This window comes from Rhinolophus hipposideros, assembly GCF_964194185.1.
Source record: "Rhinolophus hipposideros genome assembly, chromosome: 10".
NCBI classification, from domain to species: Eukaryota; Metazoa; Chordata; class Mammalia; order Chiroptera; family Rhinolophidae; genus Rhinolophus; species Rhinolophus hipposideros.
Genome location: NC_138056.1, coordinates 13,119,989 through 13,408,346, shown reverse-complemented (window position 1 = coordinate 13,408,346; position 288,358 = coordinate 13,119,989). Strand labels below are relative to the sequence as shown.

At 42.7% G+C, this 288,358-nt stretch overlaps 5 protein-coding genes across 14 annotated transcripts in view; 1 reads left to right on the top strand and 4 right to left on the bottom strand.

Moving 5' to 3' along the window:
- The window catches only part of CKAP5 (cytoskeleton associated protein 5), an 86,617-nt gene extending 47,743 nt beyond the window's left edge, over positions 1 to 38,874 (bottom strand). For 2 of the 5 annotated variants that reach the window (XM_081064349.1, XM_081064353.1), the window contains exons 1-8: positions 38,802 to 38,874; positions 9,977 to 10,070; positions 9,290 to 9,483; positions 7,509 to 7,715; positions 4,613 to 4,784; positions 3,864 to 3,996; positions 3,539 to 3,639; positions 1,022 to 1,135 (exon numbers count right to left, since the gene is read on the bottom strand). In XM_081064349.1, coding sequence (XP_080920475.1) covers positions 1,022 to 1,135; positions 3,539 to 3,639; positions 3,864 to 3,996; positions 4,613 to 4,784; positions 7,509 to 7,715; positions 9,290 to 9,483; positions 9,977 to 10,033 — 978 coding nt within the window. In that variant the 5' untranslated portion in view covers positions 10,034 to 10,070; positions 38,802 to 38,874. Of the gene's footprint in view, positions 1 to 1,021; positions 1,136 to 3,538; positions 3,640 to 3,863; positions 3,997 to 4,612; positions 4,785 to 7,508; positions 7,716 to 9,289; positions 9,484 to 9,976; positions 10,071 to 20,816; positions 20,955 to 38,073; positions 38,562 to 38,797 lie in introns of those variants that run through there. The other 3 variants (XM_081064350.1, XM_081064352.1, XM_081064351.1) reach the window with 3 other exon arrangements.
- Positions 38,875 to 42,467: 3,593 nt separating this feature from the next.
- On the bottom strand, positions 42,468 to 94,217 carry LRP4 (LDL receptor related protein 4). 2 transcript variants are annotated; one of them, XM_081064924.1, is made up of 38 exons: positions 94,015 to 94,217; positions 80,912 to 81,058; positions 79,603 to 79,719; positions 79,202 to 79,315; positions 78,756 to 78,872; positions 78,265 to 78,393; positions 77,939 to 78,058; positions 77,414 to 77,539; positions 76,674 to 76,799; positions 76,348 to 76,482; positions 75,825 to 75,950; positions 75,249 to 75,479; positions 74,322 to 74,478; positions 72,769 to 72,986; positions 72,435 to 72,611; positions 71,914 to 72,036; positions 70,025 to 70,233; positions 69,779 to 69,860; positions 68,883 to 68,988; positions 67,617 to 67,818; positions 66,159 to 66,348; positions 65,938 to 66,069; positions 64,827 to 64,967; positions 64,404 to 64,490; positions 64,126 to 64,297; positions 63,323 to 63,485; positions 62,979 to 63,204; positions 62,245 to 62,548; positions 60,965 to 61,183; positions 60,666 to 60,800; positions 59,465 to 59,573; positions 57,805 to 57,949; positions 57,419 to 57,532; positions 56,843 to 56,978; positions 53,773 to 53,840; positions 53,155 to 53,242; positions 51,276 to 51,417; positions 42,468 to 48,869 (listed from the first exon to the last, which is right to left on the bottom strand). In XM_081064924.1, exons 1-38 carry the CDS (start codon positions 94,064 to 94,066, stop codon positions 48,537 to 48,539), a joined length of 5,718 nt encoding a protein of 1,905 aa, XP_080921050.1. In that variant the 5' UTR covers positions 94,067 to 94,217; the 3' UTR covers positions 42,468 to 48,536. The 2 variants fall into 2 exon arrangements, 1 of the variants encoding a protein (XP_080921050.1); XR_013994350.1 differs by lacking the exons at positions 42,468 to 48,869; positions 51,276 to 51,417; positions 53,155 to 53,242; ... (14 more) ...; positions 66,159 to 66,348; positions 67,617 to 67,818 and having other exon boundaries at positions 68,934 to 68,988; positions 70,025 to 70,202.
- An 8,870-nt stretch (positions 94,218 to 103,087) lies between these two features.
- Positions 103,088 to 260,657, top strand: CSTPP1 (centriolar satellite-associated tubulin polyglutamylase complex regulator 1). 3 transcript variants are annotated; one of them, XM_081064881.1, is made up of 9 exons: positions 103,088 to 103,264; positions 137,239 to 137,341; positions 166,985 to 167,115; positions 234,265 to 234,349; positions 252,740 to 252,825; positions 254,693 to 254,888; positions 255,548 to 255,657; positions 258,173 to 258,236; positions 260,381 to 260,657. In XM_081064881.1, the coding sequence occupies exons 1-9, from the start codon at positions 103,186 to 103,188 to the stop codon at positions 260,538 to 260,540; spliced, it is 1,014 nt and encodes a 337-aa protein (XP_080921007.1). In that variant the 5' UTR covers positions 103,088 to 103,185; the 3' UTR covers positions 260,541 to 260,657. The 3 variants fall into 3 exon arrangements, with proteins under 3 accessions (XP_080921007.1, XP_080921006.1, XP_080921005.1); XM_081064879.1 differs by lacking the exon at positions 260,381 to 260,657 and adding an exon at positions 258,488 to 259,217 and having other exon boundaries at positions 103,204 to 103,264; XM_081064880.1 differs by lacking the exons at positions 258,173 to 258,236; positions 260,381 to 260,657 and adding an exon at positions 257,394 to 257,528 and having other exon boundaries at positions 103,132 to 103,264.
- Positions 260,575 to 271,132, bottom strand: ARFGAP2 (ARF GTPase activating protein 2). Of its 2 annotated transcripts, XM_081064872.1 has the most exons (17): positions 270,814 to 271,015; positions 270,526 to 270,644; positions 269,907 to 269,979; positions 269,266 to 269,397; positions 269,107 to 269,178; positions 268,181 to 268,262; positions 267,831 to 267,887; positions 267,116 to 267,157; positions 266,700 to 266,752; positions 266,146 to 266,282; positions 265,919 to 266,050; positions 264,046 to 264,174; positions 263,831 to 263,965; positions 262,743 to 262,869; positions 262,503 to 262,596; positions 262,267 to 262,385; positions 260,575 to 261,770 (listed from the first exon to the last, which is right to left on the bottom strand). In XM_081064872.1, exons 1-17 carry the CDS (start codon positions 270,883 to 270,885, stop codon positions 261,750 to 261,752), a joined length of 1,596 nt encoding a protein of 531 aa, XP_080920998.1. In that variant the 5' UTR covers positions 270,886 to 271,015; the 3' UTR covers positions 260,575 to 261,749. The 2 variants fall into 2 exon arrangements, with proteins under 2 accessions (XP_080920998.1, XP_080920997.1); XM_081064871.1 differs by lacking the exon at positions 267,116 to 267,157 and having other exon boundaries at positions 270,814 to 271,132.
- Positions 271,133 to 271,475: 343 nt separating this feature from the next.
- Positions 271,476 to 279,297, bottom strand: PACSIN3 (protein kinase C and casein kinase substrate in neurons 3). Of its 2 annotated transcripts, XM_081062060.1 has the most exons (11): positions 279,230 to 279,297; positions 276,180 to 276,252; positions 275,839 to 275,928; positions 275,532 to 275,688; positions 274,551 to 274,786; positions 274,290 to 274,445; positions 273,477 to 273,652; positions 273,214 to 273,334; positions 272,920 to 273,056; positions 272,385 to 272,506; positions 271,476 to 271,993 (listed from the first exon to the last, which is right to left on the bottom strand). In XM_081062060.1, the coding sequence occupies exons 3-11, from the start codon at positions 275,890 to 275,892 to the stop codon at positions 271,878 to 271,880; spliced, it is 1,275 nt and encodes a 424-aa protein (XP_080918186.1). In that variant the 5' UTR covers positions 275,893 to 275,928; positions 276,180 to 276,252; positions 279,230 to 279,297; the 3' UTR covers positions 271,476 to 271,877. The 2 variants fall into 2 exon arrangements, with proteins under 2 accessions (XP_080918186.1, XP_080918185.1); XM_081062059.1 differs by lacking the exon at positions 279,230 to 279,297 and having other exon boundaries at positions 276,180 to 276,319.
- Between the last annotated feature and the right edge of the window lie 9,061 nt (positions 279,298 to 288,358).

The window sequence follows — 288,358 nt, the reverse complement described above, 5'->3', positions numbered from 1 at the left end:
AACAGAATTAAACAAAGTTGTGCGTTGTTTTATGTATCATTGATGAAAATGTTATGACCAAAGGTTGCAGGACCCTAGCCCTGTATTTCCCCTAGGAACAATGGTTCAGGATTTGCTAATTCAGCATTTGTGGTAACTTGATAAACATAATTACCAGGAATAATGAGAATTACTGTATTTACATGTGTATATAATTAAAGATTAACCTCCTCTCCCCACTATTTTAACCCTCTGTAATTTCCGGCTGAGGAAGCAAAGTTTTCAACCCGGTGTATTCAAGATGATGTTTTCAGTTTGTTCTTCAGCTCTGTAACTACAGCTACAGTGTTTGATCTATACTTTCAGATTTTATGAAAAGCCCCATCTACAGAAATATCTGCTAGCAGCACTCAGGTTGGTTAGACTTAAGCAATACCAAGGGGATATTTTCTAAAACTATTTCTTTCTTTTTTTTTTTGATTGGTTCATTCATGTATTCTTTTCTTTAGATTCCACATATAAGTGAGACCATATGGTATCTGTCTTTCTCTGCCTGACTTATTTCACTTAACGTTATGTTCTTTAGGTCCCTCCATTGTTGCAAATGGCAAGATTTCATCCTTCGTTAGGTTTCTTCTTATTTAGTACTTGCCTGCTTTAAAATCGACACACATCCCACATCCTTTGCTTTAGGGTGGCATCATTCGCTATCTAAAAAGTCTTCACATTTAATATCTGTCCATTAAATGAAGCCAATTTAAATAGTTCATCCTACAAAATTATAAAACTGGAACAGCTGGGTCTAGATCAGCAAGACCCTCTTTTTCTTGAGGTTTGCACATGCTATCAAATAGCACATTAAAGTCAAAGTGATAAAAAACAAAGATTAAAAACGAATCCCTCCAAACTAACCTGGGCCAATTATTTTGAACAATGCTCCCTAAATGGCAATGCAGTTGTGATAAAAAGGATGACTGATAAAGAGAAATTCAGCAGCCTGGACTATTGCTGGGATACCAACGTTGAAACTCCTCACATTTACCTTCTTTAATGCTTTTACCAAATCCGCATAATCGCCTGCTTCCAATTTGGGGTTTTTCACTAGTACTTCTACAGCCTCCAGGGCTTCTTTTCTCTCTTGCCATTTTTTTGCTTCCTGCAAGACACAATAGGAGTCACTTATAGAACAGAAAAAAAGAGAGCAAATAAAGTATTTCTTGCATGCTACTAATTCAAAGATAAATACCTTTTGTTTTCAGAAACCTTTTCTAAAGCTGGTTAAAAAACAAAATTGCAAAACTGTGCAGCTAATCAGAATGTTTTGTTCATATATACAAAATTTTTGTTCATATGTAGAAAGTATTTTCATAACATTTCATAACCCTAAAGTTCTATAATAAGTAAATGGAATGAGATGACAGAGATTTTTCCTTCTCATTTTCTAAGCAAATATTAGTAAGCGGGTATTAAACAGAAAACATTGACAGAAAGCATTTCTAGCATATCTGACAGTGGCACAACTACCGGAGAAAGCAATTTCCATACTGACAACATTAAAAAGAGCAGAAAAGAACAATCACGTAACCAACAACCAAAACTGTTCTAACTTTGGAGATTAGTTTTCTGGATTGGGGGTAAAATGCTAATCCTTTTGTTTTATAGCCATAAAATAGAATATGCTCTAGTAGAACTCAAGCAATCATTCAGTAATTTGAATATACACTCTTTGAAAGAACTGGGGATACAAAGAAATGGTGAACTGGTTATCCTAGAGGACATTACAGTTCAATTTATCAAATATTTGCTAGTCAGAAGCTTATAGGATACTCAAAGAGCTGATAAAGGAAGATCTTTAGTAAAAAACTACCAGGTCATGACCACTAGGAAAGGAGAAGTAGTAAGTGCGAGCTGCTTTGGTAATACAGCAGGAGGACTCAACCTAGTTTAGGCTGACAGGTAGGATCTCCCCTAAAAGAACTTAAGGTGAGACCTAGAAGATAAAGAGGTATTATGAGGTGAATGGGGGAAGAAGAATGTTATAGGCAGAAAGAACAACGATGTTATGGCCCACAGTTTAGGGGGGAAAAAAACAAGTGTGGCACATTTGACACTGGGAGAAGTTTGGTATGACTGGAGCGTAGAGAGTGAGAGCAATTAGAGATGTAGCTGATAGGTAAGCATGGGCCTCCAGGGCCACAGGACAATTTCAGACATCTCTTAAAACCCATGGAAACCACTGAAGGATTTTAGCAAGGTAATATGAGAAGGTTTGTATTTTCAAAAATGACACCTCTAAGTGCATTGTGAAATACGATGGGAAGGAGAAGGAGGCAAGAGCAGAGACAGGGAGTCTTGTAAAAAGACTACTATAGCATGCAAGGCAAGCTATGATGGTGGTTGGGATAAGACTGTTTCTCAATTGGGGAGAATTTTGTCTCTTGGGGTACATTTAGCAATGTCTGGAGACATTTTTTATTATCGTGACTTGGAGGAATGTTATTACTCTAACAGGTGGGTAAGGGCCAGAGATGCTGCTAAATATCCTACAATGCACAGGATAGTCTCCCCAAACAAAGAACTATCTGGAGAAAAAATGTCAACAGTGCCAAGGTCAAGAAACCCTGGGGTAAAGTAGTGGCAGTGGGATGGAGAAAAGGAGATGCATTTGAGACATACTTAAAGGTAAAACTGGAGTGACAATGAGGAAAACAGAGAAGTTAAAAATAATGTTTGACAGGAAAGATGGCACTGCCTGTAGGCTACATGTGGGGCGGGCTCCGCACAGGGGTGGTGGCAGCTGTCCCTCTAGCCCTCACCCTGAAGCCTCTGTGTGTCTCTGGTGACTCTCGAGTTACCGCCCCTCCGCCGGAACCCAGGGGTCAGTTTCTGTTGCATGCAACTAAGAACCCTGACTAATATAGAGAAGTCAAATGACTTTCCCAAAGTTATCCAGCCAGCAAACAGAAATTTTGTCTCAAACATAGGAATGCAAACATGATGGCTGGAGCTGGAGCAATCATCTTGAATCAGGATATGACACTGGCCCATGTATGGAAGCTGTGTGCTGAGAAGTGCAGAGCAACAGGGTAGAAGAACTCTGGATCCCAGTGACTGAGGAGCTATCATTAGTCCTGGACTTTCAATGTTAACATTTGCGAAAAATAAACATCTACCTTGTCTAAGCCAAAAAAAAAAAGAATAATGTTCGAGTTTTTGGTAAGGAGTGTAAAAAAGTGCAATACCATGTTTCCCCGAAAATAAGGCCTAACTGGAACATAAGTCCTAGCATGATTTTTCAGGATGACATCCCCTGAATATAAGCCCTAATGTGTCTTTTGGAGCAAAACTTAATATACGACCCGATCTTATTTTCGGGGAAACATGGTAGGAGGTATATATACAAAGCAGGATGGGAACAAAGAAGAAGCAACTGACTCAGTCTACTAGGGAAGATCCAGATGGAAGCGGCACACCAGGACATGACTCACAGAGCATTCTCTAATTTTACTTAAGTAAGTATTTAAAATGAAATAAATGAAAGAAGTGTACTAGGACTTACAATTTTGTCATAAAAGTCTTTGGGAAGTTTGGAAAGAATTTCTACTGCTTCCAAAAGCTCATAAGCATCTATCTGTGGCACTTCATCACCATCGTCACCACCTTCCAGGAGAAAAACAAAACAAACCTTAAAAATGGATGGTTTTACGACCAGTCCTTCCACACCCTTCATGGAATCTTGATACAGACGGGATCAATGTTATAAGTGCCATGTACTGACATTGTATTAAGTGGCAATCCTACAGAGTGCTTAGTGAACGTAGGTTCCTGTGCTAGGGCCCGTTCTTGCTAGTTTTTATAGAAAGCAGTGTTTAAAACTGGCTTACCTCCCTCGGCATCTCCACCAGCAGACTGCTGCTGTTCCAATTTCGCTTCTAGTTCCTGCTGGGAACGCAGAAATCGAGTTGGTCTAGGAGCACCTGTTGGCAGTTTGACCCATTCTTCTTCTAGTTCTTTCAACTGCAAATATAAAATATTTTAGAAACACATATACATCTCCACTGTTAGAGAACATACTTAACATTTATATTTAATAACACATCAGAATTTAATTTCTTAATTATGTGACTAAAAAGACAAACAGGATAAATTTAAATTGCATACATTTTGTAGCATAAGTCAAACTGACTTATATTTACTATACTGAAGATGTATGACCAAGCACATAGAAAAAAGAATAAAGTCCATTTTTTAGGACACTTTCATTAGTCCATCAATTCAGATATATTTGTATCACATAAAGTCTCCAAAACCAATTGTAACAAAAATAAAGAGAATATTTGTTTGGACAAAATACATTTAAGTCCTGTCACCAAGAACATTATACAGGGATCTTCTAAAATGCTATCGGTGAAACATTAACATACTGGAATCACCGAATGTGTGGTATTTAACTTGAGAGGACAAAGTAACAGCAGAGACAGTTGGCTATGTTCAGAAAAATCAACTGATTTTAAAATTAAGAATGAGAAACAATTATTAATATTTCTAAGGACAGAATATCAACAACAGGGAAAGGAAGGAGCTATCTTCATATTCACCTTTTGCAAAGACAACCCCAAACTTTGTGCCTCACCTGAACAGAGTTGATGTTCTGTAACGGGGGCCGCAGGGCATCGCGAATCCATCTGTAAATCTCCACAGCAATCAGTTTGGCTTCATCTCGAACAGCCTTCTCTCGAGACTCAAAGAGTTTTGGCAACACTTTGATAATTGGCTTAAGCAAGACGATTTTGGAACCAAATTCACTAGAAGTAAAAAAATTAGGGAAAAAAACGTCAACATGCAAGATGCTTGGGTAAAGTGTTTGTTTCATTCACTTAAACATACTTCCATACCTACATATTATAATAATAGACTTATGTAGGTTGAGTTTTAAGGCACAAAATAAAAAAGAACTCACAATTACACGTTTAGATATCATTCTTCCAAGAATACTATTTATGTAGGGTCTAAAATATTATTATCATTTTAAAACTAACTTTCTAGGTAACGAGACAAGGAATAATTCAAGTCTACAAAGGACCAACACTTATGTAGTATCTTAAATACATATGTATATACATATATAAGCTTAAAAATATAAACAAGTCAGTTTATAAATATTTAGATGAGTGAAATCTGCTTTTAATAAACTTTCAATAGTTCTTATAACTAAAGTAGTTCAGTCCACTCGAGCGATCACTAATCCTGGCAGTTATGTGTTTCATTCCTGAAGCTATCGCATTGTAACTCCAGGCAACTTAAATCTCTTTCCTTTAGTTTTCTAAGGGGAAAACAGTTGCATTCTGACTTCTTTTAAAAAGGTAACACATTTAACTTTACATATCTGTCACATACTATATTTTTAAGGTCCCAACTGGCCAAATTTAGTTTTCTGATTCACTGCTAACATTTCTGAGTAACAAATTCTGGAGCAAGAGGGATTTAGTTATGAAAGAACACTGAAATTCTTGGTAGGGCCCACATATATTATTTATCTATTATCCAATGTGTACAAATTTATCTCACATGCATAAGTGTAACAAAATTTTTCAGTAATAGCTACTGACATACTCCAACAGGCTAAAGAATGAGACTGAAAATACTCTCCTTGGACAGCAATGTTTAAGACACCTGGTTCTGTAAATAGTTTAAATACAGACATCTTAACATGAAACTGAACTAGATAACTTCCAAGCCTACCTTTAACTATCTCTTTTATTTTCATATTAAAGAATGTTTTAACTTGGCTCAGCTGACCTTTAAGATTAAAGGGAAATCAGAACTGATGGTGATAGTAAACTATTCTTTTAAGGATACTGATCATGGCACCTGAAGAACCTAACATTTGGGATCTTTTAATTTTGTTTTACATTACTACTGTTTCATCTGGTTTTGTGTTTGTTTCACTATCTTGGCCTGCTTCTGAAAGATTAAAAACAAAAACAAAAACAGATGGAGCCAGTCCATAGTAAAAAGACACCTTAACAAAGCAAAAGCTAATCCTGATACTAAACATATTACCATAGAAAAAACCAAAAAAGCCCGTTTTAGGGCCCCCAGAACATTTTTAAGTTTTCAGAAGCTACCACTAACAAAGACAGCTTGAGGCAGCTCTGGAACCTAGACTAAACAGCTTGAACTGAAGGTTCTTGAAGGTCCCAGAGAGCTATCTAGTTTCACTGTAGAGTCTGGGATGCTTTAGGACAAATAAAGAACCATACAGGGATGGGACTAAATAACACATCTATAAGGAAGACATAAGATTTACCTAACGTGTTCTTTCTCTACCCTTCTTCTCCCAGTCAGCTTAAAATGAAGTAACCAGAGTTTACAGCATTCTACACCAGAAACGACTAATTTAAATGGAGAAGATTACAATATAATACATATTTTTTATTAGAGATCCAATACTAAGGACAGATCTACTGATACTAGCAGTCTTGATAAGCAAGTCAATTCACTTAATTTCTAGGATGACAGAATAAGCATACTACTTACTATTCAAAAACACACATGCCTACTATACTATACTAGGCCAGAAATGAGGAAAAATTTATCATACAAAAATCTAAGTCAAAGTCAAATTTTATAAAAGAACATTATGAACTGAGCGAAAGAATGTATAAATTGAGGATAGTTTAACAAAATTTAAGAATTTTGATACTTTCATGTAAGATAAACACAAAAGGAAGCATTTTCTCCAAGAAGTAGGTCATATATAACATCACGAGAGTTGAGTTGGGATGATGTCCGCTCCCATAGGCCACACATTTAGGGTTTCACTAGAACTGCTTTCTAAAGTGTCTCATGTGGATAGTATTGGGGACAGGGTATCAGATTAGAAGGACTGCCAAATCAGAACAAACTAGTGGTTTGTCTAATTCAGATTTCCACAGCAAATTATAGCCACTGGTTCCTGAAAGAGATCCCATTCAAGAAAAACTTCACTGCCAAACAACAAGAAATTCTAAGATTAAAAATAACTTATTACATAAGAGTAGAAATTATTTTGTATTTGCTGTCGCTGTACTTCTGTTTAAAGACATATAGCATTTGCTTCTATTTTACTAAAAAGGCAACTAAGCAACGGTTTGCTCTAGCCAACAAACTGACTTTAGCCAACATTTCAAAGTATATAAACTTATGCTTGAGGACAGCAAGAGAGAAAAAGCTGCTTAAATATCCCGAGGAGTGCTTTTCCACAAAAAGGTCAATTCATAATCTGAGAACAGGTCAGAAATATCCCCTGCTCACCTTAATTACAAAGGGATTTAGGTAAAGTAACTATACAGAACATTTGAAGGCTAAAATTACGGAATACAAAGTGCCACACTTGAGGAATGACTTCAGCTTTTCCAGGTCACCTTCCCGGTTGGTGTAGTATGCCAAGTCAAATCCAGCAGTTTTCCTTTCTGGTTAAACCAGGAACCCCAACGCAACTGAGACATTCTAGATAATAAAACTGAAGTGAAAAGAAAGGGTCTTACCTTAAGGCTTTCCTCAGTGTCTCTATACAGGCCACTATGATCTTAGGGTTCTTACTGTCCAGGCCTTTTAGGAGCTCTTCTTGCACAGCCTCTCCTTTCTCTATCTCTATGTACATCAAACAAATCTCGATGCCCAGCTCCTTGGCTTTGGCTTTGGGTTGGTTGAACACTTTACTTACAACACCTGACACAACTTCTCCTGTGGTTCTGTAATGTAGATTATAAACAACCACCACACACACAAAAACACACGTTAGTAAAAAAAGTTGGAAAAAGGTCATGGAAGGTGATAGGGAAGGGGGAACACCTGCACTTTAGAAAACTGCTTAGAAATAAAGTAAATGAGTCTCAAATTTTTAAATTTATGTTCAAGAACATTAAAAAACTTATGCAAACCATAAAAGTTTAAGACGTGCCAACAGACAATAACACAAAACCACAGATTCTTATAAATGTAGAAAATTCAAATAAGAAAGCAACAATCCCTTGAAATCTCACTACCCGGAGACAACTAAACTTTTGGTATTCATCCTTCCATACTTTTCTATATGCGCATATATATACATGTATATATACACATATATGTACATGCATGTGTGTATATGTGTATATATATGTATGTATATACACACACATATACAGATACAGTTTACAAAAATAGGATTAAGGAATCCTTGCTTTTTTGAAATTTCTTTAAAAAGTCATTTTAAACACTTAAGACAAGAAAATTTCTGCACAGAGGGAACAGATATGCACCTTTAGTAACAAAAGGCTGCTCCCAACTCGTTGGTAACACTTTATAGTGACTTTATTGCTTCGAATCTCTTCTAAATTAAATAAAACCTGTACTATTGGAAATTAGAGGAATTGAGTGGATTGGAATTACAGACAGCATTTGTCAAAAAAGTTTCTGATAGCAGAAAAAAAATGAAATAAAAAAAAGCAATGAGTTCACTAATGGCAAGGGAAACTTGGTGATGCTGGTTAACAAAACTGTCAAATTATGATTATGATTGTCTTTATTGGTATAATCTTTGAAATCAAGTATACATTTCTTGTGCACATTTGTGTGTGTCAAGGGTCCACATTTGTATTTGTGTGTGTGTGTGTGTGTGTGTGTGTGTGTGTGTGTGTGTGTGTGTGTAGGGCTCCTTTTGATGATATCAAGACTAGAGTTAGAAAAATTAGGTTTCTGAGGTATGGGAGAGCAGAGTGACTAGAAATATCTATTATCCATAGCTCAAGTGAAACAGGCTGAGAGCCACAGAGGTTGTCTATGTAGCATTACCTCTCCTAAGAGATAAAAATGCCTAATGACCACAGGGAGAAAGGTGTGATTCTAAGATCGCCTAGCTGGGAAGCCTTGTGGAAAAAGATTTTTTGTAATGCCCAAATGTTTTCAGTGAAATTCTAATAATTCTTTGCTGACAACCTTTCAGTTTCTTCTAGAAGTTACTGAAGATTATCCTTCTTGGTCTAGAGTAATTTTCATAGAAAAGACTCAAAAGGAAAAAAGTCACTTGCTCATCAAACCTTAAGGTAAAAACAAGATCTGATTTCTAATTTGCTCTTCTTTACAGATCTCATATACCATTTAGACTTCTGAGAACAGATAAAGACTGAATGAGAAAAACAAGTATCAAAGGAGCTATGAAACTAAGAAAATTAATATATTTTAAAAGTACTAAGAACTAAGGACAGTAATCCATAAAGATACACAGATTAACCCAGGTAGCGCCAGACAGGGCTTCCTACCCAGAATATGGAAAGAAACTACTTACTTTCCTGCTACATGGGCATTTTCGACATAAACAAGTGCAGCTTCTAACCCTTTCAATTGAACCACTGCATTGGAATCAGTCACAAATTTTTTGATCAATCCTAAAAATTTGGACCATTCTGGGTTCTTTTCATCCTTTATTTTCTGGAAGATCTTCAGGGCTTCTTCATACCCATTTAACCTTGCTTTCCACAGCTAAAAGAAAAATAGTATTTTGAAAAACAAAATTTAATGATATTATCATTTACTGTTAACTAAGGGGGCAGTAAAAATAACTACTCTATACCAGGTAATTTAAATAAAGGACCCCATGATTGGAAACAAAAAAAAGTCTTAAGAAATTCAGATAGTTTTCCAAGAAGATTAACTAATAAACTTTCTTTTGTAAGTATTTAATTTGTATGCTATTCTGCCAAGGCCATCTAAAATTCCTAATAGGCCATTATAAATGTATCTCACTTGGTATCCAAGTATTAGTTATTACTTCTTTATAATACGGCATATTTTTAAAGATGTGACAGTTCAAACATGAGAAATCATCCTGCTGAAACCACCCAATCTCCAAAGTACGCTGCTTTTCAGTTGTACTGTGTAATCATTAGGCAGTTTTACACATAGCAGCTACACAGTATAACTACTGACAAAACAAGCCAATGACACTGAAATTTGAGTTCCAGAAAAGTCTCACCTTGTGTTCACATTTCTGATCAACCGGCAGTTTCATCCACTCACTGTCATCTCCCATTGTGCTTCCAGTTTCTCCTTAGAGTTAAGAGTAATTCCTGGACAGATAAAAATTGATAACTATTAAGTCTAGCATCAAGCAGTCTCTTAAGAAAAAAATGACTTTTCTGAGATTATTATTTATCATGCATGCACCAGTAAGATTAAAAAGCCCATTCTTTGTTTATATGCCCATTTCATTCCATTAACAGAACATTTAAAAAGTAAAAGGAAAAAAGTCAATAAAAAATCTAAATAAATCTAGAAAGAACATTTATTTTTAAAAATGACGTTTATATATTTTTCCAAATGGGAACTTTTTAGATACATGTCAAAGCTAGGATAAAACTGAACAGCTGAACTGCTTGGCCTTTTGAAAGGGCAGGAGAAGAGTTTCAAAGAAAGTCGTACTTTCTTTTCAACCATTAACCTAAAATTCCTTACAGAAAATAATCAATAGGGAAAAATCTCAATGCTACCCAGTTCTCTACCTAATTCAGGTAAATATGACTTTAGTCAATGTTTACATAAACTAGCAAAAAAATTAAAACTAGTAAAAAATTAAATCCCTAAATGAACTCTTCCTTTATAAACTTTATAATTAAACCATTTTTTAGTGAGGTTTATTGTCAACATTCCTTTAATAACTTTATGCTATTGATTTAGATAACATTTCTTTCTGATTATGAAAGTAATATGTTAACTGCAAGAAATCTGAAAAGTACAGAAAATACAATAAGGAAGGAAAGTATTAAAACACAATTTCGTATTTTGTGCTCACCACCCAGAGTCAGTGCTACCATTCCCCCTCCCCACTTACCCTCTGGTAACCACTAATGTGGTTATAGCACACAATGTGATATTCAGATGATGTAATTCAGAATTGTACCCTTCAAACCTATGTAATTTTACTAACCACTGTCACCCCAATAAATTAATTTTTAAAAACCCACATAATTTCACCACCAATTAGTAACTGTGATGAACACAGAAATGTGTATCCACTTGAGTTCTTCCAGATTTTTTTCAATGCACATACAGTGTGTAAATTATATGGGAAAAAAAGAGGGCAGATTCTCTTACAATCTTTTTCTTATAAGGTCACAAACATTTCCCCATATTTGAGAACATGATATTTAAAGGCTGCACAGCACTCTATTTTATCATCAATCCTATTGCTGCACATTTAGATTGTTTCCAATTTTCAATATTACAAACAACACAGGAGGGATTCTGCTTCCCCAGTCCGGGTGTGAAATAAAATATATCTTCAATAAATATTTGTTTAATGAATATGTACCTTGATACTGTGTTTCCCCAAAAATAAGACCTAGCCGGACCATCAGCTCTAATGGGTCTTTTGGAGCAAAAATTAATATAAGACCGGGTCTTATGAGCTGATGGTCCGGCTAGGTCTTATTTTCGGGGGAATACGGTAGTGTCTACTATGAACAGGCATGTAAAAGTCCTTTTTAAACACGTTGAATCACTTTGTACTAACAACAACACGAAAGAAAGATAGTCTCCTCTCTTTACACACTAGGCTCACAAAGATTAAGTAACTTGCCAACACAACAAAAGTGGTAGGCAGCGAGATCATAATACGATTCAAAGTCTATGCCTCTTTCTTTACAACTTGTTCCCTCCAATCAAAATGTAGGAAATGTTCCAGGGAAAGTTAAATACTCAAAGACCGAATTGTAAAAAGTTTATTAAAGTGGCACTTTCACTGAGGCTTCACTCCCCAGGACCGTGGGAAACAACAGCAGCGCATTTTAGAGCAGGAGTCAAACCTTAATAACGAATCTACAGTAACTCTAATACAGCAATGGCAGGAGATGAAACGGTACAACAGTTCGGAAAACAGTATGCATTATGTAAGTTAAAAATGCACATAGCCCACCATCCAGCAACTCCATTCCGAGTTATATACCCTAGATATTGATGCCAATTGCACTGGAAGACATAGACAAGGATATTCAAAGCATTGTTGTTTATAAAAGTCAAAAGTTGGAAACACTTCACAAGTTCATCAAGAAGAGAATGAATAAATAGTGGTATATAAACTCAGTGCAGTATTATACAGCAATAACAATGAATGAACTATGCAGTGCTTCCCAAACTCTATAGTGATGGACCAGTCTTTTCAACATTTTTTTCAAATAATTGTACACTGATGTTTGTAAAATACAATAAAAATTAATTATATCTGTGTATGTTTAAAGTTCCCCAAGTAAATGAGAAATAGTCTGGTCACCATGTAAAACAATGTTGTGGTTTCTTAAAAAATAAATACAGAATTATCATATGGCTCTGCAATTCCACTCCTAGGTATATAGCCCAAAGACCTGAAAACAGGAACTCAAATACGCACGAGTATACATGCATGTTCATAGCAGCACTATATACAAGAGCCAAAAAAACCAGCCCATATGTCCATCAATGGATGGAATAAATAAACTGTAGTATGTACATACAATGAACTATTACTTAGCCATAAAAGGGACTGAAGTACATACACGCTACAACCTGGATGAACTTCACGAACATGATGCTAAAGGAAAGAAGCCAAACACAAAAGGTCCCATATTGTATGATTCCATTCTATGAAATATCCAGAATAGATCAATCCATAGAGAAGGAATGGATTGAGAAGGGGCAAATGGGTAGAAACTGCTTCATGGGTAAGGAGTTTTACTGTGGAATGATGGAAATGTTTTAGAACTAGATAGGGGTGGTAGTTGCACAACATTGTGTATGTACAAAATGCCATTTGAATTGTTCACTTTAAAATTGTTAAGTTTTATTTTTGTGCATTTCACTTCAACATATTTTTTTAAGTTCCAAGGTGATTCTAATGTGCAGCCTGCAGTTGAAAACCTCTAATGTTACTTTCTTGGCACAAGTTTGAGCTGCAAAAGCAACCTTTCCCATCTGTTTTTCAAAGAGAAACACTCAATGAAAGCTTTTGAAACATTTTCCAACCAAGAGAATATGAGCAATAATATTCAACCGTCAGCATTCTAAGAGTCTACTACAATACTTTGCTTTTTTTCCTGTTGGTTCCTTTTGGAAAAAGAAACAGGTTAGCCAACCTAACTGCCTCATGTAAAATTTAGATGCCATTTTTGTGTTATACTTTCTGAAATGGCTTCTACGACTTTATAGCCTGAGTTTTTTTAAAGTTGGTATTTATGATCTTTCTATTAAAAGGAAAGGCTTGCTTCATACTAAAATCTCCCCAGCCACTGAAGTAAGGGATCCAGTGTTTGTGTGTGCATGTAATACTGAGGACTCGCCTTCTGGTTTTGTGTTTGTCTTTTCCAGGATTGATATACTAAGGGGAAAAAGCACATCTCCACTAATTTCCCCCATAGTTATTTTAATTATAAAATTAACTTTAGAATTTAATTTGTTTACATATACAAGAAAACGTATGCAATCTTTGTGAGCTATGAAGCATTCTAATCAAACTGACCGACTACCCAATCTGATAATTCAAACACTATCTGCGTTTCTTTCCTACCCTTCCCTCCTCCCCATAGAAGCACTTTCCTGAAGTTTGTTTAGTTCTATGCCATAGTCACAGTCATATATTCCTAAACAACAAAATTAATTCCACTTGTTTGTGAGCTTTAAAAAAATGTCAGCATACTGTTTGCAATCTTCATAATTGGCTTTTTTTCATTCAAAATTTCATTTGTAAAATTCATCCACGTGGTGTACTATACTTCAAAGCCACTCAAAGTGTGGTCCAAAGACTTGTGCTGGTTCACAATTTATCATTCAGAGATTAAGTACGGAAATGGAAATAAGAGGTTAGAAACAACCATAGAACCTATTCTAGCTTCTTTTATTATTATGGTGGTTTGAGGAACTGAAACAAGTTCAGCAAGGCTAAAGTATAAAATGCAACAAGGAAAGTAAGCGGGCTATAGAGTCAGGCTGGAAAGGTCTTATAAGCAATGTTAAGGAATTTGGACTTTATCCCAAAGGTAAAAGGAGACTTTGAAGTAATATAAGTAGGAAAAATTGCGGACACTATCAAACTTGCATTTTTTGAAGACCACGTGATGTAATTGTAAAAGCAATGTAAAGAATGGCTTGGAAGGCAGTAACAATGGAGGGAAATCAGTTAGAAGGCTATAGTCTAAATGAAGATGATGGTAACTTGGACCTAAGGGTAGTACCCTGTTTCCCCGCAAATAAGACCTAGCCGGACAATCAGCTCTAATGCATCTTTTGGAGCAAAAATTAATATGAGACCGGATATTATATTATATTATAGGACCCGGTCTTATAGTAATGTAAGACCAGGTATTATATTATATTATATTATATTATATTATACCCAGTCTTATAGCAAAATAAGACTGGGTCTTATATTAATTTTTGCTCCAAAAGATGCATTAGAACTGATTGTCTGGCTAGGTCTTATTTTCGGGGAAACACGACAGCAATGCAGATGGAGAAAAATGGATGGATTTTAGAGACATAAAGAATGTCAAAGAACGTCCTTACTGAGTACATGTACAAGGGCTGAAAGAGAGGGATGAAGGTGAGTTTTGGACAAGCTGAGTTTGAGATGCATTCTAGACAAGTGTAGATGTGTGTAGCAGTCACTTAAGTAGGGGAGACTGGTCTAAAAGAGATTTTTTGATTCCTAGTTTGGTGATATGCCTATAATTTGTATACATATGGTTTCTAGATTATCTACAGTGAAAATTATTCACGCTTTATAAATAATAAGATTTATTTTGGTCATTACCTAACTCAATGAAAATATAAAGAGCAAAAGAGAGTACATGAGAAAGACAAGTTTGCTTGCCTCCAAAGGAACTCAGGTAATTTAGAGAAATTTAAAATAGCAAGAGGAAATCATCCCCAATCAGCAGCTGCTTAATAATCAAGTCTAACCACCTAATTGGGCCTTAAGACACTCTTAACCTGCCCTTGCACAGGAGAGGAATGACCAGTTTTAACTGTAATTGTGGTTACCCACGCAGTCCAAACCCCTACCTCCACCCTGTGGCAACCCCTGATAGAGTTGACTCTATCAGTTGAAAAGGAAAATCTTTCCTTGAGATTAACAGAAATACAACGGGTGGTAGACTATGATCTCTGTATTAGTTTTAAACTTCTGACTATACTAGAATATTTGGGGTAGGGATCATTAAAGTAACTACTATTTGAACTAAACTTTGCCTCTATCTACAAAGTTTAACCATTATCACAAAAGAAAGTAAAAGCCTTGGGAACATTCAGAACATATTCAGGAAGTAATGAAGGTGGAGAAAAGTGAACAGAATATGTGTAGAATAAAACTTAACGATTTCATGAAAAGTCACACAAGTTAATGTCCTGAATGATCTCTTTAGAGAAATGTAGTACTGTTTTCAATATACACAGCAAATTAAAACCAAACTAACGTTCATAATAGCCAAAGAGTGGTAACAAGCCAAATGTCCATCAAGAGATGAATAGACAAATAAAATGTGGTTAATCCATACAATGGAATATTATTCAGTAATAAAGAGAAATGAAGCTCTGTAAAGAACTCCTAAAACTCAACAACAAAAACCAAATTAAACAATGGGCAAAGGACTTGAACAGAAGTTTCTCCAAAGGAGATATACAAATGGCCCATAAGCACATGAAAAGATGCTCAACATGAAAAAGGAACTGTCATACACTGTTGGTGGGAATGCAGACTGGTGCAGCCGCTATGGAAGGCAGTGTGGAGGTTCCTCAAGAAATTACGAATAGAATTACCATATGACCCAGCAATCGCTCTCCTGGGTATCTACCCCAAAAATATAAAAGCATTTCTCTATAGAGACACGTGTACGCCAATGTTCATTGCAGCTTTGTTTACGGTGGCCAAGACATGGAAACAACCAAAATGTCCTTCGATAGATGAATGGATAAAGAAGTTGTGGTACATATACACAATGGAATACTATTCGGCGTTAAGGAAAGATGATATAGGAGCATTTGTGACAACATGGATGGATCTCGAGAGAATAATGCTAAGTGAAACAAGTCAGACAGAAAAAGCAGAGAACCCTATGATTTCACTGATATGTGGTATATAAACCAAAAAGAACAAGACAAACAAATGAGAAACAAAAACTCATAGACACAGACAATAATTTAGTGGTTACCAGAGGGTAATGGGGTGGGGGGTGGGTGATGAGGGTAAAGGGGATCAAATATATGGTGATGGAAGGAGAACTAACTCTGGGTGGTGAACACACAATGGGATTTATAGACGATGTAATACAGAATTGTACACCTGAAATCTATGTAAATTTACTAACAATTGTCACCCCAATAAAATTAATTTAAAAAAATATATATTGGTATAAATAAATGTTAAAAAAAAAAAAAAGATGCTCAACATTACTAATCATTAAGGAAATGCAAATCAAAACTACAATTAGATACCACCTCACACCCACCAGGATGCTACTACAAAAAACACACCCCAAAACATTAAAAAAACAAGTGCTGACAGGATATGGAGAAACTGGAACCCTTGCACACTGTTGGTGGGAATGTAAAATGGTACAGCTGCTGTGGAAAATAGTATGGTAGTTCCTCAAAAAATTAAAAATAGAATGACCGTATGATCCAGCTATTGCACTTTTAGGTATATGCCCAAAAGAATTGAAAGCAAGGTCTCAAAAAGGTATTTGTACACCCAGGGTCATAGCATCATTATTCACAGTAGCTAAAATGTGGAAGCAACCAAAGTGTTTATTAACAGATGAATGGATAAGCAAAAAGTAGTATATATACACAATGGAATATTATTCAGCCTTGAAAAGGGAAGAAATTCTGACATACGCTACAGCCTAGATGAACTTTGAGGACATTATGCTAAGTGAAATACGCCAGTCACAGAGTGACAAATGCTGTTTGATTCTACCTACATAAGGTACTTAGAGTAGTCAAAACCATACAGGCAGAAAGTAGAATGGTTAATGCCAGAGAATGGATGGAGTAGGGGGATAGTAGGTTATTGTTTAATGGGTATGAAGTTTGACGAGATGAAAAGAATTGTGGAGATGGATGGTGGTGATGGTTGTACAACATTCTGAATGTATTTGATACCACTGAACTGCAACTTAAAAATGGTTAAGATAGTAATAGTAAATTTTGCATCATGTGTATTTTATCACAAAAAAAAGAAGAAATGAAGTACGATACATAGCTACAACCTCGGTGAACCTTGAAAACATTATGCTAAGTGAAAAAAAGCAGTCACAAAGGGCCGTATATTGTATGATTCTATTTACATGAAATATCCAGAGTAGGCAAATCTATAGAGACAAAAAGTAGATCATTAGTTGCCTAGGATTGGGGTGTTTGGGGATATTAGAAGGGTGATGACCAAGTGGTGCGGGGTTTCTTTTTGAAATAATAAAAATATTCTAAAATTGAATGTGATGATGATTGCACAAATCTATGAATATACAAAAAGTCACTGACTTGTACAGTTTAAATGAGTGAATGGTATGTGAATTACATACTTCATTAAAACGGTTTAAACACAAACTAACAAAAACATTTACTAACAAAAGTCCTTAGGAGACAAGAATTATTTGTTAAAGCTACCAATCATTTTACATGTGCATAGGATGTCAGTAAAGGTTAGAGTCCTAACTAATTGTAGGATCTAGTAATAAGGAATTACTCCATTCCAATTTTTACCTAAGTTCATTCACTAAATTTCCCTGTGGGTAAACCATGATATGTTCAAGGAGTTCACAGGAGTACAAGATGTGTAAACAAATAATCATAATACAAGACGTAATGCATATGGAAAGGGACATTGGCAAGGGACAAATAAGGGTTATAGGAGTTCAGAGATAGGATTAACCACCAGTGAGTGAGGGATGGTCAGTGAAAATCTCGTACCTAGAAAGGATTGCATCTGAACTTAGTGATGAATGGGTGGGCTTTTTCAAAAACACAGGAGTGGAAGAGGAGACATTCTACACTGAGAAAACAAAAAAGGCGAAGTCTGGGATGTAGGAAAATACTGAGCATATTTAGGGAACACTGACTGAATGGCTCCACTTATTTGAGTGTAAGATCAGAAAGGTAGACTAGGGTCAGATCATGTAGAATCTTAAACATAAAACTAAACAGCAGAGGATGCTGATGAACTGAAGCAGGGCAATGACTTGATTCTATTTACTTTAGAAAAATAAATCTAGGGTGGTAGATGAGGGTAAAAGGGATCATATGTATAGTGATGGAAGGAGACTTGACTCTGGGTGGTGAACATACAATGTGATATATAGATGATGTGTTACAGAATTGTACACCTGAAACAAATGTAACTTTACTAACAATTGTCACTCCAATAAACCTTAATTTAAAAAAATCTAGGGGGACAGAAAAAATCTATGTAGAATGAACTGGAAGAGAAAAGAGAGAGTCTTTATAGGAAATTACTGCAGTATTCCAGTACAAAGATAAGTAAGAGCCATAAATAGGGGTCTTGGCAGTAGGAATGGAAAGGGTGGGCGGGGGAGACGGAAAGGAGTTACATTAAATAAGTAGAATCAATAAGCCTTAGCAACTAAGGATGTGGGAGTAGGAAGAAGAGTCTAGTAGGAGACGCCTGTCTAGGTGATGGGGCAACAGAAAAATATGTCAGAAAGAAGTTCTGAGTTGTTTGGGGGAAGTAATGGACAGGTGAGGTGAGGAATAGTGTAAGTTTTTGGTTTTAGACTTGAGAAATATGATCTTTAAGTGGTTAGAAAAGTGGCATCTGGGATGAACAGAGAGTTCTGGATTTTATAAACATAAACACAGGAAACCAACTTTTCACTACATAGCAAGGTTTGATGTATTAAGAGTGAATAAAATTGCCAACAAAGAGAAGCATTAATAAAATTAATTTGAACTACTGTATATATGATGCTTGCTATGGTTCATTCAATCTAGTCCATACTACAAATATTCAGAAATTTCAAATTATTCAGAGTTCTCAGGTTTTACCCTAGCTTAAAAGAGGGAAAGGTAAGGAGGTTAGCTATGAAATAAATCTGTTCTACAGAAATATTATAATCTTACACCACTGATGTATCTAAAATGTCTTCCAAAGAGCTCAAATACCAGATAGTCCACATTGCTGAAAAGGTTTAGATGTAATTGTTTATTTTTAGACTAGAAATGTTTCCAAGGTCACACATAAGGGCAGAACTTAGAATATTGAACTGTCTGACTTTCCAGTTTAGTATTTAATTAAATAACAAATTACCTATTCAATATGCATTATGTACTATCATAACATATAAACCCAAGCAATCTATGCATTTTCTCATTCATTATTAACCAGCTAAGACACCAGGAGATGAAGTCATGAGTAAGGTTAGAGCTGGGCTTAGAACCTACGTCTCCTATCTCAGTCCACCACTCTTCCCCACCACCCAAGGCTCCAAGTGTGGGTGTCCTTTTATTTTAAATTCCTGTACCATGACAGCCTGTTAAGATAATTAGATAGCTACTAAATAGATTGCTTTAACTTTCTACTTGCAAGAAGCTAAGGCAGTGAAACTATTTTATGGACTATTTCCAAGCCCTTGACCTACAAAAGCTCCTCACTATCACAATACAAGAGATCTGGATCTGATTACCATTCCTAGACTCATTCTGGCAAAGGAAATGCTACTGCAGAGGCATAGAACGAGTCTGAGGGGAGTTTGAGGAAAAATTTTGCCCACTCAAAAAGCAACCCCTTTGAATGACCAACGAGGTGTGATGACAGACTCGCTCCAAAAAAGAAAATAATTATAAAACAAGCATAAAACAGACTACACTGATACATACCCAGAAATCTTTACTCAAACTATATCTAGGAAGAACAACTGGACTAAAGAAGCATAAGAATTATGTAACTAGCATACAAAATTTAAGATTTTTATTACTTGGCCAAGCCAGCCGAACTCCCTAAGTAGCCAGTAACAAAATGGCAAGTCTTTCCTTTTAATTTAAAAAGCCTCACTGCCTCTAGGTAATTCACATTCACAAGGACGAGTGTTATACTCTTGCTGGAGTATTCTGCATTGTCAGGGGGCCAGAAATCTGAACTGCTTCTCTAGCAGATAATCTCAACAAACTTGGGTGTGCTTGCTGTCCTAATCCTGGGATGGTGGCCTCCCATAAATTCTTTCAAAGAGGAGGAAGGATAAAGAGCTGTCTCTTTCCCATCATGCTACATATCAGCAGGAAAGAAGGTTAACTGTTAGACTCTCTCTAACAGATGATCACTGTCAATGTCTCCAAAAGGTGGACCCGATACCAACACAGGCCTCTGGGGAGATGGAAAGCTAAACCTGGCTGTGAATTAGGTCAACTTTGTTACTACTCAATTGTACCAAGGTAGCTGAAAACCTAAGGCGTACTCCTCCGGAAGCTACTCAAGACTCCAAATCCCAGGCTAAGGACCCAAGGCCCAGGGCACTAGATCCAGCTCCACCCATCTAGCTCAACGGGGTTATACCCGGGTAAAAGCAACCCTGTCCTTACTCCAAGTAGGAACCAGACTGGGGCAAAGCTAGGTCTTAAGCGCCACTCAACCACTGCATATCCAAACAAGCACCCTAGGGCCGCTGTCACCACCCAGAAGTAGAGCAGATGCCCCAGGCTTTAGCTCACTGCAGCCGGCATTGTTTATGCTCTTTCACCGCCTTAGCCTCTGATAGGCCAGGAAAGTCCCCTGTACTGTCCACCAGGACTTCCGGCATGGGCACGGGATGCTTGACCCTCACCCGCAGTTTGACACTTACGCTCCCTGAGCAGGGAGAGGTCGGGGGCCCTAAGGTCCGAGCAGAATCAGCAGGAACACCGGCGGGCGGCAGCTTTGGTGCGGCGGCCGCTGGGAAACGCCTCCTCCGGGGGCGGGGCAAAGAGTGCGCTGTCAGAGTGCCCGCCCCACCTCGGTCCCCCGCCCCGCACACACTGGAGGCTTAAAGGCGCCGCAGCCCTTCGCCCAGAGGTCTGCAGGACGCAGGGTGCTCCTTCCGCTCACAGGGTTTCCAAGGAAAGAGGCAAATGAAGGACCAACTAGGAAGACTCTACCGCAGTTGGGTGGGCCTCTTTTTTGGTGGCAACACACAGGTAATGTTCCAGAAACAAAGGAGATAGCTAGTTCCTACTATCACAATTCTAATCCCTCCTCCAGGGGGGAAAAAAATTGCTGCAGGAAAATTGCCAAAGCATCAGGGTAAATATATAGCCCCCATTATGTAAGCCGCTTACTTCATTAACTTGAGCAGTGTTCTTCGAATGGCAACTCAAAGGCCCAGAAAAGAACCTGGCATCCTGTACTGCTTCACCTCACCCGGTCCCTGACTTCCTTCTCTTCTCCACAACAAGAGGAATCCCAGACAATGATGAGTAGGAAGGCAGGCAATAGGAGGCAAAATAGAAAAATAACATTCTCCTTTTTGTGAGTAAAATGTGATTTTTCAAAAATTGGCCAAGAATTCACTATAAGCCTATTCAGATAAAGAAATCTTGCATGCAAATACAACTGTGATACACAACCTAATTTAATATGAAGAGTTCTTGAGACATTTGTAGGAGAAACTGGATTAATATCTCAGGGAGTTAAGTAGTAGTCTTTGAGCTCTCCATAGGTTATCAATGAGTTTTAACTTTTTTTTCCCATAGAATGAATTTTTCCTCAATCACAGCTTACCAGGTTTGACTACATTTTGTGTCTTCTTCATATGTCAGGAAAGAGATTTATGAGTTTTTTAAGCCTGTATTCCTCCACCTAAACTAGGTGAAAAAACACACCATATTAAAGCCTTAAATCACCACCAGACCAGTATGGGACTCAATTTAGTGAAGCTAAAGACCATTTATAAGAACCCTAACACCTTCCATCTTGAATAGGGGTTCAAGTGGAAACTTTGATTCCAAATGACAGGCACGGAGACTGCTCTACTAGGGAGCAGACCCAGGTTACCTTCATCCAGAAGGTCTTAAAGAATTCAAGGCTAAGGAGATGATGCTTTTGACTGAAGTAATTAAGATACTCTTTTATTATATCCCCATCAAGCTTATCACACTATTCTGAGGGTAATAATGGTTTGCAGGTCAGCCTTCCCGTTAGATTGCGAGCACCTCCAGGGCAAGGGCTGGAATGTATCTTAATCATCTTTTTCTTCCAGTGTGATATGAAATGAATACTCAATAAATATTTATCACAAAAGGTATGATCAATACTATCTTCAATGCAGGAATTCAGGTAATCTCAATATGCATAGTATAGTGCACACACACATAAATGGATAATACCCAGTGCAGTGCTTACTAGTAAATTAAAAATTTAAAGAAAAATCCACTGATTGTTACAGCTCAGTCTCTGACATCAGAGCTCAAGATTATTATTATTATAGGGATTTCTATCTTTTGTCCCAAATGCATAGACATTTTATGTAAACATTCATGAATAACTCTTAGATTCTAGGTTAACAAATATCACAGTCCAAATACAGCTCATCTAATTTTGGTTATTGCTTCCTTTTCTTTATTATAACATTAAGAGACTAAACTGAACATGTAAAACCTTCATAATTCAACCAATTACCGGGTAGCGACAGTCTGTTTAACATGCTAAAGAAGAAACTGGTTAGGAAATGATTTAGTAAATATTACCTATGCACACGAGTAAAAAATGGACGAGAACATGGGGAAATAATAACAATTCATGTATCAGGAAAGTGGCATTTCTTGTGCTTTAAAAAAAATCTTCACTGGGGCCGGCCCAGTGGCTCAGGCCGTTGGAGCTCCATGCTCCTAACTCCGAAGGCTGCTCTTTCGATTCCCACATGGGCCAGTGGGCTCTCAACCACAAGGCTGCCGGTTCAACTCCTCCGAATCCCGCAAGGGATGGTGGGCTTGTTCCCCTGCAACTAAGATTGAACACGGCACCTTGAGCTGAGCTGCCTCCCAGATGGCTTGGTTGGAGCGCGGGCTCTCAACCACAAGGTTGCCAGTTCCATTCTTTGAGTCCCGCAAGGGATGGTGGGCAGCGTCCCCTGCAACTAAGATTGAACACGGCGGCACCTTGAGCTGAGATGCCGCTGAGCTCCCAGATGGCTCAGTTCGTTGGAGCACATCCTCTCAACCACAAGGTTGCCGGTTCGACTCCCGCAAGGGATGGTGGGGTGCGTCCCCTGCAACTAGCAACTGGCAACTGGACCAGGAGCTGAGCTGCACAACTAAAACTGAAGGACAACAACTTGACTTGGAAAAAATGCCTGGAAGTACACACCATATCCCAATAAAGTCCTGTTCCCCTTCCCCAATAATAAAAAAAGTTAAATTGCAAAAACCGCAATTACTTTTAAAAAAAAATCTTCACTGTAATTTTTTTGCAATAAATTAAACATAGAGAAATATGTAGTGCACATATTACCAGTGAAAGGAAGTTTTAAGCATTAACTAGAATTCTTCATTAGATCATATTCAATGAAGGAAACAAGTCAAGTTAGTGATTAACAGCATGGACTCTGGAACTAGAATGCTTAGTTCAAATCCTCATTGTGCTGTGTATTGGCTATGTGGCTTTGGACAAATTCCTGCCTCTCTCTGCTTCTGTTTTCTATTTGTAAACAGGGAAAAATAATACTACCTACCTCACTGGGTTATTAGAAGAATTAATTGACTTAAGTTTATTATATTTGTAAAGCACTTAGAAAAGGGCTTAAAATAAAGTGCCATATCGTATTTGGTAAATAAAATAAACAATGTTCAACAAGTATTTATTTTCTAACTTTTCTATCACATTCCTTTTAAAAATAAAAAGCAAATATATGGCTCCCTCCAACTGGCTGTTCCTAGCTCCTGTGTTCTAGTCCCAGAAGGAGTTAATGAGGATAGGGAGGAGAGATTCCTTGAGCTTGTAAGTTAGGTTTACTGAGGTGTAACTTACAAACAGTAAAATTCACTCTTTTTAGTACACAGTTCTATGAGTTTTGACCAACAGTCATGTATCCATCACCACCATCAAGAACATCTCCGTTAGTCAAATATATGGTGATGGAAGGAGAACTGACTCTGGGTGGTGAACACGTAATGCAATATATATGTGATGTATTACAGAATTGTACACTGAAACTTATGTAGTTTTGTTGACCATGTCATCCCAATACATTTTAATTAAAAAAAGAAAAGAAAGAACATCTACGTTAGCCAAAAAACTCCCTGGTGTCCCTTTGTAGTCAATCTCTCCCCCAGGCAATCACTGGTCACTCTAGTTTTGCCTTTTCCACAATGTCATATAAAAATAATCATTCAGTATGCACTTTTGAGTCTGGCTTTTTTCATTTAGTATAATACAACTGAGATCACCCACGTTATCACATAAATCGGTACTTTGTTCCTTTTTATTGCTGAATAGTATTCCAATGTATGATCCAACACATTTTGTTCATTGATTTTCCAGTTGAAGGACATGTGGGTTGTGTCCAGTTTTTAGCAATTATGGAAAAAAAAAACTGCAAAAGATTTTTATATGAACACAAGTTTTCATTTCTCTTGGGCAAAGACCCAGGAGTGGTAATGACGGGTGGTATGGTTAAGTGTATGTTTAATTTTATATGTAACTACCAAACTGTTTTCCATAGAAGCAATATGAACCATTTTACACTCCTCCTCTACTAGTAATGTAAGAGTTCAAGTGTAACTAGATAACTACTATTAATTTGCAGTATGGATCTGTATACCTATGAATTAAAACCAGTTCTTTCTGCTATCTAGTATGAATGGTTTGGAACACACTCTTCTATTTGCAAAACCAGTCATAGCTCATTTGGTATGAATTGTGGAAGTTACTTTATAACACTTTCAAAGGGCAACATCAATGAAAATTTCTCTTTTGAATCCCATTCAAGAGTAGTCAAATCTGGTCATATTATCTGGATCAACAAGCTATAAGGTTAAACAAAAAGTAACAAACCAAAACATACACATTACACATCTGTTAATCAGACTGGTTTTCCAATATTCAGAGGAGTTTTTCTGCAGTCTAAATAAAATTCCTCAACAATTGCTTTACATAGCAAGTCATATTAAACATCTTTATCAAAAGTGTAATTCTCTTGATTGGGAAGCAAAAAGAAGCTTACAAGAAAATATTTAGAAGCTTAAAGGGGATTTGAAATTTTTGTATGTTGGTGGTGGGTATGTAAATTAGAAAATATTTGATATTAACAACCTATTCCCAAGAGAACTGAAAACATATGTCCACATAAAACTTGGACGTAAATGTCAATAGCAGCATTATTCATAAGAGCCCCAAAGTGGAAACAACCCAAAAATCTATCAACTGATAAATGGGTAAACCAAATGTGGTACATCCATATAATGGAATATCATTCATCTATAAAGAGGAATGGAATGCTGATACATGCTACAACGTGAGTTAACCTTGAAATCATTATGCTAAGCAAAAGAAGCCAGGCACAAAAGGCCGGCCGTATGTTATACGATTCCATTGGTATGAAATGCCCAAGTCAGGCAAATCCACAGAGACAGAAAATAGAGTAGTGGTTGCCAGGGGCTGGGGATGGAAGGGGAAAGATAGGGAAAGTAGGGAGTTACTGCTATGAAGTCTCTTTTGGGGGGTGATAAAAATGTTCTAGAATTAGACAGTGGTGATGACTGCACAACTTTGTGAATACATTAAAAGCCACTGAATTGTATGTGCACTTTAAAAGGATAAATTTTATGGCATATGAATTGTATCTCAATTGTAATAAAAAATTTATTGACGGGAGAATGAATAAACAAGCTGTGTGTGGTATATTCTCAGAAAAGATTATATACAGCAGTGAAAACAAATGAAGTAAAAAAAAAAGAATTTCACAAACCATGCTGAGAGAAAAATAGCTAGGTACTGAAGAACGTATATGATTATGCAAACAAATAATATACTGTTTAGGGACACACACATTTGTGGTTAAAGTAAAAAGAAAAATGCAAGGAGGCTACACTGAAAACTGAGTATAGTAGGGAAGGCAGAGAATGTAACGCAGGATACAATCAAGGAGGGTTGCACAGGATATTGGTAATGATCTTAAATTGGGTGGTATGAACATGAGAGTTTCCTTTTAAAATTTAAAACATAAATAATTTATTATTTTTAAAAAGTATTAAATATTCTATGAGTTTAAAAATGAAACAAAAAAAGCTCTGCCTCTAGCTAATAGGATCTTATAATTTAAAAAGTTCCATACTATAGGGTTCGAGCTGAAATGTAGGAAAGCACTATTTAAAAAGAAAAAACAGAGAGAGAGAGAGAAGTACTGGGCTGGAAAGAAGAAAATTGACATCCCCAACTCCCTACTCTGCTATTATTAACTAGCTGTGAAACCTCAGGGAAGTCACTTAATCTTTGGGGGCTGTAGTGTTCTCGTGCATAAAACAAGGAGTTTGTATTAACAACTCTCCCACCTCTAAAATTTAATGAAACAGTACTCCACAACAACTATTTATGTAAAATAAATAGCATGCTTGCAATTCCAACTTCTTCAGAACTAAGGTATCTGCAGTTCAAGTTAAATGTCTAAAAAATGCTCTACTTCAGTGGTAAAAATCTCAAAGTCCCATTCTCTTTGGCCCTTGGTTAAATTACTATAAAGAAATAGTTTGCTTTATGCCAGAATCACAGAGGTAGTGATAAGATACACCCATAGCTTGCATACATGTGGGTTTTACCATCATTTTTCTTTTTCAGGCACTCCTAACCCTGGTAGAATATATTTTGTCCCCAGGTCAAAAAGTACAGATTCACAAAAGCCATTCAAAAAGCAAAATTTTAATTATTAGTCTCTTATGCCTGCCAAAGAAATATGGTAAAAAGTAAAAAACACTGATTCAAGAAGTGAGAAATATGAATTGTATTTCCTTCTCCATACACAAAGTACTGAGAAGAAAAGCTTCTAAATCATTTAGTCCCAGCTAGCACAATTTACAGCACCAAGTAGTCAGCATCAACATTCAAAGACATTCAGGGCGTGTACTCACGGTGCTACACCAAGCTGAACATTCTACTGTCAACCATCACTGAAAAGGGATTTAAAAGTGATACATTAAAAGCTCGGGGCAGATAGTTTCATTGGAGAATTCTACCAAACATATGAAGAAGAATTAACACCAATCCTCTTGAAAGTCTTCCAAAAAATCAAAGAGGGGACATTTCCAAGCTCATTCTATGAGGCCAGTATTACCCTGACACCAAAGTCAAAGATACTACAAGAAAACTACAGATCAATATTGCTGATAAACATCGGTGTAAAAATCCTCAACAAAATACTAGCAAACCCAATCCAACGGCATATTAAAAGGATTATATATCATAACCAAGTGGGATTTATTCCTGGAATGCAAGGATGGTTCAACATACCATAATTAATCAACGTAGTATACTATATCATTGTCCTTCATTAAAAGAATGAAGGACAAAACCCATACGATCATCTCAATTGATGAAGTAAAAGGCATTTGACAAGATTTAATACTTTCCATGATAAAAAAAAAATACAATCAACAAACTAGGAATAGAAAGAAATACCTCAACATAATAAAGACCATTTATGAAAAAGCCCACAGCTAACATCATACTCAATGGAGAAAGACTGAAAGCTTTTTCTCTAAAACCAGGAACAAAACAAGGATGCTGTTCATGCTAGCCATTCCTTTTTAATATAGTATTGGAAGTCTTAGAGCAATTAGGCAAAAAAAAAAAAAAAAAAAAAGAATAAGAGGCATCTAAACTGGAAAGGAAGAAATCAAATTATCTTTGTTTGCAGATGACATAATCTTATATGTAGAAAACCCTAGAGATTCCACAAAAGAGAATTGTTAGGATAAATGAATTTAGTGAAGTTTCAAGATACAAAATCAACACACAAAAATCAGTTGTGGGTGGACGGATAGCTAGTTGGTTAGAGTGTGAGCAACGAGTGTGGGCAAGGAGGCTGCCAGTTGGATTCCCACATGGGCCAGCGAGCTCCGCCCTCCGCAACTAGAATGAAGTCAATGAGCTGTTGCTCAGCTCATGGGTGGCCAGATGGCTCAGCTGGTTGGAGCGTGTCCTCTCAACCACAAGGTTGCTGGTTCAACTCTGCAAGGGATGTTGGGCTGTGCCCCCTGCAACTAACAATGGCAACTGGACCTGGAGCTGAGTTGCACCCTCCACAACTAAGATTGAAAGGACACGACTTGACTTGGAAAAAGTCCCGGAAGTAAACACTGTTCCCCAATAATGTCCTGTTCCTCTTCCCCAGTAAAATCTTTAAAAAAAAAAAAAATCAGTAGTGTTTCTATAAACTGACAATGAACAATCTGAAAAGGAAACTAATAAAACAACTCCACTTACAATAGCATCAAAAAGAATACTTAGGAATAAACCTAATAAAGGCAATGAAAGACTTGTACACTGAAAACTACAAAACAATGCTGAAAGAAATTAAAGACACAAATAAATGGAAAGACATCCCATGTCCATGGATTGGAAGACTTATAAAGATGTCCCTACTACTGAAAGTTATCGACAGATTCAACACAGCTTCCTATTAAAATCACAATAGCATTTTTTGCAGAAATAGAAAAATTCATGTTAAAATTCATATGGCATCTCAGAGGACCCTGAATAGCCAAGACAATTTTGAAAAAGAATAATGTTGGAGAACTCACACTTCCTGACTTCAAAATATATTATAAAGCTACAGTAATCAAAATAGTGGGGTACTGGAAATAACACAAATAGACCAATGGAATAAATTAGAGAAATCAGAAATAAACTCTCGCATATAGGGTCAAATGATCTTTGACAAGGTGCCAAGACCTCTCAGTGGGGAAAGGACAATCTCTTCAACAAATAGTGTTGGGAAAACTGTATGTCCATGTGCAAAAGAATCAAGTCAGACCTTTATCTAACACCATATACGAAAATTAACTCAAAATGATTAACGACTTAAATGCTAAGATTTAAAACTATAAAACTTCTAGAAGAAAACATTGAGGAAAAGCTTCTGACATTTGAATAGACAATGATTTCTTAGATATGATGCCAAAAGAACAGGCAACAAAAGCAAACAAACAAATAAAAAACAAATGAGACTACATCAAACTTAAAAACATTTGTGCATCAAAGGACACAACAGTATAAAATGGCAACCTACAGAACTGAAAAAAATCTGCAAATCATGTATCTGATAAGGGGTTAATATCCAAAAAATATGAAGAACTATAATAACACAAACCCAAATAATCCAATTGAAAAAAATGGGCAAAAGACTTGATTTTTCCAAAAATTATATACAAATGATCAAGAAGCACATGAGAAAATACTCAACATCACTAACCATCAGAGAAAGGCAAGTCAAAACCACAATGAGGTATCACCTTGCACCCAGTCGGAAATGGTTACTATCAAACCTTCCTCCACAAAACAACAACAAAAAACAAAAACAGAAAATAAATGTTGACCAGAATATAGAGAAATTGGACCCCGGGCAATGTTGGTAGAATTGAAAATGGTGCAACTTCTATGGAAAACAGTATGGAGGTTGCTCAAAAAATTAAAAATAAAATACATATTATCATATGATCCAGCAATTCCACTTCTGATACCCAAAAGAATCAGAAGCTGGGTCTAAAGAGGTCTGTACATCCATGTTCAAAGCAGCACTATTCACACCAGCCAAAGGTAGAGGAAACTCAAATGACCATCAAAGGATGAATGGATAAACAAAATGTGTTATATACATACAATGGAATATTAGTCATAAAATGACATAAATTCTGTCATGCCACAATATGGATGAACTTTGAGGACATTAAGCTAAATGAGACAGCCAGGCACAAAAAGACAAATAGTATGATTCTACTTATATGGGGTATCTGAACTAGTAAAATTCATAGAAACAAAAAGTAGAATGGTGGTTACCAGGGGTTGGGGGAACAGAGAAATAGGGAGTTATTTAAGGAACACAGTTTCAGATTTACAAGATGAAAAAGTTATGGAGATGTTTTACAATGATGTGAATGTACATAACCACCTTAAATTTCAGACTTCTGGCCTCCAGAATTCTGAGAATAAATTTCAGTTGTTTTAAGCCACCAAATTTGCGGTAATTTGTTACAGCAGCCATGGAAAACTAATACAACATTGTACATGTTTGAGAGCCCACAAAAATTTTCTGGAAGGGTCCATAGAAAACTGTTAACCGTGGCTATTTCTAAGAAGTGTGTCTAAGGTGGCTGGCTAAAGAACTTCTACTTTTCACTTTAATACCTACAGGCCTACTTTTTAAATATACAATCTTAAATATTTTATCATAATATTTTTAAAAGCTCTAAAAATTAAAAATTCCAGCTTGGAATCTTGAAGCTAGTTCTGCCTACACTCATCCCATAAAATAAGCCTCACTTCCCTCACTTAACATTTTTTTGGGCACCATAGCTCCTTTGAAAGAAGGAATTGAGTCTTATTTATTATCCCAGCATCTAGCAGAATGATTTGTACTCTAGTATACAATTCCTAAAATTGCATAATTTCATCAAATCATGGAAGACTTAAATATTCAATAAGTGAGTTTCTTGAGTTGTTTATAAATAAAATTTTGTATGTTGAATGTGTATGTCAAATGTGTCAGGAAAACACCTTATATTTAATAGAATTCTGAAGTAAATCCTTTTTCAAAGTGAAAAACTGCTCAGTGACAGATTTTGAAATTTTATACAATTTTTGCCACTGTTTTCTTAGTTACCTACTTTTTGATTATAAAATCCATTAAAAGAGGATAATTTTAATTTTAGAATCTTTCACTTTGGCAAAGCCACGGCAGTCGAACAGATGCTTGCAATAAATCTTATTGTAGAGAGCTCTAGTCAAGATTAAATTCAATCTAAATCTGTCATGTTGGGCTCTGGAGTTAGATCTGAATTCTAAAACTTGCTCTGTCACACATTAGCTCAGCCTCCGTTTTATCATTCATCATAACAGTGCCATCTTCATGTGGTTCCTTATTTAATAGACACTTCTAAAACAGCATGTGCCAGACTCTATTCTAAGCACTTCACATGTACTAATTCATTCAATTCTCTGAACTCTAAGTTGATACTATCATCCTCATTTTACAGAAGAAAAAACTGAGGCACAGAGTTTAAGTAACTTGCCTAAGGTAATTCAACTAATTGTTGTTATGAAGATTAAATGAGATTTTTAACTTATAGATGTTAAGAATCCCCCCAAGTATCTGTTATTCTTTGGGTATACAAGCAATCTATTCCCTTTTATCCTATAGAAAGCAGATTTACTATTACTTAAACAAGTAAATGCCATTTTATAATACTCAGGGAACCGTCCATATTTTGTTTGGAAGAATATCCCATATTAAACATTGCTCAAAATAAGCAGGCAGTCCTCTGTAGAAACAAAAAAAGCTGTTTTTATTTACTTCACAGAGATTCTAGACACAGAATTTGGTTTTCACTCCCAAGTGAAGCACTTACGCTAGTTTTAGTCTGGGAGAGTTTCCTTTTTTTTTTTTGTTGTGGTTGTGGTTGTTGAGAGCCCACTGGCCCATGTGGGAATCGAACCGGCAGCCTTAGGAGTCAAGAGCATGGAGCTCTAACCGCCTGAGCCACCGGGCCAGCCCGTCTGGGAGAGTTTCATGAGACTTTTTTTTAAAGGAATGTACCACATTTTTAAAAAGGACTAAAAGAAAAGTGTGTAATTACAGTACTGAAAAAAAATTCCTAAAATCTACACGAGACTTCATACTGCAAGTTGATAAGGACATAAAATGATAAACACAGCAAACAAATACAAAAGAGAAAAAATAATAAAACAGCAAAATTGATTAGGGAATGAGATGTTCTAAACAGCCAAGTTTGCCAGATATGAGGTTTATCCCTGAAACACCAATTATTTGTTTTTTTATACTGATCTAAGAAAATACGTAAGTCTCTTCTTAGTCTTAAACAAAGTATACTAATAATCATTTCAACTTTTCAGGGTAATCCAGTTGAGTAATCAATGCAGCAATACCCTCAATATCTATGGCCACAGAGGTGTGAGAGACGTTTACACCAAACTAAATGTTTCCAATGTGGTTTTGAATTTTAATGTTTTATTATTTTGTAGCTTTCCTTCCTCAACCTTTGTGATCAAGCTAGCACTTCTAGATAGCTTGTAGTAGTGCCACCTTTCTAATTTTAGCCTTGATTTAAAGAATGAAGCAGTATTGTGCATAACATTGTGCATAAAGAGGAGCAGGATATACTTGAGGGAAATCCATAATATTTGTGGCTGCTGAAAATACTTTTTTGGTTTATTTCCTGGCAGTTGACTTTTAGATAAATAAAATGCTACTTTAAGTCTTATGATTGAAAAAAAATAAAAAGACATCCACATTAAACAAACAAATTTCATTTCAAGAAATACTTGAGACTACTCAACCTTTTCTCATCTTTATAGGAAGTACCTAAAAGTCACTAACAAGCTACTAAGAAATATTATCAAGATATCAAAAAAATAGGTTTATCTCAATAAAATAACATAAACCATGTTTGAAGAGACACAAGGTCACCATGGCTTATCTGACATCATATCTATGCCCAAAATGTATGAACATTTAAACTGAGTCAGAATTTATGCTTTGAATGCATCTCTAAACAAAGATCATATCCCAGTAAACAAACAACTATTTACCAAGTCATGGAAAACAATATTTTCTATGGCATTTAAAAAGCGTTATCAGGAGAAAAAAGATCTCAATACAAAAGTAAGTTACAAAAAGGACTTGTTTGGGACATAAGTTTCCTCTGAAAGTTGGAGAGAACTGTATGAAATCATGTTTAAGCTTAATACAAACACTGGTGGAAGGACACAGAAACAGCTATATGTATGTGCATATACGTGGGTTAGCATACATACATATATTCTCCTGCGCTGTCTACTGAGGGGGGCCTAGAATAATGAGCACACTGAGCATCCAGGTTTTGGTTTCTATGTACCACTGTCCAATAAAAGGAACGAGGACTCCTTGGAGAAATGGTTCATTCTAGGGTTGAGGCAGGGAAAATAAAGATTAGCCTGGAGCATCTTGTAATAACAGAAATGCTCAAAGAGAAAAAAAGAATGGGGGGCATGTCAAAGGGACACAGGAGCCAATCTGAAAGAGCTCCCAATAGTCAAAGTTGGAACAATTTGAGGAAATAAATAACGTAGAATCAGACTATAACTCAAAGTACAAAACAGATACACATACTAAAATAGATAACTAGTTGAATAAAGAAATAAATGGGGCAAGAAGAGACAAATCTTAGAAAATTCCGAACAATCTATGTAGATACTGTTCCCTCCAGGAAGTGGAACTTAAGCCCACCACCCGCTTTGAAGGTGGACTAGATTTAGTGACTAACTTCCAAAGACTAGGTATAAAAAAGGGAAAATAGTAATACTGCTACTTAACTTAGCAAACACTACCTTAACCAAGTGATCAAGGTTAACATCATCGGCGACGTTATGTGGATGTCACATATTCTCTGATAAGAAATGATGGTATTCTTCTCCAAAAATACAAAACCCTTATCTAATAATAAGAAAAACATCAGACAAACCCCAAAAAAAGGATATTCCATAAAACAAACTACTACGTACCCCACAAAATTGTCAAGGTCATAAAGACAAGAAAGACTGAGAAACTGTCAAAGACCAGAGAAGACTAAGAGAGATGACAACTAAATGTAATCCCTGAGGGGGCCGGCCCGATGGCTCAGGCGGTCGGAGCTCCTAACTCTGAAGGCTGCCTGTTCGATTCCCACATGACCCAGTGGGCTCTCAACCACAAGGTTGCCAGTTCAGTTCCTCGAGTCCTGCAAAGGATTGTGGGCTTTGCCCCCTGCACGTAAGATTGAACACGGCACCTTGAGCTGAGCCGCCACTGAGCTCCCAGCTGGCTCAGTTGGTTGGAGAGCGGGCTCTCAACCACAAGGTTGCTGGTTCGATTCCTCAGTCCCGCAAGGGATGGTGGGCTGCACCCCCTGCAACTAGAAAATGGCAACTGGACCTGGAGCTGAGCTGCACCCTCCACAACTAAGATTGAAAGGACAACAGCTTGACTTGGAAAAAAGTCCTGGAAATACACTGTTCCCCTTCCCCAATAAAAATAAATAAATAAGTAAGTAAATAAATGTAATCCCTGAATAGGATCCTGAAACAGAAATGCAAATAAACAAACAAACAAACAAACAAATAAATAAATGTAATCCCTGAATTGGATCCTGAAACAGAAATGCAATATGAATAGAAAAACTAGAAATCCAAACAATATCTGGAGTTGAGTTAAAAGTAATGTATCAATGTTGGTTTCTTAATTTTGACAAATGTACCATGTAAGATGTTAATAGTGAGGGAAACTGGGTGAGAGATACATAGACATTCTATGAATCATCTTTGTAACTTTTCTGTAAATCTAAAATTACAAAATACAAAGTTCATTTAAAAAAGTTTCCTCTTTAAAAACAAAAACCCGGGCCGGCCTGGTGGCTCAGGCGGTTGGAGCTCCGTGCTCCTAACTCCGAAGGCTGCCAGTGCGATTCCCACATGGGCCAGTGAGCTCTCAACCACAAGGTTGCAGGTTCGACTCCCGCAAGGGATGGTGGGCTGCGCCCCCTGCAACTAACAGCGGCAACTGGACCTGGAGCTGAGCTGCGCCCTCCACAACTAAGACTGAAAGGACAACTTGAAGCTGAATGGGTCACCCTCCACAACTAAGATTGAAAGACAACAACTTGACTTGGAAAAAAGTCCTGGAAATACACACTGTTCCCCAATAAAGTTCTGTTTCCCTTCCCCAATAAAATCTTTAAAAAAAAACAAAAACAAAAACAAAAACCCTGTCATTTCTCTTTTAAAAAGTCATGGCTATGAAAAAATAATTATTTTTTTAAAAGAGGGAGCACTACACACCTACTAGAATGGGGGGAAAAAACAAAAAAAAACAAAAGACCAAAACCCAAAAATTAAATGCTGACAAAATGTGGAGCAAAAGGAACTCTCAGTTATTGTTAGTGGACGTGCAAAACGGTACAGCCACTTTGGAAAAAAGTTTGGCACTTTCTTACAAAGCTAAATACTGTTTTAACCATATGATCAAATAATCATACACCTAGGTATTTACCCAAGTTAACTAAAATTTATAGGCACACAAAAATCTGTACACAAATGTGTATAGCAGCTTTGTTCATAATTGTCAAAAACTAGAAGTGTCCAAAGATATCCTTCCATAGGTGGATGGAGAAACAATATGTGTGACACATCCATACAACAGATTATTCAGCAATAAAAATAAATGAGCTGTCAAGCCACGAAATGACTTGGGAGATCCTTAAATAGATATTGCTAAATGAAAGAAGCCAGTCTGAAAAGGGTATATGTTGTATGACTCCAATTATATGACATTCTGGAAAAGGCAAAACTATGAACAATAAAATGATCGGTGGTTACTGGTGATGGGGGGAAAGGAAAGGACAAACAGGTGAAGTACAGGGAATTTTTAGGGCAGTGAAAGTATTCTCATGATATTGTAATGGCAAATAAATATGATCCATTTATCAAAACCTACAGAACTTAACAACATAAAGAATGAACTTTAATGTATGCTAATTTTAAAATCAGGAGGTTGCTTTTTAAATTTAGGAAGTTGGGGGATCTCAGATAATGCAAACTGTGACAAAAGAATTTAACTGTTTAACAAATGAAACAACCTTACTTTGGGGGGGAGGGGGTAAGTGCTGACCTAGGTAACTTCAGAAATGAATGGGATCTTGTAAGACTAAAGGCAAAAGGAATTGCACAAAAGCACTGTACTCTAGTTAATAAAAGTTGTTTCCCATAGGAGTATGGGTTAACAATTCACAGATAGGGAGAAAAAAAAAATCTGTGCTCTGCTTTCATTTCTGTGGGGAAATCAGGCGATATACAAGCAAACAATAAATGACCTATCAGAGAGCAATAAATGCTATGAAGTAAATAAAAATGAAAAGTAAGGTAAAAGTGATCAAGAGGGCTACTCTAATTGAAAGCTTAGCAAATCCCTCTTTAAGGAAATGACATTTGAGTTGAGACCTGAGTGGAGCCTGTATACAAAGACAGGCTCGAGGCAGGGATAAAGCAGGGTGGGAAGTTCCAAAAAAGAACAGCAAACTCAAAGGCCAAAAAGAATAAGCTTAATGCGTTTGAGATATATCAAGTAGATAGGACAACTGCCCTGATTGGAATGAACTAAGTAACATTCTGAAATCTAGAGGTAAGAATATGAGAATCATTTAAGAATCTCAAATCTCTTACTAACAATTGTCACCCCAATAAATTTTAATCAAAAAAAAAGAAAAAAGGTTGAATTATAGAAAAACAAACAAACAAAAAAAGAATCTCAAATCTCTCCAACACTGACCACCAGGAATCCACTAATGATAATTAGATCAAGATCTTAATTTTATGCACCCCCGTACCCTCCCCACTGTCACAGCTATCCATCTCCCATATGTTAAATAATGCATTTTGAACTGCTTCATCTTGCATCTAAAAACTACCATGCCTATGATCCCTATTTCATCATGTCTCTGATAGAAGTATCCCTAACAGATCCTATTACTTCATATAATACAACCACAGGTTAAAAGCAAAGGCCCTGGAGATAGACTAACTTGGGTTAAAATTCAGGTTCTATCTGTTGTACGTGAATGATCTTGAATAAGTTGCAAAAATCTTTCTAAGACTCAGTTTCCTCATCTGTAAAAAATTATGAGGATTAAAAATGATAAAACATTGTACCCAGTGAGTATTCAATAAATGTTAGCCACTGCTAGAAGTAGTTGAGCATTTATACTGTTCAAGAATGAGAGCTGGGCCAGAGGGGTTATGGAAACTACAACATGCTAGAGCAACTTGTTTGAGAGATAAAATTGTCACACTCCCTTAGGTCAGAAGCTTTGTCTTTTTCTGGTTCACTAGTCTATTTATTCCCAGACTCTAGAATAATATTTAACACACAGTAGGCATCAATTTCAATATTTGTTGAATGAGACTCCATTAAGTCAAAGTAACCTAAGAGAACCTTACTTTACTCCAACATAAAGAAAGTTTTCATTCCCCATCAAGATTTTTAACAATATCCTAAGGCATTGTTAAAGATGTTTATTATTTTTTAATTGCCTCGCCAAAACCTAGAACGGTGTTTATAATAGTAAGGTACTCAAATTTATTGCAATTAAAACTCTGCTGCTAAAACTGAGCTGTCAGCTGTAGAAGGCTATACCACTGTTCGTAATTCAAAGCTGATGATCAAAACCTTAAAAGTAATAAAGAATAAGGTATATTAATTGTTATGAAATACCTTTGCCTGCCATTGCCTGAATGAACAGACTTTTTTTGTTTTGAATGAACAGACTTTAAAAACTTGTATTAATTTTTTCTCATGAGTTTACCAACTAGGTTTAATTTTTACTGACAAAAATTAATTGATTTCGCCCTTCTCTGTATCATTAAATTTTATAAAAACATGAAGGTCTGTCCAGCCACTTCAGAAAAGTCCCAATCTTTCAGACGTCTTAAAATTTTCAAAAGATTGGTAGCTTAATTTATTGGATCTTTAGGTCAAAGAAGGACTTTTCAGGGTGATTAAAATGGAGATAGGAGGGGTTCACCTCTCTGAAAATGAGTTTTCAATTACTATAATTATGTATAAAATAAGACAGGCAGCATTTCTGGGCCAAGATTTGATGCCTGGGTTCCCACGAGAATTAAATTAGAGCCATGCATACATTTGGGGCAAGTTCTGCAAAATTCACTTCATCCTCTATTGATGCTAAATAAAAAAAAAACTCAGTTAAGATTCACAACGCGAATGTTTTCCAACACACATTAGCCACTCTGGCTTTCATCATCTTTCATCTTTCATCATCTTCTATCCCAGAAACAAAACGGGATGCATTTAAATCCTGCCTGACAATTACCACGATTGCAGGGCAGCTCTCTCAACGGCCAAAGAGTAAGAGCGAAGACGTAAGACTCCCGTTCAAGTGCCAAGGCCTGCCCCACGTGAATTGCTGGTGACTGTATTCGTCCCTCAAGCCTTCAGAGCCGGAAAGATACCTAACCTCCACTGACACCTTTGGCGACGGAAAGCAGGCGTGAGGGCGGAGCGGTACGATCGGAATTGTTAAAATCGCAGCCAGTCGGCGGGGACACAGGTGCGCAGGCAGGGCCCGGTCCCGCTGTCCTTGTCACGCTCTGTGGCGACCAGGCCCTGCACAACCGCCACGGCCCTCATAGGCTCTTATTCACTCATTCATTCATTTAACAATTACGCGATGGACGCGGTAGCAGGGCCGTTGCACAGGGTCCCCGCCCCAGTCCCGGAACGCCCTCGGCCGCCAGGCGCGGCCCTGCGCCTCCCGCATCCCTGGGACGCGGCCGGCCGCACCTCGCCGCGGCGCGCTCCGGGCATCCGGATCCCAGCCCCGGCCTCGGCCGCACACGAGCGCCCACGCCCCCCGCCCTTCCAGTTGCCGGTCCCCCGGCCTCCGCCCCGCTTTGCCGCCTCAGACCCGCCGGGTTCGTGGGGAGAGGGAGGCACGCGTCCGTGGAGCCCCCCGCCCGGGATTCAGGGACCCTCGGCGCGCGTGACGCCGGGATCCAGGGGCCTGCGCGGGTGGGTAGGGGCCACTGCCCACTCACCTACCTCCGCCGGGTCAGAACCAAGGGGCCTGCTCTAAGCCGTTTGAAACCGCTTGGGCCGCCGCGCACCCCGCAGTGTCCTCGTTGTTTATTGGTCCTCGACGGACCGCCCATCGCCCTGTTATTGGTTCATTTGAAGGGACAGTGGGCACGCGCCGCCCGCAGCCTTAAAGGGGCCGCGCGCGATCTTGTTTCCTTGGGGACCTGCGCTGCCTGTCTGGTGGGGAAGACGTTCGCTGGAGCGAAAGCTGCCGACCACCCGGCAAAGAAGCGCTAAAGGTGTGTGGAGAATTAGTTGTGCATCCCCAGCGGTCAGCATGCTTGCTTTTTTTAATTATAGATATTTAAGCGGCTGTCAACACCTGGCAATTTTTTTAAAAGTCATTTCATTCAGCAGATATTTGTGCAGCTAAGTGCGTGAGGGAAACCAGAGAAGCAGCTGGGGTATAATGGAAGGAGCTGTGAATGAAGCAGGATGCTGGGGTTTGGTCTTGGACCTGCTCTGTGTAAACCATTTTCTCAGTAAATCATCTGGAGCTTAATTTCCTCATCTGGAATTTAGTTTCCTCATCTGTAAAACAGGATGATGATGTTTTCCTTAAAAGCTTAGTGAGGCTTTAATATAACTAATTGCATGTCTAGGAGAGGCCTTTTGAACAGTAACACATTCTGCAAACGCTTAATACTCCTATGATTTATAAAATGAGAGGCTCGGTTAATATGATCTCTAACATTCTTGTTCGGCTCTACATTCAGTGTTTCTAGGAATAAGATCAGGTCCTCACTTCCAAGGAATTTGCAAAGTACACTGGTCAGAGGAACAAAACAGAGTAGTCACTAAAATTCAAAGCAGTTAAGACTATATAACAGAAAAGCTGTAGGTACTTAGTAATGGGAGAAATTTGATGAGGGATCTGTGAAGGGGATGGACTTTTAATCTGGGATTTAAAGGACATGTAATTACCCAACAGGTTGAAAAATAGAAAGGGAATGGATAAGAGTAATAAAACAATCATTTTTTTAAATCTATCAATTTGGCAAAGATGAAGAAGTTTAACAAGCGTTGGTTGGCCAAGATTTTGAGGAACAGACACTCAAACTCACTGTTGGTAAGAGTATTGTGAGGCTCCAGAGCCAGTCTCCCCAGAACGCGCCACCCTAGCGTGCAGATTATTTCGATCTGAAAACAATTAAAGCCCAAAAAATCCGGGGAGAGTTTTTTCATCTCCCCCCGTCACACCCCCACCCCACCTGCCGAACAGATTCGGATGGGAAAACATGCTTCAGGAAGGGAACCTTAGCATATTCACCTTAGCACATACGAATGAAGTATGGCAGATGGGGAGGATCCGAGAAAAAATATGTTCCACTAGATTCCCCTTTGTCCCATTGTTTCTGGGTGGCCCTGCCAGAATTTATTTACCAAACGTTTGCTCTTTCTCCCTACCTGTGAATTGCCTACCTCCACCTCCTTCGTCCAAAATGACATATATACCTCATTTTGCCTCACTGTCTTTGGAATTATCATGCTTATGTGACTTCCCTGTGAGCATGTATTAAAATCTGATTTTCTCCTGTTAATCTGCTGTATGCCATCTGAATTATTCCACCAGCCAGAAGAACTAAAGGGCTACAGGAAAGTCTCCCCAGACGGAGAGTATACTTGGTGCAAACTTTTAGGAAGATGAGTTAGCAGTTATTAAAATGTAAAATGTACATAACCTTTGGCCCACTAATGCCACTGTTTAGGAATTTGTCCTACAGCTCTATGAAAGTATGGAAAAAAAATGTCCAAAGATATTCATTGCTTAAGCTGGAGGGAAAAAAAGAAAACCTTGGAAATTACACATCCATTCATAGGGAAATTGTTTTACAAATTATTGTATATTCAACTCTTTAAAAGAATGTGGTTAACCTGTGCTGGTGTAGGAAAATGCACAGATTTTGTTTAATTGAAAAAAGGAGGCAGGCCCTGTGGCTCAGGTGGTTGGAGCACCGTGCTCCTAACGCTGAGGTCGCTGGTTCGATTCCCACATGGGCCAGTGAGCTGCGCCCTCTACAGCTAAGATTGTGAACAACAGCTCTCCCTGGAGCTGGGCTGCCGTGCCAGGGGCTGCTCTGTGCTGCCGTGGGCTACCGGCTATGGGCTACAGTGTGCTGCCAGGAGCAGCTGTTGGCCAGTGTCCGGTCGGCAGCCAACATGATTGGCCAGCAGCCAGTGAGCGCTGCTGTGAGCTGCTGTGAGTAGCCGACCAATGACCGGTGAGCGACCGATTGCAGCGCAAGGCTCATAATACCAGCATGGGCCAGGGAGTTGTGTTCTACACAACTAGACTGAGAAACTACAGCTTGAACTCGAGTTGGGGAGGTCGGGGAAGGTGAAAGAAGGGGGTGGGGGGGAAGGTAAGTTGCAGAAAAGCACATGTAGAATGATTTTATTATATATGTACAGTGGTACCTCGGTTTTCGAATAAAATCCTTTCTGGAAGACCGTTCTAGTTCGGAAACATTCAAAAACTGAGGCACAGTTTCCCCATAGAAAGTAATGCAAAATAGATTAATCCGTTCCAGACCTTTAAAATCAACCCCTAAAACTGCAAAGTTAGCATGAATTTTACTATCTAATTGTACCATAGATCCATAAAATTTACGGCGTTCATAAACCGAAATGTTCGTCAATGGAGAATTTCGAAAACCAAGGTACCACTGTATGTGTATTTGTGTGCATGCCTGAAAATGGTTAAAACATTCCTGGAACTTCAAGAAACTATTTAAATAGGGGGACTTGGTAGGGAGGGAAATGAATTTTTTTTACCATTGTTTATTTATTTATTTATTTTTAGTAGAAGGAGCAGGGTGAACGTCTAGTAGCAGGAAAAGTAGGAGCCGGGCAAAGAAAGAGACAAGAAAGTGTATGTATATATAGGGAATTGAACATGTGGCTTTGATTCATTTTGGGAAGTAGTAGGATACAAGATTAAAAGAGAAAGTTAGGAACAATTCTTATAGGGTCTTGAATACTAGGGTAAGGAATTTGTACTTTATTTAATAGGGAATGGGGAGCTATTGACGGTTTCTGAGCAAGGGAGTGACAAAATCAAAATTGCACGTTAGGAAAAGTAATTAGCTTGATTGTGTAAAATGGATTAGATTCGGAGCCCAGTTAGGAGTCTGGTATGAGATAATAGCCATGGAAATGATGAGAACAGATTCAAGAAAGAGTGATGGATTTGGCAACCAACCAGATTAAGTGCAAAAGTGAGGGTGGGGCCCATTTAGGGAAATGAGTCAAAGAGTATTCCAAGATTTGAGCCTAGGGACTGGTAGGTGGTGATTGCCCAAATGGAAGTAGAAAGTCAGGAGAAGCCAGTCTCAAAGGGAAGGCAAGTTTAATTGTAAACCTGTTTACTTTTAGGTACCACTGAGACATTCAAATGGAATCATTTAAGTAGGCCTAGGAAATAACAGAATGAGAGCTGGGAACAGAGAATAGGACTCAAGTGATATAGATTTGTGAGTCACCTCTGTAGAGTGAAAAAATAAAATTGTGGTGGTAGATGACGACAGATTCACAGGTAGGGGAAGGAGAGAAGAGCCAGTCAGAGCAAAAAGGTCACAGTAACCTGTGAGAAGTGGGCTATGAATATATAGAAATAGTCTTCTTCAGTCATTGATCATTGGCATGTTTATTTTATTTAAATATTATCAGAAATAAACGGAAGATTACATTTAAGGAGAGGGTGATGGTAACCTGAAATTTGCTCAATAAAGCTCTTATGAAGTGTGGGTTCCAGAGAGTTTTAGAACAAGATGTCAAAATCCCTTTATTTTAGATGGTTTAGGTGCAGCCCTCCTAGAAGGTAGGCAATAGATGTCTGATTCCATTAATTTATTCACTCATTCATTCAGCAAATATTTATTGAGCACCTACTATGTGCAGGGATTGTTCTTGGTACTTGAGATAATCAATGAACAAAATAGATAACACAAAAAAATCCCTCCTCTCCTGGAGCTCACATTACAGTGAGGACACATAGACAATCAACATATAAATATATACTATGTTATTAGACAATATGTGCAATAGAAAAAGAAAAAAGAATACAGGGTAAAAGGGATTGGGAAGTGGGGTTGGAAAGACTATAATTTTATAAAGGGTAGTTAGAGTAGGTTTCGTTGAGATTACATTTGAGCGAAGACTTGAAGGCAAAGCTGTTAGCCCTGAGTATATCGAAAGGAAGAAAGTGCCAATTGGAGGAAATAGCTATGTAATGATTCTAAGTAAGGAGTGTACCTGACAGGTTTGAGAAACAGGAAGGCCATAGCTCAATCAAAGTATGTACTTGGCAGTAGGACGGTAGTTAGTAGATGAGGTCTGATACTAGAGAACGGAGGGAGAGAGGCAGATCCTGTAGGGCCTTGTAGAAACCTAATACAGTACCTTGCCCATAGTAGGTGTTCAATAAATGTTTGGCTCGTCATCTTTTGCAGTCCAGGATTATCATCAAATAGCATTTATCTATGTGTTTATTAGAGTGATGTGTGCCTACTTTATTCCAGGGGCCTCTCAATAGTTCTGCATAAGGAAAGTATCAATGGGGCAGTGAAACCCTTGTGGGCATCAGAGATCAAAGTGAACACTGTTACTGCAACCGGAAGCAGGAAACAAAGGCCAAGCATTGTGGCCACTGAATAACGGTGCTGGGTATTTCTGGAAAGCCTGCTAGGGTTGGGATAGTGCTCATTCCATCATAATCACAAGCTGCATTCTGCTTGAAACGTCCTTACGATGGGACATGGATCCACATTTCCAGGTACCTCCTGCATTATTCTCTGGAGATACCGGTGGTGACATTAACACAGGTTTCAAGTGGCTATGTGTTTTGTGCCTTGACTGGCCTCCAGCATTGCAAAGCCTATGCAGGCTTGCACCTGGTTGCAATTTAATAGGTGCTGTTTGAATGAATGAATAGCCTTTTTTTTTCCTTTTCTCAGCCCATTTTCCCATAGCCCCCCAAAGGCAGGCTTTCCAAGAATTTTGACCACAGAAGCATCAGCCCCTCCAAAGAGGAAGGAGGCAAAAGGAAGAGATAGGGACCTCCTTAGCAGGCTGTCAACAGCAATTTAGGGGCTGGAGGTGGAAAAACCACTGAGAAGGGCAAGATAAGTGAGTTCTTGGCTCTTTGTGTCTTGTAAAATAAAATAAGCAGATTGTGTAGCTTGGGGCGAACTTCAGCCTTGGGTTTAAATTCAGGCTCTTAATTAGGCTGCCTGGATCTGTTTTAACATCATGTCGAGGAGTCCAAAGTTGTGAGTTGGAGCCTTGACTAGAAATGAACCTGTTCCCTATGCTGAGCTCTGTTTAGCCTCTGCCAGCTGGTTAACTAGGGAGAAGACTCTGGAGAGAAAATAAATGAGTGAGGGAATGTTTCAAAACAAAGGCTGCCTGAAATATCCCCAAACACACATCTATTAAGTGGATCAGTTGAGTCATCTTCACATGTTAAGAAAAGACAAACTTATAGACTGTTTCTTCGCCAAATAAAGGGCGTAAGCATATTTCTTAAATCATTATGTCCATAAGCCGAAATAACTAACGCTGACTAGATGCCCTCGAATGTCAGTGCATTACACTTAGAAACTTGTGTGCCCCCAGCTTTTTCTAAGTTCCTGTGTAACACTGACTGTTTTCTGCAGGCCTAGGTTTGGTGAAAACTTCACTTCATGGGGCCACAGAGGTCTTTTCATCTTAGCTTCCAGTTTGTTCGTACAATATAGAAAGAAGGCAGTGACTGTATTGTGAATGTAATTAGTTTGCACAAATATGTCCAGTTTATTAGACTCATCATCTCCCTACTTATCAGTCTCAGGTTTTATATCCAGAGAACCAGACAAGGAATTCTCAACCTTTGTTTTATCTCCAAGATTTCTCGAAAGGAACATAATACAAGTTTCAGGCTAGAAATGACCATAGCAATCATCTGGTTCAATCTCTTCAATTTACTGATCAGGAAAGGAAACTAAGAGCCAGTGCATTTTTATCACCTGAAAATGGGGTGCTAGTCCTTGACACTGTTATTAAATTCTCATCGGCCAACAGCCAAGTTCTTGTCAAGACCTGGTCCATCAGGCCAACCCTGTTCTCTTCCATCTCCTGCTGACGTGACCGGAGGCCAGCCCTGCTCTCCTCTCCCATCTCCTGCTGACGTGACCGGACAGTCAAAGGTTAGCAGGACTTTTAAGACTACACAGCGTGGAATGCCGGGTTAAACTGTCTGATGTGGTCACAGATAGCAAAATGCATTCACCAAACTTTGTTTTCCCAGAAACATCTCCAGTTTTCAAAGCAAATTGTGTGTGTTCAATGCATTCATTCTGTTCTTCCCATTTGAAAAGTTCTTCCTGAGTTTCCAGCTCTAGTGGTCACTGTTCATGTCCTGGCCCGTAACCCTGAGGCTTTGGGACAGGGCACTTCCTACAGGTATACAGGCTTGTGCTTCAGCCTGGGTTTCACTGCTTCAAACATCCTCCTGTTTTCTTTGTTTTGTTTTTTGTTTTCAAAAAAGAATAGTGGAGAGTGTGTGTGTGGTGTGTATGTGTGGCGGGGTGGTGGTTGTCCTAGAGTTATTCCACTTGTTTTTGTAATAGCACACCTACCCCTCAGCAAACTTGGAAGAATTATTATACACTATAATTTATACTCACATCTTTTGTCATTTAAATATAAGAGGCTTCAGTATGTCTTGCTTTTTCTTTCTTTTTTTTGGGGGGGTGGGGGTAGGCGGGGGACACTGTTGCCAGACTCTAAGCTCTTCAGTCAGGCCTGGGTAGTGCTTGGCCCCTAGTAGGAGACGAATGAATGGGAGCATTATTAGACAAATGGCTTGTGGTTTAGAAAATTAACTACTGAGCCCTGACACCAAATTCTGTATCTGGCATTAAGATTTGCACGATACCCAATCTTCACTGAAACTGAGAAGGGATCCCCAACTCCTTGTTCTAGCCTTCAGGTGTAGTGGACGAGCTAAGAGAGGACAGCTTTTTAAAAATAAAAGCATATTAGTGTTCATTTGATCCATTCTCAGAGTAACTGTGAAACTTGACTACGATCAAACAGAGCCAGTGGCAGATCTGGGACTAGAATTAGCTCTCCTTGTCCGCATTCCAGTACTTTCTGTACATATGACAGTCTTGCCAGGGACCATCACTTCAAGGCAAAGTCAAGTTCTGTGACACTGACATCCTCATAGCCCTAGAACAGAAATAGAAGATACAGGGTATACGTGCCACGACACTTCCTTCTGGTGCCCGATCATGAACTTTTCCCTAAAGATCATGAACTTTTCTCACTGAGAAATCTGGATAGGATTTCAGGCAGCCATTACAGCCAATTAGAGTTGGTACTCAAGATAAAACCTGCCACTCTTTTTCCAGAGGAAATAAGGACTTCAGAAGCCAGTGAACTCTAGTCTTGACCTGTGTTCTCAAGATGAGCTGAAGCCCCAGCCACGAACCTCATACCCTTTATTACTCTTCACCGTCCCACCCCCCAAAAGGCTCAGAGGTGATGCCCACAGCAGGTTTCCCATAGCTTGGGTCTGCCAGACAGAGCAGGTGCAGTAATTCGTCATGACACCAAGCCAGGCAGGGTGATTAAGAAAAGCTAAATTTATATTAAATTATCATGAAGTCCTAAAATACTGAATGTAGTGGTTAAATAACTCCAGTAAGGCCAATCTCTCCAGTGAGTAACGTTAAAACCATTACACATGAGTGCGGGAGAATCACTTCCATTAGTTTAGGACAGAGAGATTTTGCTTTTTACACAGTAAATCAGTGCTCAAATAGATATTTCTTCAAATGTCCTTTCTACATTCTGAACAGCCCAAGTGCCATAAGATTCTTCCCCCTTTTCAGTCAAGAAAATGCCACTTTCCTCTTTTCTCCTGTCCCTAACGGTGAATCTGAGAACCCAAAGTGCTCCGTATCATGCTTTCCTCCTGGAAGTGGCACCTCGCCCTTCCAACTCTGTGCACTGGAAAAGCCTTCTTGGTCTGGCCTGGCTGTCCTGTGCAGGCCTAGACCTGGGGCCAGCTGCTGAGAGCAAGGCCAAGAGCTTGGTATCTGTCTCTAGCAGTCTTAGAACTGACCAGAAAAGGTTTGCTCTTATCTTCCTTTTTCATTCACATTTGACACTGATTTCTCAATACTAATAACCACAGGAGATACTTCAAATCAGGAAACTTCCCCTAGAAGACCTCCCCTCCATTCTCAGCCCCCATTGTCCCCAATTCCTGGGGGGAAGAGGTCTGCATCTGCCCCCGGTGAGAGGGTTTCATCAGTGGTTCTACCTTTTTAGTCCTTGTCCCCCATTTTGCATCTTTATTTAGCCCTCCTCACCATAGGTGCCACAAGGCTAGTCAGAAAAAGCAAATTAGGCAAAGAGGGAAGAAGAGGGAGGGAAGGAAGCGGGGGGTGGGGGGGTGGAGGGAGAGAGAGAGAGAGAGAGAGAGAGAGAGAGAGAGAGAGAGAGAGAAGCTAGGTGGAAGTCTTAGGACAGAAAAGTCTCAACTCCCCTGGTACTACTAGCGTGAGACATGTGCCCTTTGTGTAAATAAGCATGAACCAAGGGAGGGCACCTCAGCATGGAAAATAAGTCACTCAGCTGGGAAGAGAGTTGGAATGGGAACTTCACCACCCATAGCCATACTTAGATCCCTGAGCATCTGAGAGAGAACACAGGAAGTTCAACCTCATGGACACTTCCCTTTAGGCCCTGTGGGCCCCAAGTCTCTAACCCAATCACTCTTCCTGGCCATTTATGAAAACTTCTGGCCGTTCTTTGAAAGGTTGTTTCAGGATCTCGATGCTCGGATCCCATAGAATGAGGAGGGAGAGAGGAGCAGAACACTCAAGTTCAGGTGACATGCTATGTCTGGTCCAGGAAGTGCTTCTCAGACGCTGCAGACTCAGCCCTCAGGGCCCCACATTCCCTCCAGCCACTAGCTCACAACCTGGTTACTCAGAGTCAAAGACTTAGGAAGGTACTGGCCCGTGGTGGCACCAGGAGGGAATTCATATTAGCCAGCTGCCACTCTGGGGCCCCCAGTCATCATCTGAAGGTAGAAAAAGCTCCAGACGTTCTAGCAGGAGGAGTAGCTCGAGCCACACCCAGATCTCACCAATGGAAACAGAGCAACTCTTAAAGTGAAAATAATATCCATTGCCAGCAATGGATAGGACACCTAGGCTCCATCCACCACCCCTGAAAGCTTTTTCCTGTTACCAATGCACTTGAGGCTAGAGGTTTCCCAGAAGCCCATACCAGCTGGGCTGACGTCTCCTCCTCTCAGACCCTATCCTTCATCTCTCTCTTTACCCATAACCCCCTGCCCCCGCCCCTGGTGGGCCATTTCTCTCAGAGAAGTGGTCAGGCCAGCTCTGATGGGGGAGAGTGCCGTCTTGGATCATCAGCTCTTATGGGGCAGGCACCGAGGGCACCATGGGAAGGGGAGGTGGAGCTCAGGTCGGAGCGCAAGAGGCGAGTTCACGATCCAGGTCTAAATTCTCAGACGTGCCGTCATGTCTTGTGCATAGGTAGTTATGGACTCAGCTGGAAACAGCTCCCGTGAGGGTTCGGGAGCAGTAATGGGGTGGGATGAGGACATAGGAAGGGGCCTGTTGTAGAAGACGGCCATAAGGAGAAGGCACAGGCAGGGAGGGAGGGGAACATGGGCACTTAGACCTGGCTCTCTGAGGACAGCTTGCGTTCGTGTTTCCAGCCCGTGTCTGGCAGAGAGCCCCGTCGTTCAGGAGTGGCTGCAGTATGGACGCTGCTACACTCAGACTGCTCTTCCTGCAACAGCTGCTCCGTCTCTGTGTCATCCAGGGAGCCAGAGCTGGCCTGGATGGACACTGTGTCTGTCTTCATGCAAACGTGATCCCGAAGAAGGCCCCCCCGTGAGCTACGCAGTTGCTTGAGGTCATCCCACTCGGCCTCGTCCCCAGACAGGAGGCAGATTCCCTCTACAATCTTGATCTTCTCCTTGGTGTAGTTATGGTCAGGTCCACCCTAGGGTGGAGAGGGGAGACAGGGTCAGTTGGTTGAGATTCTCTCTCTGGAAAGGATCTCATGGGGAACTGAAAAAGGAAGTGGATGTGGTAAGAGTGGGCACGAAGAGCGCAAAGATCCCACAAACAAATGGGGAGACTTGGGCAGAGCAAACAGGTGAGGCTCAGCCTAAAACAAGAGGAGCGGCTATGATCATGATTACCATTATCACACAGGGAATAGGGAGAACCATGGTCTCCAGTCCTGCATCAGCCACTCCCTGGCTACGTCACCTTGGGCAAATGACTTAATATCTCTATAACCCAGTCTCCAAATCAACAGAGTGGGGAGAATAACAGTATATGCATACTGATCTCATAACCAACTGCGGTGAGGGTTACATAAGGCGATACACGTGGAATACAGTGAGTGGGTGCTCGACACGTAAGATGTACTAAATCGTGTTAGCTATTATTACACTGTCATGGTTTGTTAATGGGACAGCATGCTGATATGCATGATCACAAGTAATTGGTCAAAGCAATTAAAAGTACATTTTCTTCAGGATTTTAAGCTACTTTTGTGCTATTTTATTCTTAATTTTCTTCGTTGTAATTTTGTTAAGGGGAAAAGTTTTCGGAGGTAAGACAGGAGGGGTCTGCAAAATCCTCTTATTTGGGTTCTAAGTGTCAATGCACTGCGGTCCTGTAACCTATAAGCTTTTGTGGAAGGTTATTCTGGTTCTGCTCCCATGAGCCATGCAGCCATTCCCCCGCAACCCGGGATGGTTCCAAGGACAGCCGTAAGTTCTACTCAGGCTTCTCCCTTTATGGGTTCCTCAAAGAGTAGCCGTACTCCTGGTTTCTGGGGGATACCAATCAACATGCTGCCACTGCCAGGAGAAAATGGGCCATGGCTTGGGTTCGGTCCCTGGCATAGTATTCCTGCCAAGAGCCCTGCAACTGCTGCTCTATTTTAGTAACAATTCAATTCCACAGATACTGATTGAGCCCCTACATTAAGCAGGATACAGAGATGATTATACAATATAAAATGGTCCCTCCGAGAGACAAATCCCTGAATCAAGCAGAGAAACGTCGCACACAAGCACACATGCACGCACACATAGGTGCTTAGTCACCCAGCACACCTTCCAAGCTGAAATTAGTGTAAGATAAAATGCAGGCCACTTAGAATCTTCATTACAGAGACACGCTGGGTCAATTAGGGAGAGATAATGGGACATGGCACTAGCAATTTGGGGCACACCACTCCCTCTACAAACACGCAGGTACCTGAAATCAAGAGGAAATCAGAAGAGAAAGGGTGAGAGACTATCAGAGGGGTGAAAAAGCTGCTGAGGAAAAAGCATACAATAGAAGAAAGCGGTCACATGATTTTAATTTCTAACCTCTGGCCCTTATTGAGGTTCTTCTCTGGGGCATCAGACACTCCAAGAACCTAAGAATCTTTGAGTCTTTCTCTCAAAGACATTAACTGAGAAGGGGGCTACTGTCCCTAAAACTTCAAGCTGTCCCAGCAGGTTCTGTTTGGCTTGCAGTGGAAGCTTTTTAAATAGGGCAATCCATGCAGAAAGTACCTGATTATTATGTAAAGTGCATTCATTATGCATGGCAGCCCTATAGGTGTTGCGGGCAGGTTTTGACTGCTAGACAGGACAACAGGGTAGACTGATTAGGGTCTCACAAGGGATAACTTTTGATGAAAGGTTACGAGAGTTTAGAAAAAACAAAGATCATCTCAGACTAGATAAATCTGAAATGCCAGGCTATAGATCACTAGTGGAAATGGGACTAGTTTTCATACCTAAACATCCAGCAAATAATGTTTCACTGAAGCGACAAAGGAGTTAAAAGAACAAAAGCATGTAAACCTTCAGAATTCTTGAGAAATCCCTTGAGACTCTGTGATCAGGGGAAGAATAGCAAAACACCAGCCATTCCCAGCCACAGATGCCAACAGCTCAGATCAGAGATTAGGAAAGGGGGAGTCGTGGGTTTTGGGGACATTGTCTAAGAGTTTGGGGGTTGTTTCAGGGGATCACAGCCTCACTACAAGGGAATTACAACTCCAGGAGCGAAAGAAGCTGTGAACCTAGGAGAGTATCTCCCGGCAGGGAGACGCACACTCACTTAAACTTTCTGGGATCTGCTTTGTAAACTCGCTCTCACTAGGATCTCTCAAGTTTGTCCCTCAGAGATTCTAGACCTAGAAACCCAACAGATCTCTGATTCTAGATCCTAGAAACCCAAATCACATTCAGGTCTTCTGTTCACTATAACTTCCAAAGTGGTAGATGGGACTCTCCAACATCCCTTACTGATTTATTGAGGCAATAGAGAATAATCCACCCCCCCCAAAAAAAAAACCACGAAAATCCCCTCCAATATAAATTTTAAGTTTTACCTCTTTCTTGTAGCACAGTTGATTGTACATGGCTGGTTTCGGGATTGCTTCAATTTTCACTTCCTGGGTGGAAGTTCGGTAGGAGGGGTTGCTGTAGGTCAGGTTCCCCATTCCAGGATCAGTTAACTTGGATTTTTTATGTCTTTAGGAAGAAAGGTGATGAAGAATTAGCTCAGATCTTTATAGGGGTGATACCTGGGAAAGGTATAACCTGAGTATTACAGGTGTCTCTAAGGCGGCCCAGTGATCCCCGCCTCCTGGGACTCACACCTTCTGAATTCCTGCTGCCTTGAGTGTAGGCTGAATCTGGTGACTCATTTCTGATGAACAGATTATGCAAAATTGATGGATACTAGATTAGGTTACAAAGAAATTTGTGGCTTGCTTCTGAGTTTGCCCTCTCTTCCTCACTCTCTCTTGCTCTGGAGGGGGAGCAAGCTGCCATGTTGTAAGTTGTCCTATGGAAAGGCCCCCAAAGGCAAGAAACTGAGGAAGGAGTCTCCAGCCAACAGCCAGCAAGGAACTGAGGCCCTCAGTCTAACAGCCCGTGAGGAACTCAATCCTGCCAAAAACTACACGAGTGCTCTTAGAAGGGAATCCTTCCCCAGTCAAGCCTTGAGATAAGACCACAACCCCAGCTGGTACCTGGATTGCAACCCTGTGAGAGACCTTGAGGCAGAGGCAGCCAGCTAAGATTTCGGACCCACAGAAATTGTGAGATAATAAATGGTTGTTATTTTAAGTTGCTAAGTTTTGGGGTAATTTGTTATACAGCAATAGATAACTAATATACCAAGCTTTAGACACAGTCTTGGAAAGAAGACAGATCTATGTTTCAATCTCACCTCTGTTATTTATTAGCTGGGATCTTGGTGGACATAATCTAAACTTTTTGAGCCTCAGATCCTTATCTGTAAAGTGAGGAATATAATCCTACAAGGTTGTTGTGGCATTGATACGTATTGGTTAAATGGCAACTGTTGTTGTTATTGTTGTTGTTGCTGTTGTCAGCAGGAGCTGCAGCAGAAGCAGCAAAATCCTGACATTTTTGCTGCAAGCTGTGTTTAAGACATTTTGGGGGGAATATACATAGATAGATAGATAGATAGATAGATAGATAGATAGACAGACAGACAGAGAAAGCCAAAAAAATATATGCACATTTTAAGAAAGGAAAAAACTGTTATTAAAATTATGCTGATGGCAACCACTTTGAGCACCTCTTGTAATTGCAGAGGTCAAACGTGACTTGCATTCATTTTTTGTTATCAGAATATATTATTACAGTTTTAATACAGTTCTTTCCTTTCTTAAAATGTGTATACATGTTTTTGACACCCTCTGTGCCAAACACACACACACACACACACACACACACACACACACACAGAAGAGAGAGACAGAGAGATCATAAAAAGATTATAAATTGATAGCGACAGACTCTACCTTCCTAGGATGATCCCTACCGAGCAACAATATATCAACCAATATTGTAGTTAAGGTTGTGTTTGTGTGAAGAGAAAATCATTTCCAACTTCAATGGTTTTGAAGTATTGTGGAGTTGCGGAAAAAGCAGATGCTAGAGTCAGTCCCAGCTTTGCCTCTCCCTGTGTGACCTTGGGTGACACTCTGTGCCCTCAGCATCCTAGTTGATAAAGAAAATCCCAAGGCTTTTGGTCATGAAATGAGGGCTTGGGCTATAACTGGAGGAGAAGAGAAAGAATTCAGATTTCCGCCATTCCCCATTTCTGCTGCTCTGACCCAGGACCCAACCTTGAAATGGGGCTGGTCAGAGGTCGAATTAGCAAGCTGTGCAGCTTCCGGAGTTCCCAGATGTGTTCATGAGGACCAATGGTCATGTGGTCCCTGCAGAGCTTACCTGTACAGCATCAAAGCTGCAATCACCAGCAGAATCAGCAGAATACTGAGGAGCCCACCGATGACATAGCTGACATGAAGTCCTTCCCCTAGGAGGAACAGAGAGACACTAGGCGGGGACCACCTACAGTCTTCTGGCTGGTGCAGGGGGTGGGAAAATAAAGGGATCCTTTTGTAGGTGTTGGATCCCACACCCTCTGAGGATGGTTCACTCAGTCAGCATCTCTAATCCCCATTCCACCAATCACTAGCTATGTGACTTAAGGTAAGATGCTGAACTTCTAAGCCTATGTGTTTTCATCAGTTAAATGTAAATAATAAATTGCTCCTAGGGCTGGAGGAGGTTAAATGTGAGTATGTACATGTAAATACATATTCATATATACATACACACTCGCATGTACATGCACGCACACCTATACGTGACTTAAGTGCCTGGTATACGAAAACCACTCCATAAATGGTGCTTATTATGATTACTCTTTCTGTGGGTTTAGTCTGAAAAAAGGGTTCATCAACGCTAAAGAGTCTCCCTTCCATGAAGGTTCTGGAAGATATCAGTGGAGATTTATATTCCTTAGGTCTTCTTTTTCAAAACCATTGGTCACTCAGAGCTTACCTGGCGCAGCAGGTCTGGCCTCATTGGAATGTGCACAGAGGCCCAGCTGAGCATCCTTTTCAGAGCACCTGTGGGGCACAGAAAACTGAATGTGAAGGCTGCTAGTACTTGATAAAGGTCTTACCTTCCTCCAGGAAAGGGGGAAAGTCCTGTGATGGACAGAGTGAAAGGCCTGTGAGTGGGGTTTCCAGATACGAGAGGCTGTGTACCAGATTGGAGATATCAGAAGCATGGAGAGACCAAGACCAGGAAACACAGAGAAAGCAATGGGAGTTACTGTCTTCAAGATGCTACACCAGGTTAAAATGCATTTAAATATACCGGGGGTGCCAAAGAAATATATACAAGTGGACACTTGGGTCAACGTTGCTTAAGCAGCAGTTTGCTGTAATCAGAAGTGTCTGGACGCTGATGGTAACCACTTTGAGCACCTCTTGTCATTGCAGAAGTCAAACGTGACTTGTATTCATCTTTTGTTATTGGTATTTATTGAGTAGTACAATTTTAATAGTTTTTTTCTTTCTTAAAATGTGTAAAAAAAATTTTGGCATCCTCTGTATGTACCCTTTTAAAATAATTCCTTCAAAAAGGAAAAGTAGTTCTGGGAATGAGCTGGAAGTCTGCCGAAAGAATGCTAAGGACACCTATAGTAGTCTTTTTTAAACTACCAGAATGAGTTGAAAGAAGCTACCAGCCAGGCCAAACTCTGTTAAAAATTATCACAAGGTCTACGTAGACCTTTAAAAAAAACTGTTTTTCTTTCCTTTATTTTTCCACAGGGGAATATGCAAGACATCCAGAGGGAGGGAGAACTCAGATAACTAACTTGAAATGCTAAGAAAGTAACTTCCCTGTGGCCCATTATGAGCAGGCAATTAAAGGCATATCCTAAAAGCCTAGAGAAAAGGTACTTGCAAGAGCATTTGAAATAAAGATGCACTGAATCTTCAAATAGAACTCTGACAGTAAGAAAATATCTGAGTAGGATTTAAAAGTTTTTTAAATAAACCCAAAGAAAATCAGAGGTTATAACGATAAATCGTACTTAAAAGTTAGTGAGAAAGGTAAATCAGGTTATAACAATAAATTGTACTTAAAAGTTAGTGAGAAAGGTACAAATCTGTGTCTGGGTGTTTGCTTTTCTATATAAGCTCTTCTAAAAAGAGAAATGGGGACATATAGAATGAATTTCATCATGTGCAAATCTTATAATTTTAGGGACATGAGTCTAGAGTTCTTATTTGGGATTACTATGTTTCTGCTTTCAGAACTGAAATCAAGTGTTAATTATCTTTTAAGCTACAGTTGATATTAAAAAATAAAGAGATCAGTATATTACAATAAAACACCGTTCTAATAGAAAAATGTTAGAAAGATAGACATCAAAAAAGAGTAGAAAATGAAATCACTATCTCAAAAAGGTGTCTGCACCACCATATTCAATGTAGCATTAGTTACAATGGCCAAGACATGGAAACAACCTAAGTGTCCATTGACAGATGAATGGATAAAGAAAATGTGTGTGTACACACACACACACACACACACACACACGCACGCACACACAGGAATATTATTCAGCCATAAAAAAGAAGGAAATCCTGCCATTTGCGACAACATGGATGGACCCTGAGGGTATTAAGCTAAGTGAAATAAGTCAGAGGAAGACGAATACTGTATGATATCACCTGTATTTGAAATCTTAAAAAAAAAAATCAAACTTATAGATACAGAGAACAAATTGATAGTTGCCAGAGATGGGAATGAGAGGTGGACAAAAACGGTGAAGAGGCTCAAAAGTTACAAACTTCCAGTTATAAAAGAAATAAGTCCTGGGGATGTAATACACAGCATGGTAACAAGTTAATAATACTCTACTGGATATTTGAAAGTTGCTAAGAGAGTAGATCTTAAATGTTCTCATCATAAGATAAAAAATTTATAGTTGTGTGGTGCTGGGTGCTAACTAAACTTATTGTGGCAATCTTTTTGCAATATACACATATATATATCAAATTTTTAAAATATTAAGAGTAATTATATATGGGTATATGGGTACTTATTTCTTCTTTATTTCTATCTGCATTTCCAGGTTATTTTTTGAAAGTATAAATAAAAAACATGAGACTTTCTCTAAATGGGAAAAAATAATAAAAAGGATAAATTAAAAATCAAAAAATTTTTCAAAATTGAATGTAACATCGTATTTCATCAATTTTAAGATATGCATTTTTTCTCTATTTTAACATCGCTGAAATAGGAATGTGTCTTATAATCAATGGCATCTCACAATTGCTGTTGGTCATTTATTCAGTTTAACCTCGCAAACCAGGATGCGTCTTACATTGACAGTACCTTCAATTTAATGAAATTCAATTTTTTTTTAACTTTTATTTATTTAAGTTTGTTTTTCCGGGACCCATCAGCTCCAAGTAGTTGTTTCAATCTAGTTGTGGAGGGCGCAGCTCACAGTGGCCCATGTGGGGATCCAACCGGCAACCCTGTTGTTTTAAGAGCACCACGCTCTAACCAACTGAGCTAACCGGCCGCCCCAAAATTCAATATTTTATACTTGACTTGAGACCTGTGCGTGGTTATGCTTGCTTGCCTAATAATTGTGTGTGTGTGTGTGTGTGCGTGCACATGTACACACGAGTGTTTGAATGTTACAGATTGTTTTAAGCTAAGGCCATAACATCCCCAGACATGTTCCAAGTCACAAATCCACAGTTCAGAGACCACTATGCCTTGGCGGTTTCTAAGTAAATTGTTGGATAAGATCATATACTAAACCTGTGATGTGAGAGCAGATGTCACAGAAAGAAAGGAAACTCCCCCTGAGTGGTTTCTCTATTAAGCTGCTCTTTAAGCTTCTTGCCCTCAAATCACTTGTAGCAATCTATGTCAACGTATCATCTCCTGTCCTGAAAAACAGCGACTGGTGGCTGATGACGTGGCCTATCTCCTCTTCCATCAGCCAAGCTGGGACCGAGCTGGGACTATGGTCTTCTGCTGGCAGGGGTGCTCATTCGAATCAAAGGGCCCTCAGTCCTATACTGAACCCACTTACCTTCCTTCCACTTCCTCCAGAGATGTGCGGGTCCGAGTGGTAGAAGAACGCAAGGTGGTAGGTAGTGTGTTGGTTAGCACTGGGTTCCTTTCACTCATGCTGGTAGCCCTGGGAGCTGGGGGCAGCAGGCCAGGTACTGGAGAGAAAAAGAAGACTGGAGTGGGCCACCGGAGCCCCACGTCTCTACATATCGTCCCAGAGTAGCATCTGGAGAACTTGACAAAGTAATCTTTTAGCTGCCTTGATCCTAGGCACCCTCATTAGAGGCCCTTCTGTAAATAAATGGATTTGGTTTGCAATCTTAATAGCTCTGGATGGGCTAGCTGGCCCACAAGGCCAGGAAGAGAGAGTAACACACAAGCCACAGCAGAAAGCAGGGAATTAGGAGGCCTCAATTCCATTCTAGTAAGTGTCAGAGGCCAGACAAACTCAGGTCTGTGCCATTTCAAAGCTCAAACTCATTACTCCCAGTCATTCCGCTGTAAGACCCTCTGAGGGGGATCCCACCCAGAAGGACAAAGCTCAGGCAGCTGATCCCCTGTCCTTCCAATGGCTCTGCTGTTCAGTCCAGCTCACCAAGGGAGCAGGGCCGGCCGTCGGGCTCATCAGGACAGGCACATACAAAGTCCAAGGCTCTGGCAAAGCAGAGGTGGGTGCAGCCACCATTGTTCACACCACAGGCATTGGTCCCTGGGGGCAAAGCAGAAGAATGTCTGGCCTGGGACAGAATCAAGTCTCCCAATCTGACACTTGTCAAAAAGGAGGAAATCCAGGGCTACCACACTCTCAGGGGCAGTAGGGCAGGAGGGGCATAACCACGGGGGCTGAAAAGGTCTAACAGCCTAAGATGTGAACCCAAAGGCTCTCCTGTGGCTCTAACTATCTCGGTCATGAACAGTCCTTGGGGTGACCACCTACCCCCACGGATGGTAAGGAAGCAGGCTCAGGACCCCGGAGCCCACCTGTCTGCCGCTGAGGGGAAACCACAATGATATCCATGAGTCCTTCCACGTTCGCCAACACTGTTTCCTTGTTCCGGCCTGAGTACTTGTCAACACGCTGGATTGACTTGGTCTGCCAGTCTGTCCAGTAGATCCACCTGTCCTGCTACTCAATAGGGAAATCCCACAACAGAGCAAATGTTATTCAACAGTCTGACCCAGGTACAGCTGCCATGCCTCAGCATGTGCGTTCCCTCTGCTGAAATGCCCTCATCTCTTATCTACCAGGTCAGCTTCTGTGCATTCCCAGGTATGACACCAGCCAGGAAATCTCCCCCAGCCAACCTGCAGTTACCATTCTTTCCTCCGTGCTGCTCTGTGCCTGGTCCTCGCTTCTACAAGGAGTGTTGACCCTCTGTGGTCATGTGTGTACATGTCTGTCTGTCCTGCCTGGTTAGATTCTTCAAGGACAAAAATGCATGTCATTCATCTCTCAATTTCTAGCCCCTAACAGTCCTTGGTCAGTGGCTCAGTGAATAAATGGGTCCCTGTATCTAGCAAGTAGGAGTAAATTGGGGAGCCCTTCTAAGGTCCCTGCTCTTCTGGGCCCTTTAATCAGAGCCCTGGCAAATGCTCTGGTTACTTCTGTGGGCAGCTGCCTCCTCATGAGGGGATCCCGAGAGTCTCAACCAGGGGTGAGGAGGGGCAATGAAGTCGGTTTCCCTCCTGCCCCTGGGGTATATGTCAGAACCCTCCCAGGGGAAGCTTGTAGATTGAAAAACCATATTCAATATTGTCCTGCAGTTTTACAGCTGGAGTATGGAAAAAAAAAAAAGGCTACTGTTAAGTAAAGCCAGACAAAATCTTATTGGCTGGTAGGATATAATGCAGAATATAGATAAGTGTTTGTCAAAAGGGACAAAGATTTTTAAATGACTAAGAATCCCTGTTTTGGCCCTAGGTTGATAGTTCTCCTTTTTTCCTTCCCTGAATTATTTTACAGGGTTAGAACTCTCAAAGAATGACAGCCAGTAATAACTAAAATGATTAGAAATAACACGCATTGAGTGCCAGATATTGTGCTAATGCTTTGCATATATTTCAGGTTACTATTAAACTCATTGATTAAACTATTTCTAGGTTAGCTAAGAGGAGTTCAGTATCTTGTTCAAAGTTGCACAGTTACTTAATGACACAGGCAGAACTTGAGCCCACAGAGCGGGCACATTGGAGGTACTCAGTAATCACTTACTGACTGGCTAGCTGCTTCAAAACTCTGGCTCTTAGCCACTCCACCTACTGCCACAAAGTGAGCTGCCTGCGCTCCGATGTTGGGACCACAGCATTAGGATCAACTGGGGAACTTGTTCAAATGTATATTCCTGGGCTCAACCCTCAGGAAGCAGATTGTCTATCTCCAGGAACATGTATTTTAACACTCTCCATAGCTGATTGCGTGCACCACTGCTGGAGAGCCCCTTCTCTAAATGTTAGGACATGGGAGTGGAGGGACAGGACTAGCAGGGCACACGGTGGCAAGGTTTCCGTGTACCGGAACCACCCCTAACATGAGCTTCCACAGCACACCTGTTCAGCTGCACCTAGGGCCGAGGCTGCCCACTTAGAACCCCGAGGACACTACCACGAGCGGGAGTTTTAGTTACTGCTGCTGAGCCAGTACCTGAGTGAGGGCAAAGGGGTGGGACACGTGGCTGACCAAGACCTGCCGGAGCTTCCCACTGAGGTCAGCACTCTCAATCCGGTCCAGATGTGCATCGACCCAGTAGATCCTGTGAAGGGAAGGAGATAAGGATGGCGGCTCAAAACGCTCCAGGGAGCCCAGCCCTTCCCCCTAAGGAGCCATCTGTCCCTTCCTGAGCTGAACTGGCAAGGGCTGTGAGCGGTCAAGAAGCACCCTTGACGGGAGGTCACTGCAAGCCCCAAAGCTAAAGAAAGGAAGTGGGTGACTCCTAAGTGGGGAGGCCAGGATTGTTCTGAGGGATAGAATGTCTAATGACCTCAGAAGAGCCACCAGCCAGTCTCATCTTCAGCAACTTGATCACCCTTTGCTTCCTACCCAAGAATCTGAGCCCCAATTCTTATGTACGCTGTTTAAGAAGAGACTCAGTCTACGAGAATGTCACTGAGGTGAAAGGAAGAAGGCGTTCCCCTTCTCCATCCCAATGCCCCAGGTGGTTTACTTGCCCTTCTGAGGCTAGAAAGGGGAACTGACTGCTTTAGAGCCTCTTCCATCCTCTTCTCCTGCCCTCTAACATTTTTAACTAGACCAGAAGCTGTAAATTCCAATGTCTGAAGGGGTCAGGAGAGTAACAAATGTGATGAATCAGCCCTTAAACAAATGGGGATAGTGGGACCTGTGATCTGTCTAGAGGACATGCTCTGCTAAAGACAAATTAAAACCAAGTAAAGTAGGCAAGTAAACCCCACCGGAGGGTTGATGGATGGATTCAGCAACTTGTGCTGTAAGAATATGTTCCTGCAGCCTTCTCACTGCTTTCTCTTCCCCACCTACCACGCAGCTTTTTATCTTTTTGCTTTCACTACAGTGGTACCTTGGTTTTCGAACGTCTCCGATGACGAACATTTCGGTTTATGAACGCCGTAAAATTTATGGCTCTATGGTATCATTAGATAGTAAAATTCATGCTAAATTTCCAGTTTTAAAAGTCTGGAACGGATTAATCCATTTTGCATTACTTTCTATGGGGAAATCGTGCCTTGGTTTTCAAACGTTTCAGAACTTGAACGGTCTTCTGGAACGGATTATGTTCGAAAACCAAGGTATCACTGTACTTCAAACTCAACCATCCTCTCCTCCGCCCACCTGATTTCCAGGAGGCTGTTTGGGACAGGATTCCCACCTGCGGGTATCATAGTCCAGGGTAAGGCCATTGGGCCAACCCAGGTCGGTATTGATGAGGACCTTCCGCTCAGAGCCGTCCAGGTTCGCCCGCTCAATCTTGGCAATGTGGCCCCAGTCTGTCCAGAAGAGGTACCTGAGACACAACAGTGCCATTGTCACCAAGGCACGGGAAGATGGCACCCAGAGGTTGACGACATACAGGGCACACGCCGATACTGTTAACAGATAGGCTTCCCCCAAGTGCCTCTTTCCCAGGCCCTTCTCCCGGGGTCTCTTTTCTGTTGGCCATAAACTTACCCCTTCCTGGGGAAAACGGCGATGGCCCGAGGCTCATCCAGGCTGTTGTTGACCAGCACTTTGCGGCAGGAGCCGTCCAGCCTAGATGCTTCAATGGTATTTCGGCCTGTATCTGTCCAATACAGATTCCTGGCCACCCAGTCCACTGCCAGCCCATCGGTGGTCTTCAACCCATGCCCGATCACTGTCTCCATGTTGCTGCCATTCAGATCTGCTCGCCTTGGGGAAGAGCCCAGGGTTGGATGACTGACCAGATTGTCCAGCAATAGACTGAAACCCCTTTAATCCACATTCCCATAACTGGAGCCCCGCTAGACTTGAAACTCCATAGGGGCAGAGACCAAATATCTATAAGTATTTCCTCAGCATCTAGCACAGTAGGTACTCAAAATGTTTGCAGAATTCATAAATAAATTCTTAGGAGGACCGAGTGTTTCCTGCTATAAATAAGGGGCACTTGGGCCTATGTGCTGCCTGGAGATAGGTGAGTAATTCCCCATATATCTTAGGGAAGAGACCAAGATTGCTAAAAAAATCATTCTAAAAAGTCATTCTAAAAAAAGGCCAATTTGACAAAATGAACATGTACCTTTTTACAGAAGTCCTATGCCAGGGAATTCAACGTCAGGATGGGGGGCATGTCACAAACACATGGGGGACTTTTCTAAACTACATATGCCCACTTGCCCCCAGCACGAGATTCTAATACACCTCCAGGGAGAACGAAGGGGAATGGCCTTGTTCCTACACATGAGAATCTCTGCCATGCTAAACCCCTCTTACTAGTGGCAGGACATCATATTCCTCAGCTGTTGGGATAAAATTTAAATAAAAATGAAACAAAATCGTATTTAAAACAAAACGAAACCCTTGTGAACAACCACAAGCCCAGCATCTGGCCGGGGCTCCTGTATTACAACACAGAGAGATGGTTTAGGTACGTGGCCTATACGCTTCAACAAGTCTTAGAGGATCCTTGGAGCAACCCCAGGGCCCAGTTGTAGGGGCAGAAGGTCCCCAGACCGACTTTACCTGATTTTTTTGTTTTGTTTTGTTTTATGTACTGGGCTTCTATAAATCTTTATATAAACAAAAACCCCCAAAGCTTGAAACTCTTGTTGTAAGTGGTAACACTACAAAGCGACCAAGTCAGGATCAGAACTCACTATCCACGCTGCCAAATCACTGAGTCCATTCAGAGGTCAACACAGACCGTAACCTCAGCCATTAGGGATCGGAAGCAGGTCTGTACCCTCTGGAGGTTTCATGGGTGCTCATACCTGATAACATCCAGGAACACATCTGTGTAATAGACCTTTCCATCCACACTGTCATAGTCCAGGGAGATGACATTGTTGAGCTCGGGGACAGGGACATGCACATCTGTGTGGTCACTGGTGTCCAGTGAGATACGCCGGATGGATCCGCGGCTGGAGAAGAGCAGGTAGGTCTCAGGAGAGGGATCACAGGTCTTTCCATCTCCCTTCAGCTGGATGCCGGTGGGGCAGGCACAGGAGAAGCCAGAGGGCCGAGGCAAGCAGAGGTGGGAGCAGCCACCATTTCTCAAGCCACACTTGTTAAAACCTGGTGATGGTGGGGGGAGATAGAGATAGAGAGAGAGAGAGAGAGAGAGAGAGAGAGAGAGAGAGAGAGAGAGAGAGAGAGAGAGAGAGAGAGAAAGCATGAGCTTGGACACCCAGCCTGGAATCTTGTCTGAATCTTACTAAGGCTCTAGTTCCTGTGTCTGATTTTCTGCTGTTCTAAATAACAGAATTTGATGCCTGGCAGGGATGAGGTGGAAGGAGCAGGGATGTCTCCAGGAGTCCTTTGAAGGTGACAGCAGGACGCAGTTGTAGTACCATCCATATCCAGAGGGCACAAAGCCTGATCCTGCAAGGGGGCTTTGAGGTCCCTGTCTCTATGATTGTAAGGAGTCTCTGCGCCCCGTCTCTCTGATGTTCAGATACCCCAGAAAGCCAGAGGCTCTGCCTCACAGCCCTAGGGATCTTCTCACCCAGTGGCTGTGCTCGGTCCACGGCCTGGATGTCCATGAGGCCTGGCAGATTGGACCTCACCAGGATGACATTGCTACCAGTACCCTTGTCCGCACGGTGAATGCTACGAGTCTGCCAGTCAGTCCAGTAGATATAAGAGTCAAGCAGTGTGAGGCCGTACGGGTGCTGCACAGGTGACACCAGCGTGTGCCTATTGGCACCATTCAGGTCAGCGGCCTCAATTCGCTATAAAGGAAGGAGAGGGTGGGGGTGGCTCTCAGTAGACCAGGAGCCCTCAGAGATGCACAATAGGCCTCTCCAGTCTTCCCAGGCTCCTGGGAAGCAGCAGGAGCAGGACTCTCACCTCAGTGTGGGCATCAGCCCAGAGCAGTTGGGAGCTGGCCTTGTCCACAGTCAGCCCATTGGGCCACCCGAGGTTGTTATTGATGAGCACGACCCGGTCTGAGCCGTCCATTCCAGACCGCTCCAACTTGGCGTTTTCTCCCCAGTCTGTCCAGTACATGAAGCTGGGCAAGGAAGAATACCAGCTGGTTATGCCTGCAGCTCCTGGATACAATAAATACTTGTAATATGCCAAACACTGTGAAAAGTATTTTACACGCAAAAAGGAGAGTTGTTGCTCACTGGGTGTAGAATTTCGGATTTGCTCGATGAAAAAGTTCCGAATATCTGCTTCATAATAATGTCAGTATACTCAACACACTGAACTGTACACTCAAAAATGAGTTTAAGATGGTAAACTGTTACCTTTTTTACCACTATTAAAGAAAAAATACTTTCCACGGATTATCTCAGTTAATCCTCACAAGAACTACGTGATACACATTTTCACAATCACCTCCATTGACAGGTGAAGAGGCTGAAGATCAAAGAGGTCAAATAAAATGCTGGACCCAAAGTGACAGACGCAGCTCATACATGGTGAAGGGATTTGAATCCTGGATTTCCGACTCCAAGGTTCATGCTTTTAACCTCCACACTATGCTGCCACCCTGAAATAAGTCACAAGGGAGTGGGACAGCCCCAGGGAGGTCCGTGTAGGCGTTCCTATGAAGCCTGCTTGCTCTCACTACTCACTTTCACCCCACCCGTAGCCCCAGCTGAGCTGGCCCGTCCTGCTGCGCAGAGCACAGAGCAGACGCTCACCCCATCTCATGGTACAGGACAATGGCTCGCGGACTGTCAAGGTTCTGCCACACCAACACTTTCCGCATGGACCCGTCTAGGTTGCCCACTTCAATCCGGTTGGTTCCCGTGTCTGTCCAGTAGACTTTCCGGCCAATAGAATCCACGGCGAGCCCATCTGTGGTTTGCAGCCCTGCAGGAAGTCAAGAGAGCACACTGGCTCCTGCCTTAAAACAGATGGGTTATTTCCCCAGCTCTGTAGCCAGACAGGTGGTCCCTGGGTTGGGAGCAAGGCCCACCTGTCGTGATGATGTCCTCATGCTGTGAGCCATCCAGATTGGCACGGCTGATCCTGTGCAGCGTGCTGTCCGACCAGTACACTTTTCCTGGAAAGGAAGGTTGGCTCAGCCTGGACCCTCACCCCCCTTACCCACCCAAAGAAACATACACAGCTGACTCAGGCGGTGACTCAGAGAGCCCTGTATCCTCAAGCGGAGGAAATCAATGGGAATATAGAAATGTCATAATGGGACAGCTCTTGGCAGAGAGGAAGAGGGGGGCCCCAGACCTTCCTTACAACCAAAGAGAAACAGGGGCAGAGTCTGTACCAGTGGGAATGCTGACCCCCAGCCACTGAGCGGGAGGCAGAGCGGGGAGGAGAGGAAGGACAGTTGCTGTGGGGCAGGGGCAGGAGGCCGAGGGGAAGGGAGGGCCACACAGACCTTCCTGGGGATCCACTCCAATGGCAATCGTGTTCTTCATGGTAATGTTGATTGGCACCACCACATCGGCAAAATAAGGGATGTCCAAGGAGACCATGCGCACGTCTATCCTCCTGGCGAAGATGAGGAAACTGTTCATGCCTGCCCAGGTGGGGAGAGAAGCAAAGAGGACAGTCACCCTAGCATAGCCATGAAGAGGATTTGGAGCAAGGCAAACTGAAGTTGATGGCCTGGCTCTGTTAGTTTCTAGTTGTGTGGTCCAGGGCAAGTTGTTTAAGCTGTTTAAGACTCAGTTTCATCCACCATACCACGGGGACAATAACAAAGTAGCTGTAGAATGAGATCATGTACAGAGAGCACTTATAATTGGGTCTGATGAGTAGTCATAAATGACAGCTTTGTTAATATTATGGAAGGACGCTCTTTGAAGGACTCTTTACCAGGAAGTTTAAGAAACGCCATGTTATGTCAAAGAGGGCTTTTCCCCAGCCGGGGAGGCACAATTCACAGCTCCTTTCTAGCTTAAATTCCCTGAGAAGTTAGGGTTCAAATGTAGCCTACCCTGCAGCATCCCCTGGGGAGAAACATTGACTTCCAATACCTGGGCAGCCCAGTCCTGCTTCTGGGACCCACCAGTTAGCATTGTAGCATAGGTTGTGCTGGTTGTACATTCACAAAAGTGCCTCATCCAAGGTGGGAGTATCGCTACATTGTAGATACCATACATTTAAATATATATATATATATATATATTTTTTTTATTAAAATATATTTTATGAGTGATTTGGGGCAGATAAAACTAAAATGACTTATTCTAATCAAATCAGTATATTATGAAAATTTTCCAATTGTCATCTGATGAAAGTAAAGTGTCTAATAAAGGAGCATCTTTTTCAAATATGCCTGGAGACCCCATAAGAACTAGGTGGGGCCTGCCTCTGGTCCTGTCTACATGCTCCCCTGGGCCTCTCCCCTGGACTCTCCTGTTTTCTAAAAGCTCTGTCTCTCCCCTAAGCTTCTAGAAGCACCAAGACCACATGGTTTCTCAGACCACATTGGAGTACATCTTCTGGGAAGGAAAAGAGCCACTGCCCCTCCCAGAGAGGCTTACCTGGTGAACAGGTCTTGCCATCAGGCATCAGGTTGATGCCCGTGGGGCAGGTACAACGGAAGCCGCTCGGATTTGGGGACCGAAGACACAAGTGGCTGCAGCCGCCATTCTCCACAGCACATGGCGTGGACACTGAACAGGGAAGAGTAGGGTGAGTCAAGAGAGAGGACTACAGCAGAGGGAGGCCGAGGAGAAGCTCGTGTGGGCCAAGGGCTGCTCACCTGGGGGCCGCCGGCGGTGGAAGACATGAATGTCCATGAGGTTCTCCAAATTCTCCTGCAGGGTCTCCCGGTCCAGCCCCGTTAGCCGGTCAGCACTCTGTATGCTCTTGGTCTGCCAGTCCGTCCAGTAGATGCGCTCTCCATAGAGGGTCAGCCCAAATGGGTGGGGGAGCTGGCTTCCAATCAGAACCTACCAGGGACCCAGCACTGTGTCATCCCCCCAGCAAGATCCACAGGAGTGGTCAAGAGCTCGCGAGAACAATCAGATGTAGCTTGGCCACTACTGTCTGCCGTGTGACCTTGAGCAAGAGCTGGCTATAAAATCTCTCTGCGCCTCGGTCTGCCAATCTGTGATGTGATCATGACAGTGCCTGGTTCCATGAGGTGTGTGATGATTGCAAAAGATCATGTTTATTTGCATAATCTCAAAGTATCTCTGCACTATTACTTATTGAGTACAAAAGGGAAAAACAGCAACTTTACGATGGACATCACCTTGACTGTGGAATCAAAGTTACTGCCACAATAATGCAACAAGCCAACATCTGTGCCTACTGATGAGACCCACTGAGAACTCAGGACGCGACTTCACTTAACATAGTATGTCTGCCCCAAACACATAATTTGATTCTGCTCACAAGGAAATAGCAGACAAATTGAAGAAAATTCTAAAAAATAACTGGCATTTACTGTTTAAAAATACAAAGGTCAAGAAAGACATAAAAAGGTTGGGGAACTGTTCCATATTAGAGATTAAAGAGATACGATAACTAAATACAATTATGATATGGTATTGCATCCTAGATGAAAAAAGAAAAAGAAACGCTATAACGGACATCATTGGGCAATTGGTGGTGAAATTGAATGTGGACTGTGGATTAGATAGTAATGTATCAGTGTTAAACTTCCTGATTTTGATCATTGTGCTGTGGTTATGTAAGGCAATGTACCTGTTCTCAGGAAATATGGACTGGAATATTTTGGGGTCAAAGGCAGGATGTTTCCAGTTTACTCTTAGATGGTTCAGAAAAATAGTGTGTGTGTGTGTGTGTGTGTAGATAGAGAGAAAGACAATGAGAACGGTACAATAATGTGGCAAAATGTTAGTTATTTTGACCATTCTTGCAACTTTTCTGTAAGTTTGAAATTATACTAAAATACACAATAACAAAGAGAGAGACCAAGTATCCAATTGGTGATTAATTAGTATTAGTAGTAATGGTTCTTAGGAAGGCGCTCATCCCCCCAGCCCACAACCCACACGAATCCCTAGTTTCCTTTCACCATCGAGCAGCAGGGCACTCAGGGCACTGGAGGGCAGCCACAGCCTCAGAGAAACAGTACACTCCCCATGCTGGCTCACCCCTGGGTCCCCCTAGCTCCTGTCAGCTGCCCGCCAAGGAATCACGCCCTGGAAGCTGTCAGGGCCATGGGATGATGCCTTACAGCCCCCCTTACCTTCCTCTTGCTGCCATCCAGTCCAGCAAATTCAATTGTCTTCATGCCAGCATCAGCCCAGTACAGCCGCTGGGACCCATAGTCAATGGCTAATCCATTAGGCCAGGTCAGATTGGAGGAGACGATGACCTGGCGGCCGGAGGCGTCCATGCCAGCTCGTTCAATCTTGGGGCTTGCACCCCAGTCAGTCCAATACATGTACCTGGGCACAGGCAAGGGAAGTGTTACAAGCCTGCCATTTAACACCCAGGGAGGATTCCGAGGGCCTAGGCTTTCAGGGCTTCTGCCTGCAAAGCTGCCCCAGCCTCCTGCCTCAGTCCCCAGCCCCATCCTAGGCTCAGAGCTGTCTCTGTAGGTTTGCAGCTTCTATCATTATCAAAACACACCCAGGGTCCTAATGAAAGCGGAGCCATGGCTCAAGGAATACTCAGCAAAAAGGCCTATTTGAGAATAACGAAAGAGTGGAAGTGAAGATGGGGAATAAGAACTATTTCCTCAAGTGGCTAGATTAAATAATTATGGTACAAAAATGTAACAGAATTCTAGGCAACCATCAAGAAGAACGATATATAGATCTATATAAGCAAATGGAAAGGTATCCAAGATATATAGCCAAGGGAAAAAAACAAGTTAAAAAGCAGTATGACATTGCTGTAAAACCAAAAACACCACCACCACCACCAACAACAACAACAAATGTATATACCGGGGGTGCCAGAAAAACGTCTACAAGTGGACACTTTGGTCAACGTTGCTCAAATAGTAGTTCGCCGTCATCAGAAGTGTCTGGACGCTGATGGTAACCATTTGAGCACCTTTTGTCATTGCAGAAGTCAAACGTGACTAGTATTCATCTTTTGTTATCAACATATATTGAGTATTACAATTTTCATAGTTTTCCTTTCTTCCAATGTGTATATGTTTTTTGGCACCCTCTGCATACACATACAAGAAAATCTGGAAAAAACACTCTCAAGTGTTAACAATGGTTATTGCTGGAGAGCGAGATTATAGGGACTCTTCACTTTCCACATTTATTTATCTATTTCTTAACGAGTTGCTTTCATAAGTACACCAAAAAACAAAAATAACAACCACGAAAAAAACATGAACAAATGTAAAGGTTTCCTTGTGCGCTCAGCGGTTTCTACAGCTGCCCTTACTGCCCAGAGTGCCCCGAAGATCTGGCCACTCTCATAAACTCCAGACTCCCTTCTAGTACTCCGATTTGGAGGGCGGGTGGGGCTTGTTCCAAAGGGTGCTCACCCGCCCATGGGTTCCACCACAATGTCCCGGGGACGATCAAGGTTCTCCCAGATGAGCACTGTCCTCATGCTGCCATCTGTGTTGGCCACTTCGATCCGGTCTGTCCCTACCAAGACAAAGGGGGCAAAGTTATTAACTTTGGTTATCAGTCATTCACCCTCTTACCTGCACCCTCTTACAGTACAGAGGCTGGCATGCAGTGGATGCTCAGGAAATACTTTGTGATAGGTGTACAATGGATAGTGAGTGATCTGAATTTCCAGGAGTAATTAAAGGAAGGGATCAGTTTCATCTCTTTGAAGAGCAAGGATTCCTCAACCCAAGCAACCCACTCTGTCCTAGAATTTAAGACAAGGCTTCTCAGATTTAGTGTGCATAAGTATCAGGATAACTTGTTAAAATACAGATTCCTGAACCTAACCCCAAGGATTCTGATTCAGCAGGTCTGGGATAGGGCCAAGAATTTGCGTGTCTAATAAGTTCCCAGGTAATGCTGACGCTGCTGGTCCAGGAACCACACCTGGAGTAATTCTGGTTGAAGGCATTCCCCTGGCCTCCCACAGTCACGTGGCTAATAGAAAATGCCAGTTTTATTTACCAAGACAGTGATGGAAGAAAAATCACAGGGCACAGTTTCCAAATCTGAAATGCCTCAAAACATTCTCAGGTGATCAGGTACATAGCAGAAGTAACTGCCATTTTGTTGACAAATGACAAACCATCTGATGTGAGCTTTTATCTTCAGTTCTGCAGCAGCCCCACCACTCCTGACCGACCAAGGACTTTGGGTCAAGATCGAAGTGGTCTAGGAGGGGCACTGGGCTCCTTCTACCCAGGGCCAGGATTTTAAATAAAAGGAGTCCCCGAGAACCAAGCATTGACTGCCCTCTACATACCTGCATCTGTCCAGTACAGCTTGTTGGTGACCCAATCAATGGCCAAGCCTGCTGGGCTCTCCAAACTGGTATCCACTACCACCTGGGCAGGAAGCAAAGTTCTATCACCGAATGGACCAGCTCTGGGGCCTGAACTTCACCAGTTCTCAGGCCAGCAAAGGTATAGGAAGCCCTTTCCCAGAGAGAGAGGATTCCACCCCTCAATCTCTGCCCTCCCTGAGGGCCGGGGCCCACACCAGGCCCTACCTCCTGTCCTGTTCCATCCCACTTGGCCCTGCTGATGGTGTCAGTGCTGACATCTGTCCAGTACACGTGGTCATCCCGGGAGTCCCAGTCAAGGGCCACAGCACTGCGCACGTCAGCCAGTGGGATGACATCGTCGGACAGGTCCTCTGTGTCAAAGCTGATCCGACGGATGTCCATCCTTCGGGCAAAAAGCAGGAACTTGTCAAGACCTGATCAAAGGCCGAAAGGGGTCTTCTTTTAATGCTCTAAATCCAATAACAGTGACAGACACAGACGCTCACCTGTGTGACATCTGGTTCAATCAAACTTCCTGGGATCTCGTACCCTTTGTCCCCTACTCTTCACACCTCAGGCCCCCTCTGGGCACTGGGCAGCCCGTATTGGCAGAATCAGATTTTAGGTTCAAATGGAAATGGACTCTACTCAAGGCCGAGAAGTGCATGCTGTTTCAATGTCTGGCAGCCTCATCTCAACTTTTCTCTCCTCTTGCTTTGCCCATCTCTTCCAGCACACTGGCTAGAACACCTCTGAGCTCCTCCCCACCTCTGTGACTTCTAAGTCTGCGTTAGGGCTTCTGCTACTCTACCCCTTCATCTAGATCCCTGCCTCTTGTTCTCTTCACAACTTTAGTCAATAGTGACTATTAATTGAGTACTTACTCTGTACCAGGCACAGAGCTTGGTGCTTTTCTTGCCTTGTCTCTTTTAACCCTCATACAATTCTTTGTGGTTCATGTTATTCTTACTCTCATTTTCTAGATGAGCAACCCCGAGGCTAGGAGAGGTCAAGTACCCTGCCAGGAATCCCCTGGTTATAAAGCACCAGAGCTGAGACTTGAACTCAGGACTGACTCCAGAGAAGGAGCTCTGGCCACTCCCCCACATAGCTTCTTTCCAGCTGGCTCTTCTCCATCCCTTGGCCCTATCCTGGTCTGTCTCAATGTTTCCTAGGAAAGGCACTTCCTGTCTAACTTTACTGTCTTCTTTGAAGATCTGGGATACCCTTCAGGGAAAGCTCCTGGGGAAAGCTCTTGCACCTCACTAACATGATATGGGAAAAGCTGGGCACAAAAGAATGCAAGGAAACTAGGTTCTCTATCAATGTGTGTTGAATGAATATTGCCCATTTCTCCAAATAGTTTCTCTAATCTCACTCTCAGATACGAAGAGAACTATGATTGTAACCACGAATAAGAGGGTCAGTGTGTACGTGGTGGTAAGTAAGAGAAGCTGCTGTTTTGTGAGGAATGACCCCAGGCCCCTTGCTGGCCATACCATACACCTTCCTGGATCACTCCTTCCTGGATTACTCTTAGGAAAAAGTCACCTGTGGCTCTGAGCTAGACAGGGCCACTCCCTCAAGGCAATGCCCCTGCAGGAGCTCAAAGGAAGCCAAAACAGCAGTCCAGGGACCAGCCAGGGAATCCCACGGTCTTTCACCGTTAGGCACATCTCTCCAGGGCCTATGTAAACCAATCATCACCAGCAGTCCTAGTCTTAGCTCTGGTTTAGGGGTTAAAAGACAGTCTTTAACAGGGTGAGGCTAAACGTAAAGAGGTGGGAAACCATTCCCCTGCTTTCTAGAAGGGGCTGGAACTCTCTTGTTGCCTGTGTATAAATCATCCTATCTGGTGAAATGATACACAAGCCTGGCTGCAGGTGTTCATACTTGACTGGGTGATGTCCTCAGCCTTTACCAACTACTTCTGGGCACTCAGCCCTCCGCTTTGGTGTAGGAGCCCTCAGCCTCTTACTTTCTTCCTCTCCAGGGACTACCTGAGGAGCCCAGCTCCTCCCCACAACAGGCAATCCCTCAAACTCCTGTCTCTGTTTCTTCCACCCACCCTCACAAGGGACATCCATTGAGGCAGGTGCCCCAGACCCACTTACTCTGGGCACAGGCGTGGCTGCTGATCTTGCGGAAGCCAGTGGGGCAGGCACAGGTGTAGTTCTGGCCACTGGGCAGACACAGGTGGGTGCAGCCTCCGTTGTTGTCCCCACAGCGGTTTTTCCCTGCTCAAAGAGCCCAGAGCAAGAGGGTCAGGTAAGACCAAAGGTGGGCAAAAGTGGCCCCAAGGCTAGTGAGTCGGGGTTTGGCAATGGTGTGAGCTCCCTGGAGGGAGGAACTATGTCTTACTATATTTTTATATCTGCCCCAGCTGTGAACACAGTGACTACCTGACACATAAGGGATGCCCTATAAATGCTGTTTGAATTAGACGGGGACAGTGAAGTTCAACTAGTCTTTCATAAATCTCCATGTTGTACTACCCTAAGTGTCCAGCAGAGGGAGGAATTAGCCCGTGTCAGTGCCAACCTCAAATTTTCTGGCCAGAAACAATGGCAACTGTGACAGGTGCAGGGAAGGTTCTTAGAGGTGCCAGAGGATCACCAGGTGGGCAGTGCTTTACCTGCAGGCTGGCGCTGGGGATGCAAGGTGTGGATGTCCATGGGGAAGTGGAGTTTGTTGCGAATGATCTCCTGGTTCTTGCCAGTAAATTTGTTAGCACTATTGATACTCTTGGTATGCCAGTCTGTCCAGTATAGGCTGTCTTCAAACACTGTGATGGCAAAGGGGTGCGGGAGGCCTGGGGAAAGTCCAAGAGGACCTCAGTCCAGACTTGGCCTGCCACAACCCCTTGGCCCAAGCTTGGCAACTGCACAACTCTCACCCTCTGCCAAGGCTCCTGGGAGCCAGGACAGGAGGAGGCTGAGACATGAAGGAGAGTGGAGGAAGGCCCTCACCCTGGCTAATGACAGCCTTGCGGTGACTCCCGTCCAGATTGGCCCTCTCGATGACGTGGTGCTTAGCGTCCACCCAGTACATCCGACGCCCGGCGTAGTCAATGGTGAGGCCATTGGGCCAGAAGAGATGGGTATCGGCAATGATGCGGCGTCCAGAGCCATCCATGCTGGAGGCTTCGATGCGGGGGGTGTTGCCCCAGTCCGTCCAGTAAATGGTACTAGGAAGAGAGAAAAAAGGACATTAAGAGACAGGCAGCAAAGGGTGGGTAGGTAATTGGGATAGTAATCAGGCAAGGGGCTTTTTATCCATTTAAACAAGGGACTTCAACTGGTAGAGGACACATGCTATTTGGTCTAGGGAGTGTTTTTTAATTGTTTTAATTTAAGTGTTTCTAGACGGGCATTTATTCATTTAACAATTTTGGGGGTAGTATCTGCTATGGGCAGGGTATGAGCTGAAGCACTGGGAGTATAACAGTGAACAAAACCGAGAAATTACAACCCTCATGGAATTGACAATCTAGTATAATATTAGGACAGGCACTTTCTACTTTGTCATAATCTCTACCACTGCCTTTTGTATTTTACACACACACACACACACACACACACACACACACACACGCAGTGTTTCTAAAATAGCTGACCTATAACTGTATGATCTTCAAGTGACTGAATTAAATTTTTAAGAGCCAGAGGTTAAGAACTTCCATTTCAGGAGACTTTTCTTCTAATAATAAAAATGATTAATTAGCTCAACCTTATAAGCGAATAATAAAAATATTAAACACTTACAACTTATCTAATGTATTATGCCATTTAAAATGCATCTTCTCATTTAATCTTCACACAGCTATGAGGTAGGTATGGTGTTTTTTGTTGTTGTTGTTTGTTTGTTTTTTTGTTTAAAGATTTTATTAGGGAAGGGGAACAGAACTTTCTTGGAGAACAGTGTGTACTTCCAGGCCTTTTTTCCTTTCAGTCTTAGTTGTGGAGGGCGCAGCTCAGCTCCAGAGCAGGGGGCACAGCCCACCATCCCTTGTGGGAGTTGGAACCGGCAACCTTGTGGTTGAGAGGACTTGCTCCAATCAACTGAGCCATCTGGGAGCTCAGCAGCAGCTCAGCTCAAGGTGCCTGTTCAATCTTAGTTGCAGGGGGTGCTGCCCACCATCCCTTGCGGGACTCGAGGAGTTGAACTGGCAACCTTGTGGTTGAGAGCCCACTGGCCCATGTGGGAATCGAACTGGCAGCCTTCAGAGTTAGGAGCATGGAGCTCTAACCACCTGAGCCACCGGGCCAGCCTGTTTGTTTGTTTTTTAATCACTGGTTTAGACATGAGTAAATGGAGGCAGAGAGATAAACTAACTAGCCTAAGGCCACACAGCCACTTACTGCAGAGCCAGGACTCAAATGCAGGAAAGCTGGGTAGAGAGCCCATGCTGTTAACACTGCACTGTGAAGATGCTGCCCAATTAAGCCTGGTTCAGATGGCCTGGGAATCGCCCCTAAAGGTTGCAAAAGGGATTTAGGAATTTGAGACACAACTCACTCACCCCTCCATGGGGTGTAAGGCAATGGCCCGGGGCTTCTCGAGGTTCTGCCAAAGTAGCACCTTCCGGTGGGCCCCGTCCAGGTTGGCCACCTCAATCCTTGATGTCCCTGAGTCTGTCCAGTAGAGTTTGTCATGGACCCAATCCACAGCCAGGCCTCCTGGTGGAAAGAGGCAGGGGGAAATTGTCAGGAATCTCGCCTAGGCTCTTCTGTGCCATAGTAATAAGAGCAAACTCTAACACGCAGTGGTTTCTCGGGCCAGGAACTATTCTAACAATGTTACATAAACAAACTCATTTAATCAGCACAACAACTCTGTAAGTTAGGTACTATATCCCCACGAAGACAAAGAAATTGAAGCACAGAGAAGTGAAGTGACTATCCCAGGTCATGCATTTCCTGCTCTCGGCCAACCCTCCTCCATTTCCTGAATTCTGGCTCCCTGACCCACATCCAGGGAGCTGCATTGGCTCAAGGGTTTGCAAATTGTAGCTTAGGGTTTTGCAGAGGCAATTTGAGTCAAATGTGCTTGGTACCAAATTCCAACCCACTTCATCTGCTTGTAACATGCCCTGAGATTGCAAATTGAGCAGTGTGTTTTTTCACCTGTAAACATTTGGATATATTTATCTGGGTCGGTCAGATTACGCATCATACTAAGCAATCAAAACAAAATTCAGAATTAAACGGGATGCAAAGGCTGATAGAGAACTGTAACTGCTGTCCGTGAAGTTCAATAACAAGCAAATCTGAACCTATACAAATTAATGGATACTAACAAATGTTATCAACGTTAGTGCCATCCAAGATTTCACTGGAAGAAAAAGATGTTCTGCTGCCTCAGGTTTGCAAACCACTAGCCTGTTCCTTTCATGGTTGCTTTGCACATGGTGTGGCCCTGCCCCTCCCTGCGGAGCCTGGATCCCTACCTGGGCTCTCGAGCCCAGTAGACACAACCTCCTCCACGTTGCTGCCATTGAGGTTGGCCCGGAGGATTCGGTCCAGGGTGACGTCCGACCAGAAGACAAGCTCGCGCCGGTGATGGAAGTCAAGGGCAATGGCGTTCTCCAGGTTGTTGAGCAGCAGTGTGTACTCAGAGCGGTGCGGCAGCACCTGCCGTATGTCAATGCGATTTGCGAACAGCAGCACAGGCTCTGGCCCTGGGATACATCATAGAAATGGGGCCCCCATGGGCTCCAGCGCTGCCCCCTTCTGCATGCACTCCCAGATTCTTGGCTGACAGATGTGACCCCTGGCCATCTAGGCATGTCCTGAGCTGTTGGCATCAGCACTAGAAGGGTGGGAATTTCTAAAGTATACTCCCTGAGCCCAGCCACCCGACCCCACCCAGTAGAGTATTTTGGGGAGCCCAGAATGCACCTCACAGCTCCATTTTACTGAGATGGAAATCTCACTAGCTCTCAGCAAATCCCTGAGCGCTGGAGCACCTGGCTGTCTCCACACTCAGCCCTCTGCCCACCCAGCCAAACGCCAACACTCTTTACCCAGAGCCTTGCAGCTGCGCCGGTCGGGCCGGAGTTCGTAGCCTGCCTCACACCAGCACTGGAAAGCGCCTTCGCTGTTGGTGCAGCCCTGGCTGCAATAACCTTCCTCAGCACATTCATTCACATCTGTGAGGACCGGGCAGGTCAGGAGCTCTCTCTTCTGCCATCCTCCCACCCCCAACTCCCAGGCTGACCAGAGGCTTTTCTGCCCACATACCCATCTACTTTCTAGGCCTAGTGAGGTTAGAGAACAAGTGGTTAAGGGCTTTGAGGTCATGCACCCTAGGCTGGAATCCCAACTCTGCTACTCAACAGCTCTGTAGCCTTCAATAAGTTACTTAACCCTTCTGAGCGTCAGTTTCCCCATCTGAGCAACGGGAGGGACAACCCCTACCTCCTAGGGTTACTGTCATGATGAAATGAGGTCACGTCCATCAAATGTCTGACCCATAGGAAACACAGCTCCCCGTCTGCTGGCCCTGCCCAGCATCCTGGCCTCGCTCCAAACCAGGTCCCAGCTCACCATGGCACGTGCGCCCGTCCTCTGTGAGCCGGTAGCCTGTGTGGCAGGTACACTGCACTGCCCCCCGCACCATCTGGCACTTCTGGGCACAGCCACCGTTGTTAATGTTGCAGTTCTCCTCACCCGTCCGGGGCCCTGTGCCAGCCAAGCCAGAGATGGGAGTTGAGCCCAGAATCCTCCCCCAGACAGCCAACTTGGCATTCCACCTGGCCCACGAAGAACAGCTCCCGGGGCTGCACGAGTCCCCAGGGAGGATTCTCTTTGAACCATATGGGTGGGGTTCAACCACCAACCCTGGGCTGGGCCCGCCCACTGGGGCCACTCACGGCAGCTCTGCTGTGGGCTCTCGTCGCTGCTGTCACCGCAGTCATTAGCCCCATTGCACAGCTTCCTGTGTCCGATGCAGCGCCCGTTCCAACACAGGAACTGGTCCGAGGCACACTGCGGGCTTCCTGGAGAAGGACAGAGGGAAGGTGGGAGGGAGGCAGAGTCAGGTCACAGCAGGGCAGGGCTTGGGTCCACAAAAGGACGGGAGCCTGTCATTTTCTAGGGCGAGCTGGAGACAGATGAGACGCAAGGTGGGAGGGTCGGGGTCCAAGGCAGGAAACAGCTCAGACAGGCCTGGCTAAATGTCTGCATTCGTTTTCTTCCTGGGACACCACTGTGGACGGTGAGAGACGTGGGACAGAATGAGAAATTGCATCCGTGTGCCCAGCAGCCAGCGTGGCGAGGGTCGTGGGCGTTGGGTTGTCAGCCACAGGGAGCAGTCCTTGCTCACCAGGCCAGAGCAACAGGCCCGGGGCCGTGTGTGAGTTGGAATGTGAGAGGCAGCTGAAGCTCACAGTCCTGAGACTGTGTTCTAGGCCAGAATGCAGGTCAACAAATGCAGTGGGATTTGATACTGGTAACTAAGAAGGGCAGGAAAAATCCAGGCCATGGGCAAGATTTGACTAAAACATCCCCTTGGCCCAACTGGAATGTCTGTCTCCACACTCGGCCCTCTTTCCACTCGTCCTGCACCCCCACTTCAGGTTAAGGGGCCTGGGGTGCCTCTGGGAGATCCCACCTGTGTTCTCACAGTTCTCTTCATCACTGTTGTCTGCACAATCGTCTTCCCCATCGCAGCGCCAGGACAGGCGGACGCAGCGGCCTGACCGACAGCGGAACTGTTCTGCTGTGCACATTGAGGTGGCTGGCAAAGCAAAGGCCTAATGAAAGGCAGGCCCCATTTCAGCCCAAAGCTCCACCCCGCCACCCAAAATTGTACTTTATGCCAGCTCCCATGCCACTCTTCTTGACGTCAGCGTCACATCGGTCTACGGGGCATCTTCGCGTGAATTAGAAAACCTGTACTGCCATCTGATGGAAAACTACCAGGATGAATATAGAAGCCTCTACGATTACAGCACACACATCTATTATGTGACTGGGATCCCTTTGGACATAGTGCCTCGTGCAGTGTACAACCTCTACAACTGTACTCGGTGATCCCGTCCAATCTGTTTTCATGCTTTGTTGGTGGTGGCCTCTTTGGCTCCACAATCCCTCTCCCTCCTTCCAGCTCAGCCCTCCAGCGCTGTCCCCCACTCACTGCAGTTGCGCTCATCTGATTGGTCGTCACAGTCTGCGTCGCCATCGCAGCGCCAGCCTGCATTGATGCACAGGCCACTGTCACACATGAACTCCCCAGAACGGCAGGGCTGGTGGGAGGCTGGGGAAATACGACAAACCTCTGTCTCTAGCCAGTCCGTGCACAGAGTGTCCCACGGCAGACTAGAAAGCCACAGCCCTAGCACTCCAGCTCTTTCATCTCTGCCCCGGAAAGTCTTCCTCTGAGCTCCTGCCCCAGCTGGCACCTGTGCCTTGCCACCCCAAACGGGCCCCTCCCTCCTCCGTGCAGCTGGCCCGAGCACTCACAGCAGTCAGACTCGTCCGACCAGTCTCCACAGTCGTCGTCACCGTCACAGTGGTATATGTCCAGGATGCAGCGGCCGTAGGCACACTGGAACTCTTCTAGGTTGCAGGGGGGCGCTGGCACTGCTGAGGCTGGGAGGAAGGCAGGGGTAGGGAGGGGCGCACACTCAGGCCCGGGCAGGGCAGAGGGGCCCTGACTCCTCCAAGGGGCAATGATGCTCAGGCAAAGCGCCGTCTGGAACTGAGATGTCACCAGGTTTCACGTGGGATGGCCTTTATACTTGTAGACTCCCGTATTCAAGTGGACCAAAGAGAGACCTCACTTCTCACCTGGGGAACCTGCTTCCGCCCTAGCTCAGCCTAGGAGAAACTGCCCTTTAAGATCGCACCCGTCTTGGCTACTGTCCATGCATCCTTCAGCCTGGCCCTCCGCCCACGGGACGGAGCCCTCTGCCCCATTCCAGCCCAAGAGCCTGAGATCTGGGGCAACTCACGACAGCTTTCCTCGTCAGAGCCATCTTTACAATCGGTGTCACCATCACAGTACCAGTGTTCAGCGATACAGCTTCCATCACTGCAGCGGAATTCCTTGTCAGAGCACTTGCGCATGTCTGGCGGGATGCAAGAAGGGACGGCCATCCTGAGGGAGCCCTACAGGCCACCCTCTTACCATCCTCCCTGACTCCCCCCTCACTGCCCCTGCGGGTCTGACCCAGCCTGGTGAGACTCTCCCGGGAAGCCGAGGCCCTACAGAGATGGGGTCTCAGGCTCCTGCTCCATGATGGCTGAGGGCTCTGGACAGCCCCGTCTCTCCAGCCATCTTCCAGCTACTCCAGACACATAGCTACCTGGGCAGGTCAAGGTCCCGGCGGTGCTGGAGCCCCTGGTGCGCTCTCCTCCCGAGCCCCGCCACCTGCCTGCCCCTCGGAGCACCACTCACCACACTGCTCATCGCTGTTATCACCGCAGTCGTTGTCACCGTCACAGTGCCACAGGCTACGGATGCAGTAGCCGTTCTGGCAGGGGAACTCGTCCTCCTCACACTCCCTGGGGGCTGTGGGCACAGAGAAGTCAGGCTGCTGCAGGCAGTGGGGGCTCGTGCCTGGAAGCTCCACAGACAGCCTTGCAGAACAGAGCGGTCAGGCAGCTCCAAGGCTGCCCCGAGGGATCCGAAGCAGGTGGCTGTCTCCTGGGGGGCTTATCTGGCCAAGAGGGAAGATGCATGCACAGGACCAGGAGCTGAAGACCCAAGGGCTGACGTGGGCCTGGGGTATCACTTTCTGATAGAAAACCCCTCCCCAAGGAGGCTTAGGGCGCCCGCCTGGCCCTGGCAGCACTCACGACAGTCCTGCTCGTCCGAGTCATCCTCGCAATCGTTGTCCCCGTCACACACCCAGGAACGGCGGATGCACTTGCCATTGTCACAGTGAAAGTCAAGAGGGGAGCAGGTGGGCAGCACTGGGACCCGGGAAAAAAGAAGAGAAAAGGGAATCAGCGCGGTATACTTCCTCAGGCAAGCTCTGCCGGGCCAGAAATGCTTTCCTAATACCTTTGTTCCAAGTCTCCCATCTAAATCAGAGCCCTTCTTCAGATTCCTGTGCCTGCACCCCACCAGCTGATGAGAATCTAAGCAGAAACTGTAGCAAAGAAGTGAGAATAGTAGCAGGGCATGGCGGTGAGAGATTCACAGGGCAGAGCAGCCCGAGGAACTCAAAACCACACGGAAAGCAGTAAGAAAAACATGAACAAGAGATAAAAGTGTAGTTTTTTTTTTCTTTTGCCTTTGTTAAGTGATGATTGACACATCTGGGCTCAATTTCCAGTTCTAGAACTCATTACTTATCACACTGAGCAAGTCAGTTCCCCTCTCTGAGTTGCAGGTTCCTCGACTGTACAATGGGGATAATTATACTCGGCTCACAGAGGTCTTTTGAGAAAATGCATGTGAAAGTGCTACATGAAAGTGAGCCATTTACCATCAAAGCAATTAGCTGAAATGGTTAGAGTTAATAAGGTCCAGGTTGTAGCTTCATTCTTATTAGACTAATTAGCCACCCTCAGACGTAGGTACTGCAGGTTGCACCCCTAAACCCAGACAATTGACTCGGCAGTGATTTCTATGTATCCAAGATAGGACCCTCTAGCGTGTTGTGCATATGTTACTACACTAGGGGAAAAGGGAGATTTAAAGAGAATGTAAGATTTCTTACAAAGTCTATGTTATTATAAAAAGATTTGATGATACAGAACACCAGTTAGAAACAAAAAAATCTGCTTCCATGTATAGTATGCACATTAACAAATGTACAAATATGCAGTACAAACACACAAACACACAATCACATAAATACAGAGAGATCTATTTAAAGAGACTATCTGTATTTTCAATGGTGTTTTCCTCCATACTTGTTTCAAAGTTTGTTTTCCTGGACATATGTGCATGGAAACATGGAAACTACAAGAGGGTTGGAGCCATATGTATTGTGAGGAAATATTGTGAGGAAACCACCCATCGGTGCTACCTGTCATCCTCACAAGAGGCCAAGGCTCTGAGTTTGACCCAGCGGGTGCACAGAGAACTCCACCAGACTTGTCCTTGCTCCCCCACCACAGGGCCCTCCTCCACCTCTTCCCACGGGGAGGTTCTTACTACATCCGTCCTCGTCGCTGTGGTCGCCACAGTCATTGTCTCCGTCACACTGCCACTGGGCGGGGATACAGGTGCATTCGCCAAGGGCACTCACTGCGCAGGTGAAGTGGCTCCGACCACACGCACACTCGGGGCTGCTGGCTAGGCCTGGGCAGAGGGAAAAGAAACCAGAGCGGGCTCAGCCCCTGCTCCAGCAAAACCCCGTTACAGAGGGAAGGTAGAGGAGCCAAGTCTAAGACCAAGGTCACCCAGGTGACACAGAGACGCTGCAGGGAGATGTACGTCATGTAATGGTGTCTGCCCCTCCTCCAAGGCACAAAGGGTCAAGAAGATACCCTCTGACTCTGGGCTCACAAATAGGGCAGGTACTCTCTCTATGACAAGCATTTTTACCCGGCACTCACAAAGGCCCAGAGACCAATGACACCACCTGGAAAGTTGGTGCTCTTAGGGAAGGGGAGCAGCAGACAGACGGGGTGATGCAGATGAGGCTTCCATGTCCTTCTCTCCCAAACTTGGTTGAGAAATAGATGGCTTTGCCTCTGAGCAGGACAGGCCATCCCTTGGTGTGGGCCAGGAAGGGCAAGAAATGAGTGCAATTAAGATGCTAGACACCTGTTAGAGATAAGGAATCCACACAGGGGAGCAAGAAGCAGCACAGGCTGCGGTGAGTTCCCCAGTCAGAGCTCACTTTTGAAAAGAAGTGGGGTCCAAAGAGGAGGGGACCAGGCCACCTCAAGCACAGTGACTGGGACCGTCAAGGCCTTCCTGTCTGTGGGACAAGTCACAGCCTCGAGGAAGGATGGCAGAAGCAGCCCCTCCCCCAGCCTCCACAGCACGCAGCTGGGCTTCCCTATTGAGCTATCTGCCTGGCCAAGTCCCATGACCGGCTGCTGTGCCCCCTCCCCAGTGCCCAGCAGGATGCCCTGGGATGGCGTGTGAATGGCTCAGTGCCCCCGCTCCAGCCTCAGCTGGAACAAAGGGTTCTGCCAGGGTCACTCTCCCCCTCCCAGCATTCATCTAACCCGCTGCGCTGCTGCAGCTGGGAAAGAAGGGGGCCACTGCTCATTGCTCATCTCTCCCCCTTCTTTGCTTTCTTCTCCCCTTCCTCCCCTCAGCTGGGCCCTACCCTCAGGCTGGGCTGGAACAGAGAAGGAAGGAGTCAGCTCCTAAATTACCATTCCTTTTCCTTTCCTATTTACCGGGGCCAGCCTCTCTTTCTTGGCTCATCTCAACATACGCCCTCACTGCACATTACAGTTAGTCGGCCTGGCCCAGGGCTTAGGGCCCAGAATGAAAGGGAATGCTGCTGCCCCTCGAAAAGCAAGGAGAGAGCCCTAGAGCCCTCCCTCTCCATGTCAGCCCCAAGGGTGAGAGTAAGGCAGGGGTTCCTAACCTGTGGATGGATGGATGGATGGATGGATGGATGGATGGATGGATGGATGGAAGGATGGATGGCAGGCATGAGCATCTGTGAATCCCTGAAACTACAGCCAAAATGTTCATTTCTGGAGTGAAGAACCACAGCTCTCACTAGATCCTCAACTGAGGCCTTGCCCTCCCCCTCCACATGCTAAGGGTATCAGCTGCCCTAGAAAAGATGCAGGATTTCCTGCGGAAATCAAAGGAGTCTGTTTGAGAGATGCAGCATCTCTACAGCTCACAGGAAGGCCTTGCTCCAAGCCCAGCTAGCTCCCCTGTCTCTCTAGGTCTCTCTGCAAGTGGCGACATAGGATCCTTCCCCAGGGAAGCTGAAGACCCAGCTGCCCAGCCCAGCCCCATCCTCCTGGACCTGTTCTGAGATCACTAAGAAGGAAGGAATAGGGTTTTTTTTTCCCCACAGACCCTGCGCCCCAGAGCCTGAGGAGCTTCTGTAGTGTGACCAGCTCATCACAGCTCTAGGCGCTGATTTTGGGAACTCTGGCTGAATGAAACAGCAAAAACAAAGGATTCCAAAGGACTCCATGCGGCGGTGCTTCCCAATATGCTGACCCCCTTCACGGGGAGGAATGGAAAAGAGGAAGGATATGGCTAACTTACTGGTTCACAACCAAGGATGGCTCCCCCTCCTCCCTGGGGTGCATTTGGCAAGGGACGATTTTTGGTTGTCATGATTGGTGGTATTTCTGGCATCTAGTGGATAAAAGCCAGGGACACTGCTAAATATCCTACAATGTTCAAGACAGGCCCTCATAACAAAGAAATTATCTGTCAATAGAGGTTGAGAATGACTGTTACACACACACATACACACAAACACAAACACACGAGCCAGGGAGTGGGGCTGCACCAACAGTTCAGAGTCAGAGGCTGACAAGAACAGAGAGGAGCAAGAAGGAATTGGGGGGAGGGGGAAGAGAAAAAGCACTGGACCTGGAGCAGACAGATCTGCGGTCCCCCGCCCAGATGTCCGATCTTCTACAAGTCACTTAGCTCCCTAAGCCTCAGTTTCCTCATGTAAAAAGGCCACACGGATTGGACGAGAAGATAAACATGGAAGAAGCCTACCTCATGCCTTGGCACACCAAAGACACTCAACAAGAGGAGGAAGAGTCGACAGGTATAGGGATGTAGGGGCTAAATGTTTCCAAAAGGCCTTGACTTTAAGAACCCCAGTACCAGGACTGGGAGAGGAACCACAGCGGTACCCGGATGCTGCAGGTAAGTCAAAAGGAATACAGAGAGCAAAGAGGAGGCTTGAGCCCCCCCACCCCACTTCTTTTCAGGGCCCCACCCCCACCCTTGGCTGAATAATAGCAAAAGTCCTGATTTCCCCCTGCAAACTTCAGGGACAAAGCACTCCCTGGGATGGGCATCAAGTTAGTTGCAGGAGGCTGAAGAGTCAAGACTTCCTGCGAGTCAGAGCAAAATCTGAACATTAGCATGTGAAGGTCAGACAGCCACTGGTCAGGCGAAGCCTTGGCTCGGGCCGTTCTACAGTAAACAGATGCAGCATACTCCAAAAAGCCAGCTCTTCTGGACAACTGCTACCCCTCTGGGATCTCCGGAGGTGGAATTCTGCCTTTTCACTCAAGTCCTGGCTGTGGTCATAAAGGACAGCTTTTAACTCTTTTGAACTAAAAGAATGGTGAGTGAAGAAAGAAAAGAAAAATCTGCAGGTGGCAAAATGCAGTGTTCATTTTAAGAAGTGTTAAGTTAGAATACTCAGCTACGCTTCTGGCCTTGAAAGGTATTTGTCAGCCACACTGCAAGCTCCCTTCACCTGCAGGGCCATGGGCCCTTTGACCTGACGCAATTCAACAAGGAAAAGCTCTCTCCCCAAAGTGCTCACTGCCCTGAATCATCAAGTCAGCCAGCTTTCGGGAGACATGTGAATGTGCTCATAGGGTCTTTCTGAAAGGTTAACCAAAACCTCAGCCATCTTACCAATTTCTCATTACTTTCTTTTAAAGAAGAGAAACATCTATCTGGTGGTATACCAGATACAGTATAACATCTGAGAGAGCATAGATTCTGGAGTCAGAGAGACGGAAGTCCAAATCCTGGTTCTACCACTAACTGTAACACTTTGAGCCAGTTAGTTAATGCCTCTGGGCCTCAGTTTCCTCATCCATAAAATGGGAATGATTATAGTTCTACCACAAAGGGTTTTTATATAGGTTAAGTTAAATAACCCATGTAAACTGCCTCGCATAGGGCTGGCACACTGCAAAAGCTTCCTAATAATATAACCATTACTGACTGAGTACTTAGCAGGTGCTCTCCAAGCACTTTCCTAAGTGATTGTCATGTTACGTCATTGAAAACTCTCAACAACTCTGGGAGGCGGCACTATTATTATTATCACCACTTCACAGTTGAGACACAGAGACTCGAAGTCTGTCAACAGATCACACAGAACCGAAGATTGGAGCCAGCACTCACACCCAGGCCGGTTGATCCCAGAGCCTCGGCTCTTAATGACTTTATTACACTGCTCCCCCCACCCCCTCAAATAATGGTGTTGCTATTATGAGAATTTTCCAAAACCTGGATTAAAACAGGGAATTTACAACACTAGAACTTTTGGGTCCCTCTTTATACATTCTCGATTAGCAAATATGCAGTGAGTATGGATCTCAAGCAGCAACCTCTCCTTCTGGTGATGGCTAAGGATAAGTTCCCTTGCCTTCAAGTAAAGTAGCGAAACAGGGACCGTCTGGAGTCCCAGTCCTTTGACAAGTATCTCAGTGTTGTATCGGTCCAGACAGGAACAGGGCTCTGACAACAAATAATTATATTTTACAGCTTACAAGCTACTTTGGCATACATACTTGCATTCTCATTTCATCATTATTATAATAACCCTGAGTAGTTACTGTAGTGCTCACTTAACAGGTAAGGTCACCTGCTTTGGCCAAGGTCATGGGGTGAATTAGAGAGCCAGGATGGCAACCTCATTATGACCCTTAGGCCAGTATTCTTCTCTTCATGTGATCTCAGATTCTGGACTTTCAGTAAGTTTCCCAGCTAACACTGATTCAAAGTAAAGAGAGGCACCGCTCTCCACCATCCCATTGACTTCTTAGCTGAAGGGGGACCAATCCTGTCACTTGGAAGCCCAAGGTGGACCGTGACTACATACAGCTACAGAACAGCTTTTTCAAGTTGAACCAGAGAGGAGATGCTTAAGGAGTGCCCTGTGCACGCCGGAATATGTCAGCTACCCTTGTGTGGATGGATGACAATGGGGAAAGGAGGAATCATTACTCATATATGTGAAGGATGTTTTTCTTTTAACACTAAAGCTCTCCTCTCTCCTCCTGACCACTGATGGCAATGGTGAAGATATAAACCTTATTTAAAGAGGATAAGTTATATGAAATGACCCTAAGCTACATCCTGGCCAACTGAGAAACCAATCCCCTGATTTCAGCTCCTTGGGTAGCCTACTCAGTGCACATCTCTCACTGAAAGGGATGCCCATGAAGCAAGGCAAAACTGACATCACTGACAGGAGTTGGCAGCAAGGAGCCACATGAAAATTAATCTAACCTCATCAAAGAGACACCTGGAAACTGGAGAGCTGGGTGCCTAGAAACAGCCTCCATTTGAGAGGACAGAGCTTGCATAGGAAATATCAGAAGCAATACCAAAAAAGGTAAATGGTTGGCAGCAGGAGGAGGCCAGGAAGTGAACCCGTTCCTGATGCTGCCCCACCAGGACCCACACAGCCCTGGCCAAATCGAAAGCCCCTGCTCTGTATCCCAGAGGCCCTTTGCACCTCTTCCTATGGTAGCATTTAGCACACTATGGGATCACTGTTCACTTACTAGACCATACGCCTCTCAGCAGTTGGAACTGTGTGATCTGTAGTTTTGTATTTGTATTCACAGCGTGCAGTTCAACGCTTGGTATATAGATGATCAATCTAAGTTTGTAAAATGAATGAATGATACATTCCTCTAGAGTCTCGTGAGAGTTGGGGTCAAAGCAAAAAAGAGGCCTAGGATATCAGAAATAAAAGTAGTTATTTCCCACTTAACCTGCACTTACTCAAGAAAATAAGAGTCATCTTTCTAAGGCGGTTTCCTAGTCCTATCCAGTTCACGCCCTTCTCCTAACGAGAGTTCTTTTTACTTGCTATATTATCAGGCTGCAATACCGACATGCTATGACTCTACTTATTTCTGTTCCTAGATCCCTAGAGGCCAGCCTTACCTGGTTGATTTGAAAATCTACCTGGGCCCTCTCTCAAAAGGGCTGTCACCATCAGATACCCTCAGACACATGATTACTGGTCCCAGAGAGTTCAGCCCTTTTGCCACTCTTAAACACAGAAAAGAAGTTCTGAATGGTCAGCCTCCAAAGTTTTGAGGCAGAAGAGCGTAATGTTAAGTGCTCCTCTTCTTAACAAAACTAAGTTCATTCCTGGCTGTCTAGCCCTGGACACATTATTTAATCTCTTTATACCTTAGTTTCTCATCAGGAAAATCGGGATAACAAGAGTTCCTACCTCATATGAATGTTACGAGAATCGAATTAGTTAATTCATAAAAAAAACACTTAGCAGAATGTCTGGCACAGACTAAGCTCTCAATAAACAATAGCTCTTGCTATTACTATTATAGAATATGACTCAGAACTGTCTTATCTAGCCACCCCACAGTAAGACATACTATTTCAGGGCTGGAGGTATCTAAAAACCCTACTGTGTGTCACCTCATGAGTTAAGTTGGTGGTATGAATGACTACGGGAAGAGGTGGAAGAAAGCTCAATGGCAATGGTCCTGCATTGCCTTTCTCTGAAGGCATTCTAGGTACATTGTATCCTTTATCCTTGCCTAATTTATTATCCACCAATCCCTAGGATGCAAGCACAGAAAAGAGCATTCACAACTCAAATTACAGAGCAATTCAGAAATGGACTAGTTTCCTCTTTTGTAAAACGAGGGTAATAATTGTACCTATTTCATAGGGTTGTTGGGAGGTTTAAATGAGATAATATATATGTAGTACATAGTAAGCAGCTGTTGTTGTTGTTAGTACAGGAGTCCCTCCTTATCTGCAGTTTCAGTTACACATCGTCAAGGGTGGTCTGAAAATATTAAGTGGAAAATTCCAGAAATACACATCTCATAAGTTTTATATTGTGTGCCATTTTGAGTAGCGTGATAAAATCTCACACTATGCGCTCCATCTGTCCAGGATGCAAATCATCTCTTTGTCCAGCGTATCCATGCTGTACGTACAATATAATAAGATATTTTGAGAGAGAGACCATATTCACAAAACTTTTATTACAGTATGTTGTTATAATCGCTTTATTTTATTATTGTTGTTAATCTCTTGCCTAATTTATAAATTAAACTTTATCATAGGTATGTCGCTATAGGAGAAAACATAGTATACATAAGGTTCAGTACTATCCACCGTTTCAAGCATCCACTGGAGGGTGTGGAACATATTCCCTGCATCCACTGTGGATAATAATACTGTGTTATTATTAACCCCATCATCTCCAAGTGGATGCGTCCTCTCTCTCAGCCCGGTAATGTAGCTATGATACTAGGCTGTTTCCACACAGGTCCTCAAAAGTCTACTTACCCTGCCCCCAGGAGCTCAGTCAACAGATTTCACAAATCCAACAGGGCTTGAATGGGGCTATGCTCTGCGAAGAGCTGCTGAAAATGTTTTCTTTTCACCCTACATCTCAAAACACAAGTAACACATGGCTCCAGGGAGCAACAAACCACATCTCCCTTTCTGGGAGCCTTTTTAAGTCTCCCTCCATCAAAAAACACCTGAAAAGTAATTCTTTATGCATTGGGATTCCTTGAGAAGATGAGGTTTGAAAACAGAGAGGTCCATCTAAGATAAAATATGGATATTCACAACCTAGATTTTTTGGGATAGCTTGGATATAAAATATTCTGTTCTAAGAGGTAGTATGGGTTAAAGGGTTAACAGCTTAGGCTCTGAGATCAAATCCTGTCTCACTCACTAGCTGTGTGACAGCAAACTTCTCTGAGCCTTGGTTTCTCATCTGTCAGACAGGCACCTAACAGTACCTACCTCCTAAGGACACTGGTGAGGCGTAAATGTGATAATACACGCTACACACTTACAACAGTGCCAGGAATACAGCAAAAGATTACAAAATGTTAACTGCCCCGAAAGTACATTTGTATTTTTTAGATCAGATGTCCTAGTTTGTGATGCAAAACCAGAGGAGATCATTCCCAGAAGGGCAGAAATTCTGATTTGGGGGAGATACACTTTAGAGCCATTCACTCTTACTGCTTTTCTGAACCGTAGTTGAAACTTCCTATTTAAACTACTGGAGGTAAGGGATAGGGAGTGGAAAAAGGAGAAGGGAGCTCTCCTTTCTTATATGCTAGGCTTATGGATATTATAACCTGAAATCTGTAGTTGGTTTCCAGAAGGCTGTATTCAATCCAGCAGAGAAACTGTCACTAACCTTCATCCATGCCCAAAAGGTAGGGGCAGTCGGGATTCCAAAGCTGGGGTCAATGACAATTGGAGCATTTCACCCACCCAGGCCCTGCAAGCCTAGAAGGAAGTGGAACTGCTGAGCTTGGAGAGATCACTGGAGATCCTTACCACCTTGAAGCTTCTTTATTTCACGTGCTAATCAGGTATCTCTCCCACTACTGTACTCCGTACCTGTCTGGCCCGACACCCAGACAGGGGGAGGGTCCCTCTCCCCGAAAAAGGCTCTGCCTGGAGCCACGAGCTTCCTGGCCCCAGAAAACCTCCGGTGATAAATTATGCAGCAGCACCTTTGTGTCGCTGCCTCTCAGCCAGATGGGTTTGCTCCCAGTCTTTTGTTTCCGGCTGTGCTCTCAGCTCTGATCCTCGGCTCTGCACGGAGGTGAGGCGGGGAGCTCCCGTGGGCCACGTCAGGGCTTGCAGCAAGTCCCAGCAAGGCTTTCCCAGCTGGGTCTCAGACAGCGCCCTTCCCTTACTTTAACCTGAGTGAGCAGGGAAGCAAGGCATTAGGGAAGCTTACAGTCAATCCACTCGGCTGTGAGCAAGGATGGGAATGCCTACGTGCAATGAAAGAATGAAGTTTGCTAGGAAGGGTATAAGAGGTGCCCAGGGGCAGCTAGGATGTTTGCTTCTTGCTAAATCAAAAATGCAGAACAGAAAACGAAGTCAAAGACTGCCAGGAAAGCTAGAGAATCAGCTCTTTTTAACAGCTGCTCTTGGTTACGGTCAACTTTCCGCAGCCCCCAAAAACATCGCATCACTGGCACCAACTTAAAAGGAAGAAACAAAGGGACAACAGGGGTCAAACTTTGGGGTGGAGGAGCTGGGGGCGAGTCGGGGGCTTGAGACCCACATCAATTATCTCTGCACACTGACAGGATTCCTGATTGAAGACGGTAGTCATGAAGGAAGGAGGCTCGCAACAGCCCAGCCCCCAAATTGGGGCAATTACTACCTTATGAGCTCAGGGGCCTGACTCCTTTCCCAGGCCAGTGGGAGGGAACGCTTGGAATTCTAAACTGTTCCAGCTACAAGAGACCTCAGCCAGCACCTCTCACCCTGGGTCATAGCAACCTTAGAGTGAGATGCCTGGCTGCATCCCTGACCACAGGACTCGAACAAGGGAGCTCTCAGGAAATCCCCATCCCCCAGGACCTCTCCCAGGAGAACTAAGGCAGAGTGGGCTCCTAGACTCATGGTATAGCTTCATAGGCCTCTTTTCTGGAAGTGCGCACAGGAGTAAACTAGGCTTAGGTTTCACTAGGTTTTCAAGGGGGGAAAGAAGGAGCAAGATCTTTAAAAGAATCCAGCAAAAAAACAGCTGAAATGAATGAATGAATGAATGAATGAATGAACGAAGAGCTGAGCCTCCATTTTAGCACATGACATTGTAGTAGAATGATTTGTTTACCTGGCTCCCGGAGTCCAAAGGCCACAACCATCTCTAATCCACTTATGCAAGCTTGCTAACAAAGAGCTAACATTTATCCAGGCCTATCATAACAGTAGTTGTCAAGCTCGGTCCTGAATGGTTTGAACATACTATTATCTCATTAAATTTTTGCAATATGCTCAAGTGATAACTTATTACTACTTACGCCTCCTCCCCATTGACAGATAAGAAGCCTGAAGTTCAGGGAGATTGTTTTACACAGGGACAAGAAGTGCCAAGATTCAAACTCAGATGTGCCCGGGCTGCTTAATCACTGAGCTCTGCTGGCAGTGATAAGATTAGTGTTTGACAAATGTGCACATGTGGAATGAATGAACAAATGAATGGGTGCAGAGCCCAGTTTAGGGAATGCTCCTGAGTGTACTGGGGAGAAAAAACCCGACCCTGCCAGTTCTAAGCTGAAGAATGGAAAGCACAGGCATTCATCAGAGCTATTTATAGGGCCAAACCAGGCTCTGCCAGCCAACCAGTCAGCACGCAGTCTTCCCTAGGACACTGAGTCCCACCAGGCTGAGTAGGGATGAAGGGCTTCTGATGCTGACGATGAGATGGGAATCCAGACACAGTCTGGGGCCCAGATGCTCCACGCCCAGGTAACTGTGACAAACAAAACGAATGGCTAAGTTGAGTCAAGGAATGTAGAGACTATGGCTAAAACAGGCTAAAAGATCTAGTCAACCAAGGGCATGGAACTCTCATAATTAGGAAATGTGCCCAATCATAAAAAAAAAAAAAAAAAAAAAAAAAAGACAAGACTACTTCTTAAAGTCGTCCCCGAAATTCTGTTCCCATTCAGGAAGTCCCTAGTATCGATCTTTTCTTCAAAACAGAAGCAACATAGCCAATCCTGCCCATTTTCCTTCTTCTTGGGGATGACGATTAGCAGTCAATCAGGAGAAAGAATAAGCAAAGATCTACAAAACACACCCTGTCCTCTGCAACCTGCTGTGTTCTTTGCTGACCCAGAAGATGGACATGCCCAACGTGCTCTGTATCAGACATGGCCAGACTTGGTTCCCTTGCACCTGTCATTCTTAATACCATGTGCCAGTCCCAAAGATGTTATCTGATATTCAACAGGGGACAGAAGAGGAAATCCAAAATCAGTGACAAGCCAAGCATCTTTCACAAATCCAATAATATCAAGGACAAGGTCAACCAAGCACCATGACAACAGCCAGCTGGAAAGGAGGCCAATCTCAGCCCCACTCTTTTGCACTCATCCTCAGAAACAACTCTATCTACCTAATCACCTCTAGGCAGAATTTTCAACTTTTCGCTTCCCTGGAAGAGACCTCTAAGACAAACATAGTTTCTTTCCACTCTTCAAGTAGGGAGGCCTCATCTCCACCTTCAGGTGAAAGATATCCAGGGCCATTACTAGCAATCAAGTTTCCTCTCACAGTCTTTAAGGTTGGAGTGTTATACAGGCTCAGGCCAAACCCATAGGCTCTAGGAAAAGCCGAAAGGCCTGGCAGCAGCCAACTAGCACCTTAAACTTCAGGGTGGTGAATTCAATCCTCGCTGAGGTCAGGGCTACCTAACTGATCTACTATGACACCCAGTCTTCTCCCTGAGTCACTAGAACATGGTGTTAGGGATCCTGATGGTGGTATTTTGGTGGAGCAACTGCTCAGTCTCACTGGGGAAGCATGAATCTGTTCCCTCCAGGCCTCCAGGATGGCTTATGATCCGGCTCCGGGAAGTTTAGATCTTCGTTTCACTGACTGTCCTTACACATGTGCAGAGAAAGCCTCCCGTGCTTAGAAGAAGTTTCCATTAAACTTTTTGTCCTTAAAAAGAACTCAAAAGAATTACCAAGAACCCTCCCATCCTTTTCTCCGAAGCATTAAACATACACAATTCTCTACCCCCATTCTCAATGGTGAGGCAGCATATGCAGTTTTGACAGCTCTGGAGACGTAAAAGCCTCTTGGCCAGTCTCAGCCCGGAACCTTCCAGCTCCCCTTTCCCCAGGGCAGAAGGCGACAACCCCCTTGGCTTTGTTGGTATCCGTTTTAGCCCCCCCCCCCCCCCCCCCCGCCCCCTTTTTTTCAGTGCCTTGCCATTTCCCTTGATCTTTTTCAAAACTTCCTCCAGGGGGCCGAAAGGAAAGTTCCATCCCCTTCTCTTGCAGCCCGAAGGGGGAAACCCCCAAAAAGCATAGCTGTCCCTTTAAGGGGCCCAAGTGGTGGGAAGAGCAGCTACATTCCTACCCCACTAGGGCCGCTGTCCCGACACGCCAAAGAGGCTACAAATAACCCTCTAGAAGAGAGCCCGGGAGGGGGAGAGCACAGTGCGAAGAGGAACATGAGTCGCCAGGCTACGACTCGGAGAGGAAGAGCTGAGAGCGGAGAGAAAGAGCTCAGTCGGCGTTTAGAGAAGGCATGGAAAAAATCATTTAAAATCCACGGGTAGTTTAAATAACAGACACGAGAACTCTGTTTTGGATTTGAGAGGTAAACCAATCTTTAAAACAAGTGCCCAGGCATCTCCACGCCCTGCCAGGCAAGTTCCGAAATCTGCTCTGCGTTAAAGAGAAAACCCCGTGCAAGGCCAGGGTCCACAGACCCGTGGATACCCAACCCCACCCCCCAACCCGGCTGCGAAGAGAATGGGAAGATTCGGGTATCCCCGCCGTTGAGTAGTGCTGGGGGAATACAGTTGGGGTCCAAACACCGAAGTTTTTTGTTTTTTTTTTTTTCATCTTTGGGACAAACTAGAGGCAGCTGCTAAATCACGGGGTTCACCCACAGTCTTAGGAGGCTGCGGAAAAACAGATTCCACCGGAGCCCTAATCACACACAACAGTTCCGTATGGGCACCAAACAACTTATTAATAAGGAGCAGATGAAGCCGTACTCCTCCTGCCCTCCGTCTAGTTTCCCCGAGGGTTATCGCGCGGGCCGGTAGGCTGCCTTCTGAAGTTCGGCGATACCCGCCTCCCGCAGCCCCTCTACCCCGGCCAGGACGGATCTGCAGGAGCCTTCCAGCAGTTTCTTCCTTGTGTCCCTTCTCTGCCCCCTTTTCAACCCTGTTTCCCCCTCCCCCCTCCGGGAAGGATCCAGGGCAGGGAGCTGATTGGTCGCAGCCAGGAGAGGGAACCCAAAAACACCACTAAGGGGAGATGCTGCAAGCAAGCAGTGCCCAAAGACCCTCGGTGGGAGCAGGGTCTGGAGTCCAAGGAACTGTTCCCCCGAAACAGGACTCCCCAGAGCTCAAGTATTCAGACTCCACTGGGGCCCCTCTCCGCGATCCGCCCGAGACCCCCATTCCCTGGAAGGAGGGCTATTTACAATTTATGGTTTAGCAACCGTCCTCCCCCGCCTCCCTTTCTTCGCGCACATTCATTCGCATCAAGGACACAGAGACTCTGTCTTAACCTGAAAGGAAAAGTAGCCCCAGCTCTTCCAAGCAGCGAGGGCAGGCGAGCGAGCACCTCGGATCTTCCCTCAGCCCGGCCCAGACCCGGCCCGGGGAGCTCCTCCACCGCTGCCCCCTCTCGGACTTGAGCTGGAGGAGCTGGTGCTCCCCTCCCCGGCACGCAATCCCAGGGTTACTGCTTGGAGTGAGGGCGAGGGGTCTCAGGCCCCAGCCTGCGCCGTCCCGCTCTCGGGAGGGGAGTCCTGCAGCGGTCCGACCCAGGCGCAAACTTTCCCCGAGGACCGGTTGGCGCGGTCTCGGCGGCGCCGCTTACCGTGTGCGCAGAGCAGGGCGCCAAGCAGCAGCGCGCCCCACCGCCGCCTCATGGTGCCGCGGACGCCGCCGGCACCCGAGCAGACTCCCTGCCGGCCCGGGGTCCCGCCGGCTCCCGCGGGACGTGCGGCGGAGGGTCCCGGAGGGGAAGCGTCCCGGTTCACCGCGGCGGACGCGCCCCGCAAGTCCTGTAGCCGCTGCTGCCTCCAGTGCAGCCGGAGCCGAAGCCGCCCCGCCAGGGGACCGGGAGGGGGTGTCCCGGGCCCGGCTGCCCCGCCCCCCGCGCCGCAGCCCCCGCCACCGCCACCGCGCCTGGTCCCGCCCCCAGCGCCGGCCCGGCCCCTTCCCGCCCTCGGCCCCCGCCTCCGGGTCCCCAGACCCCACCCGCCGGTGCCTCCCGCGCTGGCCCCGCTCCTCTTCAGGCCGCCCCCACATTCCTAGCCCTCGAGAGAGCCCCTCTCCCCCTCCCCGTCACTAGTACTCGAATGTCCCTAACTTGAAAAAATTATTCTAGCAGCAACTCTCACATGCCGGTCACTCTAACTCTATGCAGAGAGGAGCACCCGGGCTGACCCAAGTCTCCTGAGCGTGACCCCGGCCCCCTTACCGGCCCCAAATCCAGACTTTATTGATGTCTCAGAATACGCAAGACTTGCTAATGCATAATCCTCTCGGGCTTTATTGACATCAAACAAGGGACATCAGGGGGCCTGGAGTGCTGTATCTTAACTAGCAGTCTCACTGTCAAAATTCCTTTTCTGAGATTTTTCTTCTTGCTCCACCCCCACCCCACCTCCTACCCCCCACCCCCGCCTGGGCAGCGTTGTTCTAGGGCTAAATAATTCCACGACCTCCCCTTTTCATTTACTCATTTCCTGAGGTGGTTGTCTGGGTCCTGTCGCCCCAGTTCAGACGTCCAGAATTGGCCCAGACAGACTTAGCCCTCCTCAATGTCTTTGTAAATGAGCGTTGTTAGCCTCTTCACTTTCTTTGACTTTCTGATCCTGGCAAAGAACGAAGCGGGTAAGGAAGTAAGTCTTTACTTGCAGTTGCATTCTTCCAAAGACCTTAGTCTCCTCCCAGCTTCCAGCCATATTGAACTTTTGAGTTACTACCTAAGATTATAAACTCCTCTCTTGTCTTAACTTTGTGGCCTATGCCTTTCCCCAGTGCGTGTTAATAGTCTGAGTTAATTTTGTTACCACCTTTCCTTTTCTAGGTTGAATCTTGTCTTGTTACCTTTGTCCAACTTCCTTAGGGTCCTATATGTCTCACTTTTTCCTTGGAGTTGGTACACCATCTTTCCTGGCTTTGGATCTTCCCACATTTTGTTAAGCCACTTTCTCTCATTGGGAAATAGAGTCAGGAAGACCCAAATGCCCCAGGTTAGCTGAGAGAAAAGCAAGTTGGTGTAGTGCAAAGACGATATTGGGAAATTTCTCCAGTGGATTGGTTGACATTTCATCCTTGCTTGTTTTCAATTTTTTAAAGGATTTCACTTCAAATTACCATCTCTGACCAAAGATAACATTAACTTTGCAACAGCATCCAAAAAACGTGGAGTGTTAATTTCTCCTCAGCCAGTATTTCTCTATACTGTTTTGCCTGAAATTTTTACACACATGAAATGTGGTTGAATTAGCATCACCATGGTAACATACTGAGGCATTTTCTGTGTGTGTAGTTCTTCTTGCTGACTGAAGGCGGCAGTCGAGTCAGGTCAACTTTATATGATCCTACTGCTACCCGGGAAAGAAAGATAAGTCCACTTTTACGACTTCTGTCACCTTAGCCTACAATCCAATGAGCAAAAAGTGAAAAGTAGAGGCTGATTCTCAGGATATACACTCCCTGCAATCCCCCCATCACATTTTTGATGCGGCCTTGGTTGGCCTCAAGATTTCAATATATGTTACTGACGAAGATTTGCTTTTCGATCTGTTGAGGAAGACCTTAGGATTCTGGAGACCATGTTTTTTCCACATGAAAACTAAGGACATGTAGTATAATGAATACATCTGTCCCCGCAATAAACACGACAGGCGGTCACCATACTTTCAATGTCAAGGGATTAAAAATTTTTAAACAGTTTCCACTCTGTACGCAAAAGACCAAGTTCCTTTCCAGAAGGCATGATTTGTGTTGTTCTTCTGGGATTGAGGAGAAAGGGGGAGGCTGGCTATCCCCATCTGACTCAGGCTCAAGAGACTGTGTTTTCTGTGTACATCCAAAGTCCTCCACCTCCACGGTTCAGCACAGTTCTCGTGCAGAGCCATCCCTGGCTGCTGTTAGTCACTGGGAATATCAATGGGTAGAAATGAATTTTGTGCATAGTCCCTGCCTGGGTCACCCCCTAGGGTGAGTTAAGTCTTGGCTGTCAGAAACTGCTCTTGTGCCAGGAGTACTAAGCCATATTTATTTTTACCAGGCCTCTCAGACTTTCTTGTTTGGAGTGAGAGATCCTGAAAAGCATGCCAGAATGAGCTGTTTGTCTCCCTTTTATTGTCCTCTGGGACATGCCCCTAGAAAAGTTGTAGGGGACTGCCAATTTCAGAGGGGTCTCAGAAACATTGGTTTCCTCAGAAACACCACCCCTTTCCTTCATCCTTCTAGGACAGACCAGGGAACTGAATTTCCAAGATCAGAATATTGCCCTTAATTAGACCATCACTAATGGCCTTTTAAAAGGAAATGCAGGGAGTGCTGCAGAAACAAGATAGAAATGGGCACAGGTTTGATCCAGTTTGGATTGACAGAATTCTCTTATGACCAAGGCACCATTCAACAACCTGAATGTCTGAACATAATTCTTCTAAAAGAGTGAAAGGTTTGAAGTTTCACACTTTAAAACAGTGTTCCTCAATCAGGAGTGATTTTGCAGACATGGGGCAATAAATGAAGACATTTTTGGGAGTGGGCATTACTGGCAAATAATTAGTAGAGGCCAAGGAGTCTGGTAAACAACCTACAATGAGCAGGACATTCCTTCCACAACAAAAAATTATCCATCTCCAAAGTTTTAATCGTGCTCAGAGAGACCCTGATTTAACAGCTTAAGAACATGACTCTTCAAAGAATTGCTTCATCTTCTCTCAAGAATCCCTTTCTTGTTAAGGCAGTATAAATGGAGGGCAGGAATTTTTAAAGCTACAGAAGGGAAAACAAGAGAAAGCACAGCTGGGGCTGCTGCTTAGCTCAGTTGGTTAGAGCGCAGTGTTCTTAACAACAAGGTTGCTGGTTCGATCCCCACATGGGCCACTGTGAGCTGCGCCCTCCACAACTAGACTGAAACAACTACTTGACTTGGAGCTGATGGGTCCTGGAAAAACACACTAAAGAAAATAAATAAAAGTTTAAACAGAAAACAAAAAAGAAAAGAAAAAGCACAGCTACAGGAGTCCTATACCTACCTGCCTAGGGAAGCCTATTTTTAGGAGTCATTCACTTCGTAAGAATAAGTATTTATTATGGGTGTATTATATGCCAGGCACTGTAGAAGCAGTGGTAAACAGATAGATTGGGTCCCTGGAACTTAGAATCTGATGGGTGTGGAGGCTACAAATATGCAGAGGCATTAAAAGAACAATCTCACAAATGAATGTAAACCTACAAATGATAGGGGCTTTCAAGGAAAAGTACAAGGTTCTATGAAAGGAGAAAATTGATTTAGATTTAGGGTTTCAAGGAAGGCCTGTCAAAGGCACTGACACATTGATTAAGAGTCACCAGACTAACAGTGGATGGGGAAGGTCTTCCAGGCAGAAGGAACAGTATATGCAAAGCCTCTGAGCCAGGAAATAGTCCATAGGATTATGGAAAAGCATCATTAAGTTTTAGCAATGTGTGTGCTTTTTTATCCAAGTTAGGGGCTCCTCCTGAAGCGGAGGGGGGCGAGGAATGAAAGTATAAGGGAATAGTCAGATTTACATTTCTGTGCTTTCTTTAATTGCAAATCCTTCATACCACCATTTCTAGCAACAGCACGTTTCATGTTCCAGCTCAGCAGTAATACTCATGTCAGGACCTGGGATACGATGGCTGATTCAGTTCTCCTGCCTAACTTGGGGCACACCCTGAAAAGTGGGACTTTCTAGCACGTTGTTATCTCCTGAAAGCTTGATATTCACACACTTGGCACCTATAAGTAGAGACTTTGCAGCAAATATCTCAAGTATCTCAAATATCTTTGCTTGCTTATTTCAGCAGCAAAGATAAGTTTGGAATGGTGGATGAAGAAATGTATCAATGAATAAATATTCATTTAATAACAAACATGAATCAAGCATTACATAAATGGTCTGTTTCCACATTTGCCCCTTTATAATTCATTCTCCGCAACCAGAGTGCCTTCTTTAAAAACATAATTCAGATCATGTCATTACTGGGCATAAAACCTTTCAATGGCTTCCTATTACACTTAGAATAATATCCATACTTCTTGGCAGACAAGGTCCTTCATGATCTGGCCTCTGCCTACTTCTTTGACCACGTCTCTCCTTATTCATTCTGCTGTAGTCACAATGGCTTTCTTTCAGCTCTGCAACATGCTGTCATTTCTGTCTTCTGACTTTTACGTGAGCTGTCTCCTCTGTTTAGAATGCTGTTTCTTTATGGCTGGTCTCCGCTTAATGTCACAGCCTCAGAAAAGGCTCGCCTCATCACCCTAAATTTACCTTGTTCTCACTCACTGCCTTTACCTTATTTTATTTAGGAGATTGGATAAGGTTTCATAGAGGTGGTGGCATTTAGCCTAGGTCTTCTAGGATATGTAAGCGTTTGCTAGGCAGCAAATCTGGGAGCAGTACATTCTAGGTGGAGAGAAGAGCTTATGCCAAAGCAAGAGGGTGTGAAAGGTATGTCTGGAAACGGTGAGTAAGAAAGTGTGGCTGCAGTATTAAGTATGTAGGGAAGAGTGAATGGCAAGGTGGCTAGAAAAGTAGGTTGGGAGCAGACTGTGAAGGGATATACTGTATGTCTGCAGGTTCAGGAATTTTGCTTCATCCTAGTAATGGTGAGTCAGCAACACTTTTTAAGTAAGGAAGTATCATGCTCATATTTGAATATTAGGGCAATAATTCTTGTCACAATGTGTTTAGAGATTGGCTTGGGGAAGAAAAAAACAGACACAGAGACTGCAGCTTTTCGTCCTAAGATTCTGAAATTTGGGGCTTTCAGTTCATATCCTAAGTTTATTTAATGATTCCTAGTGTATTCCATTCCATCCTCCTGAATTAATTCTCTTAGTTTGTCTCTATGCTTTTTGTTGAGTTAGTTGCTTTTTTTCTGAGCATTTCTTAAGATCTGGTGATCTGTCACATGCAATATTTAGTTGTAGGAAGGATATGCCAGTGCTTTCTGATTGATTTTTAATGCCCTTCTCAATGATACCTTGCATTTTGCTGGACTTTTTCTTTAATGAATTTGTTTTGTGAATTGGTTCCTCTAAGGCAACCACAAGTCCTATGAATTGGATGGGCTTCGTTCTCTAGACTTTTAATTTACAGGGGGGAAATTCTATTTATGGTATTCAGACATTTATTCTGTCAGGCATTGTGCATGGTCCTAATATTTAAAAGATGAATGAAGACTGTGTCTGCCCTCAAGGAATTCACAATCTAATGGGGATCTCAAATAATTATTTTTAAATGATATAAGTGTTTATCAAAGCGTATAGTCTAGGACAGAGGAAGGCATAGCTAATTTTTCTGGGCAACTAAGAATCAGAAATCTTCCTCCTTTTCAAATGACACGAAAGTGTAATTCTTTTTGCAGCATTCGAAAATATAAAATAACAAGAAGGTACAAGTCTGTAATTGTCTCTGAGCTGTAGTTCAATTTAAGCCATGTCCTCTTAATCACTTTCTCATAATGCATTAGTTATTCTTAACTGTCCAAGAGTTTGTGGATGTTTCTTTTTCTTTGCAAATTCTCCAGTCTGTTGACCATGGCTGTCCAAAATGCCTTGTCTGTAAATAGCATTTTTAATGTAAACATGTTAATCCTACACAGTGGCATCGAATTTAGTTGCTGCTTTGCTCTTAAGGAGGGTAAATCTTTTAAGAAGAGCCTAGTAGCTCAGAATGAATTTCATGACCTGCATTTCTTAGCCTCTTCGCCTTTAGCTCTTTTCTGCTTGATGAGCTGATAAAAGCCTGTCCTAGTTTCTTGAACCTGTTTTGTAGCAATAATTCAGCCAGCCTGAATTTTTTCTTTCCTTATTGTTTCCCTGAGGTTTAAAACTATTTAGTACACTCATGTTTGCTTTTCTGTGGTTTCAATTCCAGGGAAGATTTTCTTCCCTAACAGTCTCCTCATAGGTTCTTGGCAAAGCCAGAGATGTCTATTAATTTTCTAGTTATAATTAGGAATTATAATCTGATAAATTGACATATCAACATACCCTCTCTCTTGTGGGTGTCTCTCCTATTGTTTTCAGTTTGCTGTTTCCATTCCTTATGCTATAATACTTTAACATCTCATGCCCTCTCTGTGTTTTGATCAATTTCATATCACCTGCTTATTTTCAGTATTGTGGAGTTGTTTTTTGATTTACTAGATGCTTCTTTGTTTAGGGAAATTTTTCAGAAATATGATAATTTAAGGACTTGAAAAACTCATCTAAATTGAAGGCTGACTTTTTGTTCTTTCCTTAACATTCAACAGGGTCACAAAAATAAACTTGGCTTTAACAACTCTTATGTATTTCTACTCTCCTTAAGACTGATGTTTTGGCTGTGTCACTGAAAAATATCTTCCACCACTGATGTGTTGCCAAAATCTATTATCATGTAATCTATGGCAGAAGAGAAATCTAAAAGTAGTAGCTCTTTCTTGGGAAAAACAAACACTTTCTGGAAGGTCACCACTTTTGCTTAAAGAATATTTTAAAGATTTTCAAGCCACATATTTGTTATTTGTTTTCAGATTATAATATGTGCCTATTACAGAAAAATTTTGAGAATACAGGGAATTATAAAGAAGAAAAGTGTAAGCAGTCAGTGATTCCACCACCAGTAAAAGGCTACCTGTTATTTCTGTGCAACCCCAAATTTTCTTGCAGGCTTAGTCTAGCAACCACCTACCCTTTTCTGAGTCTTCTTCCTCAATAGACTATTCAGGACAGTAAGAGTGGAAGACTGACTTTAAATTTAAGGATCCTTAGGATTTTTATGGAAGTGATGGAGCTGTAGGAAAAACCTACAAATTGCTCCAGAGATGACATCTTGTTCTTATTTAGCTTTCTTTGAGTCATTAACAGTCGGGCGCCACTGGTGCTGAAACTTGTCATTATTATAACCGCAAATGGGTTAATGCCCAAACAAAGCTATATTCTTGGGGCTGGTTCCCAGCTCCACCACACAGACCTCAGCAGCAGCACCCTCCAAGTCCCAGGACAATGCTCCACAAATAAGAGGATGTCAAATGGTCAGCCTGGACTCAAAAGTCTCTTCTTTTATCTGGGAGCTTCCAGTTGCTGGCAGGGCAGAGCAAAAGGAAAAATAAATAAATAAAAACCAAGTCAACAAATCCTAAAAAAAGAGGCTGTGTGGTTTAGTGGTCAGACCACTAGCCTGGAGGCTGGGATAACTGAGATACAGTTCCAGCTCTCCCACTGATTGGCTGGATGATGCTAGACAGGTCATTTTCCTGATACATTCCTCAGTTTTCCTCCTTGGAAAAGGAGAAGTGCCTTAGAAAGTCTTTATGAGGACAAATGAAATGATCTGCAAATAGTTTCAGGTTGCTTGGAAATAAAATGAAATTGTAATCCTTAATGATTACTATCCTATTACATTATTAATAATGTAGTAATAAGCCACAGGTGTGAAAAGTATGAAACTCCCATACCCTCAAACTGCATTGGTTAGGGAAATAGGGAGTGGGCGAGGGCGGGGAAAGAAGGAAGTTTTTTTAAATCAAATTTGCAGGACTTCACATCAAATAGCAAATTAGTAAATTCATTACCTCAAGATAATATATGCTGTTCCTAATTTGGGTCTGTCCGTTTGTTCTTACCACATCCAAACTCGGAGTGACTCACAGGAGCCTAGAAACGAGACATATACAATTTTAAGGGCAAGGGAGAATTAGGAGTTTTGAAGCTCCTGCTGGAGGAGGCTAAGAATAGACCACTCAAAACACAAAGAAGAGAACCTCCTCTTCCCTTTTCCTCCCAATGTAGGTGGTCCACTGGTTTCCCAGTCATTCCTTTGATAGCATGATTTTTGTTTTCTTTCTTTTCTCAAAACCTCACCTTGGGTTTTTTTTGGGGGGTGGGGGTGGGGGTGGGGACAAGGGGACTAACTAAAAAAGTGAGAACAGAATCGCTGTTTCTAATAGGTTTCAATTGTGACAAGTGCTACAGACCTCTAACCTGTTGTTGGGAGTGGAGGGGAGCAACCAAGAAGGATCTGGACTTCTGGGAACTTGTTCTCCCCTCTTAAAGAAGTGAGCGATTTTGGCATCTGAGGGGAAAAATCCAGTAGGTGTCCTGGTTTGTGTATCCCATCCTCTCAAGAAGTGAAGTGTCTTGGGAGGGAAAAAAGAACGACACCTTGGAAGGGTACCCAATAGTAAGGGATAGGAGTGGAGGGAAGAACTAAAGATAAAGAGGAATTTGAGAGGGACCGTCAATGAACTCTTAGAGGATTTAATCAGCACCTTCAGTGTGCCCAGGCTAGTTAGGGGCAGAAAAGACACATCCCTGGCCTCACGGAGCAGCCAAGATAGACGCACGTGACAGCGATTTGTAGCAACTGAAGAAAATCAATAATAAAGAGAGAAAAATAGGTAACGGAATATTAAGTGTTTATGGGAATTTATGGGGGGGGAGCCATTGTGAGTTAGGATAACAGCTGTATAAAGCAGGAATAGTTATGAAAGTCAGAAATCGAAGGTAGGGAGAGCTAGCTATAATTCTTCGACACTGGGAAATAGGATGGACGCACAAGAACGCTCCACTTTAAATTCCTCTAACACCAACTCCTCTGCAATCGGGGCCCTAAGAAGCCGCGACTGCCGCGTAGCGACCGCTTCCGGAACTAGTGTGGCCAGCGCGGCGTAGCGATACGGACAGTGTTTGCGTGACACACCTTCCTCCCCCGCCTCTCCTCCCGCTGCGTGGGTGCCATGGCAACGGAGAGAGCGGGCGACCTGGATTCCGGAAGCTGGGATGCTAAAGCTTGGAAGCTACCCCGGTCAAAGGATGCTGAGTCCGGAGCGCCTAGCCCTACCCGACTACGATTATCTGGGTAGGAGCTTCCTTCAGCCCCGGGGAAGGAAAGAAGTGCAGGAGAATTAGGCCGGGGTCTGGGAGGAGGCGGGGGCGGGGTCGGGGGGGGATGGGGATGAGGAGGGGCGGGGAGGGAGACGCGGTCCAGGGCCTGAGCCTGTAAGGCCGAGCGAGGTGGAAAACAGCATCTGGGGAGTAAAGAATATCTGAAGTGTACGAGCGGGAGCTCAGGCAGTGTGGATTGTGTCCAAAGTGGGTTAGGTGGGAGCTGAGAATTGGGGCCCTTTTGGAATGTTACTGATATGCAGGCAGTGAAGTAACCTTGGAACCTGAAGTGCCAAATCAGTCGTTCTGTGAATAACATTTTGTCATAGCGGCAACTACTTTTTGAGCGTTTCTTTTTCGTTAGGCATTATACTAAGCATTTTACATGTATTCGCTATTGAATCGTCAGAACAGCCCTAGGAGGAAATACGGTGTTTTCCTTCCATTTTGCAGATGGAGAAACTGAGGCTGAAGAGGTAAATTGCATAAATAAGGCCGCATAGCTAGAAAATGGTAGAGCCAGGATCAGACCCTAATTTGCCCACTGTAGAACCTGAGCTCTTGTCCACTAGGGCTGTAGCTCTATTGAGCGCCGTAAGTGTGTAAGGAAAGCATTTAATGGATGAAAAACAGGATGTATGCACACAAATTTTTAAAAATTAATAGACCTTGGGGGTAGCCGTTTAGCTCAGTTGGTTAGAGAATGGTGCTCATTAACACCAAGGTTGCTGGTTCGATCCCCGCATGGACCACTGTGAGCTGTGCCCTCCTTAAAAAAAAAAAAAAAATTTGATAGACCTTAGTTTTTTAGAGCTGTTTTAAGATCACAGAAAATCGAGCAGATAATTACACAACATTCACATGTACTCCCTCCCACCTCCTCAGAGTTTCCCTATTATTAATATCTGGCATTAGTGTAATAACATTTGTTACAATTGATGAGCCAATGTTGATACATTAGTATTAACTAAAGTCCCTAGTTGACATTAGGGTTCTGTCTGTGTTGTTGGTTCTATGGGTTTTAACAAATGCATAGTGTCATGTATCTGCCATTATAGTACCATGCAGAATAGTTTCACTGCCCTAAAAATATCTGTGCTCCACCTACTCATCTTTACCCCTGACCCCCAACCTTTCGCAACCACTAATCTTTCAACTGTCTTTAAAGTTTTACTTTTCCAGAATGTCACAGAGTTGGAGTCAGACAGTATTGTAACCTTTTACATATTGTGAAAGAAGTGGCTTCTTTCATTAAACAATATACATTCAAGGGCCCTCCATGTTTTTTCCTAGCTTGACTTCTTTTTGTCATGGAATAATATTCAATTTTATGCATGTACTGTACATATTTTAAAAAATGTTTTATTGGGGAACAGTGTGTTTCTCCAGGGCCCATCAGCTCCAAGTCAAGTCGTTGTCCTTCAATCTAGTTGTGGAGGGCGCAGCCCACCGGCCCATGTGGGAATCGAACCAGCAACTCTGTTGTTCAGAGCTTGTGCTCTAACCAAGTGAGCCATCCGGCTGCCCTGTACATATTTTTTAATGAAAAACAATTCTAGTTAAAATTTCTGAATTGGTAATGTGGAATCTGGATTAAAAAATATAAAGAAGTTTATAGTGAAAAGTCTCCTCTCACCTCTTGTCCCCTGCCAGTTCTCATTCATACTCAGCCCTGACCAGTAACCACTATTACTGGTTTCCTGTGTATCCTTCCAGAGTTTATTTTATTATGTATCTAAGGGACAATACAGTGAATACTTTTTTCATTTACTATATTTTAGAGTAATTTCTGTATCAGTAGAGAGCTTTTTCATTTTATTTTGCAGCTGCATAGTATTTATATATATATATTTGTATCCAATGAGTAGTAACATCAGTGTCTAGCAATACCTAGACTTTTGCTAAGGATTTTACATATTTTATTTATCCAGTACTCAATGAATCTATGAAAAGCTTAGTCCATTGTTCCTTTCCTTGGGTATTTGCCATTTAAATTATATGTCTCAAAAGCTTGGCGTATTTAATATACTGGTGCATTGGTGAGTAGTTTTTGGTCCTTCTAGAAGTGGCTTTTTCAGGAAGACTAATTCAGTGGCAATGTTGATAATGAATCTACAAACAGAATCAAAGTCTCGGGTTGATTGAAAAAGCTTCCTTGTCCAACCATCTACCATGTGTGAATCCTGAACGAGGGCTCCTTCAGGCTCTGTTGTGTTTAAGTGTCCTAACTCCCTGTCCTAGTCACCATCTGGACATCGATAGTGCCCTAAGCAGGGTCTCACTGCTCACTGGCTTCCTCACGTTTCATCAAACCATGCAACTCTGCTCAGTGCATTTATCTTTAGTTGAGAACCCCTGCCCAATACAATTTGGTCTCTTTTAGAGGCATGCTGTTTTTGAAGTATTTACCCTCAATTTAATGACCATTTAAAACCACTCCCAATAGGGGCTTCCAGTTAGCTAGGATGGTTAGAGCGCAGTGCTCTTAACAACAGGGTTGCTGGTTTGATCCCCGCATGGGCCACTGTGAGCTGCGCCCTCCACAACTGGATTGAAACAGCTACTGGACTTGGAGCTGATGGGACCTGGAAAAACACACTTAAAACAAAACCCACAAAACACTCCCTATAGATTAATTTCATAGATATTTCTTGATTTAAAATTTTAAATACCCGTGGAGGGTTTTGTTTATTGCGTTCTTTTTTCCTTTTTTTTAAAAATAATTATAAAGTCACGTATGTAGGCCTAGAGAAGAAAATACATATAGAGAAAAGAAAATTACAGAGTATTCAGTAAAACGGAAAAGCCAAAGTTGAGTACCCCTTGGAAAGTGTGTCTGGGGCCTCTTTTTAGTATTCTGGCATGAATTACAGAGACACCTATTTAATATCTATAGAGTTCCCTTTCCACCTGCTAACTAGGGCTTATATTTGCCTTTTCGACTATTAGTGAAGAAAACAGTCTTTCATCATGTAAGCTGATCCATTCCCCTCTGACTTTGTGGATTAGGAAGGAACCTGTAATCATGGACTGGGATGGCTTAGGATCCCAAGGTCATTACAGAATCAGCTCAATGAGGTCATGCTCGTCATCAGAATGGAGTGATAGAAATTGTGTTAATGCTCATGCCTGAATAGAGAGATGAGAGTCTGCTAAGGAGATGAAATAAGTATAGAACCCTTGAAAGTTTTCCAGCCTTATGAATACTTCTTGGAAGCTTCTGCCAGAGGCTGAGGTGTGTCTGTATATCTGATTGGGTGTGGAGAGCTCTCTAGAGCCGAAGGGCAGCCTATTCTGGTCCCAGGTGTACAAAACACACCACCTACGTGCTGACCTGAGGATAAGCATGAGGGTGTGAGGTTTATTTTTTACCCCACCTAATTTGGTGAGGTGCATGCTTTTATTCATGCTCCAAGTTGCCTCTTCTGTTTCCTTGGAAACTGCTTATTTTCACTAAGGTTGGTAGTGGGTTGGCATAATAGGTAACTCTAGGAAATCAGAGATGGTCTTTCTCTTTTGGAGGCTATACTTTTAGAGGAATCACAATAAATTGGATAGTTTTTTAAGCAATCGTTTTTGAGCACTTCATATATAATTAGCACTGTGCCTTATTTAATCTTCACAACCACCATACAAGGTAGATATTAGTCCCATTTAATAGTTATTAATATCATCTCATTTTATAAATAAGGAAACTGAAGCTTGGAAAGGCTAATTGATTTATACAAAGCACATAGGTGATGTTGGATGGCAAAGCAGGGATTCAAATCCAGGTTTGTCAGATTCCATAATCTGTTTTTTTCTGTCCACCAAGAATATAAAAACAAACCAAAACACCTATTGCCAGTAAAGGGCAGTGATCCTTGCTTTTCTCTTAGGACGGAGCCTTTCAACAGTTCATTAATTGCAAATAAGTTTCCTGAAAACAGGAATTGTGTCTTACTTATCTTGTATAATATCTACCTGCCTTTCACAATGTAGATACTTGATACATACATACATACATACATACATACATACATACACATATATATATATATATATGTGTGTGTGTGTGTGTGTTAAATTGAATAAGAATAATCCAACTTTAAGGTACCCCAAATATGAGCACCTAACAAAAACTAAGATTTATTAAGCACTTGTTATGTGCCAGATAACATTTTAAGTGTTTTGCATATATTAATGCATATGAAGATAGTTTTCAGGTTTTATTTCCATTTCCCAGATGAGGAAACTGCAGCACAGAGATACTAAATAACTGGTTAGTACATCAGGGAGGCAGAATTCGAATCCAGCACTCGGACTCCAGAGTCTACATAGTTAAACTCCAACCTGTAAATACCTTGAGCAACTCCAAAAATGAGGCTCCAACTATTACATAGACCTATGCATGGATCCTAGAGTAAGTTCAGGTGGCTCCAAGAGCTTAATTTAACATTTCTGCCAGAAGGGGGCATCCTAGGAATCAGGATGGATCAGGGAATAGTAAAATTCCAGTTTCCTCTTGCCACTGGACTCATCTTTTAGGGGCAGGCAATGAGGAAGATAACTTCTAAAAATAAACCTTTTGATAGAGTTTTATTGATGGTAATCTATTTTGAGTAGCTGTGTGACCTTAAAGAAGTTCCTTAACCTCTCTGTGTCTTAGTTTCCTTATCTGTAAAATGTGGATAATAATAGTACTTACCTCATACATGTAAACTTTTAGAGCAGTGCCTGCCTGCCACATTGTGAAAAGAGGGTGTACAAAGATGAGTAAGATAATCTTTCCTTTTGGAGCACCTGGGTAGGTGCTCAATAAATATTAGCTGCTATTATTATTACAATACGTTTATAAAAATAGGGTATACATATGTGGCAGCCTTGAAAATGTGCCTTTATGATCTCCTACTGTGGGGAGGGAAGGGTAATTGACTCCTAACCCCAGCTCTGAATCCAACATTTTATTCACTGAGGTCGCACTTCCCACAGGCTGCTCCCAGCCAATGACTGGATGGTACAGAACCACTCCTAGGAGCTGTGTGACTCCTCTGACGGCGACTTTGGCTTCAGGACTCCCACTACACTGCAATCCAATTCTCTCTCTTTTTCACAAGGGTCAGCCCTGCATTGTGGTCTGTCAGTTCTCCCAGCCTCCTCCGGCTTTCTCCCCATTTTCTCCCATGGGCGTTTCCCTCAGTATATCTTTTGCAAGTCTGATCCTGTCGTGGTGTCTGCTTCTCAGAGAACCTGGACTAAGACAACATGCAACAGTCACTGATACCATCTCTTTCAGCCATGAGGTTAATACAATTGCTTTGAGCCTTGGCAAAGGCTCTGATATATGACTCTTTCCATGGAACTTACTAATCTTATTTTTTTGTATTTGCTGATATGCACATGATATTTACTTGTCTTACTGCCAGACACCTTTTCTTTTTCTTTTCTTTTTTCTTTTTTCTTTTTTTTTTGCTTTTGGATGAATCCTGATAAGCAAAGATATTTTGTTTGAGTATAAATTAGTGAACCTTCCAAATCCAACCCTATGCTAGGAAACATTACTACTATAATAAGTTAGCAGAAATACTCTTGGATTTCATTTATTTTAAAGATTTATGGGGGAATGTTGGGGAACAGTGTGTTTCTCCAGGGCCCCTCAGCTCCAAGTCGTTGTCCTTCAATCTAGTTGTGGAGGGCGCAGCTCAGCTCCAAGTCCAGTCGCCATTTTCAATCTTTAGTTACAGGGGGCGCAGCCCACCATCCCATGCTGGAATTGAACCGGCAGCCTTGTTAAGAGCTTGAGCTCTAACGAACTGAGCCATCCAGCCGCCCCTCCAGCAGCTCAGTGGCAGCTCATGTCTTCAATCTAGTTGTGGAGGGTGCAGCTCACTGGCCCATGTGGGAATCAAACCAACAACCCTGTTGTTCAGAGCAAGTGTTCTAACCAACTGAGCCATCCGGCCGCCCTCTTCGGACTTTAACATGCTTGGGTTGTTGCAGAAAAGAAATGAAATAAGATTTAGATGTTAGACTGACTTCCTTTGGAAACTAGGTTTATAATCTACAAAACTGGTCACTTTAAAATAGTAGTGAACATATTCACAAAATCATCTTTTTCCTCTCTTCTTTCTTCCTTTCCTTCCTATTCTATCTTTCCTTCATTCCTTCCTTCCTCCCTCCCTCCTTTCCTTCTTTTCTTCCGTTTCTCTATATAATGCAAGGAATGAATATGAGTATAAAAGTTTCCCTCCCTCAGGCAGCTTACACCATAGATGGGTGATGGGACATATTCAGAAATGACTGTAACACAAAGTGACAGTGTAATAAGTGCCCTTATAGAGTGGGTGAACTGTGCGTGTGCAGCTGTGTTGGTGCTTTCCCAGTTTGGCCAGCAGCTTCTCAGTCATGGCCGGGGCTGCAGTTCCCTGGGTGGCCAGTTCTGGGATGTGCCTTTGAGAGTTCCTGAAGTTCAGCCTAGACTCTGTTTCTTCCACCTTTTCAAGGAGTCTCTGTAAGCTATTTAATAAGTGTAATAAATATCCTTTTGTTGAAAAACAAAGAGCAAGTGAGTTCTAAGTCATGTTATCCCCGACCCTCACTCACCCTCATTTCTCCAAGATAACTAAATTGCAGGTTCTTCAGGGTTTTAAAATAGTTCTGTAAATTTTTGATCTTGCTTATCATTTATATATTCAGGTAATACTAAAATCTTTCCTCCAAATGCTGTCCAAAAGCTGGGGATCACTTTTACTTGCACAAATATCCTGTTTGCTAATTGAGTAACCTTAGGAGGCTGAGTAGGTAATTAAAATTTAAAAAGTAATAGTAGTGGATCAGAAGAAACAAATGATCCATTAGCTTATCTCTAGTTCACCATCCTGTTTATATCCTTCTGAGCAGTTATCTATTTGTATCTTGTTTATCTATTTGTATACTCAGTTATTGTATGTTTCTTACTAGAGGAAACAGTAAGGGCAGGTTTATTCTCTCAGTATCACCAAAAATCTAGCATACTGCTTGGCCTAAGTTAAGTGCTGAATTGTTAAGTGAGTGGTCTGCTTTAAGTAGCAGGATAAATTTTCTTTTAAATGGGAGAAAGGAATCCAGTTCAACAAATAGTTATTGAATTCCTACCATGTGAGAGACGCTAGGTTTTTTTTTTTTTTTTTTGCCTCTTTTCCATGAATGAAAAAAAAGGATGATTGATTCAAATCTGCCCTAGATCCTTTTGGCTTTAAAGTTTGATTACATCTAAGGTTAGTTTCTTGATTGATACCATAGTTCCTATGTTTTGGTTACCCAACGATAATATTTAATCCATTTTTTAAAATGGTACTTTAAGAAGGAAAGAAATCTTATATAAGTTGAGGGCATCTCCTTGAGATGCTGTTCTTTCGTTGGGCAGAGGAATATGCTTTCATTAAGACTGGAATTACTCTTACAAACGAATCCCTGGGTCCTCTGTGTTGGGATCACTCTTGTACCACATCCCTAACGGCCTTAGGAAATAGCTCATTCTATGATTGGAATTTCAAGTCAAAACACATTTATCTGAGCAGAATTTTAATGATTTATCAAAGAAAGAAGGGATTTTCCCAAACACATCTGAATTTACCAAATTACTGATCCCATTAGCTATGTTTTCTCTTAAGCACCTTTTTTTTAAACAAAGCAATTACTGCTGAAATCATCAAAAGTATTTTTCATAAAAGCTTTCGCCTAAGTTTTGTTTGATTAGCAGGAACCCAGTAAAAGTAAATATTGTTTGAGAAGGCACTTTCCAGAGTCCTTTCTTTTTCTTCGTTGAATTAGCTTTTTAAAAGCACTATTCTTTGGAGAGAGTAAGAGCCTTTTTCCAGCTGTCCTATTGTGTAGCTCAAGGTTTTGTTAATACTATTATCTGGCCCTGAGATTACAGGTAATTGTGATAAAACACAAGCTTCAATTTCTGTAATCTCAGACAGAAATCTGTTTGTGCCTCAGGCCTTCATATCAGGTGTTTGTTAAATTCAGACTTCTCTCACCTGGGATAGCCTCACTGGCCCCCAGTAAACAGAGGTATGTGGCAGGGGTAGGACTGTACCAGGGCCTTGTTTTCTTTTTCTTTTTTCTGAAATCATGTGGCAGAACCCCCGTGGCCAACTTACATACAACATGCTCTAAATGGGAAAATTATGTATTTTAAAATAGGCATGTTTGAGACAATAACACTTTTGAATGTGACTAAAGGCCACATGTCTCTGGCTTTGCTTGTCAAATGGAGAGGCTGCCAGAACCACTCTGCTCCATGGTTCTCATGCCCCAATGTCCTGCAAATTGACACGTAAGTAGGCAACACACAAAGACTCTCGGCCCATTGAGAAGTAAGTTTGGACGCTTGGGCTGGCCTCCATTCTCTCTGTGGAGTTCTTTCTAGCTTCGGCTCTTCTGTCCCATCTTAGTTTTTCAGAAAGAAGAGATTAAATGTGTCTGGTATGTCAGCATGTTAACTGCACAGACAACATGAGGTGAGCGCTCAGGCCACTGTTCAGCCTGTCATATGGAAGGAATTGCCTTTCAGGGGAGATTATAATTGTGTATGTAGCCACACAAATGCACATTCTGCCTGGAGGAAAATGCATAGAAGAGGAGGCCTGAGGCTGCCACTCAGGCTCTTTGTGGAGGGCTGCATAAGAAGCCCGCACTGGCATAGTCACCTCTTTTGGGTTTAATGAGTCATCTTGTTGTGTGATGCCTACTTCAAAAAAAAGACGAAGAAGAAAGAGAAGGAGGAGAAAGAGGAGAAGGAGAAATGTACTCTTTCCCCAAGCGGTTTGCTTTTATTGGCCTTACAGCTTTGTCTAAGAGTTTTGTACATTCCTGATGACATCATTTACAATGCTAGTGCACAGACAGTAAACAAAAACTAATGTAGCTTTCGGGCATGTAGACAAAACTGAAATAGTTGAAATAGTTCAATTTAGAGAAATGATAATAAGCTTTATAAACAGTGAGCACATGAGCTTAAACAACAAGCCTGACCCCAATCCGTTTTGGAATGTGATACGTTGAAAGATGGCTATAAAGAAAAGTAGGAGCTTGACACTGTTGAAGTATGTGCAGTCCAGACTTTAGTCCATGCTGTTAATCCCAAGCAGTTATGTTCTAGTCAGTGGATAAAACACAGCCTACCATGTGAGTAAGTCATTAAGCTCCTTGAGCCCTCGCATTTCACCTTTAAGAAAGGAAAAGGTAATATTGCCACCTACCTCACAGGAATGTTTGTAGATTGAAAAGATAAACATGTGGCGCTCTTTATAAGGAAGGTGTTTTGTAAATAGATAATACTATTACTCTTCTCCGTGATCAAACTTCCCCAGCCAATGGAGTTGATAAAAGCTACCTCACAAGGGGTTGAGAGGATGAATTAATGAATATAGTCAAGTGTTTTAAAGTAAACTAATGAGACCTAAAATCGATCATCTTTCTACATAATCCATAAACCACCAAACCTGACGTTTAGACACATAATTAACTTATAAAGTCTTATATGTTTAGTGCAGTCAATCTTTTGCCTTGTCTTCAAGGTTGCCATGGGAGAGAATGAATGGTGAATATATAGTTAGAAGAAAATAGGTAGGTTAGATCTTCAGGGAGAATGACCCTGCCTTTTTTCTCTTCAAGGTTATGCCTACAAATAACTTATGGAGTCTTGTTAATCTTTGTTGCCATGTCTGGACATGGGGACTGTTTTGACCTTTGCTCTTCCAGTAAATATTTATTTTTGATCACATATTTCTAAAGGAGAAACAGACTTAAGGAAAAGAAATGGTTGATTTGTCTCACATTGTGCACTTTTTCTTATCATATTTCCTAGTAGTTAAGAGAAAATAACTACTGTTGAAGGACCTGACATCGGCTCATCAGCTAGAAAGTTCTTAAACTCAGCCAAGTAGTAAAAACAGCTTTGGTTGTTATCTTTGGAGAAGGTACACCAGAAAATAATTTATATTTTTAAATGACAAAATTATCACTGACATCTCTTCTTCCATTTCTATTGGTATTATCTGTTAGGCAACAAAACCTGAGAAGATCCCTCAGGTAATTTTACAGGTTCAGAATTCCTTTTGTTTCCCAGTATAGTGGCATTTGGGTAATATCGCTTCCCAGATTTTATTTTCTATTAGGTGATGTAAAGTGGGAAACACTATTTCATTTCTATTCTAAACCCGTAGGCTGAGATCATTTCTCTTACTTTTTGTTATACAGAAGTAATATTCCAAATTCTAAGTACAGCCCCCCAAATACTGTCCTAAGTGAGAAATGTAATCAACTAGATGCTCTTGGTATGCCAGCTGGAGTCATTCTCATCTCCAGGAGGACTCGAGCTGGACCGCACTCTCCTTAGCCCCCATGAGAGACCTGTGAGGTTGACACTAGGCTGATGCCCACATTTCTATGAGGAAACAGAGATTAAGGTTCTGTAACTTGCCCAGGGTCACAGAGCTCGTAGATGTGGTGGTGAAGCTTGAATGAAGTTTATCTGACTCTGAAGCCTGTCTGGTTAGATGCTTTGCTTTCTTTTCGTTCCGGTTATTTCTATGGTTCTTCTTTCCTATTGAGTTCAATAAGGAGGAAGTGTCAGAAATTGCTATTTGAACAGAAATTTCTACAGAATATGTGATATATTCCCTAGATTATTTTGTATAATATGTAGAACATAATTTAACATTTTCTTGATGATGTGGTTTCATTTTTTTTAAGACATCCTTTATTATATTGTACTGTAGATATGTTATGACATATACTCGTGAAGATGGATGTCAGGAAACGGGCTGAGCTGCTGTTATAAAAAGACACCCCCACTCCCCCGGGCAATAGTTCATATAAGAGAGAACTTTATTTCTATCTAACTTAACCTAAGTCCAGCATATGGAAGGCAGGATTTGCTCTAGGGAGCCATCATAGGATTTCAGTCTAGAGAGCACCAGTGCCACTTGAAACATGGTTTCTGAAGATGCCTCTGCTGTAGCCATTTCTAGCCAGTACAAAGGAAAAGGAGAAGGAGTTATCCCAGGGCAAACACCTTTTAAGCAAGTAAGGCAGAAATTACGAACATCGCTTGTGCTCACATTTCGTAAGTGAGAAATTAATAAAAGGCCCCAGCTGATTGCAGAGGAGGCTGGGAATTGAAATCCAACCAAACAATCATGTGTACAAGAAGAAAAGGAGCATAGATTTTGCGGGGTGCAAACAATAATCTGTCATACTTACTGTGTTTCCCTGAAAATAAGACCGGATGTTATATTAATTTGTCCAAAAGACGTATTAAGGCTTATGTTTAGGGGATGTCATCCTGAAAAATCATGCTAGGGCTTATTTTCTGGTTAGGTCTTATTTTCAGGGAAACACGGTATGTACAGTGGAAACGGCTCTCCCACTCAAGGTGAGATGTATTGGTAGGTAGCTGCTTGTCCTACTCATAGACAAAGCACGGATATACTGGTGGGTGTGTGACTTTTCCTCTCCTATCTCTGTCTCTGAAAGTACAGAGGTATTTCATCCCTAGTCCTTCTTCTTTCTTTTTCTGCCTCTTTCTACCACTGAACTTGGTTGCTCCCTTTTTAATTATTACTTTTTTCTTTTTTAACTCTGTATCCCCTGTCATGTCCCTTGTATCACGTCTTTGTGAACATTTCCAACTAATCAGAATAATCCCTTTCTATGCTTTAGTGAGCACATGTAATATTAGGATTTTAGTTATTTGTAATTGTGTTAGTTGCTGGGTGTTGGGGGTTACTTTGCTGCCAGATAAGAGTTTTATTTTGATTGGGAGTTAGTAGAGACCCATTGTAAGAACCTAAATCTTGTCTCCAGCGAGCTAGTTTTACAATAATAAAGATAGTTATTTTTCCTAGACTGAGTGATTGCTAAGAGATTTAGGAGAACAAGGAAAGACAATAGGTCGGCCAGATTGGTTTCCAGAAGTTTGGTTGATTCCAGAAGTTTGGATGATTGAGGGGGCAGATGGCAAGAGTTGAGAGAGTTTGTGGTTTTTAATTTTCTAGATGGGAGAGACTTGAATATGTGTATAAGCTAAAAGAAAGGGAGTCATTGTACAGGGAGAGAGGGAAAATCCAGAAGAAGGAAAGGATGGTTAAACTGATGGAATCCGTTTTCAAAAGAGGTGGGAGGGGACCTGCCCGGTGGCTCAGGAGGTTAGAGCTCCATGCTCCTAACTCCGAAGGCTGCCAGTTCGATTCCCACATGGGCCAGTGGGCTCTCAACCACAAGGTTGCTGGTTCAACTCCTCGAATCCCACAAGGGATGGTGGGCTCCGCCCCCTCAACTAAGATTGAACACAGCACCTTGAGCTGAGCTGCCTCCCGAATGGCTCAGTTGGTTGGAGTGTGGGCTCTCAACCACAAGGTTGCCGGTTCAACTACCGCAAGGGGTGGTGGGCTGTGCCCCCTGCAACTAGCAACGGCAACTGGACCTGGAGCTGAGCTGCGCCCTCCACAACTAAGACTGAAAGGACAACTTGAAGCTGAATGGCACCCTCCACAACTAAGATTGAAAGGACAACAACTTGACTTGGAAAAAAGTCCTGGAAGTACACACTGTTCCCCAATAAAGTCCTGTTCCCCTTCCCCAATAAAAAAAAGAAAAAAAAAAGAAGAGGAGGGAGGGAATTCTGGGATCAGGGGCAGAGGAGCAAGATGGTTCTGGAGGTGTGAGTCAGGGCTGTGTTATGGATATTAGGCGTTATAGGTACTGTGCCTAATTTATAATCTCTTCTGAGAGCTTTGAAAATCTTTGAGACCTAAAAAGAAATTTATTGACACTAAAATATGGATAAATGTTTAATTAGGTATTTATAAAACCTAAATTGTAACGTCACTTTTATGGACAAACATTTTATTATATTTGAAAGCAATTTATAGGTAAGGTTTTTCTCAATTAGCAGAAATTCCCAAGCGAGAAATCAGATCCTAAGAGGGTCTTAAAATGACTCTGCAAGAATAGTACTCTGCAATAAAAAAGAAGGAAATCCTGCTATTTGCGACAACATGGATGGACCTTCAGGGCTAAATGAAGTAAGTCAGAAAAAAACATAATCCCACACATAAGTGGACTCTAAAAAAAAAGAAATTGGATTCATAGGTATCATAGATCTAGAGAACAGATTTGTTGTTGCAGGGACAGGGGTGAAATGGGTGAAAGTGGGAAAAAGGTACACATTTCCAGTTATAGAATAAATAAATCCTGGAGATAACAACATACAGCATGGTGACTCTAGTCAATAATACTGTATGGTATATTTGAAAGTTGCTAACAGAGTAGATCTTAAAAATTATCACAAGAAAAAAATGTTTGTAACTTTGTGTGGTGATAGATGTTAACTAGACTTATTGTAGTGATCATTTCTCAATATATAAATATTAATCCATTATAATTTAAATATTAAATCAAAACTAATATAATATTACATATTCATTATATCTCAATAAAAAAGGAAAAGGAAAAACCCTGACTCTACAAGGAATAATTGTATTTGAGTAACAGGGAAAGTAAGAATGGTGAAGGACAGAGTTAAACTTAGAAATGGAGCTGAAAGTCGATGTTCTTTACCTGACCACCTTTTCTTTGTCTTTGAAGTAAAAAGGTTATCTCCTTAGACTTAGGGAAACAGAAGCAAAAGGCTTGGGAGAGCAAAGAAAGTTTGTAGTAGTTGCTGCAGGAAAGAAAGATAGCTTACTAGGGACAAGTACAAGAATTCTGAGCAGCATTAAGACATTTGAAGTAAGGATGCATAAATAAATCCATTGAAAAAAGAAGCAACAAAAAACATTAAGAGGAGCAAACTTGACTATGGAAATTGGCAAAAGAAAAAAAAGTATTGCAAAGTAATAATTAGATAAAACAATTGAAAAACTTTTAGGAAAACAAGATGTCACAAATAAATGGGTAAGGAGAGGAAAGATCCGAATAGCACAAAAATTTTTAAATTGAAGTTTATTTTTATTTGCTATGAATTTTAGCAAATAGATCTATGAGAGTTTTAACAAAACACAGCAGTACCATACCCCACAAACTTCTCACCTCAAGTTCCACTCCTTACAGGAAACTACTTTCCTTTTTTTTTTTTACCGTTTCTTTTGATATTTTGCTGCATATTTTTAAATAACATCCTTAAACTCCTTGTGTTTTCAGTTTTAGATATTATCTAATGATTTCCTATGATGGATTTAGTACTTTATACCCCCTAACTTATCTTCTTCCTTGCCTTCCAATAAAATTATAATTTTTAATTACATAGTTTTTTTCTTTTTTCTGCAGTTAATAATTGCCTTGTCTTTTGTGTGGTTAGTTTTTTATGAATTTGTCTCTAATTTATCTTTAAACTCTCCAACCAAAAGGTCAGTCTTCTCTCAATTCATGTAAACACATCAGGTATTCTCTAAGTTTCAGTTTATTTTCTTCAATATAAAGAGCCTGGTTGCTCTTTAAATCCTTTATCCTTATCATGGATATTTCTCGTCTCTCTCAAGTTATATTCCATATTTCCTGAAGCCTATGTTTTTCTTTTGCTTTTTTTTATTTTTGGTTAAATTACATCCTCCAGTAGGTTTTGGAGAAAGATTGCATACAAAATAAAATTTGAGGGATATTGTGTCTCTGAAAATGTTTGTATACTACTGTTATGCTTGATTGATAGTTTATATAGGTATAAAATTCTATGTTGGAGATAATTTTCCCTTAGAATTGTTAAGGCATCTCTCTCTCCCTTATCTTTTAGCTTTTTATGTTGCTGTTGAAAAATCTAAAGCCATTCTGATTTGTGATCTATCACGAAGATATTTATCGGTGTGGATCTTCTTTCGTTGTCTTGGTACCCTTTCAATGTGGAAATTCATATCTCTTGGTTCTGGATTTACATGTTTGATATTTCTCTTGTCTGTCTCTGGAATTGTTGTTACTCAGACTTTGGGTCTTATGAATTCATGCTCTAACTTTCTTATCTTTCTCTTTTCCATATTTTTTGGTTGTATGTTCTGTGAATATCTTTGACCTTTCCAATCTTGTTGAATTCTAAAAATATTTACTATTACATTTTAAATTTCTATTCATTTATTTTTTGTTTTCTAAATTCCTGAATAGGGATTTTACCTTGCCTTTCTGAGAATATTAAAAATTTGTAGTATTTTTTGTTTTGTTGTTGTTTTGTGAAGTATGTAGGCGTTAATGTAATCATCCTGTTTTTAGTAGGGTACCTTTATCTTCAGCTGTTCTTGATGTTCCTAAGTTCAAAGTCCTAATGATTCAGCCTCTTAATAGAGAATAAACCTTTAATGTTATATCTAGGTAGAGGAAGGGTATTAACTTTGCTGCACAAGGTTAGGGAGAGAACCTAGGAATAATAACTGCTTCTAATTGTAGACTTTTCACCCAACTATATTAATTATCTTGGGCTGCCACAACAAAAGATTACAGGCTGTGTGGCTCAAACAACAAAAATTTATTTTCTCACAGTCGTAGAGGCTGCAAAGTTCAAGATCAAGGTCGAGCGGGGTTCAGTTTCTGGCTTGCAGACAGTCGCCATCACACTGTGTACTCACAGGGCCTTTCTCAGTATGTACGTGTGTGTGTGATCTCTCTAGTGTCTCCTATAAGGACATTAATTTTATTGGATCAGGGCCCCACTCTCTGACCTTGTTTAACCTTAATTACTTCCTTATTCCACATACAGCCGTACTGTTGGTTAGAGCTTCAACATATGAATTTGGAGAGATACAAGCATTGAGTCCGTAGCACCAACCTTCTTTTTTTTACCTTTATTTATACTCATGTCTTCAGAAGTACTTGTACCTACAGTTCCTAAATCTTTCTGGTATTATGTAAAAGTGTGGGCTTGCTTCTTGTCCTCTTTCCTTAATATAGACACTTAATTTTTTAGCTTCTTTTAGTCTACTACAATAGTTATTACTTGTTTGTCTAATTTCCATCTTCCAACATTTTCTTAATATCTCTTGTCTGCTGCCATCCTCAACACTTCGAGTCTGTCTTCTTTTATTGAGATATAATTAACATACCTTAAAATTCACCCTTTAAAAGTATACAGTTCAGTCTATTCACAAGATTTTGCAACCACCAATTCCAGAACATTTTCATCATCCCCTAAAGAAACCTCATACCAATTAACAGTCACTTCCACTTCCCCTTACCCCCATCCTCTGGCAAGCACTAACCTACTTTCTGTCTATGGATTTGCTTATTCTGGACATTTCATCTAAACAGTTCTTGCCATTGACAACAGAATTGATAAATTATGGTATATTCAACACTGAAATGTTACACTGCATTGAGAATTAATGAACAACTACTTACAGCTATATGGATGAATCTCACAAACATGACGTTGAATGAAAGAAGCCAAACACAAAAGACTGCATACCATATGATTTCATATATATCTCAAAAACAAGAAAAACTAATCGATGTATTTACCTTTGGGGGTGACAACAACTGGAAGGAGGTTGTAGGAGGTTTTCTAGGGTGTTGATTACAAGTGCAAATTCACATTTTTCTGTATATTATTATACTTAAATAGAACGTTTTTAAAAATGCATGGTAGTTAGTTTTTAACTTAAAAATAAGCAAGTAAAATAGAATTGAGATCCCAGAAATAGATGCTAAAGCACAGATCCATTTAATTTGTGACAAGCTAAGTGTAACAGAAGAGTGAAAAAAATCATTAGTTGAGATGATTAGAAGGAACAAGAAGAATAAATTTATATTCACACCTCATACCATATGGTGAAATTGATTCTAGTCAAATAAAAATGTTAAAATACTTTTATAACTACAAGAAAATAATAAAGTATACCTACCCCTGAGATAATTTTATGACATAAACCAATAGTAGATATTTGAGGGCAGGTAGATGTGTAGATAGAATTTGTTTTTTAAATTACTGTAGGACAAATAACAAAGATACAAGAAAAGTGACAAGATAGGGAAAATCATGATGAATATTGTTGTCACACAGCAGCATGCCTGTCTGTCCCCTCGTACCTACCCCTAAAAAGAAAGAAGAGTCTGTGAGACTATTCCTTTCAGGGACATTGCTTCACCTTTATGCCATCTCTCTGTTTGGCCCCAAAGGATGGCTGGCTAGCCAAGGACGGGTAAGATTCCTCAAGAAAGGAACAACCTAAGACAGGCACAGTCGTGTGGGGATCACCAGGAGAATTCACGGGGTTGATAGAGATGGGCACAGCCCCCACCTACCCCGTCTTAGGAGAGCTTCTGCCTCTGTGGCTGTATTCCTTCCCACAACCTGCTTGGGAAGTGATAACATCAGTTCTTCATGTCAGTAAGTTTTCAACATAAAGGTTTTGTCCCCTGGGGAGGTACAAACAATAATTATTTTATACATCATGGGACTTTCGACAGGCAAGGGTGATTGGTTTGAACCAGTTTTCTGGTGTGGTGTATGGGACTCAGACCCTAGAAAAAACAATGCTACTTCCTTGTATGTGCGTCAATAAAAGCCACAAGGTGGCCCCATTGGGGGCTCTCAGTCCTTTGAGGCTGTGAGACCCTTGGCCCCTGTTTCAAAACTTTATTTCTATTTCTTTCTTAACCCTTTGCCGCCCCTTCTCGTTCTCTCACTGCCTGTGTTGCGCTGGACGCGACAGAATATGATAAATAAAAGGTAATGCATGACATGTACAGAAAATAAATGGTACCAATTTATGTCACAGTGGCAAGCCTCTTTAAGACAAGTTGTCAAGGAAATGACTTAAGAGTTTGTTCATGTGCAATATTCTTTGTAAAAGTGAAAAATTAGAGTCAATCTGCATGCCCATCAATAAGGAAATGGTTAATAAATTATGGTATTTCTACAATGTCTCTATGCAGCCATTAAAAAGAATGAGTTATTACTATGCAGCCATTAAAAAGAATAGAAAGTATTAAGTGGAAAAATAAGTTGCAGAATATGTATAGTGTGATTATATTTTTGTATAAAAACAAGTTAGTGAACGTTTGCAAATATATGTACGATCACACATAGAAAAAGCTCTGGAAGGATGTAGAACAATCTGTTAACAGTGAATACTGTGGAAAATTGAATTAAGAGAAAGATTACAAGTGAGGAAGCCTCACTTTTTACTTTATACATTTCTGTATTATATTACATTCACGTGTTGCTTTTACAATTAAAATTTAAACTCCACATAAGAGGGAAGATAACCTAAGTAAATTCTGTATTCAGGTCCACCGATAATTTAAGCTTTGCAAATTAAGACATTTTTGAGTTAGTTAAGAAGTTTTATATTGGTATGTCTACAAAGGAATTGGTTTCCTTTTCTTGAAGGTGTTACAGTCTTTCTGGAGAGCAATTTGGCAGTACATAACAAGAGCCATAAAAATGAGCATGTCTTTTGATCCAAAAGCCCTACTTCTGGGAATATATCTGTGGAAGCAACTCAAAAGAGAAAATAAATTGTTTGTATAAAAATATTTATAGCCACATTGTTTTTTAAAAACAAACTGGAAATAATCCAGAGTCAAACTGAGATAGATAAATACAGTGGAATATTATATCACTAAATAATTCCTGAGAAGACTGTGTGTGTGTGTGTGTGTGTGTGTGTGTGTGTGTGTGTGTGAAAAAACATGGAGGAATGAAAGTTTTTTAAAAAGTAGAACTCCAATATAAATTGGTGTATACATGATGAAGATGATGAGAAGGGACCACAGAGATATGTAAATTCTTGCTATTTTAAGATAAAGGAACTCTGTATTTAAGTATGTAATGTTTTCAAATGCAATAATAATAGTGATATTTTAACTTAAAAAATATTAAACTAGATGAGCTAGTAAGATTGCTATTAGCCCCATGCTTTTTACAATCTCAAGAAAATGAAAGTAAAGTTTCTTTGATCTTTCTCTAGCACCATTCAAATTCTTCTCAGTTTAACATTTTCCTTAAACTAGGGCCATTAACGAGGCTTTCTACTGGGTTATTTGGAAAGACAAAGTATAAATTCAGAGAAGTAGAAGAGAATGTAGTGATTTCATTCTCCATGCTTTTTATATTAAACATTATATTAATAAAAGCAAAAATTCACTTCAGCTTCATTAGTCTTTCTGGAGAGTCAAGTCTCCTTTCGCCCATGACCTACTGAAGAAATTAAGTTGGGACATTAAATACCTTGCATAATGTCCCAAGGAGTCATCTACAGAACAAGGATTAGAAACCAGGTCTCCCATAATGAGACCCTCTTGCTTAGGCTGTTGAGCCTGGGTCCCTTTCCGTGGGATGGCAACGCAAGGCTGGGATCAAGTCACTGTTTAAGACCTGGACTGGAGGTCAGTTCATCTTTCCTTGATGAGTCAGATTATTTGAGCCTTCTGAGTTTTCGGAAGAAAGATTTTGGGAATCCAATTGTCTCTTGCTCAGAGGCAACCTCTGCTCTGCCTATAGAGTAGATCTTTATTCAACAAACTACTTTTGCTTAAAAAAAAAGATTTCTGGAATCAATTACAGAAGTGTCTTGTGCCACCAACAGGTGGAACTGGATAGACTCTGACCTAGAATGTCCAAAGAGAAGTGGCCATTAGAAGTTCTACTACTTTGCTATCTCTTATTTCATGTGCTACCCCTCATTTATTCATTTTCCTCTTTAGTGCAAAATGCAGGATCTGAGTAGGAAGTGGTGCTGTCATCAGATCTAAAACTGAACAGAATGTTTCCTCAGTTGGTAAATGAAACGTTAATTTTAAAACATCTTTATGTAAGTTCTGTGAAATACCAAGACGTTGATTTGTAGTCTACTTTGCAATCATGACATTTATCTTTATATATCTTTATATCAATTAATTAGTATTAATCATAGTCATTTTAAACTTTCTAAATTTCTCTAAGAATTTTTCTAATTCTGTGATTCAGTGGAAAATATTTCTATTCGTGAAGTTAAAGTTCAAGTTTTTGCCTTACCACTTAGGAGTTGTATGACCTTGGGCAATTTCCTCACTTATAAAAATGGAGATATTATCCTCAGCCTTATCTGACTCCCAGGTTGGTTGCAAGGTTCAATGAGATAATGTATGTGAAAGTATTTAGTAAACTATTATTCAAGTTATGAAAGTCATTAAGACATTTACAACAATGGTAAGCAGCGAAGTTAGCAGTATTATCTCTTTAAATGCTAGGATAGTGTCTGGAAATGCTCTATCCTATCCTAGCATGCACCTACCTCAGTGAATAGGCCAGTGAGCCTTCTGATTGGCATATTAGTTTGATCCCTTCATTTATATTGTTGGGAAAACATAGGTGCTCTATGTTGACATTAGGTTTGTCTGCATATTACAGAAAAACCTAAAATAACATGCTTTTAAAAAGTTAGAAGATTGTTTCTCTTTAGTGGAAAAGAAGTCTGAAGTCTGAAGATAGGCAGTCCACACTTGCTATGGTGTTTTCCAAGGTGTGATCGGGGACTCAGCCTTCTTTTTCCTCCAGTGTCCTAACCATAGATTCTATCTTTTACCTCATGATCTGTGAGGACTGAAGGAGCTCTCTATTATCCCCTGGGGTTGATAAGAGACAGCTTATTTAAGTGCTTTCTAGAAGAAAGTGGTTATATTTTATAACTTAATCATATGACTGAAGCCTAGCTGCAAGAAAAGCTGAGAAGTAGCATCTTTATGCCAATAGACATGAGCCCAGGTGAAAATTGGAGTATATTTGTGAGGAGGCAGAGATTGCTGAGGTTGGCAACTAGCAGTCTTTGCCACAGCATTGTATAAATGTATGGATGTTTGTTATAAACTTCTCTCCCCTCCCCTCCCTGACACATGTGTGTGCATGTGCGTGTGCACGCACGCAGACTCTCTCACACACACACCACACCCCTCACATTCATATATGCACTGCCTATTTAATTTTGTTTCCTGGATACATTAGTCCCCTTCAGTGATCCTGTGTCCAGGAATTCTTTAATGGTGTCAGTACATGGTGAGTGATGCCAACTTTAGGGGAGTTACCAATTGAGGTCATTAAGCAAAAGAATCTGCGGTCTTTTTTCAAGTCAGTCAGTTGGCCAACAGTATGACTCTGTGTGTGCTCAGCACTGTGCTTGATACTGCAGAAGATACATGAGGGATAGAATACAGACCCTTCCTCCTGTATTTGGTCTTATTGAATAGAGAGCTATCATCCAAATGCCCAAGAAATGTATCCAGAAATCATCGTATATTTCCTCCCATCCTTTACCTCTCATATCCAATCAACTACCGACTTTCATTGATTTTTCTTTTGTTTTGATCTGTTGCTCCCATTACTACCTTCTTAATGCACTCCTTTATTATCTCTGACCTGGACCATTTCATCGACTACTTTACTTGTATCTGTACTTCTAATTTTTCTCCTTCCAGTCCAACACTTTTTCCACAGTGTTGTCAGAATGCTCTTTCAGATATAGCAATCTGATGGTCACTCTCTTGCTCAAAATCCTTCAGTGGTTTTCCAAAATCTGTTGTCCGATAAGACCCTTTATGACAGTGATGATGTCCAGTCTTATTCCCTAGCAATACTGAACTGTTTGTAGCTTTCCAGCTTTACCATGCTTTTCACCTCTTCACACTTCTGCGTGTGCTGGTATGTCTGTATTGAATAGCCTCCCTCCACTTGTCTACCTGGCAAATTCTTTCACATCCCTTCTCAACTTAAATGTGCCTCCACTGAAACTCTTTCAGCCAGGCAGACATAGGCCCTCTTTCTCTATGCACTTTTTACAGACTTCCTTCATTGTCATACTGTATTGTAACACTTAATTTGTACGTCTGCTTCTTCAGTAGATGGTGAACTCCTCGAGGACAAGGACAGTGCTTAGGTATTAAATAATTATTAAGCAATAAAAGGAATGTTTTCAGTTGTAACTTAGTTGAGGATACTAACAGATGGAAAAAGGGGAACACTTAAGTCAGTATGCACTCAAGTGCTGTGTAATAAGTAATAGGAGTTCAGGAAAAAAAGGAGATCACTGAAGCTTGGAGGAATTAGGGAAGGAATCAAAGAGAGTATCTCCATTGGGAGATGTAAAGTGATTTGAGCAGGGAAAACTAAACATTCTAGGGACCTATGTATATTTTTTATACTCACAATGTTTGTATAAAGAAATACTTTTAATGTCAAAGCAAAGTACTATGTTAAAATTTGAAAAATACAATATTGAGTAAACAAAAATGGAAAAAAGAAATGAGAAAGGAAAAACCATAGAAAATGCGAGAGGTATATTGGATTAATTTTGAACCCTCTTTAAGTTTTTAGTTTCTTTTACTCTTTAGCCTTTTCTCATCTTTGAGGAAATCAAAGTTCCAATGTATAAATGCCTTATTAATACTACTGCATCACTTATAAAAATCCATATTGTATTGTTTCAATCTGCAATCTTTTAAAAATGTGTGTACATATACAGGATTAATAAATGCATATACATGTTAAGCGAACTAAGTCAGATAGCAAAAGCAGAGAACCATATGATTTCACTGATATGTGGTATGTAAACCAAAAACAACAAAAGAACAAGACAAACAAAAACTCATAGACACAGACAATAGTTTAGTGGTTACCAGAGGGTAAGGGGGGTGGGGTATGGGAGATGTGGGTAAGGGGGATCAAATATATGGTGATGGAAGGGGAACTGACTCGGTGGTGAACACACAATGTGATTTATAGATGATGTAATACAGAATTGTACACCTGAAAGCTATGTAACTTGACTAACAATTGTCACCCCAATAAACTTTAATTTAAAAAAACATGTATATATATGTATGTATATATGTACATATATATATCATACACATTCTTTGACTAGGTAACACATTCACAGGTTCGAAAAATATATAATAAGACATATGCTGAGAGGAATTGTTCCCATCTTGTCCCTATTTACCCCTCCCCCTCTTCCTGTGCTCTGTAGATAACTGTTTATATTTTATTCAACCAGCTCTTTTAAATCCATATGATATGATTATGTTTTGATTGTCCAAGTTTCCAATACTGTTGAGCTTTGTCATTTTTTCCTTGAAATAACCTCATTTACTTTTTCTAGAATACTCCTTTTCTGCCTTTTATCATAAAAGCATGTAATAATTAGCTTCCTCTGGTTGTCTCTAAATTAAGGGCTCAACATAATCTAGTAAACTGATCATAAGTACTTAGATTACCTTCTAGTCAACCACTAGATTAAAGAAAGTTAACTATTATACTTGTTATCACTTATCATATCACTGACATTGTACTTATATATCATATCACACATCACTTTTATTATAGGACACGAAAATATTTATAATTGTTCCTGGATTATCATTGATATTAAAGGCCTGAATGGACTCTCAGTAGGATAAAAGAAGCCTGGATAATATAACTTATTATTCCATTTTTAAAGTTACGTGCATTCAGAGAATATGCAAAAATATTTGAAAACCATTCAATTGTTGCCATGATTTATTTCGCTTGCTTTGTTTAAGGAAAAACTTTGGCAATATGGTTATAGATAGAAATATGGAGAATTTTAAGGCTTTATTTGAGCAGGCCCAAGAACATTCCATCACTGGATCAAGAGGGAAAAGAATGAGGAAAGACTTCAATTTCTTAATCTGTAAAGCTATGGGAGTTGAATGATTGATCTTAAAGTCCTCTCCTTAAGCTTTTGTAATTCAGGAGCAGTAGTGAGGATACAGTGTTGCCCCGAAAATAAGACCTAACCAGAACATAAGCCCTAGCATGATTTTTCAGGATGACATCCCCTGAACATAAGCCCTAAAGCATCTTTGGAGCAAAACTTAATATAAGACCCGGTCTTATTTTCGGGGAAACACAGTAGTAACGAAGTGACTTGCTACTGATTTCAAGTAAAGTACAACCAAGAGAGACCAGTGGGACGATCTGTGGGAGAGCATAAGGGAATTCAGGTCCTGTTGAAGAGGAAGAGTGTGTTCCATGGAAATTGAAGAGGACAAGGGATTTTCAGGTCAGAGGATTTGATGGGTCATAATTGTGAAAGAATTCCTACCAGGTGTTCCTGGGAAGAGAGATGTGGGTTCTGGGTTTGTGGTTTTTTGTTTTTGTGTTTGTTTTAACATGTAGGCCATGAACTCCCAGGGGAGCTATAGATGACTGAATCTATGAGTTTCTTGAATGCTCTAAAATACAACATGTTAAATTATATACAACATATTAAATTATATCCATTTTTCTGTGAGAAAGCATCTGTAGCTTTACTTAGATTTTATCATGACCTAACAAAAAAGCTGTTCACTCTTAAAAATGAATGATAAGGGCCGGCCCGGTGGCGCAGGCGGTTAGAGCTCCATGCTCCTAACTCCGAAGGCTGCCGGTTCGATTCCCACATGGGCCAGTGGGCTCTCAACAACCAAAAAAAACAAAACAAAGATTAATAAAAAAAAAAATGAATGATAAAAACTCCAAATGATTAAAATGAAAAGGAGTGACACTTTAGTGGTCCTTCAGTGTGAATGTGGGCATTGTCGTATTTTCTGAGTAAGCTAGATTTCAATCACAAAAGACACAGAAGTATGGGGTGAGAAAAACGTATAAAATGGAGAAGAATTTGCCACCAGACAGTTTTGCGTCTTGGCTTGCCGTTATTAACTGTGTGACCTTAGGCAAGTTAATAAAATCCCTAAGCCTCAATTTCCTCAGCTGTATAATGGGGGTACTAAGAATCTACCTTAAACAGTGGTTGTGAAGATTAAATGAGGTAATGCAGGGTGAGCACATAAGTACAGTGCGTGGCACATTGTAGGTATTAGGTAAACCTCTCCCCGCACAAGGTTTTACATTTTCTGTCTTTATTTTAAGGCCCTTATTGTACATTTCACTTTGAAGGACTGGTCCTCAGGACGTCCATCTTCAGAGAACCACTCAGCAATTCTCACACTCAAGGAGATCATATCATCTTAAGTGGTTTGTTCAGAGGTTCTTTCCTATGCAGATTTGTCAGCGGGTGTGTAGTAATCACACATGGGACTTGTTGCCTGGCAGCACGTGTCCCTGAGTGGTCGTACATGGCTTGCATTGTAATATCATCAGTGCAGGGACCAGCTGGCTGGACCTGTACTGCCACATGGGCTAGGGACTCCATTCCTCAACCAAACAGCCGCCACTATGAGGGTTAACAGAAAATGACAAGCCAGGCATGGGTGAGGGAGGCGCCAGCGGAGCAGCGGGATGGCCTTTGATTTGCTTCTGTTATTTGCATGTCTTTCTTGTGATGTCTGTGAAATGTTCAGAATGACAAAGTTTTTCAAAGACCTGCTGACTTCGCCTGAAAAATGTGAAAAACCTCCCATTTAGAGACCTATTGTGCCCAGCTCGCCGGCATTTACGATATTTTTTCCTTCATTTTTTATTAATGCAAACATTTGCATGAAGACAGAACCTTTGTTTCTTAAAGAGTTCATCTGCTCCTGCTGCTCACTTGCCCTGCCGTGCAGGAGCACAACAGATCCTTTGTTACACTGTCAGCAAAGCTGTTTATGAACGGTGGCTCACCGAGGGCTGCTTCCTGTGCTGTGTGCTTCCATTTTGTCGAAGCAGAAAAAAAAGAAAAATAGTTCTTGGGAGTGAAAAGCATTTGGACTTTCTTTTATTCAAGTCCTGGATGTTGAAATGACAAGAAGCCCCCAAATTTGCGAGGAACTGGTAATTGCATTGAATGGCATTCTTTCACTTTACCTTGAACATAATGAAGCTCTTAGTAACAATGGAAGGAACAAGTGCCTTCTCATTGGAATAGAGAGAAGGAACAGTAAAAAGGCGACAGAAAGAGGAGTTGAGAACAGGACAAAAGTGGCTTCCTGTCAGAACTCTAATATTGTAACAGAATGTGCTTTGGTACTTAGTGTTTCCCACCTAGGAGGCACAGTTCTAAAATGGTTGAGTTGAATAAAGAACAGCCTCACAGTGTATAAATAGTGGTACAGTTTATGTATTCATTTAGTAAATATTTGAATGACTGCTATGTGGAAGACACTGAATGGTCCTGAGTGTTCAAGGGGGTAACAGATAAACCAGTCACTTACAAATCAACTGCTCAAAAAATTGTGGAGGACACTTGTTTGGTGTAAATCAACCACAGCCTCAACCTATGTGAAATAAATTGCATGTGTTTATTCTGATTTTTAAAAAAGGATAAACCAGTCATAGTACCTATCTGACTTTAAGGAGTAGGAAAGAAATAACTCTATATTAAGGTAGAAATGTAACAAATAGCTATACAGCAGAAATAACTCTATGCCAAGGTAGAAAATGCCATCGGAAATATTAACATAGATGTTCAGGGAGTTCAGGAAAAGGAAGATTGCTTCTGGTGGGAGAGAAGCAGGGAGTGTTCCACGAAGAAGGTGGTATTCCAGTTGAGCCTGGCAGGAAAGGTAGGCTTGGATGTTGCAACATTCTTAGGAGTGATGAGTCAAAGATTATGTTGATCTGGTAAAAGTATAGTCCAAAATATGTTTTTATAGGGTACTTCGGTGTTTTACACCATGGATTTAGATGATACATTCAGTGTTGGCATGAGTTTTCTATGTAAACTAAAGTAGGGCCTCTCTGTCTAGCCTATGCCATTCCAATCACTCACCCCATATGACTTTCTGCACTTTGGCCTAGGCTTCTGGAGCATCTATAAATATCTACAATAGCATCCTTTATTTTCATAACAAAAATAGAAACTCAAAGGGATTACTGAGCATGACGACAGCCATACCCCATAAGGAGGGTACAGACATAATTCTGAGTGGGGATTTGACACACGAGACTCTCATTTGAAAAAGAAGTCCCACCTTCATGCAGAGGCAGTATCCACCAGAAGAGAGAGGGTCAGGAATTCTAAGCCCATGAATTTTCAGCGGCCTTCAATTAGAACTCTTGGGTATCTTTCTGCCATTAGACTGAATGAGACCCTGCTACTGCTGTTATATGAGTTGTTGTGAGTGCCAGCTAATTTTTATGAAATAGTTTGAATGTAAAATGCCAAGTAATTGATGTTACTGCATGAGTACCTTGTTGCAGTAATATCACTAATCCATAACATTTGTAATTAAACTGCATGTGACCAACTATAATTGCTAATAATCTATAAATGCCTGGTTTACCCTAAAGGCTACAACCTTTGATGACTATATAACACAATTAATTTTCACCATTGAACTTTAATACTTCCCTGCCTGACATGACATTAACGAGTGGTACATGATTTACTCAGTGTTTATCAATGTATAGGTTTTTGTGTTTTTTTTAACCTGTAATACTTTCTGGAAAATAGTTTTGTGAATGTTTATGGAGTTGATTTGATAACTATCCTGCTCTATGAGTAACTATTTTTGCAAAGCTATCGTCATGACAATTATTACTTGGGTTCTTCATGTGTCCCATAGATTGTAACTGTGGGCAACTTGAGTGTTACTTTATATGTTCAGGCAGTACATTTTGTTATGGTCAGCTAGCTGAGTGCTTCAAATTTGGACGTCTGTAAAAGCTTCCTTAAAAAATGCAAGGCGCCAACCTACTAATTCGGAATGATGAGATTTAGGCTGTAAATACTGCAGCAATAGGATTTAAGCACTTAGCCGTAATTGACATCCCCCAAATATCAAAAAACACCAGTTTTAGGAAGGAAAAGGAAGAGGGAAGGATTAATGGTTGACCAGAGACTGTTTGAATGTCAAAACACTCAGCTTTGCACAGCTGTTAATGTGTGCAGTACCTTTATTGGTTGAGGGGAGTAAACGTTAGCTTTTCATTCCCTACTTTACCTAAAGATCGTTAGTCACCTGTAGTTTTCTGGTTGTCACAGGTGATGTGATGTGCACACATGTGTAATGCTTTGTTTGTCACTGGCTTGTCTATTAGTGTTTAAGTTTGACTAGCTGTGTATAGCACACTTTGATGGTTTGGATGCCCAAATGCAATGTATTAATTTTGTCGGTTTTATAATTAGCTACTAATGTAAAAGGTCTTTCCTTAATTTTTAAATTTGTTCTTAGAAAATTCCATTTGATGCTTGTCATGCTGCATAGCTCTTTAAGGGCTGCAATATAGTATAGAACCAGAGGCCTAGATTCAAATCCTGTCTCTGCTGCTGACCAGCCCTTACCTTTAGGTCAACTACATGTTTGAGTCTTCTTCTTCCTCCTCTTCCTCCTCCTCCTCTTCCTCTTCTTTTCTTCCTTTTCCTCTTCCTCTTCTCCTCCCCCTTCCTACTTCATACAATGGAAATGAAACAAAAGTACCCATTTTATAGGATTGTTGTGAGAATTACATAAATTAATACCTGTGAAGTGCTTACATGCTGTTATCAGTGGGAACTGGGATTGGTTTTCAGACTTTTCTGTATTGTTTGAATCTTTAAAATAATTACATGTGTAATTAGAAATAAACATTTAAAAGAAAATTTAAAGATCATGCCAATACTTCAACTGTCTGATTTAGCAATTTAAGCTTCTTTTCTGGCATGAACGGTAGAGAACTAGTGATTTCTAGATAATACAGTGTTAAATGGGATACGTTGTAGATTTTTAGATTTTTCTTGTTTTTATTTTTGTTTTTGAGAGGTAGTTGGTTGTAGTGAAAGGGCATGGACTTTGGAATCAAATCTAAGTTTGAATCCTAACTCAACCATTTAAGACTTTAAGCAGGTTTCTTAACCTCACTGAGCTTCATAAAAGTCTATTACCTACCTCATTGGGTTGTGTAAGGGTTGCACGTGCTAGTTTTTCTCATTTCCCCATCTCCTTTGGTCAAAGGAAATTGGTCTAATGTGGTCTAAGATCAAAGATGGTTGTGTGTGGGTGATAAAATATTTCACCAGAACATACTGTATCCCTAGATCAAGACACACCAGTCAAGACAGAGGATGTAAATAATTAATTTTAGAAGTCTATTAACTTTTTAAACCATTAATCTATTTCTTTGTACTTCACAATATCAAATACTATATCATATTAGTGATTTATAAGTGATGTTGAACTTGAAGCTTCTTAAGTTTACATTACAGGCTGTTAGTTAACAGCATTACTTTTCTTATCTCAGAGGACAGTCTTGTTTTAATTTATTTGTACCAACCAGCATCTGAATCTTAGAGGCTTCAAAAACCAAAATGAGTCTCAAAAGTACTCTGGCAAGGGAGGAAAAAGTCAGATTTAAAGTTGAATAGATGTATATACTCTGTTTTTCTCGTACATTGCTGTTGCTCTTGGGTATATCTATTAACATCACATAGAGTACTAACTCATGTGAACAGTTTTCCAGTGAGACTTGTTTATTCTACTATAGGGACTCTGTATTAAATAACAATAACAATAACAATAATAATAATAATAATAATAAAAGTCTAACTAATGTTGTAGGTGGTAATTCTAGGCCCCTCAAGCAAGAATTACCAAATGGGACCCCTTATCATTTAATTGCAAAACAAACATCTAATACTTTGACGGTATTTATGTTTTGGAAGGGAGTAAAAAGAAATAGTTTTGGACTTTCCCCATATAAATTAGGGCCTCCTGAGTAGCAGTTAATAAGTGAATGCTTCCCACAAGTTTAAAGGCTCTAGCTGAAATGGGTGTATGATTATGTGTATTATTATATGTGTAGGGTTTTAAATAGCCCAGGAAGTTTTGGAGATAATCTGTAAACATCGTTGGTTGGATGAACAGAACTTTACATTTAACGTGAGTAGGGAACTATGGAAGCTTGGTCTCTTGGTGCTCATCGGTGTTGAAAATCCTATTGTCTTATGAGCTTTGTGATGTCTGGGAGGGGAACATAGTAACAACTAATTATAACAACAATAATAAAAATACCTAACATTTACTGTGCACTTGCTATGTGCCAAACTTTATGCTAAGATTATTACATACATTATTTTATTTAATCCTCACCACAACCTTAGGTGCTAGGTACTACTCCCCAATTTTATAGAAAAGGGCAGAGAGATTAGGTAACTTGCTTAAAGTCACACAGTTAATAATTGCCAGAGCTAGAAATCAAATCCAGGTCAGCCCATGTTTTTAACCCTTGCAATAAATTGTTATGTCATTTTAATCTGTGGACTCAGTGTGGAGCAATAATAATATAATCATTAATATGTTCCCTTTTGTATATATGAAATGTTTTCTAAGGAAATTGTTTCTTATTAGACACATCATCATTAGTATCATACGTACCCATTTTAAAGCAGGAGTGCCTGTGGTATAAAAGAGGGAGATTGAGCAATCAGCAGGAGGGGATTCAACAGCTCCCAGAAGTTTCTGATCCACAGTTGCCTTCAGTTGAGACGTTCCTGTAAAGATCATACAGCGTTTACTCATATTTCACTTAGATTTCTCAGTGAACCATGTTGAAGTTATAAGTGCTTATCTCAGACAGCGATACTATCTGAGCAAAACATGGACGCTTGGGCCTTAGTGTGATTTCAGAACAATAGAGCCTTACTGGTACGTGTTAGAAAATGTACTTGATCCTGGTCGTGTGGAAGTCGAAGGAAAGCAGAAGAGAAAAAGCCAATCTGAAATGTTTTGCCTTTTCCAAGAGGGCAGCTAAGGTGCCCAGATATCTTTGCCCTCCAGGGGTGCAGGTGCGCAGTTTTTATTCTTTAATCATTCACATAAATTAAAGCCTATTCCTTTGCATTTAAAAAATAATATAAAACGACACTCTCCATGTTTTATTGCCAGGCAAGAGCTTTGAACTTATGTCTCATTGAAGTTTGATAAACTGCAAGGATTTTCCAGGGTTGGGTAGTGCACTTAACCACAGAGGGAACGTTGGACTGATAAGAGCTGCAGGTGAAGGAAACCGCCAGGGAGCCGCAATTAGAGAGAGCTCTTCACACTGGCTTGTGTGAAGTTCTCCGAGGGAGGAACCTTTCCCTGCCTCTTCTTTGCTTCTTCCTTTCTCCCACCGATGAAAAGAGCACCAGGGCTTTCTGTTTCCACTCTGAACTAGGGACGGGTGGGGTGAATACTTTGTGGTGGGGTGGTTCTTTGTAAGAAACTGAAATTTGGGGACACGTTCTAACGTCCTACAAATGCGGATTGGCATGCACACCTACGCAGGTAGGGATTGGACGCCCCCACACGTCACACACACATATGAATTCACATAGAAATGGATCACGTCTCTCAGGTGATTTTACATTCAACATACACCCCTGCCTTTGTGCTGTGTGCAAAATAAAGATCATATTTACCTCCCAAACTGATTATAAAGTGTCAGTGATGAGGCAGTACAGTGTTAAGAGCATGGGTTGTTGGTATGAGACAAACTTTGGTTTGAATCTTGATTTCTCTTTCACTAGCTGTGTGATCTTGAGCAAGTTACTTCAATTCTGTAAACCTCAGTTCTCGCATGTGTAAAATGGAAGTAATCAAAATACCTATCATAGGATTGTTGTGAAGGCTAAATAAAATAATGCGTGTAAAACAATTAGTACAGTATTTGGTATATTCTTGTTCAGTAAGTTATACAGGTGCTCAAAATTGGTAGCTATTATTGTCATTATATGTAATATTAAACTCTAAACATCTGATTGGTAGATGAATATTAAACAGGTACAGTCCTTTGTCTTTCTTTTCTTTCCTTCCGTCCCCACCTCCCCTTTTGTTGTTGTTGTTGCAGTCTATTTTCCAGAAAATTCCTCCTTTCTTTCTAAGAGGACAAAAGTACTTTGATTCTAATTGCTCTGAGAACATTTCTCCCTTGAAGTGCTTTCACTTTGACTTTTAGTCCTTGGAGCTAGGGAGGAGAAGTAGCAGGATTTGCTTCTAAGTATGGTAGAGCCTTTTCATTTCTACCATTAAAAAAAAAAAGAAAAAAATCCTGTACTAGCTTTAGGTAGATCTGAGTCATAATAGCCCATATATCCCAAGGAAGGAATCTTTTTGTAAGATCAGGATAAGTGGGTGGAAGAAGGGAAGGAGAATACAGAGGTGAAAATATAGACGATTTTAATGTTAGTTTGGCCATTTCTCCTTCCAATTTAGAATATACTTAATTATAAAACAATCAGTACCGGAAATTGGTGTGTTTCATCTCACTATGTCACTCAGTTTGGCCATTTCTTAGAGAAGTAGTTTTCCAGTTAGGAGAACTGTTGATGAAACACTGATTTTTGTTTTGACATCTTTTTGGGGGTGAGGGGCTGGAGAATGTTTGCAGTGATTGATGGTTGTTAGCTTTGAATAGTTGGTTGTTATCGATAGAATAAGTAACAGAATGTAAACATATCATTCATCTGGACTTTAGGCGGGTGCAAACGTGGTGGAACCTTAGGTCACCATTGTCAAATGAAGACTCATGAGTTCAGCTTAGGTAGATAAACTTATTTGCTTTGTAAGTTTTACTGGACCACCAGGACTTCAGGAATTATTTTTTGAAACACTCATTAATTTTAGGTAATTACTCCATATTTTCTTCAGGGATAAAACTATGAAAAAGGCATTTGTCCATCTTGGCAGCAACTCGTGGAATTGCTTTTTGTCGGGATATTCATCACTTTTGGGTTTTTTTATTCTCACTGTTCCAAAAGAAAGTTGTGGGTTCTTTTGTTCTCTTAAAAATGTTTTGGACAGTAAATGGAAACACTGAATTGCAAGTTCTTGTGTGAAGTGCACCAAGATACCATTGTCATACCTGAAGATAAAATTCAGGGAGAAGGAACAAACTGGCTATATCAGAATCTCTGGCCTATGTTGTTTCCTGAAGTAAACCCTCAATAGCCCTTTGAGATAGGTTTTTAAGAAAATGTATCATCAAACAAGCAGGCACTGTGGTGTTTTACATGTGTTATTTAATTCTTATAACCCTATGATGTAGGTACTAATAGTATTATTATTATGAACCCTAATAGTGTGATTATCCACATTTGACAGTGAGGAAATGGGCTTGGAGAGTTCTTTGCTCAAGGTCACCCAGTTAGGAATCGGTAGGGCTGAAAATGGAGCTTAGGTCTCTCTGAACTCCAGAACCCAAGTTCTTAATCAGTGGTTTTTAAACTTCAGGGTACAGAAGAAGTACCAAGGGTACTTGTTAAAAATCACTAGGTTCCAGTTAGAGATTGAAGGTCACCAAGTCTGGGATGGTGCCAGATTGTAAATCTGCATTTAACAAGGTGTCTCAGGTGATTCAGATCAACAGGTTGATTTACCATATTTTGAGAAGGAGTTAAATTATGTTTCTTTCCACACTTGATAAAAAAACAAACAGGTGTATATTAAATAACTATCCCAGATTAAGCTGCCAAAGAGAGCGATGATTCAAACCCAGTTCTAATTCTATTGCTCACACCCTTTCTTATAAACCCATGATTCATTCACACATTGACCAGTCACAACAAACACAGAAAACGTAATTTCTGATAAATCAAGCCACACAGATTTCATGGTCTTCTTATCTTCCAAGGTTAATAACTTATAATACCAGTACCGACATTTTCATGGTCCTTAAATTTTCAGTGACTTTTTTAAATTAGAGAATTGAGTTTTCTTTGCAATCAAGATCATTTATGCTTTCGGCATGGAATCACTGTTCCCTGGGATAAGTTTCTGAGACGTTCAGAAGTGGAAGAGAGTAGAAGGCGGTGGGAAGGAAAGAACTTCCGGGTATATCTGCTACATGATGGTACAGCTCTTCTTCCGCTCTCCCTCATCACTGAAATGAAGTGTGAAGGGCTGATGTTAATACTAACAGCCAATCAGATGGCAGTAAGTCATGTTCTGCATCATCTCCCATTGTATCCTTTGAAAACATAGCTCCGTGAGGGCCAATCTGGTTGCCTATTCCAGTCTACTTCTTAGGGGAGAGCCAACACCTGGATTGACTTTCATGGCCTCATATTGGGATTGGGAGGACTTTTATTTCTGTGTCTCTCACTTTCTTCTTTTTTTTTTCAGCTCAGCGACATGTCCTCACGTACATGGAAGATGCAGTGTGCCAGTTGCTAGAGAATAAGGAAGATATTAGCCAATATGGCATTGCCAGGTTCTTCACCGAATAGTAAGTACATGAATGCTCTGCCAGTAGATCGAGCCCAGAGGAGGTCCTTGGAAGCAGGCAAGGTACACGGAGAATAGAGCAGGACAGGGCTGATTATGTACGGCGGTGAATGCTCAGTTTTGGCAGATTGGTCCGGGGCTGCCCAAACATGCTTTGGAACATGCCTTTGGAGGAGCTTGTTTTGTCCGGTGATAAGGTCATGACTACAGAAACTTAGCATCTGCTTGTATCTATTTCTTTAGGTCCCTCTTACAATTTTTAACTTTTTACGTTACTCAAACCATCCACTCTGCTTTCCTTTAGTTAGCGTATCTTTAGCCTGTGTTTTTCATGACTGGCTTTTTGCATTGAAATGTTTAGGATGACGTCCCTCTGCAGTTTTCTTTCTACAGCAGGCTGTGTCAGTCACTTTATGATTTCAGAGTATTTCTAGAGGCAGGACATCTTTCATAAATTAGATCTTTCAAGTGTTGTACTTCTTTGTAAAGTGTGCTTGAACTGTGTAAAAGTCAAAATAATTACTCCTTTTTTAACATTACAGAACTGTTTTTAGGCTGAATCAGATAATCACTTTAAAGTACCTTGGTCCTAATGAAAGGATTTGCAGAGGAACACAAAGCATTATTTTTATTACCGATATGCCATTACATATTTATATGATCATTTGGATTCTCTTTTCTTTTGTTGCAGTTTATTGGGAGCATTCTAAGAAAGGAAGAGTAGCCTCTTAACAGGCTTCTGTTTAAAGTGAATCATGAACTCAAGTCCATCCTCCTTGAAAACAGATTTTTTCCTTTCTAATCTCCAGAGGTTCCTTGGAGATCAGACAACTATACCAATATCCTAACCTTGGTTGCTGTTAGGAGAATTCTTGACTCTCTCTAGCTCTTTTGCTAAACTATAGGTTTTGCAAATAAAAATCTAGATTTCTTATGGATTGGAATTTCAAGTTTCTGGGAAAAACAGGTTTTCCAGGAGCAGAGCTGGTCCCTTCTTCCAATCTTCTAAAAGAGAATGAAGTAGAGAAAGCAGTCCTACTCGTTCTCATGGTGTGGGCTGAAGCAAATGAGGTGGGCAGGGAATATGAGATTGAATAGCCTTGCTTTTGCAGAACTGACAAGCCCAGGGGTTAAGTTTCTAGGCCATTTAATCTGTACCAGCACTCTTGAGGCTCCATGCCAAGCGAAATAGGATTCTTCTGGGGCACTGCTTCTTCCTGGCTCTTTTCATTTTACTCCTTACCCACCCACCGCCTTTATAAGTCTTTTCCCTGTTACTCTTGTTCTTGAGAGAAGGCATCATTTCTTTTTCGTCTTTGTATTCCAGTGCTTGGCACAATGCTTACCACATAATAGATGTGAGGCAAATGTTTGTTGAATCTACAGCTGTATCTATGTTGTAAGTTATTGTGTATTATATTCTTATTCTTGATCTTGTTAATAATAAAGAATATCTCTTGCTTTTTCTCTTTTTGGTTGATCCTTTTTGATAAAGCTCTATATTCTGCCACTTAAGAGGCCGTTTACCATGTGGGTAGTACTCAAAAGTGAACCCCACTGGTCTCTGTAACTGATACCAAACTCAAAAGAGTCAATGGTAAGACTTATAGCTGTTTCAGAATGCTATTGACTGTAGCTTTTATCTACCAATACACTGTTGGGAAAAACTTCAGATTTTCCACAGCCCTGATAGAGGTCTAGTTGCCAAGTGATCTGCTTCTTGTCCTCGGGAAACTAAAAATTACATAATATATGTGAACGGTATGTACCTGACACTTCCGTAACTCTATGATACCATACTGGCCTGAAGCAAGTTATTTTGAGAAGTGAACTAGCATCAAAGCTCCAAAAATCCTTAAAAAAAAAAAAAAAAAAAAAAGACTTGAAAGATGTAGATTTCTAATGGAATGAGAAGTAGTATTTTGTAGACAAGACCTGAATGTTAGAGGCTACCAATTTTACTTTGCGAATTTTATTTATCTAGTGAGAAAAGCCTTCTTGCTCAGGCTTCCTTGTTGTATGGATTCATGGAAACAATGAAGTAAAAAGAGCACTAAGAAAAAGAGATCCTTATTATAAGTCCTCTGAAATTTCTGAAATTTTCTCTGCTTCAGTTACCTCATCCATGAAATGGGTATAATAAAGTCTTACATGATAATAATGGGTGTGCAGCTCAGCTCCAAGTCAAGTTGTTTTCAATCTAGTTGTGGAGGGCACAGCTCACTGGCCCATGTGGGAATCGAACTGGCAACCTTGTTAAGAGCTTGTGCTCTAACCAACTGAGCCATCCGGCCGCCCAGTAAATTATATTTTATAATAAACATTTTTTTATTAAACTCTTACTATGTCTCAAGCACTGTAATTATTTGAAGTAGGTGCCATTATTATTTCCATCTTATAGATGAGGAAACTGAGATTTAGGAAGATTAAATTAGCTTCTTTACGTTCACAGGATAATAAGTGACAGAGTTAGTAGGAATCAGGCCTTGTCTGCAGCATTATAAAAGCAATATTGTCTGCTGCCTCCTACTCACTGTACTGCCTCATGTTGCTGGGGGCCTAACCAGGTAATATTCTAAGGTCTCGTCTAGTTGTACTTTCTACATTCTTTGAATTTTCCCTTATAACTATGCCCCACAAAGTTTAACACATAGCTTTGTCTGGTAACTTCAGTCCATTGCCATTTAAATGTTTAGTATTGGCCTTTTTCGGGGGTGGGGGCCTGGGTATAATTGGCGTTGGTTCTGAACAATAGGAAGCATTTTTAAAAATATATTAACTTTGCACTTCCTTCTCTCAGTTTCAAGGTCACACCTTGAGATTTTCATACATTTAATAATGGGTTATTTACCTTTAAACAGTAATAAAAGTACTCTTCGAAATTGTTTTTGGAAGGCTTTTCTGCTGATTGTCTCCTCTGGGTCTGCTTGCCTTCTCACCTAGGCTGTCACTCCTTGGTTGTTGATGTTTTCCAACAAATCCATGATTGTTTCAGCAAATGTGGATAAGCTTTAAAACATGAGTAGCTAAGCTGTACTGTGTGTGTATGTCTGCGAGACTGAGAGCTCGTTAGATCATATTCCTCTGGACACTCTTGAAAGAAAGATTCTAAATCCCAGAGGATTTGCTTTTATGTTGTATGCAACCTCTACCTCTGAATGTTGCCTTTCAACCAGTGGAAGGTAAAAGGAATTACTATTTAGAGGTGCCACTCTAAGAATAGACCAAGTGTCAGCACTGGGTCAGGACCTCTGAAGAAGAACGTCCAAGAAAAGGAGGCGAGAGTAGCTGTAACTTAGAAACCACAGCAGAGTGTGACCAGGTTTTGTGGTAAAGATAAAATGAGAAATGTGGTTTTTTTAAGACATTGGAAAATAATGACAAGAGAAAAACAGGCTGAAATCTGAGAATTCCTATCAGAATTGGGAACCATTTTTTGCAGGCTAAATTGGTAGTTACAGCACTGTGGCATCAGGGAGCCAGACCTCCACTTACTAATATAGAAAAGAATCATACTCTGTGGTCTTGGTTGGTGGGCCCAGGAGGGCTCTTTCTTATGATCCAGTGTCTTGTTTTTGTTTTTTTTTTTAAATGATGATTTTAGCTTCTTGGGGAGGTTTTCGTGATGACTGTTTTGGTCACAAGTAGACAAATTACCTTCATTGGTGGAAGTTTATTTTAAGGATCTGTGAGAATAAAAGACAGCATTCATTTGGTAATTATTTTTTAGCCCCTACTATATGCCAATGTGTACTAGGCAATGGCAATACAGTGGTGAACAAGACAAATAAGGAAATGATCCTCATGGACCCAAAGGTTTCGTGAGGGGGATAGTCAGTAAGCAAGTAAACTGATGTTAATGACAATGGCTAACCGTTAATCAATCCTTGCTATGTGCTAGGTGCTGTTATAAGCATATAACATGTATTATCTCATTTAAGTTCACTGTTCTGTGAGGTGGGGTATTAGTGTTATCTTCATTTTGCACATCAGGAAATTCAGGCCCACAGAAGTAACATTCCAAAGGTTCCATAGCTGATAACTGTAAAAGATAAATAACAAGAAAATAACAAGGATAATGGGATATATAGGATGGCCAGGAGGGCCTCTTGGAGGAGGAGCATTTGAGGGCTTATCCCATGGAATGGCTGTTTTATCCCATCAGAGAGCCATCAGGTTATCTCCGCTCAGGTGACTCACCTTCTCTTTGTCCACCTTTATTACCTAGGCTTTCTGGATCCAAAAAAAGGGAATACCCTTAATAGGTGGTGGTCACAGAAAGCCACCTTACAGGTAATTGGCCTCTCTCATGCATTGCTCATATGTAATAAGTGAAAGTAATAAAATAATGTCATAAAATTATTTGTGTTATCTAATATACTCGTATAATATAAATATGGATATGGAAATCGTTGTCAGTTTTAGAAAAGTCCATTCTGATATATATTAATCATCAGAATTCAGTTAGGAAGTTGTATTCCTTTTTTATATCCTCTTATTGTAAAAGGTACCAGCATCAAACTCCTTTTTTATTGTTTTGATTAGAATAAATCTATGAAATGTGAAATTCATTGATTCACTCTTGGAGGAAGAAGGAGATTCCAATAGTGTATATTCTTAAATTACTTAAAATGTAACTCTAGTGAAAATCAATCCATGATTATAAAATATGTATTTTTTTTTGAACAGGTGCTCTAAGCCCTATTGAAAGATGACCCACTTCTAAGTAATCTAGAGCAATCAGGGCGTAAACTTTCAGTTCTAAAGTTGGCAGATTTTTTTAGAATTATCTACCATCTAGTGTTTACGTAATGTCTTGGGGTTCTTCTCGTGCCCGTGGTAACAGAGTAATGGAGACGTGGAGCAACAAGAAACGATCAGAACAAACCACTGACTTCTAGTCTCATAGCTTTGAACGAGGGATGGACTTGAGTCTTTTCTGGGCCATTTCTGCTCTATGTTTTCCCTACTTATTGTTGTCAATTGAGCCAAAATGTGGTGTGCTGAAGTAATGGTGACTAATCCTATTATAGGCTTCTTCAAAGGGGGTAATGCTTCTCCCGGGCCCCCCCACCCCATCTTTTTTCCATAGTTCAGTTCTTAGCTAGAGTTGACACATTGTAACAGAAAATTATCCATTTCTCATTGTCAGCATCTGGATTCTCAGACTCAGATAATTGCCAGGAATAGATTTTTGCTTTGAGCTAAAGCAATCCTATTCCTCACTGTTATTGGCCCAGGCTCTTCTGTTAAGCCGTCATTTGTGAAATCTGTAGAGCATTCTTGTTCTTTTCTCTGTACCAGAGCTATCCTATAGCATGAAGGACTCCAGGGAGAAATAGTGATGAGTTTTGAGTCACCAAAATCTATTTTGAAACTTAAAAATCCAGGTTCATTGAGGATATAAGAAGCTGCTATTTGCTTAGAATCCATCTCTCTTCTTCACTCCCTTCATGTTTTGATTACCGGAAACCATCGAGCAGCACTTGACCTGCTAACTGAGGAAGCCATTTCACAGCCCACTGGTCCCCTGACTCATTTAGAAGTCAGAGTCAAAGGTTATGGAAGTAATAATTGGGCCCAGATTCTCCCTGTCAGGAAAGACTTTACTTCCCCACTCCCTCCCTTCTACGCATTAAGAGAAACTTAGCTGTTGTGAAACCATTCAATAAGGAAATGTAGGAACTCCAGCCTTGGCTGAAGTATTCTCAAGACCCAGTGATATTATTTCTCTTTTCATGGGAGCTTCTTTTATAGCAAGCTAGTATAAAATTTGGGTACAATTCTCCACACTAAAATATTTCCCCTTGGATTTATTTTTATCTGTAAATAATACAAAGAATCTGTACTTGGTCCAATCCAAGTGCTCATACCACCACTCTCACAATCCTGAGCACTCCTCTGACAATCACACACACCAATCTGAGTTAACATGTCAGTAGTGCTATGAGTCATGTACAAAGCTCATCAGAAGTTAAGAAACTTCATTTCATCAACAATAGAACAATTTAAATTCATCAGCGCTTTAAATTTCTTCCATGATTTGCTCTGAACTCTCGCTCTGTGGTGCTGGCGGCACAGACCTGGCACAAGAGCAGGAAAGAATGACACAATCTGGCACCTCTAACCAGAAGGTTTTAATGAACTGGGACGGGGGTGGAGGGGATCAAGGGGAAGGAGGAGGAACAGTTAGGATTTTGGCAGCCACACAAAGGCTCTTCTTCCTAAGAAAAGTGAAATGAAAGTCAAATGAAGCTTCTCTCTGTGATGATGATTTGCTAAGATGTTTGTCTGTCTCTTCGCTTCCAGCCCCATGGCAGGTGCATCTTTACAGTCAGTGACTTCCCCACAAAACAAATTGTGTCTCCGTATCCCTCAAGAGGGGTCATGTTCAACTAATTTCCTGCCTGAGGCCATAACTGTGATTCCTTCCTTCAACTATCAGATGCAGTTCTGACCAGCACAGTGGAAACTATCTTACCAGAAAATGTCATGAGCACGTACATTTATTTTAGGACAGTTGTTCCGGATCGCTGAGTTCTGGGGCTGCAGCCGTAGTTAATACTTACTGTTTCCCGGGTGACCGAGAAGCAGTTTTGAATTCATCCTTTGTCATTAATTAACATGACCAACAATTATCCTTGTTAATGTCCTTATGTTCTATTTTCCAAGGTAAGATCATGCTAGGCATGATAACACCTATCTCACAGCATTGTGCAGATCAAGGGAAATGACCTGGGTACATGTCTGGCTAGATACAGCTCATTGTCATTATGTTTCATTCCCCTGGAGCCCCAGTTTCCTGGGGTTTTCGCTTCTACTACTAATCTCTTCTACTACTAAGAGATCCTACTACATAGATCTCTTACAGTAGAGTGGGATGGTCGTCCTCTCCTTTCTCTTTAAATGGTATCAGAGTTGAAGATCCTGAGGATGGTTTAGTCTCTTGTTTTCTGTAGAACCTTTTGCTTACCTTGCATTTTTTTGGTACATTTTTTTGGAGAGTAAAAGCATTTGATGATTTTCCTGCATGACTATTAGCCATTTATTGTTAGCGACTCTACTCATCATGTAGTTCATTCGGAGAATAGCCTAAGAAAACTTTTTCTATCTTTCCCACCCCACCTATACGCCATTTTCTCAATTCCTGTCTCTACCCTCTTCCCTTTAGCTGCCAGCATTAAAAAAATTCAAGGTGTAATGGGAGACCTGAGTCTGTCAAGTCCAGCTAACTTGTATTGTTCTGCTCTTAGCTCCAGTGGTACAGTGATGTGTTCAGGGTAATGAAAAGCAGACACTGCTGAGGTCATCGCTCCACACACTGGCAGCCTGCTCCAGGAAGCTGTTTATCTGTGCTTGCCGAGCCAAGCTCCCGCCTCCAAACAGTTGGAATGTACTGAGGAACCACAGAGTCCAAAGAGAGAATGTTACACAGGCGGTTCCGGGCAGAGCGAGTATATTGACACCACACGAGCTACAGTTCACATGTGTGGGGGTAATTGTCCATCTGCACACTCTCATACTTCACTTTCTGTGCAACATGTACGCCCTCTCAAGGGGGTGTTCACCAACAGAACCATGCTGCTATGTCCAAATTATAGAAAATTTTATGTAAAAACCACCTTTTTAAGGTAGTGTTTCTCCGAGTCAAATTTAATGTTTAGAATCTTAAACCATAGAGGCCTGATCTCTAAAGCTTCCCCAAACCCTGTTCCTTGCATGGTTTTTTTCAACTAAATATTTTTCTTCATCCCTTTACTACAATATCAGATATCATTACAGAGCTTCAGATGTGGCCTGTATCAGTAGGAAAAGAAGATTGGGTCACTTGCCTATAAGGGGATGCACTCTGATTTTGGAGATAATGCTTATTAACAGACAATTAGAAAACAATTTAAAACCTTATATAATGGTGTTAACTTGTGCTCTGAGAGTCAGGAGAAATATGGGTACTAGAGTAGTTAAACAAGGCCTCATACTGTAGTTTGTCTTGACCTGTGTGATAGTTAATTTTATGTGTCAATTTGACCAGGCCAATGAGTGCAGAGGTAGCTGGTAAACCATTTCTGGGTCTGTCTGTAAGGGTGTTTTCAGAAGAGATTATCGTTTGAGTTGGTTGAGTACAGAAGATTGCCCTTACCAATGTGGGTAGGCATCATCCAATTCCTGGCGGGCCTCACTGGAACAAACATGTGGAGGAAGGGTGAATTTGCTCTTTTTGCTTGAGCTGGGATATTCCTTTTCTCTTGCCCTGGGACATCGGCTCCCCTGGTTCTTGGGCCTTGGAACTCGGATGATAATTTATGCCATTCTTGGGCCTTTGGGCTAGGACAGGGACTTATACCACGGGCTCCCCTGGCACTTAGGCCTTCCAACTTGGATCGAATTATACCATCAACTTTCTTGGTTCTCCAGATTGCAGATGGCAATTGTGGAACTTCTTGGCCTCCATAATCACATGAGCCAATTCCATAGTCATATAAGCTAAATATACACCACACACACACACACACACACACACACACACACACACAGTTGGTTCTGAATAACACTGACTAATGCAACCTGGAAAGGTGAGTAGAATTTGGATAAGCAAAAAAGAAGTATTTTTATGTGACATGAAAACACTATAGCATAGTGATTAAGAACACAGACTTTGCAGTCAGATCCGTGTTTGAGGGGCTGATACTATTATGTGATCTTGTGCAGGTTGCTTAGGCTCATCTGTAAAATAGGAAGAAGCATATATAAACTAGAAAATTTCATGTTACATGGTTGTTGGAAGGATTAAATGAGATAATGAATGTAAAGTACTTAGCATTCTATCTAAGGTAAACTAAGTGTTGAATAAATGATAGCTACCACTACTGTTGTTCATTCATTCAATAAATATTTGCTGAGTGCCTTTGTGTCACTGTTCTAGACACTAGGGGATACAGCAGTGAACAAAACAGACAAGAAACGCCAACCTTCATGGAGCTTCCATTCTGAACTTAGCTTTCATTTTGAACTATATTTCACCTTTTTTCCCCTTGTAGTAAGTTTAGATTTACAAAAAAGTTGAAAAAATAATAAAGTTCCTATATCCCTTTCCCCAGCTTCCACTAATGTTAACATCGTCTATAACCATAGTATAATTATGAAAATCAGGAACTTATTGATTGAAAACTGTTAACTGTAAACCTTATTTGAATTTCCACCTTCATTTAGGAAGGGCAGCTTTTTTTTTGTATGAATTCTAGGTTGGCAGTTATTTTCTTTTAGCACTTAGAATATACCGTTCTGTTATCTTTTGGTTTTCACTGTTTCTATTAAGAAGTCAGCTTTGAGTCTTATTGTTATACCTTTGAAACCAATTTCGTCTTTATCTCTGGCTACTTTTTTTGGATATTTCTTCTTGGTCTTTGGTTTTTGGTAGTTTTACTATGATGTGCCTAGGTTTGCTTTTCTTTATATTTAAACTATTTGGGATTAGTGCTCTTGAACCTGAAACTTGATGTCTTTTCTTAGTTTTATAAAGTTCTCAGTTTTTAGCTTTTCAATTTTACATCTGTTCCACTCTCTTCACTCCTGAGATTCTAACTACATAAATATTTTCATGGCATCCTCTGTCTCTTATGCACTTTTCTGCATTTTTCATCATTTTTTTTTTTATGCTTCATTCTGGATATTTTTTTAAACCTATTTTCCAGTTCACTAATTCTCTTTTCATTTATGTCTAATTTGCTGGTAAACTTATCTATTGAGTTCTTAATTCCAATTATTGTTTTGTTTTTGTTTTGTATCTTACTGTGGAACTTTAAATCAGTCTGTTGTAAATACAAAAGAATAAAAAAGAAATTCCAAGCTGGGGAGAACTATGAATGATTGAAAGTTAGTTTGAAGAAACCTTAGGATTTGTTTCCTAGTGTTTCTCATACTTCTCTTAGTCTTGCCCCCCACAGTGGTTTTCTTTCTTCTTCTTATTCCCAGCAGCAAAGAGAATTTTAACTAGGTTTACTTTCTGTGGTTTATTGTGAAAACCTTGTGTAGTTTAAATGTACTTTGTTTATTTTTTAAATACTTTATTTTTTAAAAAATAGTTTTAGGGCTGGCCCCGGGGCTCAGGCGGTTAGAGCTCCATGCTCCTGACTCAGAAGGCTGCCGGTTCGATTCCCACTTGGGCCAGTGGGCTCTCAACCACAAGGTTGCCGGTTTGACTCCTCAAGTCCCCCAAGGGATGGTGGGCTCCGCCCCCTGCAACTAAAATTGAACACGGCACCTTGAGCTGAGCTGCCTCTCAGCTCCCGGATGGCTCAGTTGGTTGGAGTGCGTCCTCTCAACCACAAGGTTGCCGGTTCAACTCCTGCAAGGGATGGTGGGCTGTTGCCCCCTGCAACTAGCAATGGCAACTGGACCTGGAGCTGAGCTGTGCCCTCCACAACTAAGATTGAAAGGACAATAACTTGACTTGGGTAAAAGGCCTGGAAGTACACACTGTTCCCCAATAAAGTCCTGTTAAATAAAAAAATCTTAAAAAAAAATAGTTTTAGGTTCACAGCAAAACTGAGAGGAGGGTAGAGATTTCCCATATTCCTCCTGCCCCCAAACATGCATAGCTTCCTTCATTACCAAAATCCCCTACCAGGGTGGTACTTTTGCTACAATTGATGAACCTTCATTGACAATCATTATCACCCAAAATCTATAATTTACCTAAGGGTTCACTCTTGATGTTGTACCTTCTGTGGGTTTGGACAAATGTATAATGACATACATTCATCATTATAGTATTATATAGAGTATTTTCACTGATCTAAAAATCCTCTGTGTTCTGCCTATTTATATCCTCCCCCAAACCCCAGGAGCCACTAATCTTTTACTGTCTTCATAGTTTTACCCTTTCCAGGATATCATATAGTTGGAATCAGACAATATGTAGTCTTTTTTAATTACTGTATTTTTTTAGTTCAAGAATTGTCATTCAGTTCTTTATTTATGATTTCTTTATTAGACCTTATCTTTCATTTGCTTGAACATAGTAAAGCATAATTTTTTAAAAGTCCATAATTCATTATCTGGATTCCCTGTGAGTCTGTATCTATTATCTATTCTTTCTCTTCATTTTTTATTCCATTGTCTTGTAGTATACTTTTTTCCCCTTTAGTTGAGTGTTTTACATTGTATATGAAAAATTATAGAAATAACATGAGGCCTAGAATGACGTTTTCTTTCTTCAGAGAGGATTTACATTTGCTTCTGGCAGATGGCCCATGCACTAGCAATCCTGGATTACCTCAATCCATTCAGGGACGGAAATCACTTGAAGCTAGATTTAAGTATCAGGGAGGACTGATCTCTTTCTAGATATAACTTTTCAGAGTGCCAGCCAGAGCCTTAAGGATTTACCAGAATCTCCGTCTCTAGCCTGGGTGGGTCCTGAACTCCAGTTTTTTAATCACCAAGCCTCAAGAATCGTTTGAAAATTCAGGAACTTAACTTTAATTCAAAATTATTACTTGCTCAGTCTCTCAGCTGCTTCTTTCATGACTGGCAGAGGCCTCTGGAACTACTAGTGGGTGTAATAATACCTTATTTTTGAAGTGATTAATATAAATGATATTGTGAGCTATCTGGAACAACTTTAATGTGATATGAAAATATCAGACTTCTGTTGTTGAAAAAAACACAGTACTCCTAATTCTACTATGTTTACATTCATAATTGAAGGAAATACTAAATTCCAGTTAGAGGTCAGTAAAACTAAAGATGTAATTTTTTTCCTATCCAAGTGTGTGGATCCCTTGAATTCAATCCATGGACCCTTCTTTTTAGAATTTCTGTCCATGGGGAAAAGTGGCCCTAAATGCTGGGCTCACCTCTTTGGGTTTTCTGCTCTTGTAAGTTGGCCTTATCATTCTTCATTTACTTGGTGACTCTCTGATGACTTCAAACAGATGCCTTTAATAATTCATCCAGTGTTTCTCAGCCAGGAGGATTAGTCTGAATTACCGAGTCTACTTTTATTGTAAAAGGGAGTATTTTGGGACTTTCATTCTAGAGGATTAGCAGAAGTAGAAAATATGCACTGCAAAGGGTCATAAGGGAATCTAACTTGACTTGTGGAGAACTAGTACATGTTGAAAAGCAACAAACAGGAAATATATAATTAGATAGGGCTATTTTGTGGAAGGCTCAATTATGTTGAGATAAGAAGAAAGACAAAAGACAGTGTCTTGTAAAGGCTGAGAAATAACTTGACTGCCCGGTCTTCTTTTAATTTTTAGGCTTTAGTAACTATTTATTAAGCACCTACTATATGTCAGTCACTGCCAGACATGGTCCTCAAATAATTCACTGTCATCCTCATTGGAGGCAGAAATAATGGCAGGCTACATACCAGAAAAACACTATTATTCTACAATGTTTGTGGACCTAGTGTATGTTAGACAACATGCTAACGAAGGATATAAGATGAAAAACTTATGAACTCAGGGAGAAAATCAGATGTAACATAATTATTAAGATGCTATTAAATAAGTGCCAAGTAGAATTTCAGGCAACATGTTTTGGGTTAAGTAGAAAGAGAGATTTATTCTGACTACAAATTTTGAGGAAAGCTTCATGGAAGAGGTACTTCAAGTGGTCCTTAGAAGACAAATAATAGAGAATGGGAACTGAGCAGGGAGGGCATCTCTGGCCAAGGGAACAGCATGAGCAAGGGTGCAGAGGTTTGGTGTATTTAGAGAATGACAAAAGGCCTATGGTTAGTGCTTTAGTCTGTTTGAGCTGCTGTAACAAACTATCATAGACTAGGTGGCTTATACACAACAGAAATTTATTTCTCACAGTTCTGGAACCTGGAAGTTCAAGATCAAGGCTCTGGCAGGTTCTGCATCTGTTGAGACTCACTTCCTGTTTTACAGACAGCTCTTTTCACTGTCTATTCATTCATCTGGTGGAAGAGGCAAGGGACCTCCCCCTGGGCCTGCTTTATAAGGGCCCTAATCCCATTCACAAGGGCTCCACATTCATGACCTCATCACCTCCCAAACGTCCCACCTCCACCTACTTTCACATGGGGATGAGGTTTCAACATAGGAATTTTGAGGGGGACACAAATATTCGGTCTGTAACAGTGAAGTAATAGAGGTCAGGAAGATAAAGAAGTGAAGCATTAGAAAGCTAGTTTAGGCATAGAACATCGGGTTTTCTACCCTATGTTACTGGTAGGATGTTGGTGCTGTTGACTGAGATCATTGAATTCGGGAAATATTTCTTACAGGTCCCTTATATGCTTAGGTTTATGACAGGTGCTGGGGAAACAATCGTTCATAAGGCATGGTCCCTACCTTGAGGGTACTTACATTCAAATTAGCCAGTAGTTGAATTACTAGTGATTTGAGCTAACTAGAATGCAAGGTGCTAAGAAAAGGACTGTCTTAATTAAGTTTGAGGGGCCAGGGAAGGTGTCACAGAGCAGGTGGCCCTCTAAGCTGAGTGTTCTTTTCCTGATTTATTTTTTAAAGTCCAATGTATACATGCATGCAGTTTAAAGGGTAAAATATTAATAGTTCTATAGAATTGTTTTTAAAAATAACATTGCTCCAACTCGCAATGTAGTTTCCCATTCCTCAGAGGTAACCACTTTCAACTCCCATCGAGTTGATTTGTTTGGCATTTATTTCTAGATCTCTAAATTACTTGCTTATGTTGCTACTTCATGATTTTTGTTTTCGATTTTCAGGCATTATCTATTGACTTCCCACTATCTAAGAGGTAAATCTAATTCCCTTTAACAAATTTTACCACACATATGTACTCTTAGTTAGCCCCCAACTTCCTGATATATTTATGTCAAGCTTTTGGTTATATCCATATTCAGTGTTTATATTTTATAGCTGTATAAACACTGCTGGCACCGTACTATGCTGCACAACCTTCTCACCCCTGGGATTGCCTTTTTTTCTTGCTTGATTAATTTCCTATAAACAAACGTATCACCACTTTATCTCCAAACTCTACCTAATTGAATAAATTTCCCTCCCGTACTGTGCTATTTCTTTTCCATTTGCCCATGTACATCCATTCTCCACATATCTCTACGTTGGAGGGATGATCTGTAGGGATATTGATCCCTAGATTCCCTTGCCCGTTGGTTTCCATTTGGGTCAAAGCCAGTGGGAGTTATTGGCAGGGGATTGAAGGGCAAAAAGAGAGAGAGTGAGATTGGGGTATGTATTCTCTTGTTTCTCTCCCTGCCAGTTTGCTGTGAGTCCGCATTGGCTCTGTTCCTCTTCTGGAGGTGACAGCTCATGTTGGATGGCCCCTCCTCTTTCTAGATTAAAGAAACCACTCCCTCCACTTGGCTCTTCAGGCCTAGGGCTAAGAACGGTGGCTGACTGTTCCTAGTCCTAAGGAAATCCACTTTTACTGAACCATGTCCATGCCTCTGTAAGCTCTTTTTAAAACTTTCCTCAGCTACCCTTTTTAAATGAATTACCTGTTAACCTCAAGGACTCTGACCAAAGAAAGTACATTCATATTTGAAACTTGTCCCGAATCTGATCTGCTTTATGTTATTTTATCTCTATGCCTTCTGTATAGCAGTTATCTAATAATTCAGTCTGCAGACTTTCACCTTTAACCTTGGGGATTCCCTGTTTTCTTTCTTCCTTGTTTTTGGTGTAGTGGTTTTAAAACAGGGCGCCATATTCTTTGACACTCCTGTCTTTGAGAAATGAGATCTGTGTCCTCTCCGCTTAAATATGAATATCATAGAAGTAACACTGTGACTTTCAAGGCTAGGTCACAAAAGGCCATGTAGATTCTGTTTTGATCTCTGGGAACTCACTTTTCAAACAACCCCTCTTACTAACCAGATCCCGTGTGATAAAAAGCTCAGCCACAAGCCTGCTCTTCAAGTATCCCTTGTCTAGCTACCTGACATGTGAGGGAAGAAGCTCCAGATGATTCCATCTCCAACCATTTGAGTCAACCCCAGCCGTTCGAGTCTTCCCAATTCAGGGCCCAGTTACCATGAAGTAGAGACAAGCCATCTTGGCTGCACTCTGTATAATTCCTGACCTACTGAATCCAGGAGCATAATAAAATTGTTGTGGTTTTTTTTTATGCCACTAAGTTTGGTGTGGTTTGTTATGCATCAATAGATGACTGGCACAAAATGTGTTACTGGGAATAGTTGCTGCAGTGTCATTGGTTTAAGATAAGGCAGCAGGCAGAAACCGGAAGGACCTTGAAGAGACTACTAGCGGAAATCTGATGGGCCTCAAGGAAGCCCATCAGTGAAGGCTTAAAAGAGAGTGAGGGGCCGCCCGGTGGCTCAGGCGGTTAGAGCTCCGTGCTCCTAACTCCAAAGGCTGTCGGTTCGATTCCCACACGGGCCAGTGGGCTCTCAACCACAAGGTTGCTGGTTCGACTCCCGCAAGGGATGCTGGGCTGTGCCCCCTGCAACTAGAAAACGGCAACTGGACCTGGAGCTGAGCTGCACCCTCGACAACTAAGACTGAAAGGACAACAACTTGAAGCTGAACGGCACCCTCGACAATTAAGATTGAAAGGACAACAACTTGACTTGGAAAAAAGTCCTGGGAAACACACTGTTTCCCAATAAAGTCCTGTTCCCCTTCCCCGATAAAATCTTAAAAAAAAAAAAAAAAAGAGAGAGAGAGGCTGAGGAAAATGTTGTTGGAAACTGGAGGTAGAGGACCCTTGTTAGGTAATGACCAAGTTTGGCAATACTGTCACCTTTAGGAATGTGAAAAATAGGGAATGTACCTAGTGAACGTGATGATCTAGCTGTGGAGATTTCTGGGCTGCTTCTCTTTTTGTAGCTGCCTACAGTGAAATGCGAGAGACATGAACTGTTTTGTTTTCTAGTAGAATTTAGGGGAAATGCAGATAGCTCAGGACAAGTTTTCCAACCAGCAAAAAGTACTCGAAGTAAGAAAGTTTCTGAGGACAAAGATCAAATCCAGGGTGCTATCATGGAAATGTGGTCTTAGGGGAAAGATGAACCCTTTGTTAAGACCTCAGAAAGATTTCAAGGTGCCCTAAGGATCTTAAGGGTGTTATCCCACAGCAGCCTCAGAGGGAGCTCAAATAGGAAAGGGCCTTTCTCAAAGAGATGTGTGGGTATAGCTTTTTAAAGAGAATTGTATGGGTGGAAACACCACCAGCTTGGACCAAAGAGGACAGAGATAATACAAAATAAAATGTGGCCTTTGGACCCCCAGACTTCTTCTATGGGCAGGAAGCAAGCTGAGAAAGCTACTCAGCCGCAGACTGAGGCTGTTTTATGGAATTGAAAGGATGGTTCAGAAGATGGAACCCAAAGCCCAGAGTACACTGGCAAAAGCCATGGAAAATCGTAAGCAGGGAGAGGTACTGGGCCCAAATCAAGGAAATAAGTCACGGGCCTGGGTGGACTTCAGAATTGCGGTGGACCCATGATTACGATATTGCTGCCTATTCTCCCTCTTTTGAACGGCAATCTATTACAGTTACCCTAATCCCTGTATCATTGTTATACATGCTGGGTATGTGGGAGCATGTAACTTGTCTCTTTAGTTGACAGGTGGTCAGATAGAGGAACTATGCTTGAGGAGCTGTACCCAAGAAATTGCACTTGAGGAACTTCATCTGTACCTGGACTTGATTTATACAACAAGATCCTGGAGTTTGGGTTGATGCTGAAATGGAATTCGACTTTGAGACTCTAGGGAGCAGGGTGTGTTTTGCATTTGGGAGGAATGTAAATTGTTGTGGCCAGAGGGCAACTGGGACAGATTATATTTTCCAGAGATAGCTGCACCCGATATCTCCTGTCCTACGTGCTCTTCTACAAAGTGATCCTGCCATGCCCCCTGTAGAAGTTAGAGCCTAATTGTTTTACAGTGATGTGCCTTGGTGTACATCTGTATTCAGTCATTATGCTAGGCTCGTAAGGATCCTTTCAATCTGGGAACCGGTGCCTTTCCGTTCTGAGGAATTTTCTTCAATATTTTTCTTACTTCCGGTTCTTTCAAACATCTTGCCTACTTACATATACACCCATGGATATGTAGTTTTATATAAATGGTATCATACCGCACATGCTGTTCTGTTTAATGAATTTTATTTTTCAGATTACATAGGCTGTATATCTTTTCAGATTTATCAAATAATATGGCATTTAATATTAATCATTAATATGGCCTTTAAACATACCCAATCATACTTATATACATATATAAAATCTTTATGCCATTCATCACATCTACACACCAAATAAAACCTTTTTAGACTATAAGCCCCGATTTGAACTTCTGAAAATGTGGTCACCATACGCTAAGGCACAATGGGGAATAAGCGTGGTGTTTGGTGCTCTCTCCATTGCTCTTCATTTCTCATCCCTCCCTTCCTGCATGATGACACCAACTGAAATGAAACAGAGCCTGCATACTGGAGAGGAGTCTAGAATTGCAATATTTTGTGGAAACAATTATCTGTAATAACTTTGTGTAGAAATAATGTTTATCTTGGAGTCTTAGGCCTAGTGGTGATGGAAATTATTTTTCTTGGGAATCCAGATCTTCTCTTTCATCTGCAAAACCCTTTAATTTGCTAACGATCAGTTTTGTGTCCTGTTGACCACTCAGCAGAACAGGCAAGTGTTACAGATCCGTTGTTGTTTTCCTTTAGTTGTGAATTTCATCAAGCTAGCCCATTAACTGCAGTGGATGGGAATTGGAGAGCTGCTCATTTGGCAATTAGCAAAGGAAGGTGGAGGAAAGAAAATATCTTTCTGATATTTTTGCTTAGGAATCTGAGAATTCAAAATTTAGTCATGAACAACTAGATGAATCTATTTAAATACCTTGAATCATTTTTAAATCATTCCTTGTTTTGTAACATACTAAGTAGCTAAAACAGTGGTTGGGAAATTCTGTTGTGGATTTAAGATCCTCCAAAAGCTCTGATGGGCAGCATGTTTGGTGATAAATAAGCAAGCATGGGTCAACTAGTAAACATGGCTTAGCTAATAGAGTGAGAAGTCCATTGTCCTATGGCTGCTTCTCTGCATCTGAGTGTGGGCAGGAGGCAATTGTTTGGGGTCCGCTGTCTGTTTTGTATTGTTTTGTTTTTGTCTCATCCTAGAGAGAGCAATAATTTAGTGGCACTAGATGGCATTCATCTGAAGTTTAGGATGTTTTTTAAAACAAGACAGAAGGGATTACCTTTTGCCAGCTGCATCATTCCTGGCAAGAGCTTGCTACTTTGCTGCTTGTTTTGTTGTTGTTGTTGTTGTTGTTTTTAACCCATTAGAGAAACTAACGCCTGTATTGGTTCCAGCCAAATCTTTGTGATTGTTGGCCCTAAAATCCTCGCACCTGGCTATTCTGAGAGCCTCTGTGCTCAATGATTGATGCTCATCTCTGCAGGCTCCCCAAAGCCCTCCTCCTTTTCTCCTGAAGCACCTTCAAGCATTTCTGCATGGTTACCCACTCTCTTCTATTATATCTCCTCCTCCTGCCTTACTGAATACTGGATTTCCCAGCTCACAACCCTTAAGAAGGAGCTTTATTTCAGAGTAGAAAGGGGCCCCCATATGTGGCCTATTATATCCATATCAACTTGCTTACCCTTTTCAAACAGCTATTGTCTTTTAATAGGGTCCTGCCTGGCAGGGGGAGTCCTTAATTCCTGCCATATAAGAATGGGCAGCTTGAGTTACAGCGAACAGCAGTTTGGTGCACTGATCAAAAGGCCTCTGTTGTTTTTAGTGTTTTTTTCCCTCCCTCTCTCTCTCTTTCTATATCCTGGGCTAATAATTCAGCACAGCAAGGTCATTACAGGCTTTGAATTGAGAGCTGAGAGTGTTAAATTACTGACCTAGAATAAAAGAGATCTGGGGGGCTCTCGAGAAAGATAAAGGGATTCCAGAGAGTAAAGTACAAGCCCAGCAACCTCTCTTCTTAACAATATTATTATTTTTTAATCCTCTCTGTCTCCAAAAGTCTTTTCTGGGGCAAGGAAAGCTCTCCTGCCAGAGAAATTAGGTTAGGAACTCAACATCTTCTGAGAGCTGTGGCCCAGGTGCTAGCAGTTCACGGGCGCCTGTGTAGCTGTCTGTCCTTTTTGTCTCCCCCCTTGTCAGTATTTCGGTCCCTTCCATCTTGCTCCCTCAGACAAATATTTGGTCCTTTACTACAGAAGTCAAATATCCTTGTGGTAGTTCAGCTGAAAGGTTATATCCCATATGGGGATTTCAGACGCATGAAAAACATACCACTTGCCGCCCTCTCCCTAATGTCTTAAAAATATGACATTGTCTCATGAGAAGCTGCTTCCATTCCATTTATACTTTGTAAATAATTTTAGTCTTGTCCTCCTCTAACAAGAGAAAAATTGCCCCATTGTCAGTGAATTTAACACCTCTACTCTACCGTATTTGGGTCTTCTGAAGAAAGTATTTCCATTTCTTTATACTTTGCCAAAACTATTATCTCCCATGTATCCTTTTAAAAATAATTATCTCTTAAAGCCAGGCAGTGTTCTTATCCTCTGGAAAATACAGACTTCCATAGTCTACTATTTTTAGGAAAGTCCCTGAAATCAACTTTCACAGATTTTCTGCACAGCAAAGTAATAATAAAAGCCAATCATTGCTGAGTGTGCAGGCATTATACTACCTGCATTATCATCCCACTTATCTTTGGCAACCTTAGGTAGTAAGCATTCCTATTACTACCGTTTTACAGAAATAAAAGAAATAACTGAGGCGCAAAGTGGTTCAGCTCTAGCCCAAAGTGGGGAGGTGGTCAGGTGTGCCCCAGACTCATGCTTCTCACACTTTAATGTGCATGTGAACCACCTGGGCATCTTGTTAAAATGCAGGATCAGATTCAGGTCAGGGACGGGGCCTGACATTCTGCTTTCTAACAGGTTTCTAAGTGACACCAGTGCTGCTCTCCTTGGCCCATACTTATAGTAGCAAGGCTATAGTCATTCTTACTTAAGAACCACTTTAAAAAATGTTTTATTATAACCTCCAATTTCTCATTCCATCATGCAATTCTATAAATACACATACTGGGCATTTGACAGCAATATCTTACTTGCTTTACTTTTTATTGTGGTAAAATATACCTAACATAAAATGGGCCATTCTCACCATGTTTAAGTGTACAGTTCTGTGGCAATAAGTCCATTCAGATTGTTCTGCAGCCATCGCCACCATTCATTTTTAGAAACTTTTCATCTTCCCAGACTGAAACTCTGTTCCCATTAAACACCCACTCCCCATTCCCTCTCCATCCCAGCCCCTAAGAACCACCATTCTACTTTCTCTCTATGACTTTGACTGCTACCTCAGATAAGTGGAATCATATAATATTTGTCTTTTTGTGACAGGCTTATTTTATTGAGCATAATTTCTTCGAGGCTCATCCCTGGTGTAGCATATATCAGAATTTCCTTCTTTTTTGAGGCTTGGTAATATTTTGTTGTATGCATATATCACATTTCATTTACCCATTCTTCTGTCAATGCCACTGCGATTGTTTCCACCTTTCGGCTATTGTGAATAATGCTGCCATGACCACAAGTATACAAATAGTATCCACATCTCTACTGTCATTTGTTTTGACTGTATACTCAGAAATGGAATTGCTGGATCATACGGTAATTCTACCAATATCTTACTTTCTAAGATACAAGTTTGTGTTCAAATGACTGTTGATGTTACTTTTTTTAAAAAACATTTTATAAAGTAAAATTTTAAAGGTTTGGTAGTTTTCAGTACAGATCTTCATTTAAGTTCTGTCATCTTTGGCTGGTTTAAGATTTTCAGTCAATCACAAAAGAATATTGAGACATGTTCTCTGGTCCTTAGGAGATTGGTAGTTGGTGAAATGACACCCAGGAGAGAATTAGAGAGTGCTCATATTCTAAAATAAATCAACATTAAAAGAGTTTATGTCACAGAGAATGTTTTGTGTGAATGAATTCAAGACTTCACCTGACAACCAGGTGTTCAGAGAATAGGGAAGTTCCTTGTTAAAGTTTTATGTTCTTCCTTTAAGACTTCCTGGAGCAACTAAATGAGGATCTTCAGAAACTTCATGGCATGGCATCTCTTTCTCTGAGATCTGTAACCAAATAACACATTAGAGTCTCATCTGTTCACAAAAGTTTGACGCCAGATTCTGCTTACTATCTAGAGTTCTTTCCTCTTCTATCTTTTTAAAATTTTATTTTTCAATTGCAGTTGACATTCGATATTAGTTTTAGTGGTTAAACATTTATATAATTTACAAAGTGATCCCCCAATCCTCATATCTTTAGAAATAAAATTTTTTTGGTGGAAATAAAATAGATCGAAGTGACTTTGAAATTTGATGAGTTAATAAAATTAGAAGGGATTTTTATAAAGGTATCAAGACTTTTTTTCCATTATAGACTACTGAAGCATTAGACTACTTTAATCATATATGCCTGAGCTCTTTTATTTTAGGAGTTCTAACTAATGTACTTAAACTTAGAAGGGTAAAACAACATAAAATAGCATTCAACTAAAGTGAGGAGAATGAGTATTTTAAAAATGTACATAATTTACCCATAACTTTCAAAGGTAGGTATACTTGGCAACTGAAAGAAATTGTGTTTATTTTCTAAAAAATGAGACCAGCTTGGAGATAAAACAAAAAATAGGAAGAAAAAAAAAAAGGTGACTTTGGAAACGATGGTAGTGGTGTAACACAAGACATGATAAGATGATAGCCACAAAAAAAATCATGAAATCAGCAGCCACAAGTGTGATGCGTGTGGCTCTAAGAGACCAAATCCTGCATCCACCCTTCAATTTTATCATCATTTTGAATTAAGATCAAATCCAAGAAGACTTGGCCTACGACTAAAGCATTTATATAAAGCTTTTTTTTTTCAACCTAATTCATAACATCTTGAACAAGAACAAAGGATGGTGGTTTGAGAATTACTCGCTAGACTTTGAAACGAGAGAATTGATAAATGTAATACCTCCAGTTCTTGAGTGGGGTGGTATGGAAGAAGGGATTTGTAACATTTAAGGGATCCATAAAAATAGTGTTGTGTTTTCAGTGAAATCTGCAGGTGATACTAATGGGAACATGTGGGGGATTCTAGTGAGAATAAAGGATGACGTAAAAGGACCTAAAAGCTATAGCTATAGGTAGGAAATAGAATAGAATTTACCTGAAAATGTTGTCTGTTGCTGTACAAAGCACAGATATGCAATGGGTGGGAAAAACCTGGAAGGAAATTAGTATTGAGTTGAAAAAGCTAATGAAGAAAGCTGACAAGAAAGCAGATGAGAATATGATACGTGATCTGGCAGTAAAACAAAGTTTCTGAGGTCTGAAGGTAGAGAATCACATTGCAGGGAAGGAATGGCAGGTTCTGTCTGCAGATGACAAAGGGAACCTCACCTGCAATACTCAACTCAGCTTCGGTAGAAGAAAATAGTACAGACTGGGTGAGCCCGTTAACAAAACAGACATGGTGGTGGAAAGATAGAGCTGAAGAGAAAGAAACAACAGATGACAGGGTTAGAGACCACGAAGAATGTGAGATGTATGTAACATGTAGCAGGCGATGAGATATAATAGAAATACTGCAACATTCGAAAGAGGAACAGTCTTTGTCTAGAAATTATTCTCTGTAAGGCTAGTGATGTTTCCCCTGAGAAACCGTGAAAACACGATTACTCTGGATTTCAAGTGAAATTAGGCAAGCTCCTGGAAGTTCTGTTATCGAGAGAGAGCGCTATTTACAGGCTTTGTAGGAATGAGACAAATGAGAGATTTATGGTAAGTGTTGTTTTAAAAAGAAACTTTATTACAAAAATTTAGCATACAGTAATAACATTGCAGACTATTTTGGAAGACAGAGAAAAAAACAATTATAAGCCAACAGCCCTAATACAATTAGTAAATATAATTATCTTAAATTGTTAATCATTTTCCTTATGCAAATCTACTTTGATGCAGTTAAAATTATAATGTACGTGCAATTTTGTTTCCTGCTTTTGTATAGTGTGTGAAAAACACTATACAAAATTTTCTAAATTGCTACACTGTCTTTTTATCATTTAAATTTCTACCATGCTATAAAAGGTATGTATATAATAATCTTCTCCTAGTGCTCTACGCATTGATTTTCCCATACTTTTTTCTATTGGTATGGAGTAAACAACCTTATAGGAGAGATGTTTCTTTCCACTTAAAATTGCAAGAGGTAAGCAGATGTGAATGAATCATCTTGCATCTCCACTGATACTCAGCGAAAAAGGAGTTGATATGCAATTGGGAGTTTACCATAGCATGCCAATCCTTGAGCAATACGTTGTGAAGTTCGAAGTCTTGAAAAAGGAGTTTGAAACATTTTTAACTCTGGCAGGGGGCCTAACTGAATTATAAACAGAGATCCAACGGAAAGCAGTTTACTTTCAGGAAGCAGCGTGAAAGAACTAAGTCCTCTACTTATCTTTTTTGGGGAGAATTTGCTTAGAGATCATCCTTCCTGGAAACACTCTTCTATCCCCTTAGCATCGGCTCAGGGTGGGACAAGTGCTTTAAGAAGATACTTGCTGGGGTTTGATGACAGAAGAGCCCTTGGTGAAGTAACCAAGGAAGGAAAATTTAGCATTGCTTATACTTATCACTACAGAAGCTTTGCACAGCTCTCGGGCCCATAAGACTGTCTCATGAGTTTTCTCTTTAAAATGCAGTAAAATAGGATCTCACTGATGTCATGGTCTGAAAACTAGTTCTGCTACTGAGGATTACTCAGTCAGGCAGAAAAAAGTCTTGGTATGAAATGCCAGTGCTTAAGGCATTAGAGTGAACTGATAAGCTGATGGAGTTGTTTTGCTGTTGCAGAAATTATGAACCTCGTTCTTCACCACAGTGGCAACTCAGTTTTCACAAATTGGTCCACCTATCCCTAGAGAGTGACTGAAGGTAGATTAGTCCTTGTTGGATTTCTTCCTAAATTTGGGATTTTTTTTTTTTTTTGGAAGCCAAAGATCTTGGATATTCAACTTCTAATTTAGCCAATACTGGGAATGAGAAGATGAAGAGGATTTGAGCCCCTTGCAGTGTGGCAGATTTCTGTTTTCTATACTGCTTTCACTTATTTCTTCCTGGCCAACAGAGAAGCTACAATCCATTCACCTGGTGCATATCTATGGACAGAACCTTATTTGAAATGTACCGTCTGTTAAAGCCACACTGTCCTATTTCTCCCTGGATACAGGATCATGTTGTTCATTGGCTTTTAACTGTATTAGGTGTGTTGTATGTTTGAACAACACATAACAGCCCAGTAGAAAGATAGAAGTTTTTAGAAATTCAGCATTAAACTTTTGTGCAGAAGCTTCTTTGTAGCACTAAAAGCAAGAAATCGGTGTGAGGTGAACTCTGTTCAAGTGTGCTGTCTAAAGTACTTCGGAGTTCTGCAACGGAGACCGAGCTGACATATTCTGCTGATTTCTCTCATCAAGTTACCATTGCCACATTCTGTTGCAGATAGGCAATGGAAAGAAAACATTTATGGGCTTTAGGCTTCGTCTGAATTTCACAAGGACAGAGAGAACAAATCCAGGGACCATTAGTTCAGGGGACCAAATCATGCCACAGGAACATATCTTTATAGAGTTTGGTGACATTTTGAAAAACAAAACTCCAGTCTGCCAATTTTGCCAGTTCCATAGTGAGAAATATGCCACAAAAGTTTTTCTTTTCTTTGCCCTCCTACACAAAATACTTTTTTCCTTCTGCTTATAGAAGTAACAAAAGGTTATTTTAGAACATGATTGTTTCTAAGGTGTTTTGGATCTTTGATCTCATTTATTTTTCAGAAGCTAGTCCATATTCTGTGTTCATATCACCTTGGTATGGCCAGTTTGTGCTACATAATTGGATGTGATGTGTTCTCATATTTTTTTCCAGTAGATCTGTTTAGGATTCCTTGCAAATAAAGCTCATTTCAAAATAGCAGAAGAAATCCCCAATCCTAATAGAAGAAATCTGCTCTAATGAGCTGTTCTGGTTTTTAGAAAGAAAAAAAGGAGATAAGAGAATGGCCTAAGAAGACTCTAAACTGTGACAGTCACATTTAATCATGTGGGTCAAGGCTCACAGGCCATTTCCAGTTTGAGTAAGAGCAAGGAGTATCTGGGAAGATACGGAGTATTGTAGGAGCTTTGAACGTTTGCCTCTTGGCACATTGAGAACGAGCTGGAATATTTTAATTGGTCCTTTTGCTCTTTATTACTTTTACATGTGAAATGCGAGTGACTATGTTATAGATTTATTATTATTAAATTTATATTTAATTCTATCCTTGGTAGTCCTTGAGTTACTGGCTACTTTGCCAAAGTAATTTAAATAAATTCTGGCTTTTTCCGATTCGATGTCCAAAACTAAGATGTTTATGTGGAATTGACACCATAAATGAATTCTTAAAACTTACATCTTTAGTTTTCAGGAGAAAACAAATACTACTTAAATAGAATTCTGTATGACTTTTTCTGAATAAACAGCATTAGCTGTTAAATGAGAAAATGAAATTATATCAAGAACGCACACTAGCTTAACATGTTTACAAATGTCTGATTATTAAATCATTAATTTTTAATGATTAAACACAGATCCTGCTGCATTTTCTTGATATGTTACTGCAGAGGTAATTAAATATTAAGCTAAAATGGGAATAGTATGGAATTTAATTAATTATTTTCTTGTTAAAATCAATTTAGGAGATACTTGCACTCAGGCCATTTCATTTTAATAAATTATACCTTTTTAAGATAGGTATCATTCACAAAGAAATTTTCATTTTGATGTCTCTGGTTCTCTTGTGGCCAGAGGATCCAAAGAGATTTCCTGAACTTCTTATTCATGACAGCTTAAAAAAAAATCGTCAGATCCCTATGAATTGGAAAAAGAATATCTTTGTTATGCTACCTTTTGTATAAGAAAGATGGGAAAATAAGAATATGTGCAAGTATTTGTTCACATGAGAAAAAAATGCACATGTGAAGAATAAACCAGAGACCAATGAATTTCATTAGCTACAGGGCATTGTTGGAAATCGAATGAAAAGATAAAAGGGAGGGCAGGGGAAGGTGACACTTACTTTTGGAACTATGTTAATATTTCACATAGGCAAGATATCTATATCTATGTCTATATACGTGTGTGTGTGTGTGTGTGTGTGTGTGTGTGTGTGTGTAATCAGCGAGAATGAGGGGCCCTAAAATTGAATACATACAGAAATAAGTGAAGCGGACATCTTCACTTATGTACTGGAGGGAACTGGGGAGACTAAGTAACTTCTGAACACAGTATTTGGACTGTATACCCTCCTCAGGCTGAAAACAATTCTAAAGTATTGAACTGTAATTAGGTGAGGCTGCTTTTTCACAGAGGCATGGGTGAGCAATTGCTGTACATTTTAGGAATGAGCAAATAAGTAGAAGTATATTATGGAGAATGAGAGCCAGATTACTCACAGTGAGAAGAGGAAATTTCAGATATAAAAATGGGAAGAATAGAACGTACCCTATAACAATGAACTGGAATTGAATCAGTGTAACTCATGGGTTTCAATATATGTAGATAGCGAGATATATAGAAAGTGAATATAGGTGTGTGTGTGTGTGTGTGTGTGTGTGTGTACATGTAGAATGTGTGTACGCATAGAGTGTGTGTATACAGAACTTCATCTATTTCTTTACTCTGTTTTCTGAGAGTCTGGAAGTAATGACACATTTGGAGAAATAAGCACATCCAGCATCTACCTACCTAGATCTTGTTTTCTAAACACTGTTTTCTACTAAAAGCAACTTGGGCTTCTTGGAGAAATGGCTGGTTTCAGAATGAAATAGGGAAAGAACAAACTGAGCCTGGCACATCTTATTCTATCAGAAAGGAAGGAAGCGATCAAAATTGTGTGAGCATGTCAAAAGGACGTAGTCAGCTTATAGGGGCTTCCATAGCCAAATCTGGGATAATTTGAACATCAAAATAAATAATGATAATAAAGGATTATAACCTATTGAATAGAGTAAGAGTCCATGAGTCCAGAATGATATAAATAAATAATGAATGAATAAGAAAGGTAAGCTCTTTCTAACTGTAGAAAGTCAACTTATAAATGTAGATGAAATGATGTAACTAGGCAGAAAAAGCCACTTGGCAAATCCATCTTAATTGTTAGTGCTTCTGGTAAGAATTATCAATAGATGCCAAAACTAGTAAATGAAAGTTTGAAGACTAACAGTATTTTCTACCGCCTCCAGATATCTCCCCACAAGATACTGATTAAGTATATCCTAACTGCTTACTCCGTAGAACTTACAGTCTAGTATGGAAAATAAGTTCAGTAACTTTAAAATAAGGCAGCAAATTGTGAGTATTGGGGTGGCCGGTTAGCTCAGTTGGTTAGAGCATGGTGCTGGTAGCACCAAGGTTGCCGGTTCAATCCCCACATGGGCCACTGTGAGTTGTGCCCTCCTTAAAAAAATAATTAAAAAAAAAATTTGTGAGTAGGGAGGTGATGCGAATTGGGCCTGGAAAGTGGAATCAGGAAAAGATTTCATGTAAAAACATGGCATTTGAGATGGTCCTGAAAGATTAGATACAACTTTAACAGATGGAGGAAGGAAAAAGATACTTCAGGTTGAAGAGAAACAGTAAAGTTTTAAGCAATATTGCATTTTCTGTTTTTTCCTTAGAGCCATCTTATCTAAAGAATTATCGCTGATTATATGAAGATCCTCTATTAACTTTTTAGAAAAAGGGATTATGACCTCTATACTGACCAGCTGCCATCCTAATCAAACAGTTCTAATTATTTTTAATTAAATGTGAATTTTATTGGTATGAGTTATCTAAAGGTAGTACTGTAAATACAATTATAAATCTTTTTGTATTCAATATTACATGCTCTTGTTCTATCAATTTGTTTTATAAAATTCCTCTTTTATAAATTCTTGTGTAAATTTTTACCTATCTGTACAATGAGACTCAGCCAGATTCTTTAATGCATAAACTCTTCCCTGGCTTTAAAAAAAGATATTTTTAAAAAGCTACACTCTCTAGTGTTATACATAAGGATATACATTCTCTAGTGTTAGTTCCTTTGCAGCCTAGACCGTGACCCAGACACCAGCTTTTCTCCCTTGTGGGGTATGAAGTACACGTTGGGACTAATTCTTTGCTGGATAGCTTCATAAATTGAGGCTAGAATGTTATCATTTGAGACTTCGTTTGCTAGAAATGTGGCCTACTCCATTTACCTATAACAGCTCATTTGTTTTCTTTTTTTTTTTCATTTTCCTTTGCTCAAGACAAGAGTACTGCCACAGACTACGTGGTTAGGTTAACACTTTCATTGCTTTAAAAAAAATCTCTCTTCTAACCGAATGCTTTGCCAGGTATTGTCCTCATACTTTCTCATAGTCTTAGAAGTAGATTCCTACGCTACTTTTCCATGAGGGAAGAAGAATGTGTACATCGGTAATAGTAACAGGAAGAGGTTAATTTTATTCTAAGTGATAACACTCTATTTTAAAGACAGATTGCACACTTCCCTCTGAACTTGGTCAGGGAAAAGAAAAATGGAATACATCGCTCCTGACATTTTTTTCCTGTTCAGAGGTTCAGATTTCTCCTCCCCTACCCCCCTTAAATGGTCAACAAATGAAAAGTGACATTTGGAATTACCACTGTCCCTCTGTTGCTTGCCATCTTCAGTTGAATGTCTGCTTCTCTGTAAAGATTAACACATTTTCCACTCATGATTTGTCAGGGAATTTAGGATTTTTCTGGAACCTGAAGTCTGCCTTTGGTAGTGTTGATTACTGGATAATTGCCTACTCTTTGGTGGAATTTCCATTGTTAGGTTAGCCAGGCTCTCCAGCCTTTATTTCTTTGGCAGAAGAACCCAAAGGCAATGGAGAATATTTTTTTCCCCTTCCCCAGCCCAGCTTAAACAGTGATTCACTTGGGCCCTGGGGCTTTGCTTCGTACTTTCAGTCAGGGGCCACTTTCTACCTTTGGTAGTATTATTTGCCCTTAGTGTTCTGTTTGGAACCTTTTATGTCCTCTGGCACATGGCTTTTCCTCTGAGGTTATTGTCAGAGATGTATGCAACACCGCCGCCACCCTAGAATGGACAATCTAGTTATGTCCCATAAGCCATGTTCTTATAGCAGCTGACATAAGTCAGAGAGAGTACAGAGAGAATATCTTTAAGGAAACATAATTCCAAATCTGGTAGAGGGAGAAGTATTCTCCAAAAAAGATCGGAATGCCGATGTCATCCAATTAAAGACTGAAAGATTTCCCTCTATCTGAGGTGCTCTAGTGACTGATTAAAATTTCCTCAGTGTGGGTAGGGAACACTCAGAGGACTTGGACTCCGACAGTTTTCAGAGGGATATGGTTCTGTAAAGAGACTTCCTTACAGAAAGACTTGGTCTAATCAGAGTTTCGTTGGAGAAAAAATGTTTCCCCCTTTCTGGTAGTGGTTCTATCTGGTCTTGATTTTTCATTCTCATTTCAGCCTTCCATAACTGTCCATCTAATGATGGTTTCTTGATTTTTTCTCTTTGCAGTTTTAACAGTGTGTGTCAGGGCACCCACATTCTCTTTCGGGAATTCAGCTTCATCCAAGCCACCCCTCACAATAGAGCCTCGTTCTTACGGGCCTTCTGGAGGTGCTTCCGAACAGTGGGCAAAAATGGCGGTAAGTCTTCCCAAATTCTTTTCTTGCCTTCTTTTCTTCCTTCCAAATTCCTATTTTTCTTTTGTTCTTATAAATACTGTTTGAGTGCATGCTAATCTAGGCGCTAGGCACACCTTAGTTTTGAGGAGCCATTTGTCTTGTGTCACCACCATCCCCATCACTAATGAGCATAGGAAGAGCCAAGGGTAGCACTTTCCATGTAGTAATTCATTGACTCTTCGCAGCACCTCTCTGTGGCAGACACTGTAACCCTCATTTTGAAACTAATGAAACTGAGGATCGGAGGGGTTAAGTAACTTGGCAAGGTTAAACAATAAATGCTGGGACCGGATTCATACCCAGGCAATCTGGCTCCAGAGCCTTCGCTCTTGACAAATATTAAAATACCATGCAGTAAATTCAAGAAATGATGTGAATACAAAGAAGGAATGAGATGGGGGATACTATTGTTAGAGAAAGGGGAGAGAATGGGTCAGAAGGTTCTCCTGAGAACTGGCTGTTTGATCTAAGTTGGGAAGAAAGAGTAGGACTTACCCACATGGATAAAGGGGAGAAGGGCATTCTAGGTAGAGCACGTGTTGTGTAGAAGCATAAAAGACCCTGGAATATTTAAGAAATTCAGAAGATCAGAATGGCTAGAGTGTGAAGGAAGTGAGGGGAGATGGGCCTGTAATGAAATAAAAAAGTCAGGTCCTGAAAGATCGTTTTCTCCATAAAAAAGAAGTTGGATTTTAGACGGAAGAGTGGTGTGATGATATCTGAGTTCTAGTAAGAACATTCAAAAGGCACTGTGGAAATGGCTTAGAGCAGCGGTGTCCAAACTGTGGCCCGCGGGCCAACTGCAGCCCACGATCCATTTTTTATTGGCCCGCAGCAAATTCCAAAAATATATTCAGTTCACTTAAATAAACCAGGTGAGACAATACGTACTTCACCTCGAGCGAGTGGCCCAGCTGTTTGTGTGTTTTACCCCATATGGCCCTTGGTGAAAAACGTTGAAAATAGTTTGGACACCCGTGGCTTAGAGGGTAAGGCTGGAGGCAGGGAGCACAGTTGGGAGACTTGTATTATTTAAAGTGAGAGGTAACAAGAGCCAAAACTAAGGCAACATGCTTTGGGGATGGAAGGAGTACTTTCAGAAATAGAATCCACAGGATTTGGTGACTTGGTTTGTCATGTAAGGTGAGAGAGAAGACCACTGATGAATTTCGAGGTAAGTGTACAGTTCTGGAGCATTATATATACGCACATTGTTCTGAAACCATCCCTACCATTCATCTCCAGAACTTTTTCATCTTCCCAAACTGAAACTCTGTACCCATTAAACATGAACTCTCCATTCTCTCCTTCCCCCAGCCCCTGGCAACCACTATTCCACTTTCTGTCTGTATGAATTGGACTATACTGTAGGTATCTCATATTGGGGGACTCACATAATATTTATCCTTTTGTGAATGACTTATTTCACTTAACATAATGTCCTCAAAGTTCATGCATGTGGTGGCAAGTGTCAGAATTTTCCTCCATTTTAAGGCTAAGTAATAATCCATTGTATGTGTATACCTTTTTTTATTTATTCATCTGTTGATGGACACGGGTTGCTTCCACCTTTTGGCTAATGTGAGTAATACGATATGTTAAGTTTTAAAAAAATTGGTATTTCTTTGGGACACAGTTAAAAAGCTTCAGTAAGCAGAAGGAAATATAGGTCAGGTTCTAGAAATACAGATTATGGGAAGTAGAATAAAGTTTATTAGAGTAAGTTTTTCATTTTACCTTAAAAATCCTTGGGAAAAGAGCTAAGTGCACTAGAAAATGCAAGTCTTTATATTTGCACACTTTTGGTTTGGCGTATTCTGATTATATTCTGCAGGCAATGTTAAGAGAAACACTGATTGAAATGTCTTTATTGAGACTTTATCGTGAGGAGATGAAGGGCAAAAGATACCCACTGAGAGCTTCTTTTTCAAAATGGCATTAGATTCTTCCCTTCAGAATACTAAAATAGATTAAATTGCTCCAAAATGTTCAGATTTAGGATCTCTACATCAAAACCTTTGTTCATATCTGTTCGTAGTCCCATCTTCACATGTGTGTTATTCCAAATTCGCATTGAATCCCTTTGAGGCAGTTTCTTTGGTGATCCTAACTTAAAGTAGAGGAAAGCCTAAACTATTTCCTCATTCATTCAACAGGTATTTCTGGTAGACTTGCCATGCGCCTGGTACTGGGGATAGAGTCTGTGAACAGGTATACTCCCTGTTGTCGTTGAATTTGTAAGATTTCCTGATCCTGCTCTAAGGGATGATACTGCTACTGTATATACAGCTTCTGAAACTTTGTTTTCTAAAACTCCTTCTACTTAGTATCTTATTAGATCATTTCCACTATCCTAAGAAATAGGTAAAGTAGGTATTACTGTCCCCATTTTATAAATAACGAAATTGTACAACTCGTACAACTGCACAGTGGATGAGTAACAAAGTTGGGAATAGAACTCAGATTTGCTAACTTGCTTATGCGCTCTTTCCACTATTTCTACTGCTCCAATCAGATATGGCTTCTGTGACATGAACTCTAGAGGTCATCCATCTCAATTACACTATTGTGCAAGAAGTCCTGAGTGTACTGAGAATAGCATTATCTCCTTTATAGAATATATATACTAGTGGGCAAAAATCATTGTGACCCAATTTTCCCCCCTTCTTCTGCCTACACCCTCCCGCCCCCGCCCCGTTTCAAGCCGTTGTTTCTCAGTCTAGTTGTAGGACACAGCTCTCTGGCCCATGCTGGTGTTATGAGCCTCGCGCTCCCCCCAGCTGAGGCAGTCGGTCACCAGTCATCGGTGGGCCACTCACGGCAGCTCTCACTGGCTGCTTGTGATGGTGGCTGCCAGCCACTGACACTGGCCACTGGCTGCTCATGGCAGCACACGGCAGGTCCCGTCAAACCTCCGGCTGCTCGTGGCAGCCCAGCTCCAGGGAGAGCCATTGTTCACAATCTTAGCTGTAGAGAGTGCAGCTCACTGGACCATGTGGGAATCGAACCGATGACTTTGGCATTAGGAGCACGGTGCTCCCACCACCTGAGCCACCGGGCCAGTCCATAACCCAATTTTAAGTGAACTAACTACCTCAGAAAACTCATTGGTCTCTACATAAACAAAACTGGGAGCTGTGAATGTATGGTGAAGTTTGTACAATTTCATCAGAACCTGTCCTTCCCAATCCAGTCAGTAAAAATGTGTTGAATACTCAATACTATGTTGAAGAATGGTGCATTCAGCTAGAACTGGTTTCTGTGAAATAGCACATGGACGTAACTATGGAAAACAGTTTTTAAATATCCTTAATTCTTTTCCTGATTTAGAGGTGGGGCCTCTTCAAGAATTTATTTACTATCACAAGGGATCCATATAGCATTTGGACTCGAAGCAGATGTGGGTTTCTTTATCTTTCTCAAAGCAGCTGCCCGTGGTTTATCCAGCTGCTGAAAGAGAGCACGTCCAAGTTCTCTCTGTTTCTTCTGTGCCATAAACACAACCTAGATTTTATGCTGGATATTTAGTGCTGTGCTTCCTAATCAGACAGCCTCTGATTTCCTAAAGACCCAATGTAACATTTGTGTCTAGGTAATCCTAAAATATTTGGTTAAATAGTTTTAATACGTTCTCAGTTTCTTCCAGGAAACTTGAGAATATCTTTCAGTCCCAGAATGTGTCAGTCCCCAATTTGAATCCAAAATGAGCAAAAACACTTAGAGGCAAGGTTCCAAAGGAAAGTATTTATTAAGCCCCGTTTTTTCATTTATAATGCCAAGTACCAGACTCCTACTCAGTGAAGCTGCTACTCCGTTATCCTCCTGCAGATAACTTCCTTAGAACATCATGTACATATTTTAGCATTATCAAGAGGAAACTAACTCTTTTGGGAGGGAGCAATAGAAGAGCAGAGTTCCAGCATAACATATCCAAACGTGAAGCCACCTGTAGAAAACTTAAGGACCTGATCCCTTCTGGCAAGAAACAGTTTATCCAAGTTTTTAGCAAGTACAGGGATACAGTGTCATTTCTGCATATCTGAGTCTTGAATGGTGCTAATTTTTCTATGTCTGAATTTCAAATAACCTCACAAAGACTATAGTGAACCTCTTGCTATTGAGACAACTTTAGACCTGGAAGCAAAAAGATCTATTCATGTGCAGTAAGCTTTTAGAACTCAGCTTCTCACTTTGGTATTTCTTTGAATGTAGGAAGATTAATCTGAATTTTCCAAGTCTGGCAAAGACTTGGAAATTCCCTTGAAGTAAATCTTCACTTCTGTTTAGGGATATTGGCTCAAAAGAGCTTTTTTCTACAGTTTATTTGCACAGTTCATTAGAATTTAATTTTGAGCTTTGTGCTTTTACCAATGAATATAGATAGATAGATAGATAGATAGATAGATAGATAGATAGATAGATAGATAGATAGATGATAGATAAAATACTTCCTCATCTTCCCATGAAGAAGTGCTTACTAAGGGACTTATCCTTCCATAAGCAACTAGAAAAATAAAGTATCTGAAAATGACTGCTTCAGACATTGGACAACAGTCAGTGCAGGACTGTGGTTCCTGAGAGCCAGTTGCTAAGCGACAGTACAGGAAAGATTGTCAAAGAGCCCGGCAATGTTTGACTGTTGAGGAGTTGAGTTGAGGAGGCAACGAATGGGGCTTAGGGAGACCAAGGTGGCCGGAATTTGCATGGCAGAACACCAGGGACGAGGGAGTTGCTTGGTGAGCTCTGTAGAGCTCCAAGTGGATATTTGAGTCTTTGGTTACAAACTCGGCACATGTGTGGGTTGGAAAAAGAACCACCAGGAAACAGAAGGCCAGCAATTCCTGGAGTATACACGGGGCTAGGAGTAGTTCACACCTCCAACAGCCAGAGTGGCGAAACCTCAAAATACACAGGGCACTGGCATTGGATAGAGTTCTCGGCAGCTTGAAAGCAAAAAGGATTAAACCGATCTGCATGTAACGTAACTGTGTGCCCAAACAAAATTAATACTCCTTAAAGGAATTCAATAAAATCCAGCACTCAACAACATCAAATTCAGTCTGGCATCCAATTAAAAATTACCAGACATTAAAAGAAGCAGGTAGATATGACCCATATTCAGGAGAAAAATCAATCAATAGAAACACAGACCCAGAAATGACACAGATGATAGAATTAGGACCTTTAAACAGTTATTTAAATCATATAAATATGATCAAATATGTGAAGGAAAATATGAATCTGATTAGGAGATAAATGGAAGAGATTAAAAAGATCCAAATGGAATTTCTAAACACAAAAAATACAGTATCGAATGAAAATAATGGTAAAATAGACATTAACATTTAAGTGCTTCCTATGTAGATTATCTAATTTTTCTTCACAACAATCTTGTGTGGTAGGTAGATACTTTCATTATCTTCTTTGTATAGAAAATGAAACTGAGACTTAGAAGTTAAATATCTTGTTCTAGGTCACATCTCTAATAAGTGAAAAAGTCAATGCCAGTGAAGCCAGAAAGCTGACTAGAGAGTGTATTGTTTTCTTAATGCGTTCTCCATCAGATGGTGTATGAGGCTTGAAATACAAATGAGTAAATGGCAATCCTTGTCTTTAGGGAGCTCGTGTTCCAGGAGAAGAAACAGAGTAGTCTAGAAATAGTTTCCGTAGAGTATAAGTGATTATCAGAGCCATGTATAAGATTCAGTGATACTAGTACAAGGCAGGGAATAGTTCCTGCAGAAGCTGGGGAAGGCTGTAAAGTTGCAAAGACAGTTGGCATGGACCTTGGAGTAGTCAAAGCTGTTAAGCAAAGAAGAAGTACATTCTAAAAAGAAAAACAAGATTCTTGAAAGTATGATGACATGAAACAACATGGTTCCTTTGGGAAACGCTAAGTTCATGTGGCTGGTGCTTGCACATAAGAAGGAAACATCACAGTCAGTCAGTAGAAACATGCCAATTTGTGTGTTATTTTCACATGTGACACTGACAAAAGTATGGAAAATAAAATGGAAAGCAGGTGGTAAGACTGAAGACAAAGACCAGTTAGAACAGGAAGCGGCATGGAAGTGAAGAGCTATTTAAGGAGCTGGTTTGACAGGACCTGCTCATTGATTGGGTGTGAGGTGTGGGAGATGAGTCAAGAATGAAGCCAGAATCTCAAGTATTGCCAGGTTCATCCCTCCTTCTCTGTTTTCCTTTCGTTTTTTTCTCTCCCTCTTTCGCCTTTTATGTTTTACTCTGAATTCACTGTGGTTTTGTCTCCATAGTCTAGGTATATTCATTCAATCAACAGACTTGTGTGTGTCAGTTGCTCGTGATAAAGCAGTGAGTAGAAGAGACAGAAATTCCTGCTCTCATGAGTTGTGGTCTAATAATCTGAGATTGGGGAAAAAAATCCCTGTTTTTATAAAAGGAGCTCACATAGTAGAAATCAGGGTATGGCAGTGGGTCTCTATGATCATACGATAAAAACTTACTTTTTCTGAAAATACCTAACGTTATAGTGGGTGAAGTGATCTCAAGGGAAAATGAAGACAATGTAGGCTGAAATAAAGCTTTTGGTCCGATTTCTCCGTGTCACTGCCTCAAACTTCCACTTGCGTTTGCTCGTCACTGGTGGTGATCCTCAGCAGTAAGAACCATTGTGTGAGGATTAACAGAGCCTACTTCAGGAGTGGGAAGGCTGTCTTGTTTAAAATATTAAAGAGTATTTGTTTCTTTTGTCTTTTTTAAACAAACAAAAATCCTTTCATGTAATTTCTTCCCTCCAATGGTTCCCTCTGGCCAGTCGTCTTCACCTGCTCCCACCAGTGCTTCACCTCTCCTCCTTTTCCCCACAAACCTTCTGTGGCCCATAAACACTTCTTCAGCCTCAAAGTCCTATTTCCTAGCTCCCATTTCACTTATTCTCAGTTTCTAATTTTCTCTTCTTTTTTTTTGTTTTCATTTTTACTTCCTTCATCAGGATCTTTTCTCCAGGAAGAGCATTGATATTTGATGTCCCCTCAAATTTTTCACCTCACTGCCTTCAGTAACTTTAATCTTTCTCTCTATTTTATTTTCCCTTTTTTCTATTTCAGTTATTTGGGGCTGTCATACATGTCACACAAGCATTCGTGGAATGCTTTAGTCACCACCTCCTGCCCCACCCAACCCTCCTCATGCTCCATGCATAACACCCTTAGGTTGCCACCCTCTCTTTATCCTTTTAGGTCTTAGTTTAAAGGTCAGCTCCTTAAAGAAGCCTTCTCTGTGACTCCCTGTCTCATCTGAATTAGATCCCTTCATTATTCTTTTTCAAATTGTCCTGTAATTTTTAGTCATATCATTTATTACAGTTTCTGACTAAATTTGTAGTTTCTGACTACAGTTTTGGATGACTCTACGTAATATCCATCTCCCTTATTAAATTGTAAGCTTTATGAGGGCAAGAACCTTGTTTGTTATGCCAAATAACTATATTCCTAGCACCTAATATACATAAATGATTTCTTTTGTCATTTAATGTGAAGGCTCATCATTTCCTAATCACTATACAAATGATAAATTGTTGAATGGATTATATTATCGTCTCTTTTATTAGAAGGTAGGGTTGGTTTTGAAAATCTGTTTTATACTAACTTCAAATTGTATAGGAGCCTTGATTTAAAATAATAATAGCTACGACTTATTGACCACCTACTATGTGCAAGGCACTTGCATGTTTGAACTTCATGTTCAAAGTGCCCCACAAAAAACTGGCCTGTTCAAAGCTATACTATATTAAATGACACCTAAGTAAAATAGTTAGTACCCACTAGTGCTTCCAAACAAGGATTAGAAAGATTTAGATCATGATATGTATGCTAACTTTACATTGGTGAGGATCTGACTAGTAGTAACGCCTTTCCTTCTTTTGTATTCTGGATCTAGCCTTTGTGCTATGAAAGAGATCACAAGCTAGTGGTTAGCTGACTACACGTGCCTTGGCCCACAGATATGTTTTCTTTGGCTTGCAGTATTAAAACTATTTTTTTTTCAATTAGGTGCCAACATTTAACATAAAAATCTCAATTCAGTTTCACTTAAAGAATGGAAAAATCCTCCCAGTACCATGCCCACATTCCAACAGGGAGACAGTTCGCCAGGGCAGAGGTGCAGCTGCTGCCTTCAGACCGGGCATGTGGCCTCAGATTTACCACCATCCCCAGCTGCTCTGCTTTCTCTGCTTACGTTTCCTGCCTGGCCTCTGGAGGCATCTGAGTTTGCTACCATGGCGAGAACTTCTTGGTCCATTTATAATCTCTTGAAAGGTAGAGTTACACTTTTGATTCAGAATGAGGAGTCAGGAGCTTATTTCTCAACTAGATTCTCTTTTTCTTTTCGCCTTGTTATCATGATGTCTCAAAAATTTTTAGAAATATATGGTGATGGAAGGAGAATTGACTCTGCGTGGTAAACATACAATGTGATATATAGATGATGTATTACAGAATTGTACACTTGAAACCTATGTAACTTTATTAAATGTTGTCACCCCAATAAACTTTAATTAATTAATTAATTAAATTTTTAGAATTACAGGGGACCTTAGAAGTCATCGCATCTTCAAACTAGGTCTAGGGATTTTTTAAATATATATATATTTTTCTCTTTATTGTGGTACAATATGCACAACATAAAATTGACCATCCTAACCACTTTTTAAATTGAAAAATCTTTTTTTGGTGGTAAAACGTAAATAACTTAAAATTTACCATTTTAACCATTTTTAAGTGTACAATTCAGTGACATTAACTACATTCACATTGTTGTGCAACCATCACCACCATCCACCTCCCTAACTCTTTTCTTCCCAAACTTAAACATTTTACTCATTAAAAAATATCGCCCCATTACTCCCTCCTCTATCCCCTGATAACCAGTGTTTTACTTTCCATCTCTATGTATGTGACTATTTTAAGTACCTCATAACTGAAATCGTACAGTATTTATCCTTTTGTTTATGACTTACTTCACTAAGCGGGCTGTTTTCACAGTTTGTCCTTGTTGAATTTCATTCCTTTCTATGGCTGAATTATATTCCATTGTGTATTTATCATGTTTTGTTTATCCATTCATCTGTCAATAGACACTTTAGTTGTTTCTGCCTTTTAGCTAGTGAATAACACTGCTATGAACATGGGTGTACAAGTATCTGTTTAAGTAACTGTCTTTGATTTTTGTGTATATGCTTAAGGAGTGGAATTTCTGGATCATATAATTCTGTTTAATTTTTCAAGAAACTGCCATACTGTTTTCCACAGTGGCTGCTTTTGTCGTTTAATATGACACAGTGGCATTTAATATGACACACTGTTTTCCACAGTGGCTGTACCATTTTACATTTTCACCAGCAATTCACAAGGGTTCCGATTTCTCCAGATCCTCACCAACACTTGCTATTCCCTGCTGTTTTGATAATTAATAGGCATCCAAATGGGTGTGAAGTGGTATCTCATTGTGGTTTTGATTTGCATTTCCCTAGTGACTACTGATGTTGAACATCTTTTCATGTGCTTATTGGCCATTTGTATATCTTCTTTGGAGAAATGTCTATTCAGATCTTTTGCCCATTTTTGAATTATATTGTTTGTTTTTTGTTGTTGTTTGAGTTGGAGTTCTTTATGTATTCTCGATATGAATCTCTTATTAGATATATGATTTGCAAATATTTTCTCTCATCCTGTAGGTTGTCTTCTTGCTTTTTTGATAGTATCCTTTGATGAACAAAAGGTCTTAATTTCGATGAAGTCCAATTTATCTATTTTTTTTCTTTTCTTCTCTGTGCTTTTGGTGTCACTCGTATGTGTATTATCATTGCCAAATCCAGTATCATGAAGACATTGGATTGTTTTCATCTGAGTTTTATAGTTTTAGGCCCTAAGTTTAGGTCTTTGATCCACTTTGAGTTAATTTTTGTATAAGGTGTAAGGTAAGGGTCCAACTTCCTTCTTTTGCATGTGGATATCCAGTTTTCCCAGAATCATTTGTTGAAAAGACTTGTTGAATAGTTCTTTCCCCAATGAATGGCATCCTTGGCACCTTTGTTGAAAATCAATTGAGCATACATGTGAGGGTTTATTTCTGGGCTCTCTATTCTGTTCCAGTGGTCTATAGGTCTGTCTTTATGCCAGTACCATACTGTTTAATTACTGTGGCTTTGTATTAAGTTTCAAAGTTTCAAAGTTTGAGAAGTTTGAGTCCTCCAACTTTCTTCTTCTTTTTCAAGATTGTCCTGGCTATTTGGGGCCCCTTGCAAATCCTTATAAATTTGAGGATTGGCTGTTCCATTTCTGTGAAAAAGGCTGTGAGAATTTGGATAAAGATTGTCTTGAATCTGTAGATGCTTTGGCTAGTACTGACATCTTAACAATGATAAGTCTGCCTATCCATGCACATAGGCTATCTTTCCATTTATTTAGATCTTCTTTAATTTCATTCAGCAGTGTTTTGTAGTTTTTAGTGTGTGAGCCTTTCACCTTCTTAGTTAGATCTATTTCCTATTTTATGGCCAAAGTATTTTATTGAAAATATGAAAATATTGTAAATGGAACTGTTTTTCTTAGTTTCCTTTTCACAGTTTTCATTTCTAGTTTATAGGAAAGTAATTGATTTTTATACATTGATTTTGTTTCTTGCATCTTTACAAAATTCATTTATTTGCTGTAACAGTTTGTGTGTGTGTGTGTGTGTGTGTGTGTGTGTGTGTGTGTAATTTTTAGGGTTTTCTACATAGAAGATCGTGTCATTTTCAAATAAAGATAGTTTTACCTTCTCCTTTCCAATTTGGATGCCTTTTATTTCTTTTTCTTGCCTAATTTCTATACTATGTTAAATAGAACTGGCAAAAGCAGGCATCCTTGTCTTGTCCCTGATGTTGGGAAAAAGTTTTCCAGTGTTTGGCTTTAAGATAAAAGCGTACCAAGAAAATTGTTATTCATACGGATAACTAGCTGCAAATACTAATACATTTTTAACATCTTTATATACAATAATATTTTTTAGTTATATTTATATTGATTCAAATACTCAAAAAGGAGCAATAGTAAATTTTTGTGTCAAAGCTGAGTTACTGACATATCTGTCACAGTTCTAATTGATGAATAATCACTTTGGAGAAATCAATGAATGATTTTCTCAGCTAGTTTAAAAATTTTATATTTTGAAGAAACATAAGTGTATCTTACAACATCATATATGAGTTGTTCAATGGTGTTATTTCTTAAAAAGATCACATACCTCAGAGGCTGATGTGGATTGAATTGTGTCTCCCAAAATTCATATGTTGAAACCCTAACTCCCAATGTGACTGTATTTGGAGGTAGGCCTATAAGGATATAATTAAGGTTAAACGAGGTCATAAGGGTGGGCTGCTGATCCAATAGGATTAGTGTCCTTATAAGAGACACCAGACTGCCTGCCCTTCTCTCCACCATATGAGGACACAGTGAGAAGGCGGCCATCCTTACGCATAGTTTCAGCACAGAGAAATTAATTTTGTTTTGCATGTTGAGTCCAAATCCTGTTTTGATTCATCACTAACATTTTATCTGAGCTGCCTGTGGCAGTGTTGTAAGCCTAAATTGAGCTATTCAGTTTGTTTAAAATATCAGTAAGAGTTCCAAGTTAATAAACCTATATTTAATGGATTTACTTAAGGTAGAAATATTAGTAATTTCTTATTTTATACTGTTTATATTGACTATTGTTCTGACAACTGCCTTATGTCAGCCAGAAAACTTGAGTACAAAAAAGAAAAAATTCTGATGTCACTGCTGATATCTCTGCAAATAACTCTGAAAGGTCTGCAGTTTAAAAGCCTCCTCTTGATATCAACAGTCTGTACCAATTTGTGTAACATTATCCAATCGTGTTTTGAAAAATGCTTGCACAATTTTAACCGCTCGTATTTATCACCACAACATTCGATGACGTTTTAAGACCTTGTCTTTTACATGATCCACTACTCCATACATTTTTTCCTGCCATTGCTTTTCCAACCCCAGTACAATTGTTACCACTTGATTTGTTAGTATCTTAACACTTAAAGACTTCTATTTTATAATTATCAAGCATTTTCTAAAGTAATAACTCTGGTTCCATAACCACATTAAATAGAAACAAGTGAAAGAAGAGTTTGATAACATCTATACTCTCACCCAGCAGAATTTAAAGATTTTGTGTAATCTCAGCCTTTATGCTAAATGACACATTTTACCATTTCAAATATATATATTTGTGGAGCAGGAGAAACTCCACAATGAATTAACCTGAGAGCACAGGTTGATAGTGTCACTATATTAAAATTTATTATGTAACGTACGAGTATTTCAGTGTGCATTTTCTTACAGATTTTAAGTAAAAGTATGTTTTAATAAGAAAAGTATTAAAATTAAACATTTATAGAGCATTACAAATGCCTGTGAAAAATTCTAGACTTCTGTTTGAAAACTACTGATGTACTTCAACCCTTATCCCTTTGTCCAGATACTGTATAAAACGGAGGCCCCAGGTCGCCCAGCTAGTTGGTAAATTCATGTCTTTTGACTCTCAGTCAAGTGCGCTTGCCATTAGATTCAGGTGTTCTTGCCCTGATACTAAATGAACATGAATATATTTTATGTCATTTAGTCTCTGAGATCAGTGTGTAATTTCCCAGTCTAAATGTAATCAAAGTAGTTAAGGCAGAAGAATGTCTTGTAATTGTATGATTTTACATCTTCTTTCGTTGTTTTACAGATGGAATAAAGGTAGCTAAAGTTCTTTAATTTGTTTTCAAACTCTTTAATTTTAAGTTTCATTTTACCAGTCTTCAAGAGAAAAAATAAAGTTATTCCATCTTTTATTTAAAGTCTTAAAATCATGATTATTACGGAGGGGAGTGAAGTACTTGGTTTACTGCACAGTTCACTCTTTGAAGGACATAATAAGCAGAATTTGGAAGTTCTTAGAAAATACAACCAAGGAATTCTTTGGGGTTTTTTTTGAGATTTTTATTAAAATAGAGCTAAGATACAATATTATATTAGTTTCAAGTATACACCATAGTTACTTAACATTTATATACCTAAAGAAGTGATCACCATAAGTACAGCACCCATCTGACACTGTATCACGCTCTCATAACATGATTGACTGTATTCCCCATGCTGTATCTCATATCCCCATGTTTTGTTTGTTTTATACCCGGAAATTTGAATCTCTTATTCCCCTTCTCCTTCTCCCTTCTTTTTAAATTTTTCAATTACAGTTGACACTCCACTCATAATTATTTTATATTAATTTCAGGTGTACAGCATAGTGGTTAGACATTTATATAATTTAAGAAGTGATCCCCTAACTGGTACACATTTGGCACTATGCACAGTTACTGCCATATTATTGACTATGTTTCTTATGCTTCATTTTACCTCACCATGACTATTTTGTAACTACCAATTTTTACTTCTTAATACCTTCACTTTTTTCACCCTGTCCCCCAAACCCTCTCCCATCTATCACCCCAATAAATCTAATACCTATCTGACACCATACATAGTTAATATGTTGACAATATTCCTTATGCTATGCCCTACCGTGTTTCCCCGAAAATAAGACCTAGCCAGACAATGAGGTCTAATGAGTCTTTTGGAGCAAAAATTAATATAAGACCCCGGTATATTATATCATATCATATTATAGACCCAGTCTTATATTATACTAAAATAAGACTGAGTCTTATGTTAATTTTTGTTCCAAAAGACGCATTAGAGCTGATTGTCCAGCTAGGTCTTATTTTCAGGAAAACACGGTACATCCCCATGACTACTGTGTAACAACCAATTTTGTCTATAATCCCTTCCCCTTTTTTGACCCACACCCTCAACCCCCTCCCATCTGGCAACCATCAAAATGTTCTCTGTGTCTGTGAGTTTGTTTCGTTTTGTTTGTTGGTTTATTTTGTTCTGTAGATTCCACATATAAGTGAAATCCCATTGCATCTGTCTTTCTCTGTCTGACATACTCCACTCAGCACAATACCTTCCAGCTCCATCCATGCCACTGCAGATGGCAAGAACCCATTCCCTTCCATGGCCAAGCAATATTCCATTGTATATATGTGTCGTATGTACCATCTACTCTTTATCTATTCATCCATAGACAGACACCAAGGCTGCCTCCACATCTTGGCCATTGTAAATAATGCTGCAATGAATACATGTATGCACAGGTCCCCTTGATGTAGCATTTTTGGTTTCTTTGGATAAATATCCAGAAGTGGAATTACTGGGTCTTTCTTTGTCTCTGGTTATAGTCTTTGTTTTAAAGTATGTTTTGTCTGGTATAAGTATTGCTACCCCAGTTTTTTCATGTGTGTGTGAGTGTCTTTTAATTCCATTTTCATTAAATATCTTTTTCCATTCCTTTATTTTCAGTCTGTGTGTGTCTTTCTATCTGAAGTGAATCTCTTTGTGGGCAGCATATGTAAGTGTCTTGTTTTCTTATCCATTCAGCCACTCTATGTTTTGATTGGAGCATTTAAATCCATTTACATTTAGGTAATTATTGATAGGTATGTTGTTATTGCCATTTTATTATTCACATTATTTGCTTATTTATTTTTCTGTCTTAAATCCCTCTAACATTCCTAGTAATGCTGGTTTGGTGGTGATGAACTCCTTTAGCTTTTTCTTGTCTGGGAAGCTCTTTATCTGTTCTTCAATTCTAAATGATGACTTTGCTGGGTAGAGTAATCTCGATTGCAGGTCCAAGGGGTTTTTTTTAAAGTTAGACTAAAGTGAGACTTTATGAGATGTTATTAAGCCTATCCTCTAAAGTGGATTTACTGGAAAATGGAATGGTATCTCTTAGGCTTCAGAAATCTCTTGCTCTCATGGTTCTGTTAGAAACAAAAGTAAATGGCTAAATTAAAGTTTACACACTATGGGTCAAAATGAAACCACCTTAGGTTAAAGATGTCAATTTAATAAACCATATTCAAATTTGGTTGTTTTGGTGGATTTTAAGCTGGAAGTATATAAAAGCAAGTATAAGTAGTGTTGAAAATTTAATCTTTTCCAGTTTTATTTTGCTTGGCATACCCTGATTGTCATTCCCACTGCCACCACCTGACCCTAATTTAGAACTCTAATTAAACACATCAGAAAAGTTGTCAAAAAGACAGATTCCTTGATTCTCCAGCCTATTGAATCAGACAGATTCTCCAGCCTACTGAATCAGAGTCAGCGAGAGAGGGACCTGGAAATTTATTTTTTAACAAGCATTTCAAGTGATTCTTATTATCGCCCAAATGTGGGAAACATTGAATAACTTAACTTTTTTTTTTTCTTTCTCCAGTCCTTGCTACATCAGCAGTTTTCAACCCTGGTTGCATATCAGGTTCACTTAGGGAGCTTTAAAAAATATTAATGCCAAGACTAGTTAATCAGACTATTTAATCAGACCAAATTAATCAGAATCTTTTCAGTTGAGGCCTACTCATTTTTTAAAACGTTTTCGATAAAATTTTTCTTATTTCAGTATAACATATGTAGAGAAATGTTCAAAATAATAAATGAACAGCTCAATGGATTTCTTCAAAAGAAACATACTCATGTAATGTCCATCCGGATAAAGATAGAGAACATTCCCAGGTCCCCTGCCAGTCATTAGCCCCCCTCTCAGGTAACCACTAGTCTAACCTTTAGCACCGTAACTAGAGGTGCCTGATTTTGAACTTTGTGTAGCCAGAACCGTAGAGCATGCACTCTTCGATGTCTGGCTTATTTTGCTCAATATCGTATTTCTGGCTTGTTGTTGGGTTGAGCTACAGTTTGTTCTTTGTCATTGTACATAATTCTACTTTATGTATAAACCACAGTTTACGTATTCTACATCAGGTGGCACTTGGGTTGTTTTCAGTTTGGGGCTACTACAAATCAGGTTGCTATAAAAATACTTTTATATGTCTCTTGGTGTATGGATTTCTGTTAGGTGTGTACTTAGGAGTGGAATTGCTGGGAATGTATATATTCATCTTTAGCACATACTCCCAGATTTGCAAAGTGATTGTTGTTTAACTGCAGTTTATGAGAGTTCCTATTGCTCTGCAACTTTTCGTGGGGCCCACATATTTGAAAATCCCTGCAGGTGATTCCGATATACATTGAAGCTGGAGAACTACTGCATGACCTTTTATAAATATAATTCTGTGAAGCACAGGCCTGGGCTTGTCACCCCTGCCTGCTAATGAAATATGAATTCCATTATCTTACATTTTAGGCCCCTCATGATCTACCCCAGCCTGTCCAGGCCCTGCTCTCCGACTCGTAGTCTGTCCTCTCACCACACAAAAACATTCACATCCCCTCAAACGCTCCTTTAGCTTTTCCCCTTGCACACCTTTGTTTCTGCTTTTCCCTTCTTGCCTTCTTTTACCTCCATTCAAACGTGATCTCTCTTATGGCACGTAATTATCTTACTTTACATTTAGTTCCTGGCAACAATATATAGAATCTCTTTACTAAGATATTGCATAGGGTTAAGAATTAATCCATTTTTATGACTTTCCTGCCTCCCCATCTAGATTGTAAATTTGTGCTGTCAAGACTTCAGAGTTAAGTGGCCCTGGCTTCAGGTGGCCTTTTTATTGTATATTGCTATGTGACCATGGTCAAATTCCTTTTTCTAGGCCTTACTTTTCTCATCTGGAATATGGATCGTACACAGCTTCAATATTGTAAAAACTAAATGAAATAACGGACTAAAGCATTTAATAATTTTGGCACATAATAGCTGCCCCATCAATGCCAGTTGATGTTGTCATTGTTGTATCACTGTTGGCTCCTTAAGGCCTGTAACAGCATATTTTCTCTGAATCTCCACTCAGCGCCTTTGCTTGTTCATATTTTTGAACAAGTAAATGATGGGTGAATAAGTCAATAAATGCCAGCTGGATGATCGAATGGGCCATGCTTATTTATAGTCCATTTCCAATAAGTTCAGCCTGTCTTGGAAGGAGCAGTTGAAATTTCAGTTTAACCATCAGATACACACAGAAAGTAGGGCTTTTACTAGAAACTTAAAAACTATATTTAAAAGGCCAAATCCCCAGTTTAACCATACAACAGCTGCTCTCCTTCTGCTGCCAGGAAATAGGGAAAACCCTCCAAGAGCTGTTTGCTGTTTGTTTGTTCGTCTCCTAATAAACATGCCGTGACTTGGGGAGAGCACACACTTCCCCTGCAGGCAAGCGTGGGTTTGGGACGTTGCATGTAGCAGCAGTAGGAAGAAATCCCCCACTCAGTGGGAGAGGTTCTTACAGGGTCTGGGCTAAGCTTATTTGCAGTTTTGCTGAGTTATTTACTAAGATGAAGGGACTGGGTGTGGCAGGTCTGAAATTCCTCCTGGGAAGTCACTTCAAGAATCTCCTTAATTTCCTCACCCTTCATCTTTGTTCTCTGGCTTTGGTGTGAGGGTGCAGTCAGTCGCACCCAGTTGGCTGCTGTTCCCAGCACTGAATTCTTTGAAGCCGGCTGTTGCAGCCAAGGATTCCCTACCCTGTTCTTTTCCTCTTGCCCTGATTTAAAAAACAGTTCTGGAAATTCTCGTCTGGCATGGAGATTGATGAGAAGGAACTCTGTGGTTTGCAAGCTGTTTTTCTAGATACATGGGACCAAAAAGGACCTTTAAGAGCTTTAGATTATCATTTTTCAAAAACCCAATATTGATGAACTTTACATGAACAAATTATACAAAGTAGGCTCTGCCATCACCACTATCATTTAAAAGTATTTTAGTGCTGAGAGGCTGTACAAATGAGAGGAAACTGTTACCAGAGAGCATTTATCACTACCTCCATCACTTGTAGGAGGAATGTAAGGATGTATTAGCTGATTGAAACTTCAGGAAAGATGTGTAACAAAACGTACAAAGATTAATGGGTAGTCCACAAAAATGTTTACCAGATGACCAATATCTTTTAAAATATGAACAAATAAATGAATTTACCCGTGTTATAATCACAATGGGTCTGATGAAAAATGAATTGGTAGTCCAGTGTTCAAAACCTTATTTGTCATGCTAATTGGCCAATAATGCCTTGGAAGCATGTATCTACTTTTAAAATAAAATTAAATTCAGGAAGCAATGATGGACAAGGAAGTGATAAAATTCTAAGCAAACACTTAAAATCTCCATTTATTGTCTCAGTTGCGGAACAGCATGATAGTATAATACCATCTGTATAAAATTATATATTTTTAAGTCAGTATAGGTTTATATGCATACAAATATGTTTGTAAAGAGGTTTACCAAACTGTTGTTAGTGGTTTTTCCGCTCATTGCTGGGATTTCACTTTTTTCTTCACACTGTTCTGTATTGTTTGAGTTTTTAAATAATGACCATGTAACATTTTTAGAATCACATTAAAATAAAGCTAGTTTTATTTGGATTTTTTTAATTATTATTATTTTTTTTGAGCATCTGCTATGTGCCCAAAGTGGTACTCGGAGTTCTGAGATAAAGAAAAGAAGGCTGTTGGGGGTGGCGGGTTAACTCAGTTGGTTAGAGCGTGGTGCTGATAACACCAAGGTTGCCAGTTCGATCCCCACATGGCCACTGTGACCTGCGCCCTCCTTCAAAACAAAACAAAACAAAGAAAAGAAGGCTGTGGCCTGGCCACAATCTAGTTGGGAAGACAGTTAGAGGGGGGTATGGTGTAAAGTTTAATCAGGTGTCAAAATATGTTATTCAAAGAAGTGCTGCAGGCCACCAGGAAGAGGAGAGGTCAGCAGAAGCTGTCACTGAAGAGAGGAAGCCCCTGTTGGATCTTAAAAAATGGGCAGAATTTGACTAGGAGGAAGGAACAGGGCGTTTTAGACAACTTGAGCACTGAAGTGATAATAATAATAACAGTGTTTGAACAGATAGCAAGGAAACCAGCTTATCTAGAATAATAAGCAAATATGATTTGTGGTAGAGAAATTTGCTTCATTGCCAAGTTTATTCCATAAGATATCTGTGATATATTGCAAACTATGTTTTAGTATACTTGAGCATTTTAAAAAGCAGATCCTAGGAAAATGAATATAATTATTCTATGTCACTCTAAAGTGATATAAAACTGCTATAAACATTTCGTTATTTTAGTGTATTGAAGAAGGAAGACTTCAGTACATGTGCTACAGAGCCTGTCGTCTGTATCCACAAGGTTGTTCTCAATTCAGCCTGGTGGCCTTTTGTGTAATCTTTTAATTTGTGATTAATATGTTCCTGTATTCTGCTATAAAAAATCAAAAAGCGGGTCATGAAGGATGGGAGCCAAAATCAAATAAAATAAAAAGTGCTCACTTCGGCAACACATATACTAAAGACACTAAGATTGAGACTTTTCAAACAATGGAGTCAGGATTCACTTTCATTACTTACTTGGTTAACATGACTGTGCACTAAATTTGTAGTATACATCCTAAATACTGTAGCTGTAGCCCTGTAAACTATACTTATTATGCAAACAAGCCTTCCTGAGAACCATATTTGAACTTTTAAATATAAAATGTCAACCATAAAGCTTTCCTTTTTGAATTCATGTATTTATAGAAGTGTTTTCAGTGTTCAAAGCACTGTGCTAGGTGATGAGAGGTGTGCAGAGAACTCATTCATTCATCTTTTCATTCAGTAAAATTTGTTGAGTGTGTTCTCTATGCCGGGTATATTTTAGGTGCTGGAACTGAATGGATAAAGAAGATACAGTTCTCTTTTTAAGAAGCTCATCGTCTAGTTGGAGAGAAAATGGACATGTAAATAAACAGTTACAGAGCACTATATAGAAAGTATCAGGTCAAATATGCATGTTTTTTGCTCTCTTTATAGAACACACTAAAATTATAATAAGGTGGGGGGAATATAATGCCAAAAGGACAAAGAGAACAAGAGAAGACAGTAAACGATAGGTGTCAACCAAAATTTAGAAGGTGGACAGCAGATGGATAAGTAGAAATTGACTTAGCAGAGAAAGCTGATAACTAACCACGTACAAAAGAGAAAGGTGTATGTTTTTGCCAGGATGTCTAGAAGGGTTCAAGAATTGGAGGGGTCAGGTACTCTGAAATCAAGGTTGAAAGGAGAGCTGAAAACAGAAGGATTTTTTTTTTAAGTCTTTATAAGGAACAGATAGATTCCCAAATCCTCTCCCCCACATCAAGCAACTCTTCTTCATTAGTAGATTGGAGAAACTACTCTGGACGAACTCTTGACTCAAGAATACCAGGCTCAGAGCAGAGGTGAGATGATCTAGTGAAAACAGGAGATTAAGCTAATGTCTATGTGCTAACTGTTGACACTTCCTTCCTTCCCCTTCCCTTGCTTAGCTCTCAGAATGCTGGTTGCCAAATGGATACCCTCCCTGGCACAAGTCTGGAACATTTGCTAGAGAAACTGAAGTAGCCCTAGAAAAAGTCCCTACAAATGTGATATTTAGGAATTCTACAGTGAAATGACTAGATCTTGACCTATGGATTCTGCAGTGAAGCTCAATGTCAACAAGCTCCATCCATTCGTGTAACCAGCTTTTTGGTAATCTCACAATAAACATGAATGGACATGTTTTAACATGATAGCCAGGAGCCAAGCCAAAACAAACAGGTAGAGAAGGGGAGAACTCAGAAGAAGCAGTGGCAATCCAAGGAGCATAAGAAAACTTTAAGAAAGTCATCATATCATATCATAATATCCTCGGGAAAAAAGAGAAGATATTGGATCAATTAAATGAGAATAGCTTGCTGTAAAAAGAGAACAGGAAAGAGTTCTTGGATATTAAAAATATAATAGAGATTAAAAATTCAATATAAGGGCTGAAAAGTAGAGTTGAGAAATTACCCAAAAGAGACAGAAATAGAAAATAAGAGAAAAAAATACAAGAAAATTAGAGGCCCAGTCCAGGAGTATAACATCTGAAAAATTGGACTTCCAGAAAGAGAGAATAGAAGAATTATAATGCCATCAGGCTTCTCAACAGCAACACTAGAAGCTAAAAACAATAGAGCAGTGTTTTCAGAATTTTAAGGGAAAATTATTTCCAACCTAGAATTCAGTGCCAAACCAAACTATCAATCAACTATGAGAGCAAAATATAGATTTTTTTGATAGGCAAGAGCTTATACATTTTAACTCCCATATAGCTTTTCTCATGAAACTGCTGGATGATGTATTTCATCAATAGGAGTAAATCTAAGAAAATGAAAATATGGGATCTAGCAGGAAAGAGGTAAAGAGAATTCTTAGGATGATAATGAAGGATAGTCTCAGGACAACTGTGCAGGAGAGCTAACAAGCAACCGATTCAGATTGGAGCAGCAAGACAGTAAGCTCCAGGAGGAACATCTACAAGAAAATTAACAAACAGAACTGATAAAACTATTGTGTTGGAGTACGTTTGGTTGGAGAATTAGAGATTAATACTTCAGTTGAAGAAGTAACGATTAATGAATACTTAGAAACTCTAAGCAAACCAAGCAAGAAGTAATTATCCCATGAAAAACAAAAGGTTGTATAAGAAAGAAAATGTAATCATAATATACCTTGTGGCTTGGCTGTGAATGATATTTACATAGTCATCAAAATGGAAATAGTGAATATTTTAAACTATAATTGATACTATATTTATATTGGAAAGATGGGGAATGGGTGGGTGGTGAAAAAGATGATTTGTCTTCTTCAACTCAGAAACCAAAGAGAATGTCTAAAATTTAAAAATTAAGAAATATCAGCATAAGCATATTATTTAAAAATGCAAAGTGAAAAACAGAAGACTCTGAGTTTGTTAAGTGGAGTTGGTTAAAACAGTCACTAGTGTAGTTTGGTTTAGAGTCAATTGATTTTGAAAAGCCAGTGAACCTCTCAAATGAACTTGTCCAGCAGGGATTCAAGACTGACGTAGAGATTGGAAGTGGAAATATAGTCAGTAGTTAAATCATGTGAATGGATGAGATCACTGAGAATGAAGATGTCGTGAGAGAGAGGGATAAGGGCAGAACTTTGGGGAATGCTTATGTTTAAAGGTAAGAGAAGGAAGAAGAGTCAGGGAAGGAACAATCAGAATGTAGGAATAGAAATAGCATAATATGACATTACAGAAACCAAAGGAAAGTTTCAAGGAAGGAATGGGCAACAGTATCAGTTGTCACAGTTGGAGGACTAAGAAAAGGTGTTTTGAATATATGATTATTGCAAGATCATCCATCACTTTCAAGAGAACAGTTTTAGTTGAGTGATGGAAGCAATATGGAAGGGGCTACCAAGTGAATGAATGGGTGGTAAGAAAAAGGAGATAATGAATATAACACACTCTGCTAAGAAATTTGGCTTTGAAAAACAAAAGGAGGGAAAAGTAGCTTTAGTGAGTAGTCTATGAAAGATTTTTTAGATTAAGGGACTTCTTAAACATGTGTTGAAAGATAGGAAGGTGTTAATGGACAAGGCAAGATTAAAGATGCGTGTATAAGGTGGATAATTGATAAAGTCCCAGAGAAACTGAGACAACATGGATTCAGGAGCACAGATGAAGAGATTAATCTTAGTAAGAGAACGGAAAGATTTCTCTGAGAGAGGGAAGCAAGAGATGAGGATAAGTGAAGATACAGAGAAATATTAAGGTATAGAGAAAGAGACTTGAAGGATTAAAAAATCAGATGGCTTTAATCTTCTCAATAAAATGGGTTATCTGCTTAGAGTTGGAGGTTGGGACAACGGGTTAGTTTGGAAATTTGAGAATGGAAAATGTCTGGGGCAGCTGCTATAAGGAATGTAATGCAAAGTTAAAAGGAGATGACTAAAAGGATTACCCAGTAGCCATGAATGTCCAGTTGAGGTTAGATAGTACGAATTTGTAATAAAGCCAATGAAAATGGCTCTGGACTTCCTCCAAGAATGCTGCATCTCCAAAAGTTGTGTTAGTCATCTTCTTGGCTAGGGAGGGGTTTCCTGGGGGGCGTCTTAGGAGATATCCCAGGATTCAAAAACTTCAGGACAATGCTTGCCTACGGAGAATTAATGCCCAGGAGAACCAAAGAGCAGGTTTGCTTGTGCGATACTTCCGCCTGTAGGTCATTCAGAGGTCTTGTGGGGAGAGTCATGTGCAACGAAAAAGAAATATACTTAAGAGACTGAAGAGAAGCAAAGCACTTTGGTATCAAAAAGATCTATAGCTACATGGATATCTAGACACAAATCTGAGGATGGGAGAATGTTAGAGAACATCTGGATTCAGATAAAAGAGTAGAAGAGAAGTGACATCATTGTGGGATTACACTGTAGACTACCTAGCCAGATGGAAAAAAGAGATAAAGCATTCTTGATGCAGATCACAAAACTGGCCTGAGTCAGGAGAGCATGGTTATAGGGATTTCAAATGTCAAGACAAGCTCCAAATCGCATTCAGCCAAAAAGCAGTATACTTGATTAATTTTTTTCCTGTTTATGTTTTTCTGATCATTAAAGAAACACTTATTGTAGAAATGTAATAGTACAGAAAAGTATAATGAAGCAGGAAAACAGTTATCTATAAACCCACTACTGACCGCACTCACCGTTAACATACTTGCTAAGTATTTCTGTGGTTTTGTTTTGTTTTGACTTAAACAGTAGAAATTTATTTTTTCACAATCCGGAGGCTAGAAGTCCAAATCAAGGTATCAGCAGGTTGGGTTTCTCCTGAGCCTCTCTTCTTAGTGTAATATTTTTTATACATTGTTGTTTTTTTGCATAGTGCAGAGTATGCTGAATATCTATTTGTATAACCTGGTGTTTCTTTAACATAGGAGCTTTTTCTCATGTATATTTTTCATATCTCTTACATATATATTCATATATGTTTGAAAATTTTTTTTTAATTTTAAATCTTTGATTTACCTTCATTTTGTATTCATCTCTCAGAAGGAAGAAATATGAGATAGGAGTTCTAGATATAATTATGAAAATAATTTCACTATTTATTGTTTGCTACCATTATTTATACTTTTCTGAAGATACCGGTCAATACCATTAGGTAAAGGAAACAAATAAGAGTTGTACAAATTTTTTTTTAATTTTCTTGATTTTTTAAATTATTTTTTTTGAGTGTACAAAACAACATAGTGATTAGACATTTACACCCCTCACAAAGTGATAACGCCCCAAGTCTACTACCCATCTGGCATCGTACATAGCTATTACAGTGCCATTGATTATATTCCCTATGCTGTACTTTACATCCCGTGACTATATATGTATTTTTAATTATAGTTGACATTCTGTGTTATTCTATATTAGTTTCAGGTGTACAGCATAGTGGTTAGGCATTTATATTATTTATGAAGTGATCCCCCCCGATAAGTCCAGTACCCATCTGACACTATACGTAGTTTTTACACTATTATTGACTATATTCCCCATACTGTATTTGACATTCCTATCACTATTTTGTAACTACCAATTTGTACTTCCTAATCCCTTCATTTCTCATCCATCCTCCCAAGGCCCTCCCTTCTAGCAACCATCAGTTTGTTCTCTGTATCTGTGAGTCTATTTCTGTTTTGTTTGTTCATTTATTCTGTTCTTTAGATTCCACATATAAGTGAGATCATATGGTTTTGTCTTTTTTGAGTCTGACTTATTTCACTTAGCATAATACCCTTTAGGTTCATCCACATTGTCGCAAATGGTAAGATTTCATTCTTTTCTATGGCAACGTAATACTCTATTGTATATAGAGACAAAAATTTTAAAGGAGAAAGAAAAATTACATTATTTTCAGGTAATACAGTTACTTACCTGGGAAGCCCAAGATAATCAAACTGAAAGCTGTTATAAACACTAAAATTCATCAAGGTGGTTGGTCAAAATATACTAAAAATCAATAATTTAAAAAATAATAACCTTTATATGTTCAAATAAGAAGAAAAATCCCTTTTAATAATAGCAAAAGAAGGTAAAAGAAAAAACTAGGAATAAATCTAACAATATTTTGCAAGAACTATATGAAAAAAGTTTTGAAACACTACTGAAGAACCCAAAAGAAGACTTAGGCATATGGAAAGGCATACTACATTCTTCGAAAGGAAGACTTAAATATCATAAAGCTGTCAGTGCTCCCTAATTTAGCTATAATTAGCATGATCTCAGTAAAAAAATACCAACAGGGTTTCATTTTGTTTGTTTGCTTATTTTATTGAGACAAGATGATTGTAAAGCTTCCACACAAAAATTAAATTGAGTAGAATAACCAGGAATATTCTGAGAAAGAAAAGAAATAATGGAGTACTAGCTTTACCAGATACTAGAATTTATTAAAAGGCTATAGTAATTCGACCAATAATAGCTAACACAAAATACTTGCTATGTGCCAAGCACTGTTTAAAGCACTTGAGATCTAATAATTCATTTAATCCTCACAACAGTCCATTGAGATTAAGTTGCTCAAACACAGAGCCAATAAGTGGAAGAGGTTGAATTTATACTCAGGTGCTCTGGCTCTAGTGTACATGCTCTTCATCACCAGGCTATATAAACATTCATTATTAGCACATGAATAGATAGGTAAAAATCAATGGACCAGAATGAGAAGCCCAGAGATTGGCCCAAATATGAAAATGGAATTAAGCTATGTTGGGAGAGGGAAGGCATTTTAAATCAATGAGCACAACTGGTAGCCATCTTAAAAAAAAAAAAAAAAGTTGGACTCTTTCCTCACACATTACTTCAAAATAAATTCCAGATGGATCAAAACTTTCAATGTAAAAAATGAAACCATAAACATATTCAAAAAAACCACAGGAAAATGTTTTTATAATCTCACAGAGAAAAAAGCCTTTCTAAGTATGACTGACAAAAAAAACCTGGAAACCATAAAAGAAAAGATTGATATATTTCATTAGATGAAAAACATGAAAAATCTGCTTGACAAAAATATCCTATAAATAGTGACAAAAGATTAACAACAAACAGGAAAATATTTGCGATTTAAAATATATCACAGTTAAAAGCTAAGTTTCTTACATGCCAAGTTCCTAAAAATCAGTAATACAAATACTAAAAACTCAGTAGAAAATTGAGTGAAGGAAATGAATAGATTTTCATCACCTACCCGCCCACCCACCCCCCAAAATCCCAGACTCTTAGCAATAACTTCCCTTTTCCCCCACCAACCCACTCCCAGCCTTAGGCAACTACTAATGTACTTTCTGTCTATGGATTTGCCTGTTCTGGACATTTCATATAGATGGAATCATACAACATGTGGGCTTCTGTATCTGGTTTCTTTCACTTAGAATAATGTTTTCAAGGTTCATCCATGGTGTAACATATATCGATATCTTATTCCTTTTTTATGGTTGGATACTATTTTACATATGAATTTACCATATTTGGTTTATCCTCTCATCCATTGGTAGACATTTGTGTTGTTTCTACTTTTTGGTTATTGTGAATAATACTGCTATGAACATGTACTTCTGAAAGCTCTCTTCCTAGCACTTACCATGTATATAATTATTTGCTTAAATTCTGTCTTCCTCATTAGACTGTAAGTTCCATGAGGGCACTTATCTGTCTTGCTTACCCTGTGTTCCTAGCATCTAGTCAAGTGCCTGGTACAAAATATATATAAATGAATACTTACCGAATTGTATTAAAGGGAAAGTAGGAGACTAGGAAAACTAAAATCGTGGCAAAATTCTGAAGACAATATAAAAAGTCTTCCTTCTTAAAATATTACATCCAAGCAAAAAGAACAGTGAGGCCTAGATGAATGGTATAATATTAATGAATGAAAGAAAACAGAGCATTCACCTCCTTTTTTTTTTAATTTCTCTTTGTATTTAATTTTATTCTTTAACTTTTATTTATTTTATGTGTGTTTTTCCAGGACCCATCAACTCCAAGTCAAGTAATTGTTCCAATCTAGTTGTGGAGGGCGCAGCTCACAGTGGCCCATGTGGGGATTGAACCGGCAACCTTGTTGTTAAGAGCATCGTGCTCCTACCAACTGAGCTAATTGGCCGCCCCCATTCACCTCCTATTTTGATTTAGTCTTCTGAGTCAAAGAGGATGCTCTTTGGACTAGAAAAAGAGAAAATAAACACTGGTTCCAGGGATTGAAATCAGACATAGCTGATTGTAAGAGAACACCTAACTGCTTCAAATGAGCTCAGGTTCCTGGACTTAATTTACATTCCAGGGTACTGAGTTCTAGTAGTGGATGAGCTGGCTGAACCTCTGCTGGCAGTCTTTGGGAAAGTGTGCTTGTCCTGGGGAGGGAATGGGGTGGGGGGGTCCAAGTTTCAGAAGATTGGAGTCAAGCAAGGAACTAATACTCAGCGGTCATTTCAGCAGACTGAAGGCTGGTGACCTTGACATTCATCTTGGGTGATGGTCTTCATCTGTTTATTAAAAAGAATAAATTGTGTAAATATTCAGAAAAGGAAGTTGTGATCACTGTAAGGCTGTCAGAATTCATTGAAAAAAGGGAGGCAGGGAGAAGAGGGGACAAGGAGAGAAAGGAGAGGAGAGGAAAAGAGAACCAGAAAGAGCCCTTGCTCCATGGGTAAAGAAGGCCTGATTTCAACCTCAGTTCTTTCACTTTGAAGTAAAATGACATTGGGCAAATTATTTAATCTCCATAAGCCAAATTTCCTTATTGGTAGTACAGAAATAATAAAAGAACCTACTTCATAGGGTAGTCCTGAGGGTTAAATTAAAGAATGCAGGTAAAACGCTTATTTATCTATGGAAGTCAGTGATGATTGTGATGGGAACGATAATGATGAATGATGGTAATGGTAATAATACTGAAGCAAGAGGAAATGAAATAGTAGTGCAAACCTACTCCCTTTTTGACGGGATTACTAGACTGGTAAATTGGGAGAGAGCTGTATTTAGTATAGCTATATTTATTATATTTGTTTAGTTTAATTGGATTTCATTAAGACCTTGACAACATCTCCGTGTATCCTTGTGAACAAGCAGAAGGAATGTAGGCTGAATAATATATAACGGACTGAACAGTCATACCTAAATGTGCTAATTAATAGGTTCATGTCATCTGGAAGTATAATTCTGGACTATGTTCTTAGCCAATCTTGTTTTTCCTAATTCATTATTTGCATGGGAGCATTGATAGCAAGCTAATCAAAGTTGGGAGAGATAGCTAATAAGCTGGCTGAAAGAAACAGGACCTGCAAAGAGATAGTATAATATAATGCAACAAATACGGGTGTGGTGACAAATACTAGTCTACCACTACTAGCTATGTGGCCTTGAGGAAACTATTTAACCACCTGAGCCTTTGTTTCCTCATTTGCATGGAAATAATACCAATTATTCCGTGGTGGTTATGAGAATAAAAGAGATAATATATGTGTATTAGTTATCTATTGTTGCGTAAGTTACCCCCAAAACTTGGAAGTCTAAAACTGGAAACATTTTTTATTTCACAGTTTCTGAGGGTCACAGTTTCTGAGAGCAGCTTCCTTGGGTGGTTCTGGCTCAAGATCCCCTATAAGGTTGAAATCAAGATTTGGGTTGGGGCTGCAGTCATCTGAAAGCTGGAATAGGAGGGGAACTTCTGCTCCTAAGCCCACTCATTGTAGGCAGAAGGCCTCAGCTCTTCACCACATGTTCCTCATGATGTGGTAGTGGCTTCCCCAGAAAAGTGATCTCAGAGAGAGAGAGAAAGAGAGAAAGAGAGGGAGAAAGAGAGAGAGAGAGCAGGAAGCCACGGTGCCTTTTATGACCTAGTCTCTAAAGTCACACACTGTCACTTTCATTATTCTATTCATTAGAAGTCAATCACTAAGTTTAAGCATACTCAAGGGGAAGGGAATGTGGATCCACCTCTTGAAGGGAGGGGAGTATTATAGAAACCACTGCAACACAAAAAGTATTCAGTACAGTGCTTAGCACACAGTAGGTACTCTATAAATGGCAGTTGTTATTGTGCTGTTATTAATATACACCTCGTACACCTGGTCCTTACTATAAAGTTGTTGAGGGTAGCACTGGAAAAACTCATGGTTTTTCAAATTCCTGGAAAATACAGAGAAAGAAGCACCACATATCACTATATTCATTATATCTGTTTTGTAAACTAAAATGAATGGACTATTTTTGTACTGCATATATTGCATCAAGAGCAGTACTAATAAAAATACATTTCAGTAACACTCAATAGACAGATCTGAAATGTATAGTCAACCTGTAAATACCAGTGACACGGATAATTGAATAACAGTTCATCCAAAACTTGATTTTGTTTGGTTTTGTTAAGAGTTTTATATGTAAATACATATGGGTCTTGCTCGTCTGAGAATTCATCGAATTTTAACTGTGTGATATACCAGCTTGTCTGAGTGTCCTGCTCTCCTTTCCATTTAAAAATGGGCCACAGCTAAGAGTGACAGAGAGGCCCTGGTCTACAGAAAAGATAAGAAGACTTGCTAGTTCACGCACCTTCCCTGAGGGCACAGAGTAATTTGTGGGGGTGGGGGAGTAAATCAACAAACAAAAAGTATTATATCAACAAAGGGCTCAATTAAGCAGGAGAGTTGTTGTTGACAGTAAAAGTTTAGAAGCAAGAATTAATGTGGCTAAGTCACTGGGTAATCTGGATTTCCTCTGTTTGTATATATACATTTGTATACATATGGGTACATAATGTCCATCATTAGCCTCAAGGGTTGTCTGATGTTCACTATAAACAAAAACATAAGAACCTGGAACCCCAGGTGGACAGAGTAATTTATTGGGCCACTTTGGTAAGATAAGATCATTAAATTGAAGATATTGTCACACCTTAAACTGGTTAATTTACTAGTGTTTGATTTGCATTAAACATTAGACAGATCCCGAGGCTAGTGTCTGACTCGGTTGAACTCTCCTTACTATCTCACCAACATAACAGTCAAACCTCTAAGATACTCAGAACGTGGTCACCAATTTGAAAAGTAAGTAAAATCAAATATATGGCGATGGAAGAACTGACTCTGGGTGGTGAACACACAATGTGATATATAGATGCTGTATTATAGAATTGTACACCTGAAACCTATGTAACTTTACTAACCATTGTCACCCCAATAAACTTAAAAAAAAAATAAAAACAAGTAAGTACAAATGGTCCCTGAGAAGCCAGGGTTTAGAGTTTCCATGTCTTTGTAGGGGAGGCAGGAAGTCTCCTACGATTTTCACCTCGGGAGCGTCCTCTCTCACAAATCAGTAACCCTCAAGTACTGACCATCAGGTCAGCAGAAGACAAGTAGTGAGTGGGCCAAAGTGTTGCTAGCCTTAGCCACACACTGACAGTTGTGATAAATGTTATCAGAAAAGAATCCCTCCAGATCTTAACAGTGAAGAGAAAATCCATATTCAAAACAAACAAATGAGAGAAAAATCCATATTAAAAACTAGCAAACAGTATTTTAAAGTCATTTATCATGTAGGGAACAAATAAATGGTTTTATTAATCTTTTTGTTCTTTGAGGGTATCTTTCTATTATGGTTCAAGGTATATTATGAATAAAGAATATTCGTAATGTTGAACCAGAGTTAATAAGTAAAAGGTAACTTATGTGCAATATCATCTTTATAGTCAGCCCAGGAAGTTTGCTGTGCAGTTTGAGATACTTCTATCAAATATGCTTAAAATTTAAAAAAAGATTTGACACTTTATTTATTGACTTACATAGAATGCACATAGAAGGAATTTCTAGAGGCCTCTGAAAATACCATATACTGATCCAGCATCATGAGGGTTGCACAGCCTGCTCTGTGAATAATAAAATAATTATAATAAGAACTGTCATTTAATGAGTACTTACCACTTGTGAGGAACTTTACATGCATTATAGTATTAATCTTTGCAGCCATTTGAGTAAGCATTATTATTATTATCTACATTTTAAAGATTTGGAAATTGAGGCATAGCAGGTAAATAATTTGCCCAACATTGTCCATATAGTAAGTGGCAGAGCCAAGAATCAAACTGAGGTATAAGTACTTCTATCCAAGTTTACTGCCTCAGACTACGTGTTTTATGGTGATGAGACATACCTTTTCTGATACTGTACCTTCAACTTATTTTCAAACAGTGAGTGAGGATCCCTCCCTTATTTTTTACTTATTCATGTGACACTTTGTTTTCTCTCACCCCGTGTGTGATAGGCTGAATAACGGCACCCAGAAATATCCAGGTCCTGAGCTCTGGAATCTGTGAATGTTACCATTTAAGGCAAGAAGAACTTTGCAGATTAAGGATATTAAAATGGGGTGATTATTCTGGATTATGTAGGTGGATCCTAAATGTAACCGCAAGTGTCCTCATTGGAGTCAGACTGTGGGAGGTTTGATGACAGAAGAGGAAAAAGGCAATGTGAAAGTTGGAAGAAAGGGGTAGGGGAAGGTGATGGGTTGCGGGGCCAAAAGCCAAGGAATGTGGACAGCCTCTAGGAGATGGAAAAGGCAAGAAAATTGATTCTCCTCTAGAACCTCCAGAAGGAATCAGCCCTGCTGACACCTTGACTCATTTTGGATTAATGGCCTCCAGAACTGTAAGAGAGTAAATTTTAGTTGTTTCAAGCCACCAAATTTGTGGTACTTCCTTACATCAGCCATAGGAGTCTTAATACATCACCCCATATTCCTGACTTCATAGCTTATTTGCTTCATACTTTGTCCTTGTATTTTTTCTTGCACTTTTAAATTATTTTATTACTTTCCTGAGTACAGCTGTAAAGTATGTGAATAACATATGTCGACAAAGAAACATCCAGCCTGAGAGAAAGCTTGTGAGAGTTTATTTGAGCCAAACTGATGACAATTGCCAGGAAGCAAAATCTCAACGGATTGAGAAAATGCTCCGGAAAATGGCGGTTTCGCAACTTATTGTATACATTAGAATCAAAGGAGGAGGGTTACTTGAAATCCATTGGTGGTAGATTAAGTGGATGGGAGAAAGCAAAGCGGGGAAATCTCTGGTACTTGATAAAACGTAAATTGGAGAGACAGATACTTCTACATTGGTGGGTACAGGGTAGTTAATAATTAGCATTTTATAGCACATGTTCAAGGAACAACAATGAGGGATTCTGTAGTTTCCTGCTCTGGTGCAGTGGGTTGTGTGCAGAGGGGTCCAGAAAAAGGGATTACTGTGACATTTCAAGGGTATGTTGTCTTAGATGCAAAAAGACAATGGACAGACTCACTTAACGTAAAGATAGACCTTTGTCAAGGAAGCCCCAGGCCAAGGCTGTGACTACCAGCCATGACCCGCTCTCAGTAGTGTTTATGTTCAGACCAGCCTGTGTGGTTATTTTCGGTCTCTGAGTTTGTATGGCCCACCATGCAGGCCTCCCCTGAGCTGGTCAGGTTTAGCATGTGGCCCTTTTTCAGCGACACATTTATGTATAAGCATCACATCAGATCAAGTTTCAGGAGGAGGGGTAAGAGTTTAGCTAAGTTACTCCATGGCGATGCTGCCTTAGCATCCGTTTTGTTTGGCCTGCAGGGACCTTACACTGACACTAGCCCCCTCGTGAAAGCTCGTGCCCTAAATAAATAACAGCCCTCAGAGTCACAAGCAAATATGAATTCCTGCTATGACTTCGCCAGCAGTCTCCTTGCCTCTCAGGGCCTCCCCATTGTTCAGCCCTTAGATAAGACCCCCGTGGAGTTTACCAGAGCCCCGTTGGTTTGAATTGACCAATCTGACCTGAGCCCGGGAACCCAAAACACTCCTCAAGGGACACTAGTAAAGGGATGTTGCCCCAGGTCCTATTCTCTCTCTGTCACTCTCTCTGTCACTGCCTGGCCTTCCTGTGTGACCCCTCCAGGTGTGCTTTATGCCTCCTCCAGGACCTGTCAGTGTAAAAAAAAAAAAATCTCTATTTCAGTTTCTCTTGGGATCTGTTGTTGAACCAGACTCACCCCAGGCACCCTGGGCTCCACTTAACAAATGTTCGTTTCACACAGTCGTACCAAAGAGGTATTTCATTTAGAGACAATATCCTGTTCTATGGCTGTCCCATCTCCCAGCCTTTCCCATGGTGAACAATGGAAAAGGGGAACTGGTGGGACCAGTGAGCTAAGTATATAATGAAGGGAAATTTTTACAAGATGGGGGATCAACACACTTACAGAAAAATGTCGCGTCACGAGAGTCAAACCAATTAATCGTGACCCGTATCTCTGACTAGAAATGCAATTGGTTCCCCCATTCCCACCACTCTTTATTTTAAAAACTTTCCAACCTACAGGCACGTTGTGGGAGGAACATAAAGGTACCTGCGTGCCTTGGATTCACCAAATGCTAACATTTTGTTACGTTTGTGCACAATGTGGGTAGGTAGGTAGGTCATGGAAGCTAAGTTACAGGAATCATTACCTTACCCTACATACTTCATCTCTTAAGAGTAAGAACACTCTCCTACCCTCTTGCATAACCCCAATGTCATTATCACGTTTAAAAAAATGAGCAATAACTCCATCACATCATCTAACATCTAGTACAAGGTGTAATTTCCCCAGTTGTTCTCAAATACTGTATTTAATAGCTGTTTCTTTTCTGACCCAGGATCGAATCATGGTTTACACAATGTACTTGGTAACGTCTGTTTAGTTTCTTTTAACCTGAAATAGACCCTCTATTATTTTGTTTTTCACGACATGCTTTTCTGGTGTTTTGTCTGACCCTCCGTGCACTCACATGTTATCTCCACAGGGCAGGGATTTGGGTTCCTTTTGTTAATGGTTGTATCCTCAGCGTTGAGAATGGTGCCGGGCACATTGTAAGACTTAGTAAATATTTGTTGAATAAATAGATGAATGAATGAATAAGTAATACAAGTATAATGAGTGTCAGGAAAGGTGATTTAGAGAATGCCAAGGGGGCTGAGAATCTAATCTGTTGTTTGTGTGTAACTCCGTGTTCCAGGCTTGAGCTACAGGCTCATTTTACATATCAATGGGAAAATATAAATAAAAATTGAGTTAGAAAAACACCCAAATGGAAAAGTTGGTCAAGAAAAACAGGCATGATAACATGCACCTTAACAGTGTAACTACAAGAGAATGAAATTACTCTTTGAGCAACAAGGTGATAGCACTGTCAAGAAGCTAAATTAGCTTTCGATTAATACAAAAAGAATAGAGGCCATAAGGTGAAGGTGATTGTTTTGCTCTGTTTATTCATTCTTTCACTCAACAAGTATTTACTGAGTGCCTCTTGTATGTCAGGACCTATTTTATAGATTCTCGAAGGTCATCTTTTTAAATTAACCGTGCAATAATAGTAGGGAGAGAGAATCACAGTTTCATTTTGCAACAGAAGGAAGGTAATGATCACAGAAATAAAACTATTGTGTTATTTGGAGATATTTTTATTTGATTGATTGATGTAAAAGTTGTTCCTTTAAAAACAACAACAACAAAAAGCTCCTTTTCAGTTCATGTCTCTAATTAGACAAAATACATTTTTGAGGGGAAATGGTCTACCCATGGCATGACCAAGACAAAGTGCAGACATCATTGCATCTTTTTCCTAAAAGAATTTTCCCATGATTGTTTAGTTCAGCCTGAAGAGCCTTTTGTGACATTTAAAAATCACTGAGGGGAAATAAAGAGACTGAGCTGGATCAGGTTTTTAAAGGACATAAGGGTGAGTTTTGTTTCTGTTGCCAATATTAGACAGGATTTCATCTATGAACTTTGTTCTCTTGTCCAACTTCAGTTTCCACAGGTTTCCGTTTTCCTTTGCTCTCCAGTCAAAAGGAAAAATATTCACATGATTATTAGAAATACGGGAGCAGTAAATTGTTTGAGAGACTTGAAACCCCCTTTTTTCTCTCCCTTCAAAGCTTTCAGTGATACTTGCTTTGTTGAAGCTTACGGATCATTAAGAGCAGTCTTGCCAGGGTGATGTAATACATGTTTTAGCTTCCAACAGAAGAAAGAAAAAACCTCTACCAAACTCATCTTTGAGTCAAACAAAATTTTTTCTCTTCTTATTTTAGTGTTTTGGGGACATTACAGCACCTTTCACCACCTGCCTTTTACAAAACTCCCATATCTTCCTTGAGCTAATAGTGAACCTGGTGTCACTTCTAACTTTAAATTCCTAGTCCTTTTCAAGTATGTTATTATTTACCCATTTTATTCATTGCAGAGCAGCTCCTGAGGACTAGTGTTCTAGAAAAAGAGAAATAATAACACAGTAGAAGAGCAGTAGTTATATGTACATCAAGAATACCATTCCAAACCTGAATTTTTCCCATCTTTGTGGCTTCAGAGGCCAATCCATCTCCAATTTGACTGTTGGTTAAGCTAAAAACTACATAACAACTAAGGATATCCTACTTCCTGTTACTTACAAAGAGCATCTTAAGGGCCAGATTAAAAAAAGGGAGTAACACTTGTTGAGTGCCTGCAATGAGATAGGCATGATGAAAGATGCTTTTTAACGTTATAATTCATACAATATCACATTTAGTCCTCATCACAATCCACACCGTATTATCTCTATATTATAGACAAGAAAACTGAGGCTCACAACTAATTTGTTCAAGGCCAATGAGTAGTGGAGTCGAGATTCTAAACTGATTCTGTTGGCTTCAAAGTTGTGCCTTTTCCAGAACCTCTTTCTTCCTACATCTCTGACCAAACCTCTTCAGTGTCTTTCACAAGTTACTCTTCCTCTGTCCTCATCTTAAATGTTGGTATTTTTCAGGGGTCTGTATGTGGCTCGTGACTTTTCTCACTACACATAATTACTGAGTAGTCTTGGCTTTTTTGACTTTTCCTACTACCTTAGACAAATGACGTCTAAATCTGTACTTCTAGCCCTGAACTCCCCCCAACCCATACATCCAGTGTCCTCATACTTCTCTACTTGTATGTCTGACAGTCACCTCATTTTTTTTTTAACTTTTATTTATTTTAAGTGTGTTTTTCCCTATCAGCTCCAAGTCAAGTAGTTGTTTCAATCTAGTTGTGGAGGGTGCAGCTCACAGTGGCCCATGTGGGGATCGAACCCGCAACCTTGTTGTTAAGAGCACCGTGCTTTAACCAACTGAGCTAACAGGCTGCCCCAGTCACCTCATTTTTAACATGTTGGAAACAGAACTCCTCACCTTTCACCCTTGAATCTGCCTTTCTTCTTTGGTCCCCCATATCAGTTCCCAGAGTTATACTCCATCATTCTAGACTCCTCCTTTGCCTTCCCCTGTTTGCATGCAGTCAGCTAGGAAGTTTTACTGATTCAAAATAGTTCTTGAATCCCTGACCTTTCCTCTTGATTCCCATTATCTTGCCCCAGTTCTTACTTGAATTTTTGCAGTCTCTCCCATCCATTTTGCTTCCTTTAGAGTCATGTGACCTATACACACAGGAAATCCGACTGTGCTGCTATTCTTCTTTTACTTAAAACAATGTAAATGTACCCCCATCATCTATAGAATGAAGCACACAAGGCTTTCTGTGACCTGATCTTGCCTCCCTCATCAGACTCAATTCCAGCAACTCCTTGCCTTAAAAAAACTACCCTTCAATTATACTAAACTGGGGTACTGGTAGTTCTCTTCATCTCACATTTTGTTTCCCATCAGGATGCCTTGTTTAGGCTCTGCCTGTAGCACTACCACCCCATCTTCTCACCGGGATTGACTCCCACTTCAGTGCTCATCTCAGGTAGCACCTCCTCTAGGACACCTTCCCTTAGTAGTCCTCCAGCTCAGCCCACCAAGTGGGCTAACCTCAGTCTGTATGTCCCTAAGCTCCCCATCATTACCTTATCAACATGTTTTGAAATCAGTTGGTTGTCTTCTTCATTAGACTTTTAAGACCTTTTAGTACAAAGCCCATGCTTTATTGAGTTTTATTATCCTAGTTTCTTGTCCAATGCTTGGTACAGTGAGGGCTCTTAATAACTGATTAACCTTCATAAAACAGCAGCACGCTTTCTCTCAAAAATAACTGATATATCAGAGGCTCAAACCAGACCCTTCTCTCTGTAAGTTAAATCTGAGATTTATTAAAACACAAAGACAACAACCACACAAAAAAGTGGGCGAAGGCATGAATAGACTTTTCTCTAAAGAAGATAACACAAATGACCAATAAGCCATGAATTAAATGAAAAATGCAATGAAAAGATGCTCAATATCATTAATCATTAGAGAAATTCAAATCAAAACTATAGTGAGATGCCACTTCATACCCATTAGTGTGGCTACTATTGAAAAAATAACAATAACAAGTGTTGGCAAGGCTGTGGAGAAACTGGAACCCTTGTGCACTCTTGTTGGGAATGGAAAACAATATGGTGGTTCCTCAGAAAATTAAATACAGAATGACAATAGAATTCAGCAATTCCACCTCTGGGCATATATCCAAAAGAATTGAAAGCAGGGTCTCAAAGAGATATTTGTACACCCATGTTTATAGCAGCATTATTCACAATAGCTAAAATGTGGAAGAAACCCAAGTATCTATCAACAGATTAGTGGATAAGCAAACTGGCATGTACATATAATGGAATATTACTCAGCCTTAAGAAAGGAAGGAAATTCTGACATATGCTTCAACATGAATGAACCTGAAGACATCATGCTGAGTGAAATAAGCCAGTCACAAAGAGACGAACACTATATGATTCCATTTATATGAGGTACGTAAAGTAGTCAAAATCATGAAGATGAAAAGTCGAATGGTGCTCAGGGAAGGATAGAATGGGAGGTTGTTTTTAAAAGGTATAGAGTTTCAGTTTTGCAAGATGAAAAGAGCTCTGGAGATGGATAGTGATGATGGTTTCATGACAATGTGAATGCACTTAATTTGTAATACCACTGAACTGTACACTTAAAAATGGTTAAGGTGGCAAATTTTTGTTATATATATTTTACCACAATGAAAAAAATTCAAAAAAGCAAAAGCAAAAACAAACACAGGACAGCGGAAGTCTAAGGGTTAGTAAGCTTCTTGAATTGGCACCACTGTGCCCCAATATAGGCAGCATCCAACTATCTCGTCATGATCCTACTACCTTAGGATCCAGGCATTCCCAAATAGCCAGTCTGAGAATCTGTAACTTTAATAAGTACCCCAAATGATTCTAGTGAACAGACAAATTTGGGGAACTGCCTAGGATACATTATTGTAAAGGAATGATTAAAGAGCCCTTTATCTGAATATTTTTTAAAAATAAGATCTTTTTTATTGTGGTAAATATACACAATAAATTTGCCATTTTTAACCATTGATAAGTGTACAATTGAGTGGCATTAAGTACATTCACATGTTGTTCAACCATCACTACTATCCATTTCCAGAACGTTTTCATCATCTGACACTGAACTCTATACTCTGGTAAACAATAACGTTCTATTTCTTCCTACCCCACTCTCAGCCTCCTCTGGTAACCTCTATTCTACTTTCTGTCTCTGAATTTGCCTATTCTAGGTACCTCATAACTGTGGACAGATAATTGATTTTTAAAGAAAATTGTCTTCTTGTCTGAAGGCATGAGTCTGGGTGAAAGGGAGCAAACATTAATTGGGTGCCTTTACATAACAAGCCAAGGTCACATGCAGATTTACTGGACTTATCTCAAGCAATAGAAAATTGTATTTGTAAACTTTGATTTCATGTAATCATAAAGATTCCTTTTATCCTAGTTATTTTTATCATGACCTATGTGTTCATTATGAAGTCTGCTCATTCAAAATAGTTACTGACTAGTTGGTGATACTCAATCTGATTTTCTCATAAAAATTAATAAGCATATTTTTTGTATTTGCAAAAGTTATCTTTATTCTTTTTTAAATTTCTTATTTTTCAATTACAGTTGGCATACAATATTATATTAGTTTCAGGTGTTCAACATAATGAGTAGACAATTTTATAACTTATGAAGTGATCACCCTGATAAATCTAGTACCCCCTTGACACCAGACCTAGTTATTACAGTATTATTGACTATATTCCCTATGCTATACTATAGAGCCCTGTGACAGTTTTTATAATTGGCAAATTATACACAATAAACATTCTTTTAAAAATCCCTTCTCAGTTATATCATTCTAAGGTTTTTCTGCAGTATCACGGCCCGGCAGAAAAAAACAAGGAGGTTATTAAAATGGTTCCTAAACTCAAAAACAGGGGAATTAGGGCTTTATACTTTCTTTTTATAAAAGGCATCTACTTGAAGCCATCACAGACTTGAAATTTCAAATCATCCTGTTCACGATATTTCGTACTTGGCTTCAGGCCTTTTGGCTTCTTCTAGATGCCCCAGTGAAGCCAGGAACTTCTTTAGTGCCCAGCATACTGCTCTGGCGAAAAAGTGTCTTCATCTTGTCTAGAGAAGGATTTCAGAGGCCCAGGAAAAACCCCACCACTTGGAACGCAGAGCAAAGAAAATGATTGTTTTGTCTATTTCAACTATGTTCTTCAAACTTTGGAGGCCAACTATCTGTGAGATACTCACCACCTTTACGCCTGACAGTATAAGGCTGACCCATCAGTAACATAGTATGACAGCATCTAATTATGTATTTTGTACAAAACAATGGAGAAAATAGTACTACCTGTTACTTACTAAACCTTGCATTGTAAAATTGTTTTTGATGTCTGTTCCTCTGAGGTTGGACCACTGTATGGTGATAAACCATCAGTCTACTAGATCTTCCTACCCATTCAAGTATTCTAGCTTCTAATTCCCAGACCTCTAAGGGCTCTTATGATGACCTTACATCAATCACTGTTTGAAGTTGACCCTGGATTCTAAAACTTACTTTGTCACAGACCTTCTTTGTAACTGAACGAATTATTTCTCTTAAGCACTTAATTTCCCACACCACTGTTCATTGAGCATAAAACCAGGATGATAATACCACTCTATAAAAAAGTATTCGTGAGTCAGTGGGTCTGTTTCCTTACTTATATCTGGAAGGGGAAATGCCTTCTGACTCTTCCTTCTGAATTCTCCCTTTTGGTTCCTGGCCCGGATGAAGAATTGCTCTCCTTGGCAGCATCCATGGTTGCCAAGAAGAACTTGACTGTGCCGCCTTTGAAGTGGTGGAGCACAGCCCTTACTGGCTGCGTGCTTGGAGGATCTAGCACCCTGGAGAATCCCAGGAGTCTCCACCCACTCCCTCTTTGGGAGGTTCTTTTTCTAAAGTTGTAGTTAGTCTTACATCAATATGCAGAGGAGACATCCTTCCTACAAAAAGCTTGCTTTTCCTCCCACCATTGTGGGGAAGGTGGTGAAGGGGAAGTGGCAACTGGGTATAATATTGGCAAATGTTTTGAGCACTTCAGATAAAAGTGTTTGATAAGTACAGTCTTATTTTTATTGCCTTATTATACTGCTAGTTGGAGCATGTGTTTTCTTTGGTCACTTGCCAATTAAAAAGATTAGCCTTTTCCTGAATCTAGGATTGTTTCTTTAACTAGTTATGATGGTAGAACAAGATAGACAAATGTTGCTGAAATGAACAAATCAAGATTAGAGCGTGGTGATGCTTCTCTCTGCTCACTGCCCTTTCCAATTCATTGACAGCCGCTGCAGCCAATGAACGAGGTTTCGGTGGGGCTGTCTTTCCCCATCTAGTCCAAGTTGGAGTATTGTCAATTTAATTCCTTCACTCTGACGTCCAAGACTTTAAAGGATTTGCCCTCCCCCCGTGTGTTCCTCTTTTGTGGCGTCCAGTAGGAAGTGGTTTTTCATGCCTCTTCTGTAAGAGAACAGTCACTTTTTAAATTCCCATACCTTGTATTCTCTAGTGTCTATTTTAGTCCAGAATAGTTGTAGTTTTATTTTCTTTGAGGCTACGTGTGAAGATTGTTTTCTTTTTGTCCTCTCTCAAATTTGTCTCCGGTTTACAGCAAAAGAAGCAGCTAGCATAATATTTCTGTATCAGAAGCTAGTTGAACTAAATGTATATAGTACTTTGATCTTCACCTTTATGTGTTTGCATTGATCTAGGGTATATCATTTGGCTCTGAGCATTCTGAATTAAAGTTAAAGTTTTTAACCCATCATTAGCTCATCTCTATCCCTTTAAATGAAAAGGAAACAAACTTCTATTGCAGTGTGAAGGACTGAGGTCACACACGAGGGCAAATTTATTAGAGATGATATATTTCAATGTCATACTAGGTTCCTAAGCAGTGTTGCAGAATGTCCCTCCCTGAAGTTCTTTGTTTTGTTTTTAATAGAACAGAGCGTGGCTATGGGGAATGAATTACGTACATCCACTTGAAAGCACGAAATGGACAAGTTATCTCTTGAAGTCATTCACTCTTTAGAACAAATAAGTTGTATTTTGTTCTGAGGGAATTTTAGCGCTGGTTTAATTGGAAGAATTAAGTGAGCCCGAGGCTAGTTTACAGAGAAGAGCCCTTTTAGATAGTATTTTTTATTGAGTTTGCCAATGTCTAATCCCCACTCTCTTATGGTAAGTTTCAAGTATGAATAGTTTTAAGATGTGGCCAGTTCCCATGACTGCGAAATAAAATATGAATTTCTCATGTTACTTGAAAGACTATTTGTGGGAGGTCTTGATTTGGGTCTTTGCATACTCTGAAGACAAACATCATGGTTTAATACATCTCATCTGAGCCCTACAAAGATGATGGTGTTCATCTTAGAAAAGAAAAATTTTGCATACCTCCCTGTACTATGTTCTATGCTACCCAAACCATTTGCTTGTGAAACAGTAACCTTTAGAAGAGCCTGAGTTCTCTTCCTTTCTCATCAGCCAGTTCTTCTCTGTTTGTGCCTTCTTTTGCTTTTCTGCCATCAGATGGAGAAAAGGGATTGACAGAGGCAGAACAACCTTTATAAATGTTTCTCTAGCAGGATACCATGATCCTAGATTAACATAGGAACCAGAAGACATAAGGTCTAGAGGTCCTCAGTGACCTTGTAGGACAGGTAAGGGTATTTATATGAAGAAACATCAGTCCCCATGACCTAAATTAAGCTACCTAATCTCTCAATGTCATTATTTCTCTGCTTGTAAAAGGGGTATAGCAGTGCCAATGACTATCTTTCTCTGGAGTTTGGAAGAAATTTAATGAGATAATGAACTTAAGTCTACTCTTACAAGGGAATATATTGTTGACTTTTAGAAGAGTGAACTATCTGGGGGTCCCTCAGGGACCTGACAGTCTATTTTACCTCTTCCAGCACTCAAATAGAACTATTATAAAAAGCTAACCCACTGCCAAAAAGTAAGCCATTTATTCTGTGGATAGATCAGGTCCAGTGTGAAAAAAAAGGATTTTGATCTCTTCTTTGGAAGATAGGCACAAAGATGTCCTTTTTTCTTTCTTCCTTTTTAAAAAAAATCAGAACAGAGGTGTAATTGTGTTTGATAGTTCACTCTGGGAGAATGTTAGGTTCAATCCTGGAACACATTAAATCAGATGATATACTTTTTAAAAGTCTCTAAAACATGCATTCTAAATGGGAGCAGTATTGCCCCCAAGGGGGTAAATATTGGTTCTTTCAGGCAAAAAAAAATAATTAGATTTTACAATGGTTCATGGCCCTCTGGTACAAAGATAGGTAGATAGATAGATAGATAGGTGTAGATCTGTAGATATACAGTATATCTATGGTATTAAAATTTCATGGGGGTGGGTGGACACTTGGGGAAAAAATGTGTGAAAAGGATGGCGGGGGCAATAATGAAAGAAAGAAAAAAGGTTGAGAGACAGCACTGTTGTCTAGAACAAGCACATGGTCGTCAGTTTTTCTTCCGGACACATCTGTCCCTGAGCACAGGTGAGCTGCAGATTGTCAGGCCCGGTGCAGACTGCCATTGATTCCTTCAGACCAACAGGAACTGAGTTCATAGAAAACTTGAAAGAGATGAAATTCATACCCTAAGGGCTGATGATCTCAGACAAACAACTCAAACATAAAATCTACCCGTTAGAACCAATACTTTGTACTTAAATAAATGTGGTTAAATCTTTAAGGTAAGAGATTCCTTTTTTCTCCTGCCTATTTAGTCTTTACAGAAAGACACATCAAGGGTAGGAATGATCTTCAAAGTACTTCACGGAAAAAGCCAGATTGGGAGAAAGGAGAGGGTGTGGACCCCACAGGCAGGAAAGGAATAATTATCTACATAGTAATGTAAAGTGCAAAGCAGCAAAGAAAAGAAATATGGTGGGAACTGGCATTTAAGTATTTAAGAAATTTTAAGTTTGATGTTGCTGCTGATATTAATAAACATTTATGTATCCAAAGTATTTTTCCTTCCATCCCCCTCATATATTTTATACAGTTGTTTTGTTTTGTTTTTAATACTTTTTGAATGAATGAGATGACCCCAAATTGACTTGCTCTGCCCCATGAAATTTGGAAGATGCCCTGTGTGCTGGGATAGGCTCAGCAGCCCTGAAATAATTGAATGGCCATATTTTTTAAAGAAAATTTTTTTTCCCAGTCTCTCTGACTCTTGCTTGCTTAACCATACTGTTCTTTTTATTTTGTTTTAACTTTTTATTTATTTACGTATGTTTTTCCAGGACCCATCAGCTCCAAGTCAAGTAGTTGTTTCAGTCTAGCTGTGGAGGGCGCAGCTCACAGTGGCCCATGCAGGGATCAAACCGCCAATCTGGTTTAAGAGCACACGCTCTAATCAACTGAGCTAACCATCCTGTTCTTGGGTGTACATCACCGTAACTTGGAGAGAAGAGCAGCAGTGATTATTCTCCCTGCTTACCCATTTCACAGTGATGCCCAGGATCACCAGTACTCTTTCTCTAAGCCATGCACCAGCTAAGCATTAGTTGCTGTGGGCATTTAACTGTCTTACAGAACTCTCCCCAGGCCCCTGTTTGTTGATTTCTTAAGGTCATAGAAGAAAATGTAATGAATTGGAGAGAGGTCTTCAAGCTCACTGACACCTGTGGGGCCCACTCATCTCCACCCCTATCCTAATTCCAAAATCTAACATACTGTCTCTTTCGCAGTTCCTAAGATCCCTGCCCTTCAGCTTCTTTGTTACCCACTGGGTGGGTGTAACCAAACCTCAGTCACACTGTGGCCCCAGCAGCTGGGCTTCTGTCTCTCCCTCATCACATTGCAGACATTCTTTTCACATCATTTTGTCCCCTCTGCTGCATTCCCTCCATTTGGCGTCATTCCCTCGTGCAACCTTCTGTTTCAAGGGACAGGAGTTTGCCAAGGAGATGCTGGCAGAAAGGGTCCAGTGCTCTCCTTTCTATCTGAAGAGCCCAGTGTCACTCATTAGCATATGAGAAGAATGGTTGTAAATAAACATTAAATGAGGTTAAGGAGCTGCAGCTCATCAATATTAATGAAGTCCACCTCAGCCTCAGAGCGAGGTACTGACTGATGGCTCTCCTCACAAGAAGCAGTTTTCATAAGCCCCCAGTTACAAGGCAGGGAGGGTTAGATTCAGCCTGTTGGAATGTTTGTCATTTTACAGCCCCAGGAATGCTGCACAGAAAGGCTGTCTGTCTGATACCAGATCTGTGCTTGCAAGGCTCCTCTTGTATTCAGATTACATCTGTTTGTACCAACAGGTGGAGGTCTAGAGGAAGAAGGCTGTATGTATCTGCTAAGCAGATGCTGGGGTGGGAAAACCCTATGTCCCAAACTGCAGTTCACAGGTCAAAAATGAGGTCCCAGAGTTCTAGGATTTGATCTCTCGTTGCCCCTTTCACCCCTCACCCTATGGTACTCAAACTCCAGTGCACTGAGGGAAAATCTGGAGACCTTCTAAGCCCAGCCTAATAAAGGAATGGAGAAACTCCCGTTTCATGTAGCTCATGTACCAACCACCAGTTAGATTCCTCCATAGAGCCACGTTTGATTCCCGTGCCTATATTGAGAAGATCCAAAGAGTGATAGGTACAGCTATCATCTAGTGAGCACTTACTGTGTCCCAGGCGCTTCACTGAACATTTTTGATGTGTTATACAGTCCTCACACGAAGCCTTTGAGGGTGAGCCCCACTGCACAGGGGAGGAAAGTGAAACTCGCAGATTGTATGTAACAGGTCCAAGATCACACATGTAGCAAGCGGCAGGCCTGTCTCTAACTCGGAGGCCCATTCTCTACCTCACCGCCCTCTCTGGCCTTTCAGAGTCAATCATGTAAAGTACATAAGCTTTTGTGCTATTCCTTCTCCTTCATAAGATGCATGCCCTGTCTTCTCTGAAAGCAGAATCAGAGGACTTTAGAATTAATTTTTCAAAAATCAAAGCCTTTGAAATTATTTTAGAAAGGAAGCTTTCACTCGATGTGTTTTTCTTTGTGCATAAATTTGGGGCAGTGGGATGTGTACTGTGTGTGTGTGTATGTGTGTGTGCGCAGTGATACTGCCTTATCACCTCACGAGGCCAGTGTCTTTTATGATGAAGCATACCGCTTGCGTGAGGTCAGTGACCGTGGAACACAAAGAAGCCGCCTTGCTCTCATGGCTGATTTGAGCTTACGATCCTAGCCTCAATTACACTGTTTCAACAATTGAACCCGGGTTTATTGCCTGTAGTTCATACTATCAGCTTCTTTATCTATGATTTCCTTGGAGACAGGAAAGAGAACGTGATGCTTCATCAGATGGCTGTTATCACAAATGCTACACCTGATTGTTTTTAAAGAGCAACTCTCAGTGAAAGGATCTGAGCGTGAAACAGCTACTACCTTTCCTCCTTGACATTTCAGGGAGCTTACTTGGTAATTTTTACTTCGGCAAAACGCCCAGGAGTATTTCTGCAGAATGACACCCAAAGCCCATCCATGCAGGAGCCCTTCCTGCCACCAGAGTAACCAAGACTGGGAAGCAATTGAAACTGAGCCTTCCTTTCCCAGGCCCATGGCTGTCAACTTGGCTCAGAAAGCGGCAGACAGATGACTTTGTCTCCTCACCCAGTCACACTGCCGCACAGTTCTCATTGGAGCCTGAAGTCACACGGTTATGCTGCTTATGGCCAAGCAAGGATGTACTGTTTCCAGTTCTCTGCACCCTGGGTTTGACCTGGCCATCCTTGGTTGAAACCTTCAGGGGCCCCAAAGCCCGGAGCTTTTCCAGGGACAAATTGCATGCAGTGGAGCGGAGGAGTGGGCTGTGCAGTGAAGCAGTTGGGATGTTTTCGAGAGCCAAGGGTTAGTTCATCACTGCTCTGTATACTCAGGCACACCAGAAAGCCCAGATTAATAGGCTGTTTATTCTTCAGCATGTTCCTTGAATCAAAGGCTCTGGATGGTATTATTAAAGAGTGTTTGTGAGAGTGTCCTGGAACACTCCTTCTGGGCCCCACTCACTGAAGAGGAACGATTGGGTCCTTTCATTTCCTGGGCAGCATCCCGCACACTCATTGCTCACTGTACTAGAAAGGTCTGCAGAACCTTTGTGAGAAACAGAATCTTTTGTTCTGTGTCTATGAGGTCCCATTACCTACAGTACCTTGGTCTGTTGGAGTCTAATTAATGTTCTTCTTGTGCCGTCTGAACCTGACGAATGCAGTCCGCTGTACATCAGGGAGTTTTTTGTTGGGGCTTTTTGAGGGTTTTGCTTTTTGTGTTGTTTTGGCTGGCTCTATTTGGCACTTGTTCTCTGTTTGGGCAGTATTGTCATCTTTTTTTTTCATGGCTGTTTAAAGGAATTTTGCCAGGAAGAAAGGAAGCTTCCACCTGAACCCTATTCTGTGAAGCAAATGAAGTTTTTTTGGCTGTGAGAAGACTCCCCTGAAATGTAACCTTAGAATTGTAATGCAACCTTTACATCTTCGGATTGAAGTATACTGAATTATGGAAGAATGACTTCCCCTACTACCTCCTCCTGCAGTGAGCTTTATATTGGAGAAGGTCAAAACCTTCGGAGGGAAACTGCTTCTCCACCCGCCTCCCAACGCCCTTTCAGCAGCAGCCTGCTATCACACGAGGGTTCGCTGTACCCTGTGCCCTCTGGAAGTTATACTTTTCCTGTGGCCTGGAAAATATTGTATTTCAGGCCTTCCACAACCTCTGTGTATGCGCATGTGCAACGCACACACACACACACACACACACACACACAACCACACCTCTCATGGGCTTGCCTTTAACACAGAGGCATCCAGTTTATCGCAAAGGTGCTCAGAGCTCACTGACCACCACAGACAATGCAAACCCTCGGCACGTTACAGGCACCCATACATAGCAGACAAAGCCAGTACAAATCATAAGCAATAGCTCTGAATCTGGCACAACCCTTAATTCCCACAGCCAGAGGCCAGAAAATGAAACTGAGGTCAGAGATCTGGGGTTAGAACTCTAGAAACCATCTGGCATCCCCCAGCCCAAGGTTCCCCTAAGGAGGTGCACCTTGGAGCAACTGGAGTCCTCTCATCCAGAAGACACTGTCCCCTCACGTCCCTCCAAAGCAGCACAGCTGTGTGGATGAGGGCTACTTGCCATGTATACACTGAGACCAGCGTATATACACACACCCTGGCATCCCGCCGGATCCCTTCCGTGAAGCCCATCTGTTTATCCAGTTCCAAATCCCAGAAGGCAGTCATCGAAAAGTAAATAGTGCGAAGGGACAGGGCTTTTTTCTTTCTTTCGAGATAAACATGTTCCGATGAACAAAACAGATTTTGCAAACACATTCCATCTAGTAAATCTTACCTAACAGCTGTATGAGAAGGGCTTGGAGAAGGATGAGGAGTGGTGGGGGGTAAAGGGAGGGGTCTCAGGACTCGATGAGGAGAGTTAGAAAGTTCACAAGGCAGGGGCAGTTCAGTACTCTCCACCTCTTGTTAGATGGAAATTTGCTTCTTTCTTTCATTCTGTCCCCTCATCCCAACCCTGGGATCTGTGGTTGCCAAACATAAAGATCTGGCTGCAAGCATCAGCTTCTTTGGCTGAAGGAGGCAATCTATCAAAACTTTAGAGGACATGCCCTACATTTCTGGCTGTACCCTCTTCCTCTCCCCCTGACCCCACTCTCCTCCACTCCCTGTAACACTCCTTTGGAGTCAGACAATGGAGCCTTCCCCAGGGCAGCCCCCCCTCCAGGCTCTGCTTCACATCTCGCCTAGGACAGTGAAAGATGGAGCGCAGATCAGGAAAGGGGATTCTGAGCATCAGGGACAAGCACAAGAAATTGACCTTCTGTCTCTGAGGCGGCTGGGTGTTTGTGTGTCTCCGTTCGATGTCGAATTGGCTCACTGTACCATTCAGGAGTTGTTTTTTAAAAAACGTTCTCCTCACTCCTCATTTGCGGGTCAGATGCTTTGGGTAACCCAGTGGAATTCTCTCTGCTTGACTGCTGGTTGCTGCCAGACACAGAGTGCTAAATCCTGTCAGTCGGTGACTTGAAATGATTATGTGTGAAACAGTGCTGCGATTTGGACATCCTGCGCTCATTCACGCAGACTGCTTTGCCAATTAACCATAGTAGTGAAATGCGGCCACAGAGTGGGAAAAGCAGTTTCTACAGCCCTTGCCTTATCTTCACTCTGGGATCAGAGTACATGCTTATGCTCCCACCCTCCCCCAACGCCAATATGCGTCTCCAGTAATCGGTAAGCCTTGGAATTCTGTATTGTTCAATAGTATTCCTTTCCCAGTCCTCCTAGGACAATTTCTTTAACAGATTATAACATGCCAGAGACAGAGAACTAGCAATTGTATACAGAATTGTGAAGTGGGAAGCAAAACACTTGCCGCTACTGGTTTCCCTCTCCAGTATTTGCATGTGCTGTTCCCTCTTTCCCCAGATTGCATGCCTCCTCGTCGGAGCCGGTTAGGCCTCAGCTCAAATGACACCTTCTCTAGAGGTGTCCTCGACCACCTCAGCCAGTGTCCCACTCTCAGTCACTCCGTATTACGCCACCCTGTTTTACTTATGTCATTGCCTTATTACTTTCTACCAGTATTTTGTTTATTTGTCTACTTGTTTGTTGTTGATCTCTCTACCTCCACACACATACTAGAAGGTAAGTTCCATGGAAATAGAGATTTTTGTCTGTTTTATCTACTGCCGTTTCCGCAGAACCTTGCATAGCCTCTGGAACACAATGGGCACTTAATATTTATTAACTGAATAAATAGGAATGTAGCAATTAAGAACTTCCAAAGCAAACACATGGTTACTGGTAGGAGATGGTAAAGGTGGACAGACAAATAGTTTGAGGAATGGAATAACTATAACAGATTTCTCATACTGATTTTCATAATTTTAATTAAAAATTGAATGTGTTGAGTTGAAGATCACATAAAATGAGTCGCTCTTCATTTCTTCTGAGTCAGACTAAGCTGCTCCCTGTTGAGTAGGTTGAGTCGGGGTCATAGAGACCAAGTATTCCACTCTCCCTTGCCAAGCTGGCATACCTGAGGCCACAAAGGACGCCCACTTCTAGATTTCCAATGGACAGTGCCTAGCTTTACTTTCCCCAGGGCAGGTACCAGTGGAAACTGGCACAATTTAAGGCAGTATAAAGCCCATCCTGGGTGTCTTCATACAGCTTTTATTCCGTTCTTGCCTGCCTCCAGTTCCCAAAGAAACCGCATTCCAACCTGTAGCTCAGGGGCCCTGCAGCTCTTTCCACTGTGAGAGCCACGAGGGCGGGTGGGTGTGTCTTAGCTCTGTCCTGCCCAGTTGTGACACAGAATGACTGAGAGAACTTGTCCTTTTAGCGTGGTAGACACATGGCGTTCATCCCATCAGAAGTCCTTCACCCAAACGAGAAGTATTAGCTTCTCAGAAGTTATCCTTTCTCCTGTTGGGGCAAGATCAGTGCCTGGTGTCAAGAGAGAGAGATGAAAGATTAAAGAGCTTCCACCAGGAAAGGGGATAGTTTTGCCTGAATCTCTTAACTTGTTCTTCCCCCCATACAAGTGCATTCATGTTGCTGGGCTCCCTGGCTTACTCCCCGGCAGTTTGTAGTCATTATTCTCATGACTTTGTGGTCTCGTTGATATTAGGATGTGTTTCAACAGCTGTAGGTGACGCCTCCACGCTCCACTGCTTTTTCTCTTACGTTGCTAATGACTCGCCTGTTGGTTTCAGCCTTTAGCCAAACCCACTCCGTCCACACCCCACTCTTTCCCTGTCTTTTATTGATGCTGTGTTGACTTTGTGTGTCTCTGTTAGCTCAGTTTTCTGAGCACCTGCAGAGAATTAGCCATCTCTGCTTGCTGCTAGGGCTCACCCAGGCCTTTGATCTATTTGATTTCTGTCCTTTTGGAAATGTTGGAGGACTCTATAAACCCACCAAAGTACATAAAAGGTGCTATAGTCTCTGTAGCCTGACCTTTCAGACTAGCTCTGCTTAGAGAGCAGAAGATATTAATGTAAATACAGATGTAGATACCGTCCACAAAATGTTGCCTATGTACCATATACTAGTCTAAACACTTAACATGACTATGTTATTTAATCCTTACTTGTAGGCCCAGTTATTTCTCTAACCTCATCTCTTACTCCTTTCCCCTTGATCTCTGAACTCCGGCTACACTGGCTTCTGTGTTGTTGCTCTTACCCAATAGGCACACTCCCGCCATAAGGCCTTTGCAGTGGCTGTTCCCTCTGCCTGGAATGTTCTTCCCTCAGACGTCTGCCTAGGTTATTTCTTAATCTCCTTCAAATCTTTTCTTAGGTGTCACCTTCTCCATGAAACTTACTAGACAACTCTATAAAATTGTACCACCGCTACCGCGTCACACTGCCTATCCGACTCGCTCTCTTCTGTTTTTTTTCCATTATTCTTATTACTAAGTTACTCTATGGTTCACTTGTTTGTTCATCATTTATCATCTGCCTTCTCTAACATAAGGTAAGCTTCATGAGGGCAAGGAGCTTGTCTATTCTCTGATGTATCCTAAGCACCTACAAAACAGTACCTGGCACGTAGTAGGTGCTCCATGACGCCTGATGCATAAATGAACTTTGTCCCTTCAAAAACCCCGTGAGGTAGTTTTTTCTGGTGGCCCCATTTTAAAGAAGATGGAATTGAATCTCGAAGAATTTAAGTAGCTAACTTGCCCCAGATCATTCAGCTAATAAGGACTGGCGCTGGTATCTGAACTCAAGATTGACTCACTCCAAAGAAGGTGCTCTCAAGCCCTAGGTCAGAAGCTCTCCAACGTTAGTACACAGAAGAGTCAACTGAGCTATTTGTTTAAGTGCGGTTTCGTACACCGTGTGCCTGAAGAGTCTGAATCTGATTCCAAAGGTCTGGGGTACAGATGACCCACAAATCATACTTGGAGATACTGCACTGCCTTTAATATTTGGGGTCTACATAGAGAGTCATAAAGTCCATTGAACATTTTTGAGTGCCTACTGTGTAGTGGTCGGTCCCCGTGACTTATAAAAGCAAGGAAGATGGAGTCCTTACTCTCAAGACTCGGTCTGTTGGTGATGGGGCAAACAGATAGCATAATTAGAGCATCAATCAGTAAGTCATGGACTACTTTACATAACATGCTTTGGATTTAGGCAGACCCATGTTCAAAGCCTGAAGTGCAACCTGCTCGTTATGCAACTGGGCAAATGACTAAACCTCCCTGTGTCTGCAAGAAAAATGAGAACAGTGTTTCCCCAACAGGACTGTTATGAGGGATTAAATGAGGTAATGGGTGGATAGCTCTCAGGAAGGTAGCGTACAAACAGATAACTAACACCAGGAGGCTGTATATAAGAAGTGATAAATAAATGGTTCAGAGACAATAAATATAGAAAAACTCAGAAGAGTTTTACAGGCTTACAACCTACTGTTTTGTAGATACGGTTTGGGTACAATTTTTTTAAATATTATAATTTACATAGAAATCTTTTCAAAATGTATTTAAATATAATAACCTTCCCTGCATTCTTAAGTATAATTTATCTAAGTATCAACTTGATAAACAAAGTATTTTATTGTGTTGGAAAGAACTGTTGTCTTCAGAGCTTATTCATGTGTTCCCTAAATGCATCTAGATTGTATTTTAAATATTTTTTCCTGCTTCTCTGTTTTTGTCGTACTGTTAGTGTCTAATTTGTCACTGCTATCCTTGTACCTGCCTTTTATAGTTCCTTTTTCTCTCCCAGTTTACTTTGTCTAGTCTGTATTGAGCTTAAAAACTAGATGGTCAAGCTTACTAAAACTGTGAATATCATCAGAGCTTATCTTAGAAGCCTGTATTTTACCATATAAGCTTTAGTGGGTGAACTATGTGACATCTGTTTTGCCTGCCTAGAGACTTACTGGCATTTAGATAATATTGCCTTTTGGTTAAGTTTTAAATACATTAAGTATTATTGTGTAGACACCTGGAAAAACCATTTTCATTGTTCTCTGCATTGAAAGTTGTTCCATTTTGTGGCTCCACCACTTAAAAGAGCCTTGGGAATCACGGGATCATAGATCTGGCCTTTTGCTCCCAACTAGATAATTGATTATTAGCTCCATTTCATGAAGAAACTAAGACCTAAAGAGTAAGTAGCTTTCTCGCGTGAGGTAGTCGGCCTAGCCAAGGCAGGATTCCAGGTCTCCTGAGCTACCCCTTCTGCTCAGCACGCTATTCCTAGGAGGAAAAAAAGATCATCTTAGTCTGTAGAAAGAAAACCATCAATAAATATGGTTAAAGATTAGAGAAGTGATTAGTATTATAACTAATCAGTTTTAGCCCTGACTTTAATAGTTGCTTTTCCTCCCACCCCTGCCGTTACTTGAAGGGATGTATAACTTTACTGTGCCTCCACGGAGCCTGAACTGTGAGCATATATAAGGAAGGACCAAGGGGCATTATTATAAAAAGATCCAGAAGCATATAAGGATTATAAAATATAATTATCAGCTTTGTACCCTCTTTTCATCTGGACAAAACAAGGTAATTTAGAGGGGGAAGATAGAACCGCTAAGAATAAGGACATGGAAATAGATGCAGCGTTGACAATTGCTCTGAGTGGGTGGCTTTCTCCTTCTTTCCTTCCTTCCTTCTTTCCTTCCTTCTTTGCTTGCTTCCTTCCTTCCTTCCTTCCTTCCTTCCTTCCTTCCTTCCTTCCTTCCTTCCTTCCTTCCTTCTTTCCTTCCTTTCCTTTCTTTCTTCCTGTCTTTCTCTCTTTCTTTGACAGCTTTATTGAAATATAATTTTGTTTGTTTATTTTTTTAAATTTATTGGGGTGACAATTGTTAGTGAAATTACATAGATTTCAGGTGTACAATTCTGTATGGTATGAATAATTTTCATACCATAAATCTGGGTGGCTTTTTATGAAATAAATTTTATTCTGATTGCAAGAAAACACAAATTACCCATAACCCACAAACCCAGAGTTAACCATCATTATGAACACTGGTGTGTTTCATTCTTTTTCCTATGCAAATTTACATGCATACATGTTTTATTTTAAAGCAAAAATAGGATCATACTTTGTACAACAGTATTTACTTTGCTCTTTCCCTTTAATATCATGATGTCATCTAGTTTATTTCTTTTCATTTTAAACTCCTTTAGGCAGATGAATTAAATCTTTACTGTAAATGCTTCCAGAGAGAAACTCTACCTCTGGGCTTGAAAATTCAGATGGCTGCAGCAGCCAGACAGGTGATGTAAGCAGGAATCACAGGTGTTATAGGTGGAGTTCAGCGGGGTCTGGAGCAAACTGACGGGACCCTCTGCCTCAGCTCCAGTTAATTGTAGCCACGCAGGAATGCTGGCCCAATATTGCCGGGTCTTCTGGTTTTTTTAAAAAAGAGATATCTGAAATATCTATTGCATTGTGGAAAATGTCTTGATTTTTTTTTAATGTTTTAGTGCAAAATTTAAAAAATACAGTTCAAGTGAAACTGACTGTGAGTGCTTAGAGCTTCACAAGCAGCCTCACACTTAATCATCCATCACAGAAGCCTTGCTCCTCTAATTATTTACTGAGAACCCGCAGTGAACAAAAGAGCCAAAACCTTTGCCCTCTTGGAGCTTAAAAATATGCAGTAGCTCATACAGTGATCGATACTATGGAGAAAAGTGAAGTAGGAAAATGAGACAGGGCATAGGGCAAGTGTCGCTGTTTTAAATACTGTGGCCAGGGGACGTCTTACTGGCACAATGGTATTTGAGCAGTGACCTGAAGGAGGTAAGAGCTATGCAGGTATCTAGGGGCAAAGGGGACAGCAGGTACAATAGCCTGAGACAGAGCATGCTTGACATACTCAAGGAACAGCAGAGGCAGTATGGCTGGAATGGTCTGAGCAAGGGATCAGTAGAAGGAGATGCAGTTAGCTGGGGTCCCATTGTGTAAAGTCTGAGAAGGAAGAAGTATTATCCCATTTTTTAGATGAGAAAATGGGGGCTCAAGGAATTTTGCCTGTGCCACAGAGCTAGGAAATAACAGAGGCATTTTGAACCCTGTCCTAATTCCAAATCTCATGTTCTTAGCTATGCTAGAAAGCAGTAACATGGGTTTCATAACATTTCCACTCTTCTAGCAAATTATATGGTACCTAGATTCAAATTATGTCCTACCTGTTCTTTATGCTACTGCCTCAAAACCACAGAGAATTACAATGAAGTATCCTAGAATGTTAGAGCCAAATAGAACGCTGAGGTTATTGAGAAAAGTTTGCACATTTTTAACAGTTCTGAATGGTCTTGCTTTTCTAAAACCCTTCGATGTCTTCCCACTGCTCATACTTTTGTTTGCTTTCCTAATTTTTAAAAAAGATTATACAGGAATGTGACAAAATTGCAAAGATCAAAAAGGTGTACAATTTTACATACTTTATACTATATTTTATATGATACTAAATTTATACTTTTTTATACTATACTATATTTTATATACTTTATACAATTTTATATACTTTATACTATATTTTATACTATACTATATTTATACTTTTTATATATTTTTATACTTTATACTATATTTAACTTATTCAACTCTGATCATTTCTATGTGAGGCTGACAGAGGAAGAAACTGAAGCATAAAGAGTTGGTGCTTGTTTGAAGGCCACCCATCAGTGGGGAAAAGAGTTATCGTATCCAAACTCCAAGGACCAGACTTTGTCTTTTAGAATTCTTGAGCATAAAAGAAATTGGGTGGGTTCATCCTTTGATGCGACTGGGGTATTTTTCATCTTTTTCCTTTCTTTTTGTATGCCTGCCAGTCCCACTGAAAGATAAGGATCAGGGTTCAGAAAGTCTAATCATTGTGTCATTTCCCAGGATCGAGAGTCACTATCATTTGGTTCCCATTTTTATTAAAATAAGATGAGTGATTCACTCACATTACAGGCAAAGAGTGTTTTACCAGGAAAACCATACTTTGAAAAACAAAGCTGATGGCTTTAAGGAACAGTATTTACTGCTAACATCAATTTCCTTTCCCATCCAGTCCCAGAACAGTCAGATACCCTTCTGTCTCTAGCTAGAAAGCCTCTTTCTCTTACCCACACATATACATATAATTATAGATACGGTACATTACATATGCCCACAAAAGACAGAAAACAGCAGGAAAGACAAAGGTGAATTCATCTGCAGAGATGTATCTGTTTGTCTATATCCAATCCTCTTTCGGGTTCCTGCTGTTTTTGTTTCCTAAGTCTATTTTTTTAGTTGATGGGTAGCCATAAATCCATCATCATTGGTGGAAGTTAGTAGATTCTGACGAGAGAGCAGGCTGTGGTCTTTATAAATACGCCTACACACTGGCAAGAGCCTTTCCCTACTCGCACAATCATCAAGAACCAGGGAACTTTAGATTGGTGTTTTTATTTTTAGTCTGTCTTGGTTCAACTCACCCTCAGTGAGTAACTCCGTTAGCCACTGCTTCTTTTTATATTTATTTAGAAAAGAAGGAAAATGCATTTTAAGCAAATCAAATGCATAATCTGTTCCATTTCTTATTTATTCTGTGGGTACTTTGGACAGTGGAAAACCTAGAGAAATAATAACTTTTATTGGTTTTTGTTTTCCGTGGCTTGCTTTCTCAGACAAGTCCTCATCAGACAGTTTTGCTGATAGCTTATAAAATTCCATTCGCTCTTCTCTTGCTAATCTGTGTCTATTCCTGTTAAATGGCAGATATAGGCTTATAATGGCTTAAAATGTTTATTTTTTTTTGTTATCCATTCTCTGTTTTCTTATAGAGATTAGCAGCAAGTCACCTAAACTAGAAAGGGTTTGTCAGTTTGTTTTGGGGGGAGCAAGGAAGCCAGGAGCCAGATAGATACATCTAACCCTGGGGGCCAGCCTAGGAGAAGGATGATAGAGATGGAATAGCTGGTCTTAAATATTAATAATGATAATAATAATAGTAACAACAGCAGTAGTTGCAGCTAACATATACTGTATTCTCATTATAGAATTCACTATGCTGGGTGTTTTTCACCCATAGAAGAAATAAAAGCAGGCCAAGGATCCTATGTTAAGAAAGTAAAGCAACAAAACAACAACAACAACAAGAAAGTAAAGGACATTGGGGCGGCCGGTTAGCTCAGCTAGTTAGAGCGTGATGCTTGTAACAGCAGGGTTGCTGGTTCGATTCCCTCATGGGCCAGTGTGAGCTGCACCCTCCACAACTGGATTGAAACTGATGGGTCCTGGAAAACCACACTTAAAATAAATGAAAGCTTAAAAGGAAGGAAGGAAGGAAGGAAGAAAGAAAACGAAAAGGACATCATAGGGAGCCTGGGAAGTAGAAAGAAACCTGGCCCTGGAATGAGAAAGCTTGATTTGATCCTGGCTGTACCATTTACTTGGTGATTTTGTCCCTTGCTGAGGCTCATATTCCTTGTCTGTAAAAATAGAAATAACACCATTATCCTCTCCTTGCTCCACAAGGCTCTTGTGAGGCTCAGAAGGGAGAATGCGTGTGAAAATGGTTGCATGGTTACACCATCTCTCTACCAGTACCAGCACTTTTCACAGTGAGAGGATGGGGGATTGGCGGGCACTGGCTATCATGGAAAGTGGTGTGCACCTGCTTTCAGGCAGGAAGTCAGTTATTCACTCCTCGGTGAAGAACAAAGGCAAATAAAATAATCATGAGATAAGGAATAAGATTGCTTTAGCCACCCACTGGCTTGAGCTGGAGAATTTCGATGAATTGTGCTTTCTGTTATGCAGGTGCCATCCCACCTGTGCTCAAATGAAGGAGAGTGATAACAAGCGCGGGCTCTGTTTATTGACTGCTTCCCCTGTGCCATATACTCGCACTTTCAATTTACTATCGCTCTCTTTTTCTAATCATCTCTTTTAATCCTCTCAAAAACTCTTCATGATTAATAGTAGTATTATCACTATGCATGTTATAATTCGTATTATTATTATCCACTTTCATTTCTAATTGGCTTGCTCAGTGTCACATGACTAGCTCCCCGAAGAACCAAGATTTGGACCCTGGTTGTCTGATTCAGGAGCCTGCACCCTTCCCCATGCTTTACATAACACGCACTTAGAGCTTCATGCCAGGGTTTCCTTTTTCACTCCTCTCTAGCGTCCTAGAGTTTTAAAGCAGTGCCTCAGGCCTTCTCTCCCCTCCACCTCATTCCTCACATCTTTAGCCTGGGTGAGGGCTACTGAGGAGAAAGTTGGGTAAGAAAGACTCTTTTTATCTGTTATACATTGAAGTTTCTTGTAAGCTTTCCATTGGGGAAAAAAAAGCATAGCTGTTTAAAAAAATTTTTCAACCCTCATTATCACAACTCCCTTATTTTATAGGTGAGAAAATAGAGTCCCAGGAACGTTGTGCCCAGAACAGTGTCGTTAGTTCTTTACAGAAATCAGACCAAATTTTTTCCTCTGTGTCATGGTGTGTCTTTGTGGTAGAACAGAATATCCTCCTTCCCACCCCACACACACATCCTGAAACAACTTAAAAGCCCTCATTCTGGCCATAAAAACCCATATAAGGAAATTTAAAATACTGCCTCCCTTTCAGTGGTTGAATGAAGTATTCCAGATATACCACCATTGAGGGGGTAGAATTTCCCTCTCACCGTTAGTTACCATGAGAAGGGGTTTAGTTCATTTCCCACCTTAGCTCTGATGCCTCTTGAACCATTTCTGTTCAACTAAGAATAAGAGTGGGTCACGGGAGTATGTGACAGCACCTACTTCCTCCTGGATGACAATTATATTTTGGCCCTGAGGTCTGTTTCAAAGGGCACACCCTATCCTCTTATTTCCAAACAGAAACGTGAAGTAGCCAACACCTAGTAGAGCTGGACTGGTTGGTCTCTGGATTAGAATGAATAATGGTGCACATGCTAGTCTTGAACTAACTTCCCCAATGGACTGCTGGACGCTTTGGGAGCTTATGGTGCCAAAAGCTTGCACCATATGTTGATGTCCAGAGCTGCCTCCCTTTTCCTCAATCAATGGTCAGGGGATGTGCCTGTGCCAGAGTTACTAGCCCTGTTGCTACTGGAGAGAGGCTTGCTTTTCTCCTGGCATTGGTACCTCCTGCCACCGTGTCATAATGGCTGCCCACCCTGGGCATGTGCAAGCCTGTCCTACTTCATGTCATCAGAGCTGTCGAAGACAGTGCTCTCCCCTGGCACCAGGCCTTGCCTTGGTCCTCCAACTCTCAACAGCCCTATCGTGATGGCCAGAAAACGGCAACACCCCAAGTTCTGACACAGCATGGGCGTTCTTACCATATCGACCAGGCCTTTGGTTCAGTCCCACAGGAGTGGCTAGGGATGACCAGGATTGGCCTAAAAACCTGATCGGATTTACATGATCCCTGGGGAAGAATTTCAGACCCTGATTAAAAATACTTCCATTTCTTTAAATCTTTGTATAATATAAACATTTGCTAGGGAGTTGCTTTTGTTCATTCTGAAAATTACCATGAAATTGTTGCTATGTCTGACTTAATACTTTACCTAGAACATGTATACTGGTCAAATAGAAACCATCACTTAATGTTGGGCTTAGTCATAATAAAATACAAAACTAAAGAGTCTGGCTTTCTGCCCCTGTTTGCACACACTGCTCATGCTCTAGGGAGTCATGAGTTGTCAAAGGATCATGTTAATAATGGCTCAAGGTGGGGTGGCCGGTTAGCTCAGTTGGTTAGAGCGTGGTGCTGATAAATCCAAGGTTGCCGGTTCGATCCCCACGTGGGCCACTGTGAGCTGCGCCCTCCTTAAAAAAATAATAATAATGGCCCAAGGACTTTATACCACAGGTGTCCCTGGAAGCCACTGCTTCTCATTCCTTTTGTAAAATCATTTCCCTTTCAGTAAACTAATTATCATTTCCCTCTATTTATAACATAAAACAACAGAAGTTTAAATTTAAACAAAGAAGATAAAATTTAAGAACACAGCCTGCTCTTCTTCGGGGGCTTTGCTTGACAGGAACATGGCCCTAGGATGTTAGACTTTTCCTGGTATTTATGGTACCAAGTGCTACATTGGAAGTGAAGCTGTCAGATGTCTTGCCTCCTTCCTCACTCTGGCCACACTCCCCATCAATCCCTTCCTTCTCCGTGCAAAGTAGCACCGAAGAGTATTTACTCAGCTGTGGACTGGTACCAAAGCCTCAGTGCCCTGGGACTTGGAAGGGGTGGTGTGGTCATGCCCTGAACTATCCATGTCTTTCCGAGCATCTGTTGGCAGAGTAGCCTGGCTGAGGGTGAGTGTCATTTAGAATGAGCCTTCACAACCCCGCATAAAAGAACATAAAAACAATTGCAACTGAAAATTGGAGAGTCCACTCATGGGCTGTGGTGTTCTCTGGCGTTTGTGGTCGTTCCTATTGAGATCATGTAGCCAACCAACCAGAAGTTGTTCAGTCCTCTGGGATTCCCCGTGGCGTGGTAGCATTTTATTATCTCCAGCCCTTGTCCCACCACTAGCACACCCAGCTATCAACATGTAGACACTCACACAAATGAATTCAGACTAAACCCCATTACATCCCCCATACTTTTGAAGCCAAAAACCCTTGATTCAGGCTTTGGAAAAGGTTTTCTCTTGAGTAAAGGACAAAGCTATGGCCCTAGTTCCTTCCATCTGGCACTCCTCCGTTGACACCACTCTGACCCTGGAAGAGGCACCATTTTCCAGGAAGAGCAGAGGCATCTAAGTCTACAATCACACACCTCAACAGTGCTTCTGAGCAAATGTTCTGGACTCACATGGTGATCTGTGAGGAGTCTGTAGAGATTACTGAGCTGCCCCCCACCTCTGTGTGCAAGCACACGTGCGAGCATGCACACACACACACACACACACTCACACACAGAGAGCTTCTGAGGCAGGAATTTCCACAGCAAGGAGGCAAACCAGATTGTCATGCAGGATCTCAGCTCCTGCTCCCCGCATAAGAACGCAGGATATGGTGAGGCCAAAAAGGAACAACAATGGAGCCATAGATAGGGAAGTCATACCACTATATTCTCGATGGCGGCTGGTTGAGATACAAAAGCAAACATCCGCCAGTACACCAACGAGGGGTCTTCCTGCACCCCAGTCTCGCTTGCGGCCGGGCAAGACACAGGAAGTAGGATCAACACAATCTGCAATGGAATCTGCTTGCTAACCACAATCCGCAGTCCACTTCTGTGCCCACCAACCAAGCCCCTAGCGTATTCATGGCAGTTATATTAGTGGCTAATGGCTAACAGGTAACAGCTGATGGCCACGCACTGACAGCCGATGGCCATCTGATTACAGCTGATGGCCATCTAATAACCGAGCCAGCACCTTCCCACATGAGGCGAGAGCCTGGAAACTGTTCTCTGGGGCTCTGTCCCCACATGAGCTCAGGAGAAAAAGCCGCAGTCCAGTTCAAGCAATGTCCCAGGGGGTGTCCCTCTATGTCCCCCTTCCCTCTGGGTACAGCCAGGGTTTCTCAGGGTGCTGCCAGGTTTCTCGGCACTGTGCTGGAACAATAGTGGCTCACAGCCAACGTGCTTACATACTCTCGACAGTGGCCGGAGGAGACACAGGAAGCCAACATCCGCCTGCACCCCAACAAGGGGTCTTCCTGCACCACAGTCTCGCTGGCGGCCGGGCGAGACACAGGAAGCCAACATTCGCCTGTACCACTATATGGCGGTACGTTCCCAAGCAAGCTGTCAAGCGGTCCATCAAATCAGGGATGGAAGGCAATTCCCCATAATCTACAATCATTCCACAGATGTAGAGAAGACAACAGAAAATCATTATGCTTCTTTTCCAAAAAAGAAGTGAGGACAAATTAACCCTTAAATATATGGGGCATCAGTAATTTCTGATTAGATTAATTTTGCTAGCCAAAATAACCTCACCTATCACTCTCTAGGATTAGAGTTCAGATAACCAATAAAAGAATAATTTAGTCAGAGGCTGCTTGCCTTAAAAACCGCAGTATTCGTGCTAAAGTTGTAACCATGGTAAAATGAATTACTAGGAAGTAAACCCTAGGTTCCTCTGGTTTTCAAGGTAAAATTGGTGATACATTCCTATGACAATAAATATTCAAGTTGATTGAAATGAACACTTGATGAGAAGGTGCTAGGAGTCAGCAAGCACATTAAATTAACAAACCGGCCATGATTTATTATGCTTCCTTAGCATATGGTACCTACCCAAACAGGACGTTTTCCATTTTCAGCTCCTTAGAGCTTCTCACACCCCCTAATTGGCAGACATGTCTCCTGTGCCTGCAGAGTCGCCGTCTCTCTGTGCTCATACAGTGGCCAGAACTTCGTCCCTCCGAATTTTCATCTGAGTCACTGCAATTCATGTTTTCATCCGTTCATTCCTTCAACTGCTATTTACTACTATGTGTGAGGCATGTGCTAAGGGCTTTAGTTAAGCCCAAAGATTCCTCAATTTCCGGACTTCAAATTTTAATCAGTTAGTAATTACAAAATAATAACTACCATTTAGTGAGCACTTGGCTAATTTTTCAGAAAAGTGCCTTATATGTAAATAACCTCATTAGAATTTTACAACAATCACATTAGGTAGATACTGTGTTTATTCACATTTTTCATGAGGAAACCAAGGTTCAGAGAAGTTGTATAACTTGTCCAAGTCGTCCTCATGGTACGGAGTGGAGCCAGGTCGTCTGATTGCAAAGTCTGGGCTCTGCACTAACACAGCTGCTCTGCCCTGTTTAATGTGGCAGCCTGGAGGGTGTCTATGTTTCACTTAGATATAAAGTCTGTCAGTCACCTGGCGTGAACAAGCCTCTCATCAGAAGTCAAGGCCTCCACCACCGACCAGCTGGATGCCACCTGCTAGAAGGGAACCTGCGGAACCTGTGGAGCCAGGCAGGCTTAGGTCTGAACCTCAGCCCTCCTTCCTCTCACTCGCTGTTTCCTTGAGAAAGTAATTAACCTTAGTTAAAGAAACCCTAGGTTCTTCATTTCTAACATAATAATAGTAAATACTAACAGAGCACTTATGATGGGCCATCATGCTAAGTCTTTTAATTCACAACAACTGTGTGATGTTGATACTGTCATTGTGGGGACAGAGCCAGGAGTGCAGTTTCCAGGCTCTCGCCCTCCCGTGGAAAGGTGCTGGCTCAGGTAGTAAATGGCCATCAGCTGTGATTGGATGGCCATCAGCTGTGGTTAGTTGGCCGTCAGCTGTAACCAGTGAGCCATTGGCCACTAATACAACTGCCATGACTACACTAGCAGCAGATGGTGGCTGGCAAGTGCGGATTGCAGAGAGGTACGGATTGCGGATTGCAGTTAGCATGGAGGATTGCAGTTAGCAAGTGAGGTGGGCTGGCAGAGAAGCAGACGGCAGGTTACGGATCGTGTGGATCCTGTTTCCTATATCTCCAACACAGCCACCAGCAAGAATATAGTGGTATAATCTGTGGCTCCGTGGGTGTTCCTCTTTGGCCTCACCATGTCCTGCGTTCTTATGCGAGGAGCGGGAGCTGAGACCCCGCATGACACCCCGCGTGACAGTCATTATCCCCATTTTACAGATGGGGTAACTGATGTATCCAGCTTGAAGGTCAAGTAATTTGAAATCAGCGGCAAAGCTCAGATTTGGACCCAAGCAGTCGAACTCTAAAGTCCATGCTATTAGCCACAATGCCATGCCATGCTTGCTCTGGAGATGATAGGATCAGGGGCGTAAAACCCTCTGGTCCAGAGCCAGGCACAGAGTCGATGGGACGATTACAAGGTTTAGAATAAGAAAGTTTAACAGCTTTGACCACCCACAAAAAGAGAAGCACCAATTTGTGGTGAGTGTTCTGATTTTGATCTTATACCAAAGACTTCTTACACCTTTGCCTTTGAACTTTCAGGACTTGCTGGCTGAAGCTTTCCTAATTGTGGGGATTCCTTTAGAGAAGGCATCTGTTGGTACACAGCACTTACCTTCCCTGCACCTGCCAGGGTGCAGAGTGGCTGGCAGGTGGGCAGGGATGAGAAATGGTGGAGTGGCCACCAGCACAGGTGTTCTCACCCCCCCACACACCCTCCCATTGCCCCCGGCCCAGCACAGGCTGTGGTGCTGGAGCTGCAGCCTTTCCTGTTGACAGTAATTAGAACCTTTTAGATGAAATTTCTTACATAAAAAAAAAAAAAAATCCCAATTCACTTGAGTTGTCTCCTTGATCCAGTTCACCTGGAGCTATTTAGTTTCTGCTGTTTGTTTGGAGGGGAAGGCAGGCTCTTAAGCCTTCACACATTGTGGTTGATAAGATTAAGGTGTTGAAAATGTTACCTGTAAACTTTGGAACCAGAGCCTGAGTCTGAATTCAGTTCTACCTCTTAAGCACACACCACGTGAGTGCGCGTCTGTGAAATGGAGATAACAACAGTGGAGATGAGCTGAGCTAACACATGTAAAACCCTTGGAAGGACAGAGCCTGGCCCACAGTCACTGCTCAAGAAATGTTAGTGGGAGTGGTATTATTAAGTCCATCCAGCCCACAGTTCTCCTTTCCTTCCCAGCCTGGAATCTTGCTCTGGAACATCAGGCTCTGGCCCCTCTCTCCTCCCTCGCCAGATCGTTTCATCTCTCTAAGCCTCTACGTTCTTACCTGTGAAATGATCTGGGAATAATGGAACCTCCTTCAGAAGGCTGTTGTGAAGGTTCACTGAGCTAGTTCAAGGCCTGAGCAGAGAGCTCCGTGATTTCGGTCTCATCACTGTTAGTCCTGAAGCACAAAGGGCTGCCTGGAAGGGACTTTGAAATCTTGGAGAGTTGTTCTAAGAACGCAGGGGCCCAAAATAGACAGGAGCCATTTAGGATTAACTACTGCCTGAGCGTAAATCCTGGGAACTGGGGAGACCCCTGGCTTGTTCATGGCTAGGGTTCAGTGGGGGAGGGGGGAAGGTAATTCCCGCCTGTTCTAGGGTATTTTTTTTTCGCTTTTCTGTTCACGAATCCCGAGAAAAGTTGGTCCGGAAAATCGGCTCCTTGAACCCAGGTGGTTGCTAGTATCAGCCGTCACTTTGTGGAAACGATTCATCTTGGAGAACAGAAAACAGTTTATATCTCGGGATTCGGGAATGGGAAAGCGAAAAACATTCCTGAGAACGGGTGGGAATTCCTGCCCGGAAACCCTATTTATGGCTGTACCGCTGTGCCTGGAACTGAGGTAATACTGCAGAAGAGTATTCAAGAAGGTTTGGCTCAGGCAACCTGACAGAATTTTCAAGGCAGAACACTCGTAAGTGTTCATCCATTTAAACTCAGTGAGAAACACTTTTCTCTTTCTCTCCTCCTGTCTTTGCCCCCAGGATTTAAAAACAAAACTAAAATAACTTTCATTGTTTGGTGTTATTATGTTCCGGACATTCTGCTAAGTACTTTACAGACATCATCTCTTTTAATCATGAATTCAACCCTGAAAGGTAGGTATCATTTTTATTTTATAGACAAGAAACTGAGATTTAGAGAGATGGAGCAATTTTCCCAAGGTTGCATACGCGTGCCTGATAAATCATAGAGCCAAGATTTGAACTCTAGCCTGTGGGACAGGAAGGGGACAGTGTTCTGATTTGGGAACAAGTCTTACCACTCGCCATTCTCCCAAATAACCTGCTGTACAAGCAAAGGAGTGTCTCCAAGCCACAGGTGCCTCTCCTTTGAAATCACGTGGCTAATAGAAGTAGAACCACTGCCTTCCACAATTAAGGTGGTAAAACTTGTTTATTTGCCTGACTTTCATTCATCTCTTTATCAGACTATCTGCCTTATTTTACATTTGGGAAAGTCAAGTTCCAGAAGTTGTGGCTAGGATGTATTGTTTTTCTCATGTATTTAGTATTCCCGAGAGTCTGTTGCTACATTAGAGAGGTACAAAATGATTTTTGTAGGTCATTCTTCTGTCTTTGGGAAACAAATATTGAAGTATACAAGTTAGAATATCGTCAGGAACCTAAAAGGAGCCGAGGATCTAGAAACCAGGAGGCCGAGATTGATGCCAGTCACTGTCTTTGTTGATTTCATATGGGGATTACGCAACTCTCTCTCTCTCCCTAGGCTTCTCATTTTCCTTCACTCTGTTTACCTTCCCAAGGATATTTTGTAGGTAATTATGGGAATATATGTGAATCCTTGTGAAACACTTTGATCCCCCACCCCCAAGAATGATATCAGGTATATCCATCCAAGTTTAGCCTAGAGAAGTACTGATGATTTAAAGATAGAACTTTCCTTTCTTTACTTCCTGCCAGAAATCACTCTTCTCTCTATCTAGGGAGTTCTGGAGTGAGATTAAAGTGGGAGCACATTAGATTCAGTGGCTTTTCTCCCTTCCCTTTGCCTTTTCCTGTCCCTCACCCCAAATCTGTGAGACCACGAGTGGCTGTTACTCCTTCCCTTGAAGAATAAAACCTCCTACCAGGCTGTGCCCGAGGTCAGGCAAGTGAGGAGAGGAAAGTACACACCCTACTGTGGCCAAGATGAAGGCCACAAAAGCCATCTTGATCCTTTGACCTATATTGACGCCGATTCTGTTCCTTGGTGTCCCTGACTTTGGCAGTGTGGTTAGTTTAACTCTTGGCCCCCACCTTGAATTAAGTTTTGATGAAAAAGTAGTAGGAACCCAGGCCTGTCCCTGGGGATTTGGGGTTTTTGTCTTGGAAAAGCATCAACCAAACTAGCAGGAGCAGGAGATCTGGATTCCTGTGGCTTGGGCTAACTGAGGTCCGGAGAAGCCAGCTGCCTGTGAGCATCGTCTTCATTCCCCACTTGCGGCCATGCCCTTTGGATTCCCTTCTCTCACTCATTCTCCCAGCCAGGATGGCTTCCAGGCCTCTTGCTCTTGCTTTACCATTAGCATGTCCTTCCATATTTGAAATGCTTTAGTATATGGAGTACTTGTGGATTGCTGCTGCATGGCTGATCTGAAATCTCTTGGATTAGTACATGCAGTACCAAGACAATTTTCAAGCCTCGGTGTATTTCCTCCTGTCCCTTAGGATCCTATAAACCAACCTGAGATTTACTCCCTGGGTTTTCTGCCGGGCCACAGAACCTCATCCTGGCTCATCTCTCCCAAAGCACTGCTCTATATATCAGGAATCATTTGGTTGCCTTGATTGTATACCTTGGACCTCTAACTTGGCTTCCTTTATAGGATGCCCAGCTTTGTGTGCAGGCATCAGAAAGAAGCCAGCCTGCGCAGTACTGGATGATAGAGTAATAAGGTCTGTGGGTTGCTGTACTGTATTCTTCTCCATACATTGCAAGACTAAGTTTGCCTCAGTACTGCTTCCAGATAGTCTGTGGATGGTCTCTGGTCATCTTGTGGTGAATGTTACCAGGCCAGAGAATTTCAGCAGATTTAGCTAGCTTTGAAATGATTCACTCTTGTAGATATTTTATACACAAGGAAAACCAAACTAAGAAGGCTGATAAAAGTACCCCTCTTCTCACCTGGCTGTTTATCAAACCAGGGAAGCTTCTTTGGCCAAAATGTTGCAGCTGGGTGCCTCCCATCCAGGAAAAATGGTATATAAATACTGATCTCAAAAATCTAACCCATAAAGGTTAGTGGACAGCACACTCTTAACTCTTACCTTTAAAAGAGCAACTCTACCGAGACAAGGTCTGAAACCCATGAAATGGCCAAAAAGAGAGCAGTGACTTCACATGCAGAGGCCTAATGTGTTTCTCTCCATTTCCACTTCAGATTTGCTGACCATGAAAGAATACCACTGTTTGCTGCAATTACTGTGCCCGGATTTCCCCCTGGAGCTTACTCAGAAAGCAGCCAGGTAAGTCTCGTGGGCTCTTGAACCCAACTCAGTCATCCGTGGAACAGGGCTTCTTAGAGAACCCTGAAATGTATACAAACAAACAAACCTTTAGGGAAGAATAAAACCATTAGGGAAGAAACAGTGTTTTGGAGAGGGGTCTATTGGGGATTTGCCCAAAACCATAGTACTTGCTTTCCCCATTTTCAAAGGGAAGCTAAATGATCCTTTGTGGTTTCTGTGGGGAGCCTTAGGGTCTGGAGATAGAGCTGGGGGTTGGTGAGATGAAGAGGCACTTGCGAGCACAAAAACCCCTAGAGGATATGCTAAGAAAAGAAGAGGCAGGAGTTGGCAGCAGCTTGTGATAAAGGGGGTTGAGGTTGTAGACGAGAAAGGCATAAAGGTGATAATGCCCAACTGAGGGCTGAGGGTAGAAAAAATTGTATTATTTATGCTAAAAGAAAGTTTTCAAGATTACTCCAGAACCAGGAAGATTGAACAGAAATAGTTATAGGTAGAGCCCCCTAATTTCTGTGTTTGGTTTCATTGACATTCACATTTTTTAACCAAATGAGGTTGTTGGACTATGTATGCTTCTGTTAACTTTTACTTATTTAACACAAAACCTGAGCTAAGCTGGCAATTGGAAGTATAGCAAAAAATCTTGTTTTCTGAAAAATGCCATAACAGAGGATTTTTAGGAAAATGCTCTTTTCGGGCATACATTGTTTTATTGTACTTTGCTTTATTGCTCTTCACAGATAATTTTTCTTTTAATTGAAGTTTATTGGTGTGACAATTGTTAGTAAAGTTATATAGATTTCAGGTGTACAATTCTGTATTACATCATCTATTAATCCCATTGTGTGCTCACTACCCAGAGTCAGTTCTCCTTCCATCACCATGTATTTGATCCCCCTTACCCTCATCTCCCACCCCCACCCCCTTTACCCTCTGGTAACCACTAAACTATTGTCTGTGTCTATGAGTTTTTGTCTCTTCATTTGTTTGTCTTATTCTTTTGTTGTTTTCAGTTTTATATACCACATATCAGTGAAATCATATGGTTCTCGACTTTTTCTATCTGACTTATTTCTCTCAGCATAAATCTCAAGATCCATTCATGTTGTTGCAAATGGTACTATTTCATCTTTTCTTATGGCCCTTTGGATTCCATAAGAATGGAATTAAGGTTAGTTTAACTCTCTGCCCCCACCTTGAATTGAATTTCAAGGAAGTGGAGAGGAATTAGGAGTGGCATAGTATTCCATTGTGTATATATACCACAATTTCCTTATCCAATCATCTATCGAAGGACACTTTGGTTGTTTCCATGTCTTGGCCATCATAAATAAAGCTGCAATGAACATCAGATAATTATTTTTTACAAACAGAAGGTTTGTGGCAACCCTGTATCGAGCAAGTCTATTGATGTTATTTTTCCAACAGCATTTGCTCACTTCGCGTCTCTGTGTCACATTTTGGTAATTCTCACAATATTTCTAACTTTTTCATTACTAGTTTATTTGTTATGGTGATCTGTAATCAGTGATCTTGGATATTACCATTGTAATTGTTTGGGGACACTACAAATCAGTGAAATGTTGTGTGTGTTCTGACTGCTCCACCTATCGGCCATTCTCCCATCCCTCTCGCTCTCCTGGGACCTCCCTATTCCCTGAAACACAACAATATTGCGATTAGGCCAATTAATAACCCTACAACGGCATCGAAGTGTTGAATTGAAAAGAAGAGTTGCATGCCACTCTAAATCAAAAGCTGTTTAAGCTTAGTGAGGAATAGGGTTGGTCAAGAAAAGTTGGTCGGGAAATCAGGAAAATCAGCTCCTTGAACCCAGTAATACCCACAGTGGGAAATAAACGTACTACTCACAATATATCTCTTAGACATTTTTCCTATTTATCGCTAGGGGTTCTGGGTGGGAATCCCCGCCCGTTCTCGGGACTTTTTTTCACTTTTCCATTCCCCAATTCCAAGAAAAGTTGGTCGGTCAATTGGGAAAATTGGCTCCTTGAACCCAGGTCGTTGGTGGTATCAGCCGTCACTTTGTGGAAACGACTCATCATGGAGAACAGAAAACAGTTTATATCTCGGGATTTGGGAATGGGAAATCGAAAAAAAATCCTGAGAATGGGCGGGAATTCCCGCCTGGAAACCCTAGTGAGGAAGACGTGTTGAAAGCTGAGATAGGCCGAAAGCTAGGCGTCTTGAATCAAAGAAGCAAGTTGTGAATGCAAAGGAAAAGTTCTTGAAGGAAATTAAAACTGCTACTCTAGTGAACACACGAATGATAAAGTTTGAAAACAGCCTTATTGCCTATATGGAGAAAGTATTAGTGATCTGGATAGAAGACCAAGCAGCCACAACATTCCCTTAAGCCAAAGCGTGTAACCCAAAGCAAGACCCTAACTTTCTTCAATTCTATGAAGGCTGAGAGAGGTGAGGAGTCTGCAGGAGGAGAGTTTGAAGCTAACAGAGGCTGGTTGAGGTTTAAAGAAAGAATTCATTTCCATAACAAAAGTACAAGGTGAAGCAGGCAGTGCTGAGGTAGAAGCTGCAGCAAGTTATCCAGAAGCTCCAGCTAAGATAGTAATGAAGGTGGCTACACTCAACAACAGATGAAACAGCCTTATATGGGAAGAAGATGCCATCTAGGACTTTCATAGCTAAAGAGGAGAAGTCAATGCCTGGCTTCAAAGCTTCAAAGGACAGGCTGACTCTCCTATTAGGAGCTAATGCAGCTGGTGACTTTCATTTGAAGCCAATGCTCATTTACCACTCCAGAAATGCTAGGGCCCTTAAGAATTAATTATGCTAAATCTACTTTTTCTGTATTCTATAAATGGAACAACAAAATCTGGATAATAACACATCTGTTGACAACATGGGTTACTGATTATTTTAAGCCTACTGCTGTGTCCTGCTGCTCAGAAACAAAGATTTCTTTCAAAAAATTACTGCTCATTGACAATGTGCCTGGTCACCCAAGAGCTCTGATGGAGAGGTACAATGAGATTAATGTTGTTTTCATGTCTGCTAACACAACATCTATCTTGCAGCCCATGGATTGAGGAGTAATTTCAACTCTCAAATCTTATTTTTTAAGAAATACATTTTGTAAGGCTACAGCTGCCATAGATGGTGATTATTCTGATAGATCTGGGCAAAGTAAATTGAAAATCTCGGAGAAAAGATTCACCATTCTGGATGCCATTAAGAACATTCGTGTTTCATGGGAAGTGGTAAAAATATTAACATTAACAAGTGTGGAAGTTGATTCCAACCCTCATGGATGACTTTGAGGGATTCAAGACTTCAGTGGAGGAAATAACTGCAGATGTGGTAGAAATAGCAAGAAAACTAGAATTAGAAGTGGAGCCTGAAGATGTGACTGAATCGTCACAATCTCATGATAAATCTTTAGTGGATGAGGAGTTGTTTCTTATGAATGAGCAAAGAAGTGGTTTCTTGAGATGGAATCTACTCCTGGTGAAGATGCTGTGAAGATTGTTGAAATGACCACAAAAGATTTAGAATATTATGTAAACTTTGTTGATAAAGCAGCAGCAGGGTTTGAGAGGATTGACTTCAGTTTTGAAAGAAGTTTTACTGTAGATAAAATGCTGTCAGACAGTACTGCATGCTACAGAGAAATCATTCATGAAAGGAAGAGTCAATCAGTGTTGTCTTCTTTTTAAAAATGCCACAGCCACCCCAATCTTCAGCAACCACCACCACCCTGATCAGTCAGCAACTATCAACATCAAGGCAAGACCCTCTACCAGCAAAAAGCTTATGACTTGCGGAAGGCTTAGATGGTAGTTAGCATTTTTTAGCAATAAAGTATTTTAAATCAAGGTATTTAAAATACCTTGTTTTATTAATACCTATGTTTATTAAACATAATGCTATTGTACACTTAATAGACTACAGTATAATGTACACATAACTTTCATGTGCATTGGAAAGCCAAAAAATTTGTGTGACTTGCTTTATCACAATATTTGCTTCATTGCGGTGGTCTGGAAGTGAACCCACAATATCTCTGAGGTATGTCAGTATTACACCATACATGATGGATATGTGTCATTATACATTTGTCCACACTCATAGAGTGAACTGTAATTTAAACTGAACTCTGGGTATTGATGTATAGTGTAGATTCATTGATTGTAACAAATGTACCACTGTGGCAATGATGTTGATAATGGGAGAGATGATGCATGTGTTGGGGGCAGAGGGGTTATGGGAAATCTCTGCACTTTCCCCTCAATTTCACTGTGAACCTAAAACTGCGCAAAAAAAGTAAAGTCTTAATAATAATTTTTTGAAATGTCCAGCTTCCCTAAATCATAATGAATGCATTTACCGCTATTGTTTCATTTAAATTCGTTCACCTTAATTATCTCACTTAATCCTTATAAAAAGTTACTTCCCATTTTGCTAAAGAGGAAAACTGATATATTTCAATTTAAAAAGCAAAAAAAAAAGAGGAAACTGAGGCTCAAAGAGGTTAAGTATGTTGTCTGTACTTCCTGACAGCTTGTAAGTATTAATATTAGGTTGGTGCAAAAGTAATTGCGGTTTAAGAGGTTAAAAAAATTGCAAAAACCGCAATTACTTTTGCACCAACCGAATAGCAGAGGCGTGACTTAAAACGAGGTTGCCCTGAATCCAGAGACTTGGCTCTCAACCTCCTCACATCCCTGCCTCCCTATGTCATGACATCATTTCTGCTTGGTGGTTTGACCCACTGAAGCCAAAGCTGCACCAAGAATCTCCTCACTCCTGAACCCAGCCCACCAACCCCTGCACTGACCTAGTAGGAGAGCGAAAAGCCACTCGGCCAGCCAGCAGGACCGCAGCGTCACACTGGGGCGGCTGTTTGCAGTTCACCGCTCAGGAACTAATTTTGCTGGCCATATGCAAAACCTGTTTAATGATCAAACACCCAAAGTTTTCTAGGTTTTTCTTTCCCCCTCATCGTTCAGTGGATACTTACCTTTTCCAGTGGCCACTGTTCCACTGGTGAAAGCTGCAGTTCAGATTTTACAATTTTAACTTACCTGCTCTCCAAAGGAGATTTGGATTTTTTTGTCCCCGTAGCTGAACAAAGGGTGTGGGAGATTATCTCTTGTAATTTAAAAGCAGCCAAGTGGAGTTAGCTTCAAGTTTCCAGTGACAGTTCCCCTTCACGGTCAGGTCATTTTAAGGAAGATTCATCCCCAACCTTTTGGGGGGGAAATCTCAGCATTCTTAAAGACTGGACTTAATAATAAAAATCAGCTACAATTTCTACATAGCTGAAAAACAAAAACCAGCTGTCTCTAACTAAAGAATCCCCAAAGGTTCTCTAACTAAAGAATCCCCAAAGAAAAGGAACCATGAGTGTGCGTGCTCCGTGAGGGCAGGCGGGATCTACACCAGTGTCGTTTGCTGCTGGGTCACGGTCACTTAGCGCAGTATCTGGGGACACGTCAGACACTCCATGTCTCCCAAGGGCATGACTATTCCTGGTCTGCCAGTTTACATGGTTCTAATAGACCATGGTTCTAAGGAACTCTGAGGATGAAGGTCAGAAACTGTATCCTACATACACTTGTTCATTCATTTATATTATTCATCAACTATTTCTTTTTTTTCTAGATTTCCAGGCTTTATTATTTTTTTCACTATACGTAGTTATTGCCATATTATTTTTTTATTTCAGGTGTACAAAACAACGTAATAATTAGACATTTACACCCCTCACAAAGTGATAACCCCCCCCCCCAATCTACCAGCCATCTAACATCATATATAACTGTTACAATACCATTGATTATATCCCCTATGCTCTACTTTACATCTTAATTGTAAATTACATGTCAATTATAATTGACATCCAATATTATTCTACTTCAGCTTCAGGGGTACAGCACATTGGTCAGGCATCCCCTGATAAGTCCAGTGCCCATCTGGCACCTTACGTGATCTTCACATGATTATATTCCCCATACTGTATTTCGTATCCCTGTGACTATTTTATGACTATCAATTTGTACTTTCTAATCCCTTCACTTTCTCCCCATCCAAATATTTCTTTTTTAACAGCTTTTGGGGATACCATATAATTCACCCATTTAAAGTGTAAAATTCAGTGGCTTTTAATATATTCACAGAGTATATTCACATCAATCACCACAGTTAATTTTAGAACATTAATCAGCCCAAAAAGAAATCCCACACCCGTTAGCCATGATTCCCTAATCCCCTCACTCTCCCCAGCCCCAGGCAACCACTGATTTACTTTCTGTCTCCATAAACTTGCCGATTCTAGACATTTAAAATAAATGAAATCATATAATATGTTGTCCTTTGTGACTGGTTTCTTTTCAGTTAGCATGTTTTCAAGTCTCTCCCATGTTGCAGCATATGTTAGTACTTCATTTCATCAAATATTTCTTGAGTACCAATTCTGTGCCAGGAGCTGTTTGTTGTACACACTGGGAATACAGTGATGAGCAAGTTATAGTTCCTGCTTCTCAAGGAACTTGACATTTGTTTTAAAAGAGGATCGCTTGGGTACTGGTGCCTGCCTGCCACCACTTTGTGACATGTCACCTTGGCTTCTGTCACTCCGGAACAACCACTGTCCTTTCCCATTCCTGAAAGGTATGTGGTGAGTTTAGGAGGTGAGCCTTCTGTATCAGTTTCAGCCCCCAGCAGCCACAGCTTTGCATCTGCGCCATCCACCTCCCAGGCCCTGTGTAAGCTCTGCAGGATTAAAGCAGAAGTAGTAGAATCGTCTGAAATCCACCAATTCTTACAATGATTGATACCAAGAGGCTTCTCGGCTGACATTCCCCTAGCTGTGGCCAGAAGCTTACCTCCTCCCTCACCAAGAGGCCTACTGTTTGAAGGAAACTTCAGACCTTTCACTTTGAGGAGGAGGAAGCATTGGAGCCAGTGCATGTCAATTGCAGTGTGAGGGAATTAGGGGAACACAAGTATAAACAACAGGGCCTCATGCTCAGGATACTGGCTGCAAAATGAGAGATGAATTCAGAATTAGGGCAAGTTTGTTTTCTCCCTGTGTATGAGCATCAGGCATCTGTGTCAACCCCATCTCCCCAGTGATATTCTTTCTGCAACTCCAGCTGGTGTGTGTGTAGAAAACTTGTATATAATCCCAGAAAGTGCACTGATTGTGTAAGCCATTCTCATTCTGTCCAGGATCCCTACTTCCCCACATACAAGTGCAGTATTCTGACCAGAATGGCAATGTGGGTGGTTAGGTCTTCAGGGCAGCTACTGTTGCCAGAAGAGGCACTGCCCTCTCCCGTCTCACTGCCTGGCTCACTTTCCTCTGTGCCCTGAGGTATGGGGACAGGCCACAGAAGGAGGCTCCAGTCAGTGATGATGTGTGCATAAAAGAATGTCATCCACAGGCAGCTGTACGCCAGAGCCTGTTCAGGGGCATGGCGTCTCCACAAGCGCCTGACTTCTGTGCTCCAAGCACCGTGGCCAGGCCCTAAGGTGGCAGGTGTGAGCTGGAAACACAGGACAGGAAAGAAACAGACTCCATGGCAGTGCCCAGCCAGGGATCCTCTCCACCTCACACAGTCCTGCAGCAGTGAGAGTTGTTCAGTAATTTTATCCCCAAATGATCACCATAGCATCTCTGTCTCTCTCTCTCCTGGACTGGGACGCTTTCCTGAGGGTCCGGACCATGTAATTAGAGACTTCTTTTTGTTGTTGTTGTTGTTATCTTTGTTTTATTGAGTTATCATTGACATACAAAATTATATTAGTTTCAGGTGTACAACGTCATGATTTGATATTTGTGTATATTAGAAAATTTTCACAATAAGTCTAGTTAACACCTGTCACCATAAACAATTACAACTGAGAACTTTTAAGATCTACTCTCTAAGCAATTCTCACATATCCAATACAGTGTTATTAACTATAGTCACCATGCTGTACATTACATCATTTGTTTATTTTATAACTGGAAGTTTGTACCTTTTGAGCCCCTTCACCCATTTCACCCACTCCCCAACTCCCACCGCTGGCAACCATTAACCTGTTGTCTATATAAGCTTTCTTTTTTTTTTTTCACATTCCAAATATAAGTGAGATCATACAGTATTTGTCTTTCTCTGACTTATTTCACTTAGCATAATGCTCTCAGGGTCCATCCATGTTGTCACAAATAGCAAGATTTCATTTTTAATAGATGAATAATATGCCATTGTGTGTAATATATATATATATGTATATATATATATATATATATATGTTTATATATATATGTAACATTTTCTTTATATATTCATTCATCAGTGGACACTTAGGTTGTTTCCATATCTTGGCTTTTGTAAATAATGCTGCAGTGAACATGGGGGTGCAGATATCTTTTCGAGTTACTATTTTCATTTTCTTCAGATTAATACCCGGAAGTGGAATTGCTGGAGTATATGGTAGTTCCAGTTTTAATTTTTTGTGGAACCTCCATATTTTCCACAGTGGCTGCAAGAGCCAGACTTCTTGAGTTCAAATCCTGGTTCATAATTTACCAGCTTGTGTCCTTGAGAAAGTTATTTAATTTCTCTGAGCCTCAATAATAAAAGTTGTAATGATTGAAGAAGCATGTAATGTGCTTAAAATAATGCCTGGCACAGAGTAAACTTTCAACATTGCAAGTAACAGTATTAACCTTGACCTGCAAGAGCACAGGTGTCATAGGGTGAGAAAGACCAGTGTGTACATGCCACCTGTGCCCTATTAACTGGTGACCTTGAGGCTCTCAGCTTCTCTAAGCCCTGTTCCTGTATCTGTAAAGTAGGCACAATAATAATATCTAACTCATAGGGTGGTTGTAAGAGTTCAACAAAAAATATTTGTAAATTGCTTAGCATGTTACAGACATTCAATAAGTTTCTTGCTATTAACATAATGTTGGCGTTATTATTGTGGGGACAGAGTCCCAGAGAGCAGTTTCCAGGCTCTCAGCCTCACGTGTAAAGGTGCTGGCTTGGTTATTGAATGGCCATCAGCTGTAATCAGATGGCCATCTGCTGTGGCTGGGTGGCCATCAGCTGTTACCTGTTAGCCACTAGCCATTAATATAACTGCCATGGCTCCGCTAGGGGCTTGGTTGGTGGGCAGAGAAGCAGACAGCAGATTGCGGCTAGCAAGTGCGGTTGGCAAGCGGATTGTGGATTGTGGATCATGTTGATCCTACTTCCTGTGTCTTGCCCGGCTGCCAGTGAGACTGGGGTGCAGGAAGATCCCTCGTTGGGGTACTGGCAGATGTTTGCTTTTGTGTCTCGACCAGCCACCATCGAGAATATAGTGGTGTGACTCCCCTACCTGTGCCTCCGTGGGGGTTCCTTTTTGGCCTCACCATGTCCTGCGTTCTTGAGCGGGGAGCAGGAATTGAGTGCCTGCATGACAATTATTATTACAAGATTTTTAAAAAATAAATGAGAAGTTCCCGGATTCCCAAGGCAGTACTTTCTGGCCTTTTTTTCACTTCACAACACTCAGGAAATATAACAAAAAGTAGGGTAAAGACAAGACTGCCTGCGATTAGCCTGCAGGCTCTGGCGTCCTCCCAGCCGGACTAAGGGGACCATCATACCTATAACCCATTCAAGGCCCCAGTGACACAAGGTTGGGAAGCTCCACTCCAAGGCTGAAGATTTAAAGCAGTGCATCAGAATCACTTGCAGGGTTTATTAAACCACAGATTTAACTCATTTCTCCTTCACTAAAGGCCTGATTCCCTAGTGAATAATATATGTTTAATAGGAAAAGCTCCTTTGTTATGGTTATATGCTGAATGCATATAGTACTTCAAAGGCACATAAACTCCTAAGAATCTAATTTAGACATAGCAACTCACCCCCATGGAAGAGAGTCACTTTTCAGCTGGCCCCTATTCCACGAAGGCAAGGACTCAGGTCCTGGAGCCACAGAGGCCTTGATTCACATTCCATTTCCTTCATTTACTGGCTTGTGACACTGTGCAACTTCTCCAAGCCTCAATTTCTTCATCTGTGAAATGGAAATACGTAATAATAGCACCTGCCTCATAGAGTTGTTTTGGGGATTTAATAAGATAATGCGTGTAAAACACCTGCCACATAGCCCTCAAAAAATATTTCCTGTTTTTAAAAATTATAATTCATGAATGGGGAGTGTGTTTCATTCCTACATTCAGTTTTCAAATGTTTATTGAGTATCTACCATCTGACAGACCTCATGTTAATCACCGAGGATACAGCTTTCTTGGTGTTTTTCTTTCTCTATGTCTCTCCCCTGCAATAACCTTCTGCATAGATATCCTCCCTGGATCTGACTTGCCATCTAACAGTATCACAATTGCCCCAAAAGGTCTCTCTCCAAAACAGACTATCCTTTCCTTCCCAATTCTTTCATTCGCCAAATATTTATTGAGGGCCTATTATGTGCCAGCCATTGTGCTTGTGGAGGGGCCATGACAGTGTGCAAAACAGATGTTGTTCTAGCCCTCAAGGAAGTTGCAAATGGATAGAGCAGCAGACATTAAATAAATGAAGTGCTATAGGAACATATAAACAGGAGATCCAACCTAACCTGGGGAATCATGAAAGGCTCTTCCATGAGGAAGAGATGTTGAATTAGGGACCCGAAGGATTAGTAATAGAGGAACTTGCCCTCTCCTTTACCAAGACTTACTATAAGGCCATCATAATTAAGACAGTATGTTACTAGAATAAGGATGGACAAATGAATCATACTAGAAAGGCCAGAACAGACCAATGCATTTATAAAGACTTGATACATAAAGGTAGTGTTTCAGAGCAGTGGGAAAAGGGAAGATCCAATAAGTAGCGGTGGGGCATTTGTTTATTCACATAGGATGAAATAGATCCCTACATACCATGTTCAGAGTGAGTTTCACATAGATTACAAACTTCTGTGTGGAAGGCAAAACTGTAATACTCTTAAAAGAGACCTGAGGAAAATATTTTTATGGCCACCAGGTCGTTAAAGAATTCTTAAATAAAAAGAAGCCTAAGTCCAGTGGACAAGATTGATAAACTTGACCCCAAACAAAATTGTATTCATTTATTCAGTCATTGTTTCATTGATTCTGTTATGTGCCAGGCACTTGTTCAGGTGCTGAGGACACAGCTATGTGGAGCTGACCTTCTAGAGAGAGGAGAAATACCAGCTAGGAAGCAAGAATTCCCTGAGGCAAATTGAACCCTGGCCACAGCAGTGAAAGTGCTGAACCCTAAACTACTAGACTACCAAGGAATTAAGAATTTAAATTTTCTATTCAACAAAAACCACCATAAACACAGTTGAAAGACAAGCCAGGGCTGGCCCGGTGGCTCAGGTGGTTGGAGCGCCATGCTCCTAACCCCGAGGTCACCGGTTCTATTCCCACGTGGGCCAGTGAGCTGCGCCCTGTACAGCTAAGATTGTGAACAACGCCTCTCCCTGGAGCTGGGCTGCCATGAGCAGCCGGAGGTTGCCATGGGCTACTGTGTGCCGCCCTGAGCGGCTGGTGGCCAGTGTAAGTGGCTGGCAGCCATCATGAGTGGCTGGCAGCCATCTTGAGAGGGCCATCGTGAGTGGCCGACAGTCAGCGAGAGCTGCCGTGAGCGGTCGTGGGCTGCCCTGAGTGGCCTCCAAGTCTCAGTGGTGATCTGTGAGGAAGAGGACAGGAATGGGGTGAGGGAGGGGTATACAGGTGATGTGAATGGTATATGTAATATTTTATAAAGCTTTAAAAAATTGAAGCAAGGGTGGCAAAATGTTAAGGTTTCATAATGTTAGTTAGTGGGTACACAGGTGTTTGTTATGTTCTTTTCTGTAATTTTCTGAAGTTTTCAATATTTCATTTAAAACCGAAAGGATAGATAGGATTTAAGTGAGGAGCAGTGAGAGGGGAAAGCAGTCTAGGGAAAGTAAGCAGCCTGGAAAGAAGCCAGGCTTTTAGTGGTGATAATCTAGAGGAACCTCCGGAGGCCAGTGGGCCTGCAGTCTGAGGTGACAGGGCCGTGCGTCGGACTTGGGTACAGGCGTCGCTCAGAGAGATTGCAGGTTCCGTTCCAGACCACAACAAAGCAAGTGTGGCAATAAGCAAGTCATAATCTTTTTGCTGTGGGAGGGCCTTGCCTGCAATTTGTAAAAAATGCAACATCTGAGAAGCACAATAAAGTGAAGCTCAGTAAAGCGAGGCGTGCCTGGATTTATCTTAAGAGCATGGCACAGTTCTCCCCAGCTCTCTTAGCTGGGACGGCCGGGATGATGGGGTTTAAATAGCTGGGCTGGGTCCTTCCAGCTGTCTGCCGGGAAGAAGCAACATTGGGAACCTAAATTCCCAGCCCTTCTAGGGGCAGCTGCTATACACTGATAACAAACACCACTAGTGGGAGAAGAGACATTGCCACCAACAGGAAGGAGTTACTGCCGCCACAGAGCACGTGCCCACTTTTTCTTACCAGGTGCAGCTGCAGGCGGTCTCAGAACTATGACAGAGTCCAAGAGACCCGTGTTGGCACTGCAGCTCTTCTGCTTCCGGCTTGTAACCTTGGTCAAGTTTCTTAACCTCTCTGAACCGCTGTGTTCTCAGTAAAGATATTCATTGAGCTTCCTCATAGGATTCATGGGAGAGGCAAATGAATGACTGTTGTGTGGTGCTGACAGTAAGCCCCTGAGCAGCAGGGACCATCATTGTTGCCCACACTCTTAGGCGCTACAGCAGGTGGGGTTTGAGGTCCCCTAGAGGCGCAGCAGGAGCCGGGGCGGAGCGGTGACCCGGACATCCCATGCTGCTCGAGGGCCTGGACTCGTGGCAGCTTGTGCAGCACGACAGTGCCTCCAACCCAGCCCAGAAGAGGCACAGCCCTAAGGAAGTGTCCCAGGAAGCCGTGACAACAGCCTTTTCCCTCCCACCTGGAGCAGGTCACCAGGGAATAGTTCATTCGCACTCAGAGCCTTGACATTAAAACACAGACTGCAGAGGTCCACTGTGAACCCAACTTGGGGACATACGTCAGCTGCACCCATGAAGGACACCGGTCATGTGACCAACAAAAGAAGTGCAGTCATCGAAGGTGGCTCTTCTTTCTAGCCCTGGCCAAGAGCTGGCTTCCCCCAAAAGTGGACTCGAAACGAGATAACTACCTTCCGCCTGAGAGCCTCTTCCCGGTTGGGTGCTGGCAGCCCTCACTTCCTCTGAGCCATATATTTTCTCTGCTATTTTGAGCTCTTCCGGCCTCTTAAACCAACTAGAATACACTTATTGATAGCAACTAACACTTATTTTGGTGCTTTTTATACACTCGTACATCCTCATATTGACTCTTCACAAGGATCTTGTGAAATAGGAACTGTGATTATCTGCTCTTTACAGACGAAGAAACTGAGGCCCAGAGAGGAAAGGTACCTTGGCCCATGAGTGGTGGAGCTGGGATCTGATCCCAGGGCTGAAAAACCAGAACTGTAGGAAAAGGGGTGCTGCGCGTGCCACTAGACCAGGATTACTGACCCTTAAGGGCGGATGGGAAGTTGGCAAGTGAGTAGGTTCAGACTGGAAGCTGTTGCCTCCTTGGTACCCACTTCACTCCCAGCCAGCCAGCCCATCCCAGCTGTTGGAAGTCAGCAAGGGAGGGAGAGAGCGGCCAGCCTCCTTAGTATTAGCTCGGACCCTGCCAAGTGCTTTCTCCATACTTTCTCCATCGCCTGCACTGGACTCCACCCTTCACATGGTTCTGCTCAGAGCCAGCCTGAACTGGAGTGCCTTCACTTCTCCCCCCGAGTCCCTCTCTCGGGCCTGGAGACGTGGCCTGCAAGGATCTCTCCACAACCCAATAGATTTGTACAGACTCTTGTTGGCAGCAGCTCCCTGTTGGCTCCACTTCAAAGCAAGGGCGGCCCGGCTCCTCCAGGTGTCAGAAGCAGCTGGCATGTTAGCAGAGGCCTCTGGCAGGAAGGGGTGTTGAGCCAACTGCCATCAACTGGAAAACAGCACATGTGGACGACCTCATCTCCCAGAGATTCCTTCTTGAGGCCTCTGGGGGTGGTGACAAGTTTGAGTTCAGAGCGAAGGAGCTGTCTGTGGGCTGTCGGGTCTACAACCTGGGGTCGTCGCTGTCACCAAACGCAGAGACAGCCATGTACGCCTCCTGCCTGCCTTCCCCCACAGTCCTGCCACAATTCCAGTGCCCGATGCCCAGAATTTTCATGGGTCAGCCTTAGTTTGGAGATGGACAGTGCAGCATATGATGTTTCTAAAAGCACTTTTCTGTAAGTCTTTCAGACTTTTCTGCTGCCACAGTCCTCTGACCAGCAAACTCTTCCCCTCCTTCCGCCCTGGGTCCAGGTTGATGCCCTAACACAGCACTAACAGAAAAAGCTGTCAGTTCTCTCCACACTTGGGATGACACACTGTCAGAGCTGGAAGAAGCTCTTTCATACTTGTGAGAAGCACAGGCCTTCAGGCGTCTGCCTGAATACCTCCAGCAACAAGAAGCTCACTTCTTAACAAAGCAGCCACAATCCCAGAGCTGGGAAGCTTGAAAAAGTCTCCTAGAGCCAAACTCCAGATCACCGTGACATCTTCCTCAGAGGCAGCCTTTAAAAGTAAGGTCTCAGCGCTCACCTCCTCCTCAGTCTTCTATTCCAAGCTAAATGATCTAACTGCAGTCATTTGTCTGATATCATGGTTTGCAGACTTTCCACCACTCTAACCCCTTATTCTGTGACTAGTTTATTCCTCTTAAGTGGACAGTCCAGAACCAAATGTAGTGTCCAGATGTCACCTGACCAGGGGAAAAGAAGGGTCCTCTGGCCCCTTATTCACTTGTTTTTGCTTTCCTGCATTCAACAAATACTTACTGAGTGACTGCTGTGACTCCGCACCATGCTGGAGCCTGGAGGCAGGCAACAAGTACAGGGACAGACGTGTCACCTGGTGGATCTTACAGTCCCAGGGCAAACACAGACACAACCCGTGTGAGGAGCTAGCCAGTAGCCAGGAGGTCTCCCCTGGTCTGGGGTAGGGAGGGCTTCCCAGAGAGGTGCTGTGCAGGCCGCAACCTGGAGAATGAGGAAGTGAAGGGTAGGGGAAGAGAGGGGCTTGGAGGGCGGGGAGCATTACAGATGGAGGGACTGACTTTTCCGAAGGGCCTGAGGGGGCACTGTGGCTGGAATGCTGCCTGCGGCCTCCACTAGTCTGGAGAGGAGAGGGGAGGCGGACGGTGGGACGTGGGTAAGAACAGGGGACCATGGGAAGCCTGTAAAGGGTTTTAAACAGTTGTGAAATGGTCTTATTTGCATTTTTAAAAAGATCTTTCTGACCCCAGTATGGATATTCAATTAGAAGGAGGCAAGAGTGGCTGTAGGAAACCAGGTAGGAGGTCATCCAGTTGTCCGGGAAACAGGTGGAGGTGGGTGTCCATGGTAGCTGTGGAAGTGGAAGGAAGTAGACGGATTCGAGAGAAATGTCAGGGTATGACTGATAGGACTTGGTGATTGATTAATGTGGGTGAGCGAGGGAGGGAGTTTCCAGGATGTCACGAGGACTCCCAGGTTTCTGGCTGAGCAGGGTGGTGGGTGGTATCGCTGTTAATGAAAGCTGAGATCCCACTGGCTTTTCTGGCAGCCTGTCTCACTGGTTGCAATCGAGAACACCCCTCAATCCTGTTCACACGTGCTGCTGGGACCCAGCCATCTGTCCTTCAGAGAGAAAGCCCCTGCCACTGTCTGCCTCCCCCAGCTAGCCTGACCAGTGTAAGTTTCAGCCCACCAAGGAGCAGAGGTCAGGACCCAAGCACACAGGGCTTCCCTGCTCCACAGAGACTGCCACCCTTGCCCTGGTGGGTCTCCTGCCCTCTGTCGGCTATGCTCTTCCCCAGCTGCCCATCTTTTTTTAAAAAAGGCACTAATGTTCAGTCAAGAGTGACCCTGGACAGAAAGCTGCAGGTTGGAAGAGTGGGCCCAGTTTTCAGCTTCTAGTCCTCTCTGAGGCTGAGCGAGGATGTTTATAGCAATTGTCTTGGAAGCCCTGGTGTGACAGGGCTTGTCTCGGGAGCATGTTGGTTGGTGGAATTACAAATTCTGGAATTAGACAGTGTTTGCACAACTTTGTGAATATACCAAAAAAACAGTGTATACTTTTAAAGGGTGAATTTTACACTATTTGAATTGTGTTGCAATATAACTAAATGAACACATAGGTAAAGTAGGAAATAGTAAATGAAGGTAACTGCTATAAACAGGAGCACTGGGTCCAGTTTGATGATAAACAAGAGAAGCCAAGTAACATCTTCAAAGACTTCGGCTCCCCTTCGTGGTTTCCTGCCTGGGGATGTTCTCAGCCTAGCGCTCTTCCTTAGTAATTAACTTGGGCCATTTGAGTTCTTAGCTGTCCTGGGAGTAGGGCAGGAAGGAACGGTCACTGGCTTCGCTCCTCTGGGGACTTTAACTTCTCTGAGCCTGGGACGCTGAGCCTGGGACGGAAAAGCTTTGAGGTGCTGGTGGTCTTCCTCCCAAACACTCTGGGAGAGCTCACTCTTCCTCTGTAGTTTGGCTGTCAGCCAACCCCAGTCCACCCTACCTGCCCTCTTTCCACCACTTTTGCTTCTCCCCCCACCCCATCCAGATAGAAATGGGGCTTTGTGCCCTCTCTCTTCCTTTTTGCCAGCCTGGGTTCTCCTCAGGTTACGAAAACTCCGGGTAACTGCTTGGCCTGTGGATCCCGCTCTTGGTCCCACCAGCCACTGATGAAGGGACCAGGGCGCCCTCCTGTGACTATTTGTAGTATTGCACCTTCCCACCCTCTGGCCTTGAATTTTTTTCCAGCTAGAATTTTAATGTTCAACCCTAGTAGTTTGAGCAAGTTTTTTCCTCCCCAAGAGATATGTGAGATAGTTAGGCCTTAAGATATAGGTGAAAAGAAAGAAGATAAGTTAGCCACAGAAACTAAGAAATAAATGTTAGTGTTTATACTCTTATTTTTAAAAGAGGCAGTGTGACCTAATGGCAAGTATGTGGCCTATGGAGTCCAGCGAACTCACCAGCAGTGTGACCTCAGCAAGTTAACTTCCCTGAGATTTAGTCTTTTCACCTGTAAAGTGGGACTAATAACAAGACCCACCTCATAGTGTTGTTGTGGGATAAAATGTAATTAAGTAGGTTAAATACCTTATACAGTGCCTGCTGTGAAGTAGGTACTCAGTTTCTATTATCATTATTACAACTGCAGACTAGATGAGGAACCATGTTCGCTAACTCTTCAGGGAGATCTGAAACCCGGGCCAGCTGCCTTGCAAAATTCCAGGGGTACCGCTCACATTACATTCTCTCTAAAGCCCCTTCCCTAGAGGTAGGCAGTGCTGGCTCTCTCTGGAGCTGATGCAGTTGCCAGTTTGGGGGCCCTCTGACACAGGGAGGTGGAGAGAGATTTAGAAAAATACATGAGAGAACAAAATAAAACGTGTGTTTTTTTAAGTAAAGATAAAGCCAGAAGGGCCCAATCAAAAAGAGATTGGGGGCCCAGCTCCCCTTCAATAGATGAGTTTGGCACCCTGCCTGGCCCATGAATGGAGCCCAGAAGCACTCTTTTCCTTCCCTTCCTGTCCTCTCTGAGGAGGCCCTGAACAGAGTATGCATATGGCCTCGGCCTGATCCTCTTGTAGTCAACAAGGTTTTCTGCCTGTGAGGTGGGTGCGCAGTGGGAGGGGCTAGAGAGCCAAAACCAGGAGGTGGTCAATTTGTGAGAGTGGCCAGCAAGGAGGAGTGGTGGCCACCACGATATCACAAGATAGGGTGTGTTCTTGGGCCTTCTCAAGTGCAGCGTCCCAAACAGCTCTGTACCCTGTTCCCTTGTCTGCCATCTGTGTCCCAGGATGAAGGTGCCTGTAGCTCTTTTGGCCCTTGGTAGCTTATTCAATCTCAGCACCACTTGCCAAGACCCCTTTAAACCTCTTGGCTGTTCTTTTTGCCTTTTCTGATCAGCTGTATTTGTTCTGAACTAAATGGTCCTCACTGCAGGATGAAAGGATTTACTGCTTCAGTATATGAAAAGAACTCTTGGCTGCATTACAGTTGCACCCTCTCCTTGCTGCCTACCCCCACTCCTCCCTTCTTGTGCCCCATCCACTGGCTGGTGCCACAGAGACTGAACTGGGAGCCTGCCCTTGGTAGTGTGGTCAGCTCAGTTTGGTTGCAGAGCCCAATTGATGGAGAAGTGAGGTGACTGGGAGGAGTTCGTGTTGGGGAGCCCTCTCCCAATGTCTTGCTGCCCTAAGGAAGCCTAGAGCCCCAGGACTGGCTCACTCACACACTCCCCCTCCCCTTCCCTCTCCCTCTCCCACACACATTTTTCTCTCTCTTCCCCCTCAGGATTGTCCTCATGGATGATGCTGCGGACTGCCTGATGTCTTTTTCAGATTTCCTTTTTGCCTTCCAGATCCAGTTTTACTACTCAGGTGAGAGTCTTGCAGGACCCCACGTGGCTCCTGTCAGACCGCAGCTCCCTCTCCGACCCTGTCCCATCTGTGTGCCTGGCACACACATTTCTCTCCCTCACCTCCTTCAGTGGTGTGCTTCCCCCTGGGTCACTAATTGGATGTCCAGCTCTTGTTGCTGGCCATCACAAGGTTCAGTGTGCAGAGCCTGCTTCCTGAGACTCCTCAAGACATAGAAAACCAGTGCGTCCGGTCAGCAGTGCAACAAATCAGTTTAAGTGAAAACGACAATAACAACAATACCCACCATTGTAACAATGCCTGCAAACATACTGTGTGCCAGGCATAGCACTCGGGCATAGCATAGACGTTAATCCTTACAACAGCCCTAAGAGATAGGTCCCTTAAGAGATGAGCTGACAGAGTAAGTAGCCCAAGTTGCAGAGCTAGTGAGTGGTGGAGCCCAAACTTGAACAAAGGGCTCACACCAAGCCTGTGTCCCTTGGTATTGCTGTACCGCTGCCATCGGAGCTGCCTCCCTTGGGCCTGACTTGTGTGTAGGCACACATTTCCCCACCCACACAGCTGTAAATAAGCACACACCAGTCCTATCTCACTCCCACCCTGCTCCCCAAGCCACACCAGCTGTGCCCTGACACCCCTTCTGGAATCAGGTGGAATAAAAATAGACGAATGAATACAAATGTACAGCAGCTCACACACAGCAACATCAAATGGAATGTTGGGTTTGAAATTGCTGACTGTATCCATAAACAAACTTGTTTAAAATGGGCTCTTCCAGTAAACAGAAGGCTGTCCTTGGAGCCTGGATGTGGCCTTCCTGCCAACTGGTGGCCCGAGACAGCCCTGGCCTCACTCAGGCGCCACATTCTGTTTTCTTGATGGCAGCCCAAGGGCCTGGTCAGGCAGGGACCGGAGCCTGGGGTCTCACCTCCTGCTCGTAGCAGCTCCCGGCCTTTATTTCCCACTTCTCTGAAGCTTTTGGGCCCTAGAGGAGGAGCAGCCATGTTTGGGAGGACCGTTTCCCCTCACTGCCCCCCCTTCTCACAGCACTCCCAGGACAGGGCAGCTGCGTTGGGTCCCCGAGTGTCACTACTGCACAGCAGTATGTATCCGTCAGCGGGCAGGTGGGCCTTAAGTCACTGCTTACTAACAGTGGCTCAACTACTAGAAAGCGATTTCAAATGTTTAACAAATTAGCAGTTTGCAGGCTTTCTCTTCCACACTGTATTCCAACATGCGTTCTTGAGCCAGAGTCAGGTGGCCTCACAAGATGGCTTACCAGTGACAGTGTGAAGACCTTCACTCTTAAAAAATATTTAGGGGTGGCCGGTCAGCTCAGTTGGTTAGAGCGTGGTGCTAATAACACCAAGGTTGCTGGTTCGATTCCCGCATGGGCCACTATAAGCTGCGCCCTCCTTTAAAAAAAAAAAAAGATATCTAGTCTTTAAAAAATATTTATAGCCATTTAGTATGTGTCAGGCCCAGTACCAGGTGTCCCCGGAAGATTGACAAGACATGGACCTGCCTTTCTATGAGCATCTCCCATTCCAGCAAGGAGACAGAGTGAACAAATAAGTACTCAGAAGAGTCATCCCTGAGGAAGCACTACAGAGAAGTACAGGGTGCAGCGAAAGTATGTAAGGGGGGACCTCACCGGGTCTGATCGCCTGCCCAGAGGGGACATTGCGTGAAACACCTATCAGTGTCAGCTCTCCTGAGTGTGGTGGTCACACATGGTTAAGGACCCCAGGCACTGAGCACTGGTGCTGGCATGGAGCTGAGCTAACAGAGCAGGGAAGACACAGTGAAGGGACCAGGTGTGTCCTCCCTGCCTGACCTGCGCCCCTCCACCTGCGGTCCCCAGAGTTCCTGGAGAGCGTGGCTGCCATCTATCAGGACCTCCTGTCAGGCAAGAACCCCAACACGGTGATTGTGCCCACGTCGTCCAGTGGGCAGCATCGCCAGCGGCCTGCTGTGGGTGAGGCCAGCCTGCCGGAGGGAGTGGAGGCGTCCCTGTTCTCCCAGTGCCTGGAGAATCTGTGTGACCGGCACAAGTACAGGTGAGAAGCGGGCACTGGGTCCCACCGTGGACCCAGGGATTGGAGGCTGCTGGCCCTGGAACACGGCTCTAGCAGGATATTCTGAGTGGTCCGGGGCTTCTAGGGCCCTTGGTGGTCAGAGCAGAATTCAGAACTGTGCCTCTGCCCCAAGACCAGGCTGCTGCCTGAAAGGCTTCCCAGGTAACTCACTTCAGGGGCACTGCTTTCACTCGGGCAAGATCAGCCGTCGGTGACCAGCTCAGCCCCCATCTCCTTCCCTGGAGATAGAGTAGCCTGGACTTTTTAGAGAGAAGGAAAAAAACATTCACTGTACAAAGAATTCACTCTATAGAAAGGGAGGGTTAAGCTGTCCTGTGTGGCACAAAGTCTCCTTGGGGACAGAGCAGCCATATTTGGTTTCTTCCAAGAAGAGGCTGCCACCTATTGCTGTTTCCCCATCCCCTCCCCACCTAGTGAAAGCACCAGTTGGGGAACAAGCCAACCCTTTATGTCCACAGTCCAGGCCTTGCTCCCAGACATCTGCCATGCACCCCCAGGGTCTTGGGGCCCCAGGGCAGGTGGTCCCCTCCATCTTGGCTTTGGGCATCCTCTGAAGCCTGAAGGTACGGATGAAAAGATGGCGCTCAGTGTTTGAATCTGGCATGTTTTTTCTCTTCTAGCTGCCCACCCCCAGCACTTGTCAAAGAGGTCCTAAGCAATTTTCAGAGACTGACCTTCTATGGTTTCCTCATGGCTCTCTCCAAGCATCATGGAATCAACCAAGCCCTAGGTAAGCGGCGCTAGCTGTGGCCAGCCCCTCCTGGCCTCACAATACACAGCCTTGCAGGAGCAGGCCTCTGGGCAGACTGGTCCCAGGAGGAAGGGGCATCACCATCTCTGTGTTGACTTCTCAGGGCCAGACTCTGAGGCCCAGGGAGCCGGAATGTGCACAACACAAGCCTGCCCTTTTAGGCCTCTCACACTCCCCACCAGAGGCCCTCCCCAGCAGGAAGCAGCCACTCCACAGCAGAGGCGTGCCCAGCCCCCAGGTAGAATCCTCAGTTCTGCTTTGGGGAGTGGCCTGTCGGTTGGGCAGACACAGGACTATTTACTCAGGGGCTCTGGAGATTATGTCAGAGACCTCAGTCCCATTTGTAAATGGCAGATGTGTGTCTGGGAAGGCCTTTTTCCCAGCTGGAAAAAAATATCTGACTAATCTGAAAAGAAGGGGGACAGTAGGGAGCCTGCGCCAGCCCAGTTTTTTCTGTCCATCATTTTATTCTCACTGGTTGGCCTTCTCCACTTAATCCCCAACCCCCTCCCACACCTGCTGCTCTCTTAGAAGAGACATCAGCGTAGCTTGAGGGGTTCTTATTTGTCTCTCCCCTCAAAAGGTATCCATGTGTGTGCTTGGGATTGATCCCAGATTCCTGAGCCTCAAAGAAGAGACATACAGCATTCCCCTTCCTTTTGCCAGCTGAGGGAATGGGGTCAAGGGAAGGAAATGTAACACCCGTTCGATGCCAGCCACAGTAGGCCAAGTACTGGGCTAGATGCTTTAGAGCCTGCCGGGGGTGCTTTGGGGTTCAGGGGAGCGCATGCCCCCACAGGACTAACTGGAAGCCCACTCAGGCATGCTGCCACTTGAGTCAATACTTGGGGCTTGCGCAGGTCTGGGGACCCAACAAGTGAGCTTGGTAGCCAAGGTCATTGGCTGGAAGACAGTAGAAAGGAGGCAAACAGGAGTCAGAAGTCAAGAGCAAGGGGGTGGCAGGTGGGGATTTGCTTAGGCTTTCTTTCACACTCCTAGGTAACTAACCATCCTTTCCACCAATCACAGCCGTTAGGATGGAAAAGGAAAAGCTAACTAGCATCTGAGTCACCCTGGCCTAACTGCATGCCCTCACTTTTTCTAGGGCCTTTAAAAAGGACAGTCACTCATTCAACCACTTTTGCAGAGCACTAATGCTGAGTGGAGTGGGAAATGGAAAGAAGCCTGTGGTCTCTGCCCTCAGTTGAGTCTCCAGTGTACGAAATACCGTGTTTCCCCAAAAATAAGACCTAGCCAGACCATCAGCTCTAATACATCTTTTGGAGCAAAAATTAATATATGACCCAGTCTTATTTTACTATAACATAAGACTGGGTCTTCATATCAATTTTTGCTCCAAAAGACGCATTAGAGCTGATGGTCTGGCTAGGTCTTATTTTGGGGGAAACACGGTAGAGATCTGGAGATACCCTGGCTGCAGCCAGTTGTCAGCTAGTTGTAGAGAGGGGTTTTCCCGTTCCCTCAGTCCTCAAGGTACCCCACCACAACATGAGAGGGTTCCATGGAACATAATTTGAAAACCACTGACTTAGAGCAAAAGGGACCATGAGGCATCATCTGAAAAAGCTCTGGAAAAGTCAGGAATTGAACTAGAGCCAGGTGGGTAATTTTAAGATTGAGACTTTCTACGGACCAGCTTTGTTAATCGCCAGATCTAGGTTCTGACCACCCGCGAGCTCTTTTTTCCTCAACAGTTTGCTGGTGAGCGTCTTTCTATCTGCAAACTAGCTCCAGCTTCCTTCCCACGTAACAGCTCTGGGAAGCATCCAAGACGCCCTCCCTCACCTTTCCCAATATCAAGGCATCAATTCCCTTCATTTATGGCTGAGGAAACCAGCTCAGAGAGTTGTAGCAGAGCAGAGACAGGACAGCTCTCCTCCTGGCGGCTTCCGGGCATGCCAAAGTTTCGTCTGCTGCTGACCAAGTCTCATCTTCTCACCCTGGGACCCTCCCTGGAGGAGCTGAGACAGCATTTTTGACCATTGTCTTCAAAGTGGGATCATCCTGACTTGGGGGCACAAATCTCAATAATATCTGGTCTTTGTGGTTAGCCTGAGCCACATCCTGTATCTAATTTTCAGCCCAATACCTGGGACCTCAAGGTAGGACTAAGCCCCCAGCAGCACTCACAACCCACCATCTAGTCTTGGCAGGGGACTGCCATTTGTGCAGTGACCTCGAAGTTTGGGGATGTCTCCTTAGCTGTAGTCTCGGCCCCAAGTAGGGGAGGTTAGGCAGTGGGGTTATTAAATGTAATAAATGTTAAACTTACCCAGCAGTACCCGAGTCCATGCCTCCATAGTAGTTCTCTTGAGAGCTCTTCCCATATCTTTTAAATCAGCCCTTCCAGAGCCCGCAGAATGGGCAGACATGAAGGTCAGGGCACGGAGGCGTCTGCTGGAAGGGGCCTGGCTGTCTGGAGCCTGGCCGAAGAACCCTCATATCAAGTTCTGTGCCCCCAATTATCTCCTAGGAGCTTTGCCTGACAGAGGGGACCTGATGCATGACCCAGCCATGGATGAGGAGCTGGAACGGCTGTAAGTGTCAAGTGGGAAGATGCTGCCCCCTTGTGGGGGCCAAACCTCAGTGGGACATGGCAGTGCCCCATTCTGAGGCACACACTTGTCCATAACACCACGTCATCAGTCAGGAAAGGGCTTGGGGGCCAGCAGAGGCCTAAGGTACCCTCTCTTGGAGCCCAGGGTTTCACCCAAATGCAAGAATGTAGAGGTCCTGGTCTCTGGACAGAAGGCACCTTGCTGCCCTCTGGGCTTCTTCCCTCCTTCAGGCTGGCCCAGATTCCAGGCCTTGTCAACTCAGTGACTGCCAGTCCAGAGACCAGCTGCCTGCCTTCTCGGACTCCTCACTGGGTTGGCTTTTCCTGGAGATCCCTCCATCATGCCCGCAAAGCGGATGCAGAGAGTGATGGCTCCACTGAAGAGACAGATGAGTCTGAAACTTGAGTCTGAAGGGTCCTGTCTACAACAAGCACCCTGTACCCTGCTCGCACCCAGCCCACGGGGACTCCTGCCCACCCTCCTGTCCCGTGCTGCTGCCCTCTGCTGGTGAAATGCTGAGTAACAGCCCCAGCCCAAGACCTGCCAGAGGGGTTGTGATACCAGCCACCCCCAGTTACCCAAGAAAGTCAACAGCCCACTCTCCCTGTCAACCTTTGCGCTATAGTCAGGCCCTACGATGACAGCAGATTGAACTGAGGCCACCTGAAAGGTGACTTGGCAGTAGCCTTTTGCTGACAGTCCCAATGAGGTTCATCTCCTCAGTAACTCCAGGAAGGGAGAAGACCATGGATAGCCAGCCATGCAGGGCCTTGCGTGCTCAGGTGGTGCCAGTGGTGCACGTATTGGGAGGACGTAATCACATTGGCCTTCTGCTGCAGGAATAGCCACTAGTCATAGGATGAAGGGTGGGCAAGTAGAAAATTTCATTTTCAAAAACTGCTTCAAGTCACCTGTGTCTATCAGTTAAATGTGAAATGAATAAAGTCCCTTGTGTCTGGTAAGTGGTGATTCTAAAGCCACTAGACTGAGGAGGGGGTGAAGGGTGAGTTTGGGTTTCCGCTTTTCTGGGGGGCCCAGGAGGGAGGGGCCCAGGGACCACCCATGCCTGGAGCCCTGCCTCAGATAATGAACAGACCGGCTTTTACCTCCTACACGACAGCAGCCTTTCAAAGGAAAGGTGCTCACAGCCAGAAGGGGCCTTCAGGAAACAAGTTCAGAGGGTTCAAGGCCAACTTCCTGCAACTTCCAAGACCCTGGCCACAAAGGGTCAGCACTGCAGAGCCTTCTAGCCAGTTTCATTAAACATTTTGCCAAGTACCTGCTCAGCATTAGGGCAGTGGGGACGCAGCTGTGAATGACACGGGCCTGAGTGCAAGCCTCCAGCCACCTGAAGGCAAGCGTCTTCAGCTGCCTGGAATTGGGCAGGGGTCATCGAGAAAGGAGAACCCACCCATAGGGCCGAACAGAGCAGGCTGCCTCTGAAGCAAAGCCAGGGGACCACCGGGCACACACATCTCCTGGGCTCATTTCTGCCCAGACCAGTCCCCCCCCCCCAGTTACAGGAACTGGCCCCCACAGCCCTGCAATGCCAAGCCAGGACTAGAACTTCCAGTCCAGCTGCAGCTCTCTACCCACAATCCTCTCCAGCGTCCAGCTAACAGAATCCTGGAGTGTATGAGAATCACCTGGGAAACTTGTTGACAATGCAGATTACCAAACTCCAGCTTGGGATGGGGCACAGAATCTGGATCGTAAACACTCCAGACCAATCTAAAGCTGGTAAGTCCCAGATCCATGCTTTGGAAATCACTGTCTTAGAGCCTCCTGGCTCCCTCCTTTTTAATCATCGTCTTCCAGATCAGTGATTTACAACAGTACCCCGAGGACCCCTAAGGTGGCAGAGGTTCCAAGAGCCCCTATAGGGGAAAGTGGTTGCCAAACCAGGGGTTTATATACACACATCCTTTCTTCCTGGATTTAAAAGGATTCCATTAAGGTCTGTGTATCTTATTTACTATTAAACTCCACTGAGAAACCCCCCATCCAGCCTACCGTTGGGATGAGGTGCAGAGCTACTGAGGCTGCTCGCCTGCCCAGCCATATGGCTCAGCGGACGAGTTAAAGGGCCAACTAACACCAGCTCTTTCCTCCGCGTGCAACAGGGTGATGAGGTCGCGGCTGCACCGGACCTCGCGGCAGCACAGGGCCACGGAGCCAAGGGCTTTTGGCTTTCAGAGAAGAGACAAGCTGGAGGCCCCCGAGAACATGCTCTCAGCTTCGGCACCGACGCCCTACCCATATCGGTGGGAGCCCAGAGAGTGAGGCGAGGGGCCTGCACTGGGCAGGGAGGCAGGATGCAGAGGACACTTCACTCAGACCAACAGGGGCCCAGGACCCTGTCGGGCCTTTATTTGACACCACTGTTCCAATACAAACAGTCCAGAAAGAAAGTCAAGTCCCTTTGGGGAGGAGGTGGCCGAAGAGTGGTCTGTGTTGCTTGGGAGCCCAACCCTCAACCGACAGGGGGTGGGGTGGGTCCTGACTGCCAGCAAGACAGGGGCAGATGGCACCAAGGATGACGTGCATGGCCCAGCATCCAGGACACAAGGCTTGCAGCTCTGTTGGTGCCTCGGGCTTTCTGTGGGGTGCCATCCAGGATGATAGAGGAAGCCAGCTGAGCCCCAGGAGCCTACTTCCATCCCAGCGTTATGCTCACAGCATCCATCACAGGGCCGATGAGACACCATGGCCACCAAGCAAGGAAGAAAGGACAGTCTCAGGAGGGGACAGAGGGTCCTGGGGTCCACATGGATAAGGAAGGACTCCGAGACACTCAGGAGGAAAAGTAATCCTCCAAGTGACCACTGTAAAGGGGTGGTGACACAGGAGACCATCACTCGGGCCTCCAGTCTGATCCCAAATGAAACCTTTAGGTACCAGGTCAAGTTTCTAGCCCTTGTAAGGCCCAGATGAAGGTCCTTCCCCTCCCCTATCCCCCCCGGTGCCCAGAAGAGGCCACTGGAGCAACAGCAGCAAGTCCAGAGCCTCCTCTGGGGTCTGGTCTACAGCAGAACTCTTCCCAGCCCTCCCCACTGGTTCCAGAGGATGGGAGTGGCCCAGCCTCCCCGATGACCCGGAAGGAGCCCAGAGCCAGCAAAAAACCTTCCCCCTTTCACTTTCCCGACTCGGGGAAAGGCTGGGCCCAGAATAAGCCATCCTGAGGGAACGCCCTCCTCTCACTCCCAGTGTGGCAGGACAAGAGGGCAGCAGCTTCGGGGCGGGGCTGGAAGGACAATCATCTAATACACAGGAGGGGATGTGAGGGGAGAAGAATAAAGGGCTCGATCTACAGGCCAGGTCAAGGGCTGGCACCTCCCATCCCCCTCACCCAAGACTCTCAGAGGCCACCCCACTCACACGCCACACACATAAGTAACAGTTTCTCCCAGCTCCCACAAGGCAGGCATCCCTGGTGTGGTAATCGGGGTTTTGCTGCTGTCATGATCATATGCCTGAGTCACAGGGCTTGGATCAGTAGGAACCATAGCGATCCTGGGATGGGAGAATAAAAACCAAAGTCAGCATTTCTAACCTGCAGGGGCTTCCCAGCGTGCACACCCTCTCCCAACACACCTGGCAGCCTGGGGGCGGGGCGGGGGGAGGGAACCCATCTCACTATGGCAGAGACTGTTTTACATTTCACTGTGACCCAGGAAAGAGGTGGCCAGATCCCAAGGGGGAAGCCCTGCTGATCTCAAAGCAGCTGGGGAGAGAGAAAGAGCAGGACAGGTGACTATCAATTCAACATCTCCCAGATTGAGATGGAATAATATAGGAGGGAACTTGGTGCAGACTTGGCATCATCTTAGGGAAAGGCCCAGCCCTGACGCTGAGTTCAAAGGCAGGAAGCTGCCCCTCCAGGACAAAATGCTCGCTCTCAGGCCCAGGGGCTACCCAGTAGGAGTGTGTAAAATGACTGGAGGAGGCCAAGCTCCAAGCACTGCTCATTAGGCCCCTCCCACCGCAGGTCAAGTGGCCCCACCCTCACCTGCAAAGAGTTCATCACACCGTTGGCCAACACAGCCATCTTCCCGGCCACAGACTTGACACCCTGCTTAAACTGGGCGATGTCCGCTGTGGGGAGCACATTCCCCAGAGATACGCTACCTGTAAAAGCAAAGGACGGGGTGGCCCGGAGCCTTGCAGCAAGCCCTTCCCAGTCACAGGGCCCTCCAACTCTGCTCGCAGGCCTTGCTTGGTGCCGACCACACCACTGGGCCCTACCTGCTCCATGAGCTCCATCCATGTCCCCAAAGAGGTCAGAAGAGCTGATGGCACTGCTGCCTGAGAGCTGCTGTAGCCGAGACCTAGCTTCATACTGTGTGAAGAAAAGGCAAGGCCTGGGCATCTCCTGGCTGATGACCCAGGAACTCATACAGGCCAAGCCACCCAGAGCAGTGGCAGGGAGGAAGGTCTTGCTTCTTCCTGCTGCCTCCAGCCTCAAGGGTGGACAGCTCTACTTACCTCGGTATCTACCTCCCGCCCAAAGAACATGTCAGATGAGATGGCTTTGGCTCCTGCAAATTTCTGACGTGCTTCACTGGACTCGAGGCCTGAGCTCCGGCTCTCCACTTCCCGCCGGTTTGTGACTCTGAGGGTGGATATGGGACATCTCTGACCCTTCCCACTATTATCAGAGGACGACAGTATCACTGTCCCGTTACTACCAGAGACAAATCTGGGAATGCTTACCAAGGCCCTTCTGACTGGCTCTGAGCCTCACGGGTCCCCCCCCCTGGATGAGGCCCTTGCCTTCTCCACACTGAAGCCAAGGCACAGAGAGCTGCTCTTACCTCCACCAGGCAGCCCCAAACCACTCCAGCTTCAAGGTCAAGAACATCATAATGTCACTACTGCCACTCTAGTCCTAGTTACTGGCTTAGCACTAAAGTGACTATATGTCTCGGGTTGCCTGAGTTTATACTTTCTCTCCTGGCATATCTGTTAAATAATATCCCTTTTATTTAGAAAATTCACAAACGCCCAGTGTGGATGAAAATTTGTGTGGCCATTCCTACCTGGCACTGACATACAGACACAGAGCTAGGTGTTTTCAAGTGTCATCACATTTAATCTTTCCAGCTGCCCTGTGAAGTCATTACTTATGTTCCCATTTTACAAATGGATAATTTGCAGGTAACTTATCAATTAAACATCTCCCAGATTAAGATGGAATAAGCTGTCAAAATAAATTTTAAAAATAAATAAGACTGGGGCCAGAGACACAACCCTGGGGCGGTCAGGGCTGAAACGTCACATCCGGCCCTTCCTGCCCGTCAACGGACCTTGAACAAAAGACAAGGCTGCCAGGCCTGCCATGAGCACCGCTCCCCCCAAAGTCAATCACTGTCTGATCCGGTGACCAACACCACATGTAGCCACCTGAATTTATTGACAGTAAATTAAACATGCAGTTCCTCAGCTGCACTAGCCACCCTGGAAGGGTTCAGGAGCCACACACCTAGTGGTGACCACCCCGGACAGTGCAGGCACAGGACCCTGGTACCAGCACAGAAAGCACTATCGCACCGCGCTGCCCTAGAGCACCCCACCTTTCTGAAACAGGCCGGATGCTGGAAATCGTGACTTCGGGCTCCTTCTCCTCCGTCCTGTCCAGGCCCCAGGTGGCATCCGCATCCCAGCGGGAACCAAAAGTGTCCCCCAAGGAAAAGGGGTTGTCCTTGTACCTGGGCAGACAGTAGAGTGGCTCAGAGAAGGCTGAGGAGGAACATGGTGGCCAAGTCTGTACCCCAACAAACAGCCTTACTTTGGGGGTCCAGAGGCGAAACTCCCAACATCGTCAAACAAGTCCAGCTGCGAGCGGCAGGATTTTGCACTCACGGGGCTTTCCTGCTCAATCACCTGCATCTCAGACAGCACGGAGTGGGAGACGGAGCTGTGAGAAGCAGAGCAGGCATGAGAGCAGCGGTGAGCAGCAGTGTCCCCGCCCAACAGAAGACGCCAGCTGCTGGCATAAACCTGGGTCGCCCTGCACTGGGCACCACCCAGCAGGGAGTGCTCGGAACTGCAGGACTTGGAGAGCACACCCTCAACTGTCTACACATTGGCTGTTTTCTCAAAATAAGGCTTCCCTGTTTGCCTGCGATGATTTTACTACCGTGCAACGACCATGGCATGGTGCTCTGTCTGTAACAACAGACTGGCTGCACCGCAAGCTGCATTCTTCACCAAGATGGTAACACACGACATGGCAAGATGACAAATGCCCCATGACCAGGCAAAAGAGTCTGACGGCATCAAAGGATGAGTTCTGAATTAGCCCACCCTCTTGGCAAGAACAGAAAGCACTTCCAAGTACAAAGCCTGGCCTTAGCACTAAGACCTGGATCTGCTGTCTGCTTTCCCAGTGACAAGCACCGAGTTGGGCAGATAGAACCAACTCCTGATGCCTCTCTCCCTTCCTGTGTCAGCTCCACAGAGGCACTTGAAGGATTAATTTCATTAAAAAAATATCTAAAGCTTGTAGCTGGTAGACCCCAAGGACAGAATGTTTTGTAACAGGGCTTTAAGTAGGTTTAAACAGTCTCTTGCACTACAAAAAAAAACAACTGAAAAATTGTTCATGCCCTTTAACCCAATAATTCCTGTGACCAAAACAGAAGGGGAGGAGACCTAAAGTCCTTTTCGGAATTAAGATTTTGTTTCCCTGACTAGCTGTGGGTTACTCTAGGAGCGCGCAGACTGAAGGGGAATAATTTAAGTCCAACTGCACATGTTCTGAAAGATGAAGTAGAAATACCCAGCCTTATCTTCTTCTAGAGAAGTAGAGCATCCTGGCCAAATATACTGAATTGAGAATCAAACTGTTCTATGTTCAAAACCTCTTTGCACTCATTACTAAATTTGTGGGCTTCAGGCAAGTTGCTTAATTGCTCTCGTCTCAGTTTTCTCATCTATAAAAAGGGGTAATTAGACCTCCTGCATATGACTGTTGTGTGTAAGTAACTAAATAAGGCCAATGGTGGGGCTCATGACCCTCAAAAGGAGTAGCCACCACTCAGCACAAGCTAACTAGCCAGGATTGCTGGCCCCGGCACTGTCAGACATGCCGATTTTTAAGAGATCAAAAATCTAGTATTTCTGAAATCTCTAGATGTTAACTTAGTGCATAGCAAATAAAATGTGTAAGAGACTGGTTTACAGCCCTTGTTTTGTTGAAGAAAACCACAGCAACACAAAGCCAGTGGTCCTGAAACAGAAGGGACACTCCCAACCAAAGGGCATCTGAATGTTGGGGGTATTTCAGGGCGTGAGTGTCACTTAGTGAGTAGGGATTAGGGACGCTAAAAGCCCCGCGAATTCTCAGGGAGGTCTTGAAAAAGAAAGAACTGTCCCACCACTCCAAGTGCCATTAGCACTCCCATTAAGAAACACCACCTTGGACTCACGGATATACCAAAAGAACACCTCATCCTGTGTTTCATTCATTCAACAAATAGTGAGCACATACCTCCTACGTGCCAAGCACTGGACTGGATGCTTTTAAGACGATATACAGAGCCATCTATTCAGCCTCGGAGGAAGACTAAGCCTAGAACCCCACACTGCTGGGAAGAACCCACCGTGGTTCCCAGGAGAACAATGGCATTTCCCTGCCCCACCCCAGAGTTGAGCCTCACCTTCGGGATACCAAGCCCATGCCCAACCTCTCTGCCTGCTCTCGCTTCTTCCCTTCCAGATTCTGTAGCTTCTTCTCCTCCTTCTTCCGGTCAATCTGGAGCTCCTGGTAAGCCAGACGCATGGAGGCAACCCTTGGAGGGAACAAACATGTCAGCGGCCAGCACCCATCCTGACCTGTGGCCTACGCAGCTCCACAGGAGCCGGGGGCCCCTTGGCAAACACTCACATAGACTCCTCGGCCTGCTTCTTGGCATCAGCCACCTGCTGCTCTCGGAGCTTCTCTGCCACCTGGGCCTGTCGCTCAATCTCGCTGAAGCTCTGGCTGCTCACCTTCTGGGCCCCTAGGCCTTTCTTGGCACCCAGCTGGGAGGAGAAGCATGTGATGGGAGCCTTGCCAATCACAATGCCCTCCTTCCGTCCCAGGCTTGGGTACGCTAGCTACACCCACAGGAAAGGATTCCTTCTTAAAGTTCAGGGTCAAAAATAGGAGCCCAGTCAGCATAGCTGAGAGGGAGAACAGGGCTGTGCTCGAGCTGGCCTGAGGTGGCCACACAACCTCAGCAGAGGCCTTGGGGCAGGTGAGGTTGACCAGGTCCCCATTTGCCAAGCACTCGAGGTACATGATCTCTGACTCCTCTCAGGAGCCCCTTGCATAGGTAAGGTTCGAAGAAGCTGAGATCCTTGGCCAAAATCATAGCCAGTAAGTGGTAGGATCAGGGGTGAACCCAGGCAGTCTGACTGGCTCCTAGCCACTCCACCATATTGCCTCTGCCCACCTACCCCTTTCTTAGCTGCTGCTGGCTTCTTCTTGCCAATGAGGGAGGGTTTCAGTTCTGCATGAGAAAGAAGGTGGGCTTGAGTGAAGACGAGGGAGGTAAGAGGCAGCAGCTCAGTCCACACCATGCAGTTCCTTGGCAAGAGCTTCTACAAAGAACAGCTTCAGGCAGGGGAAGGCAAAGCTGCCACCACCCGTCCCAACCAGCGGTGTCGGGACAGTCCGAGCCAAAACCAGACAAGATTAGGGGAGGTTACTGACTCCCAGCAGATTGAGACAAGAACCAGACCTGAAGCACCAGAGACAGTCCCTGAACAATATGAAGGCTGCTGGGCAGGGGCCAGATGCCAAACATCAGCCTGTTCCTAAAGCAGGGAGCCGGCGTGCAAGGGGCAGGGCTCCCCAAGCGCCTATTGGTTACCTCTGGCAGGAAGGGCCCCTTTAGGTGACAGAAACATGGACTCTAGAGAGAAACAGATTGTGGCTAACACGGGGCTCACCCCAGAGCCCCCACCCAGCTCCCAAGCACAGAGGCCTCTCCAGAGCCTCGCTTAGATCAGGCCTTGCCAGCCTTCTCATAGCGTCAGTGTGACAGTCATTCTGCTGGCTTTCTGCCCCAATCCCCAAGAATCAACAGAACAAACTGAGGTCAGCAAGTGGATTATTCACCCTGAACCAAGTCTGAGGGACCCTACGGAAAGAGGAGAAAATAGCTGAAAGGCCAGGGACTGGCTGAGAAAGGACAATGTTGCCTGCAGCCATGAGCAGCTCAGAGCTGTCCCCACTGTCCCATGAAATAAACCAGACAGGCCAGTCCTGCCTCGGACCCCAGGGTGAGGTGTCCAGTCGTATGCTGGGCCCCCCACACACACTGGCTGGAGCCAGCCCCACACTGAGAGACAGACCCCAGGCCTTGCACACAGCCCACCCATGTCATGAATTCAAAGGGCCTGGCTCCAAAGCCCCTGAAGCCGATGCTGCAGCCACGAATTCAACCCCAGTCCCCGCTGCCGAGAGTTCAGATGCTCAGTGTCCTGGAGCCTCCGTCCACATGACCAGGCAGCAGCAGATCTGAAAAGAGCCCGCAAGGCCCACCCTCTCGCAGTCACCTCACACCTGCCAGCTGTTATACTGACCCAGAGTGGCTTTGGGTGAGGTGCCCAGCAGGTCCGTGTTAGGGCCAGGCTCCGGCTCTGTGGATACAATGGTGGGAGTGAGGTGTAAGGCTCAAAGCTTCTTGTGACCGCCCCTTAAGGGAAGTGATGGGACAAAAAAGTAGGGGACACTGGCTTTCCTCAGCTCACTAAGGCCACCAAAAGATAAAAAGAATGCCTGCCACTTCCTCCAAGGGATTGAAATGAATCCCAGCCCACTTAGAGATATAGGAGACCCCCCAACTCCTATTCCCTTGGCCAGGTGTCCCATTCCCAGCCCCGCGTCCTTTGCTGGGACCAGGGCACTTGCTTGGAACGTGGGCTGAACTCACGTGCCAGGCCACTGTTCTCTGCAGACGGGGCTTGCTGCTGGGTCTCTGCTGGATTGGAGGCTGGTGCATCCCAGGCAGGACGCTGAAAAGGAGGCCAGATCACAGACGTCTCAATGAGCCTCTCCGGCTGGCAAAGAGCACCAAGAACCTACAAGTACCTTGTGGATACAAGGCCCTACTCCAAGCTCGTGAGGCAAGGAGACTGGAGATTAATGAGTAAAATTATAGTTACTATTCACTATAGAAAAAAACAAGGAAACTAGCCGCCACCTCTACTATTTACTTAGAGCCAGAACCCATTCTCCTAATATTCATAACAACTACTGGGCACTTACTTTGTGCCAGGCACAAGTCTAAAAGCTTTTCACACATAAACACATTTAATTATCACAACAAACCCAGTGAGGCAGACACATCTCTGCTGTGAAGACTGGGGTTTTGACAGGTTAAATGACTTAGCCACCATCCTAGAAATGCCAAGGAGAGGTGCAGGGAAGGATTCAAACTGAGAGTCTGGCTTCAGCACCCAGTGCCAGCCGAGGGGAAACCACCTCCCACGGTGGGTTGCTGGGGAGGGAATCCTTTCATTGTCCCCACCCACAGTGCCTTTCTTATAGGGGAAGGATGCAGAAAGAGTTGTTTGGGGCTTTCGATACCTCTTGAGCCTTCAAGCTTCTCCTCCTCCCTACCATCCCAGTTTATAGGGATCCATTCCCAGGGAGAGCCACATTGCACCCCTACTCATGGGAGAGGGAACCCCTCGGCCTACCCAGCAGGGGGCCCCAGACATTCCCTGTCTGAGGTGTCACACCAAGGCGAATGGAATCCACACACATGATCGCAGAAGGTAAGTAAACCACCTTACCAAGGTGGGAAACAGGAAAAACCAGGAAAAATCGTGGGGAACACTCCTTATGGGCACTCACTTGGGTGTGCTCCGTGAAGAAATCAGAGTCCTTCTTCTCCGGAGAGTGATTGGGAGCACTGTCTATCCAAAGCTAGAAGGGAGAAAACACCCTTGAAACACACGGCTGTCAATACTGCCACTCAGCCCATGACCCGAGCCCTGGTGACCAGGCACTTACGTCGGTGCCATGCCTAGCCAGGGCCGCACTCCCCAGCTGCCGGATCTTTTCCCGGTACATCTGGGCAACTCGGCTATTATATTTGGTGTTGGCATCACTGGCTGTGCATCCATGTTGGCGGAAGAAAGCTGTCTGGAGAATAAAGAGAGGAGATTGTGCTACAGGGGATTCTCCCCGAAGCAAAAAAGGCCCCCCCCTTATAACAGCCCAGTTATTATTTATACAGGATGATACACTCTATTGATAGCAGCAGTTTTTCATAGATGTAAAGTTTCTCAGAAATTCCTGCAGGAATCATTGCCCCCCATCCTCTGAGATGACCGACTAAAGCCCAGCCCTCACTCAACCCTCCCTGAGGACAGCATGCCTTACCCGCTCTGCCCATCCTTCATCCAGGCCCACAAGACCGGGAAGACTGTGCACTCCCTTGGCCTTTCCCCCAAGAACATCTGTCTAGTTTAGTTAGAATCCAAAACCCCTTTGAGAAGAACAGTGACCAATTTCCAAGTTGGGAGCACAGTGTTGCTACAGACCACAGAATCCTCTGGACACAGAAACTAGGAGCGTCTGCGAGGAAGTCACCGTAAAGTTAGTGCCCAGGCAGAAGCACAGGCACAGGGAGGAGAGTCAGGGAGCTTTACCGCATTGGCATTCCCGCCGATCTGCATACACCTCAGCTGGAACCAGTTCCAGTTGGAATCCAACTCTGTGGACCTGTGTGCAAGGGCTGCGCGTCACCCACCAGCAGATACCAGGCGACGCTTCCCTGGCAGACCCAGACCTGTCATTGGGCCTCAGGCTGCAGGAGGCACCCAGGAAACATTAATCAGCCACCACCCTATCTCCTCCACTCTACCCTGTCCATGAAAGCTTTGATCTTCATTCATCTAGTCAAAAGGGCGCTAATTATTTTCCAGATCCGAAAGGAGATCGAGTTCTCAGGCATTCCAGCTTGGATTTGGCTTTCCCCTTAAGGACGGCACCGTCGCACCAACATATCAGCAAAAACAAGGTCTATGCTGCTCACTTTCCTCCGAAACTAACGCTCGGGGAGGCAAGTCTGACCGCCAGGGAAGCAGGGAGTTTTGACCCCGAGCGGAGACGAACTGCCTAAGTGGCGCGGGGCCCGCAGCGGCGGCTCGCTCCCGTGGGGGGCTACCGGAGCCCGCCGGGAGGTTTCCGCACGCCGAATTCCCCTCTCCCTCGCTCAGCACACGGGCCCGGCCACGTAGAAACACGGCCGCCGCAAGGAGACCACACCTGATGAAGCTGAGATGGACGCCCAGGGAGCGGTGTACCCCGGAGCAGTCAATGCACAAGAAAACACCGTACGTGATGCTGGCCCAACTCGGATTCTTGGCGCCACAGTCGAAGCAGGCCTGGGTGGAAGAGGCGATGAGCGACCGATTAGGGGCCCCGAGTCGAGGCCCGGCGCTGACACTCCAGGGAAACAGCTCCCGTCCGCCCCTCTTCCTCCCTCGTACCCAAGGGGAGCCGGAGGGTCCCTCCCGGCCGGCGCCAGACCCCGCGCGCCTCCTGCTCACGCACCTTGTTGGTGGGAATTGCGCGAAGCCTCTTAAAAAGAGTCTGTATTTCGGTCTTACTCGGCTCCGCCGCCATTTTCTCTCCTTCCCAGACACCAGTGCGACCGACGGACCCCGACACGGGCCAATCCGCGGCCGGGAAAGCAGGGACCCGGGTTGGCCTCCGCCGCGCCCTTCCGAGCCGAGGGGTGGGGCGATTTGCCCCGAGCTGGACCAATGAGCGGCCGGGGGGACAGGCGCGGAGTCGTCAGGAGACCCCGCTCCACAATAGTCCCGGGAATCCACGCCGCGCCCGGCCACGGCTCGCTGGCGGCTCCGAGCGCGGGCGGAGCGCTACCCCCGGAGGGTGGAGCCACCTCGAAGGAGGCGTGGGCTGCGAGGCTTAGGACCCGGGCCGTAGCTCCGGTCAGTCCCCACGAATGAGTAATGATTAACAGCCCTCCCAAGCGGTCAGGGGCCCGCCTGCTCACACCAAGCCTGATCTCGAGTCCCTTCCACCCAGGTCAGGGTCCCGAAGTTCCAGAGCAGGTACCATCTGGCAAACTTTACCCAGCCCCCGTCCCCATAACATCCTCTAGGCCCACCGACCTCCCCTCAGTGCCTCTCCCCTGATGCCCTCTGCAGCCTGGCATAGGCGGAGTCTCAAAAAAGTTGCACACAAGCCTGACAATGCTTTTTGTTCGTTTGTTTTTCAAGTTTAATACACATTAGAACAAGCCACAAGAGAGTGCTGCTAGCCCAGAACTACACTCACCCCAAGCCCACCCCAGGAACCCCAAAACAGACCAGGAACTGGGTCCACAGCTCCTGGGTGACTAAAGCGTTCCTGGGGAGCCCTCTTGTCACCTCCTGCCCTCCCCATCTTACCCTCAGCCTAGACTCAGTTGGCCCTTCCCTACCAATCCCTTCCTATACAGTGACCCTCCCCTCCCTGGGTTCCAGGACTTCCTCCTGAAGGGACGGAGGGGCAGCAGGGACACAATGGTTCAGGGCCCTCAGGTCCGGCTGTCCAAGAAATGCATGGCTCTGGCTCAGGGTAGAGATGTTGCAGAAGGGCTGTAGGGGCGGTCAGGCCCCCACACACTCCACATAGTTGGCAGGGTACAGGCCAATGCGGCCACTCTGTAGCTGGCCCTGGCACCAGCCCTGTTCATCCTCCTCGCTCATCTTCAGCAGCTCCTCCCCTGGGGAAAGGAAGATTGGTCATTGCCAATTACCCTGGCCCAACCCTATTCCTGCAATTGGGTCAAGGACTGAGGGGGAACGGGCAGCAACCCAAAGAATCCAGCTAGGGGAAGACAGATGGCTCAGGCAGAGGGAGGTCAAAATCAGCAAGCCACGCCACCCCAGACCCTGAGTGCAGCACTCAGGCCCCAGCTAGGGGTTTTGAAAGGCAGGTGAGGGCTCAAAGCAGCCTGACTCCAGCAGGTTCGGCCCAGCACAACCTGAAGAGTCAGAGGACTGGCCCTTGAAAAGTGGGTGTCTGGCTTCCCTTTTTCACACTCCTGCTCAGGCCAGTAAAGGGGGAGGGGAGGGTGAAAACCGGAAAGAAACAGGAAAGGGATTCCAGGGTACCTGCTCGAAAGCTCAGCTCATCAGCTTCCTGGCCAGCGTAGTCATAGAGCGCTCGCACCCGCACCCCAGTGGCAGCCTTCCGGGGACTCTCCTCATCTGACCAGTCCTCATCCTGCCCACCACTGAAGAGGGGAGGCAAAAGGGGTCAGGCTCAGGGCACAAGGAACACCTTGAGCAAGAGAGCCTAGGACCCAGGGCCAAAGGCTCATGCCCTGGAGGGGCCCTGGAAGAGGAAGGTAGGCAAGAACTGAAAGATTCTAGTCCGACCTGTGCCACATGCCTGTGAACTCAGGTGCTCTTCCTGCCACACAGTGCTGACACGAGCAGTAGGTAAGAGGGAACATGGTAAACAGCTGGCAAATCTAAGCCACCATGAAAACTGGCATTGCAGCGACTAAGTCAGTCCTAAGTTCCCTGGCATCAATTTTCAACCCCCTTCAGGTGTGCAGGGAATGAGGGAAAGGAGACAGAGGAAAGGAGGGCAGGGCAGTGGGCAGAGCTATTTCCTTCCCACAGCCAGATTTCTGGCTCTCACCCTGGGGACCCCAGGGACTGAGGTGGGGGTGCAGCGCCATCTCTCGTGGGCACGATGCTGGTCAGAGTAACCTCATCAGGGCTCCGGCCACCCTTCTCTTTCCGGCTGATTGTCCTCTGTGTGTCCAAGGACCACTCCTATGGGGACAGGGCTTCGGGTCAGTCTGGGCTGCAGGCTCCCGTAGTAGCCAGACCACCTTCACCTACCTACTGCAAGGCCTAGCCTCCCTCCTGAGGTCCAGGCTGAGCCCAGTGGGAGCCCACCGCACTTCCCAGCCCCACCTGGAACACATACCTCAAACTGCGGCCAGTTCATGGCCATGCCTGGTCCGTGGGTGCTGCGCCACCAACGCAGGTCCTCTTCGTCACTGGCTGCCTCAATACCCTGATGCAGGTCTCTGTGGAGCTCATGAAACCTGTGGCCGGAGGCTCAGCCTTCAGACTTGGAAGCTCTGGGCCCCTGCACCCCCCAATCTCATTAAGCCCAGCCAGAGCCCCAGGGAGATGGAAGAGACCCAACATTACCCCAGATCTCCACACCCACCCCACATGCCATACCTCTCACTGCTGGAGAGGTCGAGGTGCTGGTGTAAAGTGAGCAGCATATCTTTGAAAAAGAGAAGCCGCTGGCGTTCCGCAGCCTGGCAGGTCTCAAAGGCCTGCTCCATGTCCTCCATGTAGCGTGGCGTGTAGCGATGAAGCTCTGCCAGCGTCTGCTCGTACTGGGTTTTCATCTGGGTGCGAGAGAAGGGGGCCTGGTGAGGACGGGACCTCCTTCCACTCAGGACTCCGCTAGTATTTACTAAGTACCTGCCATGGACCAGACCCTGGGCTAGGCACCAGGGGCAATCAGTTACAAGGCACTGCCCCTGCCCCTAGGACCCCAGCAGCCTAACAATAGAGGTGACATTCAGGCACAGCACAGCAGCTTTACGAGTCTGGTGAGTGGAGACTGAGAGTGAGAGTAAGATGAGATGGAGAGTGGAAAATGAGATGAGGTAAACCAACGAGGAGGGGTAGGAGAAATCAGGAAAGACTTCATAGAAGAGGTGGAAACTGAGCAGCATCTCAGAGAGTGGGAGGATCTGGATATGCGGAGCTGGGAGAAAGGGCGCTCTGGCAGAGCAGGCAACGTGAGAAGCTGTCCGAGGTGGTACAGTGGCAAAGGAAGGGAGCTGGGAAGATCCCCCCAACTACTAACATCATCCCAATGCCTGAAATTGCACCATGTCTCTCCCCAGGTAAAGCATCTTTTCTCAGGTTCCTCCTTTAAATGATAATCTGGAGAGAGTGTGACAAGTGTGGATGAGAGCAGTAAGAGTGCTAGGGACTGGGAAAGGCATTCAGGAAGCTGAGCTGGCCAGCAGGTACCTTCTCGGCCTCCTTGGTGCAGCGTTCCACCCGTTCCTGCAGCTTGCGCAGCTGTTCCTGGGAGACCGCACTGTCTGCCTTTGCGTGGCTCTCCCGAGTCTGGGCTGTCTTCTCTTCCTTCCGGGCTCCATGGTAGCTCTTTTTGGAAGCCTCAACCTGACACACAGGGACAACTCTGGACCCTGTACACCATGCCCCGGCCCAACTCCAGGCGGACCCAGGAAAGGGGGTACCTGTGATGTCCATCCGTCCCAGGCTCACCTCCTTCAGCCTCTTCAGCCAGGGCTTCTGGGCCTTACGGAAGCTGTCCTCAGCAGCCCGGCTCTCACGGAAGCCACCCAGCACCGGCCGGTGGAAGGCCCCTCGCTGCCAGGCACGCACCCGCTCACTGTCCTGTCCCTGCAGCTTCTCCCGCACCTCCAGATGCAACGCGCTCAGCCGCTCAGCCGCAGTGAAGAAGGCATGCCAAGCCTTCTCCAGCGTGCCATACTGGGGGCCTGCAGGGAGGGATGGGGCTTGGGCCAGGCCCGGGATGCCACCGGAAATGAGCCCGCCCCCTCTCATTGGATGCTGTTCTGAGTGCCAGGCACTGGAGGGGGGTGCAAAGACGAATAACAATGCCAACAGCTGCTGACGGTATACCTACTCTATGCCTTGACATACCAGATCTCACTGAATCCTTGCCTCATCCGCCACAGTGAACAGTGCCGTCAGCAACATTTCACAAGTGAAAAAATGGCGGCCCAGAGAAGTGAAGTTAATTGCCCAAAGCATTACAACTACAGGTGGAGCTGAGATTCAAACTCAGGTCTGTGGCATAAACCACTGCACTCTATTGCCTCAAAGGGAAGAACCAGTGTCTGTCCTGGAGGAAAGCAGCTTGTTAGGGTGGAAAGATCCCAAGTTCCTTAATCAGAAGGCCTGCCTCAAGCTTCAGACCTTCCTAGTTGTATGGCTTCAGGCAAGTCACTTAGCCTCTGAATTCCAGGTTGTCATCTAGAAAATGTGTAGATCAGGACTATCTCCATCGCAGCGTTGTTAGAAATATCAAAATAACTCATGACGATACTTTGCAAACTCTAACAGCACAACTGTGAGAATAACCAGAAGGATCTTCCCTTTAAAGGGAAGGCAGACGTGAAAGCCTCAACCTTTCCACAACAGGGGCAAACAGAAACTGCCCTGCCTGGTGCCCACCCGTGGTGGCCCTCTGCTCCCCGGTAGGCCCGAACGCTGGCTCACCTTTCTCCACGGTGCCCCTCCACTTGCGGGCCCAGTCAGCCAGCTGCTGGGCATAAGCCTTCTCGATGCGGGCACGCTCCTGAAAGCAGCTGACCAGGTCCCCACACAGTCGATGCCCGTCCTCCACCCGCTGCACCGTCCGCCTGTAGTTGCCGGCCTGGGGCATACATGGAAAGGGCAGTGTGGCCAGGGAGAAGCCCCCTTGAGGGCTGGGCTGACAGCTAAGCAACTCCTCCAGACAGGTGGCTGGGCTCAGAGTGGGATGGGCATTTCAGTGTCACCCCAAGCCAGGGACCCAGCTGCTCACCTCCCAGAAACTGCCCTCTAGGGCCTCCCCTCCAGCGTCTTCCTCCGGAGCCATGGTGTCCCTGCAGCACGGAATGGTGGCAGATTGGGGCTGTGGAGCACAGAGGGGTAAGCAGGCAAGCTGGACGTACTCTTTTGAAGACAGGAAAAGACCCTCTCCCATAGCTGGGCTTTGCCCCACTACCATCCCCACCACTCAAGGAGCAGTTGAAGCCAGGACTTAGCAGGCAGGGGTCTGGAAGGTCCCGGGAGGGGCCAGTATAGGGGCAAGGATGGCAGTTCCAAAGCTCCTCTGCTCACCCTGGGTCTGCCCTTCCCCTACCCCCACCTCACTCCATGTACCTGGAGCCTAGAGATCACTTCAGGGACCTGGGTGTCCAACTCTCAAAGCTGCCACTGCGACTCTGCCTTGAAGCTAATGAGACCAAAGCCGGCGGTGAGGGTGGGGGCCTAGAGTGTCCAGGGCGGTGCCCAGCTCCCCCGATATAGCAACTGCTGTCAGAAGCGCCAGATTCCAGCCAGGAGAATGCCAGGCAGGTCACACGATCCAGCTGGGGATAAAATGGCAGGCGGGGGTGGGGGGTGGGCAGAGGGCCCCACTCCCCTGACTGCAGATGAGAGAAGAGAACACCTGCCCAAACTGGAGCCCTGCTGTCTTTCCTTGAACGACAAGGCAACCCTTTTCTAGACCAAGCTAAGTCAGAGGGTGCCCAGCCACACCCCCCAGCAGCTCCCTGTGCTAGGAAGAGCAAACTGGGGGCCAGGAAGCTTGAGTTCTATCTTGACCAAGAAGCTTGAACAAGTGCATTTTACTGTCCTCTCCTAAGGGAGCCGTAGCTCCCTTCTAGGAAGGAAATTCCACCTCCTGTTCTGCTTCTATGCCAGGGCTGGTAGAACACTCAAACCAGACAACAAACAAGCCACTGTGCCAGGGCTGGTGTAACACTCAAACCAGGCAACGAACAAGCAACGCGAGGGGCCTGACAGTCACAACGAGACACTCACCCTGTTCCACAGCATCCACTGAGGTCCCACAGGGCTCTGTGGGTAACGAGCAACTCAGCCTCGCCCTCAAAAAGCCCAGAGTCTGGGGCAGCGTGAGGGAATCAGACAGGTGATCAGCCAGTTGTAAGAGTGTTCTCCAGAATCGCGGAAGAGGGCAAGGCAGATTCCAACCCCAGAGCCACCACCGGAGGGGCTGGAGGTCACAGTGGCACGCAGCCACTCCCCTCCTGCCTCTGTGCAGGGTCTCTCAGCTGTTCCCAGCACCAGCTCAAGTCCCTAGCAGGAAGTCGCTTCCTCCTCTAAGCCCAGGGGACACCGCCAGGCCCAACGAGGACAGAGTGTGCCTGTTGCCCCCAAAGCAGGACTCCATCACAGTGCTCCCCTCCAAAGTGATGAAGCTCTATCCATTCTTCAACACTCAAATTGACGCATCTTTTCCACAATCACCCCCACATTCCATCCCCATTCTCAGCCTCTATGACCCCCCTCAGTCAGGGTATAAATCCCACTAGGTTGTAACTGACAGAACAGGACCAGTCCCCAGTCATTGACAGACTACCTGAGGGTCCAGTTTGGGTTCCTCCAGGCACTGGTGTGAGTAGTTGAATGAAAAAACACATGACGTTCCCCTGAAGACCAGGAAACCCACTGGCTAAAGCAGTTGTGAGAAAGCTTGGTCTGAGTGCACCTCCACCCCGAGGCTAACAGGAGGGAAGGCTCAGGCCTGCAGTGGAGGTGCCTGGGCACAAAGCAGGAGAGGGGCAGAGCCGCTGGCCCCGCCAGAGTCCTCGGCACTTCACCTTACTTCCTCTTGGGTCTGTCCCATTGTCCAGAAAGGACTTGCCAACCAGATGGAGAGAACTAGAGCCACAGCTGTAAATCACAGGACCTTCGGAGCTGTCCCAGTCAGGCATCCAGAGGCCCCGGCCCCCTGCCTGCTCCAGCCTCCATGCTCCCGGGAGAGCTGCCCCCCACCCATTCCCTCTCTCTGGCCCCAGAACAGAGCAGGCTGTGTGTGCAGGGCTGGCACTGCTCCCTCCGGCCTCAGAGCAAACACAAGCCCAAGGCCCAGGCACAGCCAGGCCCCACAGCCAGGGCTTGGTCTAGCTGAGGGATGGGCCTTGCGCCTGGCCCCTGTGGAGGAGGAGGGCCAGCCTGTGCCTCCTGACCTCAGCAGAGACCCAGGTCAGTCCCCAGAACACACTGCCACACACAAGAGCACTGAAAACAGAGAATGAATGCTTCCTAGCCCAGGGAGCCAGTACCCACTGGGCCCAGAAAAGTTGGCTGGGGCTGGGCAGGGTCTCCTTATAGCTGTCTTAGCCAAGATAGGGAGTCCTGGGGCTCTCCTTACTTGAGGCCAGTGGGTAACACCTGCCCAGACCAGCCCCCACCCTTCCCAGAAGATAGGGGCATGCCCCTGGGAGGGAGCACTGCCATCGCCATCCTGCCCTGCCCATCTTCTGCCCTGAGTCACAGGCTGCGCCCAAGGGCCTCTTCTCCCCGCCGCTCCTCTGATGGGCCGGCAGCCCTAGGAGTTGCAGGCACAAGAGGTGGCAGTAGCCTAGTTCAGAGAGGGACACCTAAGCTAGAGCGTGTGAGACTGGCGGCCCGGGAGGCTGGGGGAGGGGTGGCGCATGGAAAGGGGAGGAGGCAGGACCAGGGAGGGGCATAACAAAGGGGCACTTTTGGAAACCCGACCTGCCGGCCGAGGTGCCTGCGCCCTGATGACGCATTCCAAACCCGGAGCCTCCACACCAAACCTTGGAGCCCAGGGACTGCCGGGCTCTGGCCTCAACTCTTGTGGACCGCGCTCTTCGACCCGCCCCTCTTGCCCGCCGGGCGCTGCACAACTCGGAGCCCGTGGAGCCCACGCGGAGCTGCCTGGCCAGGCCTAGCCATGGAGGTTCTAGGGCTTCTTGGCCAAACTTGTTGAACTCGGTCTCGGCGGGGGTGGGGCCAGCCGATCACCGCTGAGGGCCGGGGGCCCTGTCGTGGACTCTAGATGGTGGCCCAGGGCAGCGGCCCCAAGAATTGGGGCTCTTTGCAAAGGGCAAAGGGTCGCCGGGTAGCAATGGCCCTTTCTGGGGCCCCAGGGCGGTGTAGGGCCCTTAAGTGGCCCCAGGAGATGGTGTGGCCCTCCAGCCGGGACGCACCCCTCCCCCCGGCCGGCCTGGGGAATTGCGGGGTGCGCGGCGCCACAAATGAGACACCCCCTAGGTTCGGCCGCAGTTCTTTGCGTCCTAGCGCAGAGCGGGGTGGAGGGGGGCTTTTGGGGTGGGAGTCGGTCCCATTGCAAACTTCAGGATTGTAAGGGAGGAGAAAGCGGGCTCCAGCCGGCGCTCCCGCAGCCGCTTCCCCGCGGTCCCCGCCCGGGCAGCACTCACCGCGTCCTCCCTGCGCGCCTTGGCGAGTGGGGGTCCAGCCACACTCCGACCCGAGTCCTGAAGCTCCGGGGCCGGGGCCGCCACCTCCCGCAGAGCGCCCGGCCCTCCCCCGGGAAGCCCAGCCCCCGGCCCCGCCCTCTCCTCGCCGCCGCTGCCCCAACCCCACCAGCCATCGGCGGGCTCAGGGGCTGCAGGCATCACGGCGACCGGCGGCTCCCCGGGCGCGAGCCGCCGGTCGCGGCTCCCGCGTGAGAAGCGCCAGGGCCGACTCCCCAAGGTGGCGCCCCGCAGCTGCAGGGAGTCCGATTTCAGCTTTGCCCCTCCCCGGCCTTTGTAGAATCTGGGAGTCGGGTGGAAGCGGGAAGGGATCCGGGCCTGCACTGACACCCCTTGGAGGCAGGCCTGGGGTCTACACTGCCTTACATTTTTTGCTGATCACAGATTTCTTAGACTTTAGCTCCGGCGTGTCTCACAACCTTCCCCCTTGTAAGCATTAGAATTCCCATTGTACAGATGCGGAAACTGAGTCTCAGAGACCTTCAGCGGCTTGCACAAGATCTGTAGTCGAGGAGAGCCGGGACTCCAAAGCCGTGCCCTTTCCACGAACAGCCCTGCCTGCCAATCTGGGGCGAATTCTGAGACCTGGGACAGACACGCGGTGGGGGTGGGGCCGAAAAGCGTGAGCTCCTCCCCCTCCGTGCTCTTATTCCCAGATTTTGTACCACTATTCACTCATACCGCTTCGCCCCTCCACCCCCTTTGTCAGTTACCAGCTTTGGTGGATTTTTCCAGATCGCCACGATGCCACCCCACCCTAAATAAATCCCTTCTTCCTCATCCCTTTACCCCCACCCGGAGATTTTTCGGAGCCTGCCTGTCTGTTATTTATATCCACTGGAGCGGTCCAAGAATGTTCCGAAGCTGACCTAATCGCCACCTGCTTGGCCTCCCCGCCCTTCCCGCTCGCTCCTGGGCTGGTGACCCGGCGGCCGTGCCCTTCGCCTGGCGGGCGAGAGGGGGCGCGAGCCGCAGGGGTCGGAAGCCCGGGGCGCTCGGAGGGCCCAGATGGTGCAAATTCGCTCAGGGTTGGAGAGTCCGAGGAGTGCGCCCCCGAGGGGATGGCGCGGCCCTCTGGGAAGCCGAAGGTCACGCTGTTCTCTTTCCAGCACGTACTCTTCTTCCCCACCCGGTACCTCCCGGTCCCCCCACCCCCGACTCCCTGAGGAGTGTGAGCATGTGTGCGCGGATTTTTAAACGGCGGCTTTAAAAATAGTAAAATTATGTTGTTTCTAAATCCGAGAGGAATCACTGACGCGTTCTTTGTGCAGATAAATCCGCCCATAAAATGGAAAAGGCCTGAAGAGAACGAATGGGGGTAATTTCAGGTGATAGCATTAGCTACTAGAGTGGACTCGCGCTGCAGTGCTTTGTGGGAGGGTGAACTGCCTCCCCAAGATGCCTGTGAGGCACCCAAGACACACCACCTTTGGCCTAGGGCCTCTGGCCGCTTGGCAAATCCTACCGGAGTAGTGGAACCTTGCCTTGGCGCTCACAAGGGTGTGTATCCAGCAGGATGTGCTTCTGAAACCAGTTTCAACACCCACTGTCTGTTGGGACTGGGCAAGTCCCTTTTCTCCATATCTCTGTTCCTATTATACCGCTATAAAACATGACAGGTGACCGGGCTGACCTCCCGAATGGGTCATGTGCCCCAGCTAATTAATGATTGTAAAACAACTGCAAATGAGAGGAGCTGGGGTGCTGTCTAATGACAGCCACAGTGTTTTGTATTATTTAAAATCAGTTAACATCCCACCTAGTGCCTGGGGGCTTTTAGGCACCTAAGCAGAAAGTGTGAAAACACAAGAATGAAATTAATTACAGGAGCCACCTATTAAAACCCCATTAAAAATAAAGGCTGCAAGCCAGGCTCTGGGATCTAAGGAAGCCAGGTAACAGAGAGACTCAGAAAAAAGGGCTGTTCACTAGACCACAAGGAGTGGGTGTCGGGTGGAAAACATCTGGCCTCTCTTGGGTTCAATCTGGAAGCAGAAAGCAGAAATGTTGCAGCTGATCTTAATTACCCCTAAGGTACCATAGGGAGAAAAAATAAACCAAAACCCAGAGCATTCGGAGCTGCTTCAAAGGTGAAAGGAGACAGAGCTGCCCTTGGAAAGCCACCCCCTGCTCGTGCTGCCCCCAGGGCTCAGATTTCTATGCTTTACAGCCAAAGCCCCTACACACCCACACTGCTCTATCAGTGCAGTACCCAGCTGGAACAGAGTTCAAGATGAGATGCCCGAGGTCAGAGGGCTGGATAGACAGAAACCTAGAGAGGTGGCTTGGCTCAGGGCACCAGGTGGTAGATTGGTCCAAAGCCCAAGCTCACAACACTCATATACTCACTCACCTTGAACTTCTGGAATGTCCTAACCACTGTGCCTTCACTTGTTTATTTATTTATTCATTCATTCATCCAGGCAAGGAAACATTTGAATTTTTTTATTAGTTTCAGGTGTACAAAGCAACATAATAGTTAGATATTTACACAAACATTTGAATTTTTGCTCTATGCTAAGCCCTATGCTGGGTGTTGGAATACAAAATAAATAAGGCAGAGCCCTAAGTGTACAATAATGATACAATGTGGACATGAAATACTATGGGAAGAGAGAGGCAGAAGCGATTGCCTTTCACAAGGCGATGACACCTGATTGATCTTGATGAACAGAAATTAGTCATGTGGAGAGGCATTCTAGGCGGGAGCACCAGGTGTGCTAAGCCCCAGAGGTGTTAGCATATGACTTGGTGACCCAGCAATTCCACTTTTTGGTATCGACCTTAGAAAAACGTGTACAAGTGCAGAAAAAGGTACAAAAATGTTTGCATATCGTACTGTTTGCAATAAGGGAAAACTGAAAACAAACGTCCATAGGAGGGCAATGATTAAATAACCAAAAGTTCATTCATGCTTTGGATTATTCTGGAGTAACTAAAACACAAGGTAGACAGAGATGGGATCTTATGTGAAGACCTCCAAGACACTGTTGAATGAAAAAAACAAAGTGCAGAACACACAAAATACGCTGAGAGTAGATACCCCCAACTGATTTTGGTGGTTATCTCTAGGGAGAGGTCTAGACTTGATAAAAGAGATTTTTGTAATGTTAGAAAATTAACAATGAGAATATACTTATGTGTAAATTGTGTAATTACAAGAAGGAGTCTTTTTAGGAGATGGTGAGCGGATCTTACTGTCTAAAACAGTGCTGTCCAAATAGTACTTTCAGCAATAATGGCAACATTCTATAGCTGTGCTGTCCAATACTGTAGCTACTCACCACATATGGCCATTGAGCACTTGAAATGTGGCCAGTGTGATTAAGCAACTAAATTTTAAATTTAATCTAATTTTAATTCATTAAAAATTTAATAGCCACAAGTGGCTAGTGGCAACTATATTGAACATTTCCTGTCTAGACTCTCTAGAATATTGAGTTCAGGATGGGGTGGAGGCAGATGAAAGATGAGGCTGGAATTGAATGGTGAAGAGTTGCAAGGTGGGCTAAGGAATTTAGACTTTATCCTACAGGCCACAGGGAGTGTGGATGAGAGTGACTAGATCAGATTTATTCTCTTCAAAGCTAACTTGGGCAGCCCTGCGGAGGATAGATTAGAGCAGGCAGAGCTGAAGGCTGCTGTGTTTCTCTCCGTGGCCTCTGGACATCACCCCAGCATTCCTGACTGTCCGCTGAGGAAGGTATTTTGATTCAACAGCTAGGTTTTTAAGATCCCAGGCAACCCCAGTTATTGAGAGGGGTTAACCTCCATGGGGGAGGCTGTTTCTGGGTTGGAGCGCAGGAAGAACAGCAGATGGATGGCATTAGAGTGAAAATGCATAGCAGATCTCAGAGGGGGGCCTTTCGCAAAAGCTTCTCCAGGGTCAGGAATTTGCCCAGAGCAGATTCTTCGGAAGGTTCCAATGAATTGCCACTGCAGAGTCCAGGTGTCCGCTTAGTAGGCCAGTGGGTTCTGCTCAAGGTAAACCTGCCCTGGTTCATCTGGGCCCTTCCCTGAAGTCCCCTGGGGGCCTCCTTAGTGGTGAAAGAGGAGCTCTAGTGGACAATCCATCCATGGAAGCTGACTTTCAGGGAACACCCACCATGCCAGAGACACCATGCTGGGTGTTTGTCCACAAGGCAGACAAAGCAGACACAGTCCCTGACTTTAGGGAGTTTCCCATTAAAATCCAATTCAGGCCTGAATACATGATTACCCATTGTGGTAAGCGTTCTAAGGGAAACAAAAGACATGGTGCTATGAAGAGAATAGGGGGAGCATAATTTCAATGGAGGGTGGTGGTGGTCAGAGAAGACCTCTAGGAAGTTTAAGCTTCTCTAGCCAAAAAGGCCCCCAAAACCCAACAGACAAATGGAAATTATTTTGGATGAAGAGGGAACCTAGGAAAAAGCTTTCCAGGTAGGAGGACTGATGTGTCCAAAAGCCTTAAATAGGAACTTGACCTTTTGGGAAAGAAGGGTAGAGTGGGTAGGGTGTGGTGAATAAGAGGGTGAGATGTCCAGGATGAGGTAAGAGGGGCAGGCAGCACTCAGACACTCAGGCTTTGTTTTATTCTGAGTGCAAAATTTAAGCAGAAGACAGACCTGAGTGTCTTTCTGGATCCTGTGTGAGGAATGGATTAGAGCAAAGAATCAGCAAACTGTGGCCTGGACTACCTATAAGCTAAGGATGGTTTTCACATTTTCAAATGGTTGAGAAATATCAAAAGAGTAATACTTTGTGGGAGATGAAGGTTATAGGAAATTAAAATATCAGTGTCTTAAAATAAAGTTTTATTGGAACACAGCACACTTATTTTGTTTACAGACTATGGCTGCTTTTGCACTGCAATGGCAGAGATAAATAGTTGCAATAGAGATTGCATGGCCCCAAAATCCTAAAATAGCTACTATCAGGCCCTTTACTCCAAATCTATGCTGACCCCTGGATTAGAGGGAGACAAAGCAGGGAGACCAATGAGGAGGTTGCTGCAGTCATCCAGGCGTAAGACCATAGTGGGTTTTTCTAGGGTGGCAGCCATGGAGGTGCTCAGTGCACGGGTTGAAGAAGTATTTGAGGAAATCGATAGAACTTCCTGATAGGTTAAATGTGGATGGTTAAGGGGGAAAGATATTTCAAAATAACTCCCAACTGTGATCTTGGATTGGAATCGGAACCACAGTAGGACATCAGTGGAGCACTTGGCAAAATTTGCATAAAGTCTGTTGATTAGATAACAGTATTATTAGCGCTAATTTCCTCATCTTGATAATTGTATTGTGGTTATGTATGATGTTACAGTTGGGGAATTAGGGAAGAGTATATTGAAATCCTTTGTAAACTTCTTACAACTCTTTGTAAGTCTGAGATATTATTTCAAAATGAAAAGTTAAAAGATAAAAATAAATGAAAGCAAATGAAGTAAAACCAACTCCCTGGTTTTCAGCTTGAAGTGCCATTTACTGAGATGGGGGGAAATGTGAAAGAGGCGAGAGGAAGATCAAGAAAGGAAGATCCAGACGTCGCTCTTGGACACATTGGGTTTGAGATACTGATGAAATGTCCGAGTGGATCTGTCAAGATGGCAGGCCAGGCACTCTGGACATCATGGATGAGCCCTGAAACCTGGGGAAGGTACGGAAACCATGCGACTCAGCCTCGGAATGGGAGCTCTGCGCCCGAGGTGAGGCAGGACCATGTGGTGCAGCAGCATGGAGTGCATGCGTCTGGAGTGTCTGTGGTATAACAGGCATTCTGCTCAGCACTTGAGCCTCTCCACAACCCTTTCCAGCAGGACTGATTCTTCCCAGTTTACAAAGGAGGAAGCGTGGTTCACAGAAGTGCTAAGATTAACGCAAGGACACAGCTAGGAAGTGCGGGCTATCGGACCCCAACACCTGTCAGGGGTTTTCCCACGTGGTGACGCTTAGCGTCCAGGGCAGAGATGGGTTTATTTGTTTTCTAGGGCTGCTGTAACAGGTGACCACAGACTGGATGGCTTCAAACAACAGAAATTACTTCTTTACTGTTCTGAAGGCCAGAAATCCAAATCAAAGTGTGAGCAGGGCCACGCTCCCTCTGCAGGCTCTGAGGGAAGAGTCTTTACTTGCCCTTCTCGTAGGTTCTGAGGGCTACCGGCAGTCTAGCAATCTTTGCAATCCCTTTAGTTTCATCATATCACTCCGATCTCTGCCTCTGTCTTCACATCATCTTCTCTGTGCCTTCTCATCTCCCTCTGCTCAATCTTATAAGAACACTCATCACCGCATTTCGAGCCTACTCAGATAATCCAGGATGAGCTCCTCATCTTAAAACTCTTAACCACATCTGCAAAGATCCTTTTTTCCAAATAAAATAACATTCATAGTTTCTGGGGATTAGGAGGTGGATATACCTTTTCAGGGACCACCATTCACCCCGCCACACCGGGCTAGAGGAGGCCACAGCTGTTAGCCTTGGAAATCTAGTTTAAAAAAAAAACTTCTTGAACTTAAAAAGCAGGCTGCCTTTCAGAGTTTCTCTTCATCCCATTTCACAAATATGTCTCTTTGCAGAATGAATTAGCGGCTTAAGTTCTGCCAACACAAATGTGGCCTGGTCTTCTAGACCGCCTATAATTATGACAAAACTCTCAAATTCTGGGGCCTTATGACATGGGATAGTCAAGCAGAGAGGGTAGTGTACAGTCAACGTGTCTGGGAGGATACCCACTCAGAGTGGAGGGTGCCCACGCAGAGTGGAGGGTGCCCACGCAGAGGACAGCGTGTAGGGCAGGAGGCGTGTAGCGTTGTACCAAGATACTTCTCCTGCCAGGCTATTGGCTTCCCCAAGAAGCAGCACAGTTACCCAGGCAGCTTCCTGCCTTCCTCTATGGGGACAAACTTAGCTGGGATTCCTTGGGCAAGTTTTATGTCACATGTCCTGGAGTTAACATGTCATAGTAGGGACAGGAGCCAAAGCAGGGCAGTGGGAAGAGGAAAATGTAAAGGAATGCAAATGTAGTTCTCCCGGTCCCACTAGCATGTGACTCACCCACTCATAGGAAACTGGCTTAGCTGTTACACAGAGAGAAAGAACCATTTTTATTTCTGCCACTTGGGATTTTTGCAGTCTTGCTTGGCATCGGAAGACTGAGTAAAGGCACTGACAGAACTCAAACCCCTGGTTTCTGATTCTCTGGTCCCCACTCTTTCCATGATGGCTATCAGACTGGTGAGAACTCCTGCGAACAGCAAAGAGCTTCTTCACCACCTTTATCAGACCTTCCCAGTAAAAAGCATATCGCCTGGAAATTATACTTCTATTTGTAGAACACTTTACAGTTTGCAAAGTACTTTCACATATATTATTTCAGCACAGCGGCAATTGCGCTGAAAACCTGGCTGCCGAGAAAAGTTTCCTGGCATCCTCTACCTACAACAGTATTTCACGACAGGATGTTGGTTTAGTGTGGGGATGGTGCTTCATCCCCACAGTAAAGACAGAAGGTGGGTTTTTTGGTATTTGCACAGCTGTCTGACACTTCCAAAGCTACTCAAAGTTGTATTTTTGAAAATGAATGCTATTCCCAGAGGGTGGGAGCCATGCCTCCACTTAGCATTATTATGAATGTATTCACAGTTGGGCATTTAAGTACGCATTGGAGATGCCGAGCAATAAGGACTCTGGATGCTGTATTCAGTCTGTTTCTAATCCTTTAGGAGGAATTTACATTTCAGTTCCCTGCAAACTCTGCAGAATCCTTGAGGCTGTCATGTGCAAACCACTGGACGCAGTAACTGTGTGTGGGAAGCCTGCACACACCATCCGCGTGGATTAAAGATGGGTTTGCAGACTCAGCAGAGTGTTTGGATCCATAAACAGCTTGATCAGAATCCGAGTCATGTATCAGCCTGCACCAGAAAAATGATTCCTACTAGATGGAAATTTCCCACAGAAAGGTCAGAGTTCAAAGCAGTCACTGGTTTCTACCCCTTTAACAGCAAGTCCCTGGCTCATCGATTTTAAAGCTAGGAGAGATCTGAGAACACCCAATCCCTCCCCTTGATTTTATGAAGAGACTTAGGCATAGAAAAGTGAAATGATGAGTCCAAGGTCACATAGTCTAAGAAAGAACAATGCTCTTTCCACTGCGCTATATTATTTGTTCCAGAAATCATCTAAGCCACATATTGTTTTGCAGATCAAAGAAACTGGCATTAGTTAGGGTCATGCTCATGGTCTGCCCAGCTTCCAGTGTGAACACGAGACCTTGATTTGCAATCACCAGCAACTTTTGAATGAATTACCTTGTGATGACTTATGTCAAAGGCAGTGTCACAGATAGGACCAAAACACCTATAAACCAGGTTTCACGCCATGGTCTTTCCATGACAAGAGACCAGAGCAGTGTTGCCCCATTCACCTCGTTATCAGATTAGCAGCATCAAAAAAATGTGTATTAAATGCTTTTGTCCACCCTGCACCTAATGGTTCACCAGATGGGAATGGACGAACATCAAGCCCCTAGGCAGACATTTTGCAGTGAAACAAAGCAAAACCCAGGGAAAGAATGCCTCAGAGCACAACCTGAAACAAAGCGCTTTACTGGCCTGTGTGAGGCAAGTTTCCACTGGTCACATGTAGTTTGTTTAATCCACCATGGAAAACTCCTCAATCCTAAAAACAGACTCTGGGGAAACCTGGCATTAAGCAGAACGTTCCCTTTGCTCATTAATCCATCATGGCTAACTATCGCCCCTGCTCTTCCATTTCTTACCCCCTCTGCCTGGATTCCTCTCCCTCTCTTCCCTACCCCAATCTCCCAAGATTCAGTTTAAGTGTCACCTTCTCTGGGAAGACTTCCTTGACACTGCCCCTTCTTTATTCCACTTCAAGCTCAGTTAAAGTGTCCTGTTTCTGTGTCCCCCACCCCACCAGACCCAATGCTTCCTCTCACTAAGCTTATCAGACTCTATGGTAGCTGTAGGTTTACTTGTCTATTAAAAGGCCCACTCCATGGGGCCAAAGAACATTTTTCATTTCATCATTCTCTTTGACTGGAATAGTTCCAGGAACAGAGCAGGTTTT

Coding starts and splice junctions, on each gene's coding strand:
- PACSIN3 (XM_081062060.1), bottom strand. CDS start 275,892: ATGGCTCCGGAGGAAGACGCTGGAGGGGAGGCCCTAGAGGGCAGTTTC. Junction 275,689..275,838: donor TAGAGGGCAGTTTCTGGGAG/GTGAGCAGCTGG, acceptor TGTATGCCCCAG/GCCGGCAACTACAGGCGGAC. Junction 274,787..275,531: donor GAGGGGCACCGTGGAGAAAG/GTGAGCCAGCGT, acceptor CCCTCCCTGCAG/GCCCCCAGTATGGCACGCTG.
- ARFGAP2 (XM_081064872.1), bottom strand. CDS start 270,885: ATGGCGGCGGAGCCGAGTAAGACCGAAATACAGACTCTTTTTAAGAGG. Junction 267,158..267,830: donor CTCACCCAAAGCCACTCTGG/GTCAGTATAACA, acceptor GTTTCTCTCTAG/AGTCCATGTTTCTGTCACCT. Junction 262,870..263,830: donor ATCCGGCCTGTTTCAGAAAG/GTGGGGTGCTCT, acceptor ATCCACCCTCAG/AGTCACAAACCGGCGGGAAG.
- CSTPP1 (XM_081064881.1), top strand. CDS start 103,186: ATGCTAAAGCTTGGAAGCTACCCCGGTCAAAGGATGCTGAGTCCGGAG. Junction 252,826..254,692: donor GATCCAGTTTTACTACTCAG/GTGAGAGTCTTG, acceptor TGCGGTCCCCAG/AGTTCCTGGAGAGCGTGGCT. Junction 254,889..255,547: donor TGTGACCGGCACAAGTACAG/GTGAGAAGCGGG, acceptor TTTCTCTTCTAG/CTGCCCACCCCCAGCACTTG.
- LRP4 (XM_081064924.1), bottom strand. CDS start 94,066: ATGAGGCGGCGGTGGGGCGCGCTGCTGCTTGGCGCCCTGCTCTGCGCA. Junction 78,873..79,201: donor TAACAGCGATGAGCAGTGTG/GTGAGTGGTGCT, acceptor GCATCCCGCCAG/ACATGCGCAAGTGCTCTGAC. Junction 70,234..71,913: donor CAGCCACGCCTGTGCCCAGA/GTAAGTGGGTCT, acceptor GCCTTTGATCAG/GTCTTGACAAGTTCCTGCTT.